Raw genomic sequence first — 288,358 nt, forward strand, 5'->3', positions numbered from 1 at the left:
TATTTATAATATTATAAGCTAATTTTTACGTAAAACGTACTCGTCAGGCTTGTAGAGAGTAAATTGGGTTTTGGGAGAACATTTATTTGGCTATAAACTACGTTTTAAGCAAAGACTCTTTTTTAAGGGCTGTTCATGAACTGAAATCTACCCACATCACGTTCACCCTTCGTCAAAATGACTGTCCCGACATAACTTTCAACAACACCATTATTCCACATGCTAGGGAAGCGAAATACTTGGGCTTGTTATTCGACAGGAGGCTCACATGGGGTCCCCATCTTAAAAGTAAACGGAAACAGCTAAATACTCGCCTTCATCTAATTAGACCTCTCATTCAATCCAACCAGAACATTTCCTACCGTTTACTTCTATACAAATCCCTCCTCCTACCAATATGGTCATATGGTATTGCGCTCTGGGGTGCTGCAAAAACCTCTAACATAAGGACAATTCAGGCGTTCCAGTCTATTTGTCTCCGCATTGTAACCAAAGCCCCGTGGTACGTCACCAACAACTCCCTTCACGAAGACCTCAAAATAGCAACAGTCAAAAAGACTGCATCTATTTACTACCAAAGACTACATTACAAAATGCAATGCCATCCAAACCGACTTGTCACTCAGCTACACTCAAAAACTCTTCCGGGCAATCTAAACCGACGCCTCAAACGAAACTGGTCAAGAGACTTACTTAATGTAAATTAACTTAATTTAAAATGTCTTATGTAAAGGTGGCTCTAATGTGAGCCTCCTCCTCACTGCCCTGTCATTGTCTCTTTTTGTTTCTCATCGCATAATTACTTATTGTACATATATCTGTATTGTAAATTTTCTAATAAACGTCCTTAATAAAAAAAAAATAAAAAATTTAAAAAAAGAGCTGTTCATAATTTACACCCTCTTTCTCCTTTCCTATTGGCGAACAATAGAACCTGTCTTAGTATACAATGTATACTTGAGCCTATACTCTATGATAAAGATGCACAGAAGTCAGAATGTGTTTGGAGGGAGGGGGTCTGGATCTGGTTCTTAAAACATCCTTTGTAGTTGAACTGTTAAATTAAAAACAACAAATTGTTGATTATTGCCCTTGATTTTTACAATTGGCTTAAAAAAAATTGTTTTGACATTTTTTAGGGTCCGTGTATCCTAGCAATGCAATATTGTGTAATATTCACTAAAACCAAGCGTTGATGTTGTTTTATTTTAAACATTTTATTGTAATAAACACTTTGTTTTTATTTGATTTTAATTTGTTTGCTTGTGTTTTAAACAAAATTGATATGGCCGGTGATTTTGCATTTGGTAGTTACGAGTTTAAACACTATAATTTCACGGTAAGAAGTTTATATTTTCGCATTATTTATAGAAAAAATCAATATCTTAAGGTCATACAAGTAAATAGTTAATATTCATAAATGTATTAATTCATATAAATGATTGAAATAATACATCTATGGTAGGATGACAAAAGTTGATATGTGAATTGAATTTCCCCAAAATTTTGGAAAAAGCGACTTCTGCCATTCTATTACGAAATTCAAATATAATGAAATAGTTTAAGTTTAATATTTTCTTTTTCGTTTTTTCCGAAAGTAATCTTACATTTTAGCATTTATTTTAGAATATCAATGATTTATATCAGTTTATGAATGTCAATAAATTATTTTAGTAAACATATCTAGTTGAAATCGTCCGATCTGATCGCGCAAGCTATCAAATTGGTAATTGAAATACCAACAAAAAAGTTCTCACGATGTGTTCAATCGATTCAGTAGTTAATGTGCAATCGATCGATGTATGGGAAATAGTAATTTTTGCTTACTAAAATAAAAATTGTAATTTTACTAAATCAACAGATACAAATAGTGATGTCAACCTGTGCCCAGTTCGTGGTCGGAATTATTTCTAAATTCTAATACACTCGTATAATATTAAATTACTTGAATGCTGTAACGGTTAGGTTGTTTTTTTTTTTTTAATCAAATTTTAACCGTTCAATTTTATTTTTATCGTTTTAGACAAAAGGGCATAGCAGAGTGCCTTCAACGGACTTACGCGAGTTCAAAGAAGTCACCCAAAGGGATTCGTTGGTGCAACTCGACAAGGAAATCGTATCGCTGTTGGCAACCGTACCCGAGGACAAGAAGGAATTGGCTCAGTCGCAGTTTACCGCATTTTCCCGGCTGTTTCAACGATTTCTGGAAGAATCTGGACCGTCGGTCGACTGGGACCGCATTGAAAAATTACCCGCAGACGCAGTGAGTATATCAACGTCCGTTTAGTGTTTTTTTTTTGGAAGTCCCGTCGATAACGTAATAACTCTGTGATAAAATGTATATATTGACCTCGGATGACTACCGTATCAGTGGGTCAGATAATATTAATACGGTTTTTATTCATTTCGTACACATCATCGTGTACATTTTAGGTACGTTGTATTTTTGTTTATATGTATAATACTAATATATACAGTGTGTCCCATTAGTCCTAATTATGGCAACGTCATAAAACGTTTTTAAAATGCTGATTAAAAAATTTGAAATGACTATAAAACATATAGATATGTACATTATATGTTAATGAAAACTAATTTAAATGATTAATGCTTATGCATGTTATGGACCTTCTTCGTTCATTTGTCATCAAAGGAAAAAATAGATTTTGTATATTGAATTTTCCTACATCTTGATATTTAATAAATTATCATAAAACTTAATTCACTAGCTTCTTTCATATTATAAAATAATAAAATATTTAAATAAACCCTTAAACACAAAAATAATAGTCTATAGCGTATACGAATTTCGGCAGCTACTTCGAGCAATTACTTTTAGTGTAGAAAAAGTAAATGTAATTTTTACAATATACTATTATTGAAATCTGTTAAAAGTTGTACAAATTCAAGTTACGGTTTTACTAAAACTAAAAAAGTATTGGTCATTTCAAATGTTTTTTTATACAAATAAATAAATAACATATTTTTAAAATTATAAAAATTTGATTCCCCCCTCTTATATAAGTGTTTAAAATGTCGTCCTCCATTGGTGTTCGAAGTTTTTCTATTTCAATAGGTATTTTTTAAATTGTACTACCTTTTTTCGGAAATGATTGTTTTCAATGACGTTAATAAGTATTTTTTTTCACAACCTTTTTAAGTGTAGTCAACAATAGAATTATTGCTGTCTGTCGGGGAGGACTAGATAAAAGGAAGTATATTGTTTTAGGAATCGTAAAGACCATCATATTAAATACAAATTTGGAGAAAAAATTGAGGGGACTTAAATTAAATGATTTCATGTTCAATTTTTAACATGCTATATTACTTTAGTTAAGACTTGGCCGTTAAGTTACTTTAAACATTATGCCAAACCATCTATTAAGAACCTCTTAATTGTTATGCCAGAATTAAGAAATGTAAGAAGTTGTTAGATTTTAAATCAAATCCAAAAATACCCGAAATTAAAAAGAGTAAAAGGGTTGTATTCACAAAACGCAAATTCTTTATCTACTTAACACTTAACAGATGTTAGTACTTTCGAATAAATTCTTTAATCTATATTGATCGTTCTTGGTGTTTTTCTTGTTGGTATTTATGTCTTTATTTAGTACCAGCAGCCCCCGGTATCATGATTTTATTGTAATTTGACTTGAGCAATAACTTTTTTGTTTCGGCTCTTCTTTATCCCATTCCAACGTCTCTTCGGGTCCAATTTAACTTAAGGCTTTGTCCCGATCCTTCTGAGCTGTTATTCTTATCTGTATTTTTGTGTTTTATTTTTTCAACAATAACAAGTAATGTTATTAATTTATGTGTCTTGGCCAGTCTCTCCAGGAAGTTATTAGGTGTACAGTGCTTTTTGATTCGAGGCCATTCTATTTTTGGAGCCACCGAATCACCAAACATCTATATTCTATTATTACTTTTGTTGCCGACATAGTTGTTGTTTTTCAATTTACCTGCAATGGCAAGCATAGTCATTGTAGGTCAAAATGTATATACTCGTTTATAACCTTCTTTTATTACTTGTGAATTTAACATTTACCCGCCGTTTATATTTAACATTTTTTTCTAGATACGAGACTATGATGTATTACCAAAGCCAGATCCTGACGACATTCATAAAAAATTGAATAAACTCGTTGTTGTTAAGCTCAATGGAGGTCTTGGGACTTCCATGGGTTGCCGTGGTCCCAAATCCATTATTCAAGTCAGAAACGATCTTACTTTCCTCGACTTGACAGTACAACAAATCGAAGTAAGACGAGTTTTACGTTAAATAGTTATTGGAATAGTTGTTAACCGTTTTATTCCCATACAGCATTTGAACAAAAAATACAATGTCAACGTACCATTGGTTTTGATGAATTCTTTCAACACCGACAAAGACACTGAACAAATAATCCGTAAATACAAAGGACTTCAAGTAGAAATCTATACTTTCAATCAAAGCTGTTTCCCAAGATTTTCCAAAGAATCGCTTCTACCAATTGCTAAAGACTGCAACATTGATGGAAATATTGAAGCGTAAGTATTTTAAAATAAAGTAAAAAGAATTTCATGGGCTCTAAAAAATAATTGTGTAAACATTTCATATGTGAATATATATATTCATCTTTTTAGATGGTACCCACCTGGTCACGGTGATTTCTACGACAGCTTCAAAAATTCAGGACTGTTACAGAAGTTCATTAATAGCGTAAGCAATAGTTTTTATAAATAATTGTTATTTCATTTATTTAATGTTTGAAAATTTAGTCGTATCTAATATTTATTATATTAATATTTCAGGGCCGAGATTATTGTTTTATTTCTAACATTGATAACTTGGGCGCAACTGTCGACCTTAACATCTTAAATATGTTACTAAGTCAAGATGCAAATTCTCCGGAATTTGTAATGGAAGTAACCAACAAGACGAAAGCCGATGTCAAGGGTGGTACTTTGATTCAATATGAAAACAAGCTGCGACTTTTGGAAATTGCCCAAGTGCCCAAAGAGCATCTTGAAGAGTTCAAATCGGTGAAAAAGTTTAAGTTTTTCAATACCAACAACTTATGGATCAAACTCGGAGCCATTGAACAAGTTCTGAACGAAGGATCGTTAAATTTAGAAATCATAGTCAACAACAAAACTCTAGATAACAATGTGAACATCATTCAGCTGGAAACCGCCGTAGGAGCCGCGATGAAATCATTCAGTGGAGGACTTGGTATGACAATAATTGTTAAAACAAAAATTTACTTTAATTATTAATAACTTTAATTGTTTGTCATTAGGTATAAATGTCCCTCGCAGCCGTTTCTTGCCTGTCAAAAAAACTTCTGATCTTTTGTTGGTCATGAGTAACTTGTACCATATGCGTAACGGATCGTTGTCGATGAGTCCACTACGGATGTTCCCTACTACTCCGTCGGTGAAGCTCGGAGATAAAGATTTTGCCAAAGTCAAAGATTTCCTGTCTCGTTTCGCTACGATTCCCGACATACTGGAGTTAGATCACCTTACCGTGTCCGGTGATGTTACGTTTGGTCGCAATGTTTCGTTAAAAGTATAAATTGTGAATTTATATGCTTTTGATAACGTGTGTTTGGAACTTGTTTTAACCTTTAATGGTGGTGTTATTTCTAGGGAACGGTAATCATTATTGCCAATCACGGTGACAGAATAGACATCCCGTCAAATGCTACGCTCGAAAACAAAATTGTGTCTGGAAATCTTAGAATATTGGATCACTAAAAAGATGAATTTTACTATTCAACCTTGTTGTTTTATTATGAGTTTTTATTAATAGAAGGTTTGTTTTTAAATGTTTTTGAATGTATTTTGGTTGTACTTGCATTAATGTCGTTTCTGGTTCAATTTATGTTTAAGTAATACCCGAGTTGTATCTTCTTCTCAGCTTACCGATCCATTAAGGACCATTGCTGCCTTCAACAGATCTCCCCATCTCTCTCTATTGTAAGTCGACTCATATGTCACATTCTAGTCTATGGTTTTCAAATCCTTGGCAACTACATCGATCCACCGGGTCCTGGGTCTTCCTAGGGGTCTTTTTTTGTTCATTTTTTCCACGAGTACTTTTTTTATTAGTTGACCATCCGATAAGGTCCTATCAAAGCTATCATCTCCAAAAATATTTAACATTTTATTGATTAAGCTGGAAAGACTGTAAGTAAAGTGTTAGAAAAACATGAACCATTCTCGATATCTTAGCGCGTATACTCTCAATACAATTTAGGGTTAGTTTACTTGTCACACAGAAGTAAATTTTTGTAGTTGAACTATAGGTCATAGGAACTATTAGGCTCGAAAGTCAAGGTGTTAACACAGAAAGCTATTTCCGCCAATTAACGTCAGATTACTTCATCAGATGAATTCGTAAAACGTTCCATAAGTAGGTCCAGCAAAAAAAGATTTTCGAAAGGATTAAAAAAAAATTGACTATAAAAATAGCTCGGACCGGTTATAAAATAAAATAGATACAGTAAACATTGATCTTAATTGCATAATATTTTAACGATAGTTTTAGTAACAATAATAATTAACTTTATTTTAAATTGTCAGTAGGTACCGTCTGAAACACACTCGAATCGTCCTAAAAATGTTCCTCAAGGTACTTGAGCTATTATATTATTATAGTTTATACATTTTTTTTAAATCGTATTCTAGTAACTTAACGTTTAGTAATTTTAACTTCAAGTATCATAAAATATTAGTTCCCACATTTCTTCTTTATACTTTTACATGTAATATTCACGAGTTTATAATGCATCTAAACTGTTTTTTTTTCTATTTTAACGTTATACTCGTACATATATAATTCCTAGTTAATATCATACGCTCCACATAAATAACATATTTTTAATCCCATCCTGTGCGTCGTCAATTGGCATTCGATATTTTAGATAACAACATTTTTAACATAGAAATTTATTCAAGGGATCTCTGCACCTTATAGATATAGCATACCTATAAATACTTTATAAACACCATGTACTCCAACCATCAATTCGCAGCCCAACTCGGAATAAGATTGCGACACAACTAGAACACGAGTTAATAATTGTCCTCCATCAAGCTAATAAATAACAATTGTACACAATCACATGTATTTCGGATATAAATTCTGCAATTTCTTTTTTTTAAGTAGTTTTTGTGTTAAATACCATAAGATTGTTTTAAAATTTAACGATATTTATAAAGACACCCGAGATATTGCTATTAAGTTAAATGTTAAACCAAAAATGCCTCGAACTTGTAGCAGTCAAAGAAATAGAAGCAATGTCTCGTTTAATAATATTGAAGATTTTTACAAAAAAAACTGTTTTTATACCGTACGATTTGATAATGGCATTAAATGAAAGATTTTTACCTCATAATGAAACTATAATTTCATTACAATTTATCTTACCTCATATTCTAGTTAAAAAACCATTTTCTAATTTAAAAAAAAATGTCGAATTTTATAAAAGTGATTTACCTGGGCTAAACGACATTATAGAAGCATACTATGAAATTTGGTAGGCTAAATGGAAAAATATTGAAGAAAACTTAAGACCTGCAACTGCTATAGAAGCTCTAAGAGCCTGTGATCGTTTAATGTACCCTAAATTATTTAAATTATTAAAAATACTAGCTATAATTCCAGTATCCACCGCTACGGCTGAACGCAGCTTTTCGACTCTTAGAAGATTTAAAACATATTTAAGAAATACAACTTCTGAGTCCAGTATCTAGTCACTTTTATCCATTCACCGAGACATAGATATAAATAATGGTACGGTATTAGACAAGTTTGCCAACAGTGGTAAAGAGAGAAATTTGAATTTAATATAACTTGTTTTACTGTTATTATAATTAGTATTAATAAGTATGAATTATAATTTCTATTTTATTATATATTTTGTAAGACTTGAGATTTTGTAACTAATAATTATTATATCAGAATTATAATATTAAAATTTTACACTTAATTTCGAAGTTTTATTTTTAATAGGTTGAGAAATGGGTAAGTTTGGCTAAATTTTTGCGGCGACAAGGGCGACGTTTTGCGGTGTAAACTTCAATTGTATATAGGCCCACGTGCACCCAGTTACCTCCAGCCGTGATATCAATCTGGTTAACGTGAGGTAGTCTGATAACACCAGAAAAGAACTGTGGTTATCAACAAAATAATCATTACTATTTAATTGAAATTTGTAGCTTCCAGCTCACTGCCATGTGATGATTAAGAATTGAGACTCTTAAATCTATCTAGTCATTTTTTTTAAAAATTGTAATCATCAGAACCAGGACACTGAAAATATGACAACTGAAGAATGAGAGTATGGTACTCAAACGTTTTTTGGACAATTTGGACACCGAAAAACTCTGTGAAATTACAAGGTCAGTTTATCATGGCGGTGCAATCAGAACAAACACAAGAGAAGTTATTATCGTCTTGAAACTGTTTTTACAAGAAAATCTGTTTGAAGGGAGTTTTTTTAAATAACCTGAGAATTCCCAAAAATTTTAAAACTAGTTGTTACGTTCAACAAACATCACCTATTATAACAATGTATTTGACATTCTGAGTTTTAATAATAATTGGCAAAAGTTTTATTTGTTGTAAACAATAAAGCATTACATTATAAATATTTTTAATGATTTCAGTTTAAAAGTTCCTGACGATATATTATTCTAAGGGAAGTATGACCATGGCAGGAACCGCAAAAATCTCTATAGCAGAACAAACCAAACGCGAAGTTGAAGAAATTGAAAAAAAAATGGAAGAAATTTGTTCCAATCGTCCTGCTAATTTTCAATGGTCTCCAAGCGATTTTGAAATAGGAACAACTTTAAGTCGAGGAAAATTTGGCCGTGTTTATCTTGCACGTGAAAAAAAAAACTAAGTACATGGTCGCTGTTAAAATGACGATTAAATCAGAACTAGTTAAAGACCATATGGAACACCAAGTCAGACGCGAGATTGAAATTCAAACTCATTTAAACCATCCCAACATTCTCAAAATGCTAACGTATTTTTGGGATGAAAAAAAGATTTTTTTAGTTCTGGAGTTTGCTCAGGAAGGTGAACTGTTTAAGGTGTTGCAAGCACAACCGACCAAGCGATTTGATGAACCAAGAGCAGCATACTATTTACGTCAAGTTGCTGACGCATTAAAATACTGTCATTTACAAAGTGTCATCCATAGGGATATCAAACCTGAAAATATATTGTTGTTCAGCCACCATGTAGTAAAGCTGGCAGATTTTGGATGGTCTGTCCACGCTCCGTCCAAGAGTCGTAATACCATGTGCGGTACCATTGACTATTTGCCTCCAGAAATGGTAGACTCGGAAACGTATAATGAATACGTAGACAATTGGTGTTTAGGAGTATTATGTTATGAGTTTTTATGTGGATGCCCCCCTTTTGAGAGTAAAGAACAGGCTGAAACATTTAGAAAAATTTGTGCCGTATCGTACCGTTTTAAACGTCATATGAGTGAGATTTCCAGAAAGCTCATTTCAAAACTTTTAGTCAAAATACCGAATAATCGTTTATCTCTTGATAGTTTCATGAAGCATCCTTGGATATTGGACAATTGTGAAACGTTCATTACGACAACCCATACAACAGTATAACTAAAATGTCAAAACTAAAAAATATTGTCTTTAAAAATGTACTTGTTATTTATTGTAATGTTATTAAGTATTATGTGTTATGTATATGGGCTAGAAATGTAGTTTTACAATATTTTTTTAATGATTATTCAATGTGATTTTATATAAACATTTTGTACACACTTATTTAAAAATATTTTTTATGCTATACTTATATTTTAAAAATTTTAATTTACAAATTAAAAAATGTACAAAAAATGTCATGAATTTATAAACTTTCGCGTTACACCGTTTGGTAATTATTATTAAGACGTATAAAATGGCTATTTTAATATTGTGCTAAAATTCTTATGTAATGTTTGAGTTAATTGTCATTAAAAATAAACTATAAGCTATAACCGATTTTCATAGTTTATTACAGGATTTTATATTGACCAAATAAGTATAGAGTTGATTTTTAGGATTTTAAATTTATTTATTGGCTTTGTACAGCTCAGCAAAAAATGTGGTCGATTTTTCGGTGACAGATATCACAGGAAAAAGTGTATTTCGTATATTAGGGCATATTTGCATAAATTGTGAACATTGTGTTAGTATCTATATCTTTCAGGAATAAAATGTTTTTTTAATATGAATGCATTACCTCTTAAAGAAATAATATGCAACTAAAGTATTTTTCTTTTTCAAAATTGTGCTCTATTTTGTTGTTTTACTTGAATAATTGAACATTTGATATTTTTTTGGTACAGTTATTTGTTGATAAGGAATGGGTTTTTCGGGATTTAACAATATTTAATTGGCGTTATGCAGCTCTACGAGCGTGAAAAATGTATTGATCAGAAAATACGCCAAATAAACAATTCTTTTTCATTTTAAAGCATATTTTGGAGATTATTTTCAAGTTTGATCATATTTTACTGAACTTGTTGGAATATTAAGATTTTATTAGTGCATATAACTTATTAGCATTATATTTTAAACTTTTTAAAACTAAAAAATCCTCTCTCTTAATTAGTAATATAACGGGTTTTAAATTATTATTTATTCACAAAAAAAAAATATAGGTAAATCAGCGATGTGTGATAACCGGAATATGGCTGCCGGTGTTCTCGGGTGGTCATGTGTTTTTTACGGTTAAACGTTAGCAGCCATGTTTTGAAAATTGATGACATACACCTTATTTATCTGCATCAGTATATCACATTTCCCGCCCGGCGCCTCGTGGTAGTATTGATAACAAGGATCGTTTGGTCATTGATAATAACTGCGCACATTGGTTTCAGAGTTCAGAGTATGTTCATACTTAATTGAATATTTTGTTTTCAAATTTCAGTTCATTCTACATTTGAGAAAATAAATATGTTTGTGTATATTATTCCAAGTTAGTAGCCATATAGTGAGTGACAATACGAATAATAATCAAGATGGACTGCGAAAGTTCATCAACAACTGAAGAGAACCCCACTGTAAAGCTGGATGCAAGCATGAATTCTCCGGTTTGTCTCATAGTTTTGGGCATGGCAGGATCGGGAAAAATGACGTTCGTAACAAAATTAGATTCGTATTTGCGACAGTACAAAAGAGCTCCGTATTTGATCAACCTGATGAATTTCGGCTATTTGATCAGTTATTACTTTGTAAACCGAAATTGATGCCGTTGAAATCCATGACATTAGAGAAAATATAGAAAATGCAATTGGAAGCCGTAAAGAAACTCTCTAATAGATGATTTTGTTTCGTTTAAAATGACTGTTGGAATATTTAGCGCTGAAGTTGTGTTTGCTTTTATTTTCACAACGATATTACTGAATCGTTACGGCAATTGGAAAACGCAAAATGTCGTCGTCACATTATCTGTACTCATCGCTTGGTACTTTTCCCTTCTCATTATATTTGTTCTTCCCATCAATATATCTTTAGTAAGTATTCTATTGTATATTAGTTAACATGTATTCAGAGTATAAAGTCTTAAAACGACAAAGTCTGTTTATAAATATCATAAAATATTTATTGATTTACAGGCTGCATATCGTAAATGTGTCAAAGATCATTTACCACAAAACATAACTAATTCTAGTCAAGATACAGTTACGTGTAAACAACCATGGAGTTACGTGCCACAATCGACATTACCAAACATGTGGAGAGTGGTTTATTGGACTTCACAACTACTAACTTGGTAAAATAAAATAAAAATATTAGTGTTGTACCAAGCTACACGTTGCGATTAACCGAAGAATAAAGTTTATAAGTATTGTGTTTACCACTTAAATTTGAATGCATTTTCTTATCATTTTTATTTTTCGGTTGTTCGTGAATGTTTTTTCACCCATTTTTTATATTGACACTGTGCAGACTATAAAAAATTACAGGAATTTTTATAAATAAAAGTGATAAAATTGAATAAAACCACTTACCAAAAAATGCTTTGATGCTTATTTGTATTTACAGCACCTCAATTTAATACTTTCTAACTTTGCTGGTTTATACTGTGCTTGGTTTGAACCGTACTGGCTTGAAAATACTAACTACCGATTTGCATCGAAGCGTTTTTTCAAAAGTGATTTTATCACTTTCAGATTTAAAAATTCCTGAAAAACTGTGACTTCCCCGTCCCCACTATGCCCGATCCCACTGTACTGTTTTTTTTTTAAATATTATCATCACAATTCAAAAAAAAAAAAAATACATATTATTGATAATTTGTATAATAAACTTCATTTCCATTAAATTTTATCTCTTATGTTTACAATTATTGTCACCGGCACCATTTGGGTAGGTTATAAAATCGATAGTTCGGTTAAATGTGTTCTTGTTTCAATCGAATCCAAAACAACATTGGCACCAGTAACCACCAATACCAAGTCTCCGACATGCGGGCCCCGTTGTCAAAGCTGAAGCCTATAGACTGCTCGTTCTGCTTGTCTTCCTCATCTGTATTATATGGCAATCGCTCATTCTCGTCATGTGGGTTCAAGTCCGCCTCGTCTGTTTCCATGGAGTCTTCCGAATTAAATCGGTGTCTATGTTTTTTCTTTTGCCGCTTCTGGTACAATCTGTATTGTTTGTTTTTTTTTTCCTCGCTGTCTATAAAATGGAGTCCGGTTACATTCCGTAACCAATCTCTATAGTACCACAAGAAAATGAATGCGGTTTGTGTTTTGTTGCATCCGCACAGCGCCAACTTCCCGCAAGGTGTGTCTTGATCAGTGCCATATTGTAATGTATAAATTCCTGCTAAATCTAACATGTTCATTATAAACGGACCCCCTATATCGCCGTCACACGGCATTTTCTTGTCCAGCTTCATGCATAACCACGGTCGCCATTCGTTTCCCATGCTATAGTTCGGTACCACCAAAGTAGTATCAGAAAAATAAAATCAAACATTTACTACCGCAACAACTGCAGCATAATATATGTTTAATGGACACCCAATTGAAACTCAAACAACTCTTAAAAGTCTTTAGGTACCCGTATGTGTCTAAACTATGTACTACTACGTATGTGACAGGCCTATCTATAAATTCTTCCATGTTTGTACGAGTATACCTTGATACGTTCTGGCTAGTGGCCGGCTCGGCTAGAAGGTGAAAGATAATCGCTTTGTCTATGCGTCTAAGGTTTTGGGCCAATCGTGCGAACAAGGAAAAGTGAAAATGATTATTTCTAAGTAACCTAATCTCAAAGCTGGTTCGTATGTAATAAACAGTTTAAATTGTATAATCCACAGGTCGTTTTTTTACCAGGCAAATAACAAATAGATTTAACTATAAATGTATTGACGTAATTATTTGCCTATACTCGTATATTATGTAAATATTGACAATAAAAGTTCGAATTAATATTTGTGCAAAAATGTTAACATGCATTAGTTGTCTACAATATAGTTGTCCAAGCTACCAAAAAAAAAAAAAGGGAAAATTCTATTATTTCCTACAAATTAATTAAGGAAATTAATAGGGGTTAACAAAATTTATTTGGTATGTTTTGCCTATATCATCTCTTATTTTGTTATAAGCGCTCTTACTTATTTACAGCAAATGTATACTTGCCAGTGGTTGCGCTCCTATTGCGGTATTCTTTAAAATAGGTTTTTTAAGCTGTGGTGCACTACAAACATGGACAATGATGTCTGTGTCATTTGAGGTACAATTGGGTAACATGATTAAAATTAAGATTCATTACACTCCTTCGGGTTTGCATGCTTTCGGGCCGTAGTAGCTAGTTTGGTAGCTGATTTGCATTATCTCTCCGGTGTATGACCCGTCTTTTTTCGTGTCCTCTTTGCTGCCCAGCGTTACGTCACCACAACCGACTATTCGGCCGGTTTGATGTTTTGAGAACTCGTTCGGGCCATCCGTTTTTTCCTTAAACAATTCGGGCCAACCGTATAGTACAGGAAATTTATCCAAATTGTAAGGTTTGTCAATTTCAATCAACAACAAGTTGGCCTGTGTATTATAATCGTGATCTGAATTTATGTAGAACTCTGGATGTTGAATCCATTTGTGTCTACCTCCTAACATCGATTTTCGGTAGTTTTCATCGCGATTATTCTTTGGACATGACATTTTGAAAACCTGTTTACCAATCAAATTTGGTCAGCTTCACATAACATACTCGTTAATGGCGACAAGATAAGTATAGAGTTAAGCGGAAAGACTATTATTATAACTTGACACATCTTTATTTAAATATTAGACTGATGTTTACTAGCTACTTTATTTAAGTCAAAGGTATAACTCATATGAAAAATTATTTATAAAGCTTAATTTTTTTTAATTTCTAACAACAGGCGTTAGTGTGAACATTGGATCCAGCTGTTGTCTGTGAGTTTACTCAACTCTAGATTCTACAAAAGATCTCGCACCTAAGATTGGACCTGTTTTTGATTGAATTTTCTGAAATACGACAGAATCACTATATACTCTACTATAATTATACAACATGTTTTTTTTAAAACAAGCAAATAAAGAACCGAATTAGCTTAAGGCCAGGCCATTAAAAAAAAGTCAGAAAGGGGAATTATCTCCTCTATCTCTCCCCATAAACACGACACTTATTTTAGTTTTAACTGCAGTATTATCTTTAAATGTGTATAGGTATGTTAAAAGCAACGTAGATACTATGTTAAACCTACTAAGCTATAGTAAAAAAGCAAAAACTATATTATCTTTTTGGTATTTTAAAAGATAATATGTTGGAAATCATAGTCAAGTGTACGAATGTATACATTAAAAACCTTATGCTTCTGACACAAATATTGTAGACATTTTTTTCCCTAATATAATGATGCTCAATATAACTATTATATATATATATATATATTTATTTTTTTATCAAAAAAAAAAAAAATTAAAACCTTTAACAAATTAAAATTAAATTTCTAAAATAATAATAATTTGGATTCCATTTTTGCAGTAATAAAAACGTTATTTGTTTAACATATAATAAGAAATCTAATTTTGCTAACTTTGCCTTTCAATTTTTTTTTGTCTTGGGGAGGAAATATTTTATTTTTACTTTAGGTTTGTTTTCACCAAGACTACTTTTGTGAGGTATTGTAAAACTATAAAAATGCCCTTTTTCCACTACACTCCAATACTTACTTCAATAAGTACTGTATTTTTTCTTAGGCAAGATGCTGCCGTCAACAACCATTTGGGTGAAATTATCGAGCCAGTGCACAAAAAGCCGACTATGCTGCTGTAATCCCATTTGAACACCAAGGAGACCGCGAAATAAATTTGTTCACCATCAATTGGTTTGGCATTTGCAATCAGTGTTTTTAAGGCTGAATGGTTGTGCTCGGAAGACTTGCCGGTAAACAAAAGCAATACTAAAATTATAAGTCTACACATGATCTTCTCAACTAACAAACCCGCGTGGACGATCAACAAAGTTCGTTTATCGTTATTTGTCTGTACATTATTGAGCCAATCATTATTTATAGTAGGATTTTTTTTTTAATCTCTCAATCGACCAGACTGAGAGGGGTACGCTTTGGTTTTGCTTCCCTCCCAGCCCGACATCGTTTATTAACAACAAAGTACAATTATGTATAATATTTACAAAAAAGACCGGTTCCCCGATCGCGGGGCAGTATCACAATGTGTGCACAACTACCGCTTAGAAAATATTTTCTTAAACTTATGTATGAATTCTGATAGCTAGATATAGGCACGATAGGTACCTAGCTAGATATAGCTGAGTTATATTGTTCACAAAGGTAATATATAACAGACATTTAGTAGACTGATTTCTAGACATTTTTTTATCTGTTTTCAACTCATAAAGTTAAGCGGGATGACACCACTTTTACCAAAGACCATTTTCCATTGTACACTTTTTCCCAATGGCCAGCTTCTTATCAAGTCTTTTTAACTTTTCAAAAAACTTTACTTCAAATTAATTTTAAACCTGTAACCTCCTCCTAGACTGTAGCCTACAAACCTAGGATATTTTTAGTGAGCGGAGCGAAGCGACGGCGCCAAGCGAGCGTAGCGAGCGAGTGCCAAAAAACGCGGAGACCTGCAGTCCTTATCAGTTATCAATACGAATTCCGCCCGCTGATAAGAAACTGGACGTTGAAAATTTATGCAATTTGGTAAAAGTGGTAGCAACACCGGACACTTATTTTACCGGATATTTATTAACCGTCTAACTTCTAGACTATTCTTTTCAATTTAAAATTTAAAAAATTACAGATACATAGCTAGACTTACACTACACTTAACCAGTACTTAGCTAGCGAATGAAACATATCGCCATCTGGCGGTACATACAAGGCAGCCACGGTCAAGAAGACAGGTGCAGCCAACGCCGCACGGGACGCGCCCTAGTGTTGCATCGGCAGGAAGCCACAGTCAAGACGACGTACGTATTTCTAATCAACAATTAACAATTGTTAAAATTTATTGTAAAAAAAGATGCCAATAATTTATTCAAATCTTTTAAGAACCACAGGGAAAATTATATATCATTACATCAAAGTTACTTTTAAGGCCATAGGTCGATAAACATTTGAAAATAGGGACACACGCTGAGTATAACTAAACGCGTTTCGGGGACCCCAAGGGCAGAAATAAGCATGCGGGCAGCCAATTAGTCATCTTTCAGCTCATCGGTCCAGCGGTGCTTGACTTGTAAGTCCAACCGTGTTTGATCTTTCCTAGTAAACGGTGTTTTTGGCTACTAGCCAACAACCGATTGCATTATTTTCCTGTCTTATTCACGGTGTTTTTAGCCACGAGCTAACAACTGTTTGTCTTATTCCGACCAACCTGGCGGTGTTTTAGATTAAAATCTACAACCGCTTCCTTGTTTTATCTTACTAACGGTGTTTTTAGCCTAGGCTAACAACCGTATCCATCCCACTCCACTACTGTCCGTTTCAAACAGCTTACGCCAGTCACATTAATAGTTATTTTTTTTATTTATAGGCTAACCACCGTGTTCCGCCCCTCAGCGTACATAGTTTATATTTTTTTTTCTTTTGCTCGCTTTTTTTTTGCACTATTTGGGACGTTACTGTAAGTAAGAATCTTAATATTCGTAGTTAGGAGTAATTTTCTAACTCATTCGCTCCAGCGGTGTTTATACTTAAAGTATCAGCCGCGGTTGGGCGATTCGGTTTTATTTTATGTATATATATATTTTTTTCTTTTCTTTTTTGGCATCTTTCAACTTATTTTCAAACACCAGTGTAAAGTAGACAAACACATATTGTATTACTAGAAAAAAGTAATAATAAAGGATTTTTAAAATTCTTTTAAAAAGAAAAATTACGAGTTATTTAATTGTAGTTAGAAAGTAGTTAGCAAACCCTTCATTTAAATATACTTTGTAATTAAAAGAACAGACCTATTCTGTCAAGAACACAAGGGATAGGATTGTGTGGATAGGTAGGGATTGTTTCACGAAACTCTAGTAAATAAATAAATAAATAAAATCGCAATCGCCGACCCCAAAAACACAAAAATCCAGAATAATGTGTTAACTTCGATGCGGAGCGGCGATGCTTATTGGTTTTACAATGATTTGGGCTTTTTTTGTGTCTGTATACTCTCTAACTTTTTTAATACTGGATACTTGATTATTACTTTAGATATATTAATAATTGTACTCGTATAATTATTACAAAGCTATTGTTTTAAAATTAGTTTTACACAAAGCAACAGTAAATGTATTTATATTATTAATAATATGTAGGTCATATATTCTTTTTCCCCGAGTAATAACTATCCATATATCATAGCATACATTATAGATATTCCAATATGTTCCACAAACTTTGCTATAAATGAATGGTGCGAGAGCTGCAAGAATGATGCGAATTTAAATTTAGAGCCAATTTTGGTCCTCGGTACTGGACGTAAGCCCATTTATTGAAATGTTTTTCAAGAACTCAAGAAAAAAAAACAGAGTTAATATATTTTTTAAATAGTATTTGAATTCAAACTTGGCGCGCGCGGGCTCTGTCCGGACAACTTCAGCCGTTGCCAACGATGGGAAACGGATAGACAACGATGTTCATCCGATGATGCGACCATCTTAACCAATAGTAGCTGGCTTTGCGGTCCATTCGTCAATCTGTACATTTCAAGTTCTTGCTGCGCTTTCTGTTTCTACTTTTTCTTTCTGTTAAATTTCACGCACTTCAAAAGTAAAAAATAACTATTATGGATCAACCAAAAATAAGCAAAAGAAAGATCGCTAGACTTTTAAAAGAATGTAGTAAGTTAAGAGAAGTTATAAAAATACTTGAAAAAGAAAATAGTGAGCTGAAGAAACGTCTCGCTAAATGGAAGAAGAAATTGGGCCAATAAACGAAATGCTCACAGACGACATTATAGACCCAACATCATACATTGGATGAGAAACTGGATAATGATATAATTTATTTAGTTTTAAAAAAAATTCAAATTAAACATCCTCATTAATTTAATTTTTGTAATATGAAATGTTAGCTACAAATTGAAAACAATATTTACTAGACATAATGTACATTACATTTAACATCACAAAAAAATATATAATAACATTTTTTCCAAAGTTATTATTTTGAATTCCAGCCTTGGTTAAAAAAACCTAAGGAATAAGTGTGAAAAATAAATTAAAAAATATATTTATATAATATTATAACTTTATATAGTATTGTGTAAGTAATGTCTGTGGGTTTACCATGACGGAAGAAAATCAACTGAAGGTCAATGTTTTTATGATAATGGTCACACTTTTCAGTCATTACTTAATTAAATTGATGTGACATAATTCTTTTTAATTAAGTAACTAATAATCTTAGATTTTTTTTGTATTCAAACGAATAGCCAATATGTTTTGGAGCATAGTTTTAGAACCTGGGAAAAAGTACAGTACGGTTAGTAGATAATACATTTCATCTGTGAATGGCAACACTCGATTTGAAAACTGTTAAAAATTCCGATGACATTCACACAGTATATTTAGAATTTTATAATAATTCACGTGTCATACTTTGCCATCTATCCAAAGAATCTAAACTGTTCCAATGTCCAATTACAATTACAAAAAAGTTAGTATGTAATCAGACTATTTTATTTGTTAGCAAATTATTATTGATTATTATTTATTTATTTTATTTGGTAATAGTTAAATTAATATCCATCGCTTAAGTTCAAGTAGCTATATTTTTTGAACCAGTGGGGTCTGCAAATTTCTTTATTTAAGATTTTTAAAAAATCTATAATTTGAAAAAAAAAAATAGCAAATAAAAGTACATCTTTTATGGTGCAGTAAGTTTTAATTTTATTTTATTAAGTCTTGATAGCTATTGGCAGTTTGATATCATTAATGGTCAAACGCGATGAAGTTGTCGATGAATTCGATGGCGACAGGAGGTCGTGGTGTGAGTGGCCGCCATTGCAGGTTTAATACATGTAATGAGAATAACGTCACTGAAACGCTAGCTCACATCAGGGGAGTTTGCTCTTAGATGGAACTGTTATGCAACACAGCATATCACAAAGTTCGAACGTCCATTGCCAATTTATTCCGTACAAAAGGATTCGATGTATTTGAAGAAGTCCACTGCGAAGTACACGATAATGACATAGCTAAAAATCGTAGGGCTGACATAGTTAAATTTGATCAGCGGATAGCTTAGGGCCTGGTACTGGATCCGCAATACGATGTGAATCAAATAATAGACAGCAAGAAATAGAAGTTCCAAATACATAGGCAGTGCATCCCTTATTTGACCGAAAAATATGGCATTGATAATTGGGAAGTTTTCGGCCTATGGTTTGGGGTATGCGAATCAGCGTCTAAATTCTTAAAAAATGTCTTCAAATGTCTGATCTAGTAAATGTATGTTTCTCAGTTTTGAAAGATACGCTGTATATTATTAACTACCACTTGTATACCTAAATCCGAATTACTTTTTTATTTTTGTTATTTCTTTGTGTAGCAACATGAATTGTTTTTCAAACATAGTACTATCGATAAACATTAACAAATCAAAAAAACCAGTACAGTGGGGTCGGGGCATAGTGGGGACGGAGAAGTCACAGGTCTACAGATTTTATTATTACTGAAAGTGATAAATTCATTTTTAAATAAACGCTTCGATGCGAATCTGTGGATAGTATGTTCAAACTAGTTATAGCGGTTTAGAAGATATCGTGGGACTAGCAATAACGTACTTAACATTTAATCTTCTTCTTCTTCTGGCCTTCATAACTCTCCAAGAGTTTTTGCCGCCATAAAATAAAATATATTCCGCCGTCGACGTCACTTGCGTTTAAGGCGGGCGTGGTAAGTATACAAATATATAAACCTAGTTAAAAGAGATTATAACATTTAAAACCTGAACGGATTCACGATTTTCGATGGAAAAAAAATCGAACGGTATTTGTTATACCTACTCGTCGATGAGACGTCGTTGTGTAATAACAGTTTGTATAATTTATAATAAACACATGCGCCAGTACGAGACATATAGTTTCACTGTTAAATGACATACCAAGTTATTACATCTTTTCCAATTTTTTTTTGAAATTACACTTAAATCTCTTGATACCCTAAAAAACCAGTACAGTGGGGCGGGCAATTAACGCGTAAACGGGTTTTCGATATTTATTTAACTTAACCTTTGCATCCGAAACATAAGTTACACACATCTTTCTTGCTGTTCGGTTTTTATATATTATACAAGCGAGGTATAACGTGTCAGGCGTCCCCAATGCAAATAAATGACAGAAACACGGCAACTTTTTGCAGTGTTTTTTTTATATAATAGCGGAAAAAAGAATACTAGTCAATAAATGTAAATCTCAATTCTTCAATAGAAACAAACTTGTCTATAATTCATTATTATATTTATAACTCTTATGTGAATGATATAATTATACATTAATGTGTAATTATTCTGTGTTGACACAAAAGGCTGTAAACGGTTAAAAGTAATTTGTATTTACAATTTTACAGGAGAATAAAATGTCAAAAGTGTTATTCATTTTTTTTCTCTAATAATTCTAAAGACAGAAGATTAGTAGACAACCGTACTTGAGAATATGAGTTTATCATTTTAAAGTCAATGTCGTTGAAATGTTTCTCGATGTGTGCAACAATGTCCGCTGTACTACTTTCCGTATGTTCCATCAAACTCAACATATCTAGTAAGTTTCTCGTTTCGCATTTACCCACGTCAAGAATCAACTTTTGCTTGTCATCGTCGTTTATTGTTAACGACTCCAGCAGTTTTCCGGTAAGCAGTTCAGAAATGCTGGTTTTTATTATCGGCATAAAAGCGTCCAGATTATTTTTTTGCCTGACGAAAAACATAAAACCCTCCAACTGTTGCTTAAACGTCCACACAACTCTTTGTACGTGCTCATCGTGTGTTAAGTCTAGAAAATCGACCAGTTTGAATACATGTCCAGCCATTATCGAGTTTTGTTTGGTTAGAAACATTTTTACGTTCACATCTCCCAACCAGCTGAAGAAACTGATACAGTGCGCGTAGTTGAAATAGTCCAACACCTTACGCAGTAAAATCACTTTTGACATTTTCATAAAGTCGTTTTGGACCATCGCGACGGATTCGATCTTCGAGCTAAAGGCTTCGATAAAGTGATTTTCGAGAACATATGGTCTCTTTGTCTGGGCTACAACCACGTCCCGATCGATTCCAACGAGAAAATGTTCCAAGAGTCGCACGACAACGCGTTCATCGGCCAACACGTCGTTTAACCGCAACATCTTCATGGACAGTAAACGGGCCCGTTTGAAATCCGCAGCGCGATGCAATCGATTCCAACCGTTGACATTTATCAAAAAAGTTTCTCCGTCTTTCAGCGACGACTCCCAAGCTTGGGCCTCGTCGATATTGCGATCGTTTCTCATCGTATCCAGCTGGTCGGTTTTTATCCGGTAATACTCTGCGCATCGGTCGGACTTCAAGTACGCGATCAGAAGCGTGTCAGTAAATCCGTGCACGGTTTGGGCATTTCGCTTTTTGTCGCTGTCCTCGTAGTCGAAATTCATTAACACATATTCGGAATATATTTCCGAGTAGGTGTAGAAAATCCACATTAGATCGCAACAGTCGGTCGGGCAGTTTTCTACAATATCGTTCATCGTTATCCGCAAATGTGTTATAAACGAACTCCAATATCGTATCGGCCTATGCTTCATCGGTTCTGGAGTTTCAGCGTCGAAGCCGAATGTACGTTTGATCAACCAATTGTGTCGCAGCGCATGGTAAACGTACCTGCAAGGGATGTCGTTGCGGGCGGTCTGTACGTACTGTCTTAGATCACCGATGGGCATTTCAGTTAACGCATCTTTAGTAGGAGGGACATATCTAGAGTACGACAAATTGAGCAACTGCAATTTTCCGAGATACGCCATAAATTCGGCCCTCTCTTGTTGCTCGTTTTCACATCCATTGCTTTCTGCAATCATTACCCAAACGATTATCAAGACGGTTGCCACGATTTTTCGCATAATTATTTTGAAACAAAAGTCTAAAATACACACTATACGAGTTAATTAGAGATTTTTCGGTTAAGTTAAACTATTCGAACGGTTGAATTGACTCAATATTTTGGTTGCGAATAAACGAGTTTTGTGAAAAGAACGAAAGACGACTTCACACTAAACACGAATCCGATTTACGCACTTAAAGTATGGATGAAGTATATTCGCTCAAAAGACAAATACTGAAATGTAAATACAAAAATGTGTTTTCGAGTTAAAATTAAGTTCCTACACACTGCTTTTACTTACATGGCTATGTAAGTATGAACGTTGAAGAGTCGACGTTGGAATATTCCAACCGTATTGCGCTTGATGCGTATTGACAAAAAAAAACGAGTGTCATAAAAACGTTATAAAAAAAAATATGTTTTTCCAAATAGGCATAACCGTAAATGATAAAATTGATTTTAAAACAGCGATTCGTTGCAAATTCTTAAATTTTAATAATAATAATATATCAATATACAATAATCACTATTTTAGAGTCTGAAAAGGTTACATTTGTTTCTAGTTAGCCAGTTTTTCACCCATTTTAACAAAATTATAAGCGATCAATTGACTTTTTCGGTTTGACATTACCCGTCAAACTACTAAATGGACATTTTTACATTTATTAGTGGCGCCGTTTTGTGTACAAAGCAAAGAATAATTTTCTTATTTTTAAACATAATTATTTCTATTTTGATTCCTGTGACCACTTTTCCCGATTTTTCGAAATTTCAGCTCTTTTTTTTATTTTTCTAATCGTTTCTATAGAGAACCTAATTTTAAATTTACACTAACAATTTACTAACGATTTTATAAGTATTTAATTTAAATATGATTATTATTTATGTATAACGTTAAGAAGAAGTTAAAATATGTAAATAAATCCTAATAATTCAGTAAATATTATGAACCTAACGTAGGAATAAAATTGTCAAGAATTGAGAAGATCATTTAAAGCATCTGTATTGTGTCTTCTATTTCAATATTATCGAGCGATAAATCGCATCGTCTACCGGTACATAAAATTGCAATAAAATTAAAAATACCAACCAAAATAACTCACTCTTAATAGATGGAATGATACCAGATATGATCTATTGTCAAATGTCGTGTTGGAATATTTGATTGGACATTTCTCTTCTTTCTTTCAACATAGTAAGTTGATCTTTTTATATATGTTATTTATATATTTTATATATTTATATATGTTATTTTTATCTATTTTTATTACAAAAAAGCGATTACGGCTTGTTTGTTCTAGTTCTTTAAGTTAAAATATAACAAAAATGTGCGTATGGCAGTGAAACGGAAGTGTGATTGTCCAGCGACGCCTTCCCTCCATTTCTTCTGATTCTAAGGTTTCCATAGAACTGATTGCTATGGTTTTTAAACCACTTCTAAGAATATGCTTTGATACAAATTAAATGGCTACATCCTAAATAACTACAAATATCACGAAACAAGTATATGCAGTGCTAATCATTCACAGAAGATGTTTATCAATAAATCGTTTTTAAGTTTTATCGACCATTGTAAAAATGATGTTGATAAAATAAATAACAATTATTTTAATGAAACTAGTTATTTATTAAAAGTAATTAGTTTTAGTGCATTAGATCTAATTTGAATTAATATTATTTTATGTTATTATATATTTTTTTAATTATTGGAAGTTATAATGTATCTGATGATCATCTTTGCCTAGTTGACTTATGACTTGTTGAGCTATTTTAACTCCCTAATTAGGAATGACAATTTTTAGCTTCAATGTGGAGAAAGTGTTGTTTTTACAATGATGTGTTTTTTTTTTGGGGGGGGGGGGGTCTAGACAATACTTTTAAAGATTGATTTTGTTCAAGTTTAAGGCCACAGCTATTGTTTCCTTTTAAATTTCCTATTAAAATTTAGCTGCGGTGTAGAGCTGAGAAGGTATTGTACTTATAATAATTTGTTTTTATATTATTTTGTCTCTACCCACGATATCTTCTAAGCAGCTCAACCGATTTATTTGTCTAGCAAATATCGTATCAGACCTTGAGGTACTTTATTGGCCCAAAATTTAAAAAAATTCACCTTCTCCCCTTTCAAGATAAAAATCAACAAAACTTTTTCAACTTACAATTATTACGATTCTCTATAACTTTTTAAAAATAGTTTCGAATGATTTTTAGAATTGAAAGAAATATTGTTCAAACATAATAATACAAATAATTAATAAACATTTACAAACCAAAATAAAAATAAAAAAAACGTTTCCCCTAGAAGGATTTAACAAGTTTAATGCTTTTCTCTGTTAATCCTCTTCCTCTAGGGTAATTTGGACTATATGATATAATTCATACCCTCAACTCTTTGCATAACGTTAAAATTTAAAACTGTTGTATAAAACAGATTATTTTCATTAACTCTCTCCTCATGATACAAACTTCCGGCTAACAAGAATAGTAATCATACACAATAAAATATACTTTCCTCTTTGATTCTCAACTGTATCCATAACTAACTTTTGTAAATGACTTGCCCAATATCAGATGAGTTAATATGGTTCTTGACACTTCTTTTTACTATATTTTTGACACAACTTACAAACATTATTTTCTGTATACGAGTTTATACTTGGCTAATAGTAGAAATGTCATGTTGTCGTACATGTTTTTGTAGAACCCATATGGGTTTCATTAAACAAGTCCACTACTAATTTTCTAAGTACCTTTGGTAGGTACCACAACTCAAGGTCCATTCTGATAGGAATGTGATTTAACTGTTTATTAATTAATGAAACTAGTGGTATGTGATCATTAAAAAAAAAGAATCACTTTTTCCATAAACATAATTATGAATTGTTTTTAATAAATTTAGTTATTAATTATTACTACTTTTTTTTTTAGTATAAACCCAAGATTTTTTACTACCAATAAAAGAACTAGAAAAACAATATAAAGTAATAAAAAAATAAGGATCATACATGTATAGTGCTGTACTATGACATCTGCAATAAGCAGTTTAATATCATTAAATGGTTTATCATGATTCCAATTTAAAACTTTCTTTAACAACTCACTCAGTGGGCTAGAATTTTCTGAAAAATTTGTAATAACCTCTCTTAATTAATTTATGATAACAATTATCTTCTGCAACTCTTTTTGTTCCTGTAAATTTATGTTTTTATAGCAATTTAGGAAAATCACAACAATTAAACATATATTTTAACAAATAACTTTTTCTAACTAATTTCTATTAAACAAGCAAAAGGAGGCAATAATTTTACATCAGATGCAACTAAATGACATTCCGAATTAGGAATAGCACCTTTCAACAGTTGTTATTAAGCAAACAATATGATGTTAACATTAGTGGCTAATTAAGCTGTGTGCGTTAAATTTTGTCGAATGAGCGTATGAAATTTTGGATGTAGTTCAATACTCCACTTCCACTGTTTTATTTAAAAATAGAAAATTAAACATATTATATAACATATATATTTTGTTGTTAAAAATTCAATAAATCGTTTTACATTATCGTTAAGCATTACCATTATTTAATCGCAAGCATCGTCATTAAATGTGATGTACTCACCGTAGGATATATATATATTGTTTATAGTATTCGTTTGAAGTATTTTATAATGTATTTATATTCTTTGATTGACTTTTGTATTTTACTTTGGCTATTAAATAATTTTTTACTTGGACCTTTTATAACACGTACTACGGTCAGTCTACTACAGATCTAGTACTGAATATAGTCATCGGTGCAGCTCTGTATTACCCTTTTGTATGTAACATCTCAATCAAAAGCTCTACACTCAGATTTAATCACTAGACTATAAGTTTTAATTACATTTTTTGACCGAAACTCTAATTTAGGAGAGCTAATCATGTAAGGAAAATAATAATTGATAAATAATTTTTGCTTTATAAACAACAGTTACACAAGCTTATCATACTCCTTTTTTTATATAACTAGATAAACTGTTTGTTACGTCACAAAAATATTAAAATTTGTTATCGTCTTGAATGAATATAATATATAGCACTCTTTTTTCAACATTTCAATTTCTTACAGTGCAACGATTTTTATACACGCGTCATTATAATACAATGCCCATAACGAACCAGTAACAACACAATATAACTGACTCTTTGTTATTGACATTTGTGTCGAAGACGATTTTTTTTTGTTAGCGCGTATTCTTGATATGACATTAAGTCTATATTACAAGAATACTGCCCGCTACATTTTACCCGTTAACATGCAATATAACTATTTAAAAAGCGCGTATTCGTCTATAAGACCCGAATACTGCCCACTTTTTTTGTTTTCATCGACGTTGTTTTTTTTTTTACAATGGCGTTTACTCATACGAGTGTTAGATAGATACACAATACTAACGCCAATACCAACTTTACTACCTTTAAATCGAACAAGCGGTAAATCGTCGAAGCGGAAAAAATGAGGTTTTAACACACAAACTGCAAAAAAAAAAAATGATAAAACACTCGTTATTCGCGACGTTTGTCAAAGCTCGAAGGCCGACGCCATCGAAAAGACTAAAGCGACGGGACATATTAAAAAGGCCATGGACGCTGTGATAAAGAATGCAATGAGACGCCAACTGGCTACAACGCCATCACGTTGCGGTTGAATGTTGTAACTCAACGGTTGATTTTCGCGCGCTTTTTAAACAGCCCGAAAAGCAACGCTGCCACAGAAAAAAAAATTATATTAAGTTACATTATAAGAAAACGAAAAACATTTAATGAACACCGTTTGTAATGTTTATCTTCGTTGATATTATCTAGCTCACGTCGGATGCAGCTAATTTAATATATATTATGATAACTCTTACTTCATGGAAATTGAAAATATTTTTGAAACAAAATATGGTTATACTTTTATCCCACATTCCATATAATGTACATATTTTCAATTAGTCATGAAATTTTGTAGGCTCTATCCAAAAACTGTACACCTCCCAATTATTGACCATAGTTTTGAAGCAACAAAAAAAAAAAAAAGTCAAAGTAATAACTAGTGTTTTTGTTATTTTGTACACTTCTGTAGTTTATTCTACAATAATCATATAGCACTACTAATACAATAAATAAAATTGTTGAAAAATGAAACATGTGAAAATGAACATAAAATAAAATGTATATCACATTCAAGTAACGAATATAATATTTCCTATTAAATGTTAAATTGTAAAAAAAAAAATTTATGTCAATTATAAAACACAAATTTATAATAATTTAAAGTTAAAATATTAATAAAAAACCTTTTTTTTTTTTAATACTATTTTTAGCTGCAGTAGAATTAAATAGAACTTTGTGTTACACCCAAAAACTGCAATATAACTTCTCTTATACAGGTGAATTGTTTGTGTATACGATTAGGGTTAATCTATAAAAATTAGTATTGTCTATTAAAATGCATTACCATAGTTAACCATACATCGTAATAAATAACAATAAAACTGAAAATATTTGTATTATCCGTTGACCGTTGTCACTCACACATTGCAACTTAAAAACCGACTACGGTCAAAGTGTAATTTGCCTCTTTTTTATGGTTTTTTCTTAATAAAAAAAAAAGTTTGACTACAGAAATTTGAGAAAACTGTAAATGTTATATGACGCATTCTTAATCTAATGTTCAGACTTAAATCCCTAAGACTTTGCTTGGAAAAGTGAAATAAGAAAAAATAAACATTCAGTATACTCTGTTTTTCTACAATACAATGATACTGTGGTGTATTTTGGGGTTTGCCAAAATTTAGATTTAAGATTATTATGGGATTGGATTTTCCAACAAAGTTACAGGCGTTTAAATTAAAATCGAATAATTATCAAATTCTGTTTTGGATTTTCCTGCTATTGAGCGTGAAGGATGAACTTTTGTTAAATATTGTATGAATGTCATATTTTATACTTATAAGAAATAGTTGTGTGATAACTAATTTTTATTTAAGAAAATTAGTGTGAATTGATATTATAAATGATGGTAGCAATAGCAAAAATAAATTAATAACTAGATAAACAAATACCATTAGTTATTACACTATGTACATTAACTCGTTCCATGTTCAGCAAGTGATATTAACTGACCACTGACTCACTCCTCGTACCATAGGCTTCATCATTGAACCTCGTTGCTATCTCAGACTATAGCTGTAAAATAGGTCTTATTTCACTAGTTTTAACCATTATAAAAAAAAAAGTAATGAAATAAAATTTGACGTCACTGGTCTCAGATCTCTTATAATTAAACATAAAAAAAATTAAGTACATCTACATTGAGAACCTATTATATAATATATATAATAACCTATTAATTTCCTATACTATAATTTTTATTTTCTTAGTTTCAATTTATAATTTATTTCATCATTTAGATTTCTTTAATCACTTTTGAAAACTGCAACTTATCTGATTCTTATACTATGTCACATTGACAACCTGGCGAGCAGTCACTTTATTAAGCATTCTATTATTATTATCTATTAGTTGTCAACCGAAAAAATGTGTTTTCACATTACGTTTTTCAGTGTCTAACATTATCCAACAAACTGTAACCATGTTAAACGAATTCGTATAAATATCAAACTAAATTTAATGCTGTAAGACGTATAAAAAACAATTATACAGCAAAAATAAAAATAGGTAGCAAAATTGTCAAATTAGTTGAGTAATGACAGAAAATTACATTTTATTAATTAATCTAATACAAATGTAACAAAAACCATAACAAAAAAAACAATTTAAACAACTTTTTTTTTTCATTATAGTTCAAAATATGCAAAAATAATTTTATTCGTGAATAAAGAATTAAACAAAAAATAATTAAAGAACAAATATAATACGAACATACAAATATAAAAAAAAAACTAACCAAAAACAAAAAATGGTAAATAATAAACTTTGTGAATTAATTATCAAAACTGAATTTATATAAGAACCTGTATTCTGAAATTATATACAAAAATAAACATTATATGAAAATCAAAAAAAATATTACAAGAATTTTTAAGTTCAGTAAACAAAATAACAAATAAAAAAACAATAGTTTTATGGGAAAATTGAGTTGAAAAAATAGTTATGGTAAAAAATGAAGAGTATAACAAAAACTAAATATCATAATTAACAAATAAAAATCCGTATAAGAGCGAGAAGAAAAATAGAGGAACTATCAGATTGAAAAGAAATATGAGGAACACGTCGGCTAAACGACGTTAGTTGTTGGTGTGCGGCTCTCTTACCTCGCTTACACAACGACCCTCGACTCATACTCTTGGTCCGTCGGGCTAGATGTTTTTTGTCTTTGCCGTTTCAAGTCGGTGCTACTCGGATATCACTGCTCAATTTTTTACGAATTTCAACGTTTAAATACGTTTAATTGTCATTTACCTGCTACCATTGCACTCTACACAGTTTTCACTACACCCTACAGTCAGATTTTTCCAAATAAATTATACAAGATGCCTGAAAGCTATCAATCGTCGTGTCTGGCCTTTCCCCTTCGGACGTATAGAGGATAGAAAAGGAAACAGTCAGGAACTGGCTGTTCGATAAACCACCGTACAGCGATGTATCCACAGCCCGACATCAGCTTCACCTGGCCAAGTTCCTCGGACTTGCCGGCAGCTGACGATATGGAACTCCGGGATGATGGTTTTACATTGGAAGAGTTTTCAACTTTCGATTTTGATGACAACGCTTGGGATCCCCATCCTGACGAGGCGATCATATACACTGTATAACATATATAACATATATATAAGATACCTTTGAAATAATACCGAGTCGTCGTCGTCATGCAAACGTTTTGGCCAGAACATATAATAAAAGTTTTTCAGCCGAGTCTGCAACCACGAAAGAGCATTTTCATGTCTCGTTGAGGTACCGAATAAATTTAGATTTGTTGTGGAATTATAATTTAACCCGTCAGTAGGCGCGTGTAAATTTGTAACACGATTAGGCGCGTATGAGCGCGGCGCTCACTTTTCCAGTTTTTACTAATTAAAGTTGTAAATCGAACTGTAAATGAGAATTTTTTATGAATGATTAATTAAGATCACTTTGTTTATTTGTTATCAAATAAATGGTAGGTACATTACTTAGTTAAAACTTATTATAATTAAAAAACTAAGATAGAAATCTCTGAAATAAAAATTAAAAAATTCATACATTATAATTATTAAAAGATCAATTAATTGAAAAATTATTAATCATACTTGGAGTTGAAAAATTAAAATAAATACATTATAATTAATTATAGTTATACAGTTTTAAAAAATAATAATACTTGTAGATGAAAAATAAAAAAAAAATTAAAGTACATACATATCAGTTATATTTATTCTGAATCGGATTTTTCTTGTGATCCCGTTTGACATGATTTGCAAATAGTACTTGTATGCTCTTTACAAATACGGTTGTTGTATAGCTCACAGCATACCTAAACATTTAATATTTTATTGAGTTCATTATTTATAAAGTTTATTATTATATTCCTTGTAATACCCACCATTGTTTTTTGATTTTTATTTTTAGGACAATATGCATATTTCAATCTTTCTTTCACTGCTCCATGTTGTTCAGGCTGTGTAGGCTGTTTCTTCATTCCTGTTATTTTCATAATTGTACTTCGAAGTTGAATACTCAATGTTGGTACATCAAGTCGATTGATCATAAACTCTCTAGTAAGTTCTTGACCCAAACTTCTTCGGCGAGTAATAACATTGCCAGTATTTTCCCGATAAATGATTTAGCTATTGATGCCCGCGATATTCATTAGAGAGAAAAATATTGTCAATGGCCATCTACAGCTTACTCTAGAAACAGAATATTCTCCCTTCAATTCGTCAACAACATCTACTCCGCCCTTTGTAGAGTTGTAAAAGGTAATAATCTCAGGTTTATTTTGGTCACCAGAATCTGTATCTATAACGCCTTGATCATGCATACTAGATACCAATATGACATTTTTGTTTTTACGAGGCACATACGACGTAATTATTTGATTTTTACTATATCTAAATAAAGTTGAATTTTTTTCCCTACGTTTAGTATCTAAAAAGCAAGGGGGGATTTTTTTTTTATTTTTGCGTAGAGTTCCAACAGTTGTCAAATTATGACCTTCAAGCAACTCATTTACTAATGGTATGGAAGTGTACCAGTTATCCATCGTGATATTTCGACCAGTTTTAGAAATGGGAGTTATCATCCTTTTTACAATACTTGATGGCTTGTTTTCAAATTTGAATGGGCCTTCAGGCTGCGTTCCTACATATACCTCCATATTAGAAGTAAAAAAAGTACGTGAATCCACCAATGCTTGAATTTTTATGCCATACTTATTTGGCTTGTTCGGGATATACTGACGAAAACTACACCTACCTCTAAATCCCTCGAGCATTTCATCGATAGTGCAGTTTTCCCCAACAGTATATACAGCCTGATAACGTTGTACAAATCCATCGAATATCATTCGGATTGCGGCTAGTTTGTCATACATTTTTCTGCCAGTTCTTGTAATTATATCGTCGAACCTGAGTGTACGAAGCAACAGATAAAATCGTTTTAAGGGCATGACAGCACGAAAATATTCGGGAGATAATGGATCGTCTGACCAAAGATCTTTCAAATTCAAATGGTTGCTACGTAAAACACCTGCCAAGTACAGAAGCCCAAACAACGCTTTTATTTCCTCTCTAGTTGTAGCTAGGCAATCTCTTTCCCGTTGGAAATTTTTACGAATCTTAGTCAAATACATATTAGTACATTTTACTATTTCATCAATGACCATTTCCGGAAAAAATAGCTTCCAACAATCAATAATAGATTTTGCGTCTCGTGCCACTCATAAAAATATACGGCTAAGTTATAACCTAAGTTGAAAAATTAGATGACATTCTTCTCTACTTTTTTATGACAATTTTGTGAATTTAACGCTGCAGTCTTCATACGCACAATCACTTCTAACCGGAGTTACCCTCCTTTCTAGTATAAATAGTATTAATTTATCCAGTAGTCCTGAAATTACACATCAAGTTGACTACTCCTCTATATTTATATTTGGCCTTAAATTCAAATTTTGATCAATATACTTATTTAGTCTGGAAAATGGTTTAGTTATTAAAATCGTATTATCTGGACAGCTATACGAAAAATTGTAAATAAGAACACATAATTGTTTATAATAGTTTGACTTTTGTAATAATATTGTAATATAAATCCAAAAAGTGTGAAAAAGACCGGAAAATGTATCTTTTATGTTTTCATATTATTATATAAAGTATAATTTAATACCACTAAGATTTGTCTTGGGTTAATCATTACCTATAAAATAATAGTTGTGTATTAAAAAGTAGTATTTAACCACATTTTATTTATTAGAATTTTTTTAATTCTCCAAAACACAATTTTACTATTTACGTATTTTGTCTACTATCTTTACACAATATAATCAATTCAAATTTATACAACAGTAAAATACTATTTAGAAATTTAAGCTTGAATCATAACAATGGTTCTAATAATAATTATTAGTTGCCAAATTCACCATATATTTTAGTTTTCTTATTTTTAACCAAAACAGTAACATGAAAACTCATCAACGTCTGCACACTAGTGAAAGACCTCACAAATGTAGTGTCATTTCAATGTAATTTTTTTTCACACTTTTTAACCCAAGTCACGTGAACTTACTCACACCGGAGAGGCATTATACAAATGTAGCGTTTGAGAATAAGTTCCTTATTATTTCACTATCCTGAAAATTAACAAACATGTCTATACAGGCGAGAAACCCTTCAAATGTAAATAAATCTTCAGCCAAAGTTCTAACCTGAAAACACACGTTCGTGTGCACACCGGCAGAAAGCCATGTACATGAATTATATTATGTAAAAAATCGGTTTAACAAAACCGTTGCCTCATATCGAATCAAGCAAAATTACTAATAACTGTTGATGTGAAATCGGAAAAAAATAATTTTTATGTAAGAAATATCAAATATTTTTTTTTTAAATAGTTACCCCAATATTTTTATACACGTTTTGAAAAGTAAATGATGAATTTTTTTTTGTATATTGTGGTATGAATTATTCATCCATTTTGTTTTTTTAATATTTTATAGAGGTATGAACAGAAGGTACTATTACAGATTAGTTATCTGTTTTCCATCGTATTTTATCTAATTTGTGATACTATTAACTCTTGATCAACATTTTAGAACACTAGCCATTTAAAAGTATATTATTTTAAGTAATCTGACTTTTAACCAATTTTAATTTCAATGACGCAAATTTTCAAGTATTGGACAAAAAAAATGGGAATATCTTCTTATTTAAGTTTCTGGCTTTATATTTTTTAACGGCAACGTTTGTTTTAATTTTTTAGTCTCCAACATTTTTAAAAACTACAATGTAATTTTTTTATTGATATTGTTATTTTAATCTAGCGGCAACAATTTGTTTTTATCAGCAAAAAAAGTAAAAGCTTTGGCAAAATGTATTTAAAAAAATTTTTAGGGTATGAAACTCTAGAAACTGGTGTTATGATGTGTACAGGAATGTTTTTAGTGAGTAGAACTTGAAAATAACTGACTAGCCCAAACCAATGTACTGATGTTATCCAATTAGTATAATATGCTTATTCACAATGATTCCAGATGTTGGCCATAATTGTAGTAATTGTTAACGGACCACTTTTTGGAAAAGCCACACGTAAACGGAAATGTAGTTAAATATTATTTTTAGAATATTTTAATATCTACATTTTTTAGGTCCGCCATTGATGCTGGTGGCAATTATTACTTTTATGACGATTATTTGGATTATAGCATTCTTCGGAGCATTGCTTGTTAGTATGTTTACACTAAACATTTTATATTACAATAAAAATAATTATGATGCTAGATAGTTATTTATTGATTATCTATTATTATGCTATTAATAGCTATTATGATGCTTAGATAAAAACGCTCTGGTAAAAAAGTAAAACAACACCTTCAAATACAAATGAAATTGTACTTCTAAAGACAATACAATTGTTTACCATTTTTTGTACTCTAATGAAGTAGGTATTCTAAAATAATTTAATTTTGTTTTTATCCGTTTTTGTTTTCAGTCGTCAAAAGATGTTATTAAGTATGTGATCTTAATGTGGTCGTCATTGATCATTTGTTGGCTGATTTTAACCATAATGCTTGTCATATTCAAAAACAGGTAATTTATACTAATAACAATGTCTATTCTGTTGCGGTAGGTAATGCAATAATCATTTTTCCATTAAAAATTTAAAAAATACATTTTAAAAATTCATAAAAATAGAGAGATATAAAAAATCTATAACGCAATTAAAGGTGCTAAAAATAGATTTTTTTCTTCTCACCTTTAAAAATTTAGATTTGATCGAATTCTTCATAAAATGGCGTAATAAAAAATACATAAATATAAGTCATACTTAAAATTATGTTTGCTTACAAATATATAATAAACTAATAATTGTTCCATACTATATTATATGTTCTAATAATATTTCTCACAAAATTCACTAAAAGATTATTAAGTCACAGATTTAATTAGAATATTTTTTTAATTTATTGAATAGGAAAAACAACATTCGGCAATATTTTTATTTTGTCTAACGTAATTATTTTTGTGAATAACTTTGAAATAGAGAAAGTGTTCTATTAATCAATTTGAGTTTTTCTTTTCAAATTTTTTGTAAACCGAAAAAGAAAAACTAGTTAATTTTTTTATTCCCCATTTTATTATTTCAATAAAAAAAAGCACCATTTTTTTGTAACTGTGTTTGTTGTTTCTATTTACTAATAGTTTTTGACAATTTATCTAACATTCAGGAATGTAAATAAACCGCCAAAAACTTTTTTTTACTGTTCATTGTTAATTTAGATTTTATATAGGACAAAGATTCAAGGAGACAGTTGTGTCTAAAAAATAAGTAACTTGTTATAAACAAGATTTAAAGGAAAAGAACAGCCAAGGTTTACCTATTATGACTAAAACGCGAAGCCATATTTCAAGGTGTCTGCCAAACCGAACATTTTTCTTTATTACTTCTGTTAGTTTTTCTAACAAATCTACCTTATTTTCTAATAGATTTACCAAAATCGCGCCTTTTAGCCCAAATGAATAATTAGTAAGCTTTCCATTATAAAAAAAATATTTCAAATCTGTCCAATAGGTAGATTTTTTTATAAAATTTCGCCATCATTTTAAAAGTTAAGTTTATGTGAAAAACTCAACAGTTTATTTATTATTCATGTATCTTTAAATTATTTGGCATACTTATTATAAGTCCTAGATCAATTTTTAACAAATATGGCCTATCTTTTGTCTCTTAATATTCCAATTTGGACGCTTTCTAGGGCATTTTTTTTTTATCATTTTCGTTTACAATAAAAACACCTGCCCAAGTGTCAACTCAATTCCAGTCGAGTTCTTTTGTTTGATCCCATTTCCGATACGTTTGAACGACAATCATTTATAAATACTGTCCTTCCGGGCAATTCTCGACTCATTGTGAATATGCCGTTGGTTTATTGCCAAAAGGATATCCTGTATACCGTACGGATCCAGATGTGCACCGACCTTTTGGATATTGGGCACGGACATCACTCTGAGAAAACCTCCACCGTCGACCCAGACACCCGAGTGGCCAATAGATTTACCGACTACAGGGAACACCGACCAACCATCTGATCAACCATCCAACACTACGATCGGCGAAGGGCCAACTACTCTAGGAGCGGAGCCTACACAAGATACCGGAAATGCAACTACAGCTGCTACACCTAATTCTGTAAGACACATCTTAATATTCGTTTTTTTTTAGTCAAATCAAAATAACGCTTTTTAACGGTGGTTATGTTATTGGATAAAAACTTGAAAACAAAACGGAAGATGTTGATCGATATATATATATTTTTTAACGAAATACTGACACCTCACACCCGTTATTCCAGATGTAAACTTGCCGTTTCTTACATCTTTCTTAGCAGTGATCGTAAAGTTTAGAAATTTTGAAAACGTATAGCAAACGACATTAGTATAATAGTATAATTTTCTTTGTAGTTAGAGTGTCAATAAATGTGGGATAATATTTTTCAACTATCAATGTTCTAATTTTTTCCGACAACATGGTTGTTTTTAAATAGATATTTTGACAGAAATTCTCTATACCAAATTTATTGATTTAAAGGTGGAATGACGCCATAGGTAGACTAGAGGGGTGCTTTCACACCTCCAGACTCAAAATTAGCACCCCCAAAAATTGAAACCTTGATTTGTACGCAAACAATTTTACATAATATACATACTCTGTTTAAATTTTTTATTTTAGAATATTTTTGTTTTTAAATATATTATTTCATATCTAATGGTTTGAAGATGTTTAGCCAGGTATACATCATTTTAGCACCCGCTAAAATGTAGGTCTAGTCTCGCCTATTAATGTAGATAATTGGCTTATCAAACACTTTTGTAGTAACTTATAATCAAAGTTGAGCAAGTTTAACATTTAATAATAAACTACAGATTTTATCTAAATTTATATTTGTCCAAAAATTAAAACAACTCATTTTTATTTGAATAAAAATAAAATTACCTTAAATATTTTTTTCTTTATTTTGATTAACTTTAATATATATTATTATCTTTACACAAACGTATTATTTAATAATAATAAATCAAAGACTGATGAATTGTTCAATGAACAACGATCGTCCAATAAATTTGTTTTTTATAATCGACTTTATTAAAGAAAATGTTTTCACTGAAAATGAATTATGTGAATGTTGCCCAACTCAGCTTGTAATTAAAAGCAGATCCAGTTATTAATTCATTGAAGTTCATTATAATGAACGTTTTTTGATTTGCAATAAAATGCATTATGTGTTTTTTAATAGTTTGCACTACCCCTGAGTACCTCGGTTGAAACATATTATGTTGGATAAAGTCTGAAATGTTTTGGGCAAATAATTTTACTGTAATTTGTTATTATTGTTATAGAATTCATCAGCTGCAACTGAGTCAAAAGAAACTGCCAAACCAAAACAATTTTTACTGACGGACAGCACGGTTTTGAGCACGGTTAGTCAAAAAGTCGGTCCGGCGGCATATTTTTCAACGGAGAAATATATTGAAAATAGCAACGTCAGCGACAGCGCCATACAGCTAGCGAAAACTACACTGCTTAGATATCTGTCAATGCATAATCTTCAGTATCCTATGCCGCCAGATTCGCCGCAGGAAATACCTCCGGATTACCCGCCGGATTACCCGCCGACTTCGCCCCCGTCAAAAAAGAAAAAGAAGCCGGCAAAAATGTGGAAAGAAAACATGGCAAAATCCATTCCTTTATTGATATTTTTCACAAGTGGGTATCATATACGGTCCCTCTCCCTCTTCCAACCCCTATCTTGGAACAACCAGCAAAAATGTCATCGAGAATCATAATATTTCGTTTCAGTTGTGCTGTTCTACTCGCTGTACACGCTTGTGAGCTATTACCATCAATTGAATTGCATAGAAGAGTGTATTTGTACGGTAGAGTGCAGTAAACCGTGCAACAGCGAATCTCAAAAGACGTGTAATAGAAGACCGCCGTCGAGACAATGTTAATGAACAATTTTATTTTCTAGAGCAAAATCGAAATCACACGTGTGTACCGTCTCAATTTTTATTGATCTGACAATAAAGTGTTAGCGTTCCTTGCCCATACATAATTTTAATTGCTGTAGTTCGTATCACACTTTTAATCAAATTTAAAAACATTCATTATGATGTCTTATGTTTACAAAACTATTTTACAACACACAATTTTCAGCTTCGATGAAAATCTTAGAAGAAACACATTATTATTTTAATTTTAACCATTAACGCTGGTGATTTTATCCGAAAGGACTATTACAGTAGGGCCGAGGCATAATGGAAGCAAATCATAAAGGGGACGGAGAGGTCACGGGTCTACAGGAATTATTATTAATACAAATTATGAAATCACTTTCAATTAATAAACGCTTTGATGCTAATTTGTAAACACTGCACCTCACTTTAATTCTTTCTTAATATACTGATTTATACTGTGCTTGGTTTGGACTTTACTGGTTTAAAAATACTAACTACTGACTCGCATCGAAGCGTTTATTCGAAAGTATTTTTATCACTTTCAGTTGTAATAATTCCTGTAAACCTGTGACCTCCCCGTCACCACTCTGCCCCGACTCCACTGTACTGGCTTTTTAGTTACTTGAATTAAATTCATTCAATCCGCAACAATAGAAGTTCTGTTCAAATCGACTTTATATCGATTGTGACTGAAATAAATCAATAAGTTAATTGTGTAATGTTGACAAATTGGTTTTTATTGATTAATAAAAATTGATAAATGTAATCAAACAACATCATGGACGTTTTACCCTGTAATACAAGTTAAAACCAGAATAAAACCAAGCGTTTTTTCAGACGAGATTTAAATATAATATTTAAAACAATATACCATCAATTGTATCAACTGATATAATTTCGGAGCTGATAAGAGCGTGCGACAACATGGCGTTCGGGTACACGATGATACCACAACACTATTTTTTTGTGTCTCACATTTGGTACACCGTTAATGAAGTTAAAAAAAAATTAATTAAATTAAAACCTAAAACTGGTACTTGATAATTAATAGTATCATTCTATAGAATTTTCCTTCGTTCAATATGTCTAACTCCTGACAAATTTTCAATTTAAAGGTCCTAAAATTACGGCTTAAAAACCAAAAAGACAAAAAAAAACTTGCACCCCTCTATGGGATGAGAAATGGAAATAATTTTAATTTGAGATTATTGATGTTTATAAATTTCAACTTGATCCGACTCTTTTTCTCGAAATTATAGCCAGTAAAAGTTTAAATTTTAATTGTGTAGAAGTAAAATTTTTTCAACTTTTATTCCCCAAAGTACCAACTAGATCAATTTTGTGACTAATAAAGTAACTAATCGAAGGAATTGGTTCAGTATTAAAAAAGTTACAGTGTAGGCACAAAAAATGCCTACATTTTCAATGAGAAAAATTAAAAATATTGTTGTTGTTAGTTAGAGAAATATCGGATAGTTTAAATCCACCAAAGGGTTGTAAATAGCATCTCTTATAATTTGATTATGTACTGTTGTTAATTAACTGTGAAATAATCCCGTTTTTGAAGAAATCTCAATAGTATTGTCATGCGTATATATTGTGTAAACATAAATTAATACTTAATATAAAGTAAAATCCTAAATAAATTTATCATTTAATATAATTTAATTTATCTATCTAATAATAATTACCTAACCTACTTACTAAAACAATTTATTTAAGAATATTGTTTTGTTGTCGTTACTTGAAAAAAACTTTACAAACTTTTAGCACATAACCTAAATGAACCAATGTTCTATGACGCTGATCAATGATTTTAAAAAAGACATCCCAAACCATATTATGTTAACATTAATATATCCTTTATACTTAAATCTTGTTCTTAGTATAATATTGCCCCTGTGGGTGGGGGGCCAGAATACACCCACGGTAGTCCATGCCTGTCGTAAGAGGCGACAAAAATGGACCTGAAGGTGAGCAGCAGCGCCTTCAGTACTGGCTATAGGTGGATGCTTCGTAAGCAGGTACAGCTATAGCCAGGTAGAAGTAGTAGGCGTGCATGGAGACCATGAACACGGCTACTACACTGCGATGTGGAAGGCAAGAGGAAACCACCACATTAATCTCCTTAGTCAATTAACAAATGACCAGCACAATAAATGATATAATGTATGGAAACGACCTTATCGGAGAGGTTATTCCCGGCAGGAGGCCAAACAAGGTTCCTCAGGTCGTCACCAAGCGAAATCCTTGTAGTATGATAGGAACATGGAATGTCAGAACCCTGTTGCAAACAGGGAAACTAGAAAATCTTAAGATTGAGATGAAACGTCTCAAAATTGATATTTTGGGGATAAGTGAAATGAGATGGAATGGTCAAGGTGACTTTATATCGGGAGACCACAGAGTCATCTACTCTGGTGGTGACAATGGAAGAAATGGAGTTGGCATTATCCTGAATAAAAAATGGGCACAATGTGTGAGAAGTCACATTGCTTACGATAATAGATTGATATTGATCAAATTAAAATCTGTTCCTAATGACATCGCAATAATACAAGCATATATGCCCACAACACAAGCGAACGATGAAGAAGTAGAAGAGGTCTACGAAAAGATAGAAGAACTCATTAATCTCACAAATAGTAAGGAAAATTTAATTATCATGGGGGATTGGAATGCGATTGTGGGTGAAAATACAGACGGCAGAGAAGTTGGTAAATACGGACTCGGAACAAGGAATGAAAGAGGTGACCGTCTTGTCGAATTCTGCAGACAACATGATTTAGTTATAACCAATACTTTATTCATGAATCATAAAAGAAGACGCTATACGTATAAAATGCCAGGTGATATTAACAGATACCAATTAGACTACATCATGGTAAAGAATAGGTACAAAAACCAGATCAAATCGAGTAAATCCTACCCAGGAGCTGATATTGACAGTGACCACAACCTGGTAATGATCAAGTCCATATTGAAATTCAAGAAGTTAGAAAAACCAAAAAATAAAGGACATAAATGGAATTTGTGTCAACTAAAGCAACCAGAAATAAGAAAACTGTTCGAAAAGAAATGCAAAGAAAAACTTGAAACCAAAAGTAAGCCGAGGATAGATGATTGTAATAATATAGAGCATGGATGGCGTCGCATAAAAGAATCTATTGTCCAGTCTGCAGAAGAAATATTAACTAGGGAAAAACCAGCACCGAAACGCGAATGGATAACAATGGAAATAGTTCAAGATATAGAAAGAAGAAGATTGCTTAAAAACAAAACAGATGAAGAAAGTAAAAGACAATATAAGACGTTAAGAAATAAAATAAACCGTGAAGCAAAAAAAGCCAAAGAGATGTGGATTGAAAAGAATTGTGAAGAAATAGACAATATGATGAAATACAATCAACAGGATAAGGCATATAAACTCATTAAACGATACTTCAATGAAAAAAAGTCACAATGCACACACGTAAAGGATAAAGAGGGAAATTTACTTATAGATGAAATAGCGATAGCGAATAGATGGAAAGAATACGTAGAAGAACTATATGGAGAAGAAATAAACACCGACTTACTCGTTGAAACCCCAACCGACGGCGACTTTGATTCAAATGCAGATACAAGGATTCTAAAATCAGAGTTTGAAGACGCACTTCAAACAATGAAGAAAAACAAAGCACCAGGCCCAGACGAATTAAACACAGAACTCCTACAGCAGACAGGGGATGAAATAAAGAACGCTCTGTACGAACTGTTATGTCAAATATACGAGACTGGGAAAATTCCGAGAGATTTTGGATGTAGTAGATTAGTTATCCTACCAAAAAAACCTAGAGCCAACCAGTGCGAAAATTTTAGGACCTTAAGCTTGATATCGCATGCGGCTAAATTACTAGCAATAATTGTAAGTAAAAGGATAAGTAAGAGGATAGAAGCTAGATTAGCAAACGATCAATATGGTTTCCGGAAGAACAAAGGAACCAGGGAGGCTATTTTAGGTCTGAGAGTAATAATTGAAAAGCAAATTGAGAGACAAAAAATCACTTATATGGCTTTTGTAGACCTAGAAAAAGCATTTGATAGCTTAAAATGGACAAGTCTCTTTAAAATTTTGGAAGAAACAGAGATAGATTTTAAAGACAGACGTATTCTCTATAAAATGTATAAAGAACAAGAAACCATTATTAATATTAATACAACAACAGTGACTGCCAGAATCCAAAAAGGTGTGAGACAAGGGTGCCCACTTTCACCTGCATTGTTCAATGTATTTATTGAAAAAGCAATAAATGTCATAAAGCTTTGGTTAGAACAAAAAGGAATTGGAGTAAAAATAGGAGGGGTACTAATAACAATGCTTCGCTTCGCTGATGATATAGTCGTTCTTGCAACATCTGAGGAAGACTTACAAGCAGCGTTAAATGTAATGAATATTACGTTCAAAGAATATAGTCTGAAAATAAATGCAGCCAAGACCAAAGCCCTAGTATGCTACAAGAAAAACATACCATCTATAAATATAACATTAGAAAACAAAGAAATTATCCAAGTAGACTATTTCAAATACTTAGGCAGCATTATAACAGACGACGGGAAATCAACCAAGGAAATTAGAAGCAGGATAGGTCAAGCAAAGAATACATTCCTTAAAAAGAAAAAAATACTAACATCAAAAAATATGAACATAGTAACGAAGAAACGGCTCATAAAAACATACGTCTGGAGTGTGGCATTATACGGAAGTGAGACCTGGACAATTAATAAGAAAGAAAAAGATATGTTAGAAGCTCTGGAGATGTGGTGTTGGAGAAAGATGCAGAGAATAAGCTGGACTGATAGAAGATCAAATGAAGACATCCTGAGGACAATAGATGAAAAACGAACATTTATAGACATTATAAAGAGAAGGAGATGGCAGATGATAGGACACACGTTGAGACATGGAGATGAATTGCATAGTTTAATAATTGAAGGAATGATAGAGGGTACAAGATCAAGAGGAAGACCTAGGACGAGATACATTAGCCAAATAATGCAGGATGGAGGAGTCACTTCCTACAGGGAACTTAAGAATATGGCAAATGATAGAGAAAAATGGAGAAGCCATTTATTGTAAAACATTTGTTAAAAACCAATCTTCGGATTGAAAAACAAAAAAAAGTATAATATATATATACATATATATAAATTAAAATTTAAAAAAACAAAACTTTTTCTTATTTGTGATAAGTATTAAAAAGTAGTTTTAATGAAAATTATGTTTTATAATAATTATTGGATGGTAAAATTGTATATGTTATAAGATACAATCAGTTGAGAGAAGGTTTGCAGGAGCTCTGGGATTTAAATTGCCTAAGGTTAGGTTAGGTTTATTTAATTGAGTTTCGTACGAAACTACTTTTGCCAAAAAAATGACTTCAGGTTAAAACGTTATTACTTTTATATGAACATACTATTGATAAATAAGTAGTATTACAAAAATTCGTGTTAACGGGTTTTGTTATTTTTCAAACAATTGTTTTGCCTTAAAGTGTTGTAATGGATGACTTTAAAAAGTCAAATATTAATCTAAATTGAACACGATAAAAATGTTTAAATAATAGTCATGTAGCAAGTTTAGAGACTATGTATGTTATGCATATGCATTACTGTCATGACGCCCTTCTCTTTTTTACCTAAAATGAAAATGACCGCTTAATGAAAATGTATAATGTAATTCTAAAGACGCCGTAATTGAAAAAAATGATTCTTTAACATATTTAGTGCAATAGAGATATATTTTGAACGTTTAAATAAATATATTTACATAGTTCATTTATTAACCTATATACATCAGAACACAATGTCATTTTTGGTAGAAACTCAATTAAACAATAATAAACTAAATAATAGAAAAATATTAAATATCTTGTTTAAAAAATAATAATTTTTGTGCATCGGGTTAAACCAAACGATGTCGTTTTGTACAATTAGATTTCTGCACTAAACACATAAGTAGTAGCGATTCACTAGCCGTTACAGCGGTTCTAATCTCTGGAAATAAATCATTTATAAAATCATATTATTATTTTAGAATAGTAAACAAAAATAATGTATTTTTTCGGTAATAATATTTTTTAGATTGAACAATTATGTAGCAGCATGTATTCTGTACAGATTCTGCATATGATATCACCACAATTACAAATGCAACGTTTTTTCACTTTGATGCTTTGTAGTTTTCGTATGTAGTTTATCAGAGTCCACAAACTGACTATGTATAACACTAAAAAAAATAAATAAAAACTAAATACTATAGTTGCTATCTGTTTAGAAAAAATCGACGTTTTTACTGAGGAAAATAATTGCAGCCAAGTTATTCATACTGAATGGATCAAATCCACCGCTGGATTTCAGGGAACCATCTTCTAAAATATGATCATGTATTGTTGTTTTACTATTTTCAAACATTCGAGTATACGATGGAATCTCAATAATATTTTCATCTAAATATATTCTGTAAAATATAAATTAACATATTTAATAGTTACAAAGAAATGTCTCAGCAAGCACAATAATTATCGGGTAACGACCGCCTAGATCAAATTTTAGTATTCCTAACACACATTTCTATACACCATACATTAGGGAGGCCCTTGAAAAGTAATTTTTCGGATTTTAACCTCAACGCCCTAAAAAGACTCTAAATGTAATAAAAATAAGATAAAAAAAAAAAATTGAAACATTTTTAACCGGTGTTCTACAATAGGATTTAACATAGGGTTTAGACACTTGTGCACAAATCAATGCATAACTTTTTTTCTACTCCTTAGTTTGGGCTAATTTTTTAAAGGTCTTATAGCTTGGAGTAGGAAAAAAGTTATGCATTGATTTATACTATACTCAGGTGGTGGAAACCTATGTTAAATCCTATCAAAACTTCAACATTTAATGGGCAAGAGTTAAAATAAATATATTTCGAATTTTTTTTAACCTAATTTTTATTATACTTAGTAACTTTTTAAGGGGCCTCGAGGTTTAAATTTGAAAATCAACTTTTTGAGGACCATCCTAATACAGTAAACGTATAACAAATGAATAAAAACACATTCGAATTAACATAGTAAGGCCAATGATAACAACCATGATATTAATTAAAATTAAAGTGATGTAGGCATAATATATCAATGTAGTTGGCCGGAGATCTAAACGTTCTTCTAATGTCCTAAACTTTTAAAAAATATTTATATTCAATAAAAAGTTGTTCTAAACATGTATTAATCCATCATATTAGTTGTTTATTAAGGTTGTATACCTTTTAGGGCGCAATGTTGTTTTCAAATGGAAATGATATCTCCTCCGATATACAGGATATATCCTATTAGTACTACAATCACACTGTTGATTTGTAATTCGAGGACTTGGATTATTTGTAGACCAAAAGTTAGATCTTATTGTAGTCCTTATGGTTGCTGTTGTTCGCTTATACTTCATGCTACGAGGTCGCGTAAGTTGGTAGCGACCAAAGTGCATCGTATTCCGAGTTATAGCCTTGGAGTTGTCTCCTTTCGTAACGTGGAGTATGATTATTGGTAGTGTAAACTGTGTGCTTAAAGTTGTTCTAATAAAGGTTGGAGCTCTAGTTGTTGTTAGTGGTTTAGTTGTTGCTATCGTGGTCATTTTAGTCGATGGTGGTAGTGGAACGGAATTCTTAAAAATGATTGTACCAATAGTTGGTCTATTAAACGTTGATGATATTTTAGTTACATTTCTGGCCATTATTAATTGTATAGTTATCCAAAATAATTTGGCCGAATTCCTATATGTTGTGGAAATTCTGTTAATTATTGTTGGTTCATAAATCACTTTCGTAGTCCTTGATGGAGATGAAATAGCCCTGTTATAAGTTCTAGCCATTCTTATTATTACTTCAGTCGTTGCTAATGGTGTAATAATTTTCAATATTTTATTTTTCTTTCTAAAAATGTTTAATTGTGAATTTATCATTGATTGTGATGCGTGACTGTAGAAAGTAGCTGATAATGGTGTAGTTGTATGTACAAGTTTGGTAAAATAAGTGGGAATCATGTCAAGTTTTAAAAATTGTGGGTATTGTAAGACAGCAGTGCTTTTGGTAGCTGTTATTAATGGGGTAGTTGATTTTACAAATGTGGTGGAAAAAGTGGTAATCCTATCAGGCTTTATTGGTTGTGTTGATTGTGAGCCAATAGGGCTGTAAGTAGTTTTTAATGGCGTAGTTTTTTGTATAAGTGTGGTGGAAGAAATGGTAATCCTATCGGGTTTTATTGGTTGTGTTGATCGTGAAACAATAGGGCTGTAAGTAGTTTTTAATGGGGTAGTTGTTTGTACCAGTGTGGTGAAAGAAGTGGGAACTCTGTCAGTTGTCAATGGTTTTGTTGATTTTGAAACAGTAGTGCTGGTAGTAGTTGTTAATGGGGTAGTTGTTTGTACGAGTCTGGTGAAATAAGTGGTAATCCTATCGGGTTTTATTGGTTCTGTTGATCGTGAACCAATAGAACTGTATGTAGTTGTTAATGGGATAGTTGTTTTTACAAGTGTAGTGGAAGAGGTGGTAATCCTATCGGGTTTTATTGGTTGTGTTGATCGTGAACCAATTGGGCTGTACGTAGTTTTTAATGGGGTAGTTGTTTGTACAAGTCTGGTGGAAGAAGTGGGAACTCTGTCAGTTGACAATGGTTTTGTTGATTGTGAAACAGTAATTCTGGTAGTAGTTGTTAATGGGATAGTTGTTTTTACAAGTGTGGTGGAAGAAGTGGTAATCCTATCGGGTTTTATTGGTTGTGTTGATCGTGAACCAATAGAACTGTATGTAGTTTTTAATGGGGTAGTTGTTTTTACAATTGTGGTGGAAGAAGTGGTAATCCTATCGGGTTTTATTGGTTGTGTTGATCGTGAAAAAATAGGGCTATACGTAGTTTTTAATGGGGGAGTTGTTTGTATAAGTCTGGTTGAAGAAGTGGAAACTCTGACAGTTGTTAATGGTTTTGTTGATTGTGAAACAGTAGTACTGGTAGTAGTTGTTAATGGGGTAGTTGTTTTTACAAGTGTAGTGGAAGAGGTGGTAATCCTATCGGGTTTTATTGGTTGTGTTGATCGTGAAACAATAGGGCTGTAAGTAGTTTTTAATGGGGTAGTTGTTTGTATAAATCTAGTGGGAGAAGTGGGAACTCTGTCAGTTGTCAATGGTTTTGTTGATTGTGAAACAATAGTACTATTAGTAGTTTTTAATGGGGTAGTTTTTTGTATAAGTCTAGTGGATGAAGTGGTAATCCTATCGGGTTTTATTGGTTGTGTTGATTGTGAAACAATAGGGCTGTAAGTAGTTTTTAATGGGGTAGTTGTTTGTATAAATCTAGTGGAAGAAGTGGGAACTCTGTCAGTTGTCAATGGTTTTGTTGATTGTGAAACAATAGAGCTGTACGTAGTTTTTAATGGGGTAGTTGTTTGTATAAGTCTGGTAGAAGAAATGGGAACTCTGTCAGTTGTCAATGGTTTTGTTGATTGTGAAACAGTAATGCTGGTAGTAGTTGTTAATGGGGTAGTTGTTTTTACAAGTGTAGTGGAAGAGGTGGTAATCCTATCCGGTTTTATTGGTTGTGTTGATTGTGAAACAATAGGGCTGTAAGTAGTTTTTAATGGGGTAGTTGTTTGTATAAATCTAGTGGAAGAAGTGGGAAATCTGTCAGTTGTCAATGGTTTTGTTGATTGTGAAACAATAGTACTATTAGTAGTTTTTAATGGGGTAGTTTTTTGTATAAGTCTAGTGGATGAAGTGGTAATCCTATCGGGTTTTATTGGTTGTGTTGATTGTGAAACAATAGGGCTGTAAGTAGTTTTTAATGGGGTAGTTGTTTGTATAAATCTAGTGGAAGAAGTGGGAACTCTGTCAGTTGTCAATGGTTTTGTTGATTGTGAAACAATAGAGCTGTACGTAGTTTTTAATGGGGTAGTTGTTTGTATAAGTCTGGTAGAAGAAATGGGAACTCTGTCAGTTGTCAATGGTTTTGTTGATTGTGAAACAGTAATGCTGGTAGTAGTTGTTAATGGGGTAGTTGTTTTTACAAGTGTAGTGGAAGAGGTGGTAATCCTATCCGGTTTTATTGGTTGTGTTGATTGTGAAACAATAGGGCTGTAAGTAGTTTTTAATGGGGTAGTTGTTTGTATAAATCTAGTGGAAGAAGTGGGAAATCTGTCAGTTGTCAATGGTTTTGTTGATTGTGAAACAATAGTACTAGTAGTAGTTGTTAAGGGGGTAGTGGTTTGTACATGTGTAGTGGAAGAAGTGGGAAATCTGTCAGTTGACAATGGTTTTGTTGATTGTGAAACAGAAGTACTGGTAGTAACTGTTAATGGGGTAGTTGTTTGTAAAAGTGTGGTAGAAGAAGTGGTAATACTGTCAGGTTTTATTGGTTGTGTCGTTTGTGAAACAATAGGGCTGTAAGTAGTTTTTAATGGGGTAGTTTTTTGTACAAGTGTGGCGGAAGAAGTAGGAATTCTGTCAGTTGTCAATGCTTTTGTTGATTGTGAAATAGCAGTGCTAGTAGTAGCTGTTAATGGGGTAGTTATTTGTACAAGTGTGGTAGTAGAAGTAGTAATACTGTCAGATTTTACTGATTGTGAAGATTGTGAAACAGTAGTGCGGTTAGTAGCTGATAATATGGGTGTCGTTTCTACAATTGTGGTAGATAAAGTGGTAATATTGTCAGTTTTTATGGATTGAGAATCAGTAGTGCTGTAAGTAGCTGTTAATGAAGTTGTTGTTTTTACAATTGTGGTGGAAGAAGTGGTGTTCTTGTCAGGTTTTATTGATTTTGTAGATTGTGAATCAGTAGTGCTGGTAGTAGCTGATAATGGAGTAGTTGTTTCTACAAGTGTGGTGGAAGAAGTGGAGTTCTTGTCAGGTTTTATTGATTGTGTAGATTGTGAATCAGTAGTGCTGGTAGTAGCTGTTAATGGGGTAGTTGTTTCTACAAGTCTGGTGGATGAAGTGGTATTCTTGTCAGGTTTTATTGATTGTGAATCGGTAGTGCTGTATGTAGCTGTTAATGGAGTAGTTGTTTCTACAAGTGTGGTGGAAGAAGTGGAGTTCTTGTCAGGTTTTATTGATTGTGTAGATTGTGAATCAGTAGAGCTGGTAGTAGCTGTTAATGTGGTAGTGGTTTCTACAAGTGTGGTGGAAGAAGTGTTAGTCGTATCTGTCTGTGAAGTTGTATTTTTTTTAGAAGCAGTTGGAGGAGAAATATTTTCGTTTGTGTTTGTCGATGGCAGTTTGGTGTGAACAGATGATTTGGTTTGTGTAGTTGGTTTTTCAGTCGGTCCTGGTTTTGTATTTTGAGGGGTAAAAACAGAATTGGTAACTGGAGGAGTTTTGTTAGGGATGCCTTTAGTTGTCGTAAATATATTAGACGCTCCTTTCTTTGATGATCGTGGCTCCTTGTTTTTAATTAAAAACATTGACGATATACTGCGACCATTAGCATATAAAAAACTACTGAAAATATAACAATTAAAACTTGTTAGTATACATTATATACTATAGTAAATATTAGTAGTTTATTTACTTACTCATTTGTGGTTATTGAGTAAATTGTCAACCCTATCCATAATATTATGAATGCTATCCATAGTTTTATAGCTAGACTTATACATGTTATAGAATTCTGAAACAAATTAAATTATTTTATACTATTTTTACTTGACTAAAATAGTGTGAACTTATTATCCTCATCCTTCCTTCAACCAACTTCTTTGGGTTTCTTGAAATATTATAGTGTATTATAGTAAAGTATAAAGCATCGAGCGATAAAAAAAAAATCGGTTTTGTTTTAATTTATACGTATTTTATAAACACTGTTCGTTGAAATTATTATTTATTTAACTTTAATTTTTGGCAAGTGAATTTTTGATGCGGAGCTGTGAAGGTACTTTTTTTACAATAATGTATTTGTTTTTTTTTTGTGTCTAGAACGACATTTTTTTTAAGCCCCTGAACCTATTCCTTTATTTAGCTTTAATATTGAATAAAAGTCGTAACTGTAAGATATCTTATTTTTTTTAATTATTGAGAAAACCAACATATACTTTAGATATTGTTTAAGTTAATATTACTTATGTCTGCAACTTTTTAAAAAATAGTTTTATTAGATCATTGTATGAGATTTTCTTTAAACATAAAACTACCGTTTAACCAAAAAATTCATAAACCCTTTCCTGTAGAAGGAGTGGAACACTTTTCTTTTTTTCGTTTTTTAAGTGAAGATTTAGTGTTAAGGTAAAAATATTAGACTGAAAGGTAAATATAGAAAGGAGCTATTACATAATATGCACTTTTCTAAGAAAGCCGTTGTCAACTTTTTTTTTTATAACTATTAAATACATTAAAAGATTACAGATTTCACAAAATTTTTCAGCACATACGACGTATACATTTTATAAATACTTATATCATTCTAATATTTATAAGTTAATGTATAATAAATACTGAATAAATTATACTGAAGATTACCTTCATTGATTAAAGAAAACAATAGTAGGTAATTAGGAATAAAGATTGGTATCTATTATTTAACTACTATTTATAGTTAAGAAATAATTATTAAATATATCAAAGATTTAATAGAGCTACTATTATGGATATTAAAGACATTTTCTTCCATGAATAGTCAGAATTTCAATTGAATTTTTAAATTAGAAGTTAATAATTATTTTTTTAAAACACCACCTATGTAGAGCGTGTATTTCATTGATATCGACCCCCTCTCAAGCGGCCATGTTTTTGTCTCTTATCTCTAATTTGGTATCTCTCATATCTTATATCTAATCTGATATCTCTATTTTTATGTCTAATCTAGTGTCTCTAATATCTTATCCCTAATACATTATCTCTATATTTATCTTTAATCTATTTTTCTAGGGATCTCTACTTTTTTTGTTTATTGATAAAAATTTATACTTAATACTAAGTAAAAATATACCAATATAAAAGGTAATTTTTGTGAGAACAACGAATATTCAGAGTGATGCACCTTATATGAGAGCACATGTCCTACTACTAAACAAAAAGTATGTAAGTACGTATATCCAAATAACTATACTACTTGAACGATTTTTGTGCTTTCAGTAATTGTAGTTACTTAGTAATGCTAAGAAATACTAACTGATCCAAATAGCACTATTAACCACGTTGTTGCTATTAGAATATGAACACCTGTGGATGCCATGGAAAACTCTGTAAAATTAAAAATTAATATATTAAACTTGTAGGTATATTAAATATTATTTGTATTGAATCACCAATAACTTTACTATTGATACCGTGTACTAACCTAACGTCCTTATATAGTATACAATGTTGGCACTACTGAGAACGGTTATTTATTAGGAAGTAAAATATTGGCAATATTTGTCGAAAATTGGGTCTACGATAAAAGTTTAAGTATATCAATTGGTTAATTAATAGTATTTGGATATTGGTCTCCAAATATTATTTTTGTTTACTTATTTATGAGCTTAGTTTTTATATAAAACTGGACTTCACGGGAAAAATTCACATTTTAAATATCTTTTTAATAATTCAGTTTTTTTCTATTAAAAAAATATGAGTGAGTAAAATATAAGTAGCCACCGAACAATTTATTTTTCTATTTGTTTAATGTAATCATCAACTATTATATTTTATTATTCACATACCTAAATAAAATTAAAGGTACCTATTTATAAAAATAAGCGTAAGGACTATTATTGAATCCTATTTTAGTATGAGTATGTGGATAACACTTTTACATAAATAACTCACCTAAATTCTCTGGATTATCAAAAATTATTCTTGACAGAATAAGTAGTGCGCCTGCTGATAATTGCTGCAACATAAAAAATTGTTTTTTTGTTATAGTCGTAATAATAAAGGTATTAAATAATAAACCAACACATCGGAGTTAAATAAAAAGAATAATAAACCGTAAACATAGAAAATGTTATAAGTACTATTAAAACATTTCAATAGTATAACTAATTCTAGTAAAATAATTATATTTACAGTTGAAAACTGTGTTTAAAACATATGTATACATGAAATAATCAGTACCAGGGTTTTTATGTTATAATATCTTATTTTTTTTAGGTTTAACGTGTAATATATTTACAAAAAAAACTTGCCAAAAATATGCCACCAAACATCATAACCAGGCCCTGTACTGCGATTAAAGTTGACATTATTGTTTGTTTTTAATTCATAGGTAACTGATCAAATAAAGTGTATAGACACAAATAAAGTCAAAGCTTGTGTATGTATACACTCAATAAAAAAATAGGTAAAAAATAAACAAAGCATTACTAAGGAAAAACGTATGGTAAATTTTAATCTCAGCTGATCCACATAGTACCGGGGAGAAAGATGATAGCTTGCTCGTAATCTTACATGCACTAGTCCAGTTATATCGGCGTCATATGACAAAGATTAGTGTATCAATACCACATCAGGCGCTATGATGTGAATAATGAAAACGGAGAATTATGAGTGGTTTGCCACAAAGACCTAAAACTTGTCTTCAGTACTAATGAAAAGAGAACGTTCTGTTCAGCAAGGTGACTGAAGGAGTAAACCACAGACCTGAGCTTAATACCTGACCAACCACAGTGGAACTAAGTACAGTCTAAACCAGTACATTTTAATCCAAGCCCAGTTTAAACCAGCGCTGTATAAATCAGTACAGAAGAAGTTATCAATGATGGTTCATATCAATTATGAAATCTGAATTTGATTTAATCACAATCAAACGCTTCGATACGATTTTGGAAATAGTAAGAATCCAGCATAGTATAAACCGGCACAGTCTAAACCAAGCACAGTCCGAACCAAGTACAGTCTAAACAAGTTCAGTGTAAGCTAGCACAGTCCAAACTAAACATAGTCCGAATCAAGCATATTTCAAACCAGTACAGTAAAAATTTACCGAAGTGGGGTCCAGTATCCTAGATTCGCATCGAAGCATTTTCTTGAATGTGATTTTTTAGTAACTGCATCTACTGACTATTTTTGTTTTTAGTATATTTTTTAAAACTTTTTTGGTTATAATGTACTAGGCAGATGTCTTATACCTTACAGAGTAGTGAAAGGATATATTATTATGGTAGGTAACGACTGATCTGATTCGTTACCTCAATTCAGACTTAAGTCGAGGAAACCAATATAGGATAATACACATCAGAGTATTAATCACTCCGAATAATGGTGAAAATCATTCTCAGATCACTACCAAGTTCCACAAGTAAATGGTTAGAAGCCCTCTAAAGAACAAAATTAAATAAAAAATAAGTCATGAATTGGTGATTAACTCAAATTAATGGATAACATATTAATGTTCCAAATATGACAGATGTAATGATAATCGATATGATTTGATCGTACTTTAAGAATTATTTGATACCCCAGTTTGCTGATAATTGTAAAAAACTTGTATTAACAAATGGTTGGCTTACAAAAAAAAAAAAAAAACAGTTTTCGTTTCCACGGTAAAAAAAATAGCGACATTCATTTTCTAGGAAATTTTCTTCTTGGGATATTTTCTCCAAGAACAGGATGACTTCATCTCCTAAGGCAATCGTTCAAGGTAGGAATAACGTTAAAGCGGACGATAAAAAACAGTTTCTAACCGTCGGTTTTGTTTTTGTCAACGCAAAAGTCGTAGAAAATTTCAATAAGAGCAAACTGGCTTTTGTGCAGACCATTGCAGACCTGGCAATCAAACCGGCGTACATAGAATGTCTTCGCAAACACGGCGTTATCGCGATGGCAAAGCCGTTGGTGGGCGACCCGAACACGACAGTCAGGACGAACGCGGTCCTGTTTTTATCCCGAATGATCGGCCACAGTGAATCGTGTGCCATGGAAGTTTTAAGCTCTTCCGTCACGTTAGGGCGCGTTTTCGATTGCGTCGCCAAAGAAAACGTGAGTTTAAAATTAAAAAAATCAGATCAGACTACGTTGCTTCCTCTCAGACTCGGCTATTCGAACAAGGCGTAACAAAACAAAAATACCTACGAATAACTTGTTTAGCGTCCATATCAAGTTTATTATGATTCATACCGTCTCTTGCTATTGGAGTATTCCAATAGCAAATGTTAGCTGGAAAATCCCTACAGAAATACTTAGCAAGGAAAACCCCAGATATTTATTACTATTTTCTCGATATGTTTGTATACCGATTCTAGTATTTTTAGCACATAATCATTCCTCCACTTATGATTCAATTTTAAAAAAATGTAAATTTTGACATTATACTACCAATTTTACATCCAGCATTTTATATCCGAACAAATCTATTTGTCGATATTAATTCTTTTTAAAGATGGATTACACAAAGTATTGTGCGCTAAATTTTAAAATTGTTGTTAATTTGTAGAAATACTATAAAAAAAACTGCATGGATTTTATTCGGAACATTTGTAAGTACAATGAGGATTTCACTAAAATTGTATTGACGTCCGGAGGACTGGACGCCATTTTAGTTTGTATGGACGATTTCGATGTGCTCGTCAGAGAATTTGCATTGCAAGCTATCGCATCGGTAGCACGTCATGGTCCTGACCTTTCGACGCAATTAGTCAATGCAGGTATTTTCTATCTTCACCAGTTAATCATAGTAGTCTCAGATTATTAAAATACTTATGTAAATATCTGTGAACAGTTAATATAATAATGATTATCCAGGACACGCAAATTTACAATGAATAATATAGTACGAGTATGTACATTTCAAAAGCAAATCAATTGAAAAAAATGACTCTTTTAACATATTTTGTAATTGTAAAAAAGAATAGATAATCCTAACAAATGTAAAAATTAAAAAAATATTGCAATATTATTTTTCAACTGTTAACAAATTACTTGAGTTTTTCTTAAAAATTAACTAGTTTCGGCTTAATCCGAAATGCATAAAACAAGAACTCGTCTCGTTTGGTCTTTTCAAAATTCTGAAACTTATCCGTTTTCAAATTCACTTATTAATAGCTTAGCGGACCTTGCAGTCTCACCTACAATATTTCTCCACGTTTTCTTGTCATGTGCTGTATCAAATTATATAGATGTGTGCGTCTTGCTAGACTTTAGGAACGAAAAACAGAAAAATCATATCATATTTTACACATCATACTTTTCCCCAATCTGAAGGAATGGTTCCCATTCTGATTACACTATATTTCAGGTTTAGTGCCTCAAATTTTGTTGTGCTTGAAAGAGCAGCCGACCACATTGAAAATTGCTTCGTTAGCCGCTCTAGACCGAATCGCCAAACACAACGCGGACTTGGCCCAAACGATCGTGACCGCATCGGAGCTACCGTACATTGTATGCCTGTTGTCGTCGACCCATACGAACATTAAAGTTCAGGTAATAACCTAAATAATGTGAATTCGTCGATTGTAGTAAATTTGGATTCAAATAAAGTCTACTAAAAAATCACAGAGAGGAGCGTTGGCTCTCATCAGGGATATCGTCAGACACTGTTTGAGCTTGTCGGAGAACGCGATCGAGGCAGACTTGTTTCCTACGATATTGGTGTTGATGGGTAGTCCGGACGAGTTGGTTCGCAACGAAGCTGCAAAAGTCGTCGGTGAAATGGTTAAACAAAGCGTTCAAGTGAGTGATTGTGATTTAAAATTAAACTTTTCCTGAAAAAACCACGTTATTTTTTTTTTTTAATACATACATTTTTGCCAATATTTAACTAAAATAATGTTGGTTATTTAAGTCTTAAAGACTAAACAGTCAATATGATTATGGTTATTGAAGTTTCTGGTTGCTAAAGGACATTTGAAGATAAAAGCAATAAATGATAAATAACGATGAAAAAAACGTTGAACAATTTTCTGTAATTCATAGAAAAATACTTTAAAATAATTTACTTTGTTTGTATCATGATTTGTCGGAACCATATTACTTTGAATGTAGCAACATTTTTAAGCAATTCCAACTCATACCATTAATCGTGAAAAAATTCTTAATTTATTTAAAAATAGTTACAATAAATATTCAGCCCAGTGATTTAAATTTAATATTTGAATTCAATATAATTTATGCTAACCAAATGTTGTCACATCTCAAGTCTCAACAAGCATTTTTTATTATTATTAATACTGTACTTAAAATGAGCCCGTTAGGTTGTTATGAGCTCTAATATATCTTTGCTGAACTACAATGAATTAGGCTATTATAATTTTCTTTGCATTTATAAGTAAATTATTAAAAAATAATGTATCATGTATTTTAATTACTTGATCATTTATTTTAAAATTTGTTAAAAACCAAAAAGAAGAAAAGTTTATTTTAAAAAATTTTAATTTTAATTTCTTGTTTAATAAATAGATTTCCCAATTGGTAGTCAACGCTGGAGGAATAGCCGCCCTGATGAACGTTATTAAGCTCAGTAAAGAACATTGCTGTCTTCCGGCCGTGATAGCTATTGGTTATATCGCTATCTCGTCACCTTTGCTCGCTTCTGTCATCATTCAGTCAGACGTAAGACAACGTGTATTATTTTCAAATTAGTAAGACGCACAAAAGTTTTTTATAGCATTTATCATCTCATAGGTGTTGCTTCCGCTCAACGGTATTTTAGAAAACGACGACGACGAATTCCTCAAAGCCGGTGTGATATGGGCGCTAGGTCTGATAGGCAAACACAGTTGTGAACATTCAAGAGCAGTATGCACCACGGGCAACGTGGTTTGCATCATGACAGAAGTAGGTAAACCTTTACTTACCACAAGCACAGTTAATAATATATACCTTGTAGATACTTAAGTCTACTAAATCTGGAGCCGAAATCCGACTGAAGACCGAAGTCACAATGAAACTATTGCTGTGTAAATGCGACGATTTAGTGACGTTAAATACATTGTTAACGGATTCAACTCCTATGGAAATAGTCATATGCGTCTTGGAACAATTTTTAAAAGTATTAACAGCTTTGTTTTATTCACTATCGTCAATTTATCGTTGGTTAGTTCACTGCTACTGGAAGAGTGTCAGAAACTAGGAACATTACTCTCCAAACTTCTCTTGTAGACATGTTGGAGGTAGCTTTCTTTGAGTGGTTAGATGTTATTTTGTATCCGAGGTTAGGTTAGGTTATGCCATTGCAGATATTATGGAATAAGGTAACAATATACAAGAAACACTCTTTCATATACAAGTCATCGAGAGATGAAAAATTACGTGAATTTGAGAGTTAAGTTCTTAGACAAATATCAGAATTGGGAAATAAGAACTAACGCCAAACTATACCAGTTGTACAAAAAATAAGATATGATCCAATTCATCAGAGGAACAAAGATAGAATACGCAGACCATTTATGGAAGTATGTTGAAAGAAGCAATGATATATGTGATGAGGGGAAAGAGTTAAGAGACCAAGGTCGAGACCGTAAAGACATGTCAGAGAATTACTGTATAGAAGACATTGGAGCAGACTGGGAGCTGGCTTATGATAAAGAGCGATAGAAAAATAGTTTTGGCGGCTAAAAACCTGAAAAGCTCGTAAAGCCTAAAAAAAAAGTTACTACAGCTGATAGATTTAGGAAGAGCCACAGATATTATAGGCAGTTTTGAAGAGGAAAAGTGTCCAACAATGTATGTAAAATAATTAGAGGATACCGTATTAAGAAGCAAAGACTAGTGTTTCGAATGTGTATGCTGTGTAATAAAATAATTTACTGTTCAAGTAAGGGATAATCAAGAATCAGTGTAAGGCCTATATTTGTATTCTTAGTAACGGATAAACTTATGAATGGTTATATCGTCTATAAATTATTTATTTAAAAAAAAATCTATAGACAAATAATAAGAGTATACCAATTTATATATGTATTGTTAGATTTTACCAACGAACGCTAAGGCGAGACGAAGTTTTATTCTAGACGGCCATCTTAAAAGAATCCAGCAATATAGTCCAGCTCCTGATACGGAAATGTACAAAATACTGCAAGGAATAAATTGCTGTTTCCCAGAAGACATTGTACAGTAAGTGCAGTGTGCTGTCATTTGATACATTTTTAATTAAATTTAATTAATAACCACGTATACTTTGTAGAAGAGCTACTGGAGATTTCCCTGAATCGGTAATGCAAACCGTAGACAAGTATCAACCGAAGAGCAATTGCGTGTTTTATAGTCGTCATCCGAAAAGCAATGAACTTAATAATTCTGACAATTCGTCTCATGAAGAGGAAGCAACATTTGAATAATGTGTAATGAAAAATTAACTTTAAATCAAAGTCATGGTTTCGTTTCTTGTACAATATTTGTCCTTCTACTATTAAGTATAAACCAGATTCATTAATAGAGTTTACTCTAGTTTATTTATATAATTAAATGTCAATATTGAGTTAGTATAAATTGATCTGTCGAGCAGCTCAACATTTGTGAATTCTTTGTCAATCAAGCAGAAAAAACCATTAAACCTAACAATTCTACTCATTCACCATTACAAGTTGGAAAGCTCCAAGAAAACCTTAAGAAATAATTTTTTCATAAATAAAGCTGTACCCAGAACGTTTCTTTTAAATACATTGGTACTTTGTTGGATCAAAAGTAGAAAAAACTAATCCTTCGCCTTCAAAACTGGGAAAACCATAAAAAACTAGACCAGTTTTTCAACATGAAAATTAAAACTTGCTATAACTAAGCGAAAAACTGTCCGATCGAGAAGAAATTTGTATAGAATATATATACTAACCTGTCCAAAAAAATACTTTAAGCCAAATTTAAAATAAAAATTATAACTACTCTTAATTATTATTACAGTATAATATATTAGTCACAACGGCAACAAATTATTATAGACGAACGATCAACCCTTATCGTTTCCATCCTAATACCTATTAAAAATACAAGTAAATTATCGGTAATGCTTTTATATGTATAAAAACCTAAAGATACGCATCGAAATGTTTATTTGAAAGTTATTTTATCTTTTCCAATATGATCTGACCCTATATTACTGTACAGAACTGGTCAAAAGCCCATTAAGTATTCTAATTTTTTAATTAGGTTATTATTCTAGTAACACGAGCTCTGTAAGACAGTTAATAATAACAGACAATACAAATGACTGCATTAAATGCTGACGTACAACTATTTCACGATGTCATTCTAGTTTGTACTATTTTGGATGTTCAATATTTTAACTACCTATTAACAAGCCCGTTATAATATAATATTTTTTGAAAAATAAGTATTCACTATTAGTAAGGGCACTATTCAGACAGCAAATACAATATTCAAAAAACTAAAACACAACTTTGAAATCATATTATATGATAAATAAGTTATGAACTGTGAAGGATGAAATGAAGATGATGCATTACTACCCAGGGTATTAAAATATTCCTATTATTGTTGCACTATAAATTTATTTCTACTACTACTTACTAGTAAACTTATCTATACCCATTGCTACATTATATTCATTAATAAGAGTTCACATAATTTCATTACTTAATGGAAAAAAACCATAATTATATATTTGAATTTCCTTAATTCTCAAGGCTCGTTAGATAAGGCATGGAAAAAATAATTAAAAAATCACGAGGAATACATACAGTGGCGTACATTTAATCTTGCTCAGGGGGGGGGGGGGGTAAAAAAACAGTACACAAATCACTTCTCTTTGAAAAGAATTTTTATAATTATTTTGCCTGTCTCTGATAATATATTAATTAATACAAATTAATAATCTTGCCTAATATTTACGTACGAACACAACTTTCTCCATCGGCAGAATAGGAAAGAATGAAACCAATGTGATGTTTCAATGTAATAAATTATTACAATCCAATAGTTGTCGAAAAATAATAATAATAATATGGATAATACAATATAAAAAGATTGTGGTAATCCGGCAATATTTTTGTTTTCATAGTTGAACACTGTATGAACATTAATTATTGTTATAAATAGACAATAGTTATTATTGTGTAATCAGTTATGTGTTTACATATGTTTAAACAGTTTACAGTACCTAATATAGCTAGGTATATAAAATTATTGTAAATTCACATTTTTAATATCAGAATAGGTAGGTATGCGTTTGAGCATTTAATAGTAGACAAAAGTCAAAACAGTACAAAACATTAAACACTTAATAATTAAAATATTAATTGTACAATTATTATTTATTATACTTATTTACTTCAAGTTCTAAATTACTTCAGAGAGTAACATTGTAACAATTATACAAAAAATACCTAGGTATAACATATTACTTTTTTACAATTTTTTTTTTTTTGCCACCCCTAAAGTACGTCACTGAGTACATATTCTTTTTATAATATATAGTGTAATGCCTGAAATTCGATGAAATTGCTTATAGATTTTTTTTCTGCTTAAAATGTCTGTTATTTAAAAAAAATTTCACTTAATATAAAATTGGATATTTTACCTATTTTTGGAGTTACAGATTTAAGAGTCTCCACACTAGAGGTTTTTTTTATAGAAAACAATAAATTTTAGATCCATCAAAACCTATTATGCGTGCTTTGATTTTTATACTACAGACAGCAAACATACCGACATGTAACACGTTTATTGCAAACCCGTCTGTGAATTGTGAAGTGTTCTTATCTCATTGATATTTATTTTATTTTATTATCTTGGACCATCAACAGTAATGTATGCTATTTAGATTGTAGGTGATCACAATTGGACAGTCAGTATTATTGTACTTAAGCATAGTCTGTATGCATCGAATAGATAAACTCCAGGAGTTTGAAATCAAGAAATAATATTTTTAGTTGTCGTGGATTTTATAAATGCTATATTTACACATTGCTACATGGTAAATGTCAATATAGGCTTTCCTACATTTCAAAATTGATAGTTTCATTCAAACTAACACCTGCAAGAGGTTTATGATTACAATATTAAAGCAGTGTTAATACAGCAATCTCATTTATAAAAAAAAACAGTACAACATTACACATACAAATTTTAGTTTTAATACGTTACACGAAGATTAATACATTTAAACATGCATACATTAAATGTACAATAATTATTACAAATGTATATAGATAATACACACATTATACATACAAATATTATATCACATATCATAGATAAATGTGATTATAATTTCAAATAACATGTATTATTATTATTATTATTATTACAGCCCTGAGTTAATGGATTTGTTTTTTTTTTAATGGTCAAAATATACCTGCAAAATAGCTAAAAAGTGAACTAAAAATTTGAATTACATTATAATAGATTACCATCTTAGCCACAATCGCAATTTCGTTTTTCTAAGAGAACAAAATGTAAAATACAACAAACAATTTTCCTTGGACATGATTAATATTTTTAGAAAAGATTGTTTAATTGAAAAACTATAAAAATAAAACCAACATCACAGTATATTTAATTTTTTTTCTCTATTCTTGTCATTTGTAAATTTTTAGATATTAGATCTTTCTCGTGTTTTTAAACGTTGATTCATAGACGAATTTAAAACTGATATAAGGTATAAAGAGGCCCTTATAAAAATCAAATAAAAATAATCGTGTTATCTAATGACCACAAATAAGTTAAAGCGATACAATTTCTGTTGCAAGCAAGAAGAGATACGAATACTGAATATAATTTAGTAAAATATTCTTTATACAGAAGAGGAATGTTACAAATCGACTACCCCAATAAAAAAGGTAAATAAATAAGCGAGGACTGGTTGCAGGAACAGTGCGAGATCTTCGACTATGCTATTAGAGTGGTTTGGCGATATGTCAGCAGGCTGCTTTATCAGTGCTGCTAGTCCGCATTCGGTGGCATGTCGGCTCATTGAATCCTTGTCAATGGTGTATTCTTCCAAGTTCATTCAGGCAGTATTGTCCTGTGGGCGAAACAAAGTGAACTGACGAGGTATGAATCATATGTTTTCATACTGCTTCATCAGTTCCCTTTATTTAGCCCAGAGTAGCATCGAGATCTGAATTAAACTATAAACAATTACATTTTAGCCACAAATAGAAAACAATAATTTTATTAGTTATAAATAAAAGTATTACACCGCTTAATTATCTTACACTATTATTATCTGGAGGTAATAAGGCATTTTTAAAATAATTTTTAGACTAATAAAGTTATTTTAAACATTTTAAGTACAATTTCTCTTGATATTACCGGAGTTCAGAATATTATTTCAAATAGCGTGGATTCAAAATCATAGTTATAACCCAATCACCTCTCAAAACCAACATACTCTCGTAGAAAAATGGTACAGATCTAACTTTAGTTATTTATACTTCTGCCAATAACTGCTAAATTCTAAACCCTTCAATAAGAATCTGAAAATAATTTCACAATTGGAATCGCTTATTCGGATCGTGATTTTATCACTATCAAAATTATTTACTACTTCTATATCTTAATGATTGGTTTAGGACTTAAGAAATAAAGCCGCCAAAGAAATCAAATTGGTTTGTAGAACTATTTAAACAAGTGTCTGCAGTCGTTGCAAGCATTCAAAATGAGCATTGCCACAAGCTCCTCCTAGGCAGCTAAATCGATTCAAACACACTTTACTTGTGGAAAAATTAGCTGCAGAAAAGTGGATAAAAAATAATTAAAACACAATTTAATAATTTCTATACAGGCTAGTAATATTTGTTTATATTTGACTGTATCGTGTCCAACGACCGGCGCAGTCGTGTTGAGTGGACATTTTTATTTCCTATTTTTGTAAAGTCAATAAGACGTGATGTTGAACGAAGGGGAGTACGATTACAACGAAAACTACAATGAACACGAATACCTGGACGAATTTTTGGATGAGGTGTCCGTATACAAAGGATTGTCCAAAATAGGAGTGAGTCGATTATTAGAATAAAGATAAGGTATATCGCACACCTAGAATAAGACTGTTACAACTAAAAATTAGTTTTGAGAAAAATCGAGATGAAGAAACGTAAGAATGGCAAAAAATTCAATGAGAAAGTCTTGTGTTTTGACTTTAATGATTAGTTGCATACATAAAAAAAACGCAATACTACCAAAAAGTAAACATGGCTGTGTTGCTTTGATAACTAGCTACAAATTGAAAAAGTTCATTACTGACACATATTTTTGGTGGCCAAATGCAAAATTATATTTAATGTGAGATTCTTACAATATTATATAAAGTTAATTTTTTACTCCTCGAAAGGTTAGGTAGTTATAACTTAAAATTTTAAGTAGTGGTGCAGCTGAAATGGTATTGTTTTTACAATGTGTTAATAATAGTTGTTTTAGAGTTTAAGGTAGATATTTAGTCCGAAGGTAGACCTAGAATGAAAGTATATCATACACAATTTTCTCAAAAATCTGTAGTAAAACTTTTTTTGTTGAGGAAAGCAAATTAAAAATGGTTGAAAATTAGACTTTAACCGCAGTAAATTTCCAGGTTGCTATGTTAATGTGAATCCACAGCCAACAGGTATTTAAAATAATAGTTTTATTATTGGGTTAATTATGATATATGAGAAACAACAGCAAATAATTATTATAGACGCTTAAACAATTATAACGCTTTCTTCAATTATTTTGTATTCCTGCCACCTGCAGATTCTCATCGAACCTTTTTTTTAAAAAGTTATTTTTATCACTTTCAGTTATCATAATTTTTGTAGGTTTGTGACCTTTCTCGTCCCCAATATGCTCTGACCCCACTGTACTGGCTTTATTTTTAATTTTTTTTTTACCAGGTCTACAAAGGCGGTCGCAACGAAAACGAAGAACGTCATGGATATGGCCAGGCGATATTGCCCAATGGTGACAAGTACTCCGGTTACTATGATAACGGGCTTCGGCACGGTCACGGGGTGTATAAGTTTGCAAACGGTGGCAAATACGACGGGCACTACAAGAAAGGCAAGAGGTATGGCGAGGGCACGATGATTTATCCGGACGGTACCAAGTACGAAGGTTTGTCGTCAACTCAAATTATACTTGGTCACTTATTACAAAAGACTTATAGGTTACAATCTATTAAAATTGATAACTTGCAACAAAAAAAAAATCACGAGGAAATAGGTATTGAAATTTTAAGAATTTCTCATTTAAATAGGCTGCTATCTATTGTAAGGGTAAGCCGTAGAAAAAAGTCAACTGGAAAGATTGGTTCAACCAGTGACTAATATGAAACTAATACCGTTTTGAAGGTAGTTGGAGGAACAACGAAATGTGGGGACAAGGAACGTACACGTACAAGAACGGTGACGTGTACTCTGGCACTTGGAAAGCCGACATAAAACACGGTCTGGGGGCTTACAAGTTTTGCAAAACTGGAGTCATTGTAACGAGCGTATGGCAGGAAGGTCAAAGAGTGAAGGGATTCAAAGTTTTCTATCCGAGCCAGACTGGAGGGTCTGGTTACACGTTTTGCAGCACGTGGGATGAAAACCAATCGGTAAATATTATATCAAGTCAGTAATATAGCAGCCCATACACAATATTTAATTTAATCTACCCTGGAAGACAAAACATCTGGTCACGAACATGTCTTATGATGTATTTTCAATCATCTAGGAATTATAAATTTTGCCTTATCACTACTTTTCCCACTCCTTTCTTTCCCTTGCAATAAAAATAAAATTACAACATTCACAATTTAACCAAAATAAATTGATTTGTATGACTTTGTCTCATTTGTGAACAAAATAAATGTGTTATATTTTATTGAACTATGATATTGTTGAGAGGTGCGATGGTAGTCAGTACCAACTTCACCATAAGGTGAGAATATACGTTTAACATGCCAAACCCAAATATGTAACTCTAATTGTGCACTCATTCTACTAAGTATAATGTGATGTCATACGGTTCACTTAATATTTTAAACAAATATTTCGACTCTTTGTACTTCCTTTGAACACGCCTTTGAAGTTCGATTGAATTTTCCTAACACTTGTACCATTCTGCCTTGTTTAACTCGCATTCGATCAATCGCATGACTTTGGTTTCAAGTACATGGGCGAAGGATTTTTCGTGTTCAGCGACTTGAACTGCATGCTGAGAGGCAGATTCTCGAAGGTGAAAAATCCGTACTTCGTCAACATGGGCAAAAAAGCAGGTGGGTACTGATAAATACCTGTGAAAGACCTAGTCATGACTTAATAATGTTTTTACAGAGAGACAGATTGATCTTTGGCGGGTCGATGAAATCCTACCAGAAATCAAAGAGATGTTGCCGCGTATACCCAAAGACCGACCGTTCCTTTACCAGAAGACAGACTCTTCCCTAGTGTGCGACTTACCTAGCGAAGTTCGTCCGACCATGAGTGACGCCGAAGTTTACAAGAGGTCGGACAACTTGTGGGACGAAATGGTCGGTGAAGAGGGCGAAGAAGGACACTTAGGGTACACGTGGAAACCGGACGAATGCGACTTGATTGCCGCCGACCCGTCGATGGATCTGAACAGTTTGAAATCGGTCCCAGACAACGTTTCCAGCACTAGCCTCGTCGAAACACCTTTCATTTGAATGTGTGTTTCATTTTGTGACCCACTAAAAGATAAAAACGTAGGTTAGTTAATAAATTAATTCGGAGGGAAGGTTAATGTACAGTGTTAATAAAAAACAATATAAAAATAAAAACTCATGTCTTATGATCAGATTTTTTTAATTTTATTTATTATTGATTACATCCTGTATGATTATAATATTAACTCCTACAGCTGATACCATTTATTCGATAACCAGTATACTGGTAACCTGAATATAAAACAACGATTGAGCAACACTCGTAAATTTGACACATGTTAATTTAACAAAAGATAAAGTTTAACAAAGGTTTATTACGGTGGTAAATAATTTACCAATAGATAACGACAAGTTTGGTGCAACCGGGGTATATGTCTATTAATCTAATACATAATAAATAACAATAATACCATGAAAAAACGCCGTGTTGAGTAATTCGTGTTTACTTTTACAATTACTATAAAAAAATCAAGACATGCCTTTAAGACACATCGTTAAGTACTCGATTACTGTCCGCTAAATTTATAATATGTAGTATGTATAAGAGAACATTTAAAATTGTTTTATAGTATGATGTTTAAAAATCTTAATTACAATAAAACCACCACATACTGTTGTCACTTGGCAATGTTACACAGTGACAAGTTATACAGCCCAAAATGATTTTCGACACACTGTCAGAATTGCTGTCGGTACCTATAGACAACGAGTAATGTTACAGATATAATACACACATAATCCTTGATCATCATGATCAAAAAGATAGTTTACCTAAGTTTGTCAACACATCTTCTTTTACTTTTTCAAATTTTTTTTTTTAGAAGCTGCTATTTAATAGTTGCTATTTTATTGTTATTCAAAAATTTTCATTATAATTAAGTGATTTTTTAAATAATGTATATCAAACAATTGTTTTAGCTAAATACTATACAGAGGCAATCTCAGAACAAAAAAAGTTCAGAATGGCTACTTTTCCTTCTCCATAAAAAGTAAGATTATATTTATTTTTCATCATACCATGAAAATGCAAAACTAATTAGACAATTAAGCTTTTACACAAGCTGATAGTTATCAGATATTAGCTATTACTACTCGACTTACGCATACATTTCATTAACTTTTTTAATTTTAACGGGTCAAATGAAATATTTTAGTAAATTATTCTTAATTTAAAAAAATAATAAAATGTATGCGTTACCATTTAAGTTTCAAAAGTTGATATAAAAACAATTAGTTTTGGAGAGTTTTGGGTAACCATAAAATAAATTGTGAACAACTCAAATCAAATTGTAAAAATTCTATGAAAAAAAAATAATTTAACCCTATTGAGTGGTTTATGATAAAATGATCACTGTACAATAATTCATTGTTGTTGTAAGTCAAACCACTATGTTTTTTTTTTAACAGAAAATATTTAATTATTCTACAAAAAAAATACTCAAGCATAATTTTCAAACCACTTAAATTGCTATATTATCAACGCAAATAGTCTAGGTTGAAGTAATGTTATTTTATGAAAATAAATATATTATAAAATCACTATTCATAAATAATACAGTATGATATTTTGCATCCTTCTTCATTACTAGTATATTCTAATTAGCAAAAACATTTATTTAACTCGACCAATATGCAACTGATGATCAACCATAGTACAAGTCAAGAAAAATATTCTTACAAAATTAAAACATTACTTAAACAATATAACTAAAAGTAATTATTGCCTTAAATAAAAAATCACAGTAAAAAAAAAAACAGTCAGTTTTTTTGCATTTTAATAATGAATTGATACAAATATGTCAAAATCATCTACTTTATAGCTACAAAAGTAAAAATTTATATAAACTTTCAAAACGTACATTTTTAGTGTCTTTAAAATGAATACAAAGTTAATTGTATGATATACACATACTATGTATACGATATACTATCTTAGATATCAAAAACAATTTTAAAATAGTATTTAATAAATATAGCTGTATTGGTTATCCAACATATTTTACAGTAGATAGTATGGTAGTGTTTGGCCGTAACGGGTGGTCCGTTAGTCAATTTATAAAATACACTATCTACTAGAGACTACAGCCGGGGCTATCATATTGTTTTATATATAATTTTAATATCACCGAAAAAAAAACAGGAAAACTTACATCTCGATAACTGTGATTATATAGTTTATATTGTTATTTCTATTATTTAAATAATTACCGTATCAGGATACAGCTGTTTTCATTAAACATTATCTTAAATTAAAACTAAAACTTCTAATATAATTTTTGTTAACGTTTATTTACATTATATTTTGGAAATTTATTTTATTATGTACACAAGTTCCAGCTTGTTCTTTAACTAATTTTGTCTAGGTATCCTACATAACTCTTTTTCAACTACCTACTATTTTGTCAACCCAATATTTTTTTGATACTAACTATGGTAGCCTAAGTGAAATGCTTGAAGTGTGATGATATCTACAAAAATGATTCTCTACTGCTACAAAAAAACAAAACAATCCGGCTTTATTTTAAAATCTGGTAGCAAATGTATACCAAATTTAATAATATATAAAATATATATATATATGTATCATATGAATAGAAAGGACAAAATTATTAGATTAGAGTGATAAAATGATACAAGAAGTAATGAAAATACTGCTAGATTAAAAATAGCACAACTAAAAGCAAAGTTAGAAAGTCTTAAATGAAGGTTCTGTATACAAATGAGCATCAAAGCGTTTATTTGAAAGCGATTTTATCCAAGAGGACTAGTACAGTAGAGTATTGGTATAATGTAATCAAAGCAATGAGGAAACGGAGAGGTCACAGGTCTACAAGAATTATTATAAATAAAAGTGATAAAATTGAATAAAATCGCTTTCAAATAAACGCTTTAATGTCATTTGTATACAGAACCTTCATTTAAGACTTTCTAACTTTGCTGGTTTATACTGTGCTTGGTTTGGACTGTACTGACTTGAAAATACTAACTACCGATTTGCATCGAAGCGTTTTTTCGAAAGTAATTTTATCACTTTCAGATTTAAAAATTCCTGTAAACCTGTGACCTCCCCGTCACCACTATGCCCCGACCCAACTATGCTCCGTCCCCACTATGCCCCGACCCCACTGTACTGGTTTTTTTTTTTTGCAAAAACTTAGTGGACCAAATAACACATATACAATGTCTTGTTATATTTTGTTGGAATGGTCGACGATTCATGTTTCAATCGTTTGTACTCCATAGTTTAAATTATAATCGCTTATTCTCAATAAAATTAATATTTATGTATTATATACTTCCATTAAAGCAATCTCACACAAACTATTTATACTTTACAGATTATATTATTTCAAAACTATATTATACTTCTATTTTACTAGATTGACAATGTACAAAATAAAATGCAACTAAAAAAACCATTTCATAGATCCTTAAAATGTAAAGGGTGGGATAGTGAAACGGGTTTTACCATTTAAATACATTAGAAAATCGCCGTTTTACTGCCTCATTCTGTATATTAATTTCTTGTTATTTTCTAAAGAAAAATCGATTTTCTTACATTTAAATTAAAATAAATCGTATACTGGTACTGTGATGGAGAAAACAACAAATTTTACCTACATATATTACTTATTAGTTAAATATTACTAACGTGTATAGCCACTAGCAATCGGCTGTTGCCTGTTATTTAACAATAACCTTTTATGGAGATTTTAAAAATTGTGTTTTTTTAATAATAGCATCGGAGCAGTATCATGATGTTAAATGTTCACGAGATTTGATTTAGTCATAAAATAAAGTATTATCATTTATGACTTAATTATTATTAAAATCTATCTTAATAGTAATAGTACATAGTAATAAAATAATGAAATATTTTATGCAAAATTAGAGCTACAAGTTGATAAACTAAAAAATTAAAATTAGCACGAAGCAGATTATCTAATATTAGACAATTTAAACAATCAAGCGTGAATCTCTTTAAATGAATAACAGTATAATAATACACAAAACATAAGTTTTCCTTTAAAAAAATTGTGTAATAAAAAAACATTTTGAGGCGGTATACTGCATAAAAACCAACACTTAATCTGAATCCAAAAAACAACAGTCCTCTTCATTATTTGCAGGTAGTTGGACATTATATACTCATAGTTACACTTCGGTAAGGTTATATAACGCAGGCTATAAAATAACGAGATAACGACAGTGGTTTTGTCGTATCAGAATCATTAAGTGTCTTAATAAGTACACGGATAGGTTTTTTCCCAATAAATCGAGTTTCTACTATAATCAGTTACACGATTTAGTCGCCTGTGATATCATGTAATAAACACAATATTATGATACCGATCATTGGGCCCTAAACTAATCTAACACGGATAGACATTACCAACTGATAAATTTTAGTGTCTGTTCGTTTCTCACATCTGGTACACCGGGTTTTGAGTTAAAAAAAAAAAGTTGAATTTGTGTAAACTTTAAGTCAAAAGTGGTACTTGAGCACAAAACCTAATAGTATCATTCTGCATAGATATAAATAAAATTGTTTTAATGATTTGATCAATTTTTTTTAAAGATTTTAGGTGTTTTTGTTAAAATATACGAAATCTGCGAAAACACAGTTTCCCGGCAATTAAAAAAAAACTGTAGTGCCGAATTTTTGTTTTTTCAACTTTCGTCTGTGAAGAATTAAACTTTTTCAACTTTTACCCCCCCAAAGTACCAACTAGATGAAATTTGCGATTTATAGAGTTGCTACTCGAAGGAATTGGTCCAGTATTTAAAAAGTTACAGTGTATACAGATAAAAAAAAAACACATCAGAGTAAAACCAATACCTTCTCGCTTTGCATCGAAGCTAAAACATTTTTCTGGATTTTTGTGTAAAAGACATCAAAAGTGGTCAAATAATATGTTTTTGGGGTCGGTGATTACGAATTTGATATCAGTTCTCAATTTTAATCATCCGGAAAGAACTTAAGTAAAAAAAAAAAAAAAAAATTGAATTTGTGTAAACTTTAAGTCAAAAGTGGTACTTGAGCACAAAACCTAAAAGTATCATTCTGCATAGATATAAATAAAATTGTTTTAATGATTTGATCAATTTTTTTTAAAGATTTTAGGTGTTTTTGTTAAAATATACGAAATCTGCGAAAACACTGTTTCCCGGCAATTAAAAAAAAACTGTAGTGCCGAATTTTTTTCCCGTTTAATATGTTATGGGTACATATGAGTTCTAACTACTGGCAAATTTTCAACCCAAAAGTTTCAAAATTACCGCTAAAAACCCCGAAAAACAAAAAAAATTGTACCCCCCCTAGGGGGTGGGAAATGGGTATAGTTTAAGTTTGACACAACTGACGTGTGCGGGCATACCAAATAATTATTTCTTATACATTTCAACTTGATCCGACTATTTTTCTCGAAATTATAGCCAGTAAAAGTTCTAACTTAAAAACTCGTACGGTTTTTTTTTTGTTTTTTCAACTTTCGTCTGTGAAGAATTAAACTTTTTCAACTTTTACCCCCCCCAAAGTACCAACTAGATGAAATTTGCGATTTATAGAGTTGCTACTCGAAGGAATTGGTCCAGTATTAAAAAAGTTACAGTGTATACAGATAAAAAAAAACACACATCAGAGTAAAACCAATACCTTCTCGCTTTGCATCGAAGCTAAAAATACAATTAAAAAATACATTTCAAAATATAGAAATAAGTTAGCATACATTTTAGACGATGCCGGTCACCATTTGTAAAAGAATAAAAAATAGCATAACATCATCAATGGGTCAAGAAAAATGTGATGCCATAGGAATCTTATCGACAGAAAGTGATTTCACGGCAAGTATTCACTATGATGAAGTTGTAAATGTATTTGCCGAACATAAAAGCCAAAAAAAGCAATTGTTTTAATTATTAAAATATAAATATACTGTCGCTGTATATCTCTAAGATGATTTGACTAACTAAAGACAAGATAGATACAAACAAATTAGGAACGTTAACTGATATAAATATTATCAGAATATTGTACAAAATAAAGGGGGAGAAAAGCAAGTACTTGTAAATTAAATTTAAAAAAAGGGAAAACAGTCAATGCGTAACGGACCCAATATTCGGTTGATTTGTATCGGTAAATTTATCTGGCAGTCCACCTGGTAGCCATTAACCTATACCTGAACTGAAATAACTGCATCATAGGGTTTGGTGAAATATTTCAAATAAACTAATACTTAAAAGGCCAAAAAGGTATTGAAAAAAATAGTTTAGATGTAAGGCATATTGTTTAACATGCTGTATGGACTGTACAGCAGAATATCAGAATATATAAGCCTACTTGGCAAATTCGGAAAAACGCCGTAGATACTAGATGTGTATTTTGCAATGAATTATTAACAAAAATCTATTACCGGTAGCGTCTCCTTTTTTCCAACATGAATTTGACAGTGAAACGATTTGAGTGCGGTTTAGCCGAACTGGTCATTTTTATCCTCAACAATCAATATCCATCAGTCCGTCCAACGAGGTTAAAAAAAAACAATTGGTTGGAAAAATTAGGTACTCCTGAAAAATCACAGATTAACAATTAACCGTACGAATTGTGCAATATTATTTAAACGTTAGAACGACGGACTTAAATTAAGATTGTCGCAGTAATATACTTGTCTATAAGATACGGGACCGGGGCCGCCAGTGTTCTGTGCTGAAAACGACCTGCGTGCAACGGCAGCCGGCAGCCATAACCCAAGATATAATCGATCGGCAAATGGCCGTCTTGAGTCAATACGAATGTGGCGGCCCCACATACAGCACTGTGGCGGATGCATGGCTACGAGGCGCCACAGCTAGCGCAACCTAGCTGTCGGCATCGATACCGCCTCAACACGTGGTCAGATCGCCAGATCTCGGTAGTTCCGTGGCGAACTTCTCGCATGTGATCAAAGTCACTCAGAAGCGCACATATAAATGCGCACACGACAACTACCGACCAACGTCTTCGGACACCGGCCGGGCAACCTTTTGCCTGCATTCGCTACACACTGAACTGAATACATGGAACGCGCATTGTGAAAATAAATTGGCTACACACGGATTCCGCCATTTTGAGTCCGGTCATGGATAAAACGGTGTAATATACCATTTATTCCATGATAAAAATCTGATACTTCGTATTATCACCTGTTAAAAAAATTGTAGCGAATGCAGGTGTGGCGGCCCCACATACAGCACTGTGGCGGATGTATGGCCACGAGGCGCCACAGCTAGCGCAACCTAGCTGTCGGCATCGATACCGCCTCAACACATGGTCAGATCGCCAGATCTCGGTAGTTGTGATGAACCTTAGCGAACTTCTCGCATGTGATCAAAGTCACCCAGAGCGCACATATAAATACGCACACAACTACCGACCAATGTCTTCGCTACACAGGCAAAAGGTTGCCCGGCCGGTGTCCGAAGACAATGGTCGGTATTCGGTAGTTGTCGTGTGCGCTCTGGGATCACATGCGAGAAGTTCGCTACGGTTCGTCACAACTACCGAGATCTGGCGATCTGACCACGTGTTGAGGCGGTATCGATGCCGACAGCTAGGTTGCGCTAGCTGTGGCGCCTCGTAGCCATGCAGAGTGCTGTATGTGGGGCTGCCACAAAATAATATCAACAATATGAAGTCAGATACCATCATCGAAAATCACTAAATAAAGTTAGATATGGTAAGTAAAATTAGAAAACAGACTCAAAATGGCGGCCTCCGAGGCGGGTCACTTTTATTATATGGAAAATATGCATTATGCGCAGGGGAAAAACGGTAGTTGTCACATTATGAAATTTTTTTTTGTTCAAATAGTTTTTTCAATTTATGCCAATAATTTTTTTTATTTATGTCAATAGATTATTTAAATATGTAAGAGGTAGAGGAATTCACGAACTGTGTTTTTGCTATACTTTAAAATGTTCATAATGTGACAACTACCGTTTTTTCCCTGTGCCCTTCATTTGTAATCTACTTAAAACTGTCACATTTTCAGATGAACGAGGCAGTATAGTTTTACTAAAACCCAAGAACATTAACAACATTTTTTTTTTAACTGCTCAACTGGTATCTGCATAATAAGACTTATTTTTAGTATGGTCATGTATGATTGTATTTTAAAATAGTATTACAAGAGAAAATGATAAACCCATACCTACTAACATATTTTATTGTTCTTATTTATTTACTTTGTATGTAAAAGGTATTATTTAGTAATTAATAGTTAAGTACTAGTGTATTTTTAAAGTTGGTTGATATGTAAATATTTTAGGCTTCTTGAACATTTATCTGCCCTGATAAAATAGAATGCCTATACTATACATACAAGTAATATTTTATCCACTAAATTCCTTTTTATTTTCTCTTTTAAGTAACGCAAAAATTAAACCAGTAAATTATTTTTACTTGATTTATTTCGTTGAACCGAGGAGGTCACCAGGGACATTGAAACCACGTGATGGGTGTAATAATGGCTGATTTCTGGCTACACTGATGCTCTCGACATTTTTACTGATTTCGAGTTCTTTCTGATTCTCTCATTTGGTTATTCTGTGGTACAGTGAGTTTTTTTTAATTATTGGTAACCACCTTTGAGGCCGCAATATTAGTCCTCGTGGACGACCCATGCCATGTCCTCACCAAATATTTTACTACGAATTTTGTTTTGTTTTATATCACAGCTACATATTAATGCTTACCATATACATAGTGTTCCTTATGCAAATTTGTTTTGTCAAATAATAATATTGTGTATTTGATCAAAATTTGACCATAAATATTGTATAATAGCTTTAAAATATTAATAAATATTGTTAAAGTATTTTTAAGCATTTTATATATCTTTGCTATCTAAGGACCTACCTGAAGTATAGTTTGTAGGTTTTAAGACCTGCGCTTAAAACACAAATAAGAAAAAATGTAAAAAATTGATTTTTTGTGTATTTTGTTTTATTTTTCATAGAATAAATAGCTATTTACTAATTATGGATAGAATAGTTTAAATAAAAAATTCTATATTTTTTATGATACTCGAATTTCTATTATGAAGTTAAAGTGTGAAAAAAAAATTACTCTTTAGGAAAAAATATATTCATGTTTCTCTCATCCTTAATTTTAGTTATAAATTTCAATTTTTTTTATCTTGTTAGTCAAAATGTTGCTAATAAGAAATGTACCCACTTTTTTAAATGTACCATAAAAGAAACTGGTTCTATTGTTTTGTGAAAGCATAACCTTGCCTTTGTGACAGAACTAAGGAGTGATCAAATTAGCATAAAATATTGTTTTACTTAGGTACCTATTAATTGATGAAACCTCAAAGTGAATAGGAAACGTTGATCACAAGTAGATTAATAATAGAAAAAATGTTAATGTCATTCAGACATTTAATTTTTTTAATTGCTCCGTGACTGAAATGTCACCAAAACTGAAGAATGGACCATTTAGTTAAAAATTAAAATACTCAACACGTATCACTCTAAGTCTTCCTTACAAATACTGTTTTTGTCATCCTGTTGAAGATCCCTCCCGCTTTTATCCCTAACGTTTAAGGCTATCAATTGTACCATTTTATGTAAAATAAGAAGTTACTGTAGTCGACGATCTTGACGACAATATTGATTTTGTTGCTGTAACCCTACTAGTATATTGTAACCAGGGATGGGCAGTATCTTAAATACTTATTTCATATACTTTTTGTATTTTGTACCTTGGTTTTTGATTTTCAAAAAAAATGTATCTCACATTTTGTATCATAATTGTAAGATTATTCCTGATTTAAACTATACTGTAGTTACATACTACTATATTATAACATAAGCGAGACAATAAATTTTCTCACGAAGATAAGCTATGCAGTAAATTGTTTGAACTATTGTCTATACCTTTCCTATGTTTTACACTCTGTTTTGTCTCCTTTGACTCGCGAGTTAACAGGTCTACCGTGTTTTCGCTTGCACGGAGAATATTTTAATCTATTGTATCAGCATGAATCATATTAATATTATTATTACACAATACACTGAACTTTTTGGAATCCACCGGGGGTAACGTGCCGTGTAATTCCTGAGCTCGACGCGAATATTAATGGCAAATGGTTTAAGCAAGTGTTTAAATAAAAATTTAATAAATACAAATTTGTGTGCACTGTTCATTTAAGGTAAAGTTTTTCATCGAATAGTGCTTCTGTGTTTTGGTATTTAGACGCTACGATAATGCAAACGTTGACTTTAATACTAGTTTGGGTGTGTGTAGTTTGTTTCACACGCGTTGTGTCGGATGATATGAACGAATTACAAAAATTGGAACTAGCTAATAAATTAAACACGTTGGTGCATAATTCGGGATGGCAGTCCTTGGATAACGTTAAAATCGTAATAAATAGAAACAAACGCAGAAAAATCACTGATCCCGTGGCCGAAATACTCAAAGGCATATCGTCGAACCTGAACCCGGTCAACGAACTTAACGTACTGGAAAGATACAAGGAAATCTGGGCTGTGCTCAGCTGTAAGTATGCCGAGGTTATTAACAAGTACAGGATTTCCTTACAACATTTAATACGGGTTTGCCGAAATGAAAAAAAAAAAGAAGACTATAAAACCACCGACTCTTCGCTTATAAAGTATTACCATTGTTTTGATTCGGTGCTGACCAAAATCGACAGCGTGGCACCGCGGCTTAGAAGCCTGACGGACGCGTTGAACTTTATTCACGTGCCAGGTCTGCAATCGAGTGTTAGGCAAAAGCTTAGTTTAATGGTCGGTATGGAAAAATTGACCGAGTTTACTACAACTTTACGACCGACCACGTTGTCGAAATTGTCCGAACACGTCATCAGCGAGGACTTGGTCGATCTCGAACTAAGATCCATAAGCGGAAATCTCGTGGATATATTTAACAAGAACATAAATTGGTTTATCACCCGTTATTGCAACGTTCCGTTGTACAAAGAATGCACGCTACAGAATTTAAAAAAGGAATTTAACAACAAAAAGAGCAGCCAGTTGATACCGGTGGAAATGACTTTCTTGCAATATGTAGAAGAACAAATCGATTGTTACGCTGTTGATATTTTTGACAGTTGGTTCCTCAATTTGGGCTTCGCATACGACGAGTCAGGAAACGTTACAGTCCGAGTAAATTAAAATATAATCATTATTATCATCAAAGTACCAATTTACAGTATAGTTAAATGAACATAATATGATGTATTTCCGACTTGTGTAGATATTTGTAACAACAGTATAAAAACAACTTGGTATCAAACAAAAATGTATCAACGTGGTAGGTACACGTGACTAAAATAATTTTAGCAAATACGACAAATATAAAACTAAACAAGAAATCGCTGTCACAAAATTTTGAAAAATATCAATAAACATAAAACAAGATGCTTGCACAACTGACGTTTTCCGTTTACAAAATATTAAACATTCTCTTTATCGATTTAGACTTGGAAATCTCAATTCTTCTAATGGGCGAATAGTCAAACTACTATAAGGTGTTACCACTTTGTAAAAATTGTTTATTTTACTTTAAATTTAACTGTATTACAAGAAAATATGTTACGGTGATCTGTCAGACTATTGTTGTACTCCCTATACTCACATATAATATTCTTTCAACCGGAACTTTTAATTATTTATAACCCTTTATATTAAATAATTTTCTGTGGTTTTATCGAAACCGTATTTGAATCTTAGCTGTTGTATAAACCACTGGAATATTATAATACATAGTAGCTGCTAAAAATGGCAACTCAAAACGAAATGGCAACAAGCAATGTATTGATTGTCTTGTATCCCCCTTTTATTTTTGAAAAAAACATCCCCTTATTTGAACTACGTGCAACATAAAGGGTAGCGACCCTACTAGGGATATTTGTTCCTCTGACAGCTGCTCGTTTTTGGCACCGACAGGCGGTATTTACAATGGTGTTATTATTGTGATGAAAACCGTTTTAAACTTACCGGTATTCAATATGCATTTCTTGGAAAGAAAGTAAAGAATGGAAATCTCAAAAGACTCGTGTAACACGTGCAATTTTCTGTGCTTGATTTTGACATTGATGAAAATAATAAAATAACTAAGCACAACAAGAATGGTCGATGATACATTTTTTAAATATTAGCTAAGTTTATTAAAACAAAAAAACAATCCAACAGTCGTAAGTTAGGCAAAAACTTCACCCTTCCTCTCTAACATCGCAAAAATTAAAATATATATTTTTTTTTGTAAAACTACTGCACGCTATAATTGTTTTAAAAATGCAAAAATAATTTCCAAATTCTTATAAAATACTCTTTAGATTTAGTATTATAAATATACGTTGCAAAAAAATGTTTAGGTGTAGTCTTAGAATTTATGGTCTAAAATTTAATCTAGAGTGGACCTATAAGTTATAACATGACGATGTGATGGCTGATAAGATATGGGTTTTGCATCGAGTTAAAAAATGAATACGAATTAAATTAATATGTTATAAGAGATCAGAAAATATCAACACGATAATAAAAAAATGGATTAACTAGAATACAAGACAAGGTAAAAAAAACAATTTTTAAGCATTATTATTGGATTTTATGCAAAATTTGTAGCAATGTGGTACTATCATGCAAACTAATTTAAACGTTCAAAAACATTAAAAATGAAACAATATATGGCCACAAAACAACTTGTTTTCCGTAAAAAAAAAAAAAATAGTAAAACTGTGAAAACTGTATTTGTAAAATAACTACTTTAATAAATATGTGATGTGACAGTTATTTTTCTACATTATTAAACGATCCAAAACGTAGCGTTGGCTTTAGTATAATAGGTACAGAAAATTTAACTAGAATTAAAAATGTTTTAAATAAAGAAAAACAAGACACCTTCTAGGAATCATAATAAACTAATGTTAGTAATATTAACAATAAATGTATATACCTACTTAAATATTATGTATTAGGTAGGTAACACTTAGTTGTAACAGCTTTGTCGAACATTTCCGTTCATTTTGACTTTCTTTAATTAAAATGTATTCTCTGGTTAGTAGTAAAAAAGGGATTGTAATATTAGGTACCTAATAATATTTTATCTTAATGTACAAAATAATTATTCGCTATAATTATTGGAACATCGGGGCTCTACGGCCATGCAAGAAATTAGTTCAAACATTTGAATAGGTTTACCTACACAAATGACAAAACCAAATAAGTTTTATAAAAACTTGTTTTTGATAAACAACAAACCGTAAAATTGCAAAAGGTATTGATTGTAAATTTAGCGTGTACGCAGTAACCACCACAGAAACGTTAATCATAAATAATGCAATAAAGCAATGAAGGTACCTTAAAAAAACAAACAACATATTAAAACATAAAAGTATATGATACCCACAGGTGTGTGTAATTCTTAACTCTGCAACTGTCATTATGGAAAACATGTTTTCAATAAATAAAAAAACAATAATAAAAACTATACAAAAATTGTGAGAAAACACTTTATATAATGTAATAAAATGTATTGTTATTCATTAGCTTTTATGAAAAAACAGAATATTAAACTCAAATTGAAAGAATCCAAATGTTTATTTATAACATGAACAAATAAGTCGCTATGACGCATATTCGCTAGTATTGTAAACATAATATGTACTTTTTGCACCTCGTCTCAGTGTGGATAAATAATGTTATTACATTTTTGTAATATTACATGTTATATACTAAGCGTGCAGATTATGGTTTGGTGCGTAACATTTTATAAAACATATTATATAATATTATGATAAAATTTCTGAAACTTGGCCCTTTTTCATGGTTAGGTTTTTGTTGGGTATTATTATTACTATTGTTTATTAAAACTCCTAGAAGGAGTTCTTTATTTCTTATTTTTCTTTATTTCAATTTGTTATGCGTAGTACAGGACTAAAATCTGAAAATAAATACTAAAAGAACATCTGTGATCTGCAGTGACCCAATTATAATAACAAGCTCCTCGGAAATCGTAAACAATTTTTGAACAACTATGGATCATAAAAAAAATAATAATGAACAAAAAACCATAGAATATTTTACTCAGGGCCGGAATTAGGGGAGGGTGTGGGGGGGTTTGACACCCCCCACTCGGAAAACTCAAGTATACACAGTCGGCACATTTAGATTGAACAAAAAGTCGGTAAATATTATGACCCTCATACAATTATACAAATAGCATATTTATTATTTTTATTTTATAAAAGTAGGTAGGTACATATTTTGTATCGCAATCTGGCGACTGAATAGTGAATAGTCGGCATACGGACGACCATACGAAAATATAATTTTTGTTTTTAGTATAAAAAAAAACAATGCATTTTGGGTTATCCCCGATTTTAGCAGGAGTATTATTATTGTTTGCTTATAATAACTGTGGTGTATATATCAAACGATGTTCGGCCGTGGGTCCTATTGGTCTATTGTAAGCAAACATTCTATCCCTCTATAAGTATAAATCCCTCATAAGATAAAATTTCTATGCTCCGAAAAACGTTTTAAAAAACAAAACAATTATCACAATTTATAACAATATCACATCGTTATCATTTTTCTTCTTCTTCGTTTTCTTTTAAAAATAATAAAAAATCACCTGCGTACAACTATGACGGCGAATAGACTAGACGACCTCACATTTTAAACTCCACTCATTTAAACTCGAGATCGATATAATTGATTTAGAAGAAATATTAAAGAAATAGTCCGCATTAAAAAAACGCAGTATTAATGTTTAACTTTTGTTGGTTTTTTTACTTGTACTATCTAAGTTTGTTTGTAATAATTAATAAAGTTTAAAAAATAATAACCAAACAATATTAATTACTTTTATTGTTTTTTTTTCAACAATTAATAATTCCCATTAATTTTAGTAAAAAAGTTGTGACTTGTGATGTAAAATATAATAATATATTTACGAAAGTACCTAAATATTTTAGTCAGCAATTACAAAGTCGGCATCTTCATTTTGACACCCCCCTTGCATATTTCTTAGCGCCGGCGCTGATTTTACTTTAAAACGCATTATTATACCTTATAAACTAAGCGATAAGCTAGTATGAAAAAAAAACAAAATGTGTTAGAATCATAGATCATATTGCAAAATAATAATAGATAATAATACCTATTACAAAATCAAATGTTATTACTATAAATAATTTATAATACATTTAGATATTAAGTCTATGGTTCTTCGTTACAGAATAAATATAACGCAATTTATAAATAATTTAGGCGAATGATACTATTAAAAAGATAAGAATTGATACGAGTCTGCAAAATTGAGCGTTTACTCGCTCCACTTTAATTTTAGAGCAAAAATACCTATAACAAAATCAAAATGGTACATTCTTTTTTAATAAATCTAATGTTTTGCTAGATATTTATTATTTAAAAATACATTTGTTTACTTTTTTAAAATAGATAACATTTTTCCACGTTGTTATTTTCAAAATCGGATATACATAACATTGTCTTCAAAATGTTGTTATCATTCGATTATAAAATAGGTATTTTTGCTTTAAAACAACCATGGTCTTAGTAAAACGCATTGTGCGTTTAATTAATTAATTACAAATATTTAAAGTCACTGACTGAATTTTAACTAGGCGTAATTATAAGCCTGACAACACAATTTTAAAGTTATTAAGAGGGCGTCGCAACGCCCATTTTTAAGGAGTAAAGTATAGGCAATTTTACACAGAATCTTAATTTAAAGGTTAAACTGTGATGTGTATCTATTAGTTCAATAACTAGGACTCTATTTTGGTATTTAATTAATTTTTTGGCCTACCACAGCATCCTTGAAAGCGATTTAAAAAAGTTTTTTCATCTCTATGTTTAAGCACTGCGAATTTTTTTTCTTATTTCAATATTACATGCGTTTTTTTTCATTATTCCAAGTTTAATTCTCAATACGTAGTTTAGAAATAACGACTATTTTAACATTTTTAAATGACTGTAACTTTTCAAAAAATGAATTTTTTTTTTAATAACCGCACCGTTTTGCCCTCAGGAATATTGTTCTCTTTTAATATTATAATGGGTGCTTTTACTCTAAAACCAAAATGAAGCGAGTTATTTTCAGGTGGCGTAAACATGTTTTTACCACTGGAAATCACCGGTGCGACGCCCGCTTAAAGGGAAAAACTTAAGACAGGGTGGAGTGCGGTAGAGTAAGCGCGCAGGGTTATTTTATCTGCGCGCATTACACCCGCACCTCACCTTGCAAACCGTCGGCCGTCCGCTCTCAATCCCCTTAGCTATTGATTAACTATACAGTTATATATGGCTTACCTATAGCTATGTATTCGTTTAGCGCTCAGAGCTAAAGCGGTGAACTCTGTGAACGTTTTTGCCGCATTGCGGATACGTTGCCATGACGATTGACGAGAGATGAGTTAAGGTTGACCTACTTTACAGGATCCCGTGTTAGATTGACCTCACTCCAGTGCTACCAACTGTGTCGGTTCAACAAAGAGAACAAACACAAAAAAACCGTACCAGCGACGCTAATAATTATGGTAGCTCTTTAAAACAATTATCATCATACCTACGCGTTAAAAAAAACCTATAGTAAAGTAAATCGAATCACAGCCCTCAATACCTCCTGTACTATTTAGAAGGTAAATAGAAATCTGTCGGGTTGTCGCTGTTAACTTTCTTTAGTTTTACGGCAATACAATTGCAAAAGTCAAGACTCTTCTAGGGTTTACGGCGACCAGTTTAGGCTACCCTTAGATTTGTAACTATGCGTATCCCTTAGAACGTTTACCAACAATTAAGTACAAACAATACAATGCAAATGATCTAAAGCCTTACCTACTGTGCGAAAATAAAACTTCACATATTTTGTTCAAATTCGTATTTCATCAGTTACGGTTTACGCAGGATATGTTACGCCGCGACTTTTGGTACAACTGTTTTATTGATTGATAACCCATCCGTTGTTACTACCGTGCCACTGCCATTACTTATTACTGCGCCATTGCCATTGCTTGTTGCTACCCTATCGCGTTAAGTCGTTTGTGTCAACGTCGGCTCGGGGAAGTATTGACAGCAGTGAAAAAAGCCACGGTCGTCGTTATTACTACAACAGAACGGATAACCCGCTTTTCTAATCGGTGAGTAGAACGAAATAAACATTAGTGTTATTTTTTGTGTTTTGATCATGCCCAAATTAATCGCAACCTATAGGTATTATATATTATAATATAACATTGCAATATTTCGCAGGCTAAAAAAGAAAAGATTCTATGTTCAGTTTTTTTTTCTTACTAAGATATATTTATTTTTAATTACATATCTTTAGATCCAACAACGGTGTACCAACTTTAATTAGCTAGGTAGCTACACAAAATATGTTATATTAATAATATATGGTGCCGATGGTACAATAAAAATAATTTCCTTTGTATCATATTTTTTTTAGCTATTACTTTTTTGTCAACGATAAAATAGAAAATAACGAATTTTTTAAAAAAAAAAGTATAATATGATGTGTAATTTTAAAAATGCCTTACTGAACAATTACAAAAATGTTATATACCTAAGCCTTTTAATTATCAGTCCTCAATTACTGGTCCACTAATATATTTTGCCCGTGTTCAATAATTTGTTCTTATCGATTTACTAAAATATACAGTCTTAACCGTTGTTGGTATCGGAGTTAGCGTTTTGCTAACATTAAACTTATACTAGGAACCACTTAATAATAGATTAAGTTCATATAATAATAGATTGTTTTAAAACTATATTTACTTATTTTCAATATAATATTAAATAAAAATAACAAAAAAATAAAAATGTTAACATCTATTTGTGGGTATAATGACCGGTCAAAGTCTGCAGTACCGCATCATGTTGTAAGGGACCTACTTGTCTAGCTGGCTAGACTAGGCAAAGTGGCTGTCGATAAGGCTAAAAGAGACGGATTTCCACGGGAAAACGGTTGGCTAGGCCGCTGTCTACGTCTAATTGGCCTTTAAGTCTCCCTTATTAACTTAATATATCGCCCGAGGAGCTAGAACGGGCGGTCACGCTATTAAGTAATCTAACTCTCAGCTGCAGGCTACAAGATGTTTTATTCTAAATTAGGGTTGCTAAATAAAATACAAAATTATACAATATATATATATATATATATATATATATATATACACTCTGACCTGGGTTGGACGATGAAATGGTTGGTCAAAGCGGAGTTAAAACGGACGCACACAAAAGATAGTTGGATGGGGGGCTTGTAGTAAACGGCAAAAATATAGAGCGTAAGGTCAAGGATATTGGCGGTCCGTGATGGTAAAATCAACTGCCTAATTAGATGATATGTGACGTGCATTGTCCTGTGTGTGCGACCGTTCCCCTACCTATAGTCGGGGGTGTTGTGTCAGCAGGTTTGGGACGAGGAGTAACGGTCAGGTGAAATATGATTGTTACAATGTTAACGTCGCGCTTGTACGAAACTAACTGTGTTGTACGTATAAATATATATAAAACATACATTTTTTATATTTTTTTATAAAATGGACAAAAAATGCTGCTAACAAGTGTCAATTTTTGTTATATAAAACTTTATTTTAACAGTTATAAGAAATAATAATAATATAATATAAGTACTATAGTTTGTTTAATTTTTATAAAATATATTTGTTTTTACTGACAAAAATGTATTAAAATTTTTTTAGTAGAAAGTTTTAATGAAAAAGACTAAAAGTAATCTAACTTTTGTAGGATATAACTAGATAAACACTTTTACCTTTATTGCGCTACTTTAAATTCATTAAAACACTTACAGGAACAAAAAAAAAACTATGTTAGGATGACACTAAAACGATAGTAATCATGTTACAAATCATAGCAATACCTACGACGGGTTAAATTGATTCTAAAATTGTTACACAATGGAAAATAATGAATAAATGGTTTTAACAGCTAAATGGAATCATCAACGATGTACAATCCTGAACCACAAAAATGCTCTTGCTGTGGTCCAGTGGCCAAAAATATTCCTGTGATGCTCATAATATTTTTACTGGCATGGTCATATTTAACATTCGTTTATTATATGTGCCTCGGTAAGCATTTGAAATATTTATATCTGGTAAATTGTATGTTTGTCGCCAATTTTAACATTTGATTTATTTTTAGATGACATCATTTCCCTGGAACTTAGAGTGCCGTCCCTGGTGTTGTACCATATTATACTTGTGCTTTTTCTTTGGTCTTACTACAAAGCAGTAACCGCGAAATGTTACGGTGCACCTGAAAATGTTTGTTCCACTGTCTGTCACTATTTAAATTTATGTTTAATTAATATATCTATCATATTAATAGTTCAAACTCCCGGATGATGTTTTTGAAGAGTTTAATAGGCGTCCATTTGATTTTGCCAAACAAAACACTATCTTGCGTGAAATTTCGTACGATCTGCCAATTGCGACATTCACAACTATGGAAGGTAATTGTCATAATGTTTGTACATTGAACGAAAATAATGTAGAAAATTACTTTTCAGAAATCAGATACTGCGATAGATGTAAAATAGTCAAGCCTGATCGCGCCCACCATTGTACTGTGTGTGATAAGTGCGTATTAAAAATGGATCATCACTGCCCGTGGATTAACAATTGCGTATCATTTTCAAACTACAAATATTTCATATTACTCCTGGTGTACGGAACTGCCATGTGCCTTTTAATTGCATACACTACAATGGTTTATGTATTTAGATATTGGGAGGCTTCATCCGACATGGTGAGAGAACACTAATATTCTAACGTAGTATTTCTACGCCCGTGTTAAAATTCTATAAACAATTTGCGTGTTAATTATTTTTCAGGAATTAAAAGTACACCCGTATGCACTTCATATAGTATTTTTATTTTTCTTCGCATTAATTTTTGCTATCAGCCTATTCTCACTGTTCACTTATCACGTTTACTTGATGTCTAAAAATTGTACCACCGTTGGTAAATCAATATAATTTTTTTTATTAATTATTATTATTAATTGTTGTTTATTGCTTGTACGGTTCCCAGAAGCTGTCCGCCCACCGATATTCACTGAACATAACAATAAAAATGGATTCAATTTGGGTTGTTCCAAAAACATACAAGAAGTGTTTGGTCAAAAAAAGAAATGTTGGCCTTTTCCTACAGAAACAAGGTGAGATATCAGTTATTTAATCATTCAGCTATTTAAATTTACCTAAATGCATAATGTACTATTTTTTTAAAACAAAATCAGACAAAATTCATTTAAAAAAAAAATATTTAAGGTTGTATTGCAAAAAAAAATGTTTAAATTATTTATTTAAAATATATAAGCATTATTTAGGTATATGAATTTATTCTGGTAACAACAGAACGGATTTCTATGTATTGTAAGGTGTTTAATTGAATTAATTTTTATTTATTTGAATACTTACATAATAATTTTTTAAAAAATATAATATATATAAGCAAGTATTTAATTTAGAATTATATTGAAGTATTAAATACATTTGATATTTTCTTAAAACTAATATATTTGCCTACGGTAAAAAATAGGATCTAATAATTTTTTCATTGGTGTCACTACTTTTATTATATTTAGATAAATATTTGTACAATATTTAGTTATCCAAATCTTTTTGCACCAAGCAGCAACTGCTACCCAAAGGGAAAAAAAATATTTTGAAATAACTATTACTGTAACAGTATGTTTAATATTTGTAAATAATTTTTTAATAGGAAATTAAAAATATTACTAGCACAAATGCTTTATTTAAGAATTATTATTATAAAGTTTTAAGCGTGTACCGTTAAGTTATTAAAAAATAATTCAAAACTTTATCTATTGAATATCACTATTAATAATTTAATACTTTAATGAATGTAACGATTTTCTTAAAAAACTAGTTTTTCTAAATACTTAAAGAGGAACTTTTGAATAAATTCTGTAATTGTGGTTAAATATTATAACCTTTTAGTACTTAGATGCACATTTCAAATACAATTAAAAATTCTTATCAGTATTTATTCTTATCTATACTTGAGTTTTTAAAAAAAATTATTTCTTACAATTCTGAGTACAACTATAAAAACAAAATATTTTATTTATCATAATATACAATAGTATTATATAAAAAAAAACTAAATATGTATGTTTGTCAAAGTTATTAAAGAAACAAAATATATCAACTAGACTGCGGCTAAAAAAAACATTTTTATTTCACAATGAACATTTTTCTTATCAGGTTACAGCCTATTGAACCCTATCAAACTGATTAGATTAAAAAAAAGTTATCACGAAGTATTAAAAGAAGTATTTTAGAGTGTCATATTTCAGCTAAAGTTTGATTAGTTTAATAAAAAATGTCCAATGTTAATCAAATGCAAAAAAAAATAGTGAAGAAGTGCTTACAGCTTAGTTAGGTATCTGAAATTTTGTAGCTTTCTTATTTGAGTAGGCTACTATCGATTGAAGAAGGATAAGCTATAGGTAAAAAAAAAATTAAAAAACATTCTACAAGTAAAAGGTTATTTGTCGTAAGCGACATAGGCTGTTAAGGGCTACCACCATTATCATTCATTAATTCATAGTTTATAAATATCTAAGATAATTATTTTATTTGCGAATAACAATGATTTATTAATTTATTTAAATTTGACAAAAACTGTCTGAAAATTAGGGAAAGTCGTTTACTGCAAACCACTTGTTTTGTGTGAATTTTTTTTTTGTAATGTCCCAACTATGTTGTCTGTTTTATGATTTATTTTGTTTCAGCTTGGGGAATGGAGTGAATTTTCCATTGGTAGGTAAACCAAGGTCCAACGAGAGAATTGTGCTAACGCCTTACAAGGCCAGGGATCAATTTTCTGTTTAATAACTCTATGTACTTCAAATGGTTATAGTGCATAGTTTGCTTTTTACTATTCATTTACAATTTAGATGTCCCTAGTTTGTGTGTTGTGTTCATGATCTTAAAATTGTACTCGAACAATTTAACTATAGATTTACAATTAGGAAAATTTCAGAAGTGTTTGTTGTTTTCATGATTTCACAAATTTACTGCAACAAGTTTACTTAACTTTTAAGCATATTCAAATTGTAAAACTAATTCATTAAGGTGTGCTGGGTGAAATATTTGATGTTTTGCTTTTGACAATTAGTATATACTTCATTGAAGTTTTTTTTTACATTTTTATTTCTATTACGGGACAGTTAATCGCCAAATATTATGATAACTTATCTCCATAACTTGTTTCCCTTTAATAATAATTTTTTTTATTAAACGTTTTTTAAATATATTCGATAAATTTTCCGTTCTTAAGAAATAAATTAAAAACCCCATTTTTTACATTTTTTTCTAACTTAATAATACTTAATTAATACTTATCACTTACTGATAATTAATATTAGTGGATAGCTTATGGTCTTGGCAATGTTGTATGATTTGCGGTCATTATAAAAGAACATGAAGTTCAACCATAGCGCTTACATGTATACGATCAGAAAACATTGATTGGTAATACATATTTTTAACATTGAAAAAAAAAACAAAACTATTCATAACGGAACTGTGTAAATATTTAAGTTCTAATATCTTCATTATTATTATTGTTTTTAGGTATCGAGTGATCAGTCTTGCGCAGAACAAATTTCAAATGCCGTGTAAAATGCTAAGATCTTTAAAATAATTAGTATGATAGATGTGTTTATGACTATTTTAATTTAATATTTTGTGTGTGAACTTTTACTAATTATAGTAGGTAGTTGGTTTATATTATTACATTTTACTCTTGTAAAATTAAGATTTAATATATGGAAAATATGTAATAAAATATTATCTCGTATACAATAATAATAATACATATTATAATATAATAATATAATAACAGTTCGATATAAAATATAATAATGATATTGATAATTATAATTATGAGTCTTTTTAAAAAATTTGAAATTTTTTCTGTCCTATCTTAATTAAGTCTGTATGCCTCAATTTTACAACATGGAAAAAGCTGTACAATAATTATGACCTTTTGTTGGTAATTTTAACATAAAGCCTAACATTCTAAATATTTGCAAAATTGTACAAAAACATATACATAAATTTATTATCATTTACCCACAAAATACGTATTTTAAAAATAAAACAAAATGTTTTTAAAAATTAAATTTTTTAACTGCATATTAAACTCGGGTTATTCCAAATTAACACAACGAAATATATTACCTAATCATACTTCGAATGTGTCTACAATTTTCAATATGTATTCTAATTAAAATTACTAAAAAAAAGGCAGTAGCAAAATAAAACATTTCCATAACGTCGTCAGAACCTAAATAGTTTTTCGACCAGTTATTTGATGTTCCCCAATAACATAATAATGATGAATGACTAATGAAATATGTTGTTGTAATATTAGGTATTATTTTTAAAATATTGATAATTATTTTAATATTTCGACAATGTTCTAACAACGTTTGGGCGGTAAAAATTGCCTAGAACATTAAAATTTCTGGCCTAACGTGTGTTTTGTAAACGTTATTATAAAACTTGGAAATTATAACACCTATTAGGAGGGCGTAACTGCGATGTGTAATTATTAGTTCAATAACTATGACTCTATTTTGGTAGTTAATTTATTTTTTGGACTATCACAGTATCCTTGAAAACGATTTAAAATTGTTTTTTCATCTCTACATGTTTAAGCAGACTGAAAAAACTCACTTCATTTCGGTTTTAGAGTAAAAGCACCCATTATAAAATTGAAAGAGAACAACATTCCGGAGGGCAAGACGGTGCGTTTTTTTTCATTATTTTAAGTATAATGCTTAATACATAGTTTAGAAATAACGACTTTTTTAACATTTTTAAATGACTGTAACTTTTCAAGAAACAATTTTTTTTTTTTAAAAACGCACCGTCTTGCACTCCGAAATATTGTTCTCTTTAAATTTTATAATGGGTGCTTTTACTCTAAAACCAAAATTAAACGAGTTATTTTCAGTCTGCTTAAACATGTTTTTACCACTGAAAATCACCGGAGCGACGCCCTCTTAAGGAAACGTCATATTGATTTGACAGCGTCTACCTCAAACGCATTCACGACTAAACACATTGGTAAGCTTGTAACTTGTGGTAGCCTCAAAATGGTTACCGCCGTTCTCGGGCGGCCGTGTATTTCCTATGGGTGAAACCGGTGGCGGCCATTTTGTAAAAAGTGATAACACAAATGAGTTTACCATTCGCCAAACGAATGCGACGTCGCCCAACGATAACGCTGGAAACGATAGATAATCAAAACGTTACATATTTCAAACGTGTGCGGATAATAATGGCCAATTGTTTCCATAATATAACAAAAACTACTAAATACCTTGTTAAATAATAAATTATGTAAATCAATGTGATTTCGCCGATCGGAAAGTGGGAGTATCAATCTGCCAGAACAATCGAATTTCATTATAATGTATTGTGTTTTGTAAAATTATTATCTTAACATACTGTTACCTATCGTATTTTGGTTGTGCTTTGGTGTTTCATGAGTGCACCAGTGATTATTGTTTTCTTTAATTAATATACAAGCCGATAAAATGCTTCAGGTTTAAATTAATTTTGTTGTTCGAATAGCGATTTTATAACACGGTAAAGTATTTGTTGACGATTGGAAAAACTCGGTAAGTATTGGAAAATCATCTATAAATACTTTGTTGCCCGATTTTTACCAGTTTTTCATTACCAGTATTTTCATAATCTAAATAATTCATTTTTATTACACATTTTACTATTCTCTTTATCTTTTGTTCTTTTAAGCATCTGTTAATTGTCTCGAAAACGCTTTGATCATCATAGCTAACATTTAATTTGTGCCAATCTGATATCGATACATAAATCTATTACAATAAGTCTATTGGGTTAATTTTTAAGATATCATATAAGATTGTATCAATTGTTGTGCTTGATTTGGTAGTCGATATGATAGTATAATTGATGAAGTATACTTTGTAGTATATATAATAAGTATTTTTAAGAATAATATTACGTACTGCATTGTTATTTGGATGAAAAAAAGTGAGTAAAGATTAAACACATCCAGACAGCTTAGGGGCTCTCACATGACTAAATAAATGGATGTGATCTATTCATATTTATTTAGCTTAATTCTTAGAAGACTAATAATATTATTATAGCACGTTGGTAATGATGCTAAAAAAACAAATAAAAGTCTGAGTACATCAATAATTGTATGGAGAACAATCTTGTTTTACGAACAGACGATATATAGATAATAATACAAAGGACAGTTTGACAGAGTGAAGAGGCTAATGTTATTTACATTTTTTTTTTTTGCTATTGAACTGTCAGGTTTAAAATTAAAAATATTATTTATAGTGCCTATATAATAGTATATAATATTATTATTATTTTACAAAACGTATAGTGTATACGATTACAGATTTAAAAATAAACAATGTGTTTATATAATAAACAAAAATAGTCAGCAATAAAAATCGTGGATGCCAACGCCACAGGTGGACCACTAGGTGGGAGCCCAAAAGCTGGGTATTGCACAGGGAATGCTACTATCTCCATTGTATCTTTCTTTTTTGGTACATTGTTAAAGAAGTTTCACTTCAAAAACAAATATTTAACAACATGATAAATTCAACACTTACACATAGAGGTATTATACTTGTCTTATCAAAAAGGGGGCCAGTGGTTATACTTTTAAATCTCTAACCAACTGAAAATTGCTTAAATGCTAGACTGTTGAAAGAAATATTATCCTATGTACAATAATTATGAATACCAAATCTAAACTCTGGTGCTGAGATCACTATTGCTGCTGACTTATCTTAGATTTTAACTTTTTCTAAATAATGTGAAAAGTAATCATACGTTATCTAGTAGTGTTTAGCCCCAAGAGGAGCTATGTCAAGAACAATTTATAGCATAGAATTTAAGTTTCTCTTTAAAGTTTTTTCATTGATACTTAGCCTTAAATAACAGCTGTCATCGCATTTTTCAACATACATTTCTAAACAAAGCAAAAAATAAAATTGTTTTGTATTTTACATGCTTTTCTTTAACTCGCTAATTTAGTCTGAAATAAACATTCTTGAACTTGGTAAATACTGAATGTTTAAGTTACTGGCTAACTTCTTTCTCGATTGGCACTAATTGTATGTCATTAGGTGATGAAGAGTGTAAAGCATATGCTAGGGGTTAATTGTTTTAAAGCAAATAGCACCCTTTACCGAACTGTGAGCTGTTAGTCTGTATAGTGACACTTTTCTTAGGATCAAAAGAAGCTAGCACAGAGGCTTTCATAAGTTTATCCTTAATAATATTCAAAGCCGTAGTCTGATTGTCCGTCCACTGCTACATGGTATCTTTTTTTTAGTAAGCTCATGTTTTTTCTGTTGCGTTAGATGTGATGTCAATGATATGGACATTCGAGGAGGTGGTATTACAATTGCAGTCAAGATCTAATTCTCTTTCATGGGAATTTAATTGATAAGTGGGATTCAGTTAGACAATTGTTTATTAAAAAATATTTTAGGTCAGGGTCGCTAATAATTATTGTTGGTTTTTTTTGTCGCATCTTGATTTAGATGTATATAACTTGTATGTTAATGTACAGATAATTTGATGCATAATAATCAATGTTAAATGTTTAGTCTTAAGCGACTACTATCTTCCAAACGTTAAGTGAAGCACTGAAAATGATAAAATTGTTACTAGTTCATTAAATAATAATTCTCACGTAGCAAATATTTTAGCATTCTTGGTCACTACTTGATCTAGTTTTCTCAAATGTTTTTAATAGGGTTGGCTTTTTGACCACTCAAACTTTTTTACGGATAATTGATAAGATTTTGGTCTGGTCAAAATCTGTTGTTTTGGTCCTAAGTTTCAAGGTTGTGTTACAAATCAATAGTATTATTAAACAGAACAAATGATTAAAATAGAATATAAAGGTATGAGTTATTTATTATTTTATAGAAAGGGAAAACAATTAGGTACTAACATTTTTAAATGAACATAAGTTTCAACATTCAATAGTAACAAATAACAACTGTTGTATTAAGTATACTCGACAGGTGCTGGTTAACAAATGGGATTTATTGACAGTAATGACAATAATAATAATACAATGATAATATTATTTACTTATACAACATCTTTCACCTTGACCATTGTTGTTATTAACATTAAATAAATTGAATTAAAGATTTGAAAACAAAATAATACCTTATAAAATGCAACTAACTATATACCTAACTATTAAGTAACTATAATAATTATGAATAAATAATACAATTATGAAAAACATAATAATTAGGACAACATCACAATAAGCTATATCTTAGCTGGTCTTACACACCTACCACTTTTTGTATGAATTTGGTCCTCACTATTCTCTTTTTGATTAACTTCCTCTCTTACTTCCTGGTGCCTCCCATTCTCTGCATTTTGTGTTTCACAAGTTCCCTCCATAACAGTTAAATGAATCATCCCAATATACGGCATATTACAGCTTTTTTGTACAAATTCATTCCTACTAGGTCTTAAATAATATACATGACTGCTTGTCCTTTTATTAGTTCCATTTCTTTCCTGTTTGCCCGTTTATCATACCAATCTTTGTAACCCTCTTGTGCTTTTATTTGTCTGTCTCTAATATTCTGATCTTTGGGTCTCAAATTAATATCTGCCGTAGGCATTTTAGTCCGTAACAGCGTACTCATCAGTAACTCACTAGGTGCCACTCCTAGATTCCCCACCGGTGTGCACCTGTACTTCAGAAGAGCTATTTCTGTTTCGTTTTTGATCTCTTAAGCATTTTCTTAAAACTTGTTTTGCAATATAAACAGCCTTTTCAGCCAACCCGTTACTTTGAGCATATTTTTAATCTTTGCAAAGTAATGCAAACGAATTGATTGACAAATTATAAAAACTCTAACGCTACCCTTTTTTTCAATTTGTTCACATATTATGGAATTAAAAAAAACTAAATCCATAAATCTTTTATTAATAAGGGATGAAGGTAGACTGTTTTAAGTATTGAAAAAAATCTGTCTAAAAGAAAAGGAAAGAAATTGTTTTCAAAATATTCATTGTTTCCTAGAAAACGATTGTCTTACATCAAATGGATCACGCTGTTTTATATAAGTAGTTAATATTTTAATTTTATAAGCGTTGATAATAGTAGTTAGCACATATTACTTAATAAATTATATTATTAAACTTTTAATTTTACTCTTTATTTAATACATAAATAAAATTATGCATTTGTTAGGAATAATTTTATGTGTTTAATTATAATCATTATTATTATAATATAATATTAATCAATTTGTTTAATTAATATAAGATAATATTTAATACAAGCTGTCCCGACCCGGCGTTGCCCGAGATTTAGTTTGCCAGGGCTGAGTTAAATAATTACAAATTATATTCATGCGAAAAAATTATTAAAATAAAGTTAATTTATAATATTAATTAAATTTATTCTTTTTTTATAACCCCCCCTGAAATTATATATTATATTAAAAATAGCCAAGTTACCTGACAATCATAATAAATAATTAATTCCTTACATTTTGAAAATAAAAATATTTATACATAAATTAAAAATACGTACTCTCTATCTTTTATTCTAGTTTTACAAGCACAATATTCTATTTATGTGTACTAAAAATAATGTAAATTTTACATTGTCAATTAATTGACAATATTCAATAGAATAAACTGTTAATATCATTAAAACATTATTTTATAAATTGTAATGGCAGTCGTTTATAATCAAAGTAAAACAGTTAATTATAAAATACATTGAATTTTATAGTTTGGATACAAATGTGGTTTGGAATAATTATTAAAATATAATAACAATAGTACTGTATAACTTTTAATGAGTTAATGTCTAAGATAAATGGTCTAAATTATAATAACTAAGAAGCAAGTGAATACGTTTTACTGATATGTTTCTAATTGATCATCCCCAATGCAATTGACTGTGTGTACATTTGTCTATACCAGTTAGAGTCTAACCTGTATGTCAATTGAAAGGTGTATACAGAAGTATATCACAACCCAAATGTTTTTCTAACACTAACTGAAATTGTTGGTTAAGAGTGTCTTCTAACTGTTAGCACCTTTCAACCAACACATCATGTTAGAATATCCGAAATCTTTGTGGCCTGGTCCTTAAAAAATAAAAAAGGTACATTTAAAAATTTGCCTATTTTTAACTTATTAGTTACTACATTTATTCAGTGTGTAAGACATAATTAACACACGTGATTAATGCTATATACAGGTGATCTATATTGTACAGCTATGTTACTCTAAGGCAATAACATTTATAAATGGAGATAAAGTAGACTGGACACCTTGTATACCATAATCTATGTCATAGAAAATTGTGTTAAATAAAACTTTAAAAAGTTATATATAAACATAAACGTTTTATTGTCTGTGTTAATTAAACAATAAAACAAAAGTACTTTGAAGCAAGTGAAAATGTTGCAGAGGAATAAAGATTTTATTTTTACTGCTATTCTTATTTAAGTGTTAATAATATATATACATACATTACATATAAAATATTTTCTTAACTATTCGTTGTTATCGTTTTTATAGTATCATCGATCTTCAAACATTTTTTTTAAATCAGTTTCAAATGTTAAAAAATCTTAGTTAGAGTTTTTAATTAAAAATGTTGGTTTTGTCGTGTTGACCAGAATTTGAGTATTTTTCAGTTTTTTTTTTAGAAAACTGGAAAATGTTTACATCAAATGTGTAAAAAAAAAAGGTGAAAAAAAAACTTTTCAAATAAACCTTTTTTATTTAATTTTTAAGTTGGAAAGGATGAAGATTTTAACGGAGATTATAACCGGATGTGTTGGTTAAAAGGTTTGTATAGAAGAACACTATACCCAAATTTATTCATAACATTAGGTAAAGTTGTTGGTCAGAAGTGTCATCGAACTATTATATACGACAAAACAGTCATAGTTAATTGTAGGGGTTATGGTTATGTTTAAGATATTATAAACATCATTAATATAGTAAAACATACTATAGACCGTAGTATAGTACTTCTGTTATTTTCTTTAATTACCACAGGCAATAACACGTTTATATATATATATATATATATATATATATATATATATATACATATAACATAAATTAAACTATTGCAATTTGATATAACACTTACTTGATGCAGGATTGATAAATAGATTTACAGCTTTACGAGCTCTTCATTCCCAGTTCTACAAACCCATACGAGTCATAATCTGTACAATTTAATAAAAAAACGTGTTGATTACAAAAATATAGGCCTTGTAAATGTTCACTAATTTCCCAAACAATATGTTTTTAAATGGTATTACGAAGTGATACCTGCTTGATTTGTCTATCTGTAATAAATAAATTTAAATAAATCTATGCAAATATTTAAAATTAAAATTAAATTTGTTAGAAAAAAAAATTACTTTTGTAGACAAGCTCCCTTTTATATTCAACTGCGAAGAAATTAATTACCACATTTTTAATTACCTTTAGTAGGTAATGTAAAAATTAAAATAAACGAATTACTTATTTTATCTGCTAAAACATTTACAACAACAAAATAATTGATTTTAAAATACAAAAATGTTTTATTTTTATCTGCATAAAATAATAAACATAAAAGCCTATTGTATTAGACATAGTCTTCAATAAGTAATTATTGGCACCGGTGCGAAACTGAGAAGGTTTTCGTTTAAAAATAATAACTTTTAATCATTAAACTGATATCTTGATGTAGTTAATCTGTAGATAAGAAATCGTATTTGAGAAATACTTCTCAAATAATATGAAAACAGTTGTGTGTTTTACACACCATACTTCAACGTTTTTTCATATCGATACGAATTTAAAGTAAATATGACGTAAAAAAATATGTTTACTAGATTTATGTTTTTTACACACTTTATCGTTTGTTGTAATATACTAGCGTATTTCATACAAATAAAATTCACAGTAGTGTAGTTAATGAAACACTTTGCTATAAGACTAATATACTTAAGAACACGCTCTGTGAGGAATGGAAGTCATGCTCTAGTCTCATGAAATAGACCACGGTTATATGGGATATTTGCAAAATTATTGTTAATAAAACATTGTCTGATGGTAACTAATTCAGACCAAAATTTTTAAAACTATATTATACTGGTTGTTCAGTGAATGAGTTCATAATCTAATTGTGTTCTATACATTTTAATTTTGCTTAAAAAGTGCGTAAATTTAAAACCAGAATACATTCAAAAATCAAAATTTAAAAAAAGTCTGGCTATGCAAATTTAAGGGTTTCCAAACTTTTTGAATATCCTGTATATTAATCATTATCGAAATCGTTTATATAGTTGTTTACTATATAAACTATTACGGTAACTATTTATGTCGATTGTACAGTTTAAACTATTACATTTACTAGTGTATGTTGGCGTACTAAAAATTCCGTATTACTCGGATAGTATAACTTTTAACACTAAGATTGAATCTAGTTTGATCAGTAAGCCATCGTGAGGGTGATCGTAAATCGTATGTGAACTAATGTAGATTAATTGTAAGTAACGTGTTCCGCTCCAATTTTAAATGCAATGTACTCCATATACGGCTACCACAAGTTGTAGCTGTAGATTTTCGTCTCCTTTGTATTTATTCTATCAGCTGAGGCGAATGTGTCATAATGTGTTCGATTTGGCATTAGGATAGAAAATGTTTTTGTCACGTCACTATCAGAATTATAACAAATAATAATAATATGCTTATTTAAGGGAAAATATTTGTAACAACGAAATTCGCTCAAGTTCTCTTCTTTGTGTCAATTATAATTTTTGAACAAATTCTCAATAACTGGAGTCATTAACATCGTCAATTAATATGCCGTTTAACTAATCTCAGGTTTAAGTTCAAGGTGGCAGTCACTTTCGACTTTCAAAAAGCTGACGACTTTACTGTAGTTAATTAGTGTTCTTTCCGTCGAGTTTCAAACGTAATTTTTGGAAGCAACACGTTTTTGGATCCTCATTTACTGGACTATTTAAATTAGTCGAAGATTAAGATAATTTCCAATTTTTCAATCAAATTTAATCTGAGTTTATGTAAACTTGGTTTTACCAACAAATAATTTATTTATTGCTAATTGAAGTAAGTATCGACGCTAATATAAACAATTTGTTAGCTTCATATAAGTAAAAAATTGTACCTGGTATCATATTTGTTGTAAATTAAATTGATAAGTAGGGTACCTACTTTGAAATGATTACCTAAAATGAAAATGATGTTTAAATTTTTTAGTTGACACAAAACACATATACTAGTTAACTTTAATTAAGATTCAGCTTACATTTAACCATTATTAGGGATTCTGAAATCAACTTTCTAACTTAACCAAATTTGAGCAATAAGCAATAAAATTGACAATTGATTAAACAAGCCTCTGAAAAACCTGTTACCTCCGTATTTTTTTGGACCATAGATAAGGATACGAAAGCCATACTTTTACTAAAAGATTGTCATCCCAAACTAGGTAGCAACTGTAACATTTGCTTTAACACTGACTTGTCGATTGCCCTAAACAAATACATCTGCATTTAACGTGTTTCCGGGAGCTTTTTTCACCATCTTATTTTGCTATTATTTGTCTATTGCAGGTACTGGTCGAGTACGTTGGCCATCATCCGGTCATCCGTCGACCTAGGGTTTATGTGCTTGCCGCACGTTTTCCAGGAGTTGGTCGTGTTTGTCGCCGTGCTGATGTGCGTACTCTTGGGCTTACTTCTTCACTATTCATACGCTGTTATGGTAAGTGTCCCGTGACAGTGTAATTTGTCAGTTTTACTTGTCGACACCATTAAGAACCATAATAAAAACACTAGAAAACGTGAGACGTTGCCATTTTGAATCTAGTATCGGCCCACTCTAGTATTTATAGGTCATCCTCGGTTAATATACGTGTTTTTCAAACCAAGTGGATGAGTGTTCTTATGAATTTCATAATATAATTAGTGATACTTTTGATAGATTGACGGTACTGACCTGCTTTTATGCGTCATAAACAGGCTCTACCGTTAAAATGTAAATAACATCCAAACACGAAGTTAGCATTGCATCATAAAAGTACAAAAATAACTACACTGACATTTTTAAACTAACAAAAAGGAGTTTTAATGAAAAAAAAGGGTCTCTCATAATTCCATAGCAGCGAATTAATGAAATTACAAGCTCGAAACCATAATATAAAACTATAATAATTAATGATAACATATTCAATGTAAACGCAGACTAGAAAAGGGCGTCAAATATTTTTAATGATTTTTTTATTAACATCGGAAAATAGTTAGCTGAGAATTTTAGGAATTTAATGGTTAATGATAGTTTTGATGTAAGTTTATTATGTAAAAATGTTTCGTTTGATTGCCGGTTTTTAAAAAAAAAATTTTAATCCGGTTAAATAGCTTTAAAGATAATACGGTGGCAGGCCATGGTAGAGTACCTAACGATCAAATTATTAAAAAAATATAGTTGAACTTATAGTTAATCACTTAGTGTATGTATAAGTGTTTTTCCAGATTTTCTTAAGTTGTCAGTGGTCAAACTTAAGGGGAGGAGCGTCATAATGTAAATAATTATAGGTTAATCTATTAATAAATTTTTATCTAAAAGTCAATTTGGTTTTAGACCGGATATAAGCACAGAGGAAGCTCTATATAATACGACTCAGTTCATATATAATGAATTAGATAACAGTAATAATTGAATAGTAGTTTTCTGAGATTTAGCTGAAATTTTTTATTCAGTAAACCATAAATTGTTATTACAGATACTACCTTGTTTTGGAATGAGTAATTATAGTTTAAATTGGTTTGTAAGCTACTTATTAAATAGGAAACAAATGGTTAGAATAATGATGTTATAGGCCATAAGCGTCTATACCGTTAATCACCTGTGCCCTTCAAGTATATTAAGAATTGTTTTTGTTTTAGTATCTTGCCAACAGCGAACTCGACGCCGTTATTGTTTACATGATTTTGTGTTGTACGTTTATGGCATTACCAAGCAACTGATACATTCCTATGATATACTTTTTCAATGAATTTATAGTTGTGCTGTTATTGGGAACGTTCGTTGGCACTTTAGCCGTGTTCGTCATGTCGTCAGGGTTCAGCAAGCTAGACGTTGTCATCGGAGACGCAACATTAGCTAAAGACAATTGGATGGAAACTTTGCAGGGCTTAGGCATTATAATGTTCGCCAACACGTCTATGCCCAAAGTAAAACGCCTAGTTGCTATTTATTTCTAAAACTATCAAATATTTCTAATGCTAAACGATAAAACGTGTTTCTATCCCCAAAGTTCCAAATATTAAAAAGCCAGCACGGCTACAACATAGAATACGGGAGCGAGAATTATTCCAGGTTTTCATTTTTCGAAGGAGAAAAGATAACTTTTTATATTTTCTCACAGTAAAGTAACTTTCAGGTACGATTTCTGATTTATAGATTTGCTACATGAAGATATCGGTTTAGCGTCATAAAAGATATGATTGTAGGTCCAGACGCAAAAAAAAATTCATAATTTTACGAATATATCACAACATCAACACATCATTTTAAAATTATTATACTCTCAGCTACTCGTCGAAGCTAAATGTCTGAATGGTTGACCAAGTTTAATTTTAAAAGATGTTTCAACAATTACGCTCTACCACTGAGTAAAAAATATATAATAAATTTATTAAAATCCCTTCTACTTATTTTTTTTCGATTACACCACAAGCTAATTTAATTAAACGTTTCAGATTCAAGTTCCGACCAACCGTTATGGCAACGCGTCACGTTTTCTAGTATTTTTATCATGGATTGGTAACTATGAGCGTACCGACAAGCAAAACTGAACAATTACACTGTCACGGGACACTTACCATAACAGCGTATGAATAGTAAAGAAGTAAGCCCAAGAAAACGCACATCGGCACGGCGACAAACACGCCCAACTCCTGGAAAACGTACGGCAAGCACATAAACCCTAGGTCGATGGATGGCTGGATGATGGCCACCGTACTCGACCAGTACCTGCAATAGACAAATAATTGCAAAATAAGATGGTGAAAAAAGCTCCCGGAAACACGTTGAATGCAGATGTATTTGTTTAGGGCAATCTACAAGACTAGGTTAAATCAAAGGTTACAGTTGCTACCTAGTTTGGGATGTCAATCTTTTAGTAAAAGTATGGCTTCCGTATCCTTATGTATGGTCCAAAAAAATATAGAGGTAACAGGTCTTCCAAAGGCTTATTTAATCAATTGTCAATTATATTGCTTATTGCTCAAATTTGGTTAAGTTAGAAAGTTGATTTCAGAATCCCTAATAATGGTTAAATGTAAGCTGAATCTTAATTAAAGTTAACTAGTATATGTGTTTTGTGTCAACTAAAAAATTTAAACATCATTTTCATTTTAGGTAATCATTTCAAAGTAGGTACCCTACTTATCAATTTAATTTACAACAAATATGATAACTGGTACAATTTTTTACCAATATGAAGCTAACAAATTGTTTATATTAGCGTCGATACTTACTTCAATTAGCAATAAATACATTTTTTGTTGGTAAAACCCAGTTTACATAAACTCAGATTAAATTTGATTGGAAGATTGGAAATTATCTTAATCTTCAACTAATTTAAGTAGTCCAGTAAATGAGGATCCAAAAACGTGTTTTTGTTAAATCAAAGGTTACAGTTGCTACCTAGTTTGAGATGTCAATCTTTTAGTAAAAGTATGGCTTCCGTATCCTTATCTATGTTCCTGTGGTATGGCGGACTCGTACGCAAGCTGTTAAAATATAATATATATTGTCCTACTTAGCAAAAATGCCGTATCTCGTAAAAACATTTGTAAAAAACCGATTAAATCTCGAATCCAATATTACACCTGAAATCGAAGTCGAAGTTCTTAAATGACCTCTACCATCCTCTACGACATCTTAATCACCCACTCAAATCATAAAAAAACTAACTACATTTTCTATGAAATCCCAGCAGAAAAAGAACGCATCAAAAAATACTACTAAAATTACTACATCACTTTTTTTCTATTTTGCAAAACTAGGTTTTAAAAAATAAATATTATTTTCTCTCGGAGTTAAAGCTACAAGACAAATTTTCTAATTTTCTGGGTTTTTCAGCCAATTTGTCAAGTATGTCTTCAGTTCTTTAACATCTGAATGTATGGTTAACATTGATAAACTATTAAAATGACTCCAAAATTAACTGATAAATACCTAATCGAATAATAAATTGTTTACTTATAACACTTTATCACTTCTGTCATAGTTTGTTTCGTACAGTAAAATCTAATATTTAGTTTATTCCTGAAATGTAATTTTCTATGTTTTGTAGGTAGATACACGGAAAATATAAATATAATATAAAATACAATCAACTATATATTTTTTAGTGTCATAAAAAAATGTCTGTCAAGTTAATTGGCTTACAATAAATATTTCGCTGTAAAATTAAAAAAAAAAATCGCATAAAATAGAATAAGAATTATTCCTAAAGGATAAGCCATTTGAAAACTATGAATTTGTTTATTTTAAAATAATTTTTTGAAATAGGGTTTTTGGCTGTTTTTTGTAATTCGCATTTTTGAAATAATATTTACTAACAATGTTTGTCTCAAGTTGAATTGTAATTTTTTTTAAACGACTATAACATCAAAAACAATATTAAATGAACATCAAGCGCCATCTACACGATACATGGTGACGAATACGAAGCGTTAAAGACCAAAACAGTCACTCCGATAGAGTGCATGTGTGTACTATCTTGTACGTTCTTAGATTAATAGGCAATAGATTTCGCTTCCTGTCTCAAAAACAAAAAAAAATAGTAATTTAAATAATTGTAGAAGTCAGACTCGTTAGTAATTTAAAATCGTTTCCTACAATTAAAGTACTATTTTATGAATTTTGTAAAATTAATAGGACAATTTTATTATTTATACCCAGGGCCTTATTCGCCAAACCTCCAGTTTATTTCGCTAAAAAAATATTATCTTTTTCATTACATTATGTTGACTTAATTGAAGGATCAATACTTATTAAGCTATGCCAACCGAACAAATTTTAGTTTTATATTGATGACCATTTTTTAGTTTCTATTAAGTTAAAAAACAAAAAAAAAAATATTTTTAAAACTCGAATAATGACGTGAATTTAAAAATTATTTAAAAAAAACTCTTCGGGAATAAAATGTTCCTATATTTTTAAAAAAGCTAAGTATAATTAATATTGTCTATTTAGGTCATGGAATATAAGTATGTTATAAGTAATAAATATAGTATAACCTTATATGATATTATATGTGAACACTATAGAAATCATTGTGTATTATTTAAAAGTTGTTTGATACAAGGACCAATTACATTTGTAACCTAGATTATATCATACGAGTATATAAGACATAGTATTAAGGTGTTGGATCACCACTCTGTTACGGACACTGTTATAACTGTAACGTACGTTGTATATACTATTCTCTATATTTATGCTGTGTGTTTTTATGTTTAATAGTATTGTGTTCCAACATATTATTGTTGTGTTTTATTTTCTACTTAAATACTAACTTCTACCAAGATATACAAGCGTATATCGCAATACTAAGCAATTGTTTGTGTCTAAACTCTTGAGAAAGCTATACTGTGAATGCGAGAGACTGTTTTATTACAAAAGTATTAATGAAGGAATTAATTACATGGCAAAAATACTTAGATGGACTAAATCAATTTATTGTTATTATAGGGACACAATAAATTTACAGTTGAAATAACTGTAAAATACTTACTAAAATATAAGTATTTGCTTTAACTAAACATTTAATTGGCCAAACTATTTATTTAGTTTTCCAACTATACATTTATTGTATCCCTATATTAACCATCATTTTAGTTGGTCCAATATTTTGGTATATTTCTTCAGTGGGCCTGTTGGTTAATTCGTAATTAATAATTTATAGCTGCTAAATGAATACTTAGATTATAGTTCAGATAACTTTGATAGTATTGATAATAGTTAAATATACCTACTCAACACATATTTGTTGTCTAAATAATGATTTATAATACTTATTTAAATTTTAGTGATCTTGGAGAACAGTTTTTTATCTTATATAATTTCTGTAGTAATTGTTATTAATAATAATTTGTAACGGGTGCTTTTTTTGATTATTAACCTAGATTATTGGCAGAGGAATTACAAAATTGTTCATGACGTCATTAATAGGCACAAAAAAATGGCTGTCATGTATTAAGTAGTTATATTATGTGTACTGTATACATTACAGGTACAAGTAGTCAAAGAAAACGAATATAGCAACATACCGACTGAAAACGTATAATATCTATTTTTGGGGTCTACAAAGTCCATTGAAGGTCGACTTTTTAAACATAAATGGTAACATATACAAATTAATAACTTTTTTAATAAAGACTATTTTGCCGAAAATTTAGGGCAATTTCTAATAAAAATTGATATTTTTATTCTTTTCACAATAATTGTGAAAAACAGAAAAAAAAAGTATAAATGCAATCGAACAATCGATGACGTAGTTGACGGTTAGTAAATTATACTTTTGGCGATGGCCTTTTTTTTTTTTGCAACACAGCTGCGATGGCTGACAATGCACACATAAAAAATTATACGTCTTTGGTAAAAATAATATATGCAATGAGCAAATTGTAAAATTTTATTTATGCAACTTAAAAAAAATGTTGTTGCAGTAAATCGTTTCAAAAATGTCTCTATCGTATTTTTTTAAAATATTTAATATCACAGCATCCTTGATAGCAAATTAAAATATTTTTTTTTTATCTAAACCTGTTTAGGTAGGCATAAACAAAAAAAAGATACCATTCAAAATGGTTTTAAAGATAAAAAAATATATATACAAGTTGACTTTGAATTAGCATAGATAGTAGCCTTTATGCAGTCTATGAAATCGTTAAACAAATTGAGGAAATTGTTTGGCGGTTTCAAAGACAACTAAATTTTTCATTTAAATAAAACTGTAATATAAAAGCTGAGTCATTAATCATAATTTTAATACATTTCTATTAAATACAAAATAAAAATATTATTTTTTAAATAAAAAAAAAAGATTTAAATAAAAACTCGACTAAGAAAATAATAAAATTATTTTATTGTTATTCTTGCATAAAATAAAAAAAATTAATAATAATTTTATACTTAAAAACAAATAAAAATAAATAATTAGAGACAATAATAGATTGCTTGAAATATATTAACACGGTCGAAATTGATTCAAACCATTTTTATTGCCTAAAGAAGACTCCTATTAAAACCCTTACCGCTTTAAAACTGGATAAGCTCAAATTTTGTATGCATTGTTCATCGTTCAGGGAATTAAAAAAAACAAATATCCTAATTATCGTGGCTACAACGAATCTGTCTTGATTGTTTTATGAACATCATTATTTCTAATTGCTTGACTTATAGGTACACTAAATGACGTTATTAATCATTATAAATTATTTAATCAATTTATAAAATATTTTTAATAATAAAATAATTTTTATTAATAATTATTTTATTGTTGTTAATAAGAAGATAATAATGAATTATTATTAATAAGCATATGTAATTATTTAAGTCCTTACATCCGTATAAATATGCTTAGTTATTAAAGTCGGATTGAAACATTTTTTTTTTTTTACCACGGAAAACTGTTCGGTGGAATGGAATCCATTTCATGCCGGGTTTTAGTTATACCTATAGAAATAATTTAAAACTTGTTTACTTTTCTAATTTGCAAGTCACCCGGTTCTACATCAACTGGCTGATCGAAAGTATACTATTTTTTGGAAACAACTTTCAATAGATTTAGTCGAGTAGTCCGGCAAGTGTACAACAAGCGTTCTGTCATACCTTTCAGAGTATTTTTTACAATACAATGGTATTGTGTTATTTTTTGTAAATTTGTATTATTTTATTTTGCTGTCTTCGACGAGGAAATGAGTAGGTATATTCTAAACCAATCTATCTTGGTCATACTAAGAATACTTAGATACGCTCAGTTTTCATTTTTTTTTTCGTTAATATAAATTGGGAATGATCAATATAATATAAGTGTTTACATCATTATAATTGTAATAACAGTCATAAACGAAATTAAGTCTCTTTCAAACCTGAAAAGTTTATTTCACTAATTTTATTTAATTTTATAATTAACTGCATATATATTCCTTAAAAACAAATTATAAAGTTGAATTTTGCATATAATAGAGAATATCTAACAAAAAAAAAAAGTGGACAGTTGTTTTACACATTAAAAAAAAAAAGTTTGTCTAAACTTTTTTTAGTTTGTAAAGTTAAACGTTATAGTTGCCTGATTACGGAAAAGTCAAACCTAAAAAGTATTAATTTACTTATCGTTAACCAAGTCTTTATAATGTACTTAAAGTTTTAATACCACACAAAAGTATTCTGAATATGTATAATATAATATAATATTCTGAATATGTACGTAACAGCTTGGGGATTTTATTTATCTTTTTATGACACGTCTAAACAAATTTGTGTTGTTATTTATTGTTTCATTTTTTCTTATAATTACTACATCTTTAAAAATGTTTATTAAAGTTTCTTCGTGATTCTATTATTTTAGTTAAATTTCTTAAGGAAGTAGGACCCCGGAAGAATTAATATACAACCTACAATTTTTCTTAATACTACTATGTACTTTAAGAACTTGGGTGGCTGCAAGATTAAATGAGTAAGCTACAAAGCAGCACACTACAATAAACAATATCTTGAGAATTGTGATAGTAATTATATAAGAGAGAGAAATGTGTTAGCCAAAAAACCATTTTGCTTATAGGTTTCCGATAAAAGCAATATTATAAAATTGAGCTTACAGTCGCTTGTAGAATTTGTTATAATTAAATAATATTGATAGAAATATACTATCAGTATTTATAATAACTACTAAAATGTAATTTATAATAATGTTATATTTTTTATTTGACCCAAATTTATTCATTTAATATAATACAATAATTTTATATAATATATTTCTGATAACAACGTGATAATGTATATAATTGTGCAATTTTAATATTTGTGCATGTAAGTGAAGATACTTAAAAGTATTATTAATACCTTGTAAACGTAAAGATACTTATCTACTCGTGTTACAATAAATAAATCAAAATTAATATCCTATAATTTATACAGCTAATCTAGGATTTGCTACTCATATTTGCCAATCGCTCGTTGAGGAATTTCGCTATATCATAACTTCGTTCTGAGCAAATATATTGCACAAGACGCGAAAACATCTTTTTATCTATGTTATCTAAAAACAACAAATTAATTTTTCATTTAAAGATTTATAATGTATAGTATAAAGAAAACAGGAGATTAGAAGTAAAAACTATTAAAACAACATGACACAACAACTTTTTTCAGAAATCCCCAATGTATAAAATCCAAAAAACAAGCATGCTTTAAACAAACTATTTTAAACAGTTTTTGTATCAACAATAATATTTTAATTATTACAAAAATGGAAACATTACCCACGCACTCCCTCAAAATTGGGTAGTTTATTGATCGAAATTGCTGAATTTTTAAGTTTTAACTTAAGTTATCATGACAGTTTATTTTATAATAAAGTATATTAATTTAAAACCGTATTTTAAATGAAACATAAAGTATATCTTATCAAGGTGAGTTACCTTGTCGTTTTATTGATATTCCTTTCACTGTCCAAAATTGATTTACCAATTGTACATTTTCTTTTTTACCTACAAATTCTAAAAATTTGGACTCTTTAAAACCTTTTTCAAGAGCAATTTTGTAATGATTAAGAGCGGAAGTATAAGCTGTATGTATATCCTGAAAAATGTATTTAACTAATTAAATTGTATTTCATAAACAACTAATTTATTCAGTGCTAATCTAATAATAAATTACATTTTTTATAGACAGTATGATTAAAAACTAAAAAAAAAAACGAACAGTTATACCACCATAATTGTTTTAATCAACTTTATTGGTAGTATGGCAGTATAAGTAAAAATAATTGAAGATATTTAAAATATATTACTAATATCTTATAAAGATAGGTACTTATTATTCATATTTTAATATATACTGATATTAAAATATAAATTAAACAAAACTAATCTGATATTATATCAATAGCAAAAATACCTCAGCTACTGCTATCCTTTTTCTAAGGAAGTCTTTTATATCTATATTTTTTTTTGCGCAAATAAAAATCACAAGGTCCGCAAATCTTTTAAAACCCATGTTGTCTGAAAAACAAAACAAAAATGTATTTTTCATCATCATTTAAATTCATAGTGCATTTATAATTTTAGACAGCAGGTGAACATAAGTCAAAAATATTTAAATAATTATGGTAAAAAAATATTTTTTGGGAACCCCCGAATGAAAAAAATTCAAAAAACAAGCTAGTGCCCGTGACTGAGTGTCGGCGCTTTTCTCACAAGACCACTCCTACTTCTATATATAAATATATATAAAAATAAATAAATAATACAAAAGTAATTTTACCCCATTGTACTTTCTTAATTGGATAAAATTACTTTCAAGCAAACGCTTTGATGCTTAACTGTGGACACTGCACCTCACATTAATACTTTCTTACTGTGCTTGGTTTGGACTGCACTGGCTTGAACATACTAATCACAAACTCTCAACGAAGCGTTTATTTGAAAGTGATTTTAATTTCTGGGAACCAACGACTTCCCCGTTTCCACAACGGTCCAAACCATTGTACTGGTTTTTTAATACTTTAACTAAAATTAAGTTTTAGCCTATAGGTGTATCAGATATATTTTAGGAAAGTATATATATTTTTTTTTGCAACTTTAGTCTTTTCCGTATTTAAGTAGACCTGAAATATTTTTGGCTACAGTTACTTTAGTCACACCAGTTATAAAAATCGCACATGAAGAAATATATAACATCTACTAGCGTCCAGATTTGTCCAGATGATTTAGGTACATGTACATATCGCTATTAATTTATATAAGTATTTATTTTTAAGATCAAAAAGATTGACTAACGCAGCTATCAATTATTCATAACGAAAAAAATATTGTCTTAAGCAACGAATCTATTTTAAATAAATATGCTGACCAACGCATATTAATCATTTATAATAAGTAACTGATAAATACAAATAATTTGCTTTATACAAAACGTTATAATTAATTTAAATGTATTATAAATTTCATTTTTAGAGAGATTAAATATAACGGAGATGGTATAGTTTTTGGGACAAAGCCCCTCACGATTCTGTTTTCTATCAAATTCGTTTGGTGCTCAGCCCCCCTAATATTTTCGAGTGATTTACTCTTATGATACTGATTACAAATCTGCAAAAATGTTGTGTCACTTGCACTTGGTTAAGAAGTTAATATAAATAAACAATAGTATTTTAGTTGGTTCAAAAATTAAAATATTACCCAAGCTCTCTCCCTCCCACTGAGTAGATCATTAACAAATATTGCCAAGTTTTAGAGTTTTAACTCTAAGTTATTACAACATTTTATTTTATACTAAATATTTATTTAATAAGTAATTTTAATTGACACATAAAGTTTATATAATAGATACCTTGTTCATTTAGTGACTCTATATTCAATGACCAATAATCCTTTAAAAAATGTAAATGTGAATCGTCGGCTCGACCCATAAAATCTAACAATTCAGACTGACGTAAATGATGTTTATCACCAACATGCAAAATATTACAAACGGTAGTCCAAGCATTTTTTACAACCTAAAAAATGAATTTTACTAACTAAATTTCGTTTTACAAAAAAACTAATTTATAATTCTTCAATTCCTGGATAATACAATGAATATAATTGTGTAAATGTAATATTTGTGCATATAAGTGAAGATACTTAAATGCAATACTAATATCTTATCTATAGTTATATTACAATATAAATTAAACAATACTAATATGATATTATATCTACACCTTAATTACTGCCATCTTTTTTTCAAGGAAGTCTTTCAAAACAAGTTCTTGATTTGAGAAAATCAAATACAAAGTGTTTTTAAAATCCTTCATGTATAGCTCATCTAAAATAACAATCAAAACATTTATTTTTCATTTAAAAATTCATCATGTATTTACATTTTTAGGATATAGAAAGCAGGTTAACAGTAGTAAAACATATTTAAATAACTGTGGTAGGTATAAATAATTTTTTTTTTGAAACTGAAACTGAATGTACAAAATCCAAAGAAACAACCGTGCGTAAATCAAACTATGGAGATTAGAAATTATTTTGGCTCTTTGGTCATTATATAGGTACTAATACTTTATTTCAAACGAAACCAGTCGTTTTTAAAAAGTTATTTAATAATAAATATTTATTTAAAAATGTATTTTAACTTATTTATAAAGTATATCTAATAGTTACCTTTTCCCTTTAAAACTGAATTCGCTACTTTAAAACAATTATCCTTGTCTTTACCCACAAAAAATAAAAAGTCAGACAGACTAATAACATTTTTTCCAGTTTTAGTGTAGAGTTCATAAGCTAAATCAAAAGCTTTTTTAATAACCTGAAAAATGTATTTTGCTAATTAAATATTATTCCATAAAAGCGAATAATAAAGGTAAATTATTCATATAATGGTTGCAAATGTATTATTTGTGCATGTTGGTGATGATATTTAAAAGAAGTATTATTATCTTATCAAGGTATACTGATATGACTAAACAAATTAATAAATATTCAATACTAATATGGTATAATATCTATAACTAAATTACCACTACTGCTTCTCTTCTTTTATCAAGGAAGTCTTTTAAATCAAATTGTTGTTTTGAGCAAATCAATTTCATAATTCCTCTAAATTCTTCGAAGCTTATCTTATCTAAAAAACAAATCAAAAATGTATTTTTCATGAATCTTTCAAAAATGATCATGTATTTACATTTTTGGGGTATAGAAAGAAAGTAAAAATTTATCAAAAGTAGTAAAATAACTACGGCTCAGCAAATATTTTGCCCCGAACGTACAAATTCCAGAAAACAAGCGCTCTCCAAATAAAATATGTATTTAATTGTATTTATTAGAAAATATTTCTGCTCTTTTGTACATATGAAAATGTCTCTTACTTATGATTACTTTAAATGGGTTAGTACTTTTATATATTTTTTATTGAAAATACAACATTTTCAAGCAGTTCAACATTGATCTTTATATTCTGATAGTTTATTTCAAATGAAAACAGGTGTTTTAAATAAGTTTTGTTTTTGTACCAACAATTATTATTTTGTTGGTTCAAATATTGAAATCGCGATCTCACCAACACTGGATGGATCTTTGATAAATAATTAAAATAATACCGTTTTTTTTAGTTTAACTTAATTTATACGGCAATTAATTTCATAATAAATATTTATTTAAAAATACTAGTTACCTCGTTGTTTTTCCGAAACAGGACTCACTGTGCTATATTCTTTTAAACGTCGTAAAAACACATTCCCTTTTTCTTCACCCAAAAAATCTAAAATGTCGGACTGACGAATATATCTTCTTTCAGATGCGGGGTATGACTGACTAATAGTTATGTTTTCAGCACAAAAATTTTTATAATAGGTTACAGCAATATTAAAAGAACTGACGATAGTCTGAAAAATGTATATAATTAAAAATCGAATTTAATTCTATACAGAATAGAGTACATTATACAACTAACAAAAAACCAAAAATCAAAATAAACTGTTAAATTACACATTAAAAAAAATTCTTTATTATATCATACTATCAATTATTTTTATCAACTTATTTGGTAGTTGTAACAAAAAGTGTAAATTTTGGTTTGATAAAGTTTTCACTCGTTGGATAATGCAATGTTTTTAATAGTTTAAATGTAATATTTTTTAATATAAGTAATGATATTTAAAAGTATTAATAATATCATGTATATCTACTGATATAACAATATAAATTAGGTAAACAATAATTATATGATATTATATCCAAAGCTAGGTTACCTCAGCTACTGGTATCCTTTCTTCAAGGAAGTCTTTTAAAACAAATTCTCGTTTTAAACAAATCCAATATACAAGTTTCCTAAATTCTATGAGACGTATGTTATCTAAAAAAACAATCAAAAAATATGTTTTCAATTTAAAAATTCATCATGTAGATACATGATGAATTTTTAAATACATTTATAGATACATGATGAATTTTTAAATACATTTATAGATACATTTATAGGATATAGAAAACCGGTGAAGAGTTGTCAAAACTATTAATAGAACTGGCACAAGCTGTCAAAATTTTTAGTACGTTATTCTCAATCCCAAATGGTAATGAAATGTATGCGTTACTAATTAAGTTTCAAAAGTTTCTATCAAAAAAACCATCAAGTTGGGATGGGGGTAAACACAAAAATAGTTAGATTGAAATCACATTGTAAAAAAACATTATCAAAAAAAAAATTCTATTTCTTATTGAACCCTTTTATATATTGAATGGTTCACCATAAAATGATCACTCTGTATACGATAGAAAGCGGGTGAAGAAGAGACAAAACTATTAATATAACTGTGGCATGAAACAAAGTCCAAAAAACACGCGTGTTTTAAACAAACTATTCAATTGTCTGTATTTATTAGAAAATACTTTTGCTCATTAGTTCTAATTAAAAGTTTCTCTTACACATGATTACTTTTAAATTTTTGATTTCTGATACACATATTTTTAACTGAAAATACATAACTTTCGAGTACTTCAACATTGATCTTTAAATTCTAATACCTTTTTTCAAACGAAACCAGGTGTTATAAAAAAGTTTTGTTTTTGACCAACAATATTATTTTAGTTTGTTCAAAATTTGAAATCGCGCTATCCCTCAACAATATAAATCATTTTAAATATTGCTGGGTTTTTTGTGTTTTAACTTTAGGTTATTAAGAAAGTTTATTTTAAATATTTACTTAAAAGTTTATATTAAATGTTATATTATAAGTATATATAATGGTTACCTTGTGCTTCGTGTGAAACTGAATTCGCTGTCCAATAACTGTTTACATGTTCTAAATTGTCCTCTTTACCCACAAAATCTAAAAATGCGGTCTGACGAATACTCATCATATTTCTTATAGAACCAAGGGTGTTAGAGCCATGTGCAAGATCAAAGGCATTTGTCATTAACTGAAAAGATTATTTCGCTTATTTTATTTATTTCTATAATTAATTCCTTATTTATCTAATAGATTTCATAAAAACGTTATATAAAGTATAATTATGTATATACTAGAGTACAATATAAAACATATAACAAAAAAAAAAACCGGATAGTTATATACAAAATTTAAAATGTTTTCATACTACTAATTATTTTAATTGGCTCATTTGGTACTTAAAACGAGTAGTGTACATTTTGGTTTGATTACGTTTTTAACCCTTGGATAATACAATGTATATAATTGTGTAATTGTAATATTTGCCAATGTCAGTGATGATATTTAAAAGTGTTATTTGTATGATACAGGCTGTTTTAGCATGAAAGGTAAGTAATAGGTTAGGACCCCCAAATAAGCCACCCATTTTCCCTTTTTCTTTAGATCAAAACATACAGGTTTCGACAGTTAAGTAAAAAAATAAAAAAATTATTCCCTATAATTCAGTGCAAAAAGCTCATTTTAGAAGAGGGGTCACATAATTGTTACTCTCTTTTGACCCCTTACTCAAAAAATGATGTGACCCCACTTTTTAATTGAGAAACTTACACTTTTATAAGCTTGTTTACTTTTAGTTTTTGGCAAGTCAAATTAACCCTGTGTATCTTTAATTGACCTAGGCATTGTATTATAACAGCGTTTTTAATAAGCTCAACATTTGTAGAAAAATCTAAAAATGTTTACTGTAAGCCGATATTAGAGTTAATTTAATTTGCCAAAAACTATAACAGAAAATAACATATTTTTTTAAGTCATTTTTTTTTACTTAAATGTCGAAACCTTCAATTTTTTACTTAACGAAAAAATAAAACGGGGGCTTATTTGTGGATTCTCCAGATGTCCAATCACCTATCATCTATTACTTACCTTTCATGCTGAAACACTCTGTATAAAAATACTTATCTACTGATATACAATATAAATTAAACAAAACAAATATGATATTTCATCTAAAGCTAGATTACATCAGCTGCTGCTATTCTTTCTTTTAGGAAGTCGTTTATATCAATATCTTGTTTTTTGCAAATCAAAGGCACGAGTTCCGAAAAATCGTCAAACGATATATAATCTAAAATGCAAAAAAAATATCATGTATTTACATATTTAAGATATAGAAAGCAGGTGAACAGTAATCAAAACTATTGTAGCACAAAAAAAAAATTCATGGAAACCCCCGAATGTACAAAATCCAAAAAACATGAGTGATTTTAACAAATTACGTAATTTCCTGTATCTATTAGATTAGCTCACTTTAAATAATGTGTATATTTTTATCTTAAAATACAAATTTTCAAGTACTTCAACATTAATCTTTTTATTCTATATCCTCATTTCAAACAAAACTAGGTGATTTAAACAAGTTTTGATTTTGTACCAATCAAAAATATTAGTTGGCTTATAATTTGAAGTAGAACTCTCTCTCATTATTGTGTAGATGTTGGATAAATCATTTAAATATGCTGATATTTTGAGTTTTAACTACTACCACCGTTTATTTTAAATATTTTATTAAATATAAATAATACTATGTTATCGGAGTATGAAATATGTGTGTGCAGTATCATTTAAATAATTGAAGGTTGTTTGTTACAAGACCAATTTCAATTATGATCTAGATTTTACTATATATATATGTATATATATAAGCTTCTGCTTAAGATGTCGGATATCTACTATTATGTATACTGTATAACTGTAACGTTGTATAATGTTCTTTATTTGTTATTATACTGTGTGATTTTATGTTTAATAGTTTTGGTTTTAATCATATTAATATCATTGTGTTTTTATTTCTACTTAAATACTTAACTTCCACCAAGATATACAATCATATATCTTAATATATTTACTTAAAAATTAATATTAAATGATGCATTGAGTATAGAATAATATAATGGTTACCTGGTGCTTCTAGTGAAACTGAGTTATAACTGAATTCACCCACAAAATCTAAAAAGTCGGACTTGTCAAGAATCGTAGGGTCATCAGAACCGGGTACATCATATTTGTAACAGTCATAAGCAATACCAAAGGCTTTTGATAAAACCTGAAAAGTTTATTTCAATAACTAAATTTTATTCCATAATTAATTCAATGTTTATCTAATTTATTCTATACATAAAAAAAACAGACAGTTATTTTGTACATAAAAAAATAAATAGTTTCAGACAACATTTTTTCAACGTGGTAGTTGTATGATAACGTAAAAAAATCTAACCTAAAAAATATTGTTATAGTTTTTGAACTAATTTAAAACGCGAAAATTATAATAGCAGATAAGTTATGATTGTTATGTGTTATGTACACAAATACGGTAAGTATGTTTATTGCAAAATCGTTAAGCTAAAAAAAGTTATAATTTCCGAGAAAAAATTGCTGTAGAGTAATATACTGAGCATTGACCGGTTTGTAACAAATAATCTAGCAAAACACTGACAAAATACTTATAGTTTCAAAATATTACTCTAAGTATATGAAATATAAAATATTACTTCTCTAGTTGATGGTTGCGATACAGAATTATTAATTATGACAGAAGATAGTAATAAAATAGCGAATTTGAAAGCCATGTTTAACTACTACAAACTGAACTTCAACTGTGCGACTATACGAATAGTTTTTAGACTCTATACTTGCCATTTCATACAAAAAAATTGAAAAAATAGTGTACCTAAGACATTAAACAAATATATCACATTTATTTGCGAAAAATCGAACGAACTATGGCATTATTTCAAAAGTCAATTTAAACAGTTATACAAGCCATACAAATATGTAGCTACCAAAATGCACATGTGTGTGTAAGTGCGTTTTTTAGGATTTTCTTGAAAATAATTCAGAAAATGTTGAATGCTAAATCGATGTGTGTATGTAATATTTTCCGACCATCTAATATAAAAACTACGAATATTCGTATACAATTTGTAGGAGAAAATCAGTTATCCCTTGAATCTTGCTATATTCTTCACCCTTAAGTATTTCAGATTTAAAGTTGGTTAGGTAAGGCCAGGTCACAGGTCTTCCAAATTTATTAAAACTGAAAATGATAAAACCAATTGGAAATAAACGCTTTAATGCACATGTGTAATTTTATACATCTATAAAAAACATTTAAAAGGAAACAACGTGAAAAATCGTAGCATTTGATCTAAAGGGATTAAGTTATTGTAATTACTGAATTCCTATGATTCCTACTTATCCTCAATTTGCTTTGTTATATATTCATTTATATTTTTGTGTCTGGAACTATATTATGTCCTTCTCCTCACAATATACAATATAAAATACATTTTCAATTTAACAATCTAAATAGGACCTATATAGGTGCTACACGAGTCTGTTGTCTGTCTATAAAATATGTTCGGTGATTAAGCATTCCTAATATTTTTGGGCGAATTCAGATTATGATGCTGAATACGAATCTGCAAAATCGTTGAGCCACTCACACTTATGGTTTGGTAAAGTACACAGTACCTTAAGGGGTATAAAACTACTGTCTACTAAAGTTATTTCAATTTAAACTAGATGTTTTAAACAAGTTTTGTTTTTGTACCAACAATAGTATTTTAGTTGGTACACAAACTTGTTTTTGAGTAAATCAAGTTTACAAGGCCCGTAAAGTGCTTCAAATGTACGACTTCTACAAAACGAAACTGTACCTATGTACATTTACATTTTTTAAGTACTGAAAGCGTGTGAACAGGTGTACCTTGGCTTTTGTGGTTAGCCCCCGAAGGGGGATCCCCTACGACCGCGGACCGCTGTAGCGCTAGGCGCTAATTGCGGGCCGGGGAAGGTATGTCGCAAGAGAAGTGATCCTGTAGAAGGGCCACTTCGCATCAGGCCTCTATGCGTACTTTAGTCGCCTTTTACGACAGGCGTACGAAACCTTGGTAGAATTCTGATCCCCTAACCACAGGGATGTCGCGGCTGGTTTTACCCAGCCGCCCGCGCCCCGCGCACGACCGACCCCCCTGAGAGACTCAGTGTGGCCAACCGTGCCTTCCTCGGCCCAGTCGGTCGTTCGACCACCCCTGAGTTGCTGCCCGTGTGGGCGGTGATTTTATCACATCTCTCAGAAAGAAATAAACAATAGTACTTAGTGCTCGGTGCACATCGCGCACACATATGGTCGTGGGTCCTCCACCACTCGGCTCGGGCGCCAATCCTTTTTTGACCATACCTTCGTTTTTTAACTCTCGGCAGAGTGGGTTTTGTAGTGCCCCCGTACCTCGGCTCACCGTTGGTTCTTGCCGGCAGACTCGCGTCTGTGACGCGAACGCGTCGATCAATTCGCGGACGCGGGACAGTTTTGACTCATGCCGGAGTTGGGTTCGCACCCACGCGGTGGGCGTTCAGTACGCCCGGACTCGGTGGCAGTTTTGACTCGTACCCCGGAGTTGGGTTCGCACCCGCGCGGTGGGCGTGCAGTAAGCCCAGACTAAGGGCATTAAGAAACCTTTTACGGATTTATCCGTGCCGGAAGCGAGGCCGCTCTCGCCGGCGGGTTCCCTGATGATGGCTCGGGGTGAGGCAATGTCTTCACCTACGACGGCGGTTTACCAGGACTTCCCTAGCAAATCTTGAGAGCGCGCTGTACAAGCCTCTCGTGGAGACCAGGAGTTCAGGGTCACAGGGCCACAAGTGACCTGCACGGTGGACCGCGAGTTCTAGCCGCTCGCGAGCTGGCCGCGCTGACGGACATTCGTATAAAACGTGCTCAGCGGATTCGAATGGCGCGCCACAGATGCACTCGGTGGTGTCAGAGAGGCCAAGGGAGTTGAGACGACCCTTGAAGTCGCCGTGGCCCGTAAATATCTGAGCTATGTAGTGGTTCAGTTGCAGCGGTGTAGCGAGCCTACGCCTGACCGACGGGAAAAACTTATAGGTCCACCTACCGGTTGTACAATTGTCCCACCTGGACTGCCAAGTATCACAGAGCACTTCCCATAGCTCACGCAAGGCGGTGGCCTTCGCCTCTGGGTCGTTGCCTCTTTGCATTTCTATCTCGGCCTGATATCGAGCCATCAGGTCGAGGGGTAACGTTCCCGCAATAATTTGGAGCGACGAAGTGGCTGCAGTCCTGTACGCGCCAGTAATACCAATCAGGGCTCGTCTCTGCAATTGGGCCATGATTTTAATACCACGGTTGGTTGCTACAACCGGGTACCAAAACTGCACGCCGTAGAGGATTCTCGGGAGAAAGACGCTGTTGTACAGCAGTGGTAAATTCCGTTTATCGTTCCCCCATAGATCTCCGTAGGTTCCTCTTAACCTTGAGAACGTATCGAGGTTTTTTAGTCGGAGGTCCTCGATCTGCTGTCGGAATGAAATGCCGGTACCAATGGTGATGCCCAGGTATTTGGCGTGCTTCGCCGTAGCGATCCTACCGTTGCCGAATTTCACGGTGAAACCAGGTACCAAGTTACCTTTTAAGATGAGAGCAGTGGATTTTTGCGTGGAGAAGCGTAAACCCCTGTCATCACCCCAGCGCTGGACAATCTTTAACACGTCCTCCATTTTCTCGACTATAATCCTGCGAGTCCTTCCGGCAACGAGAACCGCGATGTCGTCTGCATACGCTTGTATGTGCGAGTGGGTAGGGAGCTCCGAAAGGAGTAAGTCCTCCATGGTCACTGACCAGAGCACAGGGCCGAACAAGGAGCCTTGAGGGCACCCCTTTGTGAGTGTGGCAGTCTTGCTCACGCCTCCGAGCGTCATTGTTGCTGTCCGATTCACTAGGTAGCTCAGGGTGAGCTTCCTGATGTTGGCTGAACAGCCCAGTCTGTCCATATCGGACAACAACGTTGACCATTTCAGGTTGTCGAAGGCACCCGAAATGTCAAGAAAGGCACCAAGGACATAATTCTGGTCCGAATCATTGGTCCACGCGAGCAAAGAGTCGATGGCATCGGCAGTCGACCGTCCTTTCTTGAACCCGAATTGATTGGCACTTATATTCGGAGCGATCTCCTGGTTTATGCGGTCACATATCAGAAATTCAACGGCTTTCGAGAGCGTGGGCAGGAGACTAATTGGTCTGTATGAGTTCGGTAGGCATGGGTCCTTATTCGGGCCCTTCCGGATTACCACCACGTCGGCTTTCTTCCACGGCTGTGGAAAAGTACATTGCCTAAAGCAGTCATTGGCTAAGCCTAGTAGGTGCTCGCTGACGTATGGCCATGCCATACGAGCCATTCTACCAGTGATTAGATCCAGGCCGGGAGCCTTATTCGGGGCTGTCCTCCATAATGCTGACTTGAGGTCGACTAGGCTGCTAGTCAGTTCTCTGTCCACACCCATAGGCTGTGGCAGGGGATCCACTGTTAGCTCGTGTGGTATGAGAGTGTCCAGTAATAGCTGAACAGTCTCATCCGGTGAGGTCGTGTGCACACCGTCCGGTTTGGCCAGTGAGCGCAAAACCGTGGACTCGCGGGAGCCCTTCTTTACATAACGGTACACCCTGCCCCAGGGTGCCGTTCCGTCTATGGTGCAAAACTTGCGCCACGAGAGGGTTTTGGCTTTGCGAAGCTCTGCAGTATAACCATTACGAAGCACGTTGTAATGGGCACGGGATTCCTCAGAATTGCTACGGCGCGATATTCTTGCCGCGCGGCGAAGTTCAGCGCGTTTGAGTTTGAGGTCTCGTGACCACCAAGGAGGCGACGGCTTCGGATCGACCAGACGTGTTCGTACCGATTGTTTGGCGGCAGAGGAAATGGCGTCAGATATGACGCTGGCCCTATCGTGTACGTCCCCACGGTTGAGCACGAGTTCTGCGATTTCCAGGGAACGATCGAGCAGTTGACCGAATCTCGCGTGGTTAATTTTGCCCATTTCGACTCTCCTGGCACGAGAGACGGCAGAGACCAGGGAGAGAGACAGATCATATCTGATCACTCTATGGTCACTTGAAGTTTGGTCGGCAATGACACGCCATCGCGTGATATGGTTTGCGATCGCTGGCGTAGATAGCGTAACGTCAATATTCGAGGAGGCCCTCGTGGACGAAAAGGTCGTGAGATTTGATCTCACGTTATTGATGCGTAGATCGTGATCATCAATGAGACTCTCTACGTGTTGGCCCCTGTGGTCAGTCAGGGAGCTGAACCACCGTTCCGAAAATGCATTAGCATCCAACGCCAGGAGATATTCGCCCTGTATGTTTTCAATAACCCTCCTTAGGGCTGTAGCGTGATCAATGGTGGCAATGGAGTATTTGAAGTAACCCGATATGATCGTTAGCCTGGAGTCTCGGCTTTCCACTGACACTGTCGTGAGGAACTCAGTAGTCATGTCCTCCCGTGTGACGACAACCAAGCTCGGGTTCAGGATAGCGACCGCCGCGTAGTGCAGTGCAGAGTGTGCTCCTGTCCGCGCTGCGGGTTTGCTTAAGACAACGCGATAGGGGCTTTGCTCCCACCCTATCAATCTGCCTCCGCGGGTATATGGCTCCTGTATTAGCACAATGTCAGCACATATAGATTGGCAGTACTCTAATAACTGCTCACTCGCTACTGTGCCACGTCCTAGATTGTGCTGCACGATTTTTAGAGCTGTGATGCTCATTGTTCTTTACAAAATTGGGTACGCCTCAACATATCAGCGATAGCTGCTGTTTTCGATGAGCACGTAGGATCCCGAGAATTGTGTTTCCCTTTGCAGTTATTGCACTTGGGGTCGTTGGCGAGGTTAGGGCACGCTTCTTTGATATGGTCCTTTGAGGAGCAGTGGGAACATCTGCGGGCCTCTCTGCATTTGGAGCCAATGTGATTGAAACCAAAGCAGTTATAACACTGCGTCACCTCCTCGAACTTGCTGGTTGGGCACGAATAAAGGCCAATATACAATGCTCTCTTTAACATATGGGAGTGCAGGTTTGGGTGACATTCAACTACCCAGTGTACTGTTGCCTGCTCTTTCGGGCCACGTTTGAAAATTGGCTTTATATATTCTGTCGCTGTCTTTTCATCTACGCCCAAGTCCGGATTTTGGCATGCGATAGACTGCGGGATCAGGTCGGGTCGCAGTGACGAGTCGATGCCTCTAATAAGGACTCTCGGCCACCTTGCGCTTTCGGCTTTCAGTAGGTATGTCTTTTCCTTAGCCACCTCCACTAATGCAGCCCTTGTTTCTTCATTTATCCCTCTAACATAAACCTTGCCCGACTTGGTGGTCTTCATGTCCAATTGGGGCGCCTTTACCCTACCTACAATAGAGGTCCACAGGATCCCTTTAAATGAGCTGACTTCGCTGGAGTCCTTGCCCGCGGTTGTCACTCGGTATGCGGGTGGAGGGGTTGTTTCCCGGTTCACCGCTAATTTTTCTTTTCTCCGCGCTAGTCGCGATTTGGACCTCTTGTCCTTCCTGGACACCGATCGTTCCTTTTTTCTCTTGGCCGACTTGCTCCTATTACGTCCACGTCCCTTCGGCTCCGCGTTGTTCATGTCTACATGGTTGTTTGGTGCAGCGTTGATGATTACCATCTCCCTTTTAAGCTCCTCAATCTCTTTCTGTTTCTCAGAAAGCTCGACCGCAAACTGCTTAATGAGCATGGGAATCATGTCGGAATTATCGTTCCCAATGCTGACGCTCATGCTATAGGCCTGCTGTAATATAGTCTCTAGCTTGCGTGTGATGCCTTGGCTGGTCTCTTCCGATATCTTCTTACGGAGGGAGCGCTCGTCGTTCAAGGCCTGGCGGATCCAACCACATGCATCGAGCACGGCTTGATAGTTGGGGTCAACCTTGGCTTTTTTATGCACAGGACTACGGGGACTCTTGGGACTTGGGACGTTCACGTCCATCGGAGTCTCCATTTTTGATTCTGTCTGTTGCGCCAACTAAACTTCGCGGTAATCTAACCCCTGATCGAGGGGTTAGGCGATAAAATTCACGAAAACACGCTCGGGTATTGGCTCGCTGATTTGGCACTACACTTAAGTTTAGCTCCTGGGCGTAAAAAATAAGGTAAGACCGTAAAACTTTCACAGGACGCTCGGAGCACCCTTTCGGAGGTAACACCCAAATTTGGGGGCGATCGGCCCAAAATTGGGGAAAATCCCTTTGAAGGGATTTTTGACCCCTAGAGTGGAGACGTACCGGATGCGCGACTTTAAAACAAATTTATCCGCGTTGGTCCCGTCGAAATCGGGTCAAAACCGACGGAGTTATCGCGACTCAAAAATTCCCAAAAATGGGGGGGGTGGGGGGGAAACTTTTAATATGTAGTGTACCCCGGTGGGTACACTCCAAATACGTTGACCCGGGATCGATCCGACGATCGGTTAGCAAGTTACGGCACTTTGAAAAATTGGGGGGGGGGGAGTATTCCCGAAATTGGCCGCGGGGGTTTCGGACACCCTGTATATGGGGGCCGGTGCCGCCCAGTATACTAAAAACCAAAAATTTGGGTGAAACCGGGTTTCAGTACACCCTGTATATTTTTGCGCAGTGAAAAAATACACCCTATATAATATTTAAATAAATTAAATATGCGTATACGAGCAATATGGCCGCGATGGCCGCAGCGACGAACGACTCAAACGGCAATGCCGTTTGTAACGCAACACGATGTACAAAATACCACGTTGTGGCTTACCTGTTTGCAACAGCTCAGACCCAAAATCGACTATAAGTCGATTTGGTATTATCAGAACGACTCGAAAACGACACCGATCTGCCCGCGCACTTTTAATACGTTCAAAAATATCAATTTTTGAAAATACGAGATGAAACTCAAAGAGTTGTGCCCAAAAATGTGGGGAGCAATCGTGAAACACGTGTGCTCTGTTCCACTAAAAGCGTGTGAACAATAGCCGAAACTAGTAATATAACTGAGGCACAAAAATAATATTTTAGAAACCCTCGAATGTACAAAATCCAAAAAAACAAGCGTGCATTTAAGAAACTATGTAACATCATGTATTTATTAGAAAATATTTCTGTTCTTTTGTTCTAATATCTCTTACATTATACTTGTATATATTTTTAACATAAAATACAAATTTTCAAGTACTTCAACATTAATCTTTATATTCTAATACCTTATTTCCAATGAACCCAGATGTTTTAAAAAGTTGTTTTTTTACCAACAAAAATATTTTATCTTCGATGCAAAGCGAGAAGGTATTGGTTTTACTCTGATGTGTGTTTTTTTTTTTATCTGTATACACTGTAACTTCTTTAATACTGGACCAATTCCTTCGAATAGCAACTCTATAAATCGCAATTTTCATCTAGTTGGTACTTTGGGGGGGTAAAAGTTGAAAAAGTTAAACTCTTCACAGGCGAAAGTTGAAAAAACAAAAAAAAAAACCGTACGAGTTTTTTAGTTAGAATTTTTACTGGCTATAGCTTCGAGAAAAAGAGTCGGATCGAGTTGAAATTTATAAGAAATATTTATTTAGTATGCCCGCGCACGTCAGTTATATCAAATTTGAATTTAACCTAATGCCCACCCCCCTAGGAGGGGTACAGGTTTTTTTGTTTTTCGGGGTTTTTAGCCGTAATTTTTCAAGTTGTAGTTCTTAAATTTGGAAACGCTCTACTTTTTTTTCGCTTGCACAACCCAGCAGTTGTTTTTTTAGCACGAATTCAATTGATTATTGTTATTATTATTATATTATATACTACCGTTTAACGTCTCGTCAACATTTTGTAATCACAATGTTATGTGTAATAAATATATATTTTACAATAACATAATAGTGACATTCAACTGACATATTGTGTGTTTCTTTAGTTATAATTTTACATAAGCATACACAAAGATACATAAAGATGACTCAAGCTGACCATTTGTTACCCAATCACTTCACATGCATTGCACGTTGCGTTAGTATAATGTGTGTATATTGTGCTACCAGCTACGTTAACTCAGCTATAGATAATCAAATTAGCATTAGTAGCTTCCAACTGCAAACACAGCTTTCGTTGAATCTAAGATACTGTAGGTTTCATACACTGAATAGTTAAGGAACAGATTCATTGAGATAATAATTTATCTAATTACCCCTGTCTTGAGTTTTATAAATAATCTTCAAAAGTAATTTGGATCTTACACATGATATCAGGTTTGACTAAAATTAGAGAAGCTTAGATCCTGAAACTTAACTACCTACAAAGATCCGACTGCCTTTTCATTTACAGTTAATTAAACACGAAAGCAATAAGAGCTAATAGAAATAACTTGTACAAACTGTAACGCACTATAAAAACAAGTAACCTACTATTGAAGTCCATGCAAATAATTTTGAATCATCTTAACCTTACTTAATTTCATTTTCATAGCCGTTTAAATATTTGAATTAGTTAACCTAATGGACATTTTGGAGACTAATGAAAACTGTAAAAGATGATATAATATTGCTTTCAATTTTTGAACTATTTATATGGTAAATTTAATCTGTGTTTTAGATGTTCAATGTCTTCATTCTCTGTAAGAATATTCTTTTCTTTCAGACAAAAGAAATTAAGTGTAAAATATGATATTCCATAAAAATAAAAGTTTATACCTTAGGTGTCTGTTTTTTTTTTAAAACAAAAAAGGTTCTTTATATTTTTTTATATTCTTCCTAAACAAAATACTTTTTAAACATACCATTTTAAAATCCTTTTTTTTTTGTAACAGTAGGATTCAGCCATAGAAATTGAAATTTTACTTAATTGTTTTTATTCTGGTAGTGTTCAATACTCTTTAGTATGATAATATTTTAAATCTAATTCGACACCTGTAACTCACAAAAACATGAGCCATATATAAGTAGATATAATATTATAGCAAAACTATTTAGTAATTAGTATATCTTATCAAAAGAGTTTATTATCGAAAGGACAAGATTCTCGCTATATTCCTTGTACAGCTGGTATATACGAGTAGTTGTTGACTTGCTGTTGATCATTGACACCCTAAAAGCATGACTTTATGAAAACTACATTATTGGGGGAAGTTCCCGGCAAAGTAAATTTACTTACCATCGGGAAGTTTCTTTTGAATATTAGTTGGGTATTAATGTGAGACACCGTGAGAGTTTGCGCTGTTCAGGAACATAATTCCACAGTATACTTATTACTTAATAGGTAATTGTGCTATCTATAAAATAATATATTGATTTCTGATCATTACTTGTAAGGTTTTTTCGTTATTTTTTTGTTGCGTATTTTAACAATTGGGATTTTTTCTCTCAACGGGGAACTAGAATTTAAGCAAATACAATAATTAAATATCGCTTTAGATAATTAAATACACTCTCAGGGATGTATTAATTGAAAGACAATGTTCACGATTTCGATAGTAAAAAAAAAAACGAGATTTAAACGAACGAGGGGAGAACTAAAAAAAAGTAATAAAAAGAAAAGACTCGGTGAGTTGGAAAGTTAAATCGTTAAGCAGTAATCTCGCTCTAAGTTGGCGAACAAGACATTTTAAAATTGCCACTTACTGACGGCCAACAGTGGTTTGAAACAAAACTTAGTATTTTTTTTATAAATATACCTATGGCTTCTACCATTGTTGTTGGTGTGCTCCATATCACTTAAAAGCTAACGGTATAAGACTGTCACAAAAAACGACAGCAGTAACTATAGCTGTTATTGTACACATTAGTAGTGTAGTGCAACGCCTTACCAGTCAGTTAGTTGCCGACTCAGAAAAAACCAATGCGTACACATCATGCAAGTAGATTTATCGTCTCGATACTTCTTGCGAGGTGGCTTATGTGATGTCGAGAAGCCGAAAAGCGCCCATATTTGCATTTTAAATGTATTGCATATTCGTATATAAACACTAAAACCATGTATATATTTTCATATTTTATGGAGAGGAAAAATGAAAAACCGTTGCGATATTATTATTATATTTCTTAGTATCTAGATACAGCGCCGTATATATCGACCAAATGTGTTTTATTTTATTTGTTTACAACGAATAAAATCGTCAGTAGGCATATTTCCGGAATATGTTTCACACGGGCTATCCAAAAATTATTAAATTCAATCAGCCCATTTTGTTGGACCGTACCGTCCAGAGAAACCCATAAGCAATCTAACGCGCCAAGGGAGAATTCGCCTAACCGGAAGGGCAGAGGCGTGTGACGCATACGCGATATACCTACACACACGGTGGCTTGTCCGCTGAATGAATTATATCAATTGGAATTGTCCGTCAAACCGAGTCAATAAAACCTCGACGGATAAAACAATAAAAGTTATATATTTAAACTTGGGTTCACTGTCGGGTGTGATTTATTACTGAAAAAAAGCGACATAATAAATACTATACACAACATTATCAGTCAATCGACGTGGGCGGTTTTTCGTTTACCTATATACATGTTTGTAAATTCGTCTGTTTCGAATTTCATAGAGGCTGTGTTATATTTGGATACTTGTGTACTGTATAAAAAAAAAGAAAAACAGACACAAGTCTCAAAAAAGAAACGGCTTATATAGCGCACGGGTCATTAGGAAGTGAAAAATCACGTTTAAGCGAAAGGAGTCATTCAGGATTTCTTTCCTTTGGTTTTTGGCCCTAATACCATGTCACGAGGTAGAACAAGGGAGAAAGTCGCCGTAAATTTAAAGCACAGCAATCCGCATCAGTATCATGTGATAATGCGACAGTGCGTTTTAGAAAATGAACATTGTGTCCAAAAAGGAAAACAGATTCTTTCACGCGTGATATTCTGAGTATACAAACTATTATTTTTATATTTAATCTAGAATAAGTGCTAAAATACAACACTGATCTCGAGCAATCTCAAGTAGTGTCAATATTTTTAAACAGAGGACAAAAACAAGTTTGTACTCCTTACCAATGTTGGGCATTATATCTATGTAATAAAATGATCTTTACTAAACATGTATTTAATTTTAATTGATGAACAAATTATTCAACGAATATTTTTTCATTTCAAGTACAAATTTCTTTTTATTCTATCTTTGTTTACTGGTTTTTAATTTGTCAACATTGATTTGCTATATTATGTTAGCGAAACCCCTGCCGCTGGCTATAGAGTTTTTGTTTATTTTTTTAGGTGCAATATTAAGATTTAAGAACTGGAAATTAGTCTGAAGATAGGTCTAACATATACCTATAACATGCGTAAAAAAATCTATAGTCAAAGCTTGTTTTTATAAAAAAAATCATATTGTCATATTTGTCTACATTATTAAACGATACAAAACGTGTCCACGGGTTTTGTACAATACCGAATTTTTAATTAGAATTAAAATGTTAGTTGAATATATACAAAGACAGATTAAAATTATTAGGTTCATCACTTTTAAAAATCATTTCGATGCGAATCCGTCGATAGTAAGTTCAAACCAGTCAGTCCAAACCAAGCACAGTATATATCCGTACAGTAAGAAAGTACTTAAGTGAGGTGCAGTGTCCACAGATTCGAATAGAAAAGTTTATTTGAAAGTGTTTTTATCACTTAGGTATTCTTGAATAATTGTGACCTCTTTGTTTCCACTATGCTCCGCCTACTATGACCCGACCACACAGTACTAGCTTTTTTATATTCTAGGTGTGAATCATATAAACAAGTTTTGTTTTTTTCATAGAGCTTGCTGTTTAGTTAATAAGGTATATACATTGTAGAGTAAAATATTCAGTTGTTTTCTGTTTGCTATTTTTTTTTTATGATACATTATTAGGCCATAGCTGTTCAAATAGACTACGATTTCTGAAAAACTTGTTATTGTAATAGACTCACAGCAGATGTTCTTTTAATATTTGTTTTCAGACTTTAGTCCTGTACCTACTATACATAAAAAAGCGTAATAAAGAAAACATATGTACTTCTTCTAGGAGATATAATAAATAATAAGAATAATAATTAACAATAAATGTATACTCTATTATTACTCTTTACTAGCACCACAAAGCACTTACTAGACAATAATTGTTACTGATTGATAGACATGTTGATCAAATAAATTAACCTAGCGGTTTTTAAGTTAGATACAGACAAAAAAAACATTAGTTTTGAAGTTAAAAATACAATCTAGAGCACAGACATTAATTTAATTATGTATTCAAATAATAAAGTATTTAATTATGTATTCAAAGATAAAAAATTAAAATTCATATTTGTTTAGTTTATTATAAAAACATGTTATTAGTTGAATAACACACGTGCACAGTATATCGTAGTACAGTTTAAAATTGTTTAATCTGAATGTGATTTCATCACAATCAAACACTTTGATGCGAATTTAGAAATAGTAAGAATTCAGCACATTTAAAATTGATATAAATAATGCTCAATTAAAATGTCCACGCGATCAGACCGTTTTTCACGAATTTATATCGAATACAATTTAAAGAAAACAAATTTGCAATTATTTATTTATTTTTTTTTTTTGGGGGCCTATATTTTTATGAGTGAAGAAGTGAACGTTTCAAATTTTACGTTCCCCTCCCCAAAGCGTAAACTAGACACAATTATTAATGCTTGATAAAATTGCTGATCAAGTAAACTAATCCAGCGGGTTTAAAGGTAATTACAGACAAAAAAAAATCAATAACAAATAAAAGATAAAAAAATAATTTAATAGGTTTGCATTTATTCAAAAACAGCGAATATTTTTTTATATTTTATTCGTTATAAGAACTTTTTATCTAGATAACTATTTTGCCCGACACGGCTTCGTACCACTTATTTGTTAAGCTGTAGAGCATTGCCCGTCTTTCGTTAAATTATGACTTGAGGGCTAAAGCTAAATTTGATATCTTGAATACATCCTAAATTGTTGGCTTATCATGTAAATCCACTACCCGAATAATATTAATAACTGACTAGATAGCTTTAAACATAATATTAACTATTAACAATTAATCAATATTTAATTGTATGAACAATTAATCATTTTTATTTATTACAAAATTTGTATTTAATCTAATCTATTTCGATAACCGAAATTATCCGGATGTCAAATAAAATTGATATAGGTGTTTAAAATTTTAAAAACACTGTTTGTATCAAATTTTACATCTTAAAGGCAAGATTTAGTAAAAAGTTTTCCTAGATTTTTACAATGCTTAGAAGTATTCAGAGCGAATGTGAATGAACAACGAATAAGTATTTAAATTTTTTGAATTTCAGTAGAAGGTAAAATGTAAGTGTTGCAATATAAATGTCATGTTTGCTGTACAACTGAATAATATGACATGTTAAAATTAAGGAACTCGCATAAGCTGAATAGGAAAACATGATACCATTTTAACACGGAAGGAAATGCGAAAATGTAAAAGCTATAGAAATACTAATGCAGTACACAGAATCAAAATAATTTATTAACCACCATTTGATTTCGCTTTTTATCTCATCATAATACAAGTTTTCGAAATACGTCAAACGATTGCGAGAATTCAATGTCATTTCAACAAAATATCTAAATTTATATTCAGTAACATTTCGAAAGTTTACATTAGTAATTATTAAGGTTCTAGCAGTTTAACAATGAAAAACATTTTAGGCTGTTCGCATGACACGACCGTTAAATTTGTTTACTTGCTGTTCCTTATTAGCCTTAAGTTATTATTGAAACTTATTAACTATTTTATTTTTTATTTATATCTTTTTTACTATTAAAGATACATATTTATAGTGTAATCATGTCCATAAAACATATAACAATTATGGCGATTAAACTATACCGTTAATCTGCACTAATTAATTTTTAGTTATAATAATTAAATTAATCAGCATTATTTAATAAATGTTAAGTAAATACATAATTGATTTAGTTCCAAGATTATAAAAAATACTTGTAAAAATAACCGACAACCAAAAACTTTGTTTTTTAAACGTTTTTTAATTAGATTCCCCGTTCCAATAGGCTTGATCCAATCTTATTTTACTGTTTTTTTTTATAAATACAAATACAATATTTCTTCTATTCTGTATTTTAATAGATTTCGGAAATAGATTTTTAAAAATATGCAATTTTCGAGTTTATTAATTAAAGTTTTATCAGTTTAATGTTGTTTCAATTTTAAATAAATTGAATACAAAAAAGAGTATTTGCAAACATAGGTTTTCAAAAATAAAAAAATGTAATTCCATATCAAGTTAGTTCGATTTTTTCTCTTGGTTAAAAAAATGGTCGTATTGTGTTCATTTTAATATTTGTAGTCATTGTCTGTAGCTTTTGTATACATTGTTTTTCTAAAATTTAAAATTTTTCTTGTAAATATTACCTGTTTTGTGGTTATTGACGTATTTTAATGTAACCTTCGAATATTTACAAAACACACATAGTTTTGTCTACGTATATTCAGGTGTGTTATAGTTAAACTCTTAAACTTAAAAAAACGCCAGTACAGTGTCTTTGCGGCATATTACTTTCAAGGTTACATATATAAATGTTTTCAACAGAATATCTGATAACACATTCGGATTCAACGTCCAAAATCCTTAAAGACATATATCAAACGGGTAGAAAATGTTTGAAATGATCCCCAGCAATAAAACATATCGATGTTAAAAATATAACTGTATGGTAATACTTGACGATCTTAGGCGATCTGTAAACCACGGTTATCTACTAGATAACTGTCTACTAGTAAACTAAGGGTGTATACTGATTACTGTACACGACTTATTGATAAGTACACCTAATATATTGCAGAGAATGCCTCAATTTATTATGCCATTTTTACAGATGTTGTTTTAGAAGAACACAATCATACGAGATGGATATCTAAGTCATATGTTCTGTGATCTTTTCCAATTAATTTCTTTAAAATTTAACGATATACCAAACATTTAGAATCATATTATTAAGAAAAATCTAAACAATTGACAAACACAAAGTATAAATATATACATATTTGTATCCACCATTGTAGTTGGTATTTTATGTAAGAACTTTAATACTGCTTATGTATTAATTTCATACATTTTTATTAGCGACAATGACAAATAAATATATATAGTTATTTTTGACGTTATCATTTAAAACTACGGACTGAATGTATCTAATGATTAAAACTGCTTCAAATGTAAACAACGATCAAAGTTAATGAGGAGTTATAATAATACCGAGCTATCTTTAGTTTTTTCTAGGTTTTTTAGCTATTAAATATCACAGCACATGCTTTGAGTCGCGTAGGAGTAGGTAAAGAAATCACATTTTACTGAGTTTACCTCTCACAGCAGGTTTGACGCATTGCACCACAATGGTTTTTTTTCAGATTAAAACTTATGATCACACGGCATTTTCTTTTTCTTAATAAAGTATAGGTTGGTGTTTCAATGTACCCGTTGTAACTATAATATAGATACAAAACAACCTATAAAATTTGTTTTATTCTTATGCTTAGTATAGCTATCATAAACAAAGTATTTGCTGATTTTACCTACAGATTTTAATATAGTCACAGCACAGTATTTAATTATCACACCTCTGCCTGCATCTTAAGTGGTTAGAATAGGTAATAATAGTGCATCATTTGTAATTCAAGTGATAAAAACCAATAGGGTTACGGGTCACAAAAAGCTGTTGTCAACATTTTGATATATTCAATAAAACCCAAATTAAATGGGAAATCAAATTTTAATCATATTAATTAATTTCTAGGTTGCTCTGCGAGATTGAATCAACAGTCAATAGGTGTTTGCAAAATAGTTTCATTATGTTGTTAATTACAATTTATGAGAAACAGCGGCAACAAATGATTATTAATAGATAACCAACTATAATCGTATCCGCCTTAATACTATTTTAAACACATAATTGTCATTACAATGATTTTGTTGTTATTTGTACTTCTGGAGATTAAAGCATATTTTTTAAAATGACTTTATCAATTTCATATTCAGTTATAATTATTTTTGTAGTTATCCTATCCTCTTCAGTTCAATGCTGTTTTAAAGAAAATATTGGAATCCCATATTATCATGTTGAAAATTTTAGCCATTGTCGGTAACTCGCATACTTTGTTTTGTTAAAATTTAATATATTTTTTTTTTACAAATATTCGTCGATATTATCTGTTTTGTGGTTATTGACATATAATGTAACCTTCGAATATTTACAATAGAAGCATACTCTTGTCTATGTATATTCAGGTGTTACATAGTTAAACTTTAAGGCTTAAAAAAACGCCAGTACTGTGAGTTTGGGGCATAGTGGGACGGGGGAGATCACGGGTCTATAGGATTTTTTTTTAACCGAAAATGATACAATCATTATCAAATAAACGATTCGATGCTTATATGTGTATATATGATAAGATATGCACAATTTTGGCATTATTTAAACATTATTTTGAATTTATTATCTTAAATATTTCAAGGTGACTCATAAGATAATACATTTTAAAAATGTGGTTATATGTTATGAATTTACGTCGAACTGGCTGAATACTTAGAAAAAAGGCCGTCACAAACAACTGTCAATCAAGCATAAATGAAAATGACTCTAAGACTCTGAAAAAGAGGATCCTCTTTTTCAAACCAATCAATTCGTACATAACCTTCATATTTTTGGGTTATTATGAAATATGTTATTATTCGAACAATACACGCACACAATATTTTTCTGTTTATGTACTACAACTTAGATTGTTCTTAGGCCTCTCACTTGAAATTATCAACCATACTCCGAATTTGAATTTTTATAAGAGATTTCAATTTCTGACGAGTCTTTTAAAAATGATACCATATCCAATTTCATATATTTAATACTTTTAATTTTTTCTCGATACCTTTTACTGTAAAAAACTGGTTTAAAATTAAATGTTATTTATCATTAGTCTCTAGTTTAATCAAAATGGATATATTTTTTTCGATTATTGGGCTCGCGGCAAAATGGATGCAGAATCAAAACATTTATAGGCGTGTCAGATTTGAATAAAAACCGCATTAAAATAACCGGACCAAGGAAGGGGGAAAATGAAGCGCCATTTTACCGCCTACAATAGAACCTGATTGGTTTCCGTTAAGTTCTTATACATCTGGAATAAAGTATGTTTATCCTATGTAAGCACAATATTGCAAAAAAAATATTACTCGCAATTTAAGAAAATGCGGCAAGTGGAGGAGAGTCGCCAAACTAACTACATAAAGTCAAACCGAGCATAAACTGTTTTAGTGTTATTTTGAGTCACTTACACATAACTTGTCCAATAAAGTTTATCAAACAAATACGGAGTAAGTAATATTTAAAACTATTTTTCGTCGATGAAGCTTTTATATTTTTTTGTATTGTCATTATAGAACCTTTGTTCTGAAGTTAACATTTACACACTGTGATTTATCTGATGTAAGACACTCATTTTCTTGGAAAATATGATATATTTTGAAAATTATTTTTTCCCCATACTTTAGTTACATACTTAACTATATTTTTCAATACTTAGAAATCTCATTTCTCGCTTATGCGTAAAAGAGGTATATAAGTATAGACTTCGTATTTTCAAATGGAAAAAAATGTTTTTAATTTCATAAATATGTAGAAAAAAAATTGGTAGGGTTCGAATTTTTAATTTTCATCAATCTCTTCGTTTGTTCTGACATTGTAAATATTTGCATTGAAGATCAATATTTATTCGGTTTGACAACAGTAGCAAAATAACTTCCCATTAAATAGTAATTTTCACCCCGTCGGTAACACTGTTATCTTTACTGTGTTTAAATTCAACGTAACGAAAAAATTGGGAAAATGTAGGTGGGTAATTACAAGAATTAAAAAATCAATGTTTGATAAATATTGGTACCCTGTCATTTTATCAAAAAAACTCTATGGAAATGGTTAAATTTGCGATAATTTGCTCAAGATTTTTATTTCATACCACCATTATTAAGTATGTTTGTCGATTAAAAATAATAAATATAAATGGTTTTTTTTTTGTTACAGGTATTTACCATGAACTCAAACATGCGTCATCGTTGTGTCGTGTTATTTGCAATTTTTTTCTTTGGCCTTATCGTAAGTGATAGATTCCATTAAAACATAACAAATATGAATATTATTCGAATGTATTAAACTATTGGCAATTGTTTTGTGTTTAAAGAAACATACATTTTTTCACTAGGTTTTAAAAGTATTAGTATCAGCTGCAACTAATGACTGCAGTCATTTAAGTCTTAATACATCAGACACTGGGCAATTCCCACAGCCTCTATAAGTTCATAACAAATTTTCTTAGACCTATCTTCACTGAAGCTGCAAAACTGTTATACTTTAATACAACTGGTATTTAAGGATAGTCGTCAAGAACTCTATGATATTAATAACACTAATACTATGAATGTATGTATGTCATTCAGATTTCATTAGATGCGGCTCCGAAAAGCGGGGAAAAGCGAAAGAAGGGGTCCTCCTCAAATGCTGCAACGTCCGAGAAAGAGGAGGATTCGCAGGCTATAAAGAATCTGGAAAAAAATATTTTAATTCCACGTTTAGACAACTGTTTTTCAGATAACAAAATTAATGAACCCTGTGAGTATCTAAAACATTATTTCGGTTTATTTTTGTCTAATCGAAAATAGGAAATTGATCAATTTTTATTCAAGTGATCAGATTTCCGTTCTGTGGACTCCACTGCTTTCTGTTTTTTTTTGGTTTTTAGGAAACCTATATTTATATGAGTAATTTTGGATGAGCATTTTATGGCACATTTCATTCGTGGGTTCAATGAATATTATTAAAAAACGATACCTTACTATCTTAAATAGGACCCTGAATCTAGCGATTTCTATTTGATGACACAGTTTACTTATAAGTTATACAGTAGTACAACAGTTTTTAAAATGTTGTTTAATTTTTGTCAACAGCTGAACGACCTATATGGAAACCATTCATTCTTGTTCAGGTTTTAGCTGCACAAAGATTAATATTAACCGGCCAACAAGACGAAATAGACCAAGCGACTCTTATATTAACTAACGCAATACAATCTATGGCTATAGGTGATAATGAAATATACCCTGATAAGGAATCACTGGATCACAATTGGTCAAGGTGGGACGAAATCCGAAAAGATGAAAAAGAGGATCTTATAGAAGATATGAATAAGGCCATCGAAAAATTTGTATTGGACTTAGGGGGGGGAAAAAAAAGAACAGCTAAGAAAGAAGAGAAAAGTAAGAAAAAAAAGAATGGCTAAATTCAACATTTATGTTTTTAATCAACAATATTTTTGTTTTATATAAAGATAAACTTTAAATAATTGTATTTATTACATGTTATTATATTGTCATATATGAGATATTAAACGTCAAGTTGCACACTATTTAATTTTTGCATCTTAGATTTTGTTCATTTTTTTTATACGTAGTTTTATAGACGAATTTATTACAATATTGATATATCAAAAATCACAATCTAGAGCATATCTATTAAATGTGTGACCTAAAAAAAATCTAATAGAATGGGGAACCGGCAATACGTCGTTACGCCACATGGGTATATTGTCATAACCGAACAAAGATAGTGTAAAACCACTTACACGAAAAAGTGAAAAATACAGCCGGCTACAACTTCGGAGTTCGACTAGGTTGCATAGAACGTACACTTGCATAAGTAAACGGATAAGAGTAGATGAAAAACAATAACAATGAGACGCTAAAACAGTACTGTTAGTTATTATAGAACAATTATATATATATTATAAATTAGTCGATTATTTTTTTCGTAAAAAGGAGACAAGCAAATACTTGTATATAGTTCCCATCTACGCAACACAGTAAAAAAAAGGTAGACTTGTACTTTGTGATTCTAAAAAACCATCTTACGTTTCTAAGGTGTACGTTATTGTTTATAGAAACAATAACATTGGCACTTTTAGTACTACAGTCAGAGATGAACAAAATGGATACAATCCGTAATCGATTACAGACGGATTACGGATTACTCGTAATCCACGATTAAAAAAAAAACTAGACTACATTTACTTCAGTAATCCTACATTTTTGGATTAAGGATTAAATTTAATCCAGTAATCCTTAGTTAACGGATTACGGATTACATTATTAATCCAGTAATCCCTAGTATACGGATTACGGGTTACATTATTAATCCAGAATTTGAAAAGTTTGGATTATTTTATTTCAGTAATCCCGAGTTTCGGATTACGGATTACTTTTATTAATCCAGTAATCCCTAGTATATGGATTACGGATTACATTATTAATCCAGTAATCCCTAGTATACGGATTATGTACATTATGTACATTATTAACTTAGGATTTTTGTTTTATTCCAATAACCCAAATTTAAAGATTACTGTTTTTTTTTCATTCCAGTAATCCAAAACATTGTACTTAAATAATATATATTTTTAAATTAAAATGTATTTAAATCATTTTTTTCTTTTATGGAGAGCTGGGAGGTATTGTTTTTACAATAATGTGTTTTATTTTTACTAGGAGTAAAACTAAACCACTGAGCCGATTTCTGCATACATAAGTCTAAAGATTTCAAAATTTTAAATGTAAAATGTTAACTTGATTATGGTATGATATCATACCATTTCAGATTATAAAATTAAACAATAATAACAAAATAATTTATATAAAAAATTTAATAAATTGAGAAAAAAGTGTTGTTATATAAAATGTGTTTAAGCTAGATAAACTTGAGCTTTGTTAAAGTACCTACTAAGGCAGAGTATACTAATTAATTATTATTTGTAATCCATAAAGCCGCCATTTTGAATAACGGATTACTTGGATTAATTAAAAAATAATCCAGTAATCCAGGATTACTGGATTACTTCTAATCCATGATGGAATAATTGTAATCCGTATTCGACTATTTGTAATCCATAATTTCGATGTATTGGAATAACGGATTATTTTTAATCCACGTAATCCGGGATTACTTAGATTAATTAAAAAATAATCCAGTAATCCGGGATTAATAATTCTGCCCATCTCTGACTACAGTTCATATTTTTCTCCAGACCCCGCTTGAAGTTTCCTGTTAACAGGCGAGTAGATTGTGATAGGTTTGAAGTAAATTGCAAAATTATAGTAAAATTGCAATATTAATTTAAGTATTAATTTAGACATTATTTAAAAAAGCAAATGTGAATTGGATGACACTTAACATCTAGATTCTAGTAGAATAATAAGAAAAAATTAAAACAACGATAACAGCAATAACAACAAATTATTTTATGATATTGCAGAGTATTTACTATTTATAATGACAATATTAAAATATGTTTATTAAGATTTTTTACCAAAAAAACTTTGTTTTAAATTTGAACACACTAAAGTAAATCTGAAAATTAGTATTGATACGGTAAAAATAAAAATAAAATGTTTAAACTGACTTTAATTAAGTACTTAAGAAAATTTTAGCGTGGAAATTTTAGCCTTGGCCCTCCAGCCCGAAAACGACACTAAATAGTTACACTAAATAGCGATACTTAAGAGGACGCCACACCGGCCATTTCTAAGGAGTAAAGTATAGGCAATTTTTCGAAAAATGTTAATTTAGAGTTAGAACTATTAAAGTTTATTAATACAGTAATGAGGATACTTTGTTAATTGCCATTTTTTTGTCAGACTATCACAGTCATTTCTATATGATCAAATACAATTGTTTTGCCATCAAAACTGCTTTGCGCGGATTAATTTTTCTCAGTCTTTATACATATTTAAAGAAATAAATTCATACATATTATTTATGACAAAATTATCTATGTTCAATCTTCTGTATTGTTTCGATATATCTAATACAACCAACGCTATATTATTTTTTAAAAAGTCAAAAAAATCCTTTTTTTTTTTGGAAGAAAATAACGGGTGAATGTATGAAGTCCTCTTAAGTATGCCATCGAAACAATAACGAGTCGTCGTTTTCATGCAAACGTTTGGCCAGAATATATAATTAAGACTATATTATCATCAACTAAAATCACAAGGATATTATAGATCAGAAATAATCAATATTCAGGAGCCAGCAAGCTAAGGCATGTTCCATGTTTTTAAGTTTTAGCCGTTATGCTTTAAGTAGACTGTAACTTTTTTTTAAATATTATTACGAAACCTGATTTCGCTCACCTTTGTCTCGTTATTATTTTTTAAAACTTAAACAAAACAAAGTTTTGAGTTGGATGAAAAAAAAAATCTTATGGAAGTGAAAGTCTGACATAAAATAAATTTATGACGCTAACTCTATCTGGACCCCTCCGTCCTTTATGTCTCTTGAACGACGTGGGGAAATTGATGGAGCTCCTGCTGGTCTGCCGGCTGGAGAAACATTTGGATGAGAGAGGCGGACTCTCCGATCGACAGTTCGGCTTCTGGAAGTGGAAGTCGACGGAAGATGCTGTGCGTATGCTCCGGGATGAGGTCCGGACAGCGATCAACGCGCGTAAAGTATGTGTGGCCGTCAGCTTGGCCGTGAAGAACGCGTTCAATTCGATTGGCTGGCGCCACATCATGCGGGCCTTACAAGAGTGGGAGGTGCCGCTGTACCTGCAGCGCATCTTTTGGTCCTACTTCTCGGAGCGAACAGCCAGGATCGCGTGCCCAACAGCCGATGGCGGCGAAGTCACTGTCGAAGTATCGCGCGGCGATATCCCGTAAACCACTGAACCGATTTCTTCGTGTAGCAACTTTATAGATCAGAAATCATACCTGAAAGGTACTTTACAGGGTAAAAATTTTTAAAAAGTCACCCCTTCCCCATCAAAATCGAGAAAAACACCCAAAAAACATTAACAAAACAAAAAAATTTCATAAACCCTCTCCCTTAGAAGGGATTGAATTTTTTCTTTATTTCTCTTTTTCAAACAAAGTTTTTGAGATTTAGACCTGAAAATTAGACCGAAGGTAGATCTAAAATGGAACTATAACATATAAAATGTTCTCAAAAATCTGTAGTCAAATTTTTTTTTATTAAGGAATAACCCCAAAAACAGGGTAAATTTACACTTTGGCCGTAGTCAGTTTCTAGGTTGCTACGTGTGAGTGAATCAACAGTCAACAGGTTGAAATGGCCCAATAGTTGTATAAACGGTCCTTTTCAGAACCAACACATACAAATTAAGTATATCGTGGCGCCGTACCGTACAGTAGACAAAATAAAGGCCTCTGATTGGCCGACCAACTAGAGCGCGGAGTCAGTAATTAAAAAACACATAAATACGGCGACGATTTTAACAACCGACACACACACATTCTTCTTGCGTCTCTCGTACCGATCACAAGTCCTCTGACTAAGTCTCGCTACCACAGTGCCGCATCTACCCAACTGCTGAGGGACCGCGCTCTCTCATTGCCGCAGTATCTTTCGCACCCTATGCTGTCGTGGAGCCGCGCATCCACATTGCCGCAGCACTGCCCAGTAGACCGACATCCCGTCGTCGTCGGGCCGCGCCCCGACATTGCCACGACACACGCCGACTCTACGCATCCGTACACTAAACCACCGCCGTCGCACGCTTCTCGCGTTCGCCAGGGCTCGCCCCTGCCGACGGACAGTGTTATCTGTACCTCAGTTCCGCTAACCACGATGGGTAAACCACGCAGTGGGAGAAAGCGTAAAACACCTCCACCACGTGACTCGCCGTACACGACCGCGAAGAGAAACATTCCGCCGTCGGGTATAAGTGACAAACGTAAAACCGTCTCAACCTCGGAAAAAACCGTGCCGTTAAGTGACACCGCACAAAAACATCTGAGTCCAGACCACAATACCAATACAACTCCAGAAATATTAGATTCTGAATCTACCTCCGGAGAATCAATTATGTCGACTTCATCTGGCAAATCCAATGCAACTCACCCTGATTATAAACCGGTAAGCAAACCTAGTTCACGTATTCCACCAATTTTTGTACAAACTCTACCTAGCTGCCCCTGGCGCACACTCGCCAAGAACATGTTTGCAATACCCGGCCTAGATCAGGTCACGGCAAAAACCACCTCAACACCATCCCAAATACAAATCAACTGCCCAGACGAATACTCATTCAGAACAGTACAATTGTACTTGTCAGATAACAAAGACAAGGCTTCATACCACACATTTGCTCTGCCGAAGGACAAAAACATCAAAATAGTTATAAAAGGACTTCCACTAGACGTCACCGAAGACGAACTTAAGGATGAATTAAACGCATCAGGTTACGTAACTAATTTCGTCAGAGCGTTCTACAAAAACAGCAAAAGAATCCCTATTCATATAGTTTCTCTGAAGAGAACAGAAAACGTGAAAGAAATCTTCGACGTCACCGACATTTTTCACCTCAGAGTCAGCATAGAGTCCTACAAAACATCGGGACCAGCTCAGTGCTTCGGCTGCCAACGCTTCGGACATTCCTCTTTACAATGTGGCCATCCTCCCAGGTGCGTTAAGTGCGGAGGAGACCACCAAAGCAAGGAATGTATAAAAACCAAAGAAGAACCACCGACATGCTGTAACTGTAAGGGCCAGCACACGGCTAACTACCGGGGCTGCCCATACTACACCGAAACGAACAAAGCCACCCCCACGAAGACCGTCCTAAACCAAACCAATCAAAAACTCGTGACCGACCGTTCAATATTACGGAAACAAACCCACATCAAGCAAGTACTAGCCATACAGACACCGCCAGTAGCTCAGGTACCGCTAGCTCCACTGGTACAACAACCACTCCAGATACCGGCGACCCACACAACAACCATGACCTACGCCGAAGCCACAAAACCAACCCCACCAACGAAACCCGTCATCCAAGCAAATGTAATATTAAAAATAATAAAAGACCTGCTGACAACAGCCCAAAAATGTGAAGACGCCGCATCTAAAGATGCTATCATAACAACAGTCATGAAAATATTAAACGCCATACCAACAACTCAAGATGGATGAACTAAAAATACTATCATGGAATTGCAACGGGATTGAACAAAAAATACCTGAACTCACAGCATTTGTCAATGAAAACAAAATTGACTTAATTTTACTTGGAGAAACCCGTATCAGACCAAAACGCAAATTGACAATCCCAAACTATTTTACATACAGAACCGACCGTCCGAAAGTAACAAACGCACCAAACGTTGGAGGTACAGCCATACTTATCCGAAAAAGCATAAGCCACCAACACGTCATACTACAAACTAAAATGGACTCCACAACAATACAGGTTAAAATAAACAATAAGACAGCGCAAATTTCGGCCGTATACAAAAGTCCCACTGCCATACTCCACGTTAGCGACCTGGACACGCTGACCAACCATGACGGACCCTTCCTGATAGCAGGAGATCTAAATTCAAAACATCCGAGCTGGAATAGTCGGTTAGCAAACACAGCGGGAAGAAAACTGTTACGACACTCTGAGATAAACAAGTACGCTATAGCTGGTCCTGACTCACCGACATACTACCCATATAACAAAAAACACCAGCCAGATATGTCTTAGACATAGTTCTATTGGACCTCCAGTCAGCCCAGTACAGAATAACCAATCACAATGACCTCTCATCGGACCACAACCCGATACAAATAAACATTAAAGGAAATCCACTCTCAAATTACCCACCAAAAACTACAAAGAAAATAAAAACCAACTGGACAAAATTTAAGGAGGAATTAGCACGAAAAACTAAAATCGAACGAGTTAAAACACCGGCCGAAGTAGACAGCAAAATCGAGCAACTAACCAATTCCATCCAAAAAGAAATAAAGAACGCCTCCTTCACAATTAAACAAACAAAATCAAAACCAAAACTTCCGGATGAAATATTACTCGAAATTGAAACAAAAAGAATACTCCGTAAAGTGTGGCAAAATACGAGAGACCCAAACACGAAAAAACTGTGTAACGCGCAAATCAAATATGTCAAAAAACTACTAACTGAACATAGACAAGAGGCATGGGACAATTTCACAGAAACGTTAAATTTCAAAAATAAATCACTCTATCAACTAAACCGCCGCCTCCTGAACAAAAAACCTGCAGATACTCCGCTACAAACAACAACAGGGGTCAAAATATATGAAGCAGATGAGAAAGCAGAACTATTCGCGGATACAATGGCAAGCCAATTCACAAACAACCCGGGAGAAGATATACGGGAGGTGACTCAAACGATAGCGGAAGTGGATCGGGACTGCACCGAAATAACTGACTATATCTCACCAAAACAAATCAAAACCATTATCAACAAATTACCAATTAGCAAAGCACCTGGACATGACAATATATCAAACTTGGCCTTAAGGAACTTACCGGACAACATAATAACTCAGCTATCTTACATATTCACGGCAAGCATCCGAACAGCCTATTTCCCAACAATGTGGAAAAAGGCAATAGTAGTAATGATCCCAAAACCAAATAAAAACCATTCAAAACCGGAAAACCACAGACCGATATCGCTTCTGACCTCCATATCTAAAGTCTTCGAAAAAATTATACTCGTTTATCTGAAAAAACACATCAAGCCGAGACCAGAACAGCACGCGTTCAGAGAAGGCCATTCCACCACCACACAGCTCGTCCAACTGCTTCAAGACATCCAAAGCAATAGAAACAATAAGAAGCGAACCGCAGCAGTATTTTTAGACATAGAAAAAGCGTTCGATCGCGTATGGCATCAGGGGCTAATCTACAAACTAAAGACAAACACACAATTGCCGATACACATTATAAAACTAATAAAATCATTCATAACAGGGTGGACATTCCATATCCGTGTAGCCGACCAAATATCTGCATCCCGCCACATCGAAGCTGGTGTACCGCAGGGTTCGTGTCTGTCGCCAATACTGTATGTACTATACATTAACGACCTACCGCTAACCGCACACTCCAAGACAGCAATATTCGCGGACGACACCATGTTCCACTCAGGCAATCAAAACACTAACTTCGCAATACTCCAGCTGCAAAAACAACTCGACCTTGCCGCAACATGGATGGAAAAATGGAGGCTCAAGCTCAACGTCGATAAAACCGAAGCCATCCTATTTGGGGCCCTACCGAGCAGAAAAACGAAGAAAATAACTATACAAAACCAGCCCATCGAATGGAAACACAAAATAAAATATCTTGGCATAACACTTGACCACAACCTCAAAATGCACCACCACGCTACAAACACCATACAAAAGGCAAAGGGCGTCAGGGCCGCGCTATACCCAGTGATAAACAGCAGATCACCCATACCAATGAAAACCAGATTACAAATATACTTAATATACATCAAACCTGTCCTACTCTACGGTTCGGTAGCATGGAGCGCACACATTAGCAACACCAAATGGAAAAAACTAGAAGCGGTACAAAACATCGCCCTGCGAGTAATAACTGGCGCAGACTACTACCTAACAAACGAAAATTTAAGAAATTCAACTCAACTGCCATCCTTATATGCAGCAGCAGAATCAGCATTAAAAATATACTTCCACAGAGCATCAGTATCAAAATTTACGCACATACAACAATTAACAGAATAAAAGATACTCACACACCCAAGAATAACAAAGAATAACCACAACGCCAAAAACAACATTCAGGTTAACTTCAACCAAGAGAGAAAAGGCTAACGCCTGGAACTCTATATAGGCCACAGGCCGTCAAACAAAGGCAAGTCCAAGTCCAACCGACACATTCCATCTCCAGTCACCGAAACGTTCAATTCAACACTTCAATCGAATTTGGACAAGTCGGACTACTGGACCTCTTCAACCAAAGACGATCTCGCCATCAGCCAAGCAGACAACGAGTTCATCCGCCGTATAGCAAGCCACCGACGTTTACCGAAGAAGCGTACGCGACCAGCCGGACGACACCGAGAGCAGACGAACGGCGCCGACACCACGTGAAACCACGCCACCGGCCATCGACCTTCCGAAGACCGCCGCACGAACGCGTCCATCAGCGCCGCCAACTCAACACTCGTCGCCGACGCGTATTAGCTGCCACGACCGCGCCGCCGACGCTGCCAATACCAGCCGCCGCACATTCGAATCGTCGTGGTCCTAACCACCGAAGAGCAACGCGTGCATCTAGCATTAAAACAGCCGTTGCCACGGCTACTTTAATCGTCCGTTTCAAGACGCTAAATAGGAGATAAGCGCCTTCTGGTGTAAAACCCTGGTTACGGTAAAACTAACCATCTCTCGGTCCAACTCAGACCATAGTAAAACGAGTATCAAAACAGCCGTTTTTACGGCTAACATAACCGCATAATTGTGCGAGTGCCCCGATAGGCCGGCGCTTATTTGAGCGTCGCTTTGGGACGTATAGTCGTACGTCTTGACCCGCAGATACTAACGCTTATTAGAGCGCGCCCCCGTAGGACGGCGCTTAATTGAGCGACGCTCGGCCGCATAATCGTGCGTGCCCACCTCCCGCCGCTACCAATACCGTAAGCGGATCCCCGGGTGATAGGCTGGGCTAGAGGGCTTAGTTGAGTCGCTCTAATAGTGAGGGTTGCATAGTTGTGCAGACCGCGGGCGAATTAGGCGACCCACCAACCCCACATTTGTAATTCCCAATACGATTCTCGAACCCTGACACCAAATGTAAAAAACTTTGTAAATTATATTTTATATTATCAAATAAATTGTTCTGAAAACCAAGTAGAGTTTATCATTGAACAAAAGAAGTAAGGTCCAACGGCAACAACCGTAGGACCGCTTCAACTGGCGCTCAACGAAAAGCTCGAACCAAGACCCGATAAGATGACAAGAAAGAAGAATAGCTTGAATAGGTCTGGAGTCGACATGGATATAACTAAGGAAGAAGTGTCCACTCGATTAGATCACTTGGAATTTATAAATACCGAGTTAGAGAAAGAAAATCTTGTTTTAAAAAAGAAAGTGCTCGAATTAAGACAGATGATTAATAATATACACGAAGAACTGAAACAAAATATAAACGATGCGGACACAAGCATAATATTAGAAAAAGCAAAGCGAGAATCAGAGATCAAACTTTTAAAAGATGAAATAGAGACATTAAAAACAAAAACAGTGGAAGGAACCACTCCAAAATCCGGAGGACTGCTTCAAGGTAATGAAAATATTTTCATTATATTGTTAATGACGATATATGGGTAACTATGACAGTACATTTTTATAGACAGAGATCAACCCTTATCGTATCCACCCTGCAGAAGACTAAATATTAAATTTTAAATATCTTCTTAACCGCTATAACTGGTTTGAACATACTATCCACAAATTCGCATCGAAGCGTTTATTTAAAAGTGATTTTATCACTTTCAGTTATAATAAAATGTGTAGACCTGTGACCTCTCCGTCCCCACTATGCCCCGACCCCACTGTACTGGCTTTTTTTTTTTGTTCTTAAAATTAAATTAAATTACATTTTAAGAACAAAGTTAAAAATACGTAATTCATCAATAAATAAATAACCCTTTCCGATATCGCTTCTTTTTTTAATTAATAAGACAATAAAAAGAACTGGACATTAATGTTGTACAATATATATATTAATTTAACTGTACTCATTCCATCTTTAAACTATGACGTAAACATTCGGTTTGAGTGTCCAATAAAACAAGTTTTATCAATTTTAAAAATGCCAATTGCTTTGTGTTCCGCTAGATTTTAAAATATTTGAAATGGCGGAGACCATAAGGAAGGTGGAAATTTTTCAACAAATTAGGGGTCTCGTTTTAGGCCAATACGAACCAATAAGTCATTAATGATAGGACCATGAGATAGGTGTATAATCTATTTTAATTGGATTTTGTATAATTTCGCACACTAGAAAATGTGTTTCAAAAGTTACACTGAGTTCAAAAGTTATTTTGTAGTTTTTTAAATGTGTATATTTGGAGGCACCTGCCCAAGTGTCGCTAGATTCCAACGTCACACCAAAACCACAGCGGTCGATATCACAGCTCTTCAGCCGTAAGAAATAGCCATCCACCTTTCGCACAAAGGCTAACTTCTATGTGGAGCTAATAGAGTTTTTTACATTTTATTATTATATGTTACTGTTTTTGTTGTAGTTTAATATATATATATATATATATATATATATATATATAATTCAATTTAATGTATTAACATGACTATAGATTATATAATATTTTCAAACATAAAATCATTGGTTCATGTAAGTCTGTAATTAAACTTATTATTTATCCCATCCCAAATATTATGACGTTGTGTATTGGCTGATAAGTTCTGTCAGCAGACATTTAGATCGATTTTCGATTGAATGTTATACTTGGCTTTAAGGTCTGAGTTAAATGTAAATACCATAAGACGTATTCATCATCCAACGTCATTCCTTCAAGGAAAAATCTAATCATTTTGTTGAAGAGAAAGTGGAAAATTGTTTTAATGTTTCCTATAGAAAGATCAACTATATTATTAAGGTATATTTGTCTTATAAAAATTAAATGAATATCCGAAACTATCCGGATAATTTTTAACTATCCGGATTTCGGATATCCGATTATCCGGATAGGCCCAACCCTAGTGGCCAGTGTGATATATCACTTTCTAGAGTCCTAATTTTTATAAATAGACCCAATAATTTTTTTAATAAGTAGAAAATCTTTATTATATTTATAGAAGTTTTAGACAAAAAAGAAACATAATATTAAGTAAAGTATTAGATGTTTATAAAAAAGTATAGGAACCTAATTTTATTTTTTTACCTAAAGAACACGTTTTTTTGAAAACTTTTTTTTAGTCTAAATCCGACAATAGGATTACATGAATACAAATACAACAAAAGCAAGAATATTTATGATTTAATAGGTGTGTTCGCTATAAGTTTGCTGCTGCACAATGAACTAAATTCAAGCTTCGCACAAAAAACGTACACCTGTTGTCTACACAATTATTTTCAAATAAACTCTGTCAAGTATGCAAAAAAATAGCGCGCTATTGTCTTAAAACATAATATACCATTCAGCTTACAAAACCTTTGGACGGTGTATTGTTTTTTTCCAAGCGTTTTGTACAGTATTCATAAATCATATTATTACGTATAACACTAAGATATTTATTATTTGTACTTCTTATATCGTTTTAAGGTCAACTCCAGGTATGTAATATATTTCATAGACGACTACTAAAATTGTATTCAAATAATCCTAAGCGATAAGATCTGAACTCAGTTATGAAAAGTATCGCAATCTACGTTGTTGTTTGCTCACTTAAAGATGGTCCTATAAGTTATTTATTTTAAATTCGCAAACCTACTTACTGACTAATTTAAAATGTCTAAGATTACAAGCTCTAGAAAATTCTGTTGGGCGCTAATAAGGTCTGTCCTTAATTTTATATTAAACGCTAAATATGTTTAACGAATTTACAATTAATAAACCATACTGCACTCGTGCAATACAATTGTAATTATTTTATTTACAGAACTAAAATTAACTATAAAAAAATGTTTTCTGCAATCGCTGGACACTAATTCATACTGAGAATGAACAATACAAATTCTTTTTTTAAAATAATTACTATTTCTTTTTAGCATTTTCTGACCCTTCCGTGTGTGCATCGCCTTCGTCCAGTCCACCCGGTTCCCAGCAAATCGAGCACACTCACTTTTTATGCAACGACATTAAAAATCTGTATCTAAACGAAAGGTATGTGTCAAATTACGTCATTTTATAATATTAAAATAAGATTCAATTAGATGCAAAAGACTGGAGATTTTTAATTATTAAGAACATTACATTTAAAAAAATATGAACTAGTAAATTAAAAGAATTTTTAAGGGCAAATATACTGTTTTCCTTATTGACTGTCGACGTCAAGGAATGGATCACTAGACAATGTTTCTGCTAATACTAGAAGTGTTCCTGGGACATATTCAACTATTCAATTATAAAATTAAGCATTTAACATCTTTTTTTGTGTTCTAATAGGTACTGTAAGTAAGGGTTTTTTTGAAAAGTGAATCTAATGGTTTATGATAAGTTTGAAAAATTCAAAAAGTTCAAAAGTTTAAATTTTGAAAGTTTGTCTATGAATTCGTTGACAACCGAAGAAAATGGCATAAAGTTCTTTCTCAATAATTGTTTAGATTGACTTATGAGACTGCGAAGCATAAACGCAAGGTTTCCTATTTTGCATTATAACTGCTCCTACTGCATATTGTGATGCAACAACAGATAAATTGATTGATAATAACGGATTCCCAAAAAGCGTGGAATATCGATTATTGTCCCAGCTCTGTCAAGTTCAGGTTTATCACATTCGCTATTAAAAATTTGACCAAAAAGTAGGAAGAGGATAATGTGACCTATTGAAGGCTTTATTCAGATTTCTTTTGTCCAGACCTATTATTCTACTTAATTACAGTGACAATCGAATTAACCCGTTCCATAGGTGTATAATAGAAGGAACTACTTTATCATTTATAGACATACATACTTTTCGACGTTTATTGTTAATTAATAATAGATTTAATTTTTTTTAAGATTTGAAAAGTTATTTTTTTATGGTATGTTAACCTGGATACCAATGTCCAGCTCACACTTTATAACTATACCGTTAAAAGACAAATCAACTAATCAAAATAGAACATTCTTACCACTATAATAGTACCGACAAAATAACTCTCTGAGGGGGACCCACTTATTTCATAACCATGACAGATCTTGCAGCTTTTGACTTGAAATTAGTAAAATGATTAAAGCGTTTACAATTATTACTATAACATTATACCTCTAAAGTAGAATATTTTAAAATTTATATTTTTGTCTTGCGTGTATGATTATTAGAATTATCATTTTTTTTATTGAAATATCAGCTAAGCTTATTATTTCTACAATAATAATCAGAAACTCAAAATTATTATATACAAAAGATGACGATATTTTCAATGCAGGAGAGATGACTTAACATTAATTATTTACAATATGATGACGGATAATGGGGATGGATGAACAATTAAGTATAAAGTTAATGTTAAAGGGATTAATTTTACAGGAAAGAAGAGTGGTGGTGAGAGGGACCCAAAAATAGGAAATGGCAGGACACGAGAGCAGATGAGTGAAGTCAACGGCAAATTCATCGTCGTGACGAGGGCAAAATGGGGAATCATTAAGAGAGATGTGATATGGGAGTAGGTTATGACTAGATCTCAAATGACTGAAGCAGATCTTTTCTTTTCTTGATAGGGGGAGGTAATAAAACCATGATAGTTTGTTAGGTGAGTAGGTAGTATTATTATTATAGAATTCATTAGAATCTACCGTAGTATCTATGTTTTAATTGTTTTTGTACCGTGTGTAGGACGACTCTCTATTTTAACTCTTTTGAGCTAAATGCTGATTGAATATTGTATAAACTATTTTTTGAATTGACTCTTTCCTTGACTGAACAGCTAAAACATTCTCACTTGGATTGATTTCCTCTGTACGTTGCCTACAAAACTTCATTTACAAATATATTTCTTATGACTTTTTTACTGCTAATTTATCTTCTCTTAATAAGCTTTATTTAATATGAAGCAAATTATTATATATACCACTTATTAAGAAATCTTTAATTAGGCTCTCCTGAAGCTTATTATATTTACATGACATACTCTTATTTTTCGAATCCGCTATATATTCACTGATGCTTTAGAATCTTCTTTGCTTTGTCTGCTGACTGCATGCGAGTAAAATGTTTGTTTCGTTTGACGGTGATATTTTTTTGAAATAAAGTAGGGAGTGAATAGAACTATCATCTCAAACATTTTGACTTGAGTAATATTCTCATCAAATTAATTGATTATATAAATTTAATATTTATTTTAGGTTTTCGGATGTTGTTTTAGTTGTAAATAATGAAAAATTCCACGCCCATCGTGTTGTGTTAGCCTCACGCAGTGCATATTTTAGGTATTTAAATCTTATAATTAATCGAATTCATATTTCCTTATTTATAATAATACCTTAATAATCATTATGTTGTACTATATCATCGAAAATCTTTGTTCAACTTTTTTATTTATTAATTGAATTTTTTTGCTATTTTTTTACGGTATCACCAATTTTCTAATCAACCATTCTAAATGTTTTTGTAAATGTTATACAAAAAAAAAGTATAATTGTTTGTTTACTTGCTTAATATAAATCGATTTTAATATAAACAATTACTACATATAAATTTTCATGACAATATTAATTAATTCTTGTAAAACAAGTGATATACTATATATATGAATGATATAGCAGTTCATTATGATCTAATCTTATCAAACTAAACGAGGGTAAATTTGTAAAAAGTTTTATAATGAAAACTCGCTTTTTGTAGCCCACACAATATTATCTCTTACTGGTTGTGGCATTTTTAAAGCTAATATTGTGTAATAAATATTTTGGATGTAATAAAAGAGTCCCTCACAAAAATATTTCATGATCGAGGACTAATGTAACTATTTGCGGTTGGGAAATGCGCGCAGATAAAAAACATACTACATTCCACTTCCCTCTCATTCTAACTTTTACACACTTATAACTTCATAAATAAATATCTGAAACTGGTTATCGACCAGTCAAAATTTGTAATAAATTATTCTCTATTTTAAAAGGTGATAAAATAAATACGTTACCACTTAAGTTTCAAAAGTTCCTTAAAAAAAATCTAAGTTGGGAGGAGGGTAAAAAAAAATTGTGAAAAGTTGAGATCACAGAAATTATAAATTAAACCCAGTGAGATATTGACTGATTCATGATAAAAGAATCATCCTGTATAATATTTTTTGACATGATATGTATCATATATTCGTCTTCCCGCCTCCAAGTACCATAAACATATTCATTATGAACTATCTTTATCTTAAGGGAATAAATAAACCTTTTTTGAATAGCAAGTGGTAAATTGTTTTAAAGGCGCCTGTAGCATTACCGATGGAGAAGAAGAAAACACATACATATAAATAACCATGATAAATTTAAATTAGTGTCGTATTTACAGGGGTTGATCAAGGTTATATACCATTAACAAAAGTTATTTTTTTTTTATAAGACAATTTTATAATGTATTTGTTAAACAGGAAACACTTCTTGTATTCAAAGAAGCTTCGGATAGAATTTTTTTTTCTCGATAAATTTTTTTCTAGAAAAAAAATCATAGTTCACCTTTTTTGGCCCCCGTGTTTTTAACTTTCTGAAAACAGATAGTCCCGTTTTATATACGACAATCGGGTAACATGAATTCAAAATACAATAATAAACCTTGCCTATACTTTTTGCTACTGCACGATCAAATTTACCAGGGCCTCGCACAAAGAACGCACACCAGTTGTGTACATATTTCTTTCTGTGAAAAACACTATCACGTATGCTAAAAAATTGTGCGCTATTTTATCAAAACAATATTTTCTCGTTAGATTTCAATACCTATGGACGGTGTATTGTTTTTCTAAGCGTTTCGTTTAGTATTCATAGATAATTTAACACGTATAACACGATGGTGTTTATTTATTTTATTATGCTAATCGTGTCAACTCCGGGTACGTAATATATTTCAATTGCATCTACATAAATAATTGCCTTCTTAAAATCGAAGCATATGATCTTTAGCGATATATTCCAAACCCGACTATGGTAATTATCTACGGTATTTGCTATTTTCTCAATAAAAGTTGGCCTAGTAAGATTTACTAATCCTTTCACAAAACCTTGCTGACTAGTTAAAATGTCTAAGTTAAGCGCTAAAAAGCTCTGGTGGAGGTAATTTTGTAATTTTTAACAAGTTTGACGGAAGGTTAGTTTGTAGTCTCTGTCCTTAATTTTATATTAATAACTATTGCTAAAAATGGTAAACGATTTCACAATTATTATTAAACCGTACTGCAAATACGCAATTAAGTTATTGTTATTTTTTCATTTGAAAAACTAGAAAACAGTATTTAAAAATAAATGAAAAATTGTTCAATTATTTTACAATTATAAAACTTTACTGCACTAGTGCAATATAATTATTATTATTATTTCATTAAAAATATCAAAATTTACCATTTAAAAAATAAATGTTAAATCAAACCGCTTTCTGTTAATAAACAATTCAAATTCATTTGTAAAATTAATTTTTTATTTTAGCATACTCTGGTCGTACCGAGAATCTATCGTCTTCGGCAAATCCGGCCGGTGACGAGCAAATTGATCACACTCACTTCTTGACCGACGAATGTCGTCGTTTCGATAGCAATCAGTTTTTAAATGAGGAGTATGTATTATGACATTTAAGATTCCATTAGATGTAAAGGACTGGTGGTTTTTGATCATTAAGAACATTACATTTTATTAAGTACTGACCACTTAACCCGTGTAATATATGTATAATAATACCTGTACAATATATGTATAATAACAGTGTTGCCTACTAAAACATGCCCTTAAAAAAAAAAATTAACTAGTTAGTAAAAATAATTTTTATAAACAAAACATACTAATTATAAAATATAAAATTATCACATACAAAAAAAAAAAAAGCAATAAATATAAAAAAGTTTTTCAGCTGAGTCTGCAACCACAAAAGAGCATTTTCATTTCTAGTTGAAGTATCGAAAAAATTTAGAATATATTAACAAGCTAGTATCTAAGGTGGCTAATAAACATATCAAGTTTCTGGCTAATATTTTAGTGTTTTCATAATATCTGGCCCAAAATAATTCATCGGAAATTAACCTGTTAAATTACAATTGGATTTGTTTTTCTGCTATAATTTGATCGTTGTGAATACAACATATCTCTCACCCCAATCTACTACCACTATCTCCCACCCCTATATTCCACCCCTTTCTCCCACCTCTATCTCCCACCCCTATCACTCACCCCTACTCCATCTCCTACCCCTATCATCAACCCCAACCCCATCCCATCTCCATTTCAACCCTCAACCTCATTTCCGTGTGGTAACGCTTTTTTGATAACACTAAGTAAATAACACTTTTTTCGGTATGTGCCTAAGTTAAGTCATGAAAATGTCAAAAACTATTAGAGACAAAACAAGATAAAAATAAAGAACAATTAACATAAATATATCTTTAATTTTACTATTTCCCACCATATCTGTTTACTGCCTTATGCTGTTTAAAAACTATAGAAGAATTATTTGAATAATTAGTTTTCTTACTGCAATTTATTCTCATCTTAAATATTCATTATATTTCAATGTAAATAATAATTTATTTTCTATTTCTCCTATACCACTTTTAGTTTTAAGCTTTATATCATAAAACCTTCTAAACATGCACTTTTTAAAAATCATTAGAAGTTTCTTTTTTAATTTTGAATCACTATCTCTAATCTACAGCTATATTTTAATAAAATGATTGTTAATATAAAACTAACTCTTCAGCAATGTTTCTTTATCAAAATTAAGCAATGGAGCAATTAATATTAACCTTAAAGGTGTATAAAAACAACAAAGAGTAGAATCTCCTTCCTAATGGAATCATCCAAGAAACTGAGTTGGCATCTAATGTTGGAAAATATTTGGTGTTAGATAATTGAATTTTGATAACTTTAAAAGTAGGAAGAATATAATGTGAATTTTTGATGGCTTTTTCAATTTTTTTTGATCCAGACCTATTATTCTTCTTAATTGCAGGGACAAATGAATTAAAATATTCCGTTGGGGTCGTTACCTTTTATAATACTATAGATTTACATATATTGTTTAGTTCTTTAATAAGTTGATTATATAAAGAAGAAGATTTTTTTCTTGGAGCGTCTATTATATATTGGACACTGTGATCAACGTGTATATGTCATTATATAGGAAGGCTGCCTAGGGCTTCAACAATATCACTAAACTTATTTTTAATATTTTTATCAGTATCGTTAACACAATTAAATTATCTAAGTTTATTTTAATTATCACATGTTAGTAGAGCTAAAATTGTAGTACAGTCAAATTCAACTATAGAAAAATCATAATCTTATAACAGCATTTATGTTACAATTATCAATAGAAGGAATTACTTTAGTATGTATAGACATAAATTTCGTCACTAATTGTTTATTAATGATAGATTTATCAGTGTCCAGCTGACCCCACATAACATTACCATCAACTTACTTCATAACCATGACGAATCTGATAGATTTTGACATACAAACGTAGCGTTTATATTAAACTACTCTAGTTAAACTAAAATCTCGACTTTTTTTTGGGTTGGTTACTCTTTGCTTAACGCCATTCAATTTATAACATTATATCCTTAAAGCAGGATATTTTAATTTATGTTGTAGTAAAAGCGTGTATGATTATTATTACTATAAATAACTTCATTGAAGTATCAGCTTAAAACTATTTATTTCTACAATTAATAGGAATATGCTATGGTCAAATATGAATATTAACATCAACATTAATTATACTTAATTAGCTATCTCTGAAACACTCCCTTGAATATGAATACAAAATGAATATAATTTATCAAAATGTAGTATTAAATATAAAAAAAATACAAGCAGTTTATAACTAAATTTATTTTTGGAATTTCTCTGTATTATTTTAAAAGATTTAAAATTATACATAAATTATTATTCATTTATACTATTTCTAAGTATATTACTAATATATTTTGATATTTATTTTAGGTGTTCGGATGTTGTTTTAGTTGTAGATATAAAAAGATTCCCCGCCCATCGTGCTGTGTTAGCCTCACGCAGTGATTACTTCAGGTAATAATATCTTTAAGCATATTATTCTCTTTTTTGATTGATTGGTCAATTGTTCTAATAGTAAAAATTTTTTTACTTTTTTACTATTATTTAGAAAAGCATATTTTTTAATTTTTACGGTTAGGTTAGGCTCACTAATTTCCTAATCAATCCAACCTAAATGTTTTTGAAAAAACAGCAACATCGATTACCTTAAGATTTTTTACTGTTTTGTAATCTATAATTGTTAGTTTACTTGCTTGATATAAATTTATACTATGAACCATTACCACTTATACATATTTATGACAATATTAATATATTTTTGTAAAACAAGTAAACAAGTTATATAGTAATTATTCAAACTGATTGTATGACTTATTACATAGCTGTTCATTATAATCTAACATACTTAAACAAAACTAAAGTAAATTGAGTAGCCCATACAATGTGCCTTACTGGTTGTAGCACATACAATGCATTTTTTTATGCTAATATTGGATAACTTTTTTAGTGGATTACTGCGTAGCGGATATGAAGAAGCTCATAAAAAGGTGGTGACAATAAACGAAGGATCACCAACATCAATTAAAGAACTTCTTAAATATATTTATTTTGGTAAAATGAATTTAAGAGTACTAGAGGTAACTTGTAATGTATATATTTAGAACATAAATATATTTTATAGAAAAGGATTTGTCGAATATATATATATTATGTATTTTTTATGTATTAGAGTAACGTCATTTTGGAGTTATTAATTCTCTCGAATATATGGCGTTTTACAAACTTACAATTTTCACTGTCCGAGTACTTGTGTAATCACATCAATGTAGACAGTGTGAGTGCGTTGTTTGTTGTTGCATTTTACTATCAACTCAAAGAACTTGAAGTCGCTTCAATCAATTTTATTGAAATACACGCTTTGGATGTATTGCAATCTGAAGATTCTCAATCTTTGTCGGCCGTAATTATATTTTATAGTAAAAAATCAATATTGCTCTTGTTAGCTAACTAGTTGTGACAGAAATATTAATTTTTAGGAAGCATTAGTTTTAATTCTCAGTCGTAACACGGCGTATGCTAACGAATTAAATATATTCCGTGCGGTTTGTCAGTGGATAAAAAAGAACCAAGACCACCTTCATCCTGGCGATAAAACCAAAATTTTATCTGCCGTCAGATATCAGCTTATGAATATTGAAGAACTGTCTGAAGTTAGGCGATCAGAGCTGGTTTGTTCGGATACAATTATTTTAGATGTCATAAAGAAGTCCCTCACACAAACATTAAATGATCGAGGACGATTAGGTATGCTCAATGTAAATATAATATGTTAAGCGAACTATGTTAGTAACTACTTTATTCTTTAGTACCAAATGTGAATTTCGCTCAAGAAGATTCGATAGAGCTTTCTCAAATTGACGGCGGTACCATGATCATGCTGGATCATCCAGTGAATATAAACTATATCGAAATGGATTTATGTTATTGGTGTGTTTTTATTTAATAATATTCTAATCAAAGATTAAGTATAAAATTATTTGAATACCAATAAGGTTAAAATTTAGTTTTTTCATGATTTATTTTAATAGTTGTTAATTTAATTTATTCATGAATAAAAAAAATTGTAAATGCACCGACTTATAAAAATTGTTTTAATCTATTTTGCAAAACAATAATTTAAATACATGATTTGCTTTTTTGCCATCCGTATTTATAAAAAGAAATAAAACCATTTATTTGATCGACTTATTTAATTCTTTAGGATTGACTCCTATTACGTTGAAGTATCAATAGATAAGTACAGCTGGTTTCGTGTGATTGATCATTCAAATTACGATTGTCGGTCAATTCAACGTTTGTGGATTAACCGAATATATGTTAGATACATCCGTATTGTTGGAACCAAAAGTTCTCGTAATGAGACTTGTACTTTTAACGTTTTACAAGTCATGTACAATACGGATAAAATGCACTTGGTTGAAATCAAAAACGGATTAATAGGTATGGATTCCATGAAATTAATTGATTCTTTAAATAATATAAAAAGAACTTATTTGTTTAATTAACTGATTTTAATCTATCAGCTCCAAAGTACAATGTTGCTTTACCATCTATGAATGCGATTGTAACCAAAGGAACTCCAAATTGGATTATCTACAGAATGGAGACATCGCTCGATAAGATTCAAAACAACATTCTGTATGATGACTATAAAAACAAGCTTTTTGATCGTGGATATACATATCACAACCTGAAATCGGGGTTTATAGAGGTTCAACTCGCCCAACCGTATTTGCTAAGTTCAATTAGGTAATCGTTTACAGAATATTTACTTTTTATTTTGGTTTCAATTTTTTAATTATAAAATTTTTTGTGTCTGAAATATATTTAAAAATAATTTTAGGTCAACTGTGGCAATAAGATTAAGATTATATTAGTATTGTCATTATTTATAGGATGCTGCTTTGGGACCACCATAACGATACCTACGGTTACAATGTTCTAGTTTCAGTCAATCGTAAAGATTGGGTCATGATAATAGATAAATCTAATAAACCGTGCCAATCGTGGCAGTTGTTGCAATTTGAACAAAGGCTGGTAGCGTATATACGTATTACTGGCGTTCACTCTTCAGATACTGACGAAGTAAAATAATTGATCTAAGAATGTTTTTTAGACATTATTAAAAAAATTTTTTTTTGTAGACGTTTAATTTAAAATATTTGGAGGCACCCGCTCAAGTATCGCTAGCTTTCATCATCAAAAAACCGTGGAAGTCGGTATCGTGGCTATTAAATCGGAAATAGTGCCCCTATTCGCCCGACGGCCAATTTCTATATGGAACTAATGGTGTTTTTTACATATAATTATTATAGGTTACTGTCAATTTTATTGCTTAATAAATATATATATTCAATTTAATTATTACTATTATTAGTTACAACTGCACAAAAAAAAATTTATAAATTAATTAATAAACAAGATATTCTATGTTTTAAGGTTGTCAATAGTTAAGGTGTTTACAGTTGGATGTCTAGTGTCGTTATCCATTTGACCGCGTTATTAGTTGGTTCTTTAAGTTTTTAAATGTATTATAAATATACTTAAAATGCCAGAGCGGCGAAGGTATTGGTTTTACTCTGATGTGTTTTTTTTTTATCTGTATACACTGTAACTTTTTTAATACTGAACCAATTCCTTCGAGCAGCAACTTTATAAATAACAAATTTCATCTAGTTAGTACTTTAGGTTGGGGGTAAAAATTGAAAACGTTTACTTCTGTACAGCCGAAATTTGAAAAACAAAAAAAAACATACCAGTTTTTAAGTTAGAACTTTTACCGGCTATAATTTCGAGAAAAAAAGTAGGATCGAGTTGAAATTTATATGAAATATTTATTTGGTATGCTTGCACACGTCAGTTGTATCAAATTTAAATGAGACCCATTTCCCACCCCCCTTGTTGGGGTTCAAGTTTTTTGTTTTTTTAGTTTTTTAGTCGCAATTTTAGGACTTATAAAATAAGAATTTGTCAGTAGTTAGAACTCATATGTATTCATAACATATTAAACGGAAAACAAATTCGGCACCACAGTTTTCACAGATTGTGTATATTATCACAAAAACACCTAAAATCTTAAAAAAAAAATTCATCAAACTATTTTATGTAGATCTATGCAGAATGATACTATTAAGTTTTGTGCTCAAATACCACTTTTGAATTTTAGCTTACACAAATTTAATTTTTGTTTTTTTTTTGGCTGAGTGAAATTGAAAACTAATAATAAATTCGTATTAACCGACCCCAAAAACATATAATTTGACCACTTTTGAAGCATTTTATATAAAAACCCCGAAAAATGTTTTAGCTTTGATGCAGAGCGGTTTTACTGTGATGTGGGCTTTTTTTTATCTGTATACACTGTAACTTTTTAAATACTGGACCAATTACAAACATGGTGTATCAGATGTGAGAAACGAACCGACGCTAATAACTGTCGGTTGGTAACATCGACTCGTTTTAGGTTAGGTTAGGTCCCAACGGTCGGTATCATAATATTGTGTTTACTAGTAGGGAGGTTGTAAAAGAGTTGGTTCGGATGACCATTGAGTTTAGAGTGGAACCTTGCATAGTAGATTATGGCAGTTTAGTGAACTGTTTTGGCGTTTAAGTCTGAACAATTACTTCGACTAATGCAAACGCGACTATTTATGTACTATAACAATAAAACAAATAATAATCCAACTTATTAAAAGACTACGGCTCTTGTAAATTATATTATAAACTTCAAAGTCCAATAAAATTCCATTTTACTAAAAAACGAAAAATAGATTAACATAAATGTCTAAATTTATTATTCATACAAGTTGCTATAAGATATTGCAAAATCACCCCTCCCTAAAATCCTCTTATCGATGGGTGCAAAATTACAATGACATTGTATTATAAAAAAAAACCAAAAACAATTTACGTAAACGGTTTTTTTTTATTATTCTAGAAAATCATCAATAAGTCGGGTTGGCCATGAATTTCTTAAAACCTTGAATTTGTCGATTCGTATATTTCAATTTATGTGAACAGTGGAAATGGAAACGCACATCAAACAACCCAAGTGTTTTTCTATAGTAAAAAAATTGTGTTTTCGAGTAAATGCTTAGGCACGAATTCGATAAATAATACTTCCATAGAAAATCGTACATATAAATCTTTCTTTACTTTTGAATAATAATTATTATAAAAGCTACAAAAATTCTATTATTTTAGGATAAAACTAGTGTCCTGTCTTTAATGAATCAATCAATTTTCTAGTGTATTTTGATTTATCGAAATAGTAGAATAACATGTTTTTGTAATATGCTCGAAGGTACACGTGTATTAATATTGGGTGTTTGCTTTACTACGATTTATCATTTTGTTTTTTTTATCGATGTGCAAAATGAAGTCATAGGAAACGAATTTAACAAATTAACGGCCGGAAAGGCATACAACTTTTCCTAAGGGTCTAAAAAGTTCTTTAAGTTCCTGGCGTGCAAGTTGTAAAATGTATTATCTACATTTCCTTTTTTTATGTAATGGTATATTAGATCAAAATTGTCTTTATCATAATTTAATAGGTAAATGAAAAAAAAGGGTTAAGGGAACAAATGCCCTCGTTTCCGGCCAGACGACATGAATTGACCTTTAACCCAATCAACGTTTCTGTAATAAATTTCTTGGGGTTTTCGGTTAAAAAAAAAAAATATATTACTGCTACAATTTTTTTTAACTTAAGCATAATAAATCAAGACTGTTTCAACTTGATAATAATTCTTAACCAGATGACACTGGTGAAATAGCAACAAATTGCCACATTTTGTCTTGTAACCATATATTAATAATTTAAAAATAAAAAAGAAAATTACCACATTTCTCATTACGGCTTATAAAATATTTAAGATGGTAAACTGGCACAACAAACAAATTTGGCAGTTTAGTTTGTTAATAAAACTTATTGCTAAATAGCCGTAACCTCAAATCGTGGGGTCTGGCTGAGATTTAACTAAGTAGCTTGAAATTAAAATAACAAGCAACGGGTAGCAAAAAAATAATCTAAAAGTATTAAAATTAAAGCTTTAAAAGTTAAAATTAACCAGTTGGGAGCAGGTTCAATCTTTAAGTTGTATTTCCTCAGAACTTGAGTTGTGGCAGTCTTGCTTCAAGGGTGCGACATGAATCCTACTAATTATATGCAATAGTTATAGGTTAATTTTAAGTGCATTGTCTTTACAGTGCTTCTATCAATACCTATTTACATTTTTAACATATAAAATGTACTATCGGTGGTAATATCACATTAACAATTTTAGGTATGCATTTTTCCCCAAAGTGATTTTATCAACCAGGAATTGATTTGTGATTAGTTTGCACTGTGAATGAGCTTTAGTGACTGGAATAATGCTATTGTTTTAAATTCTTCCGGTTTTCTTTCCTCTAATCCTAATTAATTTTTATCATAATTGTTGCTATTTAAGTTAATTTTTTTAACACTATCGACATTTTAAAAGTAACAATATTTGGTTTGTTTGATTATCAAACCGCAAAAAACCAAAATTTAGGACAAAGTGATACTAATTATAGTTTTTTTTATATTTTCCAAATTTTAAATTAAATTGCTCCCGTTTTTTCCAGAAACTTGCAGAAAATAACTACAGTGATAAATATCCAGTTATTGTCTGATAAATATAAATATAATTTTTAGACAGGTTCAAAAAATTTGTTTTTTTTTTTGCCTGCACAAGAAAAGTGGATACATCTCGGTGAAAACAAGTATTTTTTGGCTAGTCGCAATTGTATAGGTACTTCATTATTTATTTAAATAACACTAGAAAATGGACTGATTTTTTTTAATTAATCATTACTTAGTACATTTTTAAGACACGTGGTTCTAACTACTGGCGATTAGAAGCATATGGAAAGACTTTCGAGATTATAGCTATAGTTAAGTTTTAACTAATTAAAAATTGTCTTTCCTTAAAATTTATTTTAAAAACAATATAGATTTGTTGAAATAAAAATGAATATAGCATTTATTTTAAGTTTTAAGGGTTTTTCAAGGTTTTTAGAATCTCAAGCCCCCCTGATCTCCGCCAATGCCTAGCCGGTTGTTTTTTAACTTGGCAATGTAAAATATAAACAGATATTTTATCGAGCGTTTCAATTGAAAATCTATTGTTTTGCTATTAAAACGAAATTGTTATTGTGTTTTCTGCTGTTGTTGTCGTTGTAACGGTTCTTATTTGTGCACATGTTTCATTTGCAAAAATATTTCACTGAAAAACAACTTATTTTTATTGTTCCATATAGGTCGGTACTATTAGTTTTTATAGTTTTATGCGAATTGTTGTTTTCAATATTTCACAGTATTTTTTGTCCCTGCATATTATGTAACTTAAATGGTAAAATATATATTTTCTAATTTTTTAAATGAAGGATATTGTACAAAAAAAGCATTTTTCAGCCGAGTCTGCAACTACGAAAGAGCAACTTTAAACGTGTTTTCAATACGTTACCGTGTATGAAAGTTAATATAAAATTATACAGAAGAGTAATTTACAATGATGAAAAAAATAGTTGTTCTTTACTACTTATGGGTAACAATGCCACTAAATTATTATAGAAATACGATTAACCCTAATCTACTATTGTTGCAAAGACCTTAACAACTGAAATTCCAGAAAATGTACACCAATAAACAATCATTGTATATCATTATAAAACTAGTAGCTTCTTGTAATCGAATCGAAGCTAAAAGAAAATAGTTCATAATTGGACTATTTTTAAAAATTGTGTAAATTTATAGGGATTTTTTTTTCGATTTTCGCGACAAAGAAGTGGTTAACTTTTCTGTCTGTTTTGGCTTTTACTTTTTGAGATATTCAACTGATTAAAAGCTAATATCCTACTCTTGTTTTGATCATTTATCTATAGTCTATTATACTAGCTATAATATTGCTCTTAATCTAATTTTTTATTATGCACTACTACAACAACGTTAAAATCTTTAACTATAATGTCATGACTAGCCTGACCAAGTGACCATCAATTGTTTTATTCTAACAAGTAACAGTAGCTCGTGCGTCTTGTTACTGTTCTAGTAATATTACGAAATGTAAATTATTACTAATGAAATGCTTGATAGTTGATAACCGTACATAGATGAGCTGTTTATATTAGTACTCATAAATGTGAATATTAATTCCATTGGGAATTGGTATTCTAAAACCAAACAATTAAAGTTTTATGTTTTGATTGTGGTACATCAAATTTAAACTGTTCGGATTCAAGAGGTTTGATTTCTTTACTGAATAATGATAAACTGCTAATTTGTAAGTTAACTACGTATAATTATTTTTAATTATTATGAATATAACAATTTTTTTAAAGCAATCAAATGTCGGTGTCGAATTTTTGAAGAAGAAGGGAAAATACAAAGTATTGTGCAAACATTATTTTGTAAACATTTAAGTAGTTTTTGAGTAAACTAGTGTAGAGCGATTTGTAGATTGAAATAAGAAACAATCTTATTTCAATAAATAACTTCAATTTAAATAATTATTACAGATTGTAAATATATTTTTATTAATAAAAAAAAAAAAAATTTAAAAAAATTTAAATAATGTTTTTAATACGTTTCCATGTATGAAAGTAAATGAAGTACCGACTAAACGGAGATCCGGTGAAAAAAAAGTATAAGCAATTAAACAACTTGTTTTCGACTGAAAGAAAACATAATATAATAATATCGTGTTGTGTCGTTTGTATATTGTGCAGATAAGTATGCACCACAGCTATTTAAATCTTAAAAAAAATATATAAAGTAGGTAAAGCTATAAAATTTGTTTTTGTAAAATACAACTGTTCTTAAACGCCATAACGTAAAAGGTCGTGTGTTGTAAAAACAACAGTTGTTTTTCATATTTTATTTGCATTGCGAAATTCAATGGTATATTGTGAAAAATATTGTAAAATAATTTAATGTGTAAAAATAAAATACTTATAATAATATATCGTTGACTTTTGTAAGACAAAAGAATTTTAATGAAAACTAAAAATGCTAGTTGTATACTAATAATTACGCTAATAGCATGTAGCTAAATGTCCTTAGGGATGAAATAACAAATCAAATTATTCTAAACGCTTAACCAATGGTAAAATATGAATGTACAAAATAGCGGTATTCGTTAAACTGTAACTTATGTAAATACACACTACTATCGCACAATGAGATAGTTCATACAACCAAACGGGATACGTTCACAAAAAAACAATTTTTCTAATACTAGTACAAAAAAATATACCTGCTTGTTTTGTATATGTATATTATTTACATATACATATATAATATATATATATATGTATATTAAAAATGATACCCAGATCGTTTAGAAAACATGAAACCATCTAAAAAAAAATGATTAATATTCGAACTTAAATAATTATTATCAACAATGAAAAATAATTTAATATTACTAAATTTACTATTACTTTTTTGATTAAGCTATTACAATATTAGCTGGATTTATTATGAAAAAGTAAAAATATAAACGTTTATAACACGATTTCGATAGCAAAAATATGAAATCTGCCTTTTAGTCCCTGCCGATAAGATGTTAAACTTCATAACATAAAAAAACGAGCACATAGTATAAACCAGCAAAGTCTAACTTAAGCACAATCCAAACCAGCTAAGTAAGAAATTACTAAATTGGGGTTCAGTGTCCACAAATTCGCATATAAGTGTTTTTTAGCTTCGATGCAAAGCGAGAAGGTATTGGTTTTACTCTGATTTGTGTTTTTTTTTTATCTGTATACACTGTAACTTTTTTAATACTGGACCAATTCCTTCGAATAGCAACTCTATAAATCACAAATTTCACCTAGTTGGTACTTTGAGGGGGGGGAGGTAAAAGTTGAAAAACTTTACTTCTTCACAGACGAAATTTGAAAAAACAAAAAAAAAACCGTACGAGTTTTTAAGTTAGAAATTTTACTGGCTATAATTTCGAGAAAAAGAGTCGGATCGAGTTGAAATTTATAAGGAATAATTATTTGGTATGCCCGCACACGTCAGTTGTATCAAATTTTAACTATACCCAACTAAAAACACGGTGTACCAGATGTGAGAAACGAACAGACGCTAAAAACTGTCAGTTGGTAACGTCTACCCGTGTTATGTTAGGTTAGGACCCAATGGTCGCTATCATAATATTGTATTTATTACATGATATCACAGACGACTAATCGTGTAACTGATTATTGTAGATAAACGAGTTAAGACACTTAATGATTCTGACACGACAAAACCACTGTCGTTATCTCGTTATTTTATCGCCCGCATTATATTACCGACCGAAGGTCAACTATGAGTATATAAGGTCCAACTACCTGCAAATTATGAAGAGGACTGTTGTTTTTTGGATTCAGCTTAAGTGTTGGTTTTTATGCAGTATACCGCCCCAAAATTTATTTGTATTACACAATTTTTTTAAAGGAAAACTAATGTTTTGCATATTGTTATACTGTTATTCATTTGAAGAGATTCACGCTTGATTGTTTAAATTATCTTATATAAGATATGTAATCTGCTTCGTGCTAGTTTTTAATTTTCAGTTTATAATTTTGTATAAGATATTTCATTATTTTATTACTATGTTTTAAATTAAGGTTCTGTATTTACAAATGAGCATCAAAGCGTTTATTTGAAAGTGATTTTATTCAATTTTATCACTTTTATTTATAATAATTTCTGTAGACCTGTGACCTCTCCGTTTCCTCATTGCTTTGACTACATTATGCCTATACTCTACTGTACTAGCCTCTCGGATAAAATCACTTTCAAATTAACGCTTTGATGCTCATTTGTAAATACAGAACCTTAATTTAAAACTTTCTAACTTTGCTGGTTTATACTGTGCTTAGTTTGGACTGTCCTGGCTTGAAAATACTAACTACCGATTTGCATCGAAGCGTTTTTTCGAAAGTGATTTTATCACTTTCAAATTGAAAAATTCCTGTAAAACTGTGACTCCCCGTCCCCACTATGCCCCGACCTAACTATGCTCCGTCCCCACTATTTCCCGACCCCACTGTACTGGTTTTTTAATGTGAATTTTTAGATACTTTGCATCTACTGACTATGTTTGTTTTAGTTTATTTTATTTTACTTTGTTAGTTATATTATACTAGACTAGTTGTCTTATGATTTATCGAAATGTAAAAACATTTATTCTCATGTTAGTTAACGACTGCCAGTTGTCTCAATTCTTTCAAATGGTATTTATGCATCTGAACCAGACGGTCCAACTCAATTATTTATTTAATAATATTTACCTAATTGTGTTAAAGACATTAAAGGGACATTTAAAATACACAAATTAACAAACAAAAGAATATATATAATATATATATATATATATATATATATATATTACTGGCTATAGTTTCGAGAAAAAGAGTCGGATCGAGTTGACATTTATAAGAAATATTTATTTGGTATGCCCGCGCACGTCAGTTGTGTCAAATTTAAATTAAACCCATTTCCCACCCCCCTAGAGGGTGTTCAAGTTTTTTTTTTATTTGAACAAATAAAATAATTTATTCAATTTTACGTTTTTCTTTCATAACTTGAGGCTACAGTTGCAAACAAATTATACGATTCCATTTTTATTGGTTCTAGTCTTTCAGATACCTAAATGATAGCATTTATCAATGAGAAACAAGGCAATACATTTATTTTGACTTTATATCAATAAGTTTGTAACAACTATAAGTGTTACAACTAATACTAGCGGATGTTCTAACAAACTGCTTATTTAAGAAAACTTTGAAAAATAGTATCTCATAATATGTACAATGCAAGATCAATTATTGTGTACAAGTATGCATACTATAGAGATACAACTAAATTTATACAATTATAAAGCATTGTATAATAATTCTGAAACCATGTTCTATAAATTACATCTGCATTTACTAAATATGTACACAACAAAAATAATAAAACTAAAATGGTAGCCTAATATTGATCTTATTTATAAGACAACAATAAGATAATTCTCGGTCTGTGTGATTGGTTATAGATTTTTAAATGAAACTTGTATTTTAGACGATACAATGAAAGTTTTTAAAGTAAAAATTTTAGTTAAATTTTAGATACCATTTATCAAAATAATTAATTCATAAGACTTTCAATATAAATACCAATTTTTCTTTTACTCTAAAAACATTAGGGTATAGATTAAAAACTAGATGAAAATATACTAAAAATCAATATTAAAATTAAATTATTGGTAAGATTAGAAATAATCAGTTTTTTATTGTATTGTGCTGATTAATTAAAATTAAATTTAACAATAAACACTAACCCTAATCTAGTATGTTTTTTACTTATTTTAACAACAAAAAAGTCCATTAGCACAATCTGCAACGGCTGACCTTGCTCACTCTCGATTGTTGTAACGATCAATGTATAATAACCAACTAACCAATTGGGGGGAGGGCTTTAAAACATGTTTTATGCCTAATGAATAGAAACATATAGATAGATTTTCTAAGAATATTTTATTTATATATAATAATAAATTTAACAGATACTAAACCCTAACTTTAAGAAACAATTTAGTTAGTTAACTTATTTACCTGAATAAGCATTAGCTTATTATTACACCAAATTTTTTATGGACTCGACTACTAAATAACTCACGTACTTTTAATAGAAACTGTGGAGGTCTGTTGTATCTGTATCGAGAGTGAGACCACTGTCCAGCTTCAGCCTTAATGCCACAAATTCTACAATAATGGTGCCAGAAGATTGTTGGAAGACAACTTTGCTTCTAATAAATATTTTTAGAAAAATCATACCTATAATTTTTTTTAACGAGTAAACCTATTTTTTTTTAACGTGTAAAAAACTCTTCTTAACACAGAGGTCCAAATTTAGGTTTCCATATGATAATGTGTTAGTAATAAAATGCGCTAGCATATATTATAATACAAAAACGATAAAGTGTATGTAGAGAGCACACGGTTAGTAAGTATTATTTGTTTGCGTCTTGCGTCTTATTTACCTTAATTCGTATCGGCATGAAGCAACATACGTAGGTAGTGGATATAGTTTTGTAAAAAGTTTTCCAAGATTTATAAATTTGAAAAAATATATTCACCGGTACGTTGCCGGGAAAAGAACAAAAAATTGGTTCCTTTTTTAAAATTTTATTTATAATTCACATGTACAAATTGGTAAAATATACACAGTAAGACATGCCCTAATCTGTTGCAAGCGATTTTTTTTTTTAATTTACCATTATTTTAGTGCCTATCCATGCACGCTGCTGCCGGATGGTCCGCTGCTGCTTTCGGGTTGCTTGAAAAATTTCTCGGCTTGAACCACGACCTTGTCCAGTTGTTTCTCCATCGTAGCAAATTCGGTTTTGAAGCTGATCAATGTGTATGTGGTCAGTTTTGCTAATCCCGACAGATGATTGTACTTTCGCTCGAAAGTGGCGAATATATTTATGACATCGTTTTTGTAATTGGTGTCCGGATTTTCTACATTACAGTAGCTGTCGAAAATTTCAATGAGTTCTACCACGGGCGTCAAGGGTATTTCGTGCTCTTTGAACTTGCTAAGGATATAGGACACCACTTGCTTCGACCGTCGGAAATGTTCGCAGGGCGAGTATAACGGTTTGGTCAACATCATCATGCTTAAATTGGCGAAACGACACATGATCGTCACGCCCACGCTTTCCACCACGTTCAATACCCTGACGATGGCTTCATAAGAGTGCAGGTCGTATTCATCCGGCGGTGGTTCCGGACAGGCCTCAGCGGTTGCTATTAAACTGGCTAGGGTTTGCTTGTCAAAAGCGAAAAGGTGTTGGCGCAAAACACAATTCGTTCCTTGATAGAGAGTTTCGTCATTGCACTGGGGCGAGCCTTCCAAGAAGTCATACATGGTGCCGGATTTCAATCTCAAGAACAGAAACGCTTTGTCCATTCTGGCAAACTTCCTCAGGATCTGTTTGCCCGTGGCGTTGTCCTGCATGAGCCTCTCCATAAACGAACACTGACCGACAAACGAGCACCAGGCGACCAACGCCACTGCAACCATTCCCTTGGAGATGTGCATTTTCGAAAGGCGGATATTCCACTAGGTGTGGTTGACTAGATCTGTAGGCAGCAATAAATGGATTTAAGCTCGAACTCGAACCATGCAACGCCGTCGAATCCGCGAAACGACTATGTCAACAAAACGAAAAAAGCAATTTCGGTGTTTTTGCAATCGAACAGATTTTGTACTTACTGAGCAGATGTATTGAGCTCTTGGCTACGTGGGCGTTGTCGTCGTTTGTTTTTCAGTGATCACTTTTTAAAAAGTAATAAAAAATACAAAAAAAATAAGTCTGATACGTACCGCTAACGGATTTCGCAATAGGTAAACCGCGTAGCACTAACAAATTTATTAAAGGAAAAATTCACAAAAAAAAAAAGATAAATTATACCATACAACCATGAATATGATAAATCATACCCAGACAGCAATTAAACATAGTTAACATTATTGGAAAATCCGTATAATTACATTACTACTTATAATAAGTAAACGGGTTTCAGTTTTGTAGCTGGGAAGGGGTGGGGTTGCACAGAATTTATGGGGAAGGGAAATAAGTTTAATTAAAAGATTATTTAATGAACAAAAACAAAATACTTCATTAGAACGTATAAAATAGAAAATATGATTTTTAATTTAAAAAATGTTGGCTATCAAACTCCTCTTGCCTTAACTTGAAAACACATTTTTTTTTGGAAATTTTGTGTTATTTTATGTGCGTTTTTATTTTCGCTGTTTACATAAATGAAAATATGATAATCGTTTATATACATTTTTTTTGCAAGTTCAAAAGACTGTAGACATTATTAAGATACCCATATTGAACTTGCATTATATCATATTGTACACCTAACATCGACAAATACAGGGTCTTTTGAATTTCATGGCCCACCCGACTTCTTGACGATTTTCTAAATTGATGAAAAAACCTATGTGAATCAGTTTTGGTTTTCATCGTACGATGATATTTTAAGGTCATAGTAAGTTTTACCCCTTTGGTAAGAATAGAGGATTTTGTTACCTCTTACAGCAACCTGTACATATATATATATGAGGTATTAAATTGAGGTGCTGTATTTACAAATAAATATCAAAGCGTTAATTTGAAAGTGATTTTGTCCGAGGGGTCTAGTACGCAGTAGAGTAAAAGCAGAGTTGGGCACTTTTTATTCGAATAATAAATAACAAATAATTTATTAGAATAATTTTGTTATTTGACCAAATCTAAGATGATTTATTCGAATAATTTTTAAACAAGTTATTTCCTATACCTCTAATGTTAAAAAAAATGTACGTATGAGACCGTTGGTACAAATAAGTACCACATAAAAAATACTGTTGTGACCGACAGTACTTTCTAGTACCATTACTATATTTAAAAAACTAATGTACATTTTTTTATTATTCAAATTTATTATAGTTTAGAATATGTATTTATATAAATATAAATGTACAAGATAATTCCTTAAAAATAGGTCGCTTGTTTTTTCCTTAGAATAATCGCAAATTTCTAGTATTTCTTTTTTGAAAATATTTTTGGTTACCATATTTTACAATATTGTAAAACTACTAAACATCAACCTTTTTTTATTATTTTCCATAACCCTATCAACTTTTAGAAACTTAAATAGTAACGTATTTATTTAATTTACTATTTAAACTGAGAATAATTTTCGATGCGCAAAAAGTAGTCGAAGGAAAAGAATATGGACAAATAACGACTGAAAAGCCATAGTTAAGAATCAGAATTCATAATATGTATTCATGACATATTAGACGAAGTAAAAATTCGGGAGTATAGTTTTTTTTAACTTTTGCAAAACTGTGTTGTTGTTAAATCTTAAAAAAAAAATTATAAAATCATGCCAATACTTTTACGGATACTATTTAGAGTGGTCTCAGGTTAGGTGTCTCGACTTTTACCTTCTAGTATTTTCCCATGCTCAACTAGTTCACTACTTTTCGTCCAGTCTCCTGAATTATGTAGTCTTAATGCAGTGCTTTGGCGTGAGCCTTAATCTCCAAGTGAAGTGGAGGTAGGCCCAGTAACGCCTCTAGCGCAACTGTTGGTGCTGTTCTCGTCGCTCCAGTGATAGCTAAGCAGGCCATCCTCTGTATGCTGCTGAGTTCCTTCCTGGCTGTTACTAGTTTTGTTCTAGGCCACCAGACCAAGGCTCCATACATCACCATAGGTTTTATTACTGACGTGTATAGCCAGTACATTACTATTGGTTTTAATCCCCAAGTTCTTCCAAGGGCCCTACTGCATGTCCACAATGTGACCATTGCTCTTTTCACCCTATCTTGAACTTGAGCTCGCCAGTTTAGTTTTTGTCCAGGATTACACCTAGGTATTTATCTTCTGGTTTGCAACTTATTTCTTGTCCACTAAGTAAAAGAGTTTTGGTATTATCAACTCCCAATCTTTTTCTTGTGAACATGACTATCTCAGCTTTACTTGGATTTATAGCTAAGCCATATTTGCTGCATCACTTGTGCACCGTGTTTAAAGCTTGTTGAGACAGATCCATAATGGTGTCTGGAAATTTGCCCGCCACCACTATAGCCAAGTCATCCGCATAAGCTTGAGCATACCATTTTCCGTTCATCTCACTTATGAGGGAATCCAAGACTAGGCACCATAGCAAAGGAGAAAGGACTCCCCCCTGTGGACACCCACGTCTCACTCTCCTCACTGCTTTTGAGCTGTTCAGTTGTCCTTTAATTAATCGGTCTGTTAGAATGGTCTTCATCCACTTGTTAATGAGTGGTTCAACCCCATGTTCTAGTGCCGATCTACACATTGCATCGAAGGGTGTATTATCAAATGCCCCTTCAATGTCTAGAAACATGCCCATGGCATACATTTTACTTTCTACAGCTCTTCCAATCTTCGTTGTTAGATTGTGTAGAGCAGTATCAGTTGATTTGCCTGTTTGGTATGCATGTTGATTCCTGTGTAGGGGGTAAATTTTCAGTGGCCCTCTTTAATATGCCTATCAATAAGTTTTTCCATAGTCTTTAATAAGAATGATGTAAGACTTATTGGTCGGAAAACTTTCGCTTCATAATAATTAACGCGGTTTGGTTTCGGTATGAATACCACCCTAACCATCCTCCAGCTCTCCGGTTGATATCCGAATGCTAGGCATGCTCTATAAATTCTGCATAAGTGTGGAACTATTATGTCTAGTCCCTCCTGTGGGAGAGCTGGGAATATTCCGTCACTACCTGCAGATTTATACCTTCCAAAGGTCTTAATAGCCCATCTGATACCTCCCGGTGTAACTACTTTCCTGGATAATTGCCAGTCGGCCCGAGAAACAGAGTTCCTCGATGCCACTTGTTCAATTACTTCAGTGTCTTCAGTTGAACCCGGAAAGTGTGTACTCATAAGGTGAGATAATATTTCATCATCACTCCTGGAGTATTCACCGTTGTTAAGTAGAATTCCTTCAACTACTCTGCTTGGTCCATTCCTTAGTGCACGAAGGTGTCTTGTTGCCGTGGGAAGTTCGTGGACATTCCCACAGAATTTTCTCCAGCTCTCCCTTTTTGACCTTTTTATTTCAGATTTGTACTCTCTTTGGGCCGTTCTATATACTTCCCAATTCCGTTCCAGATCTGATTTAATAGCTTTATTCAAGAGTCTACGTGTACTCTTTCTAAACTTGGACAAATGCGCACTCCACCATGCGATACCTTGTCCTAGACCCTTTTTCTCTATCGAGGGACAACTTTCCTCATATGCCGACTCAATACTTGCCTGGAAGCTTTTACGGTCTGTTCGATAGCCTGCTGTGATCCAAATTTATACTGTGAACTCCCCAGGTTGCGTGTTAAGGCATCTCTGTAGTCGTAATAGTTAGTTCGCTTAGGGTTTCTATAGAACTCCGTTCTGGCTTTGCCCACTCTCAGAGCTAGATGTATGTGTCTGTGATCAGACAGAGAAGGTTCAGAGGAGACCCTCCATTCCTCTATTCTCTGAACTAACCCTTTTGAACATACAGTGATATCTATGACTTCTTTCCTGTTCCTGGTTATAAAAGTAGGTTCACTCCCTTTATTCAGTATACTTAGGTTTGTTGTAATTAAGAAGTCCATTAGTTTACCTCCTCTTTGGTTGGTGTCACTACTTTCCCATACAATATGGTGAGCATTAGCATCCATACCCAAAATGAGTTCTAACTTCTCTTGTTTGCAGTAGTTTATAAGCTTTGTTAGGTCTCTGCTTGGGTCCGTAGACTCGTATGGTAGATACCCTGAAGTTACAACTACTCTCTCACCATCATCTAGCGTTGGCATAATTGCTGTCAAGTCAGCACCAGACCAATTAAGTAACAAGCTAGAATTAAGTTTATCATTTACCAAGATACACGACCTTGGTCTTTCACTGTTTTTGTAAAACAGTTTTAGACCCTTTTCTTTAGCCCTTTTATCTAGTTCCCATTTATCCATGGTTCCTGAACAAGTGCTATTTGTAAAGGTGTTGTATGCCTCTCAGTTAATATAGCCGCAACAGAACGTCTGTGGCTCCTTTACTGTGATGAAAATAATTTGCGTGAATTGTAGTTTGTACAGATCTTATTTACAAATCATTTGTAACAGACTTTATATTACGCATACCTGCCGGAAACCAGTCCCAGTTATCCTCCATCCCCTGTTGGTGTCTGCACCATTTTAATCAGACGTGGTAAGGCAGCTGATTCCATCAGTTGGATCTCGGCGCCCTCCCACGGTTTGACTTTATTGACGTTTTCAGTGAGCCATTTTACTGTCTCGCTGTCCGCTGCACTGATGATCAGAGCTCCATCAATTAGCCTTGTGCCTCGAACCTTGGTATTGTTATCCCCTCTAGGTCCATCAATATTAGGTCGGCAACACAGGTTTCTATCTGTTGCCCTTGTTCACTTGTCAGTCCATTTCCAGGATAGCCCTTTAGGACAAGAGCTACTTTTTTGTCATTGGCCACTGCGTCCCTGTATGTCGGTTCGTGGCGTTTGACTTTTTTCGGCGGTTCGTGGTCTTCCACCTTAGGTTTGGCAGTTTTCGTACCCTCTGTCACTACCGTGCCTGAGGTTCCTGGGACTGTCTCCTTGTTAAGGTTTTCCATGGCCCCCCCCTTTTATTTTTCCTTTTCTGAGCTCCGCTAAGCTTTTTCGGCTTGATTCGGAGACCACCTATCTTGTCGGCGACATCTTCCAGTCGGTCTTCAGACTTCTGGTCCGATGCCTCAGTTCTCTTGCCTTCCAGAGGTTCCGATTTCTCGATCCGTCCTTCTGCGCGTTGAGAGACTCCAGTCTAGCCCACTGCTCTACGAAGTTGGGCTATTTCACGAGCCTGATCCGATAGGTTTTCTATTTCTAGATCCCTGCTCGTTTTAGTCTCGTCCTGTGTTTTATCGTTGATTTTCTTGGTTTCCATATGGTTCCCACGAGAAGTCGGGATATAAAGGTCGACCGCAACAGAGCCCGATGTTGCGGCAAGGCTGTATACTACATGGTGCGCCTGGTGCCATGTAGGTTCCCAATAGACATCCGACTTTACCTCCTGATGTCCAGGAGGTAAAGTCGGATGTCCCCAGATGTCCCCAGTCCCCTAGCTTGGTACTGGGGATTAGGAGGAGGCCGATTTGCTGTTCGCAAGCGGGTGTGCCCATACCCACCTACCTCAACTAATTAAAGTAAAGGTAGGCTCATAGGTGTGGTATGCATTCCTGCTCCCACTCCACGATTAGGGTCCGCGGGGTTGTCGTGCCCGTGCCCAAGACTCCCTTGGGGTTGAATTCTGTGTAAAAAGTACATTTATTTTATTATAAAAAATTACACCAGTTTGTGCAGTAATATAAATAACTTTTTTGTGTTTATTTATTTTATTTTATCCCTTGATCTAATTTTGATATGATCAATTTCTATTCTCTGTAAAAACAACGCATGTCAAATATGTTTCAACTCAATTTAATGAATTGTGGTCAAAGTAAGACAATTTAAAACTATGGGTTATTAATATCAGAAGTCCTAAAAATAAAGGTGTAAGTGCCAAATAAGTTGAATTTCTGGAACAATGAAGTTTTTTCTGGTTAATAAATTTTACCATAAATTTCGTAATAATTTTGTGGGCAAACGGCTGGACAGAAATGGACATATGAGATATCAGTAGATTGGAAAAGTTGTGGAGATTGGATCGAGTAAATTAACATAATGATTGTTGATGACTTACTTCTTAGCTGCAAGCAAAATAGTACAATATTTCTGAGGTTTCGAGATGCTTGTTTAAGTCAAAAAAATTATTATGATGACCGCGCGGTGTCAGGCGTTGTGTATGACGATGAGGGGTCGGATCGGGGGAGCCCCCACCATTGTTATGTTTACAGCTACACTGTCATGCGATTGTTGTGTATTGTGCTATACCTTGTGGTGTGTTGTCTTTGTGTTTAATTTGCTAATGATAACACTGACGGTTAATACTATATTTTATATAATAATACAAAAAAAAACTACTGATATCCCAACAAAAACACTTCGTTAACTCAGTGTAAATGGTAGCTAAGTAAAAAAAAAAAGAGTATTTCACCATAAGCCTTAAAATACGTGATTTAATATAGGAACTAAATAAATACCATAATGTAATATATTTATTATACATCGGTGTCAACAAATAAAATCAGTCAACATATCAAACCAGTCATGAAAAAATCGAAATTTAGTTTACTTGGCTGGAAGTTAAATTTTTTTCCTGCTATAGTTATCCTACTATGTCCCTATTATAACATGTGCTGTATTTACTAGGTAGGAAGTAGAGAACAGACTTATTACTGTTGAAATTTGAACTAAAATTTGGAAATATTCAGGTAAGTTACTTCCTGTGACAATGTTAAACATAATTCGCAATTGTGTAACAAAATATAGTCTATAGTTATAATATACTGAACGACGGGGGTTTTTTTTAACGTTTATTTAATGGTTTCTGGACTTATGGCATACAGTTATGGGGTAATGCAAAAAAATCAAATATAAATAAAATACAAACATTTCAAAATTTAGCACTCAGGAAACTTTTAAATGCTCCTCCTTACGTCTCAAACCACACAATCCACACTGATCTAAAAATGAAATTGGTACATGAAGAAGCTATAGCTCATTACCAACGCTTCCACAATCGTCTTTCCTCTAATAACAACCCGCTAATACGAAATCTTGCAGTCCTTTCTATTCCTGGAAACCCACCCAGACGCTTAAAAACGAAAATGGTGTCGTGACCTACTTGTTCAACCCCCTCCCATCAACTAATTCAAGTCAGAGCATCAGCTGCTTAACAATTTTATAATAAAAAAAAAATCAATATTGAGTGTCATTAGTGGATGACTTCTCACGTCAAGCGTATCATGTTGTAAATTACTCTAACCATATAAACCTATTGTGCCCCTAAGGTATAGATTGTTTATCTCAAAAAAAGAAAAAAAAAAAAAATTAATGGTTTATTATGGTAATTTTTATCTCTTCCTCTTCATTGTTATTTTTACACTATAGAGTATAGATAAATACTTTCCTACTACCTCGTTTAAGGATGGTGTTAGTGTAGTAGGTTAGTTGATTTAAATACAAAGTAAAAAAAATAAACAATCAAAAACATAAAAATAAATGTATTTTATTTTTAACAAAAATCCCCCCAAAAAAAATGTAACTAAATTTTTGTTTGAACGAAGTTAATTAACAAATAAAAACAAATTATACAGTACAATATTTTTATATAAATCAATATTGTAGTTGTTTTATAATAATCGTTTTCATATTATTAGTTGTCACTTATTTTTTTAATTGATTGTTTTATCAAATAGTTTCATTTGAACTTGAAATAATACAAAAACAAAAATCACTGTGAAGATCTAAAATATTATAAATATAATACGATTTTTAAAATTTTATGATATAAATATTTTAAAAATCATTACTTACATTCAGTAATTGTGGAAATGACAATTCAAAAATATTACATGGCATGAGTTTAAAATCTGTATGTAATATGTATAGTAATGCATTCTGTACCTAAAAACAGCAAGTTAATGTTATAATATATAGGCATGTTTGTGTTGTACATACACACAGTATAATTGAACATAATTTTAAACTAAGCATGAATATTCTTACTGCTTTTGTATCAGATCTCTCGGTTGTTTTGATATCACTTAAGATCTCTCGAGTTCTTAATACCTGTAAACGTCGATAACTGTGTTATATTGCTATAGTGAGTTTATAGATTTTACATAAAAGATAAAGATTTTACATGTTAGTTTTTCATGTACGGTTTATGTTTAAAACCAATAATAATAGGACATTCTTTGTTAGTTTAATAATTAAAAAAAAAGTATTTTGCAGTTCTGTGAAAAACATTTTTTTTTTTTTGTGTTGTTAACATTATTGTTGCATAGTGAAACATAGTACCTCCGTTTTGCAGCTATGACAAATCCGAAATAATTGTACGACGAATCTTGCTCGATTGAAGGCCGTTAATACAAAAACACATGCAAGGTGTTTCCTAGTTTCCTTAATAGAGATATACGCGAAGAAAAATATTTCACCCATACTGTACATAACGTAGACGACGATGACAAACCCGAACACGGAATTGGTAAGGTATTCGGCCAAGTTTTTTTTAATTTCCATCTTGTCCGACACGATTTCCATTTTTTTAACGACGTTATATCATCATTTACACTTCGGATACCGCTTTGGATCAACAAAATCAGAACTGTGTATTGAGCCAGTGGTATGGATATCCAAATGTAAAATACCGCAAGGGTGAACACTTCGAAATGAGTGTACATTAAGGCACTCGAAGTTAACCGAAACACAACGAAACTAAAATAATCTACACCAACGCTCAAAAAAATCCAGCCGTAGAAAAACCGCGAATATAACGACAACGAAGTCTGGTCAATCGATGGCACTAGGTCGTCTAATGATTGTATTGATTTGATTATATAATTTTTGGATAAAAATATCGAGATTATCGCTAATATTGGAACAAAAGACCTCATGTAGAAACGAATTATGGTCAATATCGACATCACATCCATAATTGGCATATTTTCGTACAAAGTGTATCGCATAATGAAAATATTATGAAATACATAGTATATGGTATAGATTCCGTTGATTATAAATAACAGCCAATACTCGAGAAATGCTATATTTGAGTTTTCTAGTTGAAATCCCAATTCAAATACACGACAGAAAAAAACATTCAATTTAATACGTTCGAGCAACTTTACCATGTTATAGAAATAACTTGAAACTTGGTTACTTTTGTAATTTGCAAGTCACCGGTTCTACATCAACTGACTGATCGGAAGTATACTATTTTTTTTGGTAACAACTTATAATAGATTCGGTCGAGTAGTCCGGCACGTGTACAACAAGCGTTCTGTCATACCTTTCAAAGTATGGTTTACCTTGTATTACCTATGTTGTTCCTAGTAAATTTGTATTATTTTATTTAGGCATTCTTCGACGAGCACGTGAGTAGGTATATCATATACTAACCTATCTAGGTCGTACCAAGAATACTTAGATACGCTTGGTTTTCACTTTTTTTTTCGTTAATTTTTAATCATATTTTTCTACGGCCTACCAATAATATGTGCCAAAGCAAAGACATAAAAATGGCAAAGCATTAGTGTAAATAACGTTGATATTTCGTATATTATTCGTTTAAGCAACGATTAAATGTTTTTTACAAATTAAATTGGCACTTAACATACATTTTAATACAAACATAGTAATACATATTGGTACATATAGAATATAGATACATCCAAATATTAAACAAATATATGAAATAATTAACAGTCATTATTATTATGTATAATGTATCTCATACAGAATCTCTAATAAACAAGATTGGTCATGACAATATTAAAAAATAGTACAGTTAATAAAATCACGACATATATATATATATATATATATAATCATCATAGTATTCAAAAAACTAAAAAGCTAAATAAAATAAAATACTGACTCATTTAGGAATGGGAATAGTATATCTAAAGCAAATATTAAAAATAAACAATTTTTTTTTATTAAAAAATAATTGAAAATATTTAAAAAAAAAGTTATATTTGTGAAAAATAAAATAACCTCTTATAAAGTATTTAAAAACCATAAATACAAAATTAAAACTATTTATGTGTTTAGAGGTATTTCAACTATTTAGTTAATTTTTATGTGTAAGTAATACAAATTAGGAATTACATAATTTATAAATTATTTTATTTAATACATCAAAAAAATGTAATAAGTACTCTTAGATTTTTTTTTTTTATTAAAATATTTTCTTTATTTACAATCTATACAAAATATGTATAATCAGCAAGTCTGATGACAACGATACAATGACATAATGTGTGAATATTTCATAATAACGTTCATCAGCTTAAAATTCAATAGATTTTCGTGAAAAACAAATATTTGAATTTTCATTATACATTATATACAATTATTTCATTGTTAGTGAATTTTTAGATGAATATTTTCAAGTAGAACTTACACAAATATTTTATGTATATCTCTAATTTATACAAAAAACACATTTTATAACTAGGTAGTTTAAGTCATTTCATGAGGTTAATTTGTGTAAGCATTAATATATTATATAATATATATCATTTTTACCTTATACAATTTTTTTCTACGAGTAATAGCCATTTTGTTCCTAAACGTAACCAGCTTAGACCTAAAAGCCTGGAAAAAATTACGGCAACAATTAAATTTATCGAATTTTAATACTGTACAAATATTTGAGCTCATCGAACCTTTTTCTAGGTTATTGTGGAAGTCGATTTTTGAATAACTGTTTCGTGTACTTCAAAAAGACAAGGAAGTGAACACTAAAAATTAAACCGTTAAACCAATTTCACGGTGTGGCAACTCTATATAGATCAAATGTCGTGCCTGAAAGGTACTTTAATAGGCCCAAACTTAAAATTACCATGCTCTTTAACATTTTTAACGTTTTATTGAAAATAAATTGTAATTTAATAGTAATAATCAATTATAAAAATAAGTGAGTACATACAGACAGGTTATAGTGGGCAGAGTTGGGCATTATTTAGATAATTTTTTTTATACAAATACCCATCGAATAATATTTTTATTCGAATGACCAGCGAATAATACTTTTTGTTCGAATAAATCATCTTAGATTTGGTCAAATAAGAAAATGATTCGAATAAATTATCTTAGATTTGGTCGAATAAAAAAATGATTAGAATAAATTCGAAAAATGAGGACGAAGGATTTTTTCTATTTTTGACCTACCAATGTATATTATTGTATATTCAGCAAATATTTCGTAATTTATAAATTTAATTTAAACTTACAAAATTAAAATGTTTTGTATTTCTAATATTACATTAATATTAATTTTACCATGTTTGTAACTACCTACACGTCTTTTTTTCCTCTTTTGTAAAGTTTTTAAGTAATTACTTTTTGAACTTTGAAGTCGTTGTGAAAATGTTAACCTTTGTTTCGTGTTGCTTAGTTATTTTCTTCTATGTAACATAAACACAAATAAATATGAATAATATGAATAAAAGTTAATTTAATTTGACGAATCAAATGAAACAATTAATTTGTACTAAACCAAAGTGCACATTAATAACAGGTTAATATAACAGCGATTACACACAGTCGTTAACTCATAACTGTCATAAGAAAGCTGATGCTGTAAAAACATAAGGTTAAAAAAAAATGGTTATAATAATATTGAAAAATAATAAAGTTAATGAGAAGGACGAGTCTCTAAAATAAAATATTGGATATTTCGCAACTGGCCCTTTTTACTGTCTACTATTACGACTACTAAAAATTATCATTTTCAAAGTGTCAGGTTCTCGACATCATAACAACATGAAGTGTTAGGACCGTAAATCTATTGGCAGTAGCATTGACAAGAAAAAGTTGAATAAATAATTTATTAGTACCTAAGATTCCAACGGAGTTAGTCGTATATTAACATCAAATAATGTCTAATGGCCAAGCCGCAATAGCTTTTTGACTAATCTGAAAAATTAAAAATGTCAAGTACAAACCAGGCTTTATTTATAGGTATTAAGTTGTAGTGTATACCTATAGAATGGATACGCTACTAATCAATTCAACTGTTTTTGTTGATGGAAATTTTACTATTACAAATAATTAACCGGAAAACAAGTATAGTTAATTATAATAGTCTTGACTATAACTGCACAGCGAAAGTTATCCACGCAAACGAACCTTTTGTTTGAATAGGTACCTTCTGTTTACTCTAATTAAAACATCGGTTGGTTATTTCTAGAATCACCGACAGAAAAGAACACGTTGGTTTGTCGAAATACCATTTATATAGGCCATACGAAAATGTGTTGGTCCATAAAATATGTCGGAAACCCAATAATAACACAAACTGCCAAAGACAATACGGTGAAAAGTTTTGACTGAATAATAACAAAAAAGTAACGAAGCAAATGTTTGTTTCGATTATTAGATAATTTTTTTTTATTTAAAAATAATTATTGATTTTCTATCAGACGTCTTGAATGGAAAAAAGTGTTCCGGAACTCTCTGCTTTTATATGATCATTCATTATTATCATTCTATTCCGCCCTAGTTTCCCCTATGTCTATGCACGATGGTAATATAGAAAACAGTGTAGTTTAACAATAAAAAAAGTTTATTGTTAAAATATGATTTAAAATATAGTTTTTTTAATGTTTGCGGTTCTCGATTAAACATTGGTATCAATTTCATTTTCACATACGCATTCATCTATACATTCCAGTTCTTCTTTAAAGCTTGATAACACAGTTAAACCAAACGTATAAATTGCTGTACAACAAACACAAAAAATAGTTTTAACGTTTTTAATAATAAATACAATTTTATTGTGATCAAGTTAAATCTCAAAATGTCAAAAAAGTTTTAAACAGTGCACTATCCAAATTGTTTAACGCTTTATTATTTTTTTTAATTAATATTTAGTTTTTTGTTTATTATTTATGATATTTTTTAAAAAATATATCTACTAGCATATAAAATAACTTATTCAAATGTTTTAACTTATTATCAATATTGGTTTAATACTAAACTAACTTTCTAGCATATTTTCAAAACATTTCAGGCCATTTAATTGTTCTTATTAAAACCTAAATACGCACTGCACATGTTTAAATTTTTCCATTTTGTTATGCCTCTTCATTATTAATTTCCCTACAATATTGACTTCTCGTCTCTGGTTCTTTTTCTATAGGTATTCAGCATCTATTAATTGTATCTTAATTCTCAGAAGGGGCTCCAACATATATTTTTTATGTATTATTTTTTCAAACATACATATAAAAATTGAAAATTGACAACTTTGTAACATTACTACAGTTCTTGAATCATTTTATATTTACTTTAAAGTCATTAAGTCTTTCTAATAATATTTTATATAAGAATCATTTAATTTCAATTTATAATTTTACCAAAATTGTTTTACTATAAAACGAAGTATTTACTATATCTTTATTTATTTGATATATTATTTTTGTAAATTTAATGTTAAATTTCCTGACTAGGCATTAGTACTATGATAAATAAATTAAAAAATAAATGTATTTATTATTGAAAACTGTAATTCCTGATTTGTTTATAGGTATTATATTAAATAAAAAATAGTTTACTTATTATATTGAAGTAAATACTCACTAAACAAGGTGAGGGCTAGACCTAAACCAATAACTCGTCCTTGGTCAGCGCTTGTCGATTTCAGCCTTTTAGATTCCAAAGCTTGGAAATCTTTCATTATAACTGGGTTAGGATTTACCATAGCATTACCTTCCACTGAAATTTCTCCACTAATGCTGTCAGTATCTAGCATGTAACTCGATTGAAAACTATCAGCTGAAGGCAAATTATGCCATATATTTGTAAATAACCATAAACTTTCTGGACATCGTTGTTTCACACATACATATCTAAAATATTTTTATTGTAAATTGAAAAATTATTTTGTCTGAATACCTAATTCTATTTGGGAATAATTACATTATATTACATGCGCACACCTACTTGTGTTCTATAATTGTTATAATTGTTTCATTAGCACTATATAAATAATTACTAATAGAATGTGAAATAGCATATACTTGTTGTAATTATAGTTGAATCACACTCATACCAGTTTTAATATAGACAATTTAATTATGTTAGTTACCTTTCTTCGCCGTCTTTAACAAAATATGAAACAATCACAGCAATGATCCACATAAAAATATAAATAGTCCAAAGAGTTGAGGCTACTTTAACCTGCAAAGTAGATTCCTAAAATATTGTTTTTAATGAAGTATACTTTTCAGTTGTTTTAACATGATTGATAAATACTACTAAGCTGAATAGCTACTAAGTACTTTATAAGATCCAAGCATAGCGAGGGTCCATATTCCCCAAGTGTACACATTCATCAAAATAACAACGGCCCAAGCAACTAGAAATTCATAAGCTTAATAATTATTAAAACCGGATATATTTAATTAAATGTCAATCGCTGATAAAAACAGATTATACAACTATAATATTGTACGTTTTTTCTTACTCGGTGCTTCTGGGCTCAATGAGAAAAGGTTGACTGTGACACTGACGATTGCCATTGACTAATTGAAAGGACGGCGATTGAAAAAATTAAATATACATACATTTTAGAATATTGTTCGAACTTACTGTGTACAAAGAGGATAAAACAGCTACACCAGCTTGTAAGGACATAAAACCAATAAAGTTTTTCATCATTTTGTATAAATTTAGGATAAAAAATATTGTCAGTATCTTATTAAAACAAATGATGTACCCACATTTGAAGACGTTTACGAAATTTACATAGAATAATTCTGTGATATTTACGCCGTTTTGTTATAAGCCAATATACTAATAATTAAACGAAAATATGCTTGACTTTATATCATGAGTATGTATTTCATATTAAATTATGTATTTTGTGTACGACACTTGTAGTTTAACGTTTTTTAACACATTAAAGTGTTTTACCACAAAAACTATAAGTGTGTATGCCTAATTAATATTTATTATTACAAATATTGAAAACATTTTATTACTCAAGTTTAATTTAATCATTTTTTTGTTCAGCATTGTTTTTGAACCAATTTTGTTTGTATTATATTTCTATTTAGTTGTTTGTTTGTAAGTGATGCGTTTTATTCTTTCATAAAATTTTACTTGCAAAACTTTTTAAACATTTGTAACATCTCGTTTTTTCTAAGTATACTTTCTACTTTGGATACCCATTTAAATTATTTAACCGAATATTTAAAAGTAATTTCTTACAAATAGTTATTTTCAAAATATTTTTAAAAGATAGCCTCTACATTAGTTTAGCTTCGATGCAATGCGAGAAGGTATTGGTTTTACTCTGATATGGGCTTTTTTTTTAGCTGTACACACTGTAACTAGACCAATTCCGTCCAATAGCAACTCTATAAATCACAAATTTTATCTAATTTGTACTTTGGGGGGGGGGGGGTAAAAGTTTAATTCTTCACAGACGAAATTTAAAAAAAACAAAAAAGAAACCGTACGAGTTTTTAAGTTAGAACTTTACTGGCTATAATTTCGAGAAAAAGAGTCGGATCGAGTTGAAATGTATAAGAAATAATTATTTGGTATGCCCGCACACGTCGATTGTGTCAAATTTAATTTATATCCATTTTCCACCCCCCTAGGGGGGGTACAAGTTTTTTTGTTTTTCGGGGTTTTTAGCCGTAATTTTAAAACTTTTGGTTAGTGAAAATACTAACTACCGATTTGCATCGAAGCGTTTTTTCGAAAGTGATTTTATCACTTTCAGATTTAAAAATTCCTGTAAACCTGTGACCTCCCCGTCCCCAATATGCCCCGACCCCACTGTACTGGTTTTTTTAAACTTATAATACATTAATATCGCTTGTTGTTATAATTTGTAATAATGCCACAAACTAGATTAAATTATTATAGTTCTAATTAATCTGTTTTGTGATACAATTTGTTTTTTGATTGTACAATAAAAATAATTAAATATTGTAGGTATATACATTTTTTTTAGCTTTAGCATTTAATACAAAAAAACTGTACCACAATTTCTTTTTTTTTGAAATGACACAATATAAAACTTTATTTTTACATACCTTATACATGATTTCTTTATTGCGCGGCTGTGCAATGACTTAATAAGAACATAGGTTCTTTAATAGGTTGAAGCCCTAATTAATAAATAGACGTTTTAAATACAATAAAATGCAACCTGCGCCATCGATCCGTTGTTAGACTGTTATGTACAGTGTAACAACTGTTATGCTAGACCTAGGCCGTTAAAAAAAAAACGATAAATAAGAAAAATAATATAGTAATAATTTATTAATCCACCCAACTCTACGGGAAACCAGTGATTTTTTCGAAAACCACCAATGTCATGTCAGTTGTTTGGGTGTCAATGAGTGTTATTTTAGTCATTTGGTCAGCTGCGTTTCTGGGAGCATTTTTTGTGCGTTACAGAAAATATTTCTAATGCATTTAGTTTGTTTTATATAGTAAACCTTGATAAAATGAACTTGCAATTGCAGTTATCCACTTTCTCCCTATATTAATTGTCATTGCTCTTAATTTTAAAAAAATCGTGAACTTATTTTGATGGCGTTCAGTTCTTGGTTGATGTTTATAGTTTTTCAACATAACATTTAATAACAAAGCATTCGTATGCCTTGTTTTTGATGATACATTTTATGATAATTTGGAGAGTATACGGTTTACCCTGATTCCTAATATTAATTATTTTCTTGTATATTCAAAACAAAACAACAAACGCATTATATGAGTACTCGCTTAAAACCATTTTTAACATTTCCAGTAGAAAATATCGATTGTAAGATTAACAAATAAAAAGACGATCGCTAAGGCAATTTTTAGTGCAGATTATCGGGCCAGATTATAAACTGGTTAGGTATATTATGTTATTTAGCGTGGACTGACTAATGCCTGGTTAAAAAGGAAGAAGCAACGTAGTTATAATCTGTCTATAGCCTTATACTAATTATTGTTACAAATTATTATAATAGACAATTGTATTATTTTGAGCTTTTCAAACTAGACATTGTTATTATAGGGATGGAACAGGACATTCAAATTTTCATGATTTATTTAGTTTTTTATTTAAGTTAAAAATTAAAACTACTACTATAAAACGTGCATATGTCTACGTTTATAACATTTGTTCAAAAGCAATTTTATTGTTTAATTAACAAAAAAATTGGATAATCCTTTATATATATAAACTTAAACAACGAATTTGTTACACCCAAATATCTAATCTATCAAATATCTTCTATTAATCACAATACATTAATACGATAAAGGAAAATATAGGTGAATTTACGTCTAAAATTAACATAATATGTTAATACAGGAATGTTTTCTTTTAACTATTAATTGAATGGGTAAGTGGATAAAGGTGTTAACTGCACAAGTTAAAAGCTGTTCAGGATGTAACATGTTTTAGTCAATATATATTCAAATACTTAGACATTTTTTCAGCTTAAAACACATTCAACTGCTATTTAAATGCAAAATGATATTTTGCTAAATTTTGCAATATAACTTTTAATTTATATATATATATATATATATATTATGTATAATATTGTGTTATTTATACTATATAACACTTTTATTTATTCAATAATAACTATTTTACAAAAAATGTCAATTAACACAATTAGCCACTCACCCTTTTAATTATCATATTAATAATCGTAATTTAATTAATTTTATAAAACTACACTTATTACTCGAAAATAATACGTTTTGTATTAAATTCTTATGCATTGCTTTTTTTTATGATTTATAGTTTTTGTTCATATTTAAAAAATATGAATTTTTAAAAATACTTTTTTATTTTTATTTTTACATCTGAGCTAAATATGAACGTTTAAATAGTTTATACAAATTTAAACAGTTCTTATTATATAACATGAAAATGTCGTTTACGGTTAACTAACAAAATGTCCTGGATACATAGTTTGTGTACAATTATTTGAAAAACAATTAAATTTGTATTAATGTAAAAATTGTATTTTAACCTCTAAGATATAATTGACAAGATGCCAATCAATAATTTTTTGGGAGTTTTAACTCACCAACTCGCCATCATCACGACATCGACTTTTTATATGGTATGTATTACATTAATAATCTATATCATACAGCGTTCCGCTACTATTTATACTACTGGTAGTAACCAAAGTCAGCTATTCTGAATAAAGATTTTGTTCCTATTATAATATACTGGCTTCTACGAAGATAAATTAATGGGTTATAAACACTTAGGCACGGCGTCCCTCAAAGCAACATGACTTATGATAATGACATGATATAAACTAGTGATATGGCGATTGATTCAATACAACTAAGTTCGATTTTCTAACCCTGTGTTTTATGTTAAGTATGTATCACTGCTAAATTATAATATACAGGGTGTTCCGCTATCGAACCATACTAATATAAGGATGGACATCTGTGAGGTGTACAAATTAGCCCCTCGTCCGAAAAAGTAAGTCTAAGTCCGAAAAAAATAGACTAAAAAAAATGTTAAGTTTATTTTCGTAACTGGTGCAAAATCCTCACCTTAAAAGAGAAGTCACATAATTTTCAGCCCCTAACTTAAAAATTGAAGTGACGCCACTTTTAAGGTGAGGATTTCGCACCGGTTACGAAAATACACTGAACTTTTTAATTTTCGGACTTAGAAGGTTAAGTTTTAACTTTTGAGGTAGTTAAAAACAAGGGGCGCTTAATTTGTACACCTCACTGATGTTCACTGGTATTCACTGATGATAATTTAATACCGACTAACAATGTACAATGTTTTTAACATTTTTTAAAATTATTTTAGAATAATTAAAAGATTATTTTTTATTTTAAAGTGGATGGCGGTATGTATGATAATAGTCAATGTAACAGACTGGTCAATATACAACAAACGTAAGTGTACAAAATACGTATTGAACTGTACAATACTTTTTAAAAGTTTTTCTGACAAGATAAACATGGATTTTGATATGATTATTTTATTTGAATCTAAACATTGACCCAACTAGTTGTAAAAAAAAAATTAAGCAGCCAATGATACATAGTCCTCATGAACTATTTTCTCTTTTTACTTAGAGACTTCCAAAATTGTTAATCTTGTAGTTAAGACTTGAGGTCAATACACTTAAATATAGTTTTAAAGCTAGTTATACCATATAGGCCATAGGGAATTTATTTTTTTTTAATTTAGTTTTTTTTACTATAATGACTACAAGTACTTATATTTTTAGGATGAATACAAAATACTTTAGTAAAATTACAACAGTTTTAAAAATTAAAATTTCTATTTTTAAGAGTGGGGTTTTTTGAATAAGTTTTACTGATTGATATGTAACTAGTTAACAGTGATATGATTTTAGCCTAGGGGTCAATCCAAAATTTGTATGGACATTTTGATTCCACGTTACCGGTCGGGAAGTAAGGGGATAAGTAGGAAGGGGAAGGGGAGGAACATTTATGAAATATAAAAACATCTGTCCACGATTCAATGTTTTTCCGTGTAGCGGATGAAATGTACAATTTTTGTTTTTTTTATTAAATACTTTCAGTTATTATTATATAATAGTAATGAGGTAAGCTGGAGAAGAGCGATTTGGCGGTAAATTCTAATAAACTATTTGGAAAATAACAGAATTAAAAGATAATAATTTCTCTAGGTAATGCTACAAAGGTCAAATTCTTATGGGGTACCTTATTATATACTTGTGGTCTGGTTCGATATGAAATTTATTTAGGTATTATTATAAAATGATTGAAAAAAAAAGCTCTGATAAACTATGAAATGAACAAATTACAATTATTATTTTTTCGTATTGTAATTATTTATAATAATTTATAATACTATTTGTGTATGTAACAATAATTTCTTTAAATTCTAGTTGGATATCCATTAGCAATGGGCACAGCGTTTTTTATGTTTGTAACTTGGTTTATAGCATTTGTTGGTGCTTTGAAAGTATGCATTTTTAAAAAAAACAAAATTTGATTACTAAACTTAGTTCAATATTGCAAAGTAAGTATGTATATAGTATTTTTTATCTAAAATGTAAATTTAAATTAATATCAGTAAAAAATTATATACTTCTAGAAAAACTTAAGCAGCATTAGTGCTTATAAGTGTTATATATAATAAAAAATTAAATATGTAATATTTTAATAGTTTTTTTTTTTTAATGATATTTTTATCACACTAATAATATTTATTGGTTGTGAATATGATTTATATGCTATATGACATATGATAATTTTAATAATCCTTTTTACGGTTCAACACTTTATTAATATGAATTAGGGTATTTGAATATTTAATCATGTCCTATTCAACATAAAGACATTTTTAGATAGTATACGAGTCAATTTATAAGGTCAGAACTTCAAGAATGTACCTATTCTGATTTCTTAATAAGTGTGCTAAATAACATTTTCTAAATTTAAAAACTGACAAAAACCAATCGTAGGCTTTAATTACGTTTAAACGTACATACTTACTTTGCATGTCGTACATACTTTATTTTAAATTTATTATAAATACATTTCTACAGGTCTGTATGTATTAAAGCACATACAGACATGTACATATGCTTTTTATTTTATGTTTGTTCTATATAATATATCCCGGGGAATTTAATATTTCCTAGTTACAATGAAATAAATAATTTTCTGTTTAGAAGTATGACAAACTGTTAATGGTTGCAATAATACTGTGGACGACGTTTTTAATAATTTGGTCTGCTTTGGTCATGCTCAACTTCATTAATGACTATGGGTACGTAAATATAATTTAATACATCAATTATATTTTGGTTATTAATGCACGAATATCTAGTATATGTGAATAGATAAAATATCTATTTTGTTATAATTTTTTAAGATTGTAGTACTGTTTGTTATATTTTTAAAGCAGCAAAGTTGACAACATAGTATTACAGAAAGTTTATTCAAAAATTATTTTTATTTAAAATATGTTGAATTGTTAAAAATGGCAGCGTATAACATGTCTCATATATGCATGCGAAAGTGATGCATCGGTTAATATAATAACTAATAACTAAGAAGAAAGTACATAATATACACATATAATTATAATGCCTATTCGACAATACATTTTTTTAACTCACAAAAATGATAGTGGTTAAACTATCATTTTTAACAACCAGATTTCTTGTTGGTGCATTTTAAACCTGCCGTTAAAAAAATATATAAATAATATTGTATTACTGTTTAAATGTATCTACATAATGTATTTGTGTCAGTACACAGGTTATACTGTGTGAACAGACGATGTTCCGAAACTATGTGGTTGATGTATTCACCGTACAATGGTTTTCCAATGGATAATCCGTTCGACTATTATTACCACGAACCTCACGTACCACCCCCAAATAAGCCATATAGATTTGTTCAGGGCGGAATTAACCCGGAGGAAAGTTATTTAAACAACTCACGTTCGAAAGGATCACATTCTACTCGTAAAGTTCATATGAACATCAAGCACATGACAGAAATTTTACTTCACATTATATTCGGTAAACTGCTACTTTGTAAGTAAAATTAAATGTATTATAATTATTAAATTTATTGAATTATTAAATATTTCATAAGGAATTTGTACCCTTTTGATTTCATTCTTCAAACATTGTATTGGCCGCCTCGTCCCTATTACCCTATGTAAATAGAATCGGTCGCTCTACACATTTCCACTTATCCGCGGCTGTTTTACTCCATATTCCTTTACTATTACTTCTAACCATACATGAATATATTATAAAATCTATACAAAAAATTTAAATACATTTATTTAATTTTAGTGGTGTTTGTGATCTCGTGGAAGTGTTTGATTAAGTGTTACAACGACATAAAATGCTTCAGAGAATGCGTGTGTCCGGAAATTTGCAATGATTTTGGTGCAACTAACCAAAACACTCCATGATAAAGTAAATTTGAAGGCCGCAGATATGATGAAGTTACAACAATTTGTTCTTTTATGATGAATCTATGATGAATGTTACTTATGTATTGTAATGCTAACGAATTCATGCTTGAAAAACCATTTATCAAATACAAATTCAATATTTATTAGTGTAAAATAGTAGAGCAAAATAAACAAGTAACATAAAAAGTATATTTTTAAAAATTAGTTTTGATTACAGACTACAGTACAAAATAACTGATTTTGTGTGAATTTTTCTTTGCATAAACGATAGTGCATACAAAAATAAAATAGACAGAATCATTTTTACAAGAAAACAGTTAAAAACAAATTATTCAGATACAATGCAAAAATATGGGAGCTTCTGTTCAAAACTTACTTAATTTAAGGACGACATACCCCCATTTATTAAATAGTTATGTATAGATAATCTTTTTGCAAAATCTTAATTTGAAGGTTAAACCGTGATATTTAATTATTAGTTCGGTAATTATACCTCTTTTTTGGTAGTTAATTTTGTTTTCAGACTATCACAGTATCCTTGACAGCGAATTAAAAAAATGTTCATCTAAATATACCTACGCATATTCTCTGTTATTGGCTAAATAATAATCGTAGAAACTTTTTTTTTTCATATTTAAAATATTGAAAACTTTATCTATGTTCTCTCGTCAGTTTTTATATTATTAACCGAACATTCATAATTCATACTTAAATTCTGACATTTTTAATCTTTTTTACTTGCTTGTATTTAAGGTAACTTTTAAGATTTCTAAAAACGACGAGAGAACATCTTCTCTTCTTTTTAACGGTATCAAAATTGTTATGACCGTTTCGATTTAACTTACACGCTTTTCCGTAAACACTTTTTTACGATTATTTGTAAGACGTCCTCTTAACGACGAAGACCGCCCTCTTTCTACTGATTTAATTTCTTATTTGAAATTTTGTTTTAAAAAAAATTTAAAAAGAACAATTTCATTGTTTTTATTTTTTATTTAATACCACCTAGTACCTTCAGATAAATAAGATTGCTTACAATTTTTTTTTTTTTTTAAGAACTCTTTGTTGCTCTAAAAATTTCAGATCATATTGGTAGTTAGACCTAAAATAAGGGAAACATAAAATTTCAGTAGATTTGCGATTGATGTACGCTGCATTGGAGGCTAAACGTTATCTAATAATGCGAACAACAACAGTTTATAGCAGTACTGAGCAAAAATTAGGCACACAACTTTTGGTCCGCATTGTGTAATGATATCATATGTGCTACAATCAAGTTTACTCGTACGATAAGTATCATTATATTTAAATCGAAGACCATTGTCCGCGTGCCATCTCCAACGCACGAATCAAGTATATAATAATATTATGTGTACTTACTCAATCGACTAGCGACCATTGTGAACACCGACGTAATATAAATACATTATACCTACTATTATTCGTTGTGGCGACAGTGAAGTATATTATTTTGCATATGGTTATTTTTTCCTTCTGCGCGTTGCGTACGTCGCCCCGGAGATGATTGATTTCTTTTTTGGACGGGCTATTTTTTCTTTCGGTTTATCGTTTTGTGCTCTAAAACGATTGAGCACGGTGTAACGCGTTCATGTTTCTTATATTTATCCATGGCTTGTTTTGAGAAAATTGTATATTATGTTATAGCCCTATAGTAGATTCACCTTCAGTCAAATTTTCAGACCTTAAATCATGCTCAGCGGTCATGTATATCCACAAATTACTGTACAAAGTTTTCCACGTCGTGTTTCCAGATTGCAGTACAAAACCAACAACCCGCTTGAATTACATTAACGTTGAATAGATACACAACAATTCTAATTTTGTAAACCGAAAGTAATAGTTAAAAACTATTTTAGTATTTTATTTAACATAATCATTATTAAGATTACAAAAAATAATATGAATATTGATGATAATTTAATAAACAACAAGTACATTAGGATTTAAGTGCACAACTATAATAAGGAGACATTACATTTGTCCCAAATCATACACCGTGATATTTTTTTCAACTTTATAAACCCAGAGAAAAACCACGTATTATTGTTAATATAGATTGATGAAAAGATTATTAAATACCATATAATTTAAATACATAAAACACAAAATTAGTAATAATATCTAAAACAACAGGCTTACAATTTTATAATGCTAAAGCTAATAACCTTTTTAACTAAAGATATGTATAGTATTTATAACAAACAAATATTAATTAAAGGAGAGCAAATTAATTAAAGTACTGAAACTAATAGATAAGAAAAACATAACATTCAAACGATGTAGCATCCAAATTAATGATAGACAATAATTAAAAATCAATGATTTCTCATCAACATTTTACATTTATAGGAAATGCCTCATTAATAAAATCATAAATTACATTAAAATGTACACCTTTTAAAATTTGTCTTAAATAGTCTACCAACCTTTTAGCACAGTCAATAGCATCCCGAATCTTGATTTCGATATTTTCCGTATGTATTATTAATGGAGTAGCTTCAGTTTCATCTTCCATGTGGTTTTCAGAGTCATCAATCACAGAAGAGGTAACTACATTTTTTTCCAAAGATTTATTTTTTTCGTTGCTTATTTTTTCTATAGATCCGAAGGTATCATATTTTTCCAGCAATTGAGTGATCTTATCACGAATTTTTATAGATTTCGATAAACTCAAAAATAATGAAGTTTTTATTTTCCAGAGTCCTAATTTATTTATCAGTTTCCTAAAATCGTCTTCGCTGTTTAACTCAAAGAATTCTGCGAAATTATCCAAATAATCTTTAAATGTATTTACATACTGTGTTGTATCAGAGTTACCCATTGATATCAAGTGGTTTAAAAATGTCCGGAAAATCCGTAACATAATTGTTTTTAACATTTGAATAAAATATATATGAACAGATTGTAGAAAAATGATTGTATTATATAACGATGTTATTGGATTTTTAATCAATTTCATCTTAGCAGACAGCACATTAACAATTTCTTCACTATTGTCCAAGACTCCAAAATTTGTGGTCAAGTTTTCCATTATTTCTTTGTCTTCCATTACGTTATTTAAATATAGCTGGTCGAAATTAAAGCCTGCAACATCAAGTTCTTTTAATGGCTGCCGTTTACAGAAATTAATTAGCTTATTTAGCGCTAAACTACGATCTAACATGAATACACTTATGTATATTTCATTTGATCTCTGGGCAAAAATAGAGTCTAATGGCACAGCGTCTCGTACATAGTCTAAAACGTTACCATAAAGTTTTTTCATTTCAGAAATTCTTGACTCAGTGTTAGGCATTTCCGCGAACTGTTGCATTTTGTTTATATAAAAATGAAAAACCCACGCAAAGCTCGAAAATGATGTTTCTTTAAAGTAATTTGTATTAATTCTTGCTTTCAACATCTTTTGTCCCCACTTTGAACATGCACTCTCAATGCTAGCACTAATGTTATCATGATTTCCATAATTTTCTGGTTGTCTCAAGTACATAAAAACCAACATATTGTACGTTAAATGATATTTAATGTTCGCGCATGATTGTGTAATGTCATATATTATTTCTTCTTTGGGATAACGCTTTATTGATTCTTTGTGAAAAAAAGACACCCCGGATTCGGAATATGCTTTTTCGTACTTTTGTCTTACATCAATATACCACCCTGCCAATTGTTTCTTATTGTACTCACAAAAAACAAAATTTAGCAGCAATATCGTCGTCCAAATAATAATTTGTTTCATTTTAAACGGTAGTTCTTAAAGTTTTAAAACTTCTTTTATCGCGTATAATTTTGTTTCTACACAACAGAACCGGCACGACTTTACAATCGCATGTAGTCAATACTACAACTGTATAAAAATTGAACACGTATTTTCACACATATATTTACCAAAATATATACAGAAATGAAAAAAACAATGGTTAAATGGCCACATCTATGTTCAACCTAGAGTGATATGTTTACCTTATAAAAAGTATAAGGTACGTTCAGAGAACGTTTAGAACGAAGTATTGCTTTATAAAAAAATACGCAATGAAAGCTCCTTAAATACTGTGTTTTGGATCTATAAGACCGTATTTTTGTTTAAATTGATTTCTTTTAGTCTTCAAACATATCTATGATTCAATATCTTTCCGAGGAGTGGAGAAAATAACTATATTTTCTTTTTTAAGGGAGCATGTGTTTTTTATTCTGTATTGCTTAGCTGCTTCGCGTTGTCTTATTTGAAAACACAATGTTTGCATTAATATAATATTGTTAAATCAAATTTTAGAAATCCTCATTCAGAGCGATTTGTTAAACTTAAGACATAACATAATTGCTCTTTTATCAATTAAAATTCTGTATTTTTCTTTTGAAAAAATACGTTTTTAAAAAATATTTTTAAATATTGATGAATCACCAAATGAATCATTTTTTATAATTTCCAGATTTTATCGAGTTCAGAAACTTGTGGTGATAAATATATATTTTTTTATCCCAAGTAAACGCCAACTTAGGTCTCATCTGAAGCTCTTGGTGATAAATACACTTAACTAAATTTGTATTAGCAATTTTGACTAGCTGTTAACTAGTTTTGAAAAATATTTAATATTTTTGTTTAAGTTAAATATGTATGATATTTGTTATTATTAGCTAGGACACTATTTTGTTAGTTTATTAACTTATATTATTTAAGTTAATCAGCCGTAGAGCTGAGATATTTTTAGCACTGATATTCTATTATACTAAATTCGAATGCCCTTTTATGTACACTTAAATGTATCTTCTCCTATTACGCAAATCTTAGTATTATCATAGATTAGTTTTATTATATCTGTGGTATTATCACGATTTTAAATATTTAATGTGCTATTTACCATAAGCACATAGGCCTTATCCCAGTAAACTCACTGTAAAAATAAAGGTGTAAAGTATTAGCTTTTGGCCAAGCACCGCCTGTTTTCATCATAGCATCGTCTGTTATCTCCATTCTTATCACACAGGGCCACTCTTACCAGTGATATGTCATTTTCATCAGTGACAAGACAAAGTTAACAGTGATAGAATAATGTTATCAGTACTCTTCGGTAATAAAACATATTAGAATTAACCCCACACCCTGCAAATTTTGATGTGCTGTAGCGCATTCGATATTTGACCTAGCGTCCCCGGACCAGCGGCATCCATCGGGAGTAGCTTCGAAAACTTGGCACCGAAAAGTAAAAAAATCCCCCTCCCCTAGTCCCTGATTTTGAAATCGCTATATCTCCGAGTATTTGCGGCGAAGAGAGCTGATTTAAATGCAGTTCATTTTGGTTCCATAGTCCTCACCCGGTACGCCATCTCACCCGCGACTTATAATCCCTTCGAAGGGATTTTTCAAAATTTTGGCTCTAAAGCCTCGAAAATCGGCAGCTGTTCCTAACCGAACACTTATTCATTTTTGAGATAGTTCCTTTCTCAAATACAATAAAATCTCAAATATTATATTGTTACGGTCAAAAACAACAGCTGTTGTTATTAATTATAAACAGTTTCAACCAGAAGTTAAACTAATAAGTAGACACTAAGTAGAAAGACTACAATGGTGTTTGTAAAATTAATATTATATTTTTATATTTGTAAAATGCAAATAATATTTAATATTACATCTATATAAATACAAATTAAATGCTATTCATTGGAACATTTTAATTTTAAGTGATAGTTTATTCTAATAGATTGCGCTACGTCCACAAATATCATATCTGACAGCTAATCCAGCTGATATAAGGACAGTTTGACATAGCCTATATTGCATAGCCCCCCACCCCCCACCGTTTTTTTGCTTTTGTTGTCGTCGATCTGACCATCACGGTCATGGTTCGAGGGTGGTTTTAGTGACCACACATGGAAAATAACTGATAGCTTTCCGTTATAATTTTAAAATGAGAATTGTGTAAAGGAGACATGACATTTGTCTCGAAACCATACACCGTGAAGGTACTTTTTTTCAATTTTATATAACCAGAGAACAACTTAACGTATTATTCTTACTATTGGGTTACAATAACGTACATTAGTAAATTGAATGTACTACTGACGTAAGAAATTATATTCTTTAATTATAATTAGTGCTCTATTTTAAGATACTACTAAAATAATACGATAAAAAATAATTTTTATGAAAATATATATCATATATGTGAAGATTATTATATATTTTTTAATATTTATGATTTAAATACATAATCACATAAAAATGAATAATAATATCTATAAACTATGTAAAAAAAGAGTCAGAAACTTAAGGTACAATGAAGTGTATCGGACGTGGCAACAAGGAGCTTGTAACTAAATATTACTTTTTTTTTTTTAATCATTTTAGCAAACCGCATGTAATACAATATCACGTGAAATATTTTATAATGCTAATATATGCACAACTATAATAAGGAGACATTACATTTGTCCCAAATCATACACCGTGATATTTTTTTCAACTTTATAAAACCAGAGAAAAACCACGTATTATTGTTAATATAGATTGATGAAAAGATTATTAAATACCATATTATTTAAATACATAAAACACAAAATTAGTAATAATATCTAAAACAACAGGCTTACAATTTTATAATGCTAAAGCTAATAACCTTTTTAACTAAAGATTCATCAAGTGTCATCAATCACAGAAGGGGTAACTAAATTTTTTTTCAAAGATTTATTTTTTTTGTTGCTTATTTTTTCTATATATCCGAAGGTATCATATTTTTCCAGCAATTGAGAGATCTTATCACGAATTTTTATAGATTTCGATAAACTGAAAAATAACGAAGTTTTTATTTTCCAGAGTCCTAATTTATTTATCAGTTTCCTAAAATCGTCTTCGCTGTTTAATTCAAAGAATTCCGCGAAATTATCCAAATAATCTTTAAATGTATTTACATACTGTGTTGTATCAGAGTTACCCATTGATATCAAGTGGTTTAAAAATGTCCGGAAAATCCGTAACATAATTGTTTTTAACATTTGAATAAAATATACATGAACAGATTGTAGAAAAATGATAGTATTATATAACGATGTTATTGGATTTTTAATCAATTTCATCTTAGCAGACAGCACATTAACAATTTCTTCACTATTGTCCAAGACTCCAAAATTTGTGGTCAAGTTTTCCATTTTTTCTTTGTCTCCTATTACGTCATTTAAATATAGCCGGTCAAAATCAAAGTCTCCAACATAACCGATATTTAATGGCTGCCGTTTACAGAAATTTGTAAGCTCATTTAGCGCTAAAGTACGATCTAACATGAATACACTTTTATGCATTTCATTTGATTTCAGGGCTATACTACAATCCAATGGTACTGTAACACTTACGCCCCGCAATCTCACGGCTACCAAGTCATTAAAAAATCGGACAACTACTCGCCCCGTAGAACGGATCGATTACAGGTGCCGATAGAGAGCGCGCAGCCCGTCGCTGTATTCGAAGCGATACACTAATGAGGACATAAATATCGAATAGGGTAGTGTATAGCTGAGTAAATTAATAAAATACGTTAGAACTGTGTCGACCATATGGAAACGCCCATTGCATTAGCCACAAGTCGACACACAATTAACAATCATATGTAAAGTGGCTAATATTGGCCATATGGGCGGGCTATGGGCATGACTAAATATATATGAGCGGACGGCACAGTGCAATGCATCAATCGGTTTAGCCAACCATTTAGTGGTAATAGCTAGCCGATAACGTCCCCCTGGTCTTCGGAGTATAGGTAATATTATCCCTAGCTTCTTAGCCTTAAGCTACTATATTATTTAATCACGATTTAGACGCCGGTCCGATCGTGATTTCATCCCCGATCCATGCTTACATCCTACATATTTCCATCTCATCATCGTCATCGTCATTATTATTATTATTATTATCATTATTATTATTATTATTATTATTATGATTATTCTATAAGAAGAAATCTACGTTACCATTCAATAAAACCAATTATTACTTTACCAAACTTTTGCATTTATAATTTATTTAAAATTAACATTAAAACCTTTTCCCTTTCAGAGCGAAGGAAGGTAAACTCTTAAACTCAACAGAGGGTCAAGCGTTACAAACGGCTTTTTTTTTCATGTGACGTCCAACAGCGGCCTTCGTAATGTATGTTTTACAGAGCAGAAAAAAAAACGTGTCTGACATAATAATGATGATAATACAATACACACACGCTCCGTATTGTTTGTGTATGTATACTATATGGGGTTTCCCCTGATCGAGATTTCGTATAACATTACACACGATGACGTACCGTAAACGACGGCAGAGCTGATATAATATACCACCGCGGTAGCCGGAATCGAGTTAGCATAAGTCCTTAATAACAAAAACATTTTTAAAAACAATTTTTAATTTTAAATTTTTTTTGGACCTAGGTAGGTCAATTTTTAAAAAAAATTATCCAAAAACCCCTCATGTTCCCAACTCTGTAATTAAAAACATATCGCTGCACCCCCGCTTAAAAAGTAATAAAACTGGAAAAATGCTATTTTCCAATGGTGTCATTTAAAAAATACAAAATTTTGTTAAATGTTTTGTAATTTCACTAATTGATTAATTTATTTGGGTTTTTCACTATAATTTCTATGTATGCTCCTCTTCTCTACAAACTTTCGACATTCTCTATTTTTAATAATAATATTTGATAATATTGTATCAGTAAATTATAGTTATACCAAAAGTGTAGTTTGCGCCATCTATCGGTGAAAAACAATAATAGACTTATGACGTTTTTACACAATAAAAATATGATATTTATTTAAAACAAGCTGTCCGGACCCGGCGCTGCCCGAGATTTAGTCTGCCAGGGCTGAGTAAAATAATTCCCATCCCCCCCCATCTCCCCATCCCCAACCCATCCCTCATTTCTAAATTCTTATTTCTTATCACATAACAGCATGACAGCGTTTTTGTGACACTTTTTTCGGTTATTATGTCCTCTTTTTACTCAAGGGTCTCGGTCCCAGTCTCAGTCCCAGATCCCGTTCCAACAGTTTAAAGCTTGCGCAGAGTCGTGGTACATAGAATCGGCCTGCTCCTTTAATCATCACCTACCATTTGCTCGAGTACCGTGGTTACCATGGTTACAAACCAAGTGTTTATATTGGGTTACAATGGTTACAAACATATTCTATTTATTTACATTTCGTATTTCAAGTACAAAGTTCGTGTGTGAGGCCATTCTTAGGGGTAGAATTTTCGTAAAGTACTATGCCAGTTAGGTTCACGGGAGTGTACTCAACAACTTCTCAAAGTTTCATGGCGATCGGATGAATGGTGTACTAATGCATAAAGGACAGACAAACAGAAATTATAGATATGCTATAATAACCTCGAAAATCATGTTTTTCAGTTGTGTCACTTTTTATCGTAATTGTATTAAATTTTATTTCTATGTCATAATTACAGTAGGATAAATTATAAATGAATAAAACTAACAATGATAATGTATGCTTATCAAGTTCATTGTAAACGTGTAATATAGTACCTAACACAAAGCCGTATTTCGTACAGCTATATTTTTTAAGAATATCCAAATTGATTGCATGTAAAATATGTATGTATAATGTATAATAAACAGAATTATGATTAATTAAGACGTAACAAATAATTTTTTAATATGCCAAAGTTCATATTGATTTTTTTGTAAAATTATTAGTTTAAATAAAAAAGTGTAAGAGAGCTTTTTAATAGGAAACTATGTCATAAACATTATTTGCTTGTAATTTTTTTAAATTTGCAATATTTTTTAAGTTATTGGCAAAAGCCCGAAATTTTGAACTTTTCGGAGCTTATTAAATAAAAACTCCAGTCCGATCGATGGGGACTTTTAGTATATTAAAGTACATCTATCAATAATACTTTAAAAAATATTGTTGCCAATTTTTTCCGCTATTTTTCCTTTATTGTCTGGCCTATATTAGTTTTTATCGAAAACGTTTATACAGTTGTTCGCTGTTAACTATTTACGTCAATTATACAGTATAAACTGTTACATTTACTAGTGTATGTTGGCGAACTAAAAATGTCATATTACTCGGATAACATAACTTCTAACACTGAGATCGAATCTAGTTTGACCAGTACGCCCAGTAAGCCATCGTTAATCATTATCGAAATCGTTTATATAGTTGTTTACTATATAAACTATTACGGTAACTGTTTATGTCTATTATACAGTTTAAACTATTACATTTACTAGTGTATGATGGCGAACAAAAAATGTCATATTACTCGTATGACATAACTTCTAACACTGAGATCGAATCTAGTTTGATCAGTGGGCCATCGCAAGTGTCTACAGAACCTTTGTATGGTTTTATAAACTATGATCCGTTTAGCCATCGCGAGGGTGATCGTAAATCGTAAGTGAACTAATGCAGATTAATTGTAAGTAACGTGTTCCGCTCCAATTATATATGCACAGTACTCAATGTTATACGGCTACCACAAGATGTAGCTGAAGATTTTTGTCTCGTTGGTATTTATTCTATCAGCTGTGGCGAAAGTATCATTATGTGTTCGATTTTGCATTATGGTAGAAAATGTTTTCTTAACGTCGCAGTCAGAATTATACCTAATAATAATAATATGCTGACTTAAGAAAATATTTGTAACAAGATATTTCAACCCAAGTTCTCTTTTCGTCAAATACAATTTCTGAACAAATTCTTAATAGCTGGAGTCATTAACATCGTCAATTAGTATGCCGTTTAACTAATCTCAGGTTTAAGTTCAAGGTGGCGGACACTTTCTACTTTCGAAAGACTGACGACTTTATTGTGGTTAATTAGTGCCCTTTCCGTCAAATTTCAAACTTAAGTATTTTTTGAAAGCAACACGTTTTTGGATCCTCATTCACTGGACTACTTAGATTAGTCAAAGATTAAGATAATTTCCAATTTTTCAATCAAATTTAATCTGAGTTTATGTTAACTGGGTTTTACAAACAAATAATTTATTTATTGCTAATTGAAGTAAGTTTCGACGTTAATATAAACAATTTGTTACCTTCATATTGGTAAGAAATTGTACCTGTTATCATATTTATTGTAAATTAAATTGATAGGTAGAGTACCTACTTTGAAATGATTACCTAAAATGAAAATGATGTTTAAATTTTTTAGTTGACACAAAAACACATACACCAGTTAACTTTAATTAAGATTCAGCTTAAATTTAACCATTATTAGGGAGTATAAAATCAAATTTCTAACTTAACCAAATATGAGCAATAAGCAATAAAAATGACAATTGATTAAACAAGCCTTTGGAAGACCCGTCACCTCCATATTTTTTTGGACCATACATAAGGATACGGAAGCCATACTTTTACTTAAATATTGACATCCCAAACTAGGTAGCAACTGTAGCCTTTGATTTAACACTGACTTGTAGATTGACCTAAACAAATGCATCTGCATTCAACGTGTTTCCGGGAGCTTTTTTCACAATCTTATTTTGCAATTATTTGTCTATTGCAGGTACTGGTCGAGTACGGTGGCCATCATCCGGCCTTCCGTCGCCCTAGGGTTTATGTGCTTGCCGTACGTTTTCCAAGAGTTGGGCTTGTTCGTCGCCGTGCCGATGTGCGTACTCTTGGGCTTACTTCTTTACTATTCATACGCTGTTATGGTAAGTCTCGTGACAGTGTAATTGTTCAGGTTTACTTGTCGACATCATCAAGAACCATGATAAAAACACTAGAAAACGTGAGACGTTGCCATTTTGAAACTAGTATCGGCCCACTCTAGTATTTATAGGTCACCCTCAGTTGATATACATATTTTTTTTTAAACTTTATTTCAAGTTATAGGGGAAGTAAAAAATAAAGACGGTTGTGTTATATTAATAATTGGACATATGAATATTAACAATTAGTATGTAAATCTACTATCAGATATTTGTCTCTTTCATAAACATTAATGCCAGGATAATCGTTGGGTCTAACAACTCGTGTTTCGATTATGTAAAAAACACTTAATCAGACAAGTTAATGCCGGTGTGTTGTTGTCTAATATTACTGATTATTATTCATTATTTAATCTGCGTTATATGAAAGATAACCTGATAATATTAAATGTATTATTGTTTTTTTTTTTTTGGGTCATAAACATGTTCAGTGTCGACTGAGATACAAAATGTGTCAAATATCCAGAATGCCATTTTATAGATTTCATGATTTAATCAGACAAAGTTTGTCATTCGGTCCATCGTACTGCAACAGTTTTTCATATTTCATCAAGTAATAACATTTTTGCCAATTTAATGCATTTAAAGCATAGCTATTAACTGTACAATATGTAGATTTATATCCTTCTATTTTCAGATATTGGTGTATCCTAATGTTCTTTATATTTGCTTTTGGCAAAAGTTGTGTGTACACTAAATACGCTTGGCTGGAATTGAAAATAGTAAGTACTTACAGTCGTATAGTAATTATTTGTATGTACACTATAAATTGAATAATTTACACAGTCCAGCATTTTTTTCTACGCACATCATACTATTTTTGTCGATCAGTACGAATGACCTAGCCCTTAATTCTGAGAAATCTGGAAACAGATTTGAGTTTAACATAAAATTAACGAGATTTGAAAGGTACGCATTTCCAAATTCAGTTTTCTATCTTATTTCAGTATGAAAATACAAATATTTTAAAACGTACGTTGTTGGACGTAGAAACAAAAATATGAATCGCAAAAGGGGAAAATCGATGTAGATTGAACGAGATTTAAATACTTACTAAACCTATTTCTAGTAGGACTGGTCATTTTTATGTCACGTCGATTCCGAAAATCGGGTTATCCTTTGTAAACATGTTGAAATTCGGTATTTATTATTTTTAAGGGGAAGAAGGTTAGTAGTTCATTTATATCATATTTCCAGAAGACCAAAACAAAGTCGCTTTGAGCGCATAATCGTTTCAAAGGCGCTAAGTTGGCCTCATTGTAGCCTTTTTTTCACCGAATAGATTCAACATACAAAATAATTGTTGATAATATACCATTGAATGATGTTATTTACTATTACCGCAAAATAAAATAAATGGATAAATACTGTTCATCGCCTGTGCCCTTCGTGTATATTTAGAATTGTTTTTGTTTTAGTATCTTGTCAACAGTGAACTCGACGCCGTTATTGTTTACATGATTTTGTGTTGTACGTTTATGGCATTACCGAGCAACTGCTACATTCCTATGGTATACTTTTTCAATGAATTCATCGTTGTTCTGTTATTGGCAACGTTCGTTGGCACTTCCGCCGTGTTCGTCGTGTCGTCCATGTTTAGCAAACCAGACGTTGTCATCGGAGACGCAACATTAGCCAACGATGATTGGATGGAAATTTTGCCAGGCTTAGGCATTATAATGTTCGCCTACACGTCTATGCCAAAAGTAAAACGCCTAGTTGCTATTTATTTCGAACTATCAAATACTGCTAAACCTGATGCTAAACGCTAAAACATGGTTCTACCCCCAAATTTCTAAATTAAAAAAAAAAAAAACAAGCACAGCTACAACAAGAGTATGTGGGAGTGAGAATTATTCCAGGTTTTCTGATGGAGAAAGGAAAACTTTTTATATTTTCTCCCAGTAAAGTAACTTTCAGCCTTCAGGCAAGATTTCTAATCTATAGAATTGCTATATGCAGGTATCGGCTTAGCGGCTTAAAAGATTTAATTTTAGGTCCAGACGCATAACAAAAATTACAATTTAGCATACATTTTTCAATTAACAATATTGTGTACCGTATGGAAAATAGTTATAAAAACTATGCTTTTAAAAAAACTTAACGTATTTAGATAACAACATTAATACTCAACTTCTAAAATAAGTCCTCTGCGAGGTTTTCCTTCACACACCCTTGGCACATTCAAGTGACTGTTATAAAACAAACAAACGCTAAACTTTGTTTAAATAATAAACGATTTACTCTACTGCTTTTTTTATCTCTTACAAAGGTAATGAAAGGTGAGGACGATATGGATTCGCCAGAACGGTTTGCTGGTATGAAATTCAGCGTGCTTCGAGTGGTCATGTTCAAAATAACCAACATGTTTCTAGTGGTAGGCACTCTCGGCTATTTGTCTTATTACAGCAAAACTAAACTAGGATTTTCGTTGCTGAAAGTTATGTCGGCGAATGCATCAAGTAATTTTTTTACATCGTACGTACCCGTATACAGCTGTTATTATAATATATATCATTTTTTTTAAAAAAACCCTTAAAACAAACATAATATTATAACATTGGTACAGCCGTTTCGTTTAATTTCAGATTTTTCAATGTTCTTAAAGTTCTATACGCCTTTTACATAGCGAGCATGCACCAAGGAGTTTTCTACGAGACAAGTTTATTGTTTTGGACAACTCCCAGTGAATGCCAAAAGAACCTAGACGACGAGGTCTACTGGTTGACGAGGTTCAAGATCGGTATGATCTGGTGGTCGGGTCAGTTTATATTATCAGTGTAATTACTCTTTAAAAAAAGATGGTTATTCTACAGCTATTTGTTCTTTGTTGCAACAATACGACACAAATAAAAAAGTAAATCTAAATGTTTGTGTTGTTATTGTCAACAGCCGTCGTTGCGTGGTTCATGGATAATCGGCTGGAACGGTACATGAGCCTTTTGGGGTGTCAACATTTATGGAATGTGATGGTTTTTCCATATATCGTAGAAATGTGCTTGGTACACAAAGTTCACGGCTTGTCCGCAAAAAAGTGGGTAATCACCAAAGACATATTGTTCATTGTTGCTGGAATTATCATGTTTGTTGCCGGGCTGATAGCCAGCGTTGCTCAATTTTACCAGGATTAATAGTTATTATGTAAAATTGGTTTTAAGTTAAAATATACGGTTACATTATAAAAAAAAAAAGACTTCAGCGTGTTGTGTTTTATGTATCTACCAAACAATTGTTAGAAACCAAATAAAATAGGCTTTATACGTAAGACACGTTATTTCCTCGAAAAGTAATAAAAATTTTCTAATTTTTTTTTTTTTTACTTTACATTGAAAAGTTACTACCCTTTTTTTAGTATTTTCAAGAGCTCTATCAACTATTGGAAGTTAAATGGTAACGTATATACTCAACTTACTTTTTAAAATAAGGATAGATTGCTGCAAATTTGTACTAGTTGATATGGTTGATAATTCATATTCAAGTTGTTATAGGAAAGAAGGAGTACCTACGCACTTTACCCAACCGCACTTCTTCTCCTGCTTCCAATATATTGTCGGCGGAGCACAACGTCTGAATAATGTTTACTGAAACTCCTTATATTTGTGTGAAGTAACTTTATGCCACTATTTAAGATGAGTTGTTCATTTGTTTCTGCTATATCTAGTTTAAGTGTGGCTAACTCCTTATTCACTAGAGTAGTTAGCCAGTTATTCGATGCCATTTTTGTTAAATATAGTGCACTTACAGTTAATTTTTGTTATATACATGCTGAGGTAAGTCACCATAACAGATAATCAGCTTTGTCGATAAACCAACCATGCACCACTCAAAGTATATTAAAATAAAAGCAAAAGGTTGAAATAATGCATTTAAACTAAGTTAATGTTTTAATCGCGCAGTTTATTTTTAAACCACCCACGTACTATTCAAAATAGATTAAAGTGACAGAAAAAGGTTAAAAAAAAAAATTTATACTAAAAAATTTTTTAAAGTGAATAAATTGAAAGACAAATATCTTAATAAAGAAGAAGAATGTAAATATAAGAACATTTATCAATGTTTTTATTGCAATGTTTTACTTATTTTTTTGTAGCTTTAATTGGTGTCTCATTTTTAAGCTTTATTATTTTTGTTTCAGCTTTTTTTCTGGTAAGTATATCACCATTATTTACCCAAACATATTTAAAACCTTTAAGTTTTGCAGCTGATCTTGCTTTCCCAAACAATTGTCTCCTTGACTTTGTAAACTTTATCATCTTTATTGAAACTAGAGTATATAATATCATTGTCGCACAAGTTTCATTTTGATTTCCAACTTTTAATGATGGATTTTTTTCATTTTCATATCTATTAATCTAAGTAGACATTTTAAATACACAACGCTAGCATTTACATATTTTTAGTTCCTAATAAATCCGATTTGTAAACATTTTATTTAAGATACAATAGTTAAAAAAACTGATATACTGTATCACTTGAAACGTATTTTTAATTAATAAAAACCTACTTAATAAAATCCGTATTCGGTTAATTATCTAATGTTGACAAATTGGCTTTTGTTGATCGATAAAATTTGATAATGCCATCATATAACTAACTGGAACATACCTACGTTTACTCTGTAAAATCACTTTAATAAAAAAAACAGATAAAAAAAGCGTTTTTGCGCACGTAATACAAACTAGATAAAATACGATAAACAATTTATACTTATTGTATCAAATGATTTAATTTCAGAACCGTTAAACAGCGTGGTGACCGAATGTCGTTCAGATAGACAATGGTACTAACCGAAAATTAGTGTTTTCGTTGCGAAAATCAAATGTACCGTAACTTGACTTAAACGTTTTTTTAAACTTTTTAGTTGACCATTTTTCTTTTCGTTAATACCATAATTTCGTTGTAGTTTCAACAAATAGTATACATTTTTAATGGGTGATGTTTTTAATCTCGTGCTATAATGGTATATCTAAAATAGAAAACAAGTAACAAATACTATATTATGTAAATTATAGTGTACAATTCTTGTCAATTGCGTGCTTAAGATGTATTTAAAATAAATGTTTGAAATCCCTATGTTATATTTTGTGGTATTATTTAAATAGTTTTTTTTTTAACTGAAAGTATTCCCCATAATGTTGAAAATCTTAAAAAAAGTGATAACAATAAACAAACCATAACCGCGCCAACATTACTCACTTTTTATAGTTTCTGAACACGTGGAATAGTTACTATAGAAATCATGTAGCTAATAATAATACTATAACTATAATATTTACAATTATTAACATTTACCATCGTGTTACTTGTTTTCCCAGCAAGAGTTAGTATATTTTTTGAAAGTATCGCGTGCCTTGGATTTGCATCATGTCCGATGACTGTAAGGCCATCTTTTACTGCCAAAACGACGGGGAGATGAGTAACTTGACAATGGGTAATAGCACCCCGGGATGCGAGTCTGTAACTAATAACCGTCCGAGTTACATGTATCCTGAATTCGTCAACTCTTTATTAAGTAACGCTAATATTATATGAATTCATAAAATTGTACCTGGAAAATGCTTATGAAAATTCTGCGGTCAACACACAGGTGGCATGGCCGGTATAGGAATAGGCGTTTCGATAGGATTGAATACATTTATGGTCAGCCAAATGATGCAAGCCGACAACGATTTCGCTGAAAACGGATGTGCAGGAAAAAATTTGGTTACGTGGATTACGGCGTCTTACTGTTTGGGAGTGTTCATCGGTGGTTGCACCCAAACTCGTTTGGTCGAATGTGTCGGATTCAAGTGGTCGATGGCAATTTACGACGTTTTCGTTTTCGTAGGGTTAATAATTCTGGCCCGGTTCGATCCCACCGAGAAAGAATTCGTATGGGCGGGTCGACTGGTACAAGGTATCGGTTGTGGCGGGCTGGGCTTGCTGGTGCCGGCGTATATAGCGCAGGTTACGGATATCGATATTAAAGGTAAGCTATGACAAGATATAACCAGAACGGGTTTACAACCTAGTTTTTAACTATTTATCTCTTATTTACAAGTATACGGTAGGCAAACTGTTTTGGTGCTCGTGTTGTCATGCAAAACAAATAGTGCAACCAAAAAAAAGAGTATATTTTAACCCGTCCTGTTGATTTTAAGCTCGCACTGACGTCACACGTGACAACAAGTCAGTGATTTAAAATCCCACTGGACTGGCAATACAAAAAAAAACCCAATACCGTTTCTTTTATTGTAGGAAATTACTTCGGATAGCAAAATATGTTCACCGAATTTTCGTAGGGCTCTTTAGAAATTTTTCTTTTTTGTTTTCAATTTAAAGCTTGACGGCTATTGACTAATATCTGAACTTTGATGTACTTTAACAGCTAGGATGCAGGTGATACATCAAATGTTCATTTGCTTCGGAATGTTTGCCGCGTACGACATAGGAATGATCAGTCAATACAAGCATTTAGTTTATTTGTGCACACCTTTGCCTTTTTTCCATTTGTTACTCGTGTATTTCATAGCTGAGTCACCGTATTACATTTTCGACAAAGAAGGCTACGAATGCAATGCCGGCGGATACCATAGAAGTCTCCGAGTAATTTAAAAAATCAATCTTCTCCTCGAAGGAAAACGTTAGATCATGAATATGTCTTATGATCAGCTGATTTTTTATCTATTGTCAATCGTATCTTATCAGCTATTTTAAATTATTTTTACATATTTTGGTAAGGTAAAAAACACCCGTCCTCGCCGTTTTCCCACCTTCATTAGATAGTAATGATGATACAGATTAAATCAATCAATTTGTCTAATCTATAATAAATATAAACTATAATCACTGATCTCTTATCACTAACACCCATTCCTCTATTATTTAACGCGATAGGTATTTTACATGTAATTAATAACATTTATATTCGTGACAATGCCATGAACGTTTACGCATATTTTCCATTGACCCTAGCTATAAAACATTTTGATGTCAACATCAATAATCGTTAATCAGTTGTTCAGTTACCGTAGTAGTATTTTCACATTGCTCTAGCAAACCACGCAAAAGAATCACGACGAAACGTGCTTACCGTCAGAATTTTTACATAGAACCCACACCCAACAAGTTGCCATCATTGGAACGGGACTGATGGTATTTCAACAGCTCTGTGGTGCCAATATGGTGATAATGTATGTGAAACAAGTATTACAGCCTTTCGGAGACCCCGACGACACTTCTCGTATGACTCAAACCTTGATAATATGGCTGGGCATACTTAAGGTACAACTGGTGTTTTAAGTTACTTGTGTACATAAATATTTAACTTTATGGTTAAATCATGTATTGATTATTTGTAAAAAAAAAAAAAGGTAAATGTATGATTCAGTCCTTAAAAACCGACTTTGAAAACACTGTATTTTTAAACAAAAACAAACTCATAAAACTTAATATTCCAGTGAAATACAAATATTGCACCTAAAAGTCGTAAAGTTTTAGGCATCTACCTCTATTCTAAGCATTATGGTTCTATTTTAATAAAATATTTTTTCATTTATCTTCTTTTACTATTTATTTTATTTTACGGTCATGGATTAGGATATATATATAAAACAAAGGTTCCAGTCCGCTTTCGGTTCCAAATTTATCACGAGAAAAGCATGCTGTATTGGTTTGAGAATTTCTCATTCTTATTTTATAATAAAGTCCTTTCAACTAAACCCATAAAACTCTATTGGAATCAATGGGCCTGGATGAAATCAGTCCATCACGCCGATGGGATAATATAGACGACACTATTGTGTTTTCTTAAACAAAAAGTTACAAGTTTAAAGTCCATCGTTGTGTAAATTTCTTGTAATCAAAGTTTGTGTCTAACCCTTAGGTCATTTTCTGTGTGATCGCTATTGAATTGGTTGAATTTTGGGGCCGCAAGACTTTATTGTTGACGTCTTCTCTTGGCATGGGAGCAAGCCTATCGGTATTGATAGTTTACTACGTTTTTACAAATTCTTCGGAATTTACTGTGACCGATTACAAGTCATATGTGATATTAACATACGCTTGTTTCTATTTCATCGGCTGGGGTCCGATCGTTATGGTCGTTTTCGCTGAAATCACAACCTTAAACGTGAGTATACCATACCATTTGTAAAAAAAACATAATACATTTTTGAAATTGTGTTGACTGTAAAATTATTCTCACATACAAAATTGGAAATTGAACACGGTCACAATTGCAATTTCCTTTTTTTTGTGGGTATATTGACTTTTAAGATTAATGAGAACATTGAATATGATATGACCCCATTTTACATCTATGTTCAGTGAGATTTAAAAACATTGTTATAAACTATAACTCTATGATGAGATAAAAGTATTTAGTTTTTTTAAGTACTGTACTGTCGTTCGACCTCTTGATTACTTCATTATCAAGTACAGTATATTACAGTTCTATATACAGACTCAAACTTGATTTCATTTTTGGCATTGTTATAAAATTTTACAGATTATGAAATGGGCCACTGGAGTATTCAACGCATGCGGCCAAATCGTCTTCTTTCTAGTGGTGTACTTTTTTTACAACGATCACGCTTATATGACCAACTCTGTTATTCTGTGGATATTCACAGGGGCTTGTTTCGCCAGTGCCTTGTTTGTCGTTTTATGTGTTCCCGACACGCGAGGGATGACACTTAAGCAGATTAAAGAAATGCTGGAATACGATAGTTGAACCAGATTATAAATACATAACATGTGAGCACTTCGTGCCAATGTAGAAATTCTGTACAATACATGTTTTCTTTTTTTTTCTAGAATAATACAATAAACACATTTTTCTTTGGGATTTCATTAATAATATTTATATTAAGGTTACAACTCCTTAAACTACATTATGAACTATGACTACTGTTAGTTAAAGCAGGCGACTAGATGCATCTGAGGATTTGAAATTTATACTTTATATTTATATTTATTGATATACTTAATGAAATGTAACGCTAAAATGAGCATGGAGTATACATAACTCATAATATAATTTAACAAAATATGAACTTTAAAATAAATACAGAAAAAATACTTAAGGATATATAAAGTGAAGGTTAGAATGTATTAATACAAAAATTTAAGAAACATAGTCTAACCAAAAATATCAAATGTATAAACTTTCACCGGATCTATAAAATCATGAATAAAATTAATGTAATTACTAAATGAAATACGTTTTATTAACATACGGTTGACTGAAATAACTAAAGTTCTGTCGATGGCTAGGGTTGTAGAATACAGTTGTGTAAAGAAAAATAAGTGACAATATAGGAAATGATATTAAGAATTTCGAGACAATCAATCAGCAAACTCAAAACAATTTCTTTATGTCAAAACTCAAATGGTTCTAATATTAATATTCTTTTTTCCATGTCTACAGATATTTAATTATAAAAAATTAGCTTATATTTCGCATACGTATCAACGTATGGTCAGTACATATTCAAACAGTCGTTTCATACAACGAACATTCAGAATACAAAATAAAACCTAATATATTATCATATTAGAAACCCAAATTATGGTCTCTGGTAAAAGAGTTCTGTACAGGTCATAAAATAATCGTTCTACTCGTTATTATTATTTCAGATAAAAAAAAAATTGTAATAAATCTTTATTATATATTTATCATATTATGAATAACCGGTTAAAAAAAAAGACTCGTTGATGACAAGTTTTGAAAAAAATATTTATGGAGTTATTAAGAAATAGGCTGAAGGAAAGTATAGTATGAAGTACAGTATAAATGAGCATGCCTAATTAATGTCTTTTACAACTTATGACCCGATCCGATTATTATCAATATCTTATTAAAAATTCTAAATAATTTTTAAAATCTTATAAAAAAAAAAAGGTATTTTTGATTGTTAGTATTTACATATTGTGGTTAACGTTGATATTTTTATTGTTGTGTATACAAGTGTTCCTCAACTAATAACAATATGTAAATATAAAAGCTTAAATTAAAACTTCACAAGACTGGTTTTTTTACAACTTTGCCTATCTGACTTTATAAAAAATATATATTATACACTTATAATATAACTTGTGCAAATGATTGCAGACACGTATACGACAACGATCGGATTAACATTTCTTCATAGAGACGTTATACATTGTATTGAATAAATTGTATTACTTCTCTAATAAAAATATGGTTTCTTTTAAAACTTAAAAGTAATAGTTGTTATGGAACTTATTAACAACCAACTATTAATCATTTATAAGAAAAAAGTCAAATATAAAGTCCTAAAGATAATAATAGCAATATTTTTTTTTTTTTTTTTAATTACACTTAGTGTTTTTGATCTAGAGGCGCTAAAGCATCCCAGAGTCTGTTAGACCCTCCACCTAGCTGTGCTTATGCGGCTTTCACTGTCAATATGTTTTTACTGGATACACTTGAGAACCTAAAAAAATATAGCAATCTAGGACATAACCTATACATTTCAAAAAAACAAAATCCTTTTTAGATAAAGAGCATATGTATTTATAAAAAAATGCGTAAATTATAATATAAATTATATTCATATGACGCACAACAATGGTAAATATTTTTTTTATCGATAAACTGTCATGCTCAAACAGCTATGTAAATAAATAAACATAGTCTAGCCTGCTGTCAAATATTGATTCATTTCCGAATAATGAGCAAAACTAATAACCAAAAATACTATAAGTTGAAACTCTGCGTCAAAATTTAGTACATCATTTAGTAAGCTGCACTATCAAAAGTCGTAAGTATGCTTTTATTTAAAATTAGGGAAATTTTTTAAATACGTTGGATAAAATTCTATTTTAGAATTTAAGTTTCATTATTATTTGGCTTGAGGTGTAGTGTTAGAATCGGAGTTGGGTATCTTTCGAGTAATTATTTAAATAATGTTTTATTCGAATGAAAAAATTCATTCCAATAACTTTTAAAATAATTGTACGAATAATCTGTAGAAAAAATATTCGAATGAGAATTTACATTTCTCTTGTTGGAATAAATATATATAAATAAATTATTATTTAATTTAAGTAAATATAAAAAATATATTTAGAGTTGTAAACGGCGACCTCTCATCTCTGCAGCAGCACTGAATTTTTTTATGACATCCTTATTAATAACATTTGATTTATCGCGTTCAATCTGAAGTATTCCTAAGTTCCTAAGTTAACCTAACTTAACCGTGACTATCCTATTGTTATTCTTAGGTAATTTTTTATACGTCTAAGAGTCGAAAAGCTTCTTTCCTAAGACGCAGAATAGGTTGGTATTGTAAGGAATAATTTAAATAAACTTTTCAAACTTGGAAACCAACTTTATTATCCCCGTATAATAGATATTTAGCTTTAAATTCAATTTTATTTTCATTATTATGACTTTAATAGGTACATCCGATTAAATATTGATGTTTCTGATGCAAGGGTGTCTTCACTAAAACCATGTAATTTACTTACTTCTTTGTATGAATCTTTCTTTGGATTATCATTTAATAATATGTCTTGCATACATTTCAAAATATGCAAGTCTTGTTCAAACCGTACTCTCAGGTCATTTACAATGTTGTCGAGAACTGTATAGTATATATTTACTATTGTAATGATATTTCACAGTTGTATTCTCATTTTGTTTTAATCCAACTCCAAGTTTTAGGGTTTTTTTCAATCCTGGAAAGTTTTGGACAATTTGTTTCATTTTATTTCCTTAAAATGTCTTTAGTGTCATTGATTTGGCTTCTTGGTTTTATCAGATCCCCTTAACAGAGTCATCCTGCTCTGGTTTTTCTGCTCTAACCGAACTTTTTGTTACCTTCGTATGACGATGGGTTTAAAATCGTCTCCCTTGACATTTTCTTATCTTATGTCAACGGTATTATCAAGACTAATTGGGATAAAGATTTAGTAACTTTGGACGATGTAATAATATTCGCGAGAAATCTATCAGAACATAACTCAAAACTATGCGATGTGTTTGACCGTTTAAGACTACATAATTTGAAAATTTGGATAAATGCAATTTTATTCAAATGGAATGTACTTTTTTAGGACATATTTCTAGTTTCTGGAGATGGTATAAAGCCATACCCGGAAAAGGTTCAGACAGTTTTAGAATTTCCAGTTCCAAGAACACCAACAGAAATAAAGTTCTTTTTAGGCTTGAGTGGGTATAACTGGTCATAACTGGTTGATATTAATATATATTTTTTACATTTTTATAATGGCGTCAACTTCATTTCTAAGGATTTTTTTTAATTGATATAACATTCTATATAAAAATGTTTTCCTTTTTTAATTATCTAATGATTGAATGATAAAATTAAGTAATGTAATTGCAATGTTTTATTATTGTTTTTTTAGATTTCAATAGTATTCAATTTACGCGCCTATATACACCGTCGTACAATGAAGTTCAATGGCTTGTGTCTTTTATCCGTGTTGCTAGTTAGTTCTTTGAATGTCGTTTCGGGACATAGCTGTCTTAATTTTGAACCTATGGATGGTTTCGAAATGGAAAAGGTAAGTTCAAGTCATGCATTTGGTACTTGACAGGATATATTATAACAAAACAAAACAATTGTGTACGAAATATGGATATTCCTAAATCATAACTATTATAGTTATCGGATATGAGCTTAACTATAATTTTAAATATAGCTTTCAAATGTTTATTTAATTTGGTACACATATGACTTGTAATCTGGAAAATATACTAAGTGGGGGATAATTCAATCTTAGCACTCTTTATGAGCGAAGACGGAAAGGGTATACATACAAAATAATCGAAAACTTAATTATTCTTTTTTATTTACACACCTAGTTGACATTTCCTAAAAAAAATCACAGAATAACTGTCTTAAGAATATCGTGTTAATTTATTCCTGTGTACTCGTACTAATCCATAACTTTTTCTATAGTTTTATGGATCATGGTACGCCATTAAAACAACGTTACCATTTACTCGATGCTTAGCGTATGATTTTTACCCACAGAAAGTAAAAAAAATTAAACCTATTACCAATTACCAATTTTATTATGGAGAATTGGAAGCCAATACAAGTTTACCATCAGACATGACATATTCTGATTCTAATCAGGATTATTCAAGTACGTGAAATTTGAAAATTTAATTTTTAAAATTCGCATTTTACAAAAACTTTCTAATACGTTTATGTACAAAAAATTTATATAATAAAATTGCTACCAATATATTTTTACCATTCGTGAGAATAAACCACATAACCTAACCCTTTAATATGTATGTTATAAAAGTACAAACCGGGTGTTTATCATGATTTGACAGATTTCTATATATCGATGGTGACATGGCAAATGGGTCTAAGTGACACTTTGGGTTTAAGCGACACGGCTCTATACCAATAGTATAGGTTAGAAAAATAAATTATAATTCATACATTTTATAATATAATTATATTATTGAAAAATTCCCAATTCTTACTAAAAAAAAGTAATTGGGAACTTAAAAAAAAAAAAGTAAAATCACAAAAAGAACGTTTAGTGGCCATCCTGAAAACTATGAAATATGTCGCTTAGACCCTTTTGCCATGTCACCATCGATATATTGTTATGAGTTCGTTCATCGAGATACACAAAAAATTCCTTATTATTATAAAACTAATGGTACCGCTTGTCAACCAGTTTATATTATAAAGATACCTAATTGGAATTTTTTGTTACACTTTGCAGATCCTGAAGTAAAGAAACCGTCTTTTGTTGTGTTCGACACTAACTATGAATCCTATGCGAGTGTGTTCATGTGCGTAAAAATGCCAAATGGCTCTGGCTTCAAACATTATGTAACCATTTTATCCAGATCAATGGTCTTAGACAAAGAAGTCCTAAATAATGTAAATACAAAATAAAAATTGCTTGGTTTATTATTTATCATTGAACATGATATTTATCATTTTAGAATAAAAAGAAAAATAAATTAATTGAATCTAATTTTTTACAGTTAAAAAAATGTATTGTTTGTTTTTTAATTTACAGTTGATTGTAGATATATTTTCGGTAGCTGTTCTAAAACTCAGTAACGTTGACCACAAGAACTGTAACTATGGGAGTCTCGTTGAAGATAGTAATGATGAGAATATCATTGACGACGATGGAAAACCTTACGTTTCGATTAAATGGATAGAAGACCCTACACCATAAGGATGTATTTAAGTTAATTAAATACGAATAAATTCCAAAGATTTATAATTCAACCAGTTTAGTATTTATGGTTTAGTATTTATCGCTCAAAGTGCACCGGCTGCAAAATGATTGCAACTTTTCATTATTACATGCATATTCAGATAGATATGATTTTTTACAGTTACTGACAACATTTTTAATAATCCAACAAATGTGTTATATCTTATCAATTTTATTTCGTTGAGTGCGTTCATGAACATCGTCAAATCTTTTAGAATTTAATAAAAATTGAAATCCATTTCGCACGTTGACAATTTATTTATTAAGTAGGTACAAATAACACATACACGTAGTATATTTAACTTATAATAATTTTAAAAAAATAACTATTAATCCTAGAAAAATTGAGCAACGCAGGCTATCAGCCCAGTAACAAACATGATAATTCCAGCAACAATGAACAATATGTCTTTGGTGATTACCCACTTTTTTGCGGACAGGCCGTGCACTTTGTGTACCAAGCACATTTCTACGATATATGGAAAAACCATCACGTTCCATACATTTAAACATCCCAATAAGCTCATGTACCGTTCCAGTCGATTATCCATAAACCACGCAACGACGGCTGTTGATAATAACAACATAAACATTTGGAGATAATTTCTTTTCGTGCATTATCAAAAGCCGAGCTAACATGCGTTCAAGTAGAGCCACATTTGGACTACCATCCGCATCTTGCACCAATTAGGTGTTAGGGCGGCTTAAACGTTAACGGTTTCAATATAATATATTATCACAGAATAAACAGAATAGAAACTATCCAACTTTTACATGGGCTCTAATGAGACGGGACAAAATTATGTCCGACATCTTGAATATGATCGAGAAATGACCAGTGCTGATAGGTGTAGGAAAATTCTCATATTTTGTTCATTCTGGCTAAACTGTTCACTCGAAAAACTCGGAAAATGGCATAATGAACATCATTGTCGTTGCACGATATTTAGTATATGAACAGTGTAGCCATAAGTCACAGAAAAATTGAAAACAAGGAAATATCTGAGTTCTGGCATTACTAGCTAAAACTCAATGTCTGATCTTTTATTGATAAGCTCTAAGATCCCCTTCAGTTTATTCTGTGATATTATTATACAACCCTTTGAGTTTACCTTATAACACAACCTTTTATTTTAATATCAGTGTTGCCAACGCCTTTAACCTGTGCATAATTTTTGATCTTATTAAACAAATCTTACACGTAAAACCAGCAAATTTATTGTCTAATCGTAATAGTGTTTTCACATGTTTAGTACTGTATGTACTCATTTAAAATTAAAAAAAGATTGTTTAAAAAAAAAATAACGTTTGTAACATTTCTGTGCCGATAGTTTTACAAACCATTAATAATTTAAAACCGCAACGGTATAAAATTATGGTAAAAAAAAATTAATAGTAGAAATTAATAACATCATTAAAGAGTAATTATACTGAGAATTTAAACTAACCGGACCACCAGATCATGCCCATGCTGAACCTCGTCAACCAATAGACCTCGACGTCCAGGTTCTTTCGACAATTACTAGGAGTAGTCCAAAACATTAAACTTGTTCCGTATAAAAGTCCTTGGTGCACACTCGCTATGTACATGGTGTATAAAACTTTAAGAACGTTGAAAAATCTGAAATAAACAAAACGGCTGTACCTAAAATATAATACTTAATAATAATATTTTCTTTTTAAAGGTATTTTTTCAACATTACATACTATAACAACAGCTAAGTTTACAATGTAGACGGGTACGTACGATGTTAAAAAATGATTTGACGCATTCGTCGACATCACTTTCAGCAACGAAAATCCTAGTTTATTTTTGCTGTGATAAGACAAATAACCGCAAGTGCCCACCACTAGAAACATGTTGGTTATTATGAACATGACAACTCGGAGCATACTCCATGTTGTACCAGCAAACCGCTTTGGCGTGTCCATATCGTCTTCACATTTCATTACCTATATAAGAAATAAGAGAAGCAAATCAAGAAGCTGTCATAAAATAAATAACTAGTTATTTTTAACAAATGAAGCTTAGTACTTTTTTGTTTTATAACCGTTACTTGTGTGTACCAAAAAATGTGCGCAGAGAACACTTTTAGATGGATTGTAATAATGTTAATCTTGATACAACATTTCTGGGGTATTTGTAACTATACGGTACACAGTACAGGGTATATAATATGAATTATTAAAAAGTGTATTTTAAAGTATTTATTTTTTTCAAAAACAAAAGGCTCGTGATTGTTGAAAAATCTTCTAAGAATTGAGCCTGTGCTATTAGTTTTACAATAATGTAGGTTATTATTGTGTCTGTTTATACTGTAACAATTCCTTCGAGTAGCAAATCTTTAAATCACAAATTTTATCTAGTTGGTATTTTGAGGATGGGGGGGGGGGAAGTAGAAATAGTTTATTCCTCGACCCTTTAAATTTGGATAAACAAAAATGAACTATACATCTTTTAAATTTTAAATTTTACTAGCTATATATTCGAGAAAAAGGGTCGGTTTGAGTTGGAATTTATAAGGAATATGTCCTATACTTTCTTACTGTGCTTGGTTTGGACCGTACTAGTTTGAACATAGTAACAACTGATCTACACTGAAGTGTTTATTAAAAAATGATATTACCACTTTCCGTTGTAAACCTGTGAACTCCCATCCCACTTTTCTCCGTCTCTACTGTGTCCTGAGCTCACTATGCCTCGACCTCACTGTAATTTAGTTTACACAATGATTCCATAGATTTTTCTATTTTTACCATCTACAGTTTCATAGGGAAGCATTTATTATAAAGTGATTTTACCACATTCAGTTGTAATAATTCCTGAAAACTTGTAAACTCTCCAACCCCACTATACTGGCTTTTCTTTTTTGAATTCAGAACCATTGGCGATAGAAACACGTTTTTTTTAGCATTTAGCATCAAAAGTATTCGTAAGTTCGAAATATATAGCAACTACTAGGAATTTTACTTTGGGCATAGACGTGTACGCGAACAAAATAATGCCTAAGCATGGCAAAATGTCCATCCAATTATCGTTGGCCATTGTTGCGTCTGCAATGACCACGTCCGGCTTGTTGAACATAACCGACATGATGAATGCGACGGAAATACAAACAAACGTTCCCAATAACAAAACGCACATAAATTCATTGAACAAGTATGTAAAAAGCATGTAGCTTTTTCTCGGCAACGCAACAAACGCACAACACACAATCATGTAAACAATGGCGGCGTCAAGTTCGCTGTTGAAAAAGGACTAAAACAAATAATTTGTATAGAATAAATAACGAAGAAATATGAAGGGCACAAGTGAAGTGGGTATTTGTCCATTTTTTTTTCGTATTTAATATAAAGTTAGGATGGTAGAAGAAGTGCTGTTGGAAAGTACAAAGAGATAAAAATAATACTACACTCCACTTTTCCTCCTGCCCTAAACTCGATACTTCAATAACTTCAAAAACGGTTATCCAAAACTGGTTAACATTTTTAGTACATTATTCTCAATTTAAAAATTAATGAAGTGTATGCGTTAGTTACCAATTTAATTTAAAAAGTTGCTATAAAAAAAAACTAAGTTGGGAGGAGGTAAAAACAAAAACAAATTGTGAAAAATTCATATCACATATAAAAATATTATAAAAAAAAAATTGTACCTCTTATTAAACCTCATAAGATATTAAGTGGTTTACGATAAAATTATCACCCTGTATTAACTCCTTGATGGATTAAGTTATTCATACTGGTCGACAAAAATATGATGTTTTGCTTCTAACAAAACAGGTCGGTTTAAATATGTTATTTTACTTTAAGTGTACATGCAACTAGTTTTTACACGTTTGTTAGAACTTACATTTTTTATTTCAATCCAAGCGTATTTGGTGTACAAACAACTTTTACCAAAAGAAAAAGTCGAGAACATTAATATAGACCAGTATCTGTAATAGCAGGAGATAAAAAAATACACATTGTAAAGTTAGAAATTATAGTCTAAACGCATTAAAAAATGTCTAAAATATTATTACTTGATATAATTTGACAAAAAGTTGCAGTTCGATGGACCGAATGACAGACCTTGTATGATTAAATCGTGGAACCTAAAAAATGGCACTCTGGATATTTGACACATTTTGAATCTTAGACGACACTGATTATGTTTACGCCCACAAAAAAACAACATCCAATTAGTATTTAATTCGGTTGCCTTTCATGGGCTAGTATATTTAATACATGTTTATAACTATTTAAATCCGGGATCGCTATATAAAAAAAAAGAATATCATTTACAGTATATCTTTTAGGAAAACGTTAATTTAAAAATGAATATTAGTTAATAATATGATTATTAATTAAAGCTCCTAATCGCCCAGTTTTATGGTATATACTATATACACAGGAGATATTGCATTTTTTCTTGGTAAACTGTTTTTTAATACATATACTGCGTAATTACCTAGAAATCTTAGCTAAAACGGCTTTGCAGAAGGTATGTACCTACATTGTATTTATTAAGATATCAGATAATATATTGTAGGTACTAACTAAAACCATTATGTTTTTGTCATTCTGCTATTATCATTTTATTATAAATTATCATTAACAGTGAATACAAAATTACATACCAATAACTGACAGAAGATTATCTTAATGGAGATACTGTACTTTGTAAAGTTTATTTTTCTTTTAATACATGACCGTACTACAGAAAATGCAGCATCTCCTTAAATATGAAATCAAATAAAAAATTCAAAACATAAAGGTTGCTTATGACAAATAACCATTGCAAAAAAAAAGTGAGGGAAAATATTAAATTTAAAGTGGAAAACAAAGAAACCGAAAAATTAATTTTCCCAACATTTTGATTATTGTAGATACTGCTTGACTCTTTAAGAGGGCATTACGTTATGGTGGTTAATGCCATCGTCCTGCATTCTTTTAAAATGATAACTTCAAATTTTCCAATAATATTCAACATTTAAATTGATAGCTTATGGCATTTATATGTAAAGAATAATATCGTGATATCTTAAATGTATTAATAACGATTATAAGATGAGGTATACTTGGAGATTTCAATGCGGACAGTATGCATTAAAAGTACTGTCGACTAGATACACAAGCTTAAAAAAAAAAGGTGCCCGGTAAATTAGATTTGTTCCGGTATTTATATCATAAATGATTATTTGTATTCGCTTTATATATTTTCTAGCCATAATATTAACAATCTTCATTATAAAGATAAAATGATTTGCATGTAAGTTTCGACAATGGCTCGTGACTTACCATAACGGCGTACGAATGGTAGAGAAGAAAGCCAGAGAGCAAGCACAACGGCACGGCGACAAACAAGCCCATCTCCTGGAAAGCGTACGGCATGCACAAAAGTCCGAGAGTGACGGATGGCCTGATGATGTACACCGAACTCGTCCAGTACCTGCGATAGAAAATACACGTTTATTGTGCTTGTTGTTTCGAATGAAACAAATAATTGCTAAATAAAACGGTGAACTCGGATGTATTTGTATAGATCGACGACGGGACAACATTTATATTAACGGCTACAGTTACTACACAGTTCGGGATACCAATCGTTTAGCCCATAGTGTCTAACGTAAAATTGACCACTTTGTATGTATTTGAAGCTGGTCTCGTTTTACTTACAATCAATATACTACTGTATTAGTTCACTTACGTATTACGAACACCCTCTCGAACGCTAAACGGATCATAGTTTATGAAACCGTGTATAAGTTCAGATGACACTTGACGATCAGCTGAAGTGTGTGATGGCTTACTGATCAAACTTGATTCCATTTCAGCGGAAACATTTATGTTATCCGAGTGATACGACATTTTTATTTCGTCAACTAACACTAGTAAATATAATAGTTTACACCGTATAACAAACATAAATGGTTACCGGCGAAACAACTATATACGCAAATACTATAAATGATAATACCGGAAGGCTAAGTCTTTTTGGCGGCTAGCTCCCCCCCCCTCCCAACATCAGTGTAACCATATATTGTGATACAATATACCGTATGCATACTACATATTATATGGTAATAATTTATATTTGATAAACCTATGTAAAATTTCTATTTTCAGTGTAGACATCGTATCAGAATAATGTTATTTTGATTCCCTGATTTGGAAAACACTGTGGTTGGGGGGAGTGAAATTCTGTCAATACAAATTAACATTAACTTCCCGGTATTATCATTTATAGTATTTGATGTAAGCGATTTCGATAATGATAAATATATAGAGTGTTCAAAAGTTTGGAAACCTTTTACTTTCATGGCCACTTTTGACTTTTGTATGTGGTTAAGTGTAACTTTAAGCACATTTCAAGCGAAATCAAAATTTATAGAACTAAATTAGACTGTGAGCTCATTCATTGAACAATCGGTAAACTACCTGCGTATTAAGTTTTAAATGAAAACAAACTGTTATTTAAGTAATTGTATAAACTTTATTTAGCATAATGGACAAACTTCTTATTCTACTCTTTTATCTGATATGTGTTTATTCATATCATATTTTATTGTTTACTAGCAGCTAAGCCCGTTGTTGTTGAAATACAATGGGCGCTATATGTTTTTCCTACCTACTCTTTATACTGAGAAGTCTGATGGAAACGTTTTAATTTGACTCGGAAATGCAAATATCCATATTTTATTGATGTAAAATGATGATAGTTTATATAGAAGACAGATTGTATGAACAGAGAAGCATTTTATGCATTTTAATACTTCAGTGTAAGTGATGTTTTTGGTAAAAATTTGACTTGAAGTTTCAATGAAACTTGCTGAGGAGTGTCAACGATTTTCATTACAATATAATCAAAACAACGAACACACATAAAGCAACGTACAACTGTCCATAGCAGAAAACCGGCTCTGACAGGAAGATTCCTAATTTTTCCAGCGTTTGCCCTTGCGACTTGCTTATTGTCATTTCGTACGGCGAACACTTAAGGGATTGTTTTTGCCGCAGAGTGAATGGTAAATCGGTATCAGTGGGTGCTAGTTTTACCATCGAATGAACACTATTTGACTGCTAGCCGAACCGGTCAGTACTCTGCTGATGACAACGTTTGGCTTAAGTTCTTGACCTACCATTCGTGAGCCATTACAGAGACTTTTTTTGTGTTCAAATTCCTTATTAGGATGATCACTGCTCCTGGTTTGAGGTTGAGCAGATAACATGGCATTTCAGAGGGTGTTAGGGTGATCAAGAATTCAACTGGGTCAAAGTGTTCGATGCGTTGCTCTCCGTCTTGGTCGATTGTGTCGTGACTCAAGTATGTGTGAACTCTGTTTTCGAGGACCTCGTGCACTGTTTCATTCATTCTGTCAACATTAGCATTTTTTGGACACAAAATTGCTTTGGTTGAGTACACATCAACATCTTTGACGTTTAGTTGGGAGCCATACACTTTTGCCGCCAAATCGCCATCGTACAACACAAATCGTGGGATTGCTAGTGTCTCTTCTAGTAAGGATTCAACTTTGGGATGATTCCCGTCCCCTATACTTAGCAACCATTCACTGAAGGATTTATCCACTGATCTTACGTTCTTTGTAAGTGAAAGAATCTTGAATATGGTATTTGATACAGCTTTCGACGATCTTCACTCTATTGTCACGTTTAACAACTGGCAATGTCCGTCTAAAGTCTCCTAGCAGCATAGTTATCCCTCCAAAAGGCTTGTTATTGCTCATGATTTCTTTTAGTATTCGGCCAACAGCTTTCAAGGCGATCGAGGGAGCCATTGTAGCTTCATCCCAAATAATGATCTGACTTTCCCTAATGATTGCTGCTTCATTTGAAGCAAGTCGGAGGTTTGAAGTGGAGGTTTATTTTAGAGAGGAGACTAATTTGAAGAGTTTGTAGTATGTTTTTTCTCCTTCTAAAAGATTCGCCGCAATACCAGTTGATGCAGTTGCTAGTGCAATTTTCCCTTCTCCTCTAAGGGTGGTTAGAAGGGTTTTGTATAAGTATGTTTGGTCTGCTCCACCTGGGCCATCGAAAAAGAAACACCTCTTGGAAGAGTGTCATCATCGATCGCGGAAAGAACGATGTCAGATGTTCGTATTTGTTCTTTATTAAGACGTTGCAACATTACTTATCCTTTATGTTTTTCGTTGTTGATGTCAAGAAGGTTATATTTTTCTAGTGAGACGTTGTTCACTTTGAGAGTGGAATTGATGTCGTGGAGAGTGAGATTCAAGCAAAGTTGACAATCTTCAGAATGGCCGACTGTATGGCGAAATGAGAAATCCTCCCAAAGTTGGTGCTTGAATTTATCAAACAAAGGTAGCGCATTTCTTAGAGTTGCGAACATAAGAATGTAGGCAAACAGATCCCGGTGCTGTTGTAGCATCTGACAGATGAAAGTTTTACTAAGCGTTGCCTCCCATGTTTCATCATTCTGAATGAGACATCTATGGACAGCTGCTTCGCGAAATGTGTCAAACACAGTCCTATCTACGGTTTTTAGATCGCAAAAACTCTTAGTTCCTGATATGTGTAGCAACAGAAGTCTTAAGCAGTACTTTTCTGGATCTGAGCTAAGATTGACAGAGTAGATTCGTCCAATTACATTATTTTCACCTATCTGTCTGGACGTCCTTTTCCTCTGACATTTGTTAAAGACGTAATGTAGTGGTATCTCAGCATTCTCGTCTTCTTCGTTCAATTTGAACTATGCAAATAGCTCAGTGTCTTTCTGGCCCAATTGTTGGACCGTGGTACTTCTGAAGCTGTCTTGGCGGAACACAATGTACTGTTAATTAGGGAGATGAACAAGTAACCTGACATCAGTGTGAGATTGTTCATACATCTCATAATCTAGCATACGCCACATTGCTTCTGGAGAACTGCCATACCTTGAGTCAATTAATCGTTTAGTTTCGTCATAACTTGGGTAATTTTCAGAAATCTGCAAGTTTCCACAATTATGACTCTTGTAAACGTACTTAAAAAGGTATTTCACACTTACGACAGAGGCGCATACTTCAATATTGATGTGGCAGTTGTACTTCAGAAGAAAGTAGGGGTTGTATGGTACAATCCAGCTGTTGTAAATGGTACCAGTCAATAGCACCAGTATCCGTTGTGCTTTGCCAATGTTTCTACGGCGATATAATGGCCAATCAAGTTGTTGGTTATTGACATTTTCATGTCTTATCTGTGGCACATAACCGAAAAAAGCGTTATCTCTTATCATTTCGGGTTACAGGTCATGGTAATCGGGTAATATTCGTTGAAGTTATTGCAAAATTACATTGCGATATGTGTTCAGTAAAAATGTATTTAAAAATAGAATATAAAAAAGATAATTATCGATCTATATCCGTGAAATATTAACGAAAGCAAAACGGACTATTCTCAGTGAATGTAGGCCTATATGAAAAAAATTATATCGCAGTACGCGTTATAACAGTTGTTTAATAGCAATACAAATTTTTGTTTTTTTTTTTAATTATTAATATTTATTGTCAATGTTTTTTATTGAATTTAGTCATTATATAGATAATTATTGTGTTAATGGTTCTTTTAAGTTATTTTCAATACAATTTTTTTTTTATATTTTAATCAATAATGGAATGGGTTTAATTTCAAATATAAACTTCCTAAAACCTTTTTTTATAGTTTGTTAATTTAATGTTTACACTCCAACTAATTTTTTTAAAATTTGTTTGTACTTACTACAGTATATATACATACAACTCAACAACATAAGTTTCAGTTATTAACATTTTTTTTTTTTAATTTGTAAAATGTACACAGTGGAAATACATGTATAGTTTATAAGTCTTATAAATAACATCTAGGCAGGAATTAGTACTAATACATTCTATAATACAAAAACAATATTAATACAAACATACTAAATAATAAGTCATTATTTTGTTTAACAAAACCAAGAGTACAATTTTTTTACAAGCAAATTGTTTTACAGAACTTTTGTTTGAGATTTCCTCGTCAAACAGAGTAATCACTCATATTACTTTCTACTATTTTAAAATAATTTTAACACTTTAAAATTATTTAAGAGACAATATATAACTAGCTCAAAACTGCAGGACCAAATATGCCATATGATTAAATCATATTAACTAAATTAAATACCATCTCTTAAAACACTAAAAAAGAATAAACATTTTTCAGTCGATTCTGCAACCACGAAACATCATTTTAATGTCTCGTTGAAGTACCGAATACATTTCGCATGCTACAACACAAAATTAAAAAAATTTAACATCCCCATCCCCATTCCCACCCCCAACCCCATCACCGTGTCCATAACGCTTTTTTCGTTATAATTTTTTTGTTAGTAACACTTTTTTCTTTTATTTGCCATAGCTAAGACATGAAAATGTCAATAAGTTTTATATTGCATTTATATAATTAACTTATTTGCATTATTTTAAATGAGCTAAGTGAACAAAAAAATTGGAAACTATTTTTGAATTTCGGAGGGCTTTTACCAATGACTTGGCAACGTCGCGTCGCGTCGTGTCGGTTCGGTTTGTCTGGTCGCCATAGATGGTTACTACGTAATAATATTATATTAACAATTCTCATTCTGCATTCATTTCATTTGTATTTTCGTGACGGTGTGCATTTTAAAGTAGTTTTTATCGTATTTTTTTCTACAGCATAATGATGTCGATGTAAGTATTATTAGTCCAAGTTTTATATTAGGTATTATAATAACGCTATAGCAATAGAAAAATTCCATTGGTCGTGGTAGCGTCTTTTTTCAGACTTACAATTTCACCTTGTCCAGGGTTTTCCCCCACCAAAACCGTATCTTAAACTTAACTTCATACAACTGAACTGTTTTACATAACTTCGCGAACATTTTTTTTACAAAATACTATTGTTATACCGCTCAAAATTTTCATTTTTCCAAAACATATTTCTTATTAAACATTATTCATACGCTGTTATTGTAAAGTCTCAACTTGTAAATATTATTGTTAGCACATTAACTTTTGACAGAAAAACCAAAATGAAATTTGTTAATGTTTCTCTGTGAACATAATAGGTACTCCATTAACCAATTGTAGCATTTGTTTTTTTTTTAATTTTTTATTTCGATGGGGAGCTGACAAGATAATGTTTTTACCATAATGTGTTTTCATTTGTCTATTAAAGTCTAGGGGTAAATTTTAATGCGAGCCAAAAGTTTAAAAACTTCACTCCTTCTCATTCAAAATAAAAAAAAAACACCCAAATATTGTACAAGTTTTTAATTTCAAATTATCGCGAGATATTTATTTTTTTTGCTGGCCGCTATTTCTCACGTTGCTAAGTGGTAGTAATTTTTGTATTTTTTAATACACAGTCAGTTTCTTTAACATTCTATTTGCGGATAGCAATATTTAATATTACATAAATTTGTTTTTATTGTTTACAGATTTTTTTTAAAAAAAGGAAAACGTTTTCAATTCAAAGTTCCGGTGGTAGCTGATATGCAGTTCCAGATTGCAATTTCTCGAGTGTAGGTAGGTGTTTTCTAAATATTAATGGATATTTGTATGTATAATATCGAATTATAAGAACACATCATAGATAATTCATTATGTAGAATCGTTGTTTTGGATCATATAAAATGATATACCTATTTACCTAGCTATGCATTTTACAATAGTATATCACATGGTTTTCGGGAAGTTCACATATTTAGGTGCTTTCATAACCTAAATGAAATTTATTGTTGTTCACGTTAATTATTTTTGGCAACCGGTAAATTCAACAACCAAATCATGCTATTTTGCTTACGTTAGAATGTCATAATAGTACCTATCCACGACACCTATCAAACAGTAGTGTTAAAACTCTATAATATCTAGATTTTTATTCTATATATAATTGCTGTGTGAGAAATAGAAATATATTATGTTGAATAAATATAGTTGTTAAAATATTGTGTATCTTATATTTATTTTAATTTGTGTTTTTAGACCATCAAACACGCTCACTAGGCAACCCCTTGACAAACATCACGAGAAAAGTAAGTACCATGTTTACATGATTATCTATTATAATATATACATATTATCAAGGGAGCCTACTGGGAGGAGCAGGGGAACTACAATCGTAAAATCCAAAAGAATTTTAAAAGGACTTGCAAGTAGCTAGTAGTTTAATATTTCTTACAATATTACACTAATATATCATAAGGTTTTAATTAAACTTTATAGTACATTAAGTGGAAAATAATAGTAAAAATACTTACTGATTTGGAATCAATAGGTACGGCGATGTCAAGTCCAAATAAAAAAATAATTCGTTATCTTAACACGTTGAGGTAGGCTCTAAACTGTCGAGTTAGGCCTATGTTTTATGGGATGTTTGGTCGGTATGGAGAGAAAGGAGGAGTCCTTGGATAAGCTTTACTATGGCGCGGTCGATCAGAAGAAGATGAGCCTGTAGAATGAAGGTGGTCCGGTACGGCGTGGCTTGTTGGCGGCAACGGTCTGGTCGGCTGCTTGGCTGGTGAACGACTGCTTGGCGAGTCCGGTGACCGTCGTAAGACTCGGCAAGGAGTGTAAGGGAATGGAAAGAAGAGAGGGGGCTCAGGTCGGCTTTGATAGTATGAATATTATTGGCCTAACTGAAGGTGATCAATCGGCATTAATCATGGGTAATTATGCCCAGTTACTAGACACAAACTATATATACTCTATTCAGAATAAGAACAGGCTTCGGCGGCCGACTTGTGCGCATGGGCGTGGCTCCACTACGAGCAACGGACCTCGAACACTGTCGCCGCGGAGCGACGTATTTAGTCTATCGTAGACGAGTGACCTGAACAAATAATTTAAATTGCATTGTATACTCTGAAACAGATGGGGTGCGGAGCGGTACGTTGTGTTATCTTTTTCCGTACCGTCATTCGCGCGCCACATAATCACATAGGTACGTCAGTGCACGGTATACAACACCAATTTCTTTTGTTTTAACTTTTATTCCCTATATTATTATTTTTTCCTGATGTTATAGGTACGTAAAAACAAATTCCTTTAATTTAATTATTTACACTTCATTATAGATATTCCTTTTAAAATTAAAAGTTGAATCACAATGTTATAAGTTATAACTAGGTACTTATATTTATTTTGTTACCTTCATTGATGACATCAAGCATTTCCAATATTTCATACTTGTCATCCATTATGTGTACATATTAATATAAAACAATTTTAGACCACATAATTGAATGAAAAAATAATAATAATGTATTATGAATATTGTGATAGCATAACGTCTAAAGAACAATATTTGTTATTATATGATAAAACGATTTGCCGAACGAACGCACGTGATATAAATGTTCCTAAACGTGTTATGAACCATATAATAAAACAAATAATGCCATAACTTAAAAATATAAGATAAGAACCACGTTTTAAAATTTGAATGCTATAGCATGTACTGTCCATCAACGTGTTAATTAGTAAAACCCTGGTAAAACCCGTTCAACAGTAAATATGCCAACGACTCACACTATAATATAGATTATTATTACAACTATAATAATACTGGTATTATTATTACTGCTATAATGTAGCACCTTTTCAGCAATGCAATAATGCATTAAGACTAATCAATTTAATATAACTGTTGTTTATAAAGCAACAATTCTTTATGAACAGTTGTTTTCGTTATATTATAATAAGTACCTCCAAACTAGTGTAAACCAAACATTGAAATTAAAACTAGTGATTAAATCTAAGTGTAAGCTTTTTAATTACCTAAATGTTTCATAAATAATAGTAATATAGAGCTACAAGTTACAATGATGACTATATTCAATATTATATATATTATTATATATATTCAATACTCGGAACGACTAGTTTCAGTTTAAACCATTGTTATACATATATTATACAAAATAATATAAGAATTTTATATTAATTTCTAATCCAATACAGAAATAAATTAAATAGCATAATAATAATACTTAAGTACCTAATTTGTGGCCCAGATTTTTTTCCATATAATTTTAGCTTTGATGCAAGCAGTGAAGGTATTACTATGATGTGGGCTTTTTTTTATCTGTATACACTAACTTTTTTAACACTGGACCAATTCCTTCGAGTAGCAACTCTATAAATCACAAATTTCATCTAGTTGGTACCTACTTAAGTTTTTTAAGTTAAGTATTATTTTACTTTTTTAACTTTTAGCCTGCTTTTTATAACCTTTATTATACATTAAAACTGTCCTCAATTCCAAAAATTAAAATAATTAACATTTAAAGGCTACAGCCAAAATATTTATAGTACCTCAAATTTTTATTTTTATGAACAACTAAGAAACATCTAGAAAGTGGTTATATCATTTTATTATACATTCTTATATTTTTCCAATTAATTGTATTTAGTAACCGAACGCCGTTCAGTCCATGCAAAGTCGCTGCGTTCAGTCCATGAAATGTATCTAAACTTAGGAACTCGGCAATCGTTTGTTTTGTAAGCAAGATATCTCACAGGCAGGTCCGATCTGGTTGGCGGATTTTCATACCCGGTCTCCGGGTAGCAACGTTGGTAGTTGCCCGTTGTAAGTAACCCTTATCCAGAGTCACCTGGACCGCAGGGTGTATGAGCAGTTCTCCGCCGTGGCCTTTCTGGCCCATGCTGCCTCGTCGCGTTGGCTGATGGTCCCCAAACCGTTTTCCACCTAGGTTTGGGTCCCGATCGCCGCATTTATTGGAAACGTCCCGTTTTGCGTCGGGGTATCCTGCGTCTCTGTTCCCCAATCATTTCCACATCCTCTGAGTCGAATGGCTCAGACCACTTGACCTCCATTATTTAATTTTCGTTGTTATGGTATTCGTGGATGTCGTTGAAGAATTCGTCTATTTTCTGGTTGAGTTTGGGGATTTTCCCGATTTGACTCTAACTCCCCTTTTTCCCTAACCACTCTGGTGGAGGGGTCGCCGGCTTCAGGTCTTTCCTACTAAACATGTAGGTAGAATATTATATCAGCTTTAACAACACAACGTATAGGTCAGATTCGAAATAATAATGGATTCGGATAAAAAACAAAAGAAGATAGGAAATAATTAACGAAAGTTTATTATAAAGTTTTATTATAATTTAGTTTTATAAAAGCATACAATTTTAAAGAACCCAGTATATGGGATCCTCCGCGTTTATAAACCAAAAATCGTCTTCTTCAAGCATCACGCCTAAAGGATTCACATATGGGTTAATATGTCGTTTTACAAAATACCCATCTTTATTACTAACATTATTGTTACTAGACTCACCTGTTCTTCTATTTTAGCTCTTTTCCATCTATTTTCACCTCTCCCATAACTTTTAACCATCACTACTTGATTCTTCTCCTTCACTAAATTTCTCTACCCTATTGCCTCTAAAAAACTTACTCTGTCTTTCTAATGCTCTTTGAATATTTCCAGTTATATTTGGTCTGACTATCTAATCTAATAATTAATAGTTCTCTACCCAAAAGTTGTTTTGCCTGTTGTACCATAAGTACTGCTGTTATGGGTTAACACAAATTTTACTATATTAGCATCTAAATCCGCATTTATATTTACATTTTTTTTTTTAATCAAATTTTTTAAATTTCTTACAAAGTTCTCTGCAGCTTTGTTTAAAGATGGATGATACGGTGCTGTTTTAATGTGACTAACACCATTTTTTAATTATTAATAAAAACATATAACCCTTGAAAAGTCCAGCAAAATCAGCATGTAATCTATGAGCAGGTCCGTCTGACTATGGCCAACTATGTAGTTTTACATTTTGTGGACTGGCATTTTCTGTCAAACATTTTTCACAACCCTTAGTAATTTGCTAAACTTCTTTATCCATTTTAGACCACCATATCTTGCAATAGCTTTCATTTTTACTGTTCCCAAATAAGCAGAATGTAATACTCTTAATAAATTAATTTGTAAACTTTTAGGAATTATAATTCTAAAATCCCACATGAGACATCCATTTTCTATAGATAATTCGTTACGCCTGTAATAAAAAGGTTATAATTCTTCACTAACTTCGTGTATTTTCTCTGGTCACTCACCTAACAGTACTTTGTCACCTACTTGTTTCAAAACATTGTCTTTGACATTTTTATGTCTTTGCTATGGTACACACACGGAAAATCGACACCGACACCGCTTATCATAACGAAAAATAACAGCTTATTTATCTGATAAGATAAGAGATAAGGGAAAATGATAAGAGATATGGTTTTTACATTGGAAGACAACCAGAAAAGTCGACACCGACACCGGTTATCATAACGAAAAATAACAGCTGATTTATCTGATTAGAGAGATAAGGGAAGGAGATAGGGGTGAGAGATAGGAGTGAGTGTTTGAGGGTGAGAGTTAGGGGTTGAGAAATAAGGGCGATAGATAGGAGGTAAGAGATGAGGGGTGAGAATGGGGTGGAGGCATGTATGTTGTATTCACAACGTTCAAAATAGAAATTAATTATAAATTTAATAATTTAAGGGGCCAAATTCTCTATGAATTGGTTTGGACCAGATATTATGAAAACACTAAATTATTAGCCAGAAACTAGATATGGATTTCTAATAGGTAACAGTGTGGCTTCCCAAAATGTCTGTGCACATCTATAGGCGAAATCATGCCGGTCACTGTTAATCGGAGGTACGTCCGATCGCCTTTAGTACCGTGCATCCTTGTGAGACGACATTGACTAAAGGCTGTCTCCTACGACTTCGGGTACCCCATCCCACAGTCAAGACCAATGACTGTCCCAAGCAACATAGACCGGTGGCAACTTGCCAATGACAAGGACTACAATTATTGCCAACACAGGTTTCAAGAGTAAGTTTGCCATAAACAAACAGCGGATAGATATTTTGCTATCCTATACTTTCGTGAAATAACATGACGAAAACTTCATGATTTGTACGTATTTTTTCTATGTTAAAATAATTTAGTTTTATGATAAGTTCTTCATTGTCAAATACAACTAATCCCGCTACTAGCTGTAGGATGATCTTTACAGCTAATAGAACGCCTGCGATATAAAATAACAATTTAATTAACAATTTGTAGTGGCGATACTAATCCTGTAAAATATACTTACCACGAAGCCAATAAGTCATTCTACTAATTTTTCGACAAAAAATAAAACAATAGTTTTGTTAAAAAGAATGTCGACAGTCGAAAAAAGTCGAGACTCGAGTGAAAATATGCCGATATGTGTTATCTTTTTTATCATATTATTATTGACAAGTCTTGTCTCGGTCATGAAAATTTTACTGGGGTTACCCCGGTATACCTTAATACACCGCATAATACCACAGATTATCTAATCTGTGATAATACTGTTGGCAAATTTGTTATCTAGATTTGTTGAATGACCATGGCGTGACGGGAGATCGGCAGTTAGCCGAAAAATGATAAGGGTTCGATTAAAATAATTCTGATAAGACGGTGTTACCAACCTAATTTAATTATCCAAAAATGACAAATATTGTAGTGTTTGAAGTATGAGTAGAACTGTACAATACATGTATTCCTCGCATTCATATCATACGACATAAATCAGTTATCTAAATTCACGATGTAGAGAAGATAAGGTGACGCCACTCCAACCAAATCAGTGGGTCAAGAAATTACGGCATTTTGGTAGTACAATTTTGTCACGTAGATAGCGCCACCATTCGCCCGGAGGCCGACTTTTACATGGAGCTAATAGGGGTTTTTACATATTATTATACGTTACTGTCATTTTTATTGCTAAATAAAAATATACTACATATAATTTAATTTTAATACAGGGCTATAGATTATATATTATTTTAAAAACCACAATATTCGTATATGTAGTCTAATTAAATGTATTATTTATTCTAATTCCTATTCCACAAAAGACGTTTATAGTCAACGATGACTATCCTTTTATAATAATATATATAATATAATACCACGTATTACCATTGAGTATATATACTCAATGGTATTACCTATGTACAAGAAAAAAATTGTCCTCAATCGGTACCCCTCCCCCCTCCTAAATCGAATTTTAAGCACCAGAGAAGTTTTTTTCAAATTGAGTTTATAGTTGTAAAGATCTAAAGAATAAATGCACGAAAATGTCCTTAAAAAAATGTTGTTCTTTATAAAACCATAAATGACACTAGACATTTTTACAAGATAAAGCTTATTCTATGGTAACTACAGGGACTTATAAAGTAGAGTATATTAAAACAGAGATCGGAGAGTTATTTAGGAAAAAATTATAATAATGCCTCTGACTTAATAAACGGAGCCTTATTCATTTGAGTGAACACACTTTAGCACGCTTTTACATAACCAGTGGCGTAAATTAAATCTTGCTCTGGGGGAGGGGGTGTCAAAAAATAATATTACCTAACCAGATGTTTCATAATGAAAAACAACTTTTTTTCCACCAAAAAATTATTATCAATTAAGTTGGAATATTATTTTCGAAAAAGAACTCGATAGTTTGATTTTAAGAAATAACGAAATTTTTGGACTTATAGTTCCGAAGATATTTTATTTCTTGCTTAAGTAGCCGCAATTCCCCTTGACACTTATTAATTAAAATATAATTATTAAATTATTATTTATTTACTTAAATTTCTAAATTACTTCAGAGTAACATTGTAAAAATGATACAATAAATACCTATATATATATATTACTTAAAAACAATTTGTTTTTGGCTCTGGGGGTTTGAACCCGAACCCCCCCTCCCCCGTGAGTACGCCACTGTACATAACAATAAATACATTTTTCCGATTAATTTAAATTTAAACATAAAAAATAATAATAATACATTTCACAAGTTTTCATAGATATATTAACATAAATATACAGAAAATGTTTTAACATGGTAATTTGAGGATTTTTTAACAATTTAAATATAAAAAATAATTAATACATTTCACAAAATTGTTCAAAAGTGTTAAATGTCAATACTCATTGTTATGACGCTGTATAACACTATAACGAATTATCTAATCAGTTATCACACACATTTAACATTTTCCCGCTGATATACGATTAGGAGTCCGTGATTAGAGATATCACAATAACAGTGTTGCTAATTTATAAAAACAAAATAGTTGTACGTAAAAAATATATACAGTGCGCGACAAAAAGGCACAACATTTAATCAAATAAAATTCTATATTTATAGATAAATCACGATTTGAGATTATCTTAAATCGTGAGATAAATATAGAATTTTATTTGATTAAATGTTGTGCCTTTTTGTCGCGACTGTATACATTTTTTACGTACAACTATTTTGTTTTTATAAATTAGCAACACTGTTATTGTGATATCTCTAAACACGGACTCTTAATCGTATATTAGCGGGAAAATGTTAAATGTGTGTGATTACTGATTAGATAATTCGTTAAGCAGCGTGCACACCAAATACGTTCCGTCACGTTACGTCGCAGCTTCCGTTGAGCCGAAAGGTTTGCTTATTATAAACTCTTATGAACAGGCGCACATAGGTTACGTTACGTTACGTCACGTCGCGCTTGGACGCATGACGGAGACGTTAGGAGAAGGATAGGTTGCTGTTTAGGGCAAAATTGACGGACGACGGTTGATGACAGCGTCTGAAATTTGTATCTTGCTTTTGTAGTTGCGGCAGCATGTTAAGCAATTCAAAAAACTTTTGCGAACCCATCCGGAAGTACTTAAAAAATTTTGCTTCATCCTGAAGAAGGTCTGGAAATAGAGTATGGAATTCTCCGTGCTCATTTCTTTTTAAATTTATGTTATAAACCCATAACCTTTTTTTTTTTTTTCTCTTCCTCTTCTGCAATACACGCCATTACAATAAGTTCCTCGTCGGAAGAAAAGTCCATGGTAAAGTTTTAATAACGAAATTCACTTTAAAAACTATATTATAATTAACAAAACACACATCACACAGCAACAAATTCAAACGTAGAATGACGATTCTCTGGGAAGGCAACACAAACCCGACGGAAGGAGACGCATCTAGTGTGCGACTTTGCACTGTTCCGTCACGTCACGTTCCAAACCGTCTCCAAGACGTATAGTGACGTGACGTAACGGAACGTACTTGGTGTGCGCGCTGCTTTATAGTGTTATACAGCGTCATAACAATGAGTATTGACATTTAACACTTCGTAATATATTATATTACTTCGTTATATTATTATATTATATTAGTCTAAAATATTATTTTATAGTGTTCTTGTTGAATTGAATTGTTCAACATATGCTCATCGCAAAAATATCATAATATTGGACTCTTTTCTGTAATGTTAAGACTGCGTCATTAGGAAACTATGGTTAATACTATAGAAAAATAGAAAAAGACTAACCTTTTTATGTATTTGAATTTCGTTTTCAATGTTGTTTTGGTTTGCGCCCGGGTTTATCTGAAATGCACATAACAATATTATTAAATACTATTACTTTTATTGTTTTATTGTATTGTTTTGGCAACGACGATGTACAAAGTTGTAATATTACTATTTAAAATTTTAAACTAACTCTATTTGTCTTATAGTAAATTCCCGTTGTCATTCTTCTGACCGTTCCGGTCTCCGTTATTTCCATGGTTTGGTGTCCAATCAAAATTTCTTTGTCACCCTATAATGAACACAATTCATTATTGATAAATGCTAATATTTAGTTAACCAATTAATGTGATGAACATGTTTATATTTATTTATTTATGCAGGTGTTTTGCAAGATATGGGTGCAACACCACACCCTATACTCAAGAATTGACTGTACTAATGTAAAGTAGAGAACGGAGACAGTTTATCGAGGTGAAATACATACTTCAGTTCTTCGCCTGCAGTGGCAGGCAAAGCAGAAACCTGCCACTGCAGTGAATGTGCATGCCAAGCAAATTTTAAACATATTAACACTTTTGAAAACTGGAAATTTAGTTAAAAAAATCGGTTGCTAGAAAAAATAAACATCACTTATTAGTTGTTCCGTAACAATAGGGACAAATCAGTATTATTAAAAAAAAATTTAAACATGTTTAATACACGTGTATTAAATAAAATATACTACATATTTATAATATATATATACCATTTTTTTTGTCTGAGCCCACGATTTTTCTTTAATCATTTAATCGATACCAAGTCATCGTATTAGAGAATATCGTAGCCAAAAGGTACTTTATAATGTTAAAAGTTAAATTTAAAAAAATATGTGTATCCCTTTTCCTTCAAAATCTAGAAAAATACCCTAAAAATTAACATATTTTTCATCTTGTAACTAAGGCACGTTATAACTTTTTTAACAGTGTTCGAATTAGTTGTGAATCTATGTAGGATATTTTTAAGTTTAAGTACTACCGAGTACCGATTTAAAGTGAAAAATCAAGAAAATAACATTAACCCTGCCCCCCAGAAGGATTGGTGATTTATTAGTTAACTCACTAATAATGTTAAAAATGATTAGCATTGTTCACAAGTAATATAATTACACTTTTAAATTTGTTTACAGAAACAATGTTTGAAAATACATAATGTCATTCCATTACATTACATAAATTTAATAAACTTTTATGTCTTTAACTATAAATCTGTCTTTCAAGTCTGTACAAAATATGTAGGTTAATACTTATTTGGTATGGTTACAGCACGATTCCCCTCAAAAAAATAAAAACAGATATACCTGTGCAATATTGCACAAATGTCATATCATAATATATTTTTTAAGAAATTACAAGTTACCTAGTTAATTGCTAATTTCTCGAGTTATATACCCATCGACTTGATGATCAGCTCTCCGTAAAATCTTTGAATTCGTCTTTCTGTATAGTCATGTGTCATTTCTTCTATTAATTCTTCAATTGCTATTGTATTGGATTCCCTTGTTCTTGTTGAAACACCAACACGGATCTGCAATTTAATTCAGTACATTAAAATAAATCATATACTAAATCATATTCTAAGATATTACTCACTCTGAGGTTGCTCCGAGCTTGCTTAAATTCAACCTCGCTTTATTTTCTAAAAACCTCAATTGATCTATAAAAAGATTAAATAGATTAATATCAGTTCTACCATTGATTAAAAATATGTATTCAACTGTATGAAAATGTAATTTATTTTTAATAGACCTTACATAAGAACTTACTAATAAACTCCCATACTTTAGGATGAGGCTTCATAATTTGCAATAACAATGAATGGTAACTTTCTAAATAATTATTTGTCCTAATGTCTCTCCTGAACACAGAAATATTATCAAGTCCAATATCTACAAACCAGAATCGATACAGGTAATCATAAATATCCATTAAGATTTTTAATATTAATTAAGACAAGCTAATAGTACCTGGCAAAAATGAAAATAGCAGCCCAGATGCGTAGACTACACCAAAACTCCTTCAAATGTGTTTATTTGTGCTCTCTCGTAATCCGTGATAATGGTGACATTCTCATATTGCAAAGGTACAGAAATCGAGCTGAATATGGTCTAGGACTATTGATCAACACATTGATTTCCAAGCCTGTTCCTTAATTTCCTCTCTTGTATGCTGTCATGTCCTCTTTGATGGTTATGAGCTTTGCTTAAGGTGAACCTATCGACATTTGCATCTGTGTATATCCATGCAGTAGATCGACAGCCATTAGTCTTATACTCTTTGCATCTCAAAAATCCAAAAATCATACAATGATGTTTAAACATTAATTAATTCATTATAACATAATATTTTAACAATTTATTATTTAATTTCCTTCCCTAAATTTGTTTGCATACAATTTTCTAAATGTATTATTATTAATATAAAACATTTCATTTCATATAGTGACTATTGATTAAACAACATACATTTGTTGCTCTGCTGATTTATTTCTGAAGTAATAGAATCCAAGATTGTCTCACTAATTCTTCTCTACGGTGTACTCCAAGAATCAATGTGTAAGTGTCAGGCCTTATATTTTGTAGAACTTGTTGTTATTCTTTATCAACTTGGTCCAATCTTGGAACTTTGTGAGAGAACAATTAAAATGTAATTTGAACAAAAATTATATGTATTTAGAAATAATACCTGGTAGTGCAGTCATGATCTAAATTTGTGAATTTGTTTGACTGCCTTCAGAAACAACAAAAGTGTAGAGTATAGTTATCTCAGTGGTCACCATTTCAACTCAGTATCCTAGAGTGGCTTGAGTATTTTGAAATGCGAACTACAAGTTTAATAAACACGTATGTGTGGCCACTGAGTTGTTGGTGTCTATTATTATAAGTTATGTTGTATAGACAAATCAGAATAATACAAATATATGCTAATTTTGAGAAATTGTATAGGATTAAGCTATAATTATTACCTGTTTGTATTACAATTACCATCTGTAGTTTAAAAGCTAGGAACTTTGAATTTTTTCAATATTAATACCGTGAAGTGATATGCTTAATAAGTCCCTATATCTAGGCTTGGCGAATATAGGAAACATTATAGACAAAACTGTAAAGTAGGAAAGTACTTTACTCTTAAAACTATCAACAAATATAAATTTAAAACCGAAAATTCGTATAATCGTATGTAGTTTCAACTTTTAATTCGTGTCCGAAAAACCTCAACGTTAAATCAAATTTTGTAATATTGTAGGTTATGCTATAAAAGTATAAGCAAAATAATAACCGTTTTACAGGTTATGTTATAAAAATCCAAAATAAAGGATGCGTTCTTATATTGGGTCTTGAGAACCGCGAAAAAGCTGTTCAAAGTTTAATGTTAGAAAGTCATGATTTCTAACTAATTACGTTATTGCTGAAAAGTTACAAAAGTGGGTTAAAATGGGTCGATTTCTTGTCCGTCGTTCCGGGTGGAATCTTGTGATTCAAAAAGACTTATTTTTCACCCGCCAGCAAAAATTAAACGTGATGTGTTTGGGCGTGGACGGTGTCCAGATATGAGCGGTACCAGGTTCAAAACTATTTCACCCACTACATCTTTTTTGCATTTTTTTATAATTTTTTTCAACTGTAAGTAGCAATTTATATTGTAAGAAATCTTTAATACCACAGAATACATATTTACCCTTTAAAGTACTGGATATCCCTACATTTGGTATTTCTCATAATTTTCGTAAAAGTACTTTAATTATAAATAGTACTCTAATAATGTGATAGTAAAATTCTGTAATAGTGAAATGTAATTTGAACGCTCGAAAATTTAAAGATAAACCGTAACTAATTGAGTGACGTCATTAATTAAAATTACTTAATACTTACAATGGCACAGGTATCGCTGGTGTATAGGCACTGATCTCAAACAAATACGTAAACAGGTAATTAAAAAACAAACACTGGTTAAAATCACCGTGACGCACAATTTTTTTTCCATATCAGAAGTTGGTTAAGGAATAATAAAACGTGTTAAAAAATCAAGTATGACAACATTTAGGATTGTGCTACTACAGTAATTTATACAATATGATCGTCTCATGCTAAATCCTAACACATTATCAAGTATACATATTAAATAATAAATAATGTAATTACTATAAGTTTCACATAGATCGCAAGGTTCACTATGTAATGTTAACACTAAGTAAATCAAGTACTTAAATATTATAGATACAGCTTGTTTATTTAGGTGTGTCTTAATAAAGATTTTGGATGTCATACTACCTACATTAGTTGTAACGTTTGTTAGTGAATTAAACATTGTTTTTTATTTAATATTGCGCTTCTATAAGGGCTGAATTTTTTTTTGTGAACTGTACATTTTCAAGCCGCCTCTGACGAAATAGCATGTCTTAATATAAATTACATTAAGTAAATTTAAATTACCAAGAATCTGTACAAGAATAATGTTTAATTGTTTTATACCTTAAATAGTTGGATTGTACGTGGTATTGTGTGACATAGAAAATATCAATGAACACTCTTGAAAATTTCTACATTTATTGTATCACTTAAATTTAATTACTAATAAATAATTAAGGGAGTTATACTTATTTTTGACTTATTAAATTATAAGTACAACAAATTAAGCTGTTTACTGTTTTGTCATGATAATAATAGCTATAATATAGTTAAAACTTAAAAATATAAATTAATTTTTAATAATACAATTATTTAGGTACAGTTGTATAATATCATTCACTATTGTCTATCAGCAATACAAATTCTTTATCATCAATACAAATGCAATACATTTTAAGTCTATTGATAAGGATTTTAAATATTCGAATATTTTTTTTTGTGACGTTGGTGCTCGTGCATGATGTCGGTGATAAAATCGCTTATCATTTTTCGGCCAACTGCCCTGTGCCCGTGCGCGACATGTCATACAATTAAAATTTAACAAAATTTTTATAATAAATATTAAATATTTTAATATTATATTAGTAATAACTACCTTTTTAAAAGCCAATTAGTTATAGCTAACTTTCCAACAAAATAGATCAATCAGAGCCAATAATCGGTAACATTGTTTTTCCTAATACCTATGTATTTTGTCTCAACAATTTAAATTGGAACAACTTATATACTTTTTTGTCTCCTTCTCTATCTCTACCTCTAATTAATTTTACATTTCTCTTTACAAACCCTCAATAGTTATCTTCTTTTTCTTCATTTATATTTTTATAATATAAAGGTAACCGCAAGAGCGCATCTGTGTTTCCATTATCTTCTCCTTTTACAAATTTGATTTAAAAATAATTATAACCAGACATTATTTCTGCATACCTCTGTAACAGCAATATTATCGCTTATTGCCGATTGCTAGTTACTCTGGTGTGAGAGCCGCCTAATGCATATTATTCCACATATGAATTACACGTCACCTAATTTTTCGGATAAGTTGTTAACGTGTTAACTAATTGTTCAGCAACATTCATTTCGTTGTTAAGATCTGCGTTATCCAATTCTTCGTCTAAATTTTCAGTGATTTTGTTTGTGTTAAATATTAAAATATTTTAAATAAATAATAATATTGCTAGTTGTGATCATTGTTTAGAGTGCCCGCTATATAGAGGTATAATGTATTTTCCCCATAACACTTGACGGGACCGAATAAAGGTCGTTACATAGAAGTTTTAACGTGTATTTTTTTTTTTTTGACAGCCATTCAAAAAGCCCGCGCAATTCAACCGCAACACATAACAATCAGATGGCGCGTCGCTTCATTCGTTATCACAACGGCCGTGGCATATCAGCATATGCTAACCTATAAATTATAAAACTTGCCGTCAGGTCTTTTCTGTAGAGTTCTCAAGTCATTTATCTGGCCGTCGCCCGTCGGCGTACATTGAGTTGTCATTTAAATAATTATTTTTTGAGTTGTCGGTTATGTGCGAAGAGGTTTTTCGGTTCACGATTTACTGTTTGTTTGATTTAATTGAATAATGTGTAGTGTAGATTATTGTTAACTACAATATTGCCGTTGTAAAATACTTGTATAAAAGTTCTGTCGTCTACCTCGATAATTTTGTCAATGACTCAATACAAATCGTTTAAGAGTAATCGTCATTGTACACAATTATTATTGTTGTACGGCGTGTTTTGTCTAGCATTACGGACATTCTTGTTGGTTTAATTTACCTTATAACACCTACACTATGAACGTATTACTTGTAAAAATTCTATTTCTGGTAATTATAGCTGTCGCTATTATAATTGCTACCGTTTGATGTGGTCTGTGATTGACTAGTCACCATTATAAATTTATAATATAAGGTGTTAGTTTGTTGGTCGTGTCGGTATTTATTTAACAAGAAAAAACTGTTTAAAACCGACTGCTTAACACAATAAAAAAAAATATTTTTGAGCGAGTAACAAAGTTATTTTGTTCAATATGCAATAACCGAGTAGCTACACTGACCTACTGGTCAAGGTGTATGTGCTAGCCAACAGTGGTATGGCCATTAAAAAACATGAATACATTTGTATTAATGCACAATTAAAAAGATTACAGGCCAGGTGACAAATGAAAAAAATTATTTAAGTCGTATCATTTGTATAAATAATATATGTATATATATATTATTTTAATGGCTAGTGGTGAATTGTTGAGTCTATTTCCTGGTAATTTTGCTGGACTCAAAATATTGCTACCATCTGCTAAACATATTTTCGGTGTTTTGAGTTAAAAGCTCTACATAATAAGTGTCGGGTCAAAAACAATTGCTTGCTTATCCAACGTATTGGAATTTTTAAACAGGCGATACACAACTAAACGCTTAAATGTCTGATAACCTGGCGTTTATCTTTTTGGTTAGGTTAGAATCAATATTTGTAGATATATAATTTGTTTTGTTGATTTTTTTATGGTTTTAGACTGGTACCATTTAATTGAAAAAAATTAATTTAAATAAAGATTCCATCATTCTTATTGTTTTATACTAACATAATCTTTGTTAGTTTATCTTTGACAATTTGTCAAAAGGTATGTATATAATTATAAAAAATTATTAAAACTTAAATGGGTTATTATTACTATCACAATATTTTTATTGTTATTATTGATATTGCGCTATTTACAATCCTTGCGGTTACTCCCATTTGATTATCTTGACTGGTTCGCCAAACCAGTCAAGATTAATGAATGATGAAAGTATATAAAGTAGTTAATAATATATTAAATTTCAATAGTACAAATAAAAAATAATTAATTAATGTTATTTTGGTCTGGTACTTTAGATCAGACAAACACTGTGTTTAAATTATGTAGATAATAATTTTCTACTAAGATCTCTTAAATTATCTATTTAGGTATAATATCTTTATAGGTTACACATTATCAGTTTTTTGATGTGACCCCTCTTTTAAGGTGAGCAACATGGAACATGGAATAATTTTTTGGGTCATTTCTTTTACTTAACTGTCCAAATCTTCAATTTTTGACTTACCGGAAAAATTAATACGTGGGGCTTATTTGAGAGTCCCTCGGATGTCCAATCACCTATTACTTACCTTTCATGCTGGAACATCCTGTAGATTGATAATTTTTTACTTGAAATGTTCAATATAAATGGTATGATTATTACTGCTATAATTTTGAGCACCTTTTCAGCAATGCAATATTACATAAAGACTAACCAATTAATAATAATGTTGTTTATAAAGCAACAATTCTTTATAAACAGTTGTTTTCGTTATATTATAATAAGTACCTACAAACTAGTGTAGACCAAACATTGAAATTAAAACTAGTGATTAAATCTAAGTGTAAGCTTTTAAATTACCTAAAATCTAAATGGTTCTTAAATAATGATAATATAGAACTACAAGTTACAATTATGACTATATTCAATACTTGGACCGACTAGATTCAGTTTAAACCATTTTTATATTTATATTGTACTATAAACAAAATAATATAAGAATTTTTATATTAATTTCTTATCCAATACAAAAATAAATGAAATAGTATAATAACTAGGTAATTAGATATTTATAAATTAGGTACTTGAGTACCTAATTTATGGCCCAGATTTTTTCCATATAATTTTAGCTTTGATGCAAAATAGTGAAGGTATTGGTTTTACTATGATGTGGGCTTTTTTTTATCTGTATACACTAACTTTTTTAATACTGGACCAATTCCTTCGAGTAGCAACTCTATAAATCACAAATTTCATCTAGTTGGTACCTACTTTGGTTTTTTAAGTGAAGTATTATTTTGCTTTTTTAACTTTTAGCTTGCTTTTTATAACCTTTATTATACATTAAAACTGTCCTCAATTGCAAAAATTTAAATAATTAACATTTGTAGGCTACAGCCAAAATATTTATAGTACCTCAAATTTTGATTTTTATGAACAACTAAGAAACATCTAGAAAGTGGTTATATCATTTTATTGAATATTCTTTTATTTTTCCAATAAATTGTCTTTAGAAACCGACCACCTTAAATCGCGAAAAGCAGTTTTTTTTAAATTTTGGAAACGAAAGAGATGCAGTCGCTGCGTTCAGACCATGGAATGTATCTAAACTTAGGAACTGGGTAATCGTTGTTTTGTAAGCAAGATATTTCACGGGCAGGTCCGGTCTGGTTGGCGGATCTTCATACCCGGTCTCCGGATAAAAACGTTGGTAGTTGCCCGTTGTATGTAAGCAAGATATCTTACAGACAGGTCCGGCCTGGTTGGCGGATCTTCATACCCGGTCTCCGGATAAAAACGTTGGTAGTTGCCCGTTGTATGTAACCCCTATCCAGAGGCACCTGGACCGCAGGGTGTACTAGGAGTTCCCACGCCGTGGCCTGGATTGGAAACAAATTCATAGTCACCTGGACCGCAGGGTGTACTAGGAGTTCCCACGCCGTAGCCTTTCTGGTACATGCTGCCTCGCCAAAACGTCTGTGGTAAGTGCACAGTCGTAGTTGTCCACGGTTATCTTGCACCCTCGAGTCTTCGAGCTCGGGGCGAAACCCACCAGGAGCTCAACAATTCTGTGCCTCCAAGCCAAAACGCCTATGAAATATGCACGGCGATAAGCGTTCACCTGCGCCGTTCTCCTGCACCACGTCTTCGAAGCCACACGGAGGTAGGCAGTATTCTACCGCGCCGTTCAGGTGGATTGCTGGCGGTTCTATCGCGCCGTTATCCGGAGAGTTTTCCAGCAACGGTTCAGGAGGATCTTCTCTATCTATTCAAACACAGTGACGATGTCACCTCTATCGACCGGGTGTCAATAATACTATTTAATGGGTATGCTACTGTTGTACAAAATTAACAAACACTGATTTTAGATTTAAATCTTTACAAAGTTCAGCAAACGAACAGGCTAATAAAAATTAAAAATTTAAACGATATGTTCTCATTTAAATAAACGTGTTCCATACTTATTTTACGTACAAGGAATGAAAGTAAACGTTTTCTAAGTATCGAAAAATATAGTATAATATGTACCTACAATTATAGGCAATAAAATAATTTTCAAAATATTTATATTTTCCGAAAAAATGAGTGCATTACATCAAATGGATCACCCTGTACATAGTTGTGTATTGTATACGTTTGACTGACGATTTCAATAATATATATAATATATTGTATACATTTTTTAATAAATTATAAGTACAAAATAAAACCACAAAAAAAGCTAGTAGTACTTGGTCAGGTATGTTGAAAGATATACCGTCCGATACGCGCTTATTAATTTGCTTGATTTATGTATTCGCCTATAAAAAACAAGCGTTGTACACATACATCCGGTCGTTTATGTTGAAAAACATACAACCGTTGTAAGCACGCAAATAAAGGAATCAAATCGACTTAAGTACAATTGACTAAAACTTATGAAATGGAAGTCAATTTGAAGCTTCGCCACCCGAAGCTAAAAATTCTATTAATTTGATATCTAAAATTAAATAAGTGTTAAAACGACTAGTTTTCGAGGACATAGTTTTACTGTTGTTATTATGAACTAACAGCGTTTGTAACATTTCTGTTCCAAGACAACATGGTTAAAAATACGCCACTGTAAGACATCTACCCTCAATAGTACTCAATTTTATACTAACATTGTACAACAATAATATTAAAAATAATAAATAATATTAAAGTATTATATAAATGAGACATCAATATCTACAACTTTTTCTAACAGATAGAACTTTTAAAGTTCTTATTTAATCATGTACTTACAAATTATAGTAAAATGTAGGGTTAATGACCTCAGAAGTCGAGGCTCTTCTTAAAATTAAAATAAATGTATAGATATTAATATTATATAATATACTAAGGCCCGGTTTTTTTTTAATTAAGAGTTTATTCATCGAATAACTTTGAATTCTATTTATTTTAATATTAAATTTATGACTATGTACAATGGTTAAATATATATAATTAAATTCACATAAGTGAATCTGCTATTGTTTTGCAGCTGATTTGCTGATGAAAAAATAACTTCTATTAAATATTGTTTTAATTCAAAACTAAGATGGCGCTACTCGCCTTTATATTAAGGAGCAAGGTAAATATAATTTTTCGCAAAATCTTAATTTGGGGTTCAATTTATAGTGAACAAATATATTAATAGGTATAACAATGAGGATCGGTATTTTTTATCAGAATATCGCAGTTATTACTATAGCACAAATTTAATATTGGTCACATCAAAATCAAAGTGTCTTAGAATTGTTGTAAAATAATGCAATTTTCTTAGTCGATAGAGTAAAGTTTTTCTGCGCTGAAGCGATTTTAAATTTTCGACAACTCGAAACACTAAAACTGAATAATCATTTATTAAAAATACAAAAAAAATGTTCTAATCAATCATCAGACTCGATATAAATACATGTGTACATACTTACCTCGGACTCATCCACCAAGAACACCCTCCAGGGCGTGGCGACGGCCATGTCGGGGTTGGCCAAAGCGATTTTATGAACTATGTCGACCACTTGCCTGTGCCTGGCGCTGTCCTTGGGGTAGACAACACGCAGAACCGGGCCAACATGTACCCGGTAGACCATTCGTCGATTTCCGCCATCTCGTGATCGGTGTACAGGCTGAGGGGGTCGCGTTCCGTGCAAAGGATTGACGACGGTGTGGCCAAACGTCTCCACGTGCCCAAAGAGTTGCATAAGTATTGCTCAGACGATTTGGCACAGTTAACCTATCTTCATTTTTTTTTTTTAACTGAATACCTTAAGATTTTAGCGATATAAATGTTAATTACATTTAGACCAAACGCGTAAACAATAAATTGTATTAATAACGAACTTAAAAATACTCGTTATTGCTTATGTTTAGGTATTACAGACCATAGTATTATATCGATGAGGTATCTATAGTTGAGTAGTAGTTTCATTCGAAGTGCCATTTACATATTTGAATTCACAATCCTAAGGATACATAAAGGATTTATTGCTCTAGAATGTGTAGACTATTTTATTTAGCAGACTTGAAACAGGTATCTGGTAAAAATAATCAAAACAAATTACGACCAAAGCAAACATTTGAACTGTCACGTTTTTGGCGCGCCTACAATTTTATAAATGCATAAACGCTATAATGTTAAAGCCGTCACCGAGAACAAGGTACAAATTGTATTTATTTATTTATTTATTTTAATTTAACGGGTTTGACCACCCAATTACATGTGCAATATTGTATTTAAGTGTATAGTAGTATATAAGGTACATTATTCATCATTTATATGTACATTTTGTACCAGGTGATTGGTTAATTATGGACCACTCAATATTTTAGAAGATATTAGACTTTTTAACTTATCTCACGTTTCACAAAATAAGATTGGTTAACGATACGGTTGACGGCTGTAGATAAAAGTTAATGGTTGACGGTCGTCGGTCACAATGAAAACGAACTAATAATAAATCTATAATATTATGACGTCTTCTTATCTGTTTTTACTGTAGTGTTCTTAGCGGTGTAGCTGTACGTATTGAATATTCGTACTATCATCAGCGGCTGTTATGGATCAACCACAGATAAATATTACAACCACATATACCACAACAGATATATATCTGTGTTTACAACATTCAACAATAGTATTATTTGTATGACTACTTGAAAACTAATCAAAACAGTTCATTATTCTGATTTCTCAATTATTATTGTTAACTGTTCAGTGATATTCACTATTTAATACCGTCAATTGTGGTCTTAATAAATACTAGTGAAGTTATTAGTTCTGTTAGTTAAACTATTTTTTTTAAAAACTTCGGTGAATAACAATGCATTTTTTGTTTTTAAGGCTCGGTCAAATAGAAAGCGGGCTGACCGCGCGGGCAGGATGACTGTTGTCCGCCGCGGTCTGTGAACGTCAAACAGCGCGCGGGCTGTAAGTCGCGGTCTAGTGTCACACACGGTTGATAATTACAATAATTTTCGTTTTTGTACACTATATTATATTGTATTACACTGTATTACTTACCTACTATTAAGTTCGAAAGATGGCATCAAGTAGTACTAGTAATACTAGTAGTAGCAGTTCTGACGAAGAACTAATTTTACTTGCTCTGGCATTGAGAAAAAAGAATAAAAAAAGAAAATGGGTGCACGAGATTAATAAAAAAAGAGAAGAATTTGGTGAATTTCATCGTCTCTGCGTCGAACTGTCTTCTTTTGAAGACCGTTTTGTAAATTATTTCCGTATGACTCGAGAACAATTTGAGGAAATATACGAGCTTATCTCGCCCAGGATATCAAAATTGATAACAAACTGGAGGAAGCCTATTGGGTCAAAAGAAAGGCTTGCAATTTGTTTCGTCTTTATTATCTATTCATTTTACATAGGATTAACTATGTATAAGATCAATCCCTTTCATACATTAAATTAATTTATTATTATTTTTTGAAAAATATGAAAAAAAAAACAAAAAAGTAATACCTATTTATAAAAATTAAAAATTAAAAACCATGAATTATAATTTTAATAATTTTTTACTGTGTGTTGTTATGCGGCTGGGTATTTATGAACATTCTCACATTTTCATATAATGCTCTGGTCGACTGACCATCTGGTCTAACCGAGTATGGTCCGAATTCCTCTGAATTTGTTGGGACGGTGCTACCTTGTATATCATAAACCTGTTCCAAAGTTTCACGTCTAGTACCATGACTATGAGCTTCATTTGAATAGCCATCTGACCAAGACGATGTTGTTGATAACATAGGAGAGGATCTAGCATCAACCTCACTAAGTTCAGCTCGTCCAAACAACTGTGATAACTCCATTTTTAAAATAGCTTGTGACCTTGGCGAAAATTTCTTGAAAGTATGTGCGTATGATAAGAATAGATGATCTATGTGATCTAGTTTTGTATGTGTTTTGTCTTTTTTCTTGTTTTCAAGATACTTCAATACTGCAGCCACATCTTCAGTCACTTCTTTCCGTTTGGGTGTTTTTGGAAGTGGTTGCATTTGAGACGGTTGAGTATCTAGTCCACTTTCAGTATCTTCTTGTTCATCTTGCAGTTTTTCGTTGGCCTGTGATATATTGGAAGTCGTTTATCGTGGTACTACTGTATCTTTCAAAAATTCCAAATGTGCCGCCCATGGCCAACTTTGATATTTTTTAGCACACCCAGTAGATCCCTTTAAGTATTTCAAATATTTAATATAGGAATCGCGTAGGTTTTTCCATTTATGCTTCATAGTTTCACCTATCAATTAAAACAAAGCACAGATATATACATAAGTCATAAAAAAAATTATTTAAAAAACATTGTGAGAGAAAACAGTAGTATGTATTACCACATTTTGAAAGAAATCTGTAAATTATTAATAAAATATATAATAAATATGGTAAAATATGTAAGACTTTATATTAATTTAATAACAAAATGCATGAATTTTTTAGAATAAAAAATGTTTATTTATATTTTTTACAAAATTTAATATTTTATGAAAGGTTCATGAAATTTAAGTAGATACCTTAATTATTGATACCAGCAGTACTAAATACAAAAATAATAATATTATTATTTATTTAAAATTATCGTTTTTTATTGATTTCAGATATTTGGCAACGGGAGTCTCTCATAATACTATAGCTTTTTCTTACCGAGTCGGACGCACTACTGTCTCAAGCATAGTGAAAGAAGTATGTGTTGAGCTGTGGAATGTTGTGCAATCATTATATTTGGCTACACCTACTGAAGAAGTTTGGAAAAAATCAGAAATTGGGTTTAGAGAGCGTTGGAATTTTCCAAACTGTTTAGGAAGCATAGACGGAAAACACGTGAGAATAAAATGTCCCCAAATGAGTGGTTCAAATTTGTATTGCTACAAAAATGTTTTTTCAATCGTTCTTCTTGCCATTATTGATCCTGATTACAAATTTTTAATTGTTGATATTGGCAGTTATGGCCGTCATAGTGACAGTAGTATTTTTGAAAATTCATCGGTCTATCGTGAGTTTGTACAAGGAAAAACTAATTTACCACCAAAACCTTTACCTGGAACAACCACACCTGTTCCTCATGTTTTTGTTGGTGATGAAGGTTTTAAACTAGAACCTTTTTTAATTCGCCCTTTTCTGAGAGCTGTAGTGGCACAAGACAATGCGAAAAAAATATTCAACAAGCGACTAAGCCGAGCACGACGTGTTGTCGAAAACGCATTTGGTATTTTAGCTCAAAAATGGCGAGTTTTTTTTAGGCCAATAGAGTTGGATGTAGAAAGTACAGAACATGTTGTAAAGGCAGCATGTTGCTTACACAATTATCTCCGAAGTACTTCTACAAATGCCACTACAACTGAGCAAGAAGAAGATAATGAAGTACAACCTGCCAGTGCAGCATTCTCAAACACTCCACGGTTAAGAGAGAGATCAAGTAATATAGCCACTTCAGTTAGAGAGAACTTGCTTAATTATTTCAATTATTTACGTACTTAAAAATGCAACTATTTATAATTAATAAAACAATTTTATCACGAACTGTTAAGTTTTATTTTAAAGTATTAATTTTACCTACGAACTTTAATTAAATTATTAAATTCCTATAAATAATATTTTTATTTTTACTTACTTGGTTGATTGAGTATCCCACCAATTTCATTCCATTTCTCTGCTTTTTCACATTATTTTTATAATCACAATGACTGGTGTCATATAAACATGGAAAACTACGAACAAGATCGATTAATTTTTCGGTTTCGTCTGTCATGGTGATATATTATTATATTATAATATAAAATATCTATATATATATACTGAGTATAAATTATAATACAATAATATAATATTTAAACTCTTTTATATTATACGTAGTATTGCTTTTGAACATTCATACAGTGGTAAAATGATAAAAAATGTACAATTTTGTGTAACCGCCGCGGTCTCTGTAAAATAATATAACTTTATCGCTGCCCGCCGCGGCAGCCCGCGCTATTTTTAACCACGATGATGCATTCCTATATAATACAGTGCCCGCTTTCTGTTTGACCGAGCCTTTAGTGTCGAATTGCATTACATACAGTTAAAAGTTAATATATACAAAATATAGAATATGAACGGAAATAAAAAAAAAACTAAACTTAATATGTACAGGAACTATTTAAGCATTTTGTTCGAAATGCTTGCCATTCACTTCTAAACAAGTCTCCATCTTTTTAAGGAGTTCATGAGATGTCACTTTTTTGATAATGTCGGTTGGTATTTGGGCACAAGCTTCTCTGATGAAAGTTTTCATTTGTTCTTTTGTTGCAGGTGACCTTTTTTACACTACTTTCTTTACATGTCCCCATAAAAAGTAATCCATACAAGTAAGGTCTGAACTACGCGGAGGCCATTGAACTATTAGTTCCCATCCACTCATTCTGCATTGTGGGCTGGTGCCCCGTCCTGCTGCCAAAATAAATTATTTCGCTTTTCTAGCGGCACACTATCAAGCAATGATATAAAGTCATTTCTTAAAAAATGCAAGTACTTTTTGCTGTCCACATTTCCATCAAAAAAGTAATGACCTATTATTTGATCATCAATAATACCACCATACATTCACTGACCACCTATTTTGGAATTGTACCTCTTTTGTGAAATGGGGATTTTTATTCGACCAATAATGGGAATTGTGTCGATTTATCTGACAGCAATTCCCAAACCTACTCTCATCTGTCCATAAGATTCGACTTGCAAATGATGGGTCGTCACCAATCTTCTCTAACATTACTGAGAGCCATGACAACCTACGATCAAAATCTGTTATCTGTAAATGTTGCACCATACATATTTTATAATCGTGGAGCTTATGTTTTCTATTGGGAAATCGTTTTCATCTCACTCATCTTGTCTTTGACCTCTAGTACTGTCATCTGCAAATTTTCCACTTTTTCGCACAGCGCTACTTCAGATTTATTAATTTGTGTTGATATGGCAGCATTCAAACTAAAATGCTTCATCCAATGAATGGTTTAAATGAACCGTTTTTTTGCTAGATTTCTAATTCAGACAAATAATTTTTTTTTTTATAAAATTTAATTTTTGTATTAACATTAAGAAAATCATACCAAAACAATGATATCAGACTTCAATGAACTGCATTCCATTTCAAATTTTGCAGCTTCAGCATAACTTTTTTTGTAATTGTCATTTTCGCCTATGAGTAAGTTTGTTTGTAATTAATTGTTGTTAACTGTATTTTAACCATATTGTATATACATTAATATATAAATAATATTTTCCAAGTTAAAACGTGCAATTCACTAACAATGTTATTAAAATTCTGTTAATCATTCTGGAAATGAAAAATTTTATTTTGTTGAACAATTACAAATGAATTTAATTTGCACTAAAAAGAATATAATATATATTAATCACCCAATATTATTTTATTTATAAATTTAGATATGTATTGTTTTAACTTGTTCTTTTTATGGATATATATTATTCTAAATAATGTATTTTAAATATTTTTACTCACTAGCTTTTCGTTTAAATTATCCAAATCTTCCTGAAGTTGAGCAATTTTCTCTTCTTTCTCGGCAAGATTGCCAGAGAGAATGGCGAGATTTTTTTGTGCATCTGCTATAAACTAAATTCATGATTATTTATAATGTAATCTAATATATTTTAATTTGAAGTCGTTAATGTTAAGGAAATAATAGAGTCTATTTATATTGTAAATTTAAAATTGTCTTATGTATATTTTGTAAATTGAATAGTTTACTGTGTGTTGCCGCACGAGTCTGATGTTACGAACATCTGGTGATAGGCGCTCACACCTAACATCAGACTCGTGCGGCCGCCGCGCTGTGCCGTCCTCGTGCGGCAACTGTGTCTAACCACAAAACAACAATGGGACATCAGAAAATGGTACAGTTTTCTTGAATTCATTTTTCTTTGGTTTTTAAAGTATACAATCAAGACGTGCATCAACACAAGGCAGCTACCTACAATTTAGTCAACCAGGTAAAGCAACAACAAATTATAATAATACATAAAAATTAAGCATCAACATTTCTCCAGTTTCCACTAGTTGGACTAAAAATGGGCAGCGGTGACGTCATGTGTTAAGTTTCAACGGTTCAGCTTCCATTCAAGAAACAAATATTTTCATCTACATGGTATATTGTAGTTGACAAACAAAGGCTAACATCACAATATGAGACACAAATGGAAGTCTACTAATGGACAACGAAGACATTGCTAGTAGATGGAAATAGTATATCACCAACACATACAATTTAAGCACTCATGAAGAGTACCTATCCAGTGATTAAGTACAGTAAAAAATACAAAATTATTTAAAAAAGCTAGTATATGTATAAACAGTGCTACAGGTGTTCTGAATACCTTTAAAACTTTATATCTTTATTTATTGGAGTTATTCATATAAGTTTTTACATTTTTTGTTACCTATGTTATTACTTATTAGTTATTATTAATTATTATACATGCTTTTTATCACCAACACTGTCTTTTTAGCACCCGCATTACCGCATGGTGGGCAGCTCACATGTAATTTCAATAAAAGTTATTTCTCTCTAAGGTTTTAATGTTTGAAATTTTGTAGTAGATAAATGTTAAAATGAATGTTAGGAGTAAATAAATTAGACAGAACGAGCTTGAGTAATTTAGATGTATACAAATTGTAAAATTAAAGTAAGAAATTGAAAAGATTAGCTGGTTGTTAAACTATGTAACACTTTACTGATTTAAAATGATGTAATTCACAAAAAGAAATAATAGCTGAATACGTACACCTTTTTCTTCTGTTTTTTCTTTCAATAGATGATTATTGAAAGCTCGGTTATAGAACTCGTCTCTAGACAATCTATTTTTCGGAGTACTTTCTGCACAATGCTTATCGTAATAGTCATCAACCTGTTCGTCTTCATTAATCGGATCCATTTTAATAATGTTTACTTAAGTTAAGTATGTAGTGTAGGGTTGATGAAATCAAACACATGGATTTCAAATGAAAGAGTGTTTATAAACTTTTCCCCTTTAGTGTATTTTTAAATTATCTATATCATAAGATTACCTATTTATTAGGTTGACATGTTTATGATAAGTAAGATGTTATTCGACATTACATTATCAAATAACATCTATTGTGTTTATAAAAATGTTTAGATAACATTATGGAGATATCTACTGTCGTTCAATGCTTCGAAAATAATTATCCAAAACTGGTTATCGACCAACCAAAATGTTTTGCAAATTATTCTTAATTTAAAAAGTTAAACAAATATGTACGTTCCCACTTAAAAAACTTATGTTCATACGTTTTAATATATAAGGGATAAGATTATATATATTTTTTTTTAATAAAATAAATTTGTCCAAACTAATAACTATAAAAAAAATAAGAAAGCCTAATGTATTCTAAATTATTGTCTGGGTCATTATTAACCAACCACCTGGTATACATGTTATATTATTATTAGGTTAATGTATTCGTACACCATACGAACAGAAAAAGTTTATTTAAAGTATTATTTAATAAATGGTTGTTTTTCTCATTCTAAAAAGTGTAAACAAAAATTTAGAATGGCAAAATAAAAGTACCATTTTTGTTGTTATTGTACGGCTTTTTTAACAGACATATGCTTAAAATTCAATAATAAAATTACTGGAAAACATTTAAATATTATATTATGTTTATTAACATAATGGTTACAAAAACAGTCGAATGTAGAAATATCAAGATTTATATTATTTTCGTTGAACCAAATTGGTTCAATAAACTCATTTTGTCGATTTGCTTAGTTCTTCATCCTCTACTGGTAAAGGCACGGCAAGCTCTTCGTTAATCCTCATTTCAATATTATCTCGAGTTTCAGGAAATAGTGTACGGCGATTTGTAGTATTATTAGCTTTTGTAAAAACATGTACATTTTTTTGACGACTTCAATAATTAACTGCGGATGATTTGGTTCAGGAAAGTATGTTTCATCGTCATCGGAGTTGTCCATAGATGAAATACTATCATCATCAGATGGTATATTATTAAATATAATGTTATTTATTTAATTTTCTCTAATGAATCGAGACATATTTAAATTTAAAACTTCGCACTTGTAAAGAAATTTTAAAAATTATGCAATTGCAAAACAAAATAAATAAAAAACACTAATTTACACATAAAAACTCATCGCGCCACAAGAGCCGTCATAAAATCGCGAGCACCGACGTGACTGTTACGTGTGTTCCGATGTAGTTTGTTGCATGGTGGGACATATAATGGACGCTCATATTATTCGACATATCTTCGTAAATAAAGATACCAGGCAATACAAATTATTTTTAAAATTCTTATTACCAAATATGGAAACAAACTAAAAAAAGAACATTCAAATCGGTTGATTATTTCCCTCAAAAATAACAAAATTAGTTATGAAAATTTTCTGGGAAAAAAGAATATGTGTATATGCCGATGCCTATTGTTCATTACAGACAGGACTGATCGGCGTTACTTATTAATAATCTATAGACACACAGTCGTATGAAAAATGCTAAAAATAAACGAAAACGAGATAAATAAAATTTAGAAAAATAATTTAATATGTGGTATATTATTTGTCCCACCATGCCGCAAAGAAGAAAACATACCGAATTTCGACCGATGGTTTTTACACGGGAAAGAAACCATTATAAACGAATTTTAAACGTGGAAATATAGTGTAAATCTAATCGTTACAATTATACTTAATTTACACCAAATATATTGGTACATTTATTTTTAAACGGAAAATATACCGAATTTCGAAAAATGGTTTGTACACAGAAGATACACCAATATAAAAGAATTTTAAACGTGGAAATATAGTGTAAATCTAATCGTTACAATTATACGTAATTTATTCTGAATTTATACGTTTCTAATTGAAATATATTTAGTATATTTGATACGTATACAGAATATCTAAAATTTACTAAGTAGTTTGGTGTGATATACGCACGGTGTCTACTGGGTATAAATTCAACAATTTTTTTTTTTGTATTAGGACTATGTTGATATAAGTACTAAGTAAAGTGGAAAAAAGTTTTGTCTTTTACTTGGAAGGTTACATCAAAATAAACATAAATTATTATGTACAAACAATAACTGTGAACCAGTAACCGGTTGTTCCGCTACATTTTTACTTGTTTAAGCTGTGCACCAGAAAAAGTATATGGCTATAATATATTATATTGTCTAAGATAATCGTTATAGTTCAATGACGATTTCATTAAGTTTTTTTTTATAAAATATACCTTGTTGAATAATGTAAATTGTTTAAATTCATAATATTTGAACTAAAATTAATTAAGAAAGTACCCACACAAGATCGTTAATGCCTTGTGGTTTGTATGAATAAGTGTGTTTTGTATTACTCATTTTTGAATTATAGTAAGTTGGTCTCTAAATATACATAACTATACAATTATATTTTTTAATTCTTAATTAAATACAAAAAAAAAAAAAACTAGTCATAAAGTAAAAGATTAAATTTATGGGTATTTTAAAGGATTATAAGTAATAAATATTTTTAGAAAAATCATACCTATGATTTTTTTTTAACGTGTACAAAACTCTTCTTTACACAGAGGTCCAAATTTAGGTTTCCAAATTATAATGTGTTAGGTATGAAATGCGCTAACATATATTTTAATATAAAAACGATAAAATGTGTGTAGAAAACACACGGTTAGTAAGTATTATTTGTTCTGGCGTCTTATTTACTCTAAATTCGTACCGGTATGAAACAACATACGTAGGTATAGTGGATATGATTTTGTAAAAAGTTTTCCAAGATTTTTAAATTTGAAAATATATATTCACCGGTACCGTGAACCTACCGACAGTTCCGGTACGTTGCCGGAAAAAGAACAAAAAATAGGTTCCTTTTTTAAAATTTAATTTATAATTCACATATACAAATTGGTAAAATTTACACAGTAAGATATGCCCTAATCTGTTATTAGCGTGTTTTTTTTTTTAATTTACCATTATATTAGTGGCTATCCCTGCATGCTGCTGCCGGATGGTCCGCTGCTGTTTTCGGTTTGCTTGAAGAAAAACATGGCGTGGCCCACGGTCTCGTCCACTATTGTCCTCGGGGTAGCAACGTCGGTGTTGAAGCCGACCGATTCGTAATTGCCCAGGTCTGCAAATCCCGACAGATGACCGTATACTCGCACGTAGGTGGCGAATATTTGTCCGAAATCGTTTTTGTATTCGATGTCCGGATTTTCTACACTACAGTAGTTGGCGAAAATGGCATCGAGACTCGCCACGGGCGTTAAGGGTATAAAGTGCTCTTCGAACTTGCGGCCGATAGCGTACAACACTTGCCTCAACAGTTGGAAATATTCACAGGTCGAGTAAAACGGTTTGGCCAACATCAGCAGGCTCAAATGGGCGAAACGACACATGATCGTCACGCCCACGCTTTCCACCACGTTCAACACTCTGACGACGGCTTCATAAGAGTACTGGTCGTCTTTATCCGGCGGTGGTTCCGGATAGGCCTCCGCGGTTGCTACCACACTGGCTAGGGTTTTCTTGTCGATAGCGAAACGGTGTTGGAACAAAAGACAGCACGTTCCTTGATAGACAGTTACGATATTGCACTGGGGCGAGCCTTTCAAGTAGTCGTACACGGTGCTGGCTCTCAATTCCAACCTCATAAACGCTTGGTCCACGCTGGTCAACTTCTTCAGGGTCTCTTTGCCCGTGGCGTTGGTCTTGATGAGCCTCTGCATAAACGAACACTGACCGACAAACGAGCACCAGGCGACCACGGCCACCGCTACCATTCCCTTGGAGATGTTGTGCATTTTCAAAAGACAGAAGTTCCACTAGGTCTGGACGACTAGATTTGTAGGAAGCAAAGAATGGATTTAAGCTCGAACTCAAACCATGCAACGTGGCCGAATCCGCGAAACAACTAAGTCAATAAAACGAAAAAAGCAATTTAGGTGTTTTTGCAATCGAACAGCATATGTGCTTACTCAGCAGATGTATTGAGCTCTTGGCTACGTAGGCATTGTCGTCGTTTGCTTTTTATTGAACACTTTTTTAAAAGTAATAAAAAATACAAAAAAAATGAGTCTGACACGTACCGTTAACGAATTTTGCAATAGGTAAACTGCGCGTAGCACTGACAAATTTATTAAAGGAAAAATTCCCAAACAAAAAAAGGTAAATTTTATTATACAACCATGAATATAATAATAGATCATACCCAGACAGCAATTAAACATAGTAAACCTTATTGGAAAATCCGTATAATTACATTACTACTTATAATAAGTAAACGGGTTTCAGTTTTGTATCATTTTAGTTTGTAGTTCATCAAAAACGCTCTGTATAGTAGTTTAAATAGAAAAAAACCAGTACAGTGGGGTCGGGGCATAGTTGGGACGGAGCATAGTTAGGTCAGGGCATAGTGGGGACGGGGAGGTCACAGGTTTACAGAAATTTTTAAATCTGAAAGTGATAAAATCACTTTCGAAAAAACGCTTCAATGCAAATCGGTGGCTAGTATTTTCAACCCATTGCAGTCTATCACTTTCAGATTTAAAAATTCCTGAAAACTTGTGACCTCCTCGTTCCCACTTTGCCCCGACCCCACTGTATTGTTTTTTTTTTTTTTGCAAAAACATAGTGGACCAAATAACATGTATACAATGTCTTGTTAAATTTAGTTAGAATGGTCGACGATTCATGTTTCAATCGTTTGTACTACGTTTAAATTATTTAAAAAAAAAATGTTTTCCTCCTTTATTTTACATATACGATCTATACAATTGAAGTACAATAAGTATAGATGATGACAGGTAAATTATAGACATTAAAAGTATGAAAAGAGAAGCCGTCCACTGACGACACTCTTATTAACTTCGTTTTTAATTAATTGATAGTGAGAAGGTCACTGCACCATTTCCTTTTAATTCTCTTTGGTGGGTTGTTGGGCATTGAGAGTAATGTGCGATTATTTACAAGGGAGTTTGGGTGATTTTGAAGAGAAGTGTGGTAACGTCTGTAGTAGTCTTTGGTAACTTGTGTTATTGTTTTTTTTTGTAATGCAGAGTGTAGAGTATGGTTTGATATATAAGGTGGTGAATTAGTGATGAGACGGCGTATTTTATTTTGTGAGTACTGTATTTTGTTAAGGTTCGAATTCTTAGCTGATCCCCAGATTTGGACTCCGTATGTCCATAGCTGCTTAAGTAAGAGTTTATAAATGTTTAGTTCTGTGTGAAGGGGCAACTTCGATTTAGAATGAAGAAATCTTCTCAGAATGTTAAGACGTAAGTTTAGTTTAATTTTAGTGGAGTGAATGTTGTGTGCCCAGTTTAGTTTTTTATCAAAGTGTACCCCAAGGTATTTGATAGTATTTGATGAGGGTATTTGAACATTGCTTAGAGTAACGTGAGGGCAGAATCCTTGTTTGAGAGTAAATGTAATATGGCAGGATTTATTTTTATTTTCCAATCATTGTACCAGGTTTGAAGACTATTGAGGTGTAATTGCAAGTAATGAGAATCAATTTGGGGATCATTATGAACAGAAAGGATTGCTTATCGTCGGCAAATTCTACTACGGTTGTGCTTAGACGGGTAGGTTGATCGGATGTAAATATGTTGAAGAGAAGAGGAGCAGAAATAGCACCTTGAGGTACCCCTGCTTTTATTTCAGATATGGTTGAAAGAGTAGTGCGGTAACGTACTGTAAATTGACGTTCATCAAGGTAAGATTGAAAGAGTATAATGTAGTATGGAGCAGTGGCGGTTCTGGCATTAAATTGTTGAGGAGGCAACAACTTTGTACCCTTATTGATAAAAAAAAGCGCAAAACCCCCCAGACCTAAAATTTCTTCATACTTGTATACTTCCCTTTTTTAACTGTAAGAGAAGACTTTTGCTTATTATCCTAGTTATTAGTTATAACCGCATTACCGGTCATCTATTAAAATAATTATCATTAAAATGTACGAACTTAAGATAAATGTATAATCATAAAAACATATGTAAATACAATTTACAAAAGATGAAATTATAATCGCAAACGATTTACTGTATGGATGTTGCTACATCCATACAGTAACCACTATACTGTCATATACAGGATTCATTTTGAAAAAAAAAAAATAAAGCTCATAAGTATAATAATATATTAACTAATAACTTGTGAAAACTAAATAAAATGCCAAATAGTAAACCGGTATCAGAATTAAGTAAAAAATATAGTGATATCAAAATTCAAAATGGGACTGCTGATAAATAATTTAGTGATAATGGGAAATGGCGTTTTGTTGTTGGCAGTGTCGGTGCTGATGTACATGCTAAATGTCTATGCCCCATTTCTACCCCAAGATAAGAACGATCATCGGTCAGTTGCCCACAAAGGCAATATTTTTGTGTCGCCTCTCGCAGAGAATTGCGCATGCGCTATTCGTATTATTTTATGTATGTGTGTGTGTGTATGTTGTGAACACAACAACATAACGTGAGATATTAGCGGCAGCCGCCTCCGCCGGTTGCCCTTATGCCACGTGAGTAACAACAGGCGGCGGACGGCGGCCGTTGCTTTCAGACGGTCACCGCTGATACGGAGAGACGTTATTTCAAATTCTTAAATTTTTTTTTTCGCTTTCAAAAATTATTGTTCATATACATTTTTTCCAATATTTTCGATTAAAAATATTTAATGTAAACCAAATATCTCATCATAATAACAATATTAGATACATAGTTTCCTCAATTTTCAAGGGAGGCACCGCCTCCCTTGCCTCCCCGGGAAAACCGCCACTGCTTCTGAGTACAATTGAGACCTATCTATTCCCTGATCGAATAACGAATTCTCCTTATAAGTCTCTAGTATATCGGCTACATGGTGGAATAAATAAACATTAAAAGATCTTAAAAATATTATGGTTTGTTCGGTATCATGGCTATCGTTAGGGCAACACATTTTATTTTATAAAGTATAGTTAAAAATTATTAGTATATTTAAAAATATATAACATACGATATTATAACTTTTGAATCTTCTGAGTATGTGTTGTAAATCAACGCCTTGGTACGCCAACGGTAGCGAACTGAAATAATATATTGTTGTGTAAATTTTTGAGATGAAAATAAAATATATTGTTGTTATAAATATTTTTACTTACTGAAAATAATTTGAACTGTTGCGATTAATAAAACAAAATTGTATTGAACTAAATTTAAAAATTTTGTTTACAAAGGCATCAGGACAAATGATGTTCTGCAAACTAATCGGGTTGTATTTATAGCCTACGAATAGGTGAAAATCTAACCCTTCTTGTTTAATTAATAAATGTTTATATATAAAGATTTGCTTAAAATTGTATACCTAAACAATTTTTAATCAGATTATTTTACACTATACAATGTGACACAAAAATTCTATCATATATTATACATGATTAATACATTACAAATTAATTAAATTTAAAATAATTTACCCCGTATATTATTTTTTAATTGACTAATACATAGATATGTGTTAAATAATATAAATAAAATTATCCCACGCACTTGAAATGAACAAAAAAATTACAGGTGCGAGGATAATATAAATTAAGTCACGTATATTACAATTTTTTTCTATCAATAATCTTATAGTTTAATGATTTCATAAAACTCACATACAAAGGACTTCATCACATTACAATAATACTGGTAAGCTTACATTATATACATACAATACAATATTATAATATTTGGATATACACGTGCAAAGTTACTACGCAGTTTAAGTCATGTATGTATAGATTTTTTTTATCAATATTATTGTATTTGGGGGTTGTGATAAAACATACAATGGTCTTCAACACTAATTAACTCTGGTAAGCATATACTAAATATATATATGCAGTACAGTGTTATAATATTTTGGTTGCTAACGCAAAATAAATCCGAGAGTTCCATATTATCATTGTGTTAAAATTATTTTTACAGCAAACTGATTTGTGATAATATTTGTACCCTACCACTGTGATAACAAACATTCCACTCAAATCTTACACGAATATTATATTATAATAACATATGACTGTTTACATTTTAAAATTATTGTCGCTCGATACCAACTCGTGTGCATTTTTTTTTTACCCCCACGCTTGATTTTTTATACAGTTACTGTGGCATAATTTATATATATATATATATATATATGATAAGCTGAATAACCACCGACGTCGACGTAATATACATAATATTACATTGTATATTGTATAATATTTTGATATCCATCAAAGAGGCCACCGAAGGTTGTAGTATATTAAACTAGACGTTTGTTTACATTTAAAAATGAATGTCAATCGCGGCCGCCGCCCGCGCGTGGTAATTTATTTAACCGTGGTGACGTCACACATACCCCATACTTACAATTAACCATACATTAAATTGATAAGCCAGTGGATGTTCCAGACACCGGGCGAGGACAGGGCGCCGTCACACCGTACCCGTCGAGGTGGGGGTACGGTATAGGTGAACGAGTGAAGGGCAGTTCTTCCAAAAAATGATAAGAGATAAGAGTTCTTCCAAAAGATAACACAATTTTTATTTTATCAGCGTGACCAACCCAGAAACACCAAAATATAAAATCACATTCTATCAGTCTGCCAATTCTATCAGAATAAAAGTAACTAAAATATAACTAACGTTTGTCAGAGTTAACTGTTATCTCTAGAACTAAACGGCAATAATTCAAATGATAAAAAAAAATAACCGTGTTAAAATATATTATATTTTCTTAAATAGTACACATTTTTACGATACATTTATAATGACAAAAAACCAACTAGATCATATGACGACAACGATAATTATTGGTAAATAAAATTTACTTTCGTTTCTTATTAATATTAAATGAATATTTTTATAAGAATTCTTTTTTAATTCATAATTCAAAACTCTTATTTTCACATAATATAAACTTGCAATATTTAATATGAATAACATAATATATTTATCAATTATAGTACCTAGCGACAAAGTTCATACATACACTATATTGTACTAATTTGTGTGACAATATTATTACATCCTATTTAAATAAAACTATTAATACAAGTAAATTATGTTTTACAGTATGATGGTAGTTGTCTGAAGTCATAAAAAGCTTATCAGTATGCTTATTCATTAGAGCGGTTCGATTCCTGAAACTATCTCTAGTCTGATTAAGTGTGGTAACAGGTATGGAGTTATTTTTTGTAAAATTGTTTTAATTGATTTAATCTCTATTATTTTAATAATTAACATTTCAACTTTTAACTTGTTTATTAATAATATATCTTTCAGTTTTAAGATGAGTCAAAGATTCTGGTTGAACAGTTCTCCATTGACACTAACTGGAAGAAATAATTGTTTTATCATTTGTCTAAATAGACTAGGTAAGGAAAACATTCTACATTTGTAGTATTAATACAAATATTGATACAAAATTAGTTTAATATCAATCTAAAACACCCTATTATAGGGTATTTAAAAAAAAAGAAATCAAATGTAAATTATCTTTCTTTTTAATAATTTAATTTACTATTTTCTAACATTGTTAGTTTTTGTACAAGAAAAATTGCATTTACTTGTAGATCTTACGCTTCATTGGTATGAGATAACAAACTAGGTCCACTTGATATATACCGGTCACAAATATAGTCTATTCATGAAATCACTCTTCTAAGTGTTATTGATAGATAATTTAAGTTGAATGGTATAAAAAAATGTCATTATCAATTTTCGTTATATTTAATTTTAACTTCACAATTAACAAACGTTAACATTAGTAATTCATTTAAAATTGGTTTTATATTATAATTATTATTAATATTATTTAACCGTTTGTTGTTTTTTCAGCTAGAATGTGACCAGAGGAAGATTAAATGGACATATCATATATTTCTCCATGGACACTGTAATCCATAGACGGATTTTTGACACTATATTTGAATATTTGTTGTTGAAGTTAATTGGATTTTGTGCAAAACCCCTGGAAGAATATTCTGTATCAGACTAACAGTATAAACGCCACCCAGTATTTCTGTTTACCTGCTGTTAGACATCGTAGTATCATCTCCAATCTCTTTATATTTTGTTTAATTTTATTTAAAAAAGTCTCATTATAATTTATTATTAATCAACTGTAATTCAGTTGTTTATTTATTGAATAACTTATTATCCTGTCTTCAACGTCCATATAAACTGTACTGTATTTATGACCACTACACTGATATCTCATTTGGCTAAATATTTTTAATTTTCAACTACATTAAAACAAAATTAAGATTGTTTAAATTTTTTTTTTTTTTTGAATACTTGTATTATTGTTTGAATATTTTTACACTTTAAGTGTCAATACAAGTATCTTTAGTTTAACGATATTAACAGTATATTACTATTACAATTTTGACAAACATAATTATTAGCCTACCAAATAAATTATAAATGTAGCTTCTGTATTTGCTTATTTATTAATATTTACTTACCTTAATAACATTAAAATATTAATTTATTGTAAAAATATCTTAACCTAACTGAAAGATTGAAAATTTGTAAACTGTTGTGAAATTATGTTGATGTTGTTAGGAAAAATTGTGTAGTCAAAATTTTGAATACCTAGATTAAAAAAAAAAACGGTACAATTTTTTTTTGCTAAACCAAGTAATTATTCATTTGTAAATTTTGATGTTTAGTTTATAATATATACATTTTTAATTATAAAATATCTTTACTTAAGTATCATTGTATACTATTTATACTTTTTACCAGATTATTTTATGTGTTTTAAACTATTACATTTATTATTTCTATTATTACTATTTATTATTTATTTAAATGACTTATCAAACTTTATGAATTGTACTTTATAAATTATAAAATTGGTCTGAAATGTATACTGTGTTACTATAGGTAGCCTGATAGACAGGAAGTCTATATTGTTTTTTAGAAATAAAAGTTGTTTTTTCTTGGTTAGCTTAATTATATAGTGTGATTGACTAATTTTCTCTCATAATAATTTCAATTAGGTAAAATTATTTTTCAAAACATTTTTGTTTGTGTTATTTTACAATTCAATTTCAGTTACAAAAGTATCCAGTTTGGCATCATTTAGCGCAAATTCAGAATTACTTGAATCGATGGACTTCGGCTACCTAATAAATACGTTTGCAGCAACTAAATCAAGGAAACGCCAAATATAATATAAATTAATAATTATTATTTTTTATAACAGTGTACATTTTTGTTATTTACACTAATAAGTTGACAATTGTATTTATTAGATTAAACCATTTATTAACAGAATAAAAATATAATTCATTAATTATAATTTTTACAAGATTGATTTTTTTTTAATAATAATATATTAAAGTATAATATTTTTTTATTATCATAATTTGCACTCTACAAAATTTCAATACATAATTTTTTTAGGTTGACTTTTAAATACTTCAAAAGTAATCCATTATACATATGTATAAGGACATACAAATTGTTAAGTAAATTGGGAGGGGGCGATCAGCTCAGCTCTTATTCCATCTATGTTCTAAGAAGTAGGGCATTTGTTCTTTATTAGCCTAGGGGCGCCTTTTAGGTAAATCCAGCCCTGAGTACATTGCTCGAAAGCTAAGAAAAAATATTATAGAAGTAATACATAGGTAAACATCAGCTCTAGTTCGAAGTCATATTGAACCAGAGTCGCTAATAAATATAAAAACCCTTGTTGGTTTAATAAATCCATCAGTAGATAATATGTATTTATGTAAAGTTAGTGAAAAAGTGTTAAAAATTGATAAAAATGAACTTTCACCAATACCCAATAATCTAATCAATTTTTCAACTATAAAAGCCACCTCACAAATTAATTGAAACAACATATTCCTATCATACATTAATACCAATTTACTGCAACTAACTCATTTAGTATTTCAAAGCTGTTTTAGAATCCGGGTCCATATTATTACATATTATGTGAAAGTCAGCATAAAAATCGAATAAGATGATCTCATTTGACGAAAACAATCCATTTTAAAAATCACCAAAATTGATTATTACCTATTATTATTTATTATTCTTATTTGTATTATTAGACTTTGTGTTTATTTTATATTTAATACATATTAGTTTAGCTTGAAAAAGTAACAAAAGAGGGATTAATATTACAATAGTTAATTTGTTTAAACAGATCAGATCTGCGAGGGATTTTCATACGGAACGTCAACGTCGCGTCACAGACCGCTACCGTCACGTCTAATTTATTACACATTCACATTAAACGTCAAAGTTTAGAAACGCACAGAAATAATACCGACAAACTCTACTAGTTGTCTATTAGTTATAATATTATATCTGTTTCATCATGCCAAAATTTAATAAAAAAACATTGGCAATAATGGCAATTATTTTGGATGAGGAAGAAGAGAAACGACATAGAAGAATATGGGTACGTGAAATGATAATTAAAAGAAAGCAATCTGGAGAGTACCATACATTGTTTAACGATTTGGAAGATAAAAAAATTTAATTTTACAAATATTTTAGGATGTCGCAACATCAATTTTCTATTCTGTTATCGAAAATCAAACAACAAATCACCAAACAAAGTACAACATTTCGAGAAGCTATAAATGCTAAGGAAAAGTTAATGGTGTGTTTAAGGTAAATATAGTACTATAATCATTTTTGTCAATATGCACAGCGTACAGGTATGTCGTGCTGATTCAAGTATTTCAGGTGTATACTGTTTAATTTTACATTTGTCTGTTCTTAACATTTTTATATTACTTTTTTAACGTCGAACGCAGAGCAAGTCGGATGGCAGCACTTGTGTAACTTTCGACACTTAAAATTAGGTACTAGAAAACGAATAGTTTATACTCCGGTAGAGTACGATAGAGTAGATACGTTATTGTCAAAAATACATTATCAACAGATAAGCTGGTCACACACGGAGCGGTTTAGTCGCGCGCGGTCGCGGATAAAAACCGCGGCGGTTTGCCTAAAAAACCGCAGGGGCAGTAGGTGCAATGCCCCGGTAAAGGGGTCTCTTAGAGTTGGGCTAGGGGCCCAGCCTCCATCTGGGTCATTGCATTATATTCTCATATTTAAATCAAATAAATATTGTATTAAAATTATTGAATACATTTATTTTTATAATGTTATCCTATTTTATTAGTTGTCCAAGAACGGGGCCCTCCAGATTGCACATCATATTATACTAAGCAATAATATTTGTGATATATAATATTGTTATAGTGTTCATCGAGTTATTTTTATGTGTCTGTAATGGATTACTGAATCCAGCCAAGTTTACGACATGACCGATTTCTCCTTGAATATTAATAATGTGCACGACCTAAATGAGTTATTCTATACTTTGTATGTAACCAAAAGGTAAACAACGTCATAAATTGTAAAATCCAATTATAAATTGTAAAAGCCAATTTATTTATGCAACTATAAGAAATCATATACTTTGTACAACTAAAGATTGTAAAACGCACAAACAAACACATTAAATATTGTATAAATCATCTATCCGACAATGTTCCGCAATTAACAGTAGACAGCTTGGCCATTCACCAACAACCCGGACTCGAGGATTAACGTTTGCACAACTGAGAAAAGGTTGTGCCATTTTGCGTAAATACCAGCCGTTTCACCAGAGCGAGTCAGAGTGTTCTGGCTGCGTATTATCCATGATATACCTGAAACAAAACACTCATTTTTACTATCTGTGTATTAAATTAATGCTTGTTGTAATACATATCATACCTTATTTTTGATTGAAAGTATTCATTTCATTTAAAAATCTTCTAACTTCCTTCTTGAACTTTTGTGTACTAAGTCTCCAAAGGCCACAGACTTGCGAGAACTTAATACTGGCGCAGTCGGTAGGATTGTCAAAAGGCGGGACTGATCATTTTCAGCATCACACCGAAGACCAATTGAAGAATTCCAGCGCTTCTTAAACTTCAACGCTCTTTGACACGACCAGACGACTCAACATGAACGCTCTATTGTGAGTAATCGATAATATAAGAATATAAAATAAGTTAAATTAAGTTGATTGTATGAGTAATAATAAGCAGTTAGACACTTCTCATGTTAAGGAAGAATTAGATCTATCTGAGGTTACGTTAGAATCTAATGAAATTGATTTAATTAATTTAGACGACAGTAACGGTAGTTCTAATATTATTAATCAGGAATCTGAAACCGACCCGATAGACCTTTTAAACAGAACATTTATAGAAACAGATAGGCGATTAACTAGGAGTACACTAGGTGTAGTGCATGTTGAACTACAAACGGTTAGGAAAACAAAATCTAAGGCAAAACAAATTAACACAACAGCTACGGCTAATACACCAGAAATAGAAACTAATCAAGCAACGATGTCTTTAACTCCCACTTTAAGTTTAACTGACGCGTTACATTTAACTCCTAAATACTCCGGTGAAACGGATATTTATCAATTTTTAAATGCATGTGAGGCAATAATTAATTCAGTTAATGCCGATCAAATACCGCTTTTGTTAAAAATGGTTATAAGCACCAAGCTCTCGGGCCGTGCATTTAATTGTACTAAATATAAAACTTTAGCATCATGGGAGGAGTTGAAAAAATCATTGCTTGACGCGTTTGAAACACCTTTTGCAGCGGCTAATTTACAAATTCAATTAAATATAATAAGAATGAACAAAAATGAAACAGTTAATAGTTATAATGAACGGGTAGATGAGGTTTATCAAAAATTATGTAACGCTTTAGCCGCGGGGAAATCAAAGGAAGACGCGAAAATTATAAATGAAAATGTAAAAACACAGGCTCTGGTTAGTTATATTAATGGGTTAAATGAACAACTTAAATTTGAAGTTAAAACTAAAAATCCGCTTACACTCGATAGTGCTATGCAAACCGCAGTCCTAGCCGAAAAGGACTTGATCACTTACAGAGGGGTACAGGATATGTTTAAATCGCAAAACGCAGGGAATAATCTTAATACGGGTCCAAATAACAACGGGAATAGGGGTTTTCAGTCACCAAGGAATAATGGCAATAATAATAATCGGGGTAACAATTTTAATGGTAATTGTCCTAATGTAGATAGTAGACGTTGTTGGATTTGCAATCAAATAGGTCATTTATCCTATAATTGTAGATTAAACACTAACAATGGCAATAATAATAATAGACCTCCACCTCAGCAAAATAGGCAAAATACTAATTATCAATCGGGAAATTTTAATTCAAATAATGCGGGTCCCATTGTCTGTAATTATTGTGACAAAATCGGGTACGGGGAGTCTGTTTGCTATAAAAGGGAAAATGACGCGAAACGTGCAAATATGGGGGGCGCCGCGATTAAAGCAGAAAATTTTCAGGAACCGGCCGCGAACCACGGGGCGCGCGTCGTCAGGCAAATAGCCGTGGAATCTCAGACTGCTTTAGAATCACTTGAACGACAATGATTAATAAGCATATTTTTTGTAATAGTAACGCTAGCAAAAACGATAATTTCCAATTGCTAGTCGATACTGGCTCTTAGATTAATATTTTAAAAATTAGCACGGTAAAAGATGATATTATGGTTAACGAATTAAAAAAGGTTTATCTTAAGAGAATTCATGAAAAAATTATACCAACGTATGGTACTATAGTTATTCCGATAATAATTAATAATAAGGAAATATATACAGAATTTAATTTAGTAGGTAACAATTGTATAATGCAGGAAGATGGTATTTTGGGGGAAAAATTCCTTACTGAAAATCACACGGTGATAGATATGGGTAATAATGTTCTTTTGATAAATGATAATGATGATGATGTTTTAAGTGAAAATGGTAAGCAAAGTGGGAAAAATGATATTTTAGAAAGTGAAAAAGAATTAAGTATAATTGAGAATTAAGAAGTATTATGTGAAGAACGTTTGAAAATGGATAGCAATGTAATTGGGGAAAATATGTTATGTGAAACAGAAATTAAGAGTATTTTAATGGTTAATGGGGAACAAATAGTTGATGAGTGTATAGTCAATGAGAGTATAGTAGAAGAAAATGAAGTTGATGGGAATATGGCAAGTAAGAATAAATTAAGTGAGGATATAGTTGAATTCCCCTTAGCGGGAAAAAGTGTAAAAAATGATTATAATGATAATGGATTATGTCAAGGTGTATCATGTTCGCATCAAGCGGCGAATATTATTGAGCACCTTGCTTTAGGTAAGAATGAAAAGGATATGAATATTAGTTATGATGAAATAAATGACAAAGGTAGTAAAATAAGTTTAAATGCGAATGACGCAGGGGATATAAGTGTAGAGAACACGACATTGGAATGTATTGAGTCACGGAACAAGGACTTAGTCGATATAGACGGGGCTCATAATGATAGTAATGTAAATAAATTAGTAGAAAGCATATGTAATAAGTTACATTTAGATGACAGGATAATAAACAATGTAGGTAGCGCGAAACTAAGCGATACGGGGAATAGGCAGGTAGCCAAGAATAATGCTGACAGTATAATACTACAGCCGAGGTCAGAGACGGTCATAACAGTACCAATAGTTGATTTGGACGGGCAGGAGATATTAATACATAAACAGGAATTAGTTAAAGACGTATATTGTAGCAGCGCGATTTCTCTTGTCAAGGACGGTGGGTTTATAGTAGGACTATTAAATATCGCGGAGACCGAGACACGTTTAAGTAGACACGATTTAAGTAAAATAACTTACGAAGGACAAACCGGTTATAGTATTTACAATATTAACGTAGAATATATAGAAGAAGACAGGGTCAATAAGATTAAAACATTAATTAGGAGCGATCATATGAACGCTGAGGAAAAAGAATCTATTTTAGAAATATGTGGGGATTTTGCAGATATATTTTATTTAGAGGGAGATAAATTATCTTGTACTAATACAATAGAACACGAAATTAGAGTAAAACCGGATCAAAAGCCCGTGTACCGGAAACCGTATAGATTGCCTTTCGCGCAGCAAGAAGAAATAAGTAGACAGGTAACGCAAATGGAAAAGGACGGGATAATACAGGAAAGCTTCTCTCCTTGGAATTCACCACTTCTTTTAGTAAAGAAAAAGTTAGACGCTAGTGGGATTCAAAAGTACCGTATAGTAGTTGATTTTAGGGGGCTAAATGCAGTTACATTAGATGAATTCTATCCAATACCTAATATTACCGAAATACTTGACCAATTAGGTCGAAGTCAGATTTTTAGCGTTATAGATTTAGCCTCGGGATTTTATCAAATTCCCTTATCAGAAGCATCACGGGAACACACGGGATTCACCGTAATGAACTCCAGACACGGAGCGAGATATTTTTCGTTTAATCGTACAGTTATGGGACTCAAAGGAAGCCCTTTGACCTTTTCACGTCTTATGGCAACAGTACTATCAGGGCTAATAGAACTTAAGGCATTGGTGTACATGGATGACGTCATCGTGTATGCGAGCTCGGTTTCCGAACATAACTCTAAACTACGTGACGTTTTCGATCGGTTAAGACAGCATAATTTAAAGATTCAACCAGATAAATGGCATTTTATTCAAAGGGAATGTGTATTCCTCGGGCATGTTATTTCAGCTAATGGTATTAGTCCGGACAAATCGAAGGTCCAAGCGGTTCTAAACTTCCCTGTCCCTAGAACGCCAAAAGAAATTAAGAGCTTTTTAGGTCTCTCAGGTTTCTATAGGAAATTTATTGATAAATATAGTAGTATTGCAAAACCATTAACTAATCTATTAAGAAAGGGGGTAAAATTCGTATGGACAGAAAGTTGTCAGTAAGCATTAGATACATTAAAAAATGCGCTATGTTCAGAACCTGTTTTGCAATACCCAGATTTTACTAGGCCTTTTATATTGACTACGGATGCTAGTTTAAAGGGATTGGCAGCTATATTGTCACAGGGGGAACCTAAAGACGAAAAACCTATAGCATATGCCTCTAGGACTTTGAATAAAAGTGAGAGTAATTACTCAACAACCGAACTCGAATGTTTAGCAATAGTATTTGGGGTGAAAACGTTCAGGCCTTATCTTTATGGACGAAAGTTCACAATATATTCAGACCACAGAGCTTTGCAGTGGCTCTTTAACTTAAAAGACCCTTTATCAAAATTAGCCCGTTGGCGAATATTATTAGAAGAATACGATTATGAAATACGGTATAAACCGGGAGTACAAAATTCGAACGTAGACGCGCTAAGCCGAGTATATAGTATTACGGAAGTTAAAGAATTATCGTACCCAGTTTTCCTTGAAAAGTTTGAAACACAGTTGATTACTAATAAAAATGTATCCGAAGTAACGGGGGAATTAATGGACGCACCCGACGAATATCACATAGTGTCAGAGATCGCAAAGCAATTTAATTTTAGAACCGGTATTAACTACCAGTTAAAACAGAAATACGGAGCCGACCAAAACGTACAGGCAGGTGATATTGGGGGAACGACTTTCGTAAAAAATAACGACCGGTATATTATATTCTTAATAACGAAAACGCGCGATCAGCAAGTAACGACGTGTGAAAACCTGTTTTTATCTTTAGTTTCATTACGGCAGTTCTGTGAAGAAAACAACTTAAGTAAACTAGCCATGAATAAATTAGGTCATGATGACGACGTAGACTGGGCACACGTAAGGTCAATGATACGATATGTTTTCCATGATACCGACATAAATATTATTATTTGTTCACGCTTAGAGTTTACACCTGAGGAAAAACGTACTATTTTCGTACAATATCATGACTCAAAGCTTGCAGGAGGCCATATGGGTATTCATAAAACTCTTAAGAAAATTAGGAAGCACTTTAACTGGAAAGGGCTTAAGAAAGAAGTAAAAGAATATATTAAAAAATGCGATTCTTGCCAGCGCAAAAAAATATCGAACCACCACATTAAACAACCCCTTGCTATTACTAGTACAAGTTCACGAGCTTTCCAGACCATTCAATTAGATATCGTTGGCCCAATGAGGACCACTGAATTAGGCAACAATTATATTTTGACACTTCAAGACGATTTATCTAAGTTTGCCTTAGGAGTCGCCTTACCCGACCACAAAGCTAATACGGTCGCAGAAGCCCTTGTGATACATTTTGTGTGTTTACATGGACTTCCAGAGCGAATTTTAACCGATCAAGGGGCGGATTTCTTATCAATAACTTTTTCTCAAGTATGCAAGTTGCTAAATATAGATAAAGCTCAAAGTTCGGCTCATCACGCCATGTCTCTTGGGTCTATTGAGAGGTTCCACCGCGGTTTGGCAGAATATCTGCGAGCTTATTCAAATAAGAACTTAAATGATTGGGATAAAAATCTAATGTACGCTATCTTTGTTTACAATAATACTGTGCATACGTCAACTAACTACTGCCCTTATCAATTGGTTTACGGTAGAGCTATGGAAATACCTTTTAAATTACAACGCGAACCAGAACCTCGTTATAATTATGATGATTACTATTTTGATTTAAAGCAGCGTATGCAAGTAGCTCATAAAATAGCTAGGGAAAATTTAATAAAGAAAAAAGTAGAGTCAAAGGAACGCTATGATAAGAAAATTAATCCAATAGAATTAGAGGTGGGAGACGACGTTTTGTTAATAGATCATACTCAAAGAAATAAATTAGCTCCACTTTGGAATGGGCCATATAAGGTAACAGAAGTGATAGGATCTCACAACGTACAGATATTAAGGGGAAACAAACACGTGGTTGTTCATAAAAATAATGTAAAGAAATATTTCAGTTCTAGTTCCGATGAAGAAGAGTAATACTAAGACTGTCATGTTTCTATACTATTGCACTTTTAATTCAAGTTAATTTAAAAAAAAAACACTTTTAGTTCACTAAAACACTGCACATAAATAAAAAAGCTTTCACTAACCTGTAGTTGTTTCTCCATGATGAATGTAACTATAAATTCTTAAAATAATTTCCTTAGTAAAACCAGAACTCGGTGTGCGATTCGTCACCCCGAGTAAGTCTACGATTTATTTTAATTTTTTAAAATAATAATGAAAAAAAAAATAATGGCGTAATGACGCCTGACGCGTATTTTAAATATGAGTTATTTTATATTATGCTTTTACTTTAACGTTAATAAGAAAATATGTATTAATGTATTTCAGAAAAGTAAATTTAAATTAGCAATAACAATTTTATAACTTAAAATATAACTTAAAAAAAAATATATAAATGTATAATGTTGTTTTAAACAACACATAACGTTTGAAATAATTCTAACAACGATACACGGATATGGCCAACTACATACTAAGCATTGGCCGAGAGTCAAAAACCTGTGTAGGGCGATTTTACTACGGCATTCCTTAATACAGGTAATACGATGGACCAACGCAAGGTCGAAACTGAAGCCGCATTCTTCGGGTGTTACAACGTTGCCACGTTGTGATGCTACTCAAACCGTTTTTAAGGTACACGCGTAACATCACAACAACCAGTTTTTAAATCGCTTATAACGAATAGTATAGGCAGGCCGATTCATGGGAAATGTACGATAATATTCGAATATTATAACCGTCTGGTATTTTCTGTATAACAGGTACCTTGCTTAAAAAAAAAACCTTATTATCAAAACTACGGTTCCAAAACATTTATGCTATCTTGTATAATTTTAAACAAGGGTTTATTAAAATGTCTCTTAACACATTGTTAGACCACTTCTTTTCAATCACTTTGACAAACGGAAAAAGTAGATCAATTATTTTAATTAATTAGTTCACAATTTGGTTTGACCACTATAATAATAAAAGAATACGGTTAAATTTCAGAATTATACCACTACTATTTATCGTACGGCTTGTTAAGTCAACTACGCCTTATCAAGATGACAAACTGTTAACCACTGCGGGTTTATTGTATGAAAGTTTGGGACAAATGAGAGTTCAACAAACAACTTACGACTTTACTGCATATCTAGATTTAAGTTATTAAAATTCTAATTCAGACCAATTAAAACTGCGTATCGCCGAATTAAAAGAATATTGTAAAAATTATGATAATCGCACCTTTGAATGGAATTCAGTAAATAATGTTACTACCACTGATAAAACTTTATCACAGCGATGTGCATTTATAGTAGAAAAAATAGATTTTATTCGCGAAGAAGTTGGGCGAAAAATAAAATCTAAAATCTGTTGGCCACACTAACACTAAAAGTCGACGTTCTATACCATGGGGAGCCCTGGCGAAAACAGCTAAGACCATCTTTGGGCTTTGTAGCGATAAATGCTTAGAAAAATCCGAATCTCTTATTAAAAATTATCTCGACGGGGGCGAAACTGCCTTGCCACAAAATACTAGAGTATTCAAAATATCACAGAATGCAAAACCTGATCAAACTTTGCCACCACAAATAAAACCTCCAACTGATGTCTTTACAACAGGTATGATGGAGCTATTTCGTTTAGGCAATGTAGCCGAAATTGAATTGTTATTATCTCAATACATTTATGAATCTAATCTCATATTTGAAATACTACAACTAGTACGGTTAGGTCAACTTCATTCTAGTTTAATAAGTATTGATGAACTTCAAACACAATTAGTTGTTATCGCAAACCAATTAGAATCAAATACTCAGCTTCCATTTGATACTAGTCTTGATCACCTAGCAGAAACAATTAAATTGTCACAAATTATTATTTATTATGCCGATGGGAAAATTGTATTTAAAATAAACTTACCTGTAGTTTTAAAAGATCGGCTGATTTTATACCATATTCTTCCTTTGCCAATTTGCAATAATCAAACTTGTATATATATCAAGCCAAAATTTCACTATATCGCTGTAACAAATAATCATGAACGATATTCAACATTCGAAAAAATTGATCAGTTAAACTGTAAACGAAGCTCAAATTTCTTACTATGTGATGAATTATATCCACTCCATGCTTACAGCAATTTGCAAGTTTGTGAGCTTTTACTATTGAAACAACAAAGAACTGTTCCTAGTAGTTGTAAAATCCTTTATAACAGAATATCTAGTACTATATTCTATAAACTTACAAATAAAAATAAATGGCTATATATTTCGCCCGGGGAAACCGTTTTCATAGCCTGCGGAGATCGTCCCGTAGAACGAATACAATTAGAAAATAATGGGATACTAAGTTAAAATTCTTCTTGTAGAGCTTACAGTGACCAAGATGTATTAATACCAGGAAAATAAATTATTTCTGAAGGATACAATGATTTTATTGCTAACATAACTATGCCTGAACCAACATATTTAAGTTCAAGGTTTAATAACCACTTTTTAAATGCCTTTCACACACAAGCTCGTTCAATTAGTGATCTTTTAACTAACGGGAAGTCAACAAGGCAACTCGAAGCAGAAGCCGACATTTTTCATGTACCATTTATACAAAGCATTTATGAATACGTTTTATTAGGTCTCAGTGTAGCTAACCTAATGATTATTCTGGTTGTACTATATCTAAATGATATATTGCAATATAATCGCTTGAGGCGAGCACGAGCCAATAGGATTGGGCAAGCCGTGCACGCAGGAGAGGAAATACCTATGTAAAATATTAGTAATAAAAATAACAAATAGAAAGTAGTATAGTAATTTAAATATTAAAATAATCACGGTGAAGGACGATTAATATACGTATAATGTTGTATCTGTAATAATGTAATAAAACCTGTTTTAGCGCAAACATAAAAATCATTGTGGCCGATTTTGAGTTCTTACCAAAGGCACACAGTGAATATATCGCTGTGTCAGGGTGCCTGCTGTTGACGCACAAAAGCAACAGTCCTGTGAAACTATCGGGGTTCCCGATAGTAGTAACCACTAATTGTGCCCCTCGGCAGGCCACGCCCCAGGAACTAAAGTCACTCACCCGGCAATGTATTAGGTTTAAGGAAACAAAACCAGCTTTCGGCTCGTTATTAAACGAGTTGAACAAGGGATTATATCAAAAGGGGCCCTCGACAATGACTTTATCCTCCATTTCAAAATATATTCACAAAGGTTCAAGAAAACCCATCGTAGTGTTTTGGAACGGTAGCCATGATTATAAAATATTACAACAATTTGGCGTAACAAATGTTTACAAATATCTAAACATGACCGCCTGGGACAAAAACAATAATGGACGGTTCCATCTGAAGCTAATAAACATGGAGACCGGGAAAATTTATTACGATGAGTTTTTAGGGGAGGTAAAAAAGGGGGGTAGGGAGCTGACCCTGCGGGAAGCTCATGACTTTACGTGTACAGAAACACATCCCCCCCCCCATTTGAATTATCATAATCCTATTTTTGATACGATTGCTACCCGCTGTGTTTTGAATTATATTATTAGTAAATTAAGACCCATTAAATTTTACCGACTAATTAAGGATATGCCTAATTTAAGGAAAAAGAAAAACAAGAAAAGAAAAAAAAATAACCTATAGTATAAGAACTAACATTATGAATAAGTAAGCATAAGTATCACTAAAAAAATATATGTTTTAATGTTCTAGGTGAATGGAAAACTTTCCTACCTACATTAGAATTAATACATTAGACATTACAATGAGTACGAGCAATCCCCGTGTAATCTTTATGAAACGAGTGGTAAATCTTGCTTTAAACAATTGCACCAACCCTCTTGCACCTAGACACACATTAAATACCATAATAACTGAAGTAAATTCAGATTTAATTATAAAATTTGATGACCATTATTTGAAAAGCATTGAAAAAGATATTACAAATTTAATGAGGGAACTTTATGGGTCCTTACGACCATACAACATCTCAATGGCACTCGTAATCGCCGCCATAGAGGGGGACAGCTTATTAGATTCGATTTTTGAACATGAAAATACGACAGATAAAGCAAAATATTTTACTAAGGTACTGAAAATAGCATTTGAAAACTGCACTATCTATAAAAGGAGACGATCACTTTGGGATATATTAGTAGAGGCTAATACAATCAATTTTCCCGATAGTTTTCTTAAACGTACCGAAAAACAATTTAAAACTACATTTAGAGATCGTTTTAGTAAACTACGACCATATAATATTAGTATGGCAATAGTGATAGCTATCCAAGACAAGGATTATTTAGTATCACAAATTACGGGGGTACTACCTAATATGGACTATACAGTGGACGAAATCATAGACTAGGCTATGCCTAAAAAGTTCTAAGGGGGACAGGATTTGTCTCTCTTCACACCGAACTGGTATGGCCCTGTCTTGATTGAGTCTAACTTTCCTTATTTATTTAAAAATTGCTCGTACCTCATTTAATGAAGACAAAGGTGGTTGTTCCTCCATAGTTCAAGAAGAGACAGGACTTGTCTTTTCTCACACCGAGCTCAAGGACACACACCAGCGTCAAGTAGATTATGATTAATAATAATTAATAAGATTATAACACAGTCAAAATTACAAAGAGAAAAAGATGCTTTTATCATAGATTCTAAATTAACTGAAGATATTATCTAAGGTAATAAATTGTTTACGACATGACCGATTTCTCCTTGAATATTAATAATGTGCACGACCTAAATGAGTTATTCTATACTTTGTATGTAACCAAAAGGTAAACAACGTCATAAATTGTAAAATCCAATTATAAATTGTAAAAGCCAATTTATTTATGCAACTATAAGAAATCATATACTTTGTACAACTAAAGATTGTAAAACGCACAAACAAACACATTAAATATTGTATAAATCATCTATCCGACAATGTTCCGCAATTAACAGTAGACAGCTTGGCCATTCACCAACAACCCGGACTCGAGGATTAACGATTGCACAACTGAGAAAAGGTCACCGAGGCGGAGATTCGAAGGACTTCTACCATCCGACCCGGATGGCCATTTTGCGTAAATACCAGCCGTTTCACCAGAGCGAGTCAGAAGTGTTCTGGCTGCGTATTATCCATGATATATCTGAAACAAAACACTCATTTTTACTATCTGTGTATTAAATTAATGCTTGTTGTAATACATATCATACCTTATTTTTGATTGAAAGTATTCATTTCATTTAAAAATCTTCCAACTTCCTTCTTGAACTTTTGTGTACTAAGTCTCCAAAGGCCACAGACTTGCGAGAACTTAACATGTCAGATATTGACTTTATTAAAACATTTTAATGTCTATTAATTTCTATTTAATTAAATTTTAATATAATATTAAAAATGTCACTTAACACATCTGTACGCTAGACCATCGATATTATCTATGATGAGCTTAAAATGAAATATTTTAGACTTTTATATTTTGGCTTTTTTCATTGGATAATAAGTGTGCTTTTCTGGATATCAAGAATGTATAATATTCAGAAATTTATTTTAATGTTCATCCATTATGTATGTCTTGCGCATACGGCATAAAATATAAGTCTGTAAATAACAACTTATCCCTACAATGCATAGCGTTACTTGAGAGTAACAATGTTTATAATAGCATGTTATATCTAAAATAATGCTCGTTAAATGCTCATGAATGATTATTATAGTAACTAAGATAGTATAAATTAATTTTGTTTTGTATATAATAGTATTTAAATCGATCAATTTAATTTATTTAAAGTTTTTCGAGATTTTTCTGCGTTATCAGCATTATCAATTTTTTTCATCGAGGTATGCGTTTTGAAGTTACAATAAATCGGTTGTATTTCATATAATTGAATTCGGAAAAATTTTCTTATGTTTCCTACACTGTTATTAATCAGTGGGTATAGAATAGTTGACCTTTTGTCGATTCGTACTACTGCATTTGTACGATTTCTACTTCGTTACATGTGAGTAACACGTGTACAGGGCAGTTCTTCCAAAAAATGATAAGAGATAAGAGTTCTTCCAAAAGATAACACAATTTTTATTTTATCAGCGTGACCAACCCAGAAACACCAAAATATAAAATCACATTCTATCAGTCTGCCAATTCTATTAGAATAAAAGTAACTAAAATATAACTAACGTTTGTCAGAGTTAACTGTTATCTCTAGAACTAAACGGCAATAATTCAAATGATAAAAAAAAATAACCGTGTTAAAATATATTATATTTTCTTAAATAGTACACATTTTTACGATACATTTATAATGACAAAAAACCAACTACTTCATATGACGACAACGATAATTATTGGTAAATAAAATTTACTTTCGTTTCTTATTAATATTAAATGAATATTTTTATTAGAATTATTTTTTAATTCATAATTCAAAACTCTTATTTTCACATAATATAAACTTGCAATATTTAATATGAATAACATAATATATTTATCAATTATAGTACCTAGCGACAAAGTTCATACATACACTATATTGTACTAATTTGTGTGACAATATTATTACATCCTATTTAAATAAAACTATTTATACAAGTAAATTATGTTTTACAGTATGATGGTAGTTGTCTGAAGTCATAAAAAGCTTATCAGTATGCTTATTCATTAGAGCGGTTCGATTCCTGAAACTATCCTAGTCTGATTAAGTGTGGTAACAGGTATGGAGTTATTTTTTGTAAAATTGTTTTAATTGATTTAATCTCTATTATTTTAATTATTAACATTTCAACTTTTAACTTATTTATTAATAATATATCTTTCAGTTTTAAGATGAGTCAAAGATTCTGGTTGAACAGTTCTCCATCGACACTAACTGGAAGAAATAATTGTTTTATCATTTGTCTAAATAGATTAGGTAAGGAAAACATTCTAGATTTGTAGTATTAATACAAATATTGATACAAAATTAGTTTAATATCAATCTAAAACACCCTAATATAGGGTAATTAAAAAAAAAAAAATCAAATGTAAATTATCTTTCTTTTTAATAATTTAATTTACTATTTTCTAACATTGTTAGTTTTTGTACAAGAAAAATTGCATTTACTTGTAGATCTTACGCTTCATTGGTATGAGATAACAAACTAGGTCCACTTGATATATACCGGTCACAAATATAGTCTATTCATGAAATCACTCTTCCAAGTGTTATTGATAGATAATTTAAGTTGAATGGTATAAAAAAATGTCATTATCAATTTTCGTTATATTTAATTTTAACTTCACAATTAACAAACGTTAACATTAGTAATTCATTTAAAATTGGTTTTATATTATAATTATTATTAATATTATTTAACCGTTTGTTGTTTTTTCAGCTAGAATGTGACCAGAGGAAGATTAAATGGACATATCATATATTTCTCCATGGACACTGTAATCCATAGACGGATTTTTGACACTATATTTGAATATTTGTTGTTGAAGTTAATTGGATTTTGTGCAAAACCCCTGGAAAAATATTCTGTATCAGACTAACAGTATAAACGCCACCCAGTATTTCAGTTTACCTGCTGTTAAACATCGTAGTATCATCTCCAATCTCTTTATATTTTGTTTAATTTTATTTAAAAAAGTCTCATTATAATTTATTATTAATCAACTGTAATTCAGTTGTTTATTTATTGAATAACTTATTATCCTGTCTTCAACGTCCATATAAACTGTACTGTATTTATGACCACTACACTGATATCTCATTTGGCTAAATATTTTTAATTTTCAACTACATCAAAACAAAATTAAGATTGTTTAAATTTTTTTTTTTTTTAATACTTGTATTATTGTTTGAATATTTTTACACTTTAAGTGTCAATACAAGTATCTTTAGTTTAACGATACTAACAGTATATTACTATTACAATTTTGACAAACATAATTATTAGCCTACCAAATAAATTATAAATGTAGCTTCTGTATTTGCTTATTTATTAATATTTACTTACCTTAATAACATTAAAATATTAATTTATTGTAAAAATATCTTGACCTAACTGAAAGATTGAAAATTTGTCAACTGTTATGAAATTATGTTGATGTTGTTAGGAAAAATTGTGTAGTCAAAATTTTGAATACCTAGATTAAAAAAAAAAACGGTACAATTTTTTTTTGCTAAACCAAGTAATTATACATTTGTAAATTTTGATGTTTAGTTTATAATATATACATTTTTAGTTACAAAATATCTTTACTTAAGTATCATTTTATACTATTTATACTTTTTACCAGATTATTTTATGTGTTTTAAACTATTACATTTATTATTTCTATTATTACTATTTATTATTTATTTAAATGACTTATCAAACTTTATGAATTGTACTTTATAAATTATAAAATTGGTCTGAAATGTATACTGTGTTACTATAGGTAGCCTGATAGACAGGAAGTCTATATTGTTTTTTAGAAATAAAAGTTGTTTTTTCTTGGTTAGCTTAATTATATAGTGTGATTGACTAATTTTCTCTCATAATAATTTCAATTAGGTAAAATTATTTTTCAAAACATTTTTGTTTGTGTTATTTTACAACTGAAAACATGTTTTAATAACCACTTACTTTTTTGATAATTTTTAATTAAATAATATTTAATTATGATAAAAAAACAAAGCGTAGTTAGTATATAGTATATATTTGTTTATAATTTTATAATTTAGAATGCATTAGTTTTTAGATGTAGTTTTTGACACAATAAAGTAAAAGTAAACCAAATATATTTTTTCTAAATCTGTTCTCATAGACACGTTTACTCTCGATAACGAGTGATTTGTATCTGTGTATTGTATTAAGTGATATTATATAATACGTTTAAACGAAGGATGTTTAACATATTGAATACTCTCTTTGAGTATACAATGATGTGTTCGATATAAATTGTATTATAAAGTCCAGATACCGTTATCTTTATTTATATGCATAGTATAATGTAGTAAATAATTATAGATTCAACATTTAAATAATAAATTAGCTTTAGTAAGTTTAACCCTTAACAATACCTGCTATTATCTAATAACTATAGATATATATAAATAATGTCTTGATAATAATTGAATAGTTTTATAACATATTCAATATTTTTGATATTTTCATTTTAGTCAGTTATCAATGAATCAAAGTATACAACTATTTTATTTTTAATAGTAACGCAGTTACATCTTATATGAATCATAATTCATGAAACACAATTTTGTAGCTCTACACAGTTTTGACCTCTAAACTTTAAGTTATCTAGATTAAAATAGTTTTGAATATTGAAAACCATATGTTCAGTTTTATTCAAATTCAACTATAAAAACTCGTAAAACCATGTAAATATGTTTTAATAACTAAATATTATATTACTTCATTATTTGGGATTTAATGATTTTCAAATATTTTTGATAGAGACAGTGATAACGATATTGGTTTATAATGGCTACAGTCTAGTAATTATAACTAGAGCCCTAGTAATTATAATTACCGACTGAAATAATAGATAATAACTACTGAACAATTATTTATTTCCTGTTTCGTGTAAAGGAATAAAGACACATTTGTTAAAACTATTGGGGCACTTACCTGAAAATAATGATAAATTAAATACCTACAACTTTTATACTTTTCATTGTTAACTACAATTTAGTAAAGTACAACTGTTTAACAGTATAAAGTTAGAATTATCTTCTACTAGTTTAATCTAGTATTTCTAACCAAAATTATGGGGGTATAAGATATTCCTAACACAATTATACCATTTTTAATTAATGTTAAATAAAAATGGGATTATCTAATCTGTTTTTAAATGTTCACTTAGTTAAAATAGAGTTAACCTGACCGCTTGATATTCAATCTTTTAATTTCTGATTTGACAATTTTATTATATACATATTAGTGGAATTGGAAATAGCCTCATTAATTTTCACATTAAATATGTCCATAGCTACGTTTATATCATTTAAATTTTCACAACTTCACCAATCTTAAGTAAATATTAACATACTTAAATCAGTCTTATTATAACTTATTAAACTTTTTGTGGGCAAAAAGAGCTTTAACAGCAGATCTCGATGAGAACGAGATAAGAGATAAATAAATATGATGAGATGCTGCAACTAGCAATTGTATCTATTTATTTTATAATATGTATTATTTCTATTTTTTTTATAATATAAGTAAAGTATACATTTCTTAATAAATGGAATGTAGACAGAAATAATAACAGAAAAGTTATAATATCACTTCTATAAGAAACAAATCGAATTGATAATAATTGTATTGATTATCACTTAAATTGTATTTCTACAAAGGCAATCGAGGTAAAAGATAATTAGCCAAGTCTTTGCCAGGCTTGTACAAAAATATTTTATTACTTTACACTAGTATCTTACAGCATCACTTTAGACATTTAATTTTACTTATGTTTGGAAATGTGCAGTATCAAAAATTCTTATAAATCTATGGATCTATGAAAATATAATTTTAAAAGATCTAAATGAAATATGGATATACCTAAGTAGGTATTCTAATTTCTAATCGATTTTTATACTATCTGATTATCAGAGTATTAATTAAAATAATTAAAAAAAAGCTTTATGTCAATATTGTCCACCGTAAAACGGCAGGACTTAATCCAAAAATTATTTAACTACAACAGAAAGCAAGTTCCTAGAACAGAAAAATATATATTATACACTAGGGTACCATACCTAATTTATAAAGGATGGAACAGTACAATCGTTTGAAGAAGTTTTGCAGTTATTTAATTAAGATCTTTGTACCATACCAAGAGTAGATCAACATTTATGTGATGAGTATTTGATACGCTCGCATTAATGTGTATCAATTGTCATATTATGCGATTTCTGGTGTAATTATTCATAAATTACTAATTTAACTATTCACGGCTTAAATTGACTGATACATGAAAGAATAATTTTAACTATTACCCTAATGCAAACAGTCGTTAATGTATATATTATTACAGCGCCCTCTAGAGCTAAGTAGGGGAGATAGCAAACAAATAGGGTGAATTAAAATAATTCATTTTGAGCAAAAAAAAAAAAATATATATTTAAATCAGGAACTGAAAACGTAGATTAAAATTATTGACAGCATCATAGTTAAAAAACTACACAAGATTTAAATGTATTCAAGATTTGTTGAGTAGTTTTAAGTATGAATTCGTAAATGACAGATCTTTCATTGAAATTCAATTCCGAATATTAACTCATAAATTGTTTTTATTTTTGAATTTTATTTAATTTTTTATTCGTATTCTATTACAAATTTCAATAACGCAATTAGACAAAATTTATGGCAATTCAACTTTTCTGTCATTTCAAAAACACGTTATAAATGGTTATAAACTTGACATAATACACGTAGGTGCAACTAGGGAGGTGCTGGTACCCCAAGAATCAAAATTAATCCTAAAAACTAAACCCCAAATCTAGAATACAATTTTTCTAATGTACATTCTCTCTGCAAATTTTTTATTTTTGTTTTCATATATTTTATTTTATATCTAATGGTTTGAAGATGTACAATTTTGCTCAACATGTATAGGATGATAATGGATTTGAATGTAACTGAAAGTTTTCCAAACGTTGAAAAAGTGGTTAATTAGGGGAATTAGGTTATTTTCTAGACAAATACTAAGTCCTGACTTGGCATTCAAGTCTTTTTATAACTAAAAAGACATTTAACTCTAATATGTACACGACATACTTAAAATTTAAACAACTTTATTATCGCGGTTTTTTGAAGGCCAATCAAAACGTGTAATCAGACTTTTGTTTTTGTTTTTGATACTATCTAACCTATAATTACAGATTTTGAAATCAATAAACATCGTGACAACGGTTAAAATTTAAAATCCACATTATTCTTATTCTTATTACTTCTATTATAATTGTTGTGTGTATTGAAGACCACTATGCAAAACCTATTATTCCTTATAATAATTTACTTTTTTGTGAGAATCAAAAACAAAATTACTTATCTAATTGATTTCGAAATATGTAATTATTATTATAATGCAGGAAGTGAGAGTATTAGCCATAATGTCATTAATTTTTTTCTCAGGCCGTTCAACATCGTCTAAAAATTGGAATGTGGAGAAAAGCTAATAGTGAACAACCACGTAGAACCATGTCTGCATGTTATAAGCATACACTTAGAATGTACATTTGGATTTTGGATACTGTGGTATTGCATTTGCACAGTGAAGTTCAAGTAAGGATGGTAACAGTACCCATTAGCTAGTATGATACTGGCTGTATCCTTGAAAAAAACAATTTTGTTCTATAATTAAATCTTAAAATCTTTGTAAATGAATCCTTATAGATTATAATGGGTTGTCCTATAAATTTAGGAAATTGCCAGAAGAAATTAAACTACTACAACAGAACGCAAGACCTAATATAACAGAACTACAATTATTAATATTATAAATTTGTATTGTAGCTAACTATAATGAATTTTTTTATGATATTTGTTTCAGCTTGCCTAGCGGTTGATAATTTTTGCTTTTGCTCACTTTCAAATAATCAAGTACTCCAAAACCACCATTCTAAAACAGCTTTTTTAAAAACTAACTGGTATTAATCCATACCTAACCATTCTTACTGTACCAGTAGAATTTGTATTAATTTAATTAATTTTTACCATTGTGTTAATATATTAACTTTTTCTAGACTTTGGAAATTTAAGTTGTAATTTTTAGATTTGTTTTTCACGGAGTAGTTATGGCTAACAATAATGGAATTGTACACGAGGACATCAATGCTGTTCAAATTGTTGATGCAAATGATCACAATTACAATAGAGTAGAGGATGAAATTGCTGTTCCTGAGCACCTAATCGACCATAATTACTACATTCCAAGTAATTATCAAAACATTTTATCTTAGGAATCACTCCTTTTAGTTTTGCCATGTCAATTAAAGCGTATATCATATTATATTTTTTTGTAACATATCTTACTGTTAATGCATACTTTTAAATTATCTAATACATTATTATTTAATTAGTTGTAGTGCAAGACAATTCGGCTTCTGAAGACGAATTTGATGAAGGTAATTAATAACT

The 288,358-nt window shown here is 31.3% G+C and overlaps 10 protein-coding genes, 4 long non-coding RNA genes and 3 pseudogenes across 20 annotated transcripts; 12 read left to right on the forward strand and 5 right to left on the reverse strand.

Annotated features, from left to right (window-relative positions):
* Window positions 1–1,285: 1,285 nt before the first annotated feature.
* On the forward strand, window positions 1,286–5,742 carry LOC126839768 (UTP--glucose-1-phosphate uridylyltransferase-like). The gene is made up of 8 exons (XM_050575176.1): window positions 1,286–1,339; window positions 2,024–2,263; window positions 4,079–4,261; window positions 4,325–4,530; window positions 4,627–4,702; window positions 4,795–5,215; window positions 5,283–5,554; window positions 5,635–5,742. Exons 1-8 carry the CDS (start codon window positions 1,286–1,288, stop codon window positions 5,740–5,742), a joined length of 1,560 nt encoding a protein of 519 aa, XP_050431133.1.
* Window positions 5,743–7,250: 1,508 nt separating this feature from the next.
* Window positions 7,251–7,842, forward strand: LOC126839658 (uncharacterized; annotated as a pseudogene).
* Window positions 7,843–8,682: 840 nt separating this feature from the next.
* Window positions 8,683–9,633, forward strand: LOC126839653 (aurora kinase C-like; annotated as a pseudogene).
* A 35,665-nt stretch (window positions 9,634–45,298) lies between these two features.
* On the reverse strand, window positions 45,299–49,756 carry LOC126839769 (uncharacterized). The gene is made up of 2 exons (XM_050575177.1): window positions 46,322–49,756; window positions 45,299–45,331 (listed from the first exon to the last, which is right to left on the reverse strand). The coding sequence occupies exons 1-2, from the start codon at window positions 49,754–49,756 to the stop codon at window positions 45,299–45,301; spliced, it is 3,468 nt and encodes a 1,155-aa protein (XP_050431134.1).
* A 4,123-nt stretch (window positions 49,757–53,879) lies between these two features.
* LOC126839770 (sperm-associated antigen 6-like) lies at window positions 53,880–58,543 on the forward strand. The gene is made up of 10 exons (XM_050575178.1): window positions 53,880–53,910; window positions 53,983–54,248; window positions 54,703–54,913; window positions 55,504–55,688; window positions 55,764–55,937; window positions 56,664–56,816; window positions 56,889–57,041; window positions 57,103–57,255; window positions 58,174–58,319; window positions 58,390–58,543. Exons 1-10 carry the CDS (start codon window positions 53,880–53,882, stop codon window positions 58,541–58,543), a joined length of 1,626 nt encoding a protein of 541 aa, XP_050431135.1.
* Window positions 58,544–63,051: 4,508 nt separating this feature from the next.
* On the forward strand, window positions 63,052–65,811 carry LOC126839771 (radial spoke head 1 homolog). The gene is made up of 5 exons (XM_050575179.1): window positions 63,052–63,159; window positions 64,034–64,257; window positions 64,494–64,737; window positions 65,295–65,400; window positions 65,459–65,811. Exons 1-5 carry the CDS (start codon window positions 63,052–63,054, stop codon window positions 65,809–65,811), a joined length of 1,035 nt encoding a protein of 344 aa, XP_050431136.1.
* Window positions 65,812–82,869: 17,058 nt separating this feature from the next.
* On the forward strand, window positions 82,870–88,615 carry LOC126839616 (palmitoyltransferase ZDHHC20-A-like). 3 transcript variants are annotated; one of them, XR_007685925.1, is made up of 9 exons: window positions 82,870–82,982; window positions 84,793–84,935; window positions 85,009–85,130; window positions 85,195–85,318; window positions 85,376–85,614; window positions 85,700–85,829; window positions 85,899–86,025; window positions 87,628–88,369; window positions 88,472–88,592. XR_007685925.1 is itself a non-coding variant. In XM_050575009.1 (9 exons), exons 2-9 carry the CDS (start codon window positions 84,797–84,799, stop codon window positions 88,517–88,519), a joined length of 957 nt encoding a protein of 318 aa, XP_050430966.1. In that variant the 5' UTR covers window positions 82,870–82,982; window positions 84,793–84,796; the 3' UTR covers window positions 88,520–88,615. The 3 variants fall into 3 exon arrangements, 1 of the variants encoding a protein (XP_050430966.1); XR_007685926.1 differs by having other exon boundaries at window positions 85,902–86,025; XM_050575009.1 differs by having other exon boundaries at window positions 87,628–87,655; window positions 88,472–88,615.
* Window positions 88,616–90,232: 1,617 nt separating this feature from the next.
* On the forward strand, window positions 90,233–135,421 carry LOC126839618 (uncharacterized). 3 transcript variants are annotated; one of them, XM_050575013.1, is made up of 5 exons: window positions 133,295–133,354; window positions 133,421–133,466; window positions 134,061–134,132; window positions 134,474–134,645; window positions 134,981–135,421. In XM_050575013.1, exons 3-5 carry the CDS (start codon window positions 134,070–134,072, stop codon window positions 135,310–135,312), a joined length of 567 nt encoding a protein of 188 aa, XP_050430970.1. In that variant the 5' UTR covers window positions 133,295–133,354; window positions 133,421–133,466; window positions 134,061–134,069; the 3' UTR covers window positions 135,313–135,421. The 3 variants fall into 3 exon arrangements, with proteins under 3 accessions (XP_050430971.1, XP_050430969.1, XP_050430970.1); XM_050575014.1 differs by lacking the exons at window positions 133,295–133,354; window positions 133,421–133,466 and adding an exon at window positions 90,233–90,528; XM_050575012.1 differs by lacking the exon at window positions 133,421–133,466 and having other exon boundaries at window positions 133,226–133,354; window positions 134,981–135,419.
* On the reverse strand, window positions 108,194–110,057 carry LOC126839619 (uncharacterized). Its single transcript, XR_007685927.1, has 3 exons — window positions 109,956–110,057; window positions 109,583–109,748; window positions 108,194–108,252 (listed from the first exon to the last, which is right to left on the reverse strand). It is a non-coding gene; the product is annotated as an uncharacterized LOC126839619 (long non-coding RNA).
* LOC126839772 (uncharacterized) lies at window positions 114,143–115,773 on the reverse strand. Its single transcript, XM_050575180.1, has 3 exons — window positions 115,679–115,773; window positions 115,089–115,233; window positions 114,143–114,255 (listed from the first exon to the last, which is right to left on the reverse strand). The coding sequence occupies exons 1-3, from the start codon at window positions 115,754–115,756 to the stop codon at window positions 114,143–114,145; spliced, it is 336 nt and encodes a 111-aa protein (XP_050431137.1). The 5' UTR covers window positions 115,757–115,773.
* A 9,463-nt stretch (window positions 135,422–144,884) lies between the features above and the next one.
* LOC126839773 (BTB/POZ domain-containing protein 9-like) lies at window positions 144,885–157,575 on the forward strand. Its single transcript, XM_050575182.1, has 9 exons — window positions 144,885–145,173; window positions 152,192–152,318; window positions 154,700–154,783; window positions 155,277–155,406; window positions 155,499–155,729; window positions 155,806–156,073; window positions 156,136–156,256; window positions 157,225–157,414; window positions 157,474–157,575. Exons 1-9 carry the CDS (start codon window positions 144,885–144,887, stop codon window positions 157,573–157,575), a joined length of 1,542 nt encoding a protein of 513 aa, XP_050431139.1.
* A 50,325-nt stretch (window positions 157,576–207,900) lies between these two features.
* Window positions 207,901–210,964, forward strand: LOC126839774 (facilitated trehalose transporter Tret1-like). The gene is made up of 3 exons (XM_050575183.1): window positions 207,901–208,050; window positions 210,116–210,361; window positions 210,740–210,964. Exons 1-3 carry the CDS (start codon window positions 207,901–207,903, stop codon window positions 210,962–210,964), a joined length of 621 nt encoding a protein of 206 aa, XP_050431140.1.
* Window positions 210,965–212,978: 2,014 nt separating this feature from the next.
* LOC126839617 (bilin-binding protein-like) lies at window positions 212,979–216,494 on the forward strand. Its single transcript, XM_050575010.1, has 6 exons — window positions 212,979–213,017; window positions 214,315–214,433; window positions 214,627–214,785; window positions 215,184–215,373; window positions 215,974–216,134; window positions 216,277–216,494. Exons 3-6 carry the CDS (start codon window positions 214,672–214,674, stop codon window positions 216,439–216,441), a joined length of 630 nt encoding a protein of 209 aa, XP_050430967.1. The 5' UTR covers window positions 212,979–213,017; window positions 214,315–214,433; window positions 214,627–214,671; the 3' UTR covers window positions 216,442–216,494.
* Window positions 216,495–237,734: 21,240 nt separating this feature from the next.
* On the reverse strand, window positions 237,735–240,132 carry LOC126839673 (uncharacterized). Of its 3 annotated transcripts, none has more exons than XR_007685941.1 (7): window positions 239,842–240,132; window positions 239,562–239,747; window positions 238,844–239,499; window positions 238,643–238,765; window positions 238,470–238,533; window positions 238,237–238,404; window positions 237,735–238,177 (listed from the first exon to the last, which is right to left on the reverse strand). It is a non-coding gene; the product is annotated as an uncharacterized LOC126839673 (long non-coding RNA). The 3 variants fall into 3 exon arrangements; XR_007685942.1 differs by having other exon boundaries at window positions 237,738–238,152; window positions 239,562–239,700; XR_007685940.1 differs by having other exon boundaries at window positions 237,738–238,152.
* A 2,178-nt stretch (window positions 240,133–242,310) lies between these two features.
* LOC126839775 (uncharacterized) lies at window positions 242,311–252,113 on the reverse strand (annotated as a pseudogene).
* Window positions 252,114–264,206: 12,093 nt separating this feature from the next.
* LOC126839642 (uncharacterized) lies at window positions 264,207–265,681 on the forward strand. The gene is made up of 4 exons (XR_007685933.1): window positions 264,207–264,240; window positions 264,500–264,604; window positions 264,710–264,801; window positions 265,265–265,681. It is a non-coding gene; the product is annotated as an uncharacterized LOC126839642 (long non-coding RNA).
* Window positions 265,682–281,924: 16,243 nt separating this feature from the next.
* LOC126839643 (uncharacterized) lies at window positions 281,925–283,246 on the forward strand. The gene is made up of 3 exons (XR_007685934.1): window positions 281,925–281,950; window positions 282,056–282,147; window positions 282,611–283,246. It is a non-coding gene; the product is annotated as an uncharacterized LOC126839643 (long non-coding RNA).
* Window positions 283,247–288,358: the final 5,112 nt, after the last annotated feature.

Source organism: Adelges cooleyi, unplaced genomic scaffold, assembly GCF_023614345.1.
Source record: "Adelges cooleyi isolate 19-005CV unplaced genomic scaffold, UGA_ACOO_1.1 ACOO_flye_CR_arks_rails_tigmint_CR_PRNA_307, whole genome shotgun sequence".
In the NCBI taxonomy this organism is placed as follows: Eukaryota; Metazoa; Arthropoda; class Insecta; order Hemiptera; family Adelgidae; genus Adelges; species Adelges cooleyi.

What these genes read in the sequence shown, in the direction of transcription:
- LOC126839768 (XM_050575176.1), top strand. Translation starts at nt 1,286, where the DNA reads ATGGCCGGTGATTTTGCATTTGGTAGTTACGAGTTTAAACACTATAAT. An exon ending in TTAAACACTATAATTTCACG is followed by an intron (nt 1,340 to 2,023) that starts GTAAGAAGTTTA and finishes TTATCGTTTTAG; the next exon opens with ACAAAAGGGCATAGCAGAGT. An exon ending in TGACAGTACAACAAATCGAA is followed by an intron (nt 4,262 to 4,324) that starts GTAAGACGAGTT and finishes ATTCCCATACAG; the next exon opens with CATTTGAACAAAAAATACAA.
- LOC126839769 (XM_050575177.1), bottom strand. Translation starts at nt 49,756, where the DNA reads ATGTTTTTAATTAAAAACAAGGAGCCACGATCATCAAAGAAAGGAGCG. An exon ending in CCACTTATTTTACCAAACTT is followed by an intron (nt 45,332 to 46,321) that starts GTACATACAACT and finishes TTACTGTATTAG; the next exon opens with GATGGTCCTCAAAAAGTTGA.
- LOC126839770 (XM_050575178.1), top strand. Translation starts at nt 53,880, where the DNA reads ATGACTTCATCTCCTAAGGCAATCGTTCAAG. An exon ending in CTGTCATCATTCAGTCAGAC is followed by an intron (nt 56,817 to 56,888) that starts GTAAGACAACGT and finishes ATCATCTCATAG; the next exon opens with GTGTTGCTTCCGCTCAACGG. An exon ending in TTCCCAGAAGACATTGTACA is followed by an intron (nt 58,320 to 58,389) that starts GTAAGTGCAGTG and finishes TATACTTTGTAG; the next exon opens with AAGAGCTACTGGAGATTTCC.
- LOC126839771 (XM_050575179.1), top strand. Translation starts at nt 63,052, where the DNA reads ATGTTGAACGAAGGGGAGTACGATTACAACGAAAACTACAATGAACAC. An exon ending in GGTACCAAGTACGAAGGTTT is followed by an intron (nt 64,258 to 64,493) that starts GTCGTCAACTCA and finishes TTTTGAAGGTAG; the next exon opens with TTGGAGGAACAACGAAATGT. An exon ending in CAACATGGGCAAAAAAGCAG is followed by an intron (nt 65,401 to 65,458) that starts GTGGGTACTGAT and finishes ATGTTTTTACAG; the next exon opens with AGAGACAGATTGATCTTTGG.
- LOC126839616 (XM_050575009.1), top strand. Translation starts at nt 84,797, where the DNA reads ATGGAATCATCAACGATGTACAATCCTGAACCACAAAAATGCTCTTGC. An exon ending in GTTACGGTGCACCTGAAAAT is followed by an intron (nt 85,131 to 85,194) that starts GTTTGTTCCACT and finishes TCATATTAATAG; the next exon opens with TTCAAACTCCCGGATGATGT. An exon ending in CCTTTTCCTACAGAAACAAG is followed by an intron (nt 86,026 to 87,627) that starts GTGAGATATCAG and finishes ATTTTGTTTCAG; the next exon opens with CTTGGGGAATGGAGTGAATT.
- LOC126839772 (XM_050575180.1), bottom strand. Translation starts at nt 115,756, where the DNA reads ATGGCTTTCAAATTCGCTATTTTATTACTATCTTCTGTCATAATTAAT. An exon ending in CGCAACCATCAACTAGAGAA is followed by an intron (nt 115,234 to 115,678) that starts GTAATATTTTAT and finishes TAAACTTTTCAG; the next exon opens with GTTTTATCAAAAGCCTTTGG. An exon ending in AGTTTCACTAGAAGCACCAG is followed by an intron (nt 114,256 to 115,088) that starts GTAACCATTATA and finishes TTTGCATTTTAG; the next exon opens with ATTATATATCGTTTGACGAT.
- LOC126839618 (XM_050575014.1), top strand. Translation starts at nt 134,070, where the DNA reads ATGAACTCAAACATGCGTCATCGTTGTGTCGTGTTATTTGCAATTTTT. An exon ending in TTTTTTTCTTTGGCCTTATC is followed by an intron (nt 134,133 to 134,473) that starts GTAAGTGATAGA and finishes TATGTCATTCAG; the next exon opens with ATTTCATTAGATGCGGCTCC. An exon ending in TAACAAAATTAATGAACCCT is followed by an intron (nt 134,646 to 134,980) that starts GTGAGTATCTAA and finishes TTTTGTCAACAG; the next exon opens with CTGAACGACCTATATGGAAA.
- LOC126839773 (XM_050575182.1), top strand. Translation starts at nt 144,885, where the DNA reads ATGGATATAACTAAGGAAGAAGTGTCCACTCGATTAGATCACTTGGAA. An exon ending in TGAATTTAAGAGTACTAGAG is followed by an intron (nt 155,407 to 155,498) that starts GTAACTTGTAAT and finishes TTTATGTATTAG; the next exon opens with AGTAACGTCATTTTGGAGTT. An exon ending in ATTCTCAATCTTTGTCGGCC is followed by an intron (nt 155,730 to 155,805) that starts GTAATTATATTT and finishes ATTAATTTTTAG; the next exon opens with GAAGCATTAGTTTTAATTCT.
- LOC126839774 (XM_050575183.1), top strand. Translation starts at nt 207,901, where the DNA reads ATGATGCAAGCCGACAACGATTTCGCTGAAAACGGATGTGCAGGAAAA. An exon ending in TCGGATTCAAGTGGTCGATG is followed by an intron (nt 208,051 to 210,115) that starts GCAATTTACGAC and finishes TCTAACCCTTAG; the next exon opens with GTCATTTTCTGTGTGATCGC. An exon ending in CTGAAATCACAACCTTAAAC is followed by an intron (nt 210,362 to 210,739) that starts GTGAGTATACCA and finishes AAAATTTTACAG; the next exon opens with ATTATGAAATGGGCCACTGG.
- LOC126839617 (XM_050575010.1), top strand. Translation starts at nt 214,672, where the DNA reads ATGAAGTTCAATGGCTTGTGTCTTTTATCCGTGTTGCTAGTTAGTTCT. An exon ending in ATGGTTTCGAAATGGAAAAG is followed by an intron (nt 214,786 to 215,183) that starts GTAAGTTCAAGT and finishes CTTTTTCTATAG; the next exon opens with TTTTATGGATCATGGTACGC. An exon ending in TTCTAATCAGGATTATTCAA is followed by an intron (nt 215,374 to 215,973) that starts GTACGTGAAATT and finishes TACACTTTGCAG; the next exon opens with ATCCTGAAGTAAAGAAACCG.